This window comes from Cotesia glomerata, linkage group LG6 (assembly GCF_020080835.1).
Source record: "Cotesia glomerata isolate CgM1 linkage group LG6, MPM_Cglom_v2.3, whole genome shotgun sequence".
Classification (NCBI taxonomy): domain Eukaryota; kingdom Metazoa; phylum Arthropoda; class Insecta; order Hymenoptera; family Braconidae; genus Cotesia; species Cotesia glomerata.
Window position 1 is genome coordinate 721,100 of NC_058163.1, and position 288,358 is coordinate 1,009,457.

General features: G+C 26.9%; 17 protein-coding genes, 1 long non-coding RNA gene, 1 other non-coding gene and 1 pseudogene across 28 annotated transcripts; 11 read left to right on the plus strand and 9 right to left on the minus strand.

Annotated features, from left to right (window-relative positions):
- The window catches only part of LOC123268217, a 9,443-nt pseudogene extending 1,856 nt beyond the window's left edge, over nt 1-7,587 (minus strand).
- Nucleotides 7,588-15,840: 8,253 nt separating this feature from the next.
- Nucleotides 15,841-44,265, plus strand: LOC123268220 (diuretic hormone class 2). The gene is made up of 4 exons (XM_044733145.1): nt 15,841-15,979; nt 41,247-41,366; nt 41,675-41,767; nt 43,415-44,265. The coding sequence occupies exons 2-4, from the start codon at nt 41,275-41,277 to the stop codon at nt 43,548-43,550; spliced, it is 321 nt and encodes a 106-aa protein (XP_044589080.1). The 5' UTR covers nt 15,841-15,979; nt 41,247-41,274; the 3' UTR covers nt 43,551-44,265.
- A 1,588-nt stretch (nt 44,266-45,853) lies between these two features.
- On the plus strand, nt 45,854-55,458 carry LOC123267118 (lysosomal acid phosphatase-like). 4 transcript variants are annotated; one of them, XM_044731634.1, is made up of 10 exons: nt 45,854-46,022; nt 46,102-46,267; nt 46,335-46,430; nt 48,502-48,741; nt 48,817-48,999; nt 49,236-49,359; nt 50,822-51,045; nt 51,136-51,266; nt 54,773-54,871; nt 54,937-55,458. In XM_044731634.1, exons 2-10 carry the CDS (start codon nt 46,106-46,108, stop codon nt 55,424-55,426), a joined length of 1,749 nt encoding a protein of 582 aa, XP_044587569.1. In that variant the 5' UTR covers nt 45,854-46,022; nt 46,102-46,105; the 3' UTR covers nt 55,427-55,458. The 4 variants fall into 4 exon arrangements, with proteins under 4 accessions (XP_044587569.1, XP_044587570.1, XP_044587573.1 ...); XM_044731635.1 differs by lacking the exon at nt 54,773-54,871; XM_044731638.1 differs by lacking the exon at nt 54,937-55,458 and having other exon boundaries at nt 54,705-54,871.
- A 1,996-nt stretch (nt 55,459-57,454) lies between these two features.
- Nucleotides 57,455-66,444, plus strand: LOC123267026 (EH domain-containing protein 3). Of its 2 annotated transcripts, XM_044731507.1 has the most exons (5): nt 57,455-57,853; nt 60,355-61,155; nt 63,669-64,114; nt 64,318-64,488; nt 66,085-66,443. In XM_044731507.1, exons 2-5 carry the CDS (start codon nt 60,374-60,376, stop codon nt 66,300-66,302), a joined length of 1,617 nt encoding a protein of 538 aa, XP_044587442.1. In that variant the 5' UTR covers nt 57,455-57,853; nt 60,355-60,373; the 3' UTR covers nt 66,303-66,443. The 2 variants fall into 2 exon arrangements, with proteins under 2 accessions (XP_044587442.1, XP_044587443.1); XM_044731508.1 differs by lacking the exon at nt 57,455-57,853 and having other exon boundaries at nt 66,085-66,444.
- A 2,225-nt stretch (nt 66,445-68,669) lies between these two features.
- On the minus strand, nt 68,670-78,426 carry LOC123267042 (dnaJ homolog subfamily C member 10-like). Its single transcript, XM_044731525.1, has 11 exons — nt 78,359-78,426; nt 78,213-78,294; nt 77,980-78,136; nt 74,337-74,556; nt 74,020-74,231; nt 73,452-73,697; nt 72,891-73,100; nt 72,368-72,716; nt 71,020-71,295; nt 70,673-70,949; nt 68,670-69,146 (listed from the first exon to the last, which is right to left on the minus strand). Exons 2-11 carry the CDS (start codon nt 78,218-78,220, stop codon nt 68,708-68,710), a joined length of 2,394 nt encoding a protein of 797 aa, XP_044587460.1. The 5' UTR covers nt 78,221-78,294; nt 78,359-78,426; the 3' UTR covers nt 68,670-68,707.
- Nucleotides 78,427-78,716: 290 nt separating this feature from the next.
- On the plus strand, nt 78,717-92,265 carry LOC123266728 (phosphatidylinositol 3-kinase catalytic subunit type 3). The gene is made up of 8 exons (XM_044731109.1): nt 78,717-78,858; nt 81,500-81,694; nt 84,953-85,593; nt 87,576-87,994; nt 88,928-89,403; nt 89,660-89,848; nt 91,411-91,661; nt 91,784-92,265. Exons 1-8 carry the CDS (start codon nt 78,788-78,790, stop codon nt 92,182-92,184), a joined length of 2,643 nt encoding a protein of 880 aa, XP_044587044.1. The 5' UTR covers nt 78,717-78,787; the 3' UTR covers nt 92,185-92,265.
- Nucleotides 92,266-95,659: 3,394 nt separating this feature from the next.
- On the plus strand, nt 95,660-104,610 carry LOC123266729 (general transcription factor 3C polypeptide 3). Of its 4 annotated transcripts, none has more exons than XM_044731113.1 (7): nt 95,708-95,747; nt 95,834-95,860; nt 96,139-96,521; nt 98,358-98,522; nt 99,049-100,046; nt 101,741-102,520; nt 104,312-104,610. In XM_044731113.1, the coding sequence occupies exons 3-7, from the start codon at nt 96,160-96,162 to the stop codon at nt 104,599-104,601; spliced, it is 2,595 nt and encodes an 864-aa protein (XP_044587048.1). In that variant the 5' UTR covers nt 95,708-95,747; nt 95,834-95,860; nt 96,139-96,159; the 3' UTR covers nt 104,602-104,610. The 4 variants fall into 4 exon arrangements, with proteins under 4 accessions (XP_044587046.1, XP_044587047.1, XP_044587048.1 ...); XM_044731110.1 differs by having other exon boundaries at nt 95,710-95,747; nt 98,352-98,522; XM_044731111.1 differs by lacking the exon at nt 95,834-95,860 and having other exon boundaries at nt 95,660-95,747; nt 96,160-96,521; nt 98,352-98,522.
- Nucleotides 104,611-105,623: 1,013 nt separating this feature from the next.
- LOC123267194 (titin-like) lies at nt 105,624-119,513 on the minus strand. Its single transcript, XM_044731738.1, has 8 exons — nt 119,491-119,513; nt 119,204-119,403; nt 118,795-119,038; nt 118,137-118,213; nt 113,577-116,290; nt 109,725-113,252; nt 107,756-108,661; nt 105,624-106,129 (listed from the first exon to the last, which is right to left on the minus strand). The coding sequence occupies exons 3-8, from the start codon at nt 118,968-118,970 to the stop codon at nt 105,701-105,703; spliced, it is 7,830 nt and encodes a 2,609-aa protein (XP_044587673.1). The 5' UTR covers nt 118,971-119,038; nt 119,204-119,403; nt 119,491-119,513; the 3' UTR covers nt 105,624-105,700.
- A 4,654-nt stretch (nt 119,514-124,167) lies between these two features.
- LOC123268189 (G kinase-anchoring protein 1-like) lies at nt 124,168-127,984 on the plus strand. Its single transcript, XM_044733100.1, has 5 exons — nt 124,168-124,532; nt 125,104-125,172; nt 125,408-125,636; nt 127,033-127,290; nt 127,379-127,984. The coding sequence occupies exons 1-5, from the start codon at nt 124,320-124,322 to the stop codon at nt 127,558-127,560; spliced, it is 951 nt and encodes a 316-aa protein (XP_044589035.1). The 5' UTR covers nt 124,168-124,319; the 3' UTR covers nt 127,561-127,984.
- Nucleotides 127,985-137,072: 9,088 nt separating this feature from the next.
- On the plus strand, nt 137,073-154,089 carry LOC123266967 (putative uncharacterized protein DDB_G0282133). 3 transcript variants are annotated; one of them, XM_044731416.1, is made up of 3 exons: nt 137,073-137,236; nt 150,684-151,750; nt 153,680-154,089. In XM_044731416.1, the coding sequence occupies exons 1-3, from the start codon at nt 137,085-137,087 to the stop codon at nt 153,874-153,876; spliced, it is 1,416 nt and encodes a 471-aa protein (XP_044587351.1). In that variant the 5' UTR covers nt 137,073-137,084; the 3' UTR covers nt 153,877-154,089. The 3 variants fall into 3 exon arrangements, with proteins under 3 accessions (XP_044587351.1, XP_044587354.1, XP_044587353.1); XM_044731419.1 differs by lacking the exon at nt 137,073-137,236 and adding an exon at nt 137,274-137,379; XM_044731418.1 differs by lacking the exon at nt 137,073-137,236 and adding an exon at nt 144,192-144,564.
- Nucleotides 154,008-156,679, minus strand: LOC123266968. The gene is made up of 3 exons (XM_044731420.1): nt 156,402-156,679; nt 155,992-156,140; nt 154,008-154,258 (listed from the first exon to the last, which is right to left on the minus strand). The coding sequence occupies exons 1-3, from the start codon at nt 156,436-156,438 to the stop codon at nt 154,091-154,093; spliced, it is 354 nt and encodes a 117-aa protein (XP_044587355.1). The 5' UTR covers nt 156,439-156,679; the 3' UTR covers nt 154,008-154,090.
- Nucleotides 156,680-161,087: 4,408 nt separating this feature from the next.
- Nucleotides 161,088-166,276, minus strand: LOC123267137 (probable isocitrate dehydrogenase [NAD] subunit alpha, mitochondrial). The gene is made up of 5 exons (XM_044731661.1): nt 166,058-166,276; nt 165,832-165,957; nt 164,101-164,273; nt 163,702-163,936; nt 161,088-161,682 (listed from the first exon to the last, which is right to left on the minus strand). The coding sequence occupies exons 1-5, from the start codon at nt 166,082-166,084 to the stop codon at nt 161,164-161,166; spliced, it is 1,080 nt and encodes a 359-aa protein (XP_044587596.1). The 5' UTR covers nt 166,085-166,276; the 3' UTR covers nt 161,088-161,163.
- Nucleotides 166,277-166,927: 651 nt separating this feature from the next.
- Nucleotides 166,928-173,382, plus strand: LOC123266960 (asparagine synthetase [glutamine-hydrolyzing]). Its single transcript, XM_044731409.1, has 8 exons — nt 166,928-167,213; nt 167,280-167,405; nt 167,584-167,820; nt 169,612-169,786; nt 170,059-170,416; nt 170,819-171,108; nt 172,805-173,039; nt 173,241-173,382. Exons 1-8 carry the CDS (start codon nt 167,088-167,090, stop codon nt 173,377-173,379), a joined length of 1,686 nt encoding a protein of 561 aa, XP_044587344.1. The 5' UTR covers nt 166,928-167,087; the 3' UTR covers nt 173,380-173,382.
- Nucleotides 173,383-174,835: 1,453 nt separating this feature from the next.
- Nucleotides 174,836-182,825, plus strand: LOC123266959 (tyrosine-protein kinase transmembrane receptor Ror2). Its single transcript, XM_044731408.1, has 6 exons — nt 174,836-174,893; nt 175,206-175,396; nt 175,461-175,722; nt 178,139-178,381; nt 178,709-178,896; nt 181,745-182,825. The coding sequence occupies exons 1-6, from the start codon at nt 174,836-174,838 to the stop codon at nt 182,762-182,764; spliced, it is 1,962 nt and encodes a 653-aa protein (XP_044587343.1). The 3' UTR covers nt 182,765-182,825.
- Nucleotides 182,826-187,911: 5,086 nt separating this feature from the next.
- LOC123267074 (sorting nexin-27) lies at nt 187,912-196,830 on the minus strand. The gene is made up of 4 exons (XM_044731566.1): nt 196,006-196,830; nt 193,491-193,628; nt 190,307-191,369; nt 187,912-187,996 (listed from the first exon to the last, which is right to left on the minus strand). The coding sequence occupies exons 1-4, from the start codon at nt 196,404-196,406 to the stop codon at nt 187,928-187,930; spliced, it is 1,671 nt and encodes a 556-aa protein (XP_044587501.1). The 5' UTR covers nt 196,407-196,830; the 3' UTR covers nt 187,912-187,927.
- Nucleotides 196,831-198,469: 1,639 nt separating this feature from the next.
- Nucleotides 198,470-201,503, minus strand: LOC123267202 (3-oxoacyl-[acyl-carrier-protein] reductase FabG-like). Its single transcript, XM_044731748.1, has 3 exons — nt 201,425-201,503; nt 201,001-201,363; nt 198,470-198,919 (listed from the first exon to the last, which is right to left on the minus strand). Exons 2-3 carry the CDS (start codon nt 201,318-201,320, stop codon nt 198,475-198,477), a joined length of 765 nt encoding a protein of 254 aa, XP_044587683.1. The 5' UTR covers nt 201,321-201,363; nt 201,425-201,503; the 3' UTR covers nt 198,470-198,474.
- Nucleotides 201,504-203,012: 1,509 nt separating this feature from the next.
- Nucleotides 203,013-208,926, minus strand: LOC123266902 (myelin expression factor 2). The gene is made up of 6 exons (XM_044731350.1): nt 208,762-208,926; nt 207,926-208,307; nt 205,752-206,415; nt 204,094-204,533; nt 203,877-204,012; nt 203,013-203,668 (listed from the first exon to the last, which is right to left on the minus strand). Exons 1-6 carry the CDS (start codon nt 208,776-208,778, stop codon nt 203,613-203,615), a joined length of 1,695 nt encoding a protein of 564 aa, XP_044587285.1. The 5' UTR covers nt 208,779-208,926; the 3' UTR covers nt 203,013-203,612.
- Nucleotides 208,927-210,982: 2,056 nt separating this feature from the next.
- LOC123266490 (meiotic recombination protein SPO11-1-like) lies at nt 210,983-217,459 on the minus strand. The gene is made up of 2 exons (XM_044730741.1): nt 217,387-217,459; nt 210,983-211,324 (listed from the first exon to the last, which is right to left on the minus strand). The coding sequence occupies exons 1-2, from the start codon at nt 217,398-217,400 to the stop codon at nt 211,012-211,014; spliced, it is 327 nt and encodes a 108-aa protein (XP_044586676.1). The 5' UTR covers nt 217,401-217,459; the 3' UTR covers nt 210,983-211,011.
- Nucleotides 217,460-264,723: 47,264 nt separating this feature from the next.
- LOC123266491 lies at nt 264,724-265,323 on the plus strand. The gene is made up of 2 exons (XR_006509786.1): nt 264,724-264,896; nt 265,043-265,323. It is a non-coding gene; the product is annotated as an uncharacterized LOC123266491 (long non-coding RNA).
- Nucleotides 265,324-282,496: 17,173 nt separating this feature from the next.
- Nucleotides 282,497-282,569, plus strand: Trnah-gug. Its single transcript has one exon. It is a non-coding gene; the product is annotated as a tRNA-His (tRNA).
- Nucleotides 282,570-288,358: the final 5,789 nt, after the last annotated feature.

A 288,358-nucleotide genomic window follows, 5' to 3' on the forward strand; every position in this document is an offset into this window, starting at 1 on the left:
TGTGGGTATTCAAATGGAAGGTCTCGATGAGTGTAACATCAGGAATAGCTTATATCTTTAAAAATGTCAATAGTTCACAAGATGCAATGTTATTTCTTAATTACTGACATTTTTTAAGATATAAGCTCACCTCGACATTACACACATCAAGAGCTTTCATTTGAGTATCCACATGCATATTTGATATATTTTTCATATATACATATATATAATATATATATATTAATATACATATGTGTATATGTAGGATATATATATATATATATATATATATATATATAAGTATATATATATAAGTATAAAAAAATTGATGTGGGTACTCAAATGAAAGGTCTCAATAATGTAACATCAAAATGTACTTATATTTTTAAAAATGTCAATAATTCTCAAAATACAAGATCATTTCTTAATTACTGACATTTTTCAAGATATAAACTCATTTCGATGTTACGCTCATCGAGACCTTTAATTTAAGTACCCACATGCATTTTTGATATATTTTTCATGTATACATATATACATATATATAATACATATAAATATATAAAATATATGAAAAATTGATGTGGGTCCTCAAATGAAAGGTCTCGATGAATGTAGCATCAGGATGAGCTTATATCGTTAAAAATCTCAATATTTCTCAAGATACAAGGTAATTTCTTAATATAATTACCTAACAAGCAAACGCCTGGCTTGATAATCCAGACAATTACTGCAAGAAACAAGCTCTCTAAAAGCTTTAGATCCCGGAAACCAGGCTTCGAGGTCCAACTTTTTCGAAGCAGCGTGATTCAATGCCCCCGAAACAATATTAACAATCCTATAAGGAATCCCCAGCTCCTGATAAAACTCCTCTGCATTAGCAATCATCTCGTCCATCATCTCCCAAGATTTATTATCGTGCGGCGAGGTGAGGCAAAACTGCTCGACTTTATCAAACTGATGAACCCGGAAGATTCCTCGGGTGTTGCGACCATGAGAGCCGGCCTCTTTGCGGAAGCAAGTCGAGAACCCAGCGTACCTAATAGGCAACTCGCTCTCAGGGATCCACTCGTTGCGGTGAAAAGCCGCAATAGGCTGCTCCGAAGTAGCGATCAGATACTTCTCCTCGGTTTCTTCGCTGTCTCCGTCGCCTTTTCCGATCACCTTGTAGAGCTCTTCGTCAAATTGTGCCAGCTGGGCGACCTCCTGCATCGCGTCCTTCAGCATGAAAAACGGAGTGTCCATAGGCTTGTACCCCTTAGCACTCAGTTTATTGATAGCCAGTTGGATCAGTGCGTGCTTTAAGTGTACTGCCGGACCGGTTAAGAAGTACCCTCGGCTTCCGGATACTGCTGCTCCTCTTTCGCCGTCCATTCCGTCGATCATCTGGATTAGGTCGAAGTGAGAGTATTTTTTTTCCGCTGTTGTGTCTCCGAATGTTCGCTCCACCTGGAATTTTTTTTTTTTTTAGTTAAATTGCACTGTACTTTCTTATCTATTGACGTTTTTGAAGATATAAGCTCATCACGATTTTACACTCATCAAGAGCTTTCATTTGAGTACCCACATGCATATTTGATATATTTTTCATATATACATATATATAATATATATAAATATAAAAAATATATGAAATATTGATGTGGGTACTCAAATTAAAGGTCTTGATGAGGGGAACATCGGGATGAGCTTATATCATTAAAAATGTCAATAGTTCGCAAGATACAAAGGTAATTTCTTAATTATGTATTTAGAGATAGAGTATTTTACAAATTAATTATAAAAAAAATGTTTTGTTAATTTTACTTATAATTCTTGAATATGGAATTTTATTAAAATTTTATTTTTATTCATATCATTCTCACCGATAGTCAATTTATTAAGAGTATTTAAGCTGCATTCGAAAATACTCTATTTCTAGATACATAATTAAGAAATGACTTAGTATCTCGTGAACTATTGACAATTTTGAAGATATAAGCTCATCTCGATGTTACAGTCATCGAGACCTTTCATTTGAGTACCCATATCAATTTTTCATATATATTATATATATATATATATATATATTTCACAAATACCATATATATAAAATATATGAAAATGCCATGTAGTATTTAAATGAAAAGGTCTCAATGAGTTTAACATCGAAATGAGTTTATATTTTACAAAATGTCAATAATTAAGAAATGACCTTGTATTTTCAGAAATATTGACATTTTTAAAGATATAAGCTCATCCCGATGTTACACTCATCGAGACCTTTCATTTGAGTACCCATATCAATTTTTCATATATTTTTTATATTTATATATTTCACAAATACCATATATATAAAATATATGAAAAATGCCATGTGGGTATTTAAATGAAAGGTCTCAATGAGTTTAACATCGAAATGAGTTTATATTTTAAAAAATGTCAATAATTAAGAAATGACCTTGTATCTTGAGAAATATTGACATTATTAATAATATAAGCCAATCCCGATGTTACACTTATCGAGACCTTTCATTTGAGTACCCACATCAATTTTTCATATATTTATATATATTATATCGCGTGACTAATGCAAAAAGGGCGCATAATTTTTTTTTTATCACCAATCGACTAGTTGACGTATTCTTCGTCGAAAAATCAAGCATTGATTTCCTAAAGCTAAAAGGGCGTATGACTAATTATGCGCCCTTTTAGCTTTAAGGAATTTGAAAATTTTATGACCTAAAGCTAAAAGGGCTTATAAATTTTTTTTCTAAATTATTCATTAAAATGCTCATTTTTAGCCTAAAAATTAAAAAAAACGGTAGATTCAAACGAAAGAGACGTAGTCTAACTCAACATCCACTCTTTTAAAATAAAAATTAAAAATATTTTTAAAAAATTGCAAAATATGCGTGATTGTATTAATTTATTTTTTATTTGAAAATTATTTCAATCCCATTAGTTTTCAATTAATTTAATTATCCATTGCTTGTATAAAAATAGTTAAAAATTATTATTTTTCAATATTGTTTAAGTTCTTAAAAACAGCCGATCCCCTCTTTTTCTCGCGTCACACTCACTGCAAGAAAAAGTACTATCCTCGGTGCATTTAAGATTATAAAGCTATTAAAGTTTTATGTTTTCTTTTAATGAAATGACAGTTTTGAGAAAAACACCCCTGCTATACGAAATAGATAATTATAAAAATTTATTACGTAGCAGAGCGTTTTTTTCAAAATTTTTCTTTGTCTAGAGGAGAAATATGAAGCTGCAATCGTACGCGAAAAGAACAAGATGACACTAGATATCATCCCGGATTATACTGAGTAAAAAAAAATTTCAGATAGTAGTTAATATAATCCAGATTACAATGAGTATAATCCAGATATCACGCAGTATAATCTGGATTTTTTTAGCTACTATCTGAAATTTTTTTTCACCACAGATATCACTGAGTATAATCTGGGATGATACCCAGTGTCATCTTGTTCTTTCCGTGTAGGGACCGGCTGTTAAGAAATTTTTTTTATTCATTAAACTTTTTTATTTTATGTCTTGTGAAGCTATTTATCAAAATTTTTTATAAAAACTTAAATTTTTTTTAGGTGCCCTTTTAGCATTAGGCACTACTTTTTTAAAAGCTAAAAGGGCGCATGTCTTGAGTTACGCCCTTTTAGCTTTAGGATACTCGAATTTTTTTTTTTACAGATCTTTGTGTTTTGAGCGATTTTAAGAAGAATGGCAAAAAAAATTTTTTTTATGCGCCCTTTTAGCATGGATCCCTACTAACCTGTAGCTATACGCCCTTTTTGCATTAGTCTCGCGATATATATGTATATATGAAAAATATATCAAAAATGCATGTGTGTACTCAAATGAAAGCTCTCGATGAATGTAACATCAAGATGAGCTTATATCTTTAAAATCGTCAATATTCAAGAAAGTACAGTGCAATTTAACAAAAGTCATTATTCAATAAAACAAAATTCTATTTATCTATAGTTCACAAGTCACGGCAGTCACATAAGTGCTATTTTTACTAATTATTTATTCATTAATTTATAACAAACAAAATTATTTAAAAATTCCATCTTTAGAAGCTCTAAAAACTATAAATGCAATTTTTGAAAATTGATTTTCCTAGACTTGGTTTATTACTAAAAAAATTTTTTATTTCTTTTAGTTTTAATTTCTTTTTAGGAAGATTTCGTAGAAATCTATTTATTACATTGGTCCTTGTGTCGGAATTAACACGGAATTTTGTCATTTTATCTCTTAAGTAGTCGAGTAAAGCTCAAAATTAGCATTGGTTCAAAAGTTTATATATTTATCTATATATATATATATATATATACATATGTAATATAACGCGGCTTGTGGAAACGATAGTGTCTACAATTCTCAACGGATTTAGATGAAACTCGGTATACATATTATTTGGGTAATTAACTTGAACGAGTTCAAAAGATGAGCAAAATCGGTCAATTAGTTTAGAAATGGCGGCCATTTAAAATTTTTCAAAATAGTGAAAATCACGTCTTTGGTCACTTTATTGATGTATAACTTTTGATTGAACAGAGACAGCTAATTCTTGAAAAATTCATGTGATAGCTCATAAAATTACCTTTAATTTGACGTATATAACATTGACATTTTGACTATTTTCAGTTATTTTATCAAAGTTAAGAGTGCAACTGAACCATTTTCAGGTAATGTGTAGTACAACCGACTTATGAATGTTATTCTATCGAGAATTGTTAACAGACCCTAACGAAATTTAGTATATAGATTCCTAGGATAATTAGCTTGCATGAGCCATAAAATGAGAGAAATTCGTTAATAAGTTTAGAAATGGTAGCTCCTCAAAATTATCAAAATAGTGAAAATCATGTTTTCGGTGACTTCATTGATGTATAACTTTCGATTGAAAAGAGAGATTGCTAATTTTTGATAAATTCATGTGAAGCTCGTGAACTCGCCTTCAATTAGGGGTGTATAAAATTGACATTTTGACCATTTTTAGTTATTTTTCAAATTTAAGAGTGCAATTGAACCATTTTTAGGCAATGTGTAGTACAACCGACTTATGTACGTCGTTCTATCAAGAATTTCATTCAGTGAAATCTACCTTCTATTTCGGGTGTGACCGAATGGCGTTTTTAGTAGATTTTATAAAAATCTAACTATTGCAGCCGTCCTCATGGCGCAACTTTGAAAAAATTTAGTCGTTTTCTGACTCAGCTCGACAAACTGAGTCAGAAAATGTATATAGTTCAAAAGTTTATATATATATATATATATATATATATAGCATATATATATATATATATATATATATATATATATATATATTTATACATGCATAAAAACGATTTTGTTAAAATAACAAAAGACGGGATAACTGAAAAATACGTTGTGGTAACAAATGAGTGTAGTTAAAAAGCAACAAATCCATTAGTTGCATTAACAAAATGTTTCAAGTTGTACTAACAAACCAGTTCGTTAAATCACAAAAATCAATTTGTTGCTCTAACAAAATCATTTTGTTGCTGTCACAAAATGACTTTGTTGCTGCAATAAAATGATTTTGTTGCTGTTACAAAATGATTTTATTGCAATAACAAAAATTAATTTGTTGCCAAAATATTTTTCAAATCAGCTATAGCTGATTATAGCATATCTTTAAATGTATTCTTATAAAATTTACTGTAACAAATATATTTGTTACTTCAACAAATTCTCTTTGTTATTTTAATAGATTAATTTTGCTGTTTTAACAAAAAAATTTGTTATACCAACTAAAGTATTTTGTCGAATCAACTTAAAGATTTTGCTATAGTAACAAAATTGTTTTGTGGTTATAACATATCAATAACTTGTTATAACCTTAATTTTGTTATTTTAACATATAATTTGTTATCGCTATGTCAACAAATTCATTTGTTACCACAACATTTCTTAGGTTATTTTAACAAAATTTTTTTCTGCGTGTACGATATAACGCGGCTTGTCAGCACGATAGCGTTTTCAATTTATAACCGATTCTTCTCAAACTCAACATGCTTTATCTATCGATCAAGACCAAGGTTATGTTCGAAGATGAGCTTAATCGGGCAAGTAATTTGGAAATGACAGGATTTTGAAATTTTGAAAATCATAAAAATTGATGTTTTTACTACTTCAACTTGATATAATTAATGATCGAGACAAGATATCAAAATTCGGTAAAATGCATCGTAAAGCTCTTTTAATAAGCTTCAATTTCCACTACTCAGAAGTGGTAATAGCCTCAATATTACTCCTTTTAGAATTCGTTTAATGAAACAGTTTTACTGTTGCAGCCGTTTTAGAATTATTGTCTGCATCATAGCTTAATCATGATGTAAATTCAATAATTACGATAATGATTAGTCTTTCGTGTAATGTTTTCAGGTAATTCGTCAGTAAATATGTCACAAATTAGTTCTATATATTGTTTTCTGCAATTAAAATTTTATCCGGTTTCAAACATCTGATTGATTTGCAAATTGTTGTTCCTAAGCAGTTATTTAAAATTTTGTCATTTATAATTCAAATTTTATAATCTTTTCAATTCTTTGAGAAACTTTTTCTTCAAAAGTTAATTTTTTTTCGAAAATTTGTTCTAAATAGTTTTTAATTTATTGTTGAATTTTATTTTTAATTCATGAATAAAGTTATACATTATTAGTAGTTATATGATTTTATTAAAAATCAATTTTCTTTATTTGAAAAATCTACTTCCATTTCGGCTGCCGAATGGCCTTTTTTTTTTTTTTTATTTATTTATTTATTTACTTATAATTAATTTTTTTAAATGCCAAGTTTGCTAACCTTAGCGTCATAATTTTTTAATTTTTGTTACGAATAAATAAAAAAAATAAAATTTATTTTTAAAATAGCACTTGCAATGTTTTTAAATTTCTAAATGTCAAATATTTTTATAATAATTGAATCATTATAAAACTCCAAAAAATTGGACAGCTGTTTCTTAATTAAAAATCATGAATAAAAAAATACATACCCGATTTTCATCTTCGTCATTGCTGACAGGAACAGTACCATCCAAATGATTGCCAACTTCCCTCAATGCAGAATTTCTCTCCAGCTCGACTTTTTCCAGCTCTTCCTGATTTTTAATGATAGCCTCGTCGATCAGGCTCCTGATTTTCTTGATCTTGAAGACTGTCAGCTCCCTGAGAATATCTGCATTGATGGCCTCCAAACCACTAACAACACTCTCGGGCAAAGTGTCATCATCTCCGATGGGTTCTTTTTTCTTCATTTTCTCTCCAATAATATTGGAGCACAAGTTTTTTAATTTATTATAATTGTCCGCACGATGACGGCATTGCCTCCAAGTTTTATCCTTATCAATCACCAGGTTAACCAAGCCGACATCCTTGAACCGCTTTCGCTGGTTTTCTCTCACCAGCTCGACATTGGCTCCTTTATCTTCACGAAATAAATCGAGGTCCAGCACCATTTGTATATTTTTTAATTTAACAGATTTATTTTTCGCGTATGCACGTGGTAAAAATTTTTTAGATAAAATGTCGCACCGTATGTAATAAAAAAATTAAAAAAACTTTGCGACGTCGCTTGTGTTACTGCGCAGCTATTTCTGCGCATGCTAATGCGCAGCTTTTTCTGCGCAGGTTACTACGCATGCTTCTGCGCAGGCGCGAGAAAATTTTAAATTCAAAATTTTATTTAAAAAAAACAAATTAATTTTTTTTGTAAAAATTATTTTTTTTTTTAAATTATTAAAAATGAATTTTTTTGGTAAAAATAAAGTTTTTTTTTATAAAAATTATTTTTTAAATTATTAAAAATGAATTTTTTTTTGGTAAAAATAAGTTTTTTTTGTAAAAATAATTTTTTTTTAATAAAAATAATTTTGTAAATTATTAAAAATAAATTTTTTTTTATAAAAATCATTTTTTTTTTTAAATAATTTTTTAAATTATTAAAAATAATTTTATTTTTATAAAAATAATTTTTTAAATTGAAATAAATATTATTTTTACTAAAAAAATTAAAATAAATAAAAAAAAATTGCTTTTATAATTATTTACAATTTTAAAAAAATTTTCTTTGCAATAATTTATTTAAAAAACATTCAGATATTTTTTTTACCAACTAAATAATCTTAAAAAAATTTATCTAATTATTATTTAATGTAATTTTGCATTTTTTTCTTTAAATTAAAATTTAATTATTTTTTGAATCAAACCTTAATGCGAAAAATTAAAAAATATAAAATGTGATTTATTTAAGTGAAAAGTGTACTAAATAAATAAATAAATAAAATACAAAGAAAAAATAAAATTTTACGGTTGATCCACTCGACAACTCTGCTCTTGAAAAGGATTCAATCCAATGGCAAACATTATTCGCGTATAAGATCGATTTCACGCTTCTAACGTATAGTAAACGCTCTTCGGATCTTGTATCCTTTTTAACTAAGATAAATAATTTTTATTTTCTTTATATTTTATTTCTTTGAAGAGATATTAAATATTTTTCTGTCGATGATTAATAAATTTTTAAAGTAATTTAATTATAATAATAATTAATTATTAAATAATAAAATAGACTAATGTAGCGACATTAATAATGGGTTATTCATTTTTATTAACAAAATGTATGTATCATTTAACAATGAATAGATAATGATGATAATAATTCAAAAATCATGATCCATTTTATTTAATATCACCACAAACGATAATTTTATTCAAGAAGAATGTAAATTTTTATCTATTACAAATCATTTGAATAATGGTATATTATCATAATAAATAAAAAATCTCATTTGTATATTTTACATAAAACATCTTGAAGAAAAAAATTTGAGTGATATTTAAAGTTATCTTTCTCGCTTCAAAAAGTAGGACGTTATTTCGATTTGATTTTAAGGATAAAATAAAAAAAAATAATTTAGAAATTTTTGAATAGTTTAGTGAAGAAATTTACAAGAAATTTCTATAGAAAACGCAACGCCACCTGTTGATAATATTTTTAACTATGCACTGGGTTGGAAGGTTGGCGCAACGAGCAGAGAGTGTGTGCTGACGCACGAGGGCAGCAAGGAGGTATTTATTGTTTAGAAATAAATAAATTTAAGTAAGGTAAAAGACCCAATACCGGAACGACGAAGGGTACATGACTGGTTTTTATTACTTAAAAAATATTCAAATGGTTCATTAGTAATAATAATTCATCCAATCATATAGAATAAACATGTAGTTATACGAAAATAATTAAATTTATCAATTTTGTCGAATTTAATATTAAAAAAAAAACATGTTTTTTGAAAAAGTCTAAAAGACCCAGTATTGGAACACCTTAAATGCCTAGTCCCAATACCGGAATATGGTTGACCCAATACCGGAACGATAAATAAAACTAATTTTTTTAATCTAAAGAGTCCGCTTTTCATGAGCTGAATTAATTAAGTAATTAATTAACAAATCATAATACTTTATGTGAATTTTTCTGAATTTATAAAACTAATTTATAAAATGTTATCTTCGACTTAACTTTCGGCATCCTACTACTACCTATAAAAAACTAACCAGTTAATTCAGAACTCAAATGACATGTATGGATAGTGAAACTAACAATAATTATTTAATATTAAAAAATCAAATAAATTTTTACTAAAAATCAAAAAAAAAAAAAATAAACGATGCGAGGTTATACTTGACGACACTTATGTAAAAAAGAAAATTTCAAAACAGAAATTTGCTTTTGTTCTTCAAGTTAAAATTTACGAATATTTGAAGCAATTTTTATAATAAAATTACTTTCTGTATTAAATGTTATTTCACAATAACTTTTGTTGTTGTGCTTGATGTAAACAATCAACACAGTATATATCGTAAATGTCAATAAATAATATCATTATGGCTGACTGTTCCGATACTGGGTATTAGCGCATTTCGGGTGTACCAAGAGACAAACAGTAAATTTTAAATAACAATAGGGTCTTTTTTGTATTATTAATTAATTGGATCGAATTCTTAGTATTTGTATTAATACATAAAAAAAAAATTTTAGTGAAAAGTATTTCCGTTAGGTTTCTATGAGCTTAAGATCATCGAGTGATTTCTTAGCAAAACCATTAAGAGACCTTGATAAGTCAGAAATCTAAGACTATTGACATCATTAACATTTTTTTTCAATATTTCCAATATAATTTAAAGTTTAATTCATATTTCATTATGTAAAAAAAAGATTGAGGTTTCTAATAAAGAAAAGTTTGTTTACAGTCGACGCTCTCTGTATTGGACCTCTCTGTATTTCACCGCTCTCTGTATTTGACCACATTCTTTCTCTGTATTTGACGATTTTACACAGCTCTTATGGACAAGGACGAGTCAAATACAGAGAATGTTCCTGTACGGGCGAGTCAAATACAAAGAGCGTTGACTGTAATTTGATTGAGTACGAGATAAAATATAAAATAATAATTGTCAAATCGTTCCGGTATTGGGTCTTTTACCTTAGCAAAATGTTCTGAAGAATTTCTTTAAATTGGTTAAAATTTCTCGAAAATCTTTCGATTGATTTTTAAGGAAAAAATTATAAATTTATATCAAAAAAGGATTGAGAAATTTTTAAATGGCTGTAACTTTTTTTGCGCTCGATTTTGATTTGCTTGCCGGCATTCGACGCTATTTTTTAAGTACTAAAATAGTTTATAAGCTGTTGAGTCGATGGATCGAACAATTTAAAAGTTATCTCAAAAAAGGAGTAGAAATTAAAAATTGGCTAGAATTTTTGAACTTGTCGTTGGATTTAGACTTGCTTGGCGGTAGACTTAGTTTTTTAAGTCCAACAAAAGTGTCTCTGTCTGGACATTGATTAGTCAAATATTTATAAAGTTATTTAGAACAAAAGTTAAAAAACAATTGTATATTTTGTTGGTGATTTATTTGTTTTTGATATCTTTTTCTCGGGCAAAGTACCATTGACTTTAAAATCTAATCAGATTGAAGTCTCAATTAACACTTTCGAAGGCCGTGGAGCTCATCTCGAGAAGGTTCGATTCCTCCTGAAGATATCCTACGACAAATTTTATTTACATGTTTATACACGGCCGGACGTCCAGCCGGGAATAGTCGAATCGGCTTCCTAGTCGTTCAAAACCTGGAGATCTGATTAAAATTCATTCTATAAATCGGATCTCAATAACCTCCTACTTTTCAAAATCATTCTTTTTCAAAGCATGAAGTTAAAAAACAATTCCCAGACATGACAATCGTTGAACTCGGCCTTTTGATAAATTCACACCAGAAAGTGTTTATCAGCCGAATAATGGCTTTTCAATATAATTTTGTATTCAGATATCAAACTTTGATATGTTTGACATATATTTGCATTGTACTCGCCCGCCAGGGCGAGTAAAACTTTATTTTTCTCTCTCCACTCTCTATAAAAAATAGAAAAATAATTAATCGAATAAATCAGGATGTATTTTTGGAGAAAAAAAAAGGCAGTAAATTGATTATATTTCTTCATTGCCCAGCAAATAAATCATAAAACTGAATCACAATGTACGTAGGTGTTGAGAGCAAATAATCCATGAATTTTTTCAATTTGTATAAACATATATATATTTTATTTCGACGAATTATAGCTTTTGTTAATTAAATTGCTAGTAATTATTTATTCTCTGTAGATACTTTCAGCAGATGATTTATTTAGATTTAATTACGAGTTTCATTACCCAATTACTGGACACATTAAACTTGAATTAATTATTTATGAGTTGAACCGACTTTTGAATAATTAATTTAATCTAATTTATTGTTAAGAAAAAAAGTTGTGCAATGGATGTTTGAAATAAATCGTGAAAAATGATTAAGTTCCCATTTAAAAGCTCTCTTATGCATGTGACTAATCAATAACTTTTGTGAGTTAAAAAAAAACTAGCTTGGTATAGATTTGTATAATTTGTTTTATCCTACTCATTTCCTTTCCTATTAAGGATATTTAGCTATTTTATAATCTAAATACTCAACTCCGTGGCACACTTTTTTTTTTCTCCAATAAATATCGATTGGTGACGTACTTGGGCATGGATTAAATGAATTATTGCCGGATGTCGTTAACTGATTGATGGCCACGGCCATTCTTACTTTTTTCTTCTTCCTCTATTTCAATTTTTAATCCATTGATCATTATCATTACTCGCGGGTTATAAAATGGATTTGTTCTGTCTAGACAATACAGATTTAAAGATTTCATTAAAAAACTTTGAACTTTTATTGAGTTTTCACTTTTAAACTCAATCTTTAAAGCGGTTGAGCTTCAGGCGATCTCTAAAATGAATCATTTTAAAAAGTAAGAAGTTATTAAGGTCCGATTTAGAGAATGAGTTATTAATCAGATCTCCAGGTTTTGAGCTCCTAGGAAGCCGATCCGACTATTCCCGGCTGGACGTCCGACTGTGTGTAAACATGTAAATAAAATTTGTCGTAGGATATCTTCAGGAGGAATCGAATCTTCTCGAGATGAGCTCCACGGCCTTCGAAAGTGTTAATTGAGACTTCGATCTGATTAGATTTTAAAGTCAATGGTACTTTGCCCGAGAAAAAGATATCAAAAACAAATAAATCACCAACAAAATATACAATTGTTTTTTAACTGTTGTTCTAAATAACTTTATAAATATTTGACTAATCAATGTCCAGACAGAGACACTTTTGTTGGACTTAAAAAACTAAGTCTACCGCCAAGCAAGTCTAAATCCAACGACAAGTTCAAAAATTCTAGCCAATTTTTAATTTCTACTCCCTTTTTTGAGATAACTTTTAAATTGTTCGATCCATCGACTCAACAGCTTATAAACTATTTTAGTACTTAAAAAATATCGTCGAATGCCGGCAAGCAAATCAAAACCGAGCGCAAAAAAAGTTACAGCCATTTAAAAATTTCTCAATCCTTTTTTTGATATAAATTTATAATTTTTTCCTCAAAAGTCAATCGAAAGATTTTCGAGAAATTTTAACCAATTTAAAGAAATTCTTCAAAACATTTTGCTACTTAAATTTATTTATTTCTAAACAGTAAATAACTCCTTGCTGCCCTCGTGCGTCAGCACACACTCTTTGCTCGTTGCGCCAACCTTCCCACCAAGTGCATAGTTAAAAATATCATCAATGGGTAGCGTTGCTTTTTCTATAAAAATTTCTTTGAAATTTCTTCACTAAAAATCCACACTAATAGAAGGATTTATTAACTATCAATAATTTAATTTCTTAAATTTTAATAAATATTTTTTAACATTCAATAAATATTTATTTGAAAGGAGAGTACATTTATTAATAGTTAATAAGTATTTATTAACAGTTAATAAATATTTTGTTGAGTGAATTTGTTTCGCTTGCAATGTCATATGATATCAAGATTGCTTATAAATAAAAATCATCTTTATAAATTATTTGCATTAATTACATTACATTATAATAACGTTTATTGTAAAATACCAAATTCTATCATAGCTCATAATTATCTTTTATATTTTCAAATATTAAAAAGGGTAGTTTATTTAGTGAATTTAATTATTTTCATGTATTCCAGCTATAGGGTTCTAAAAAGTGTCAAAAGAAAATAGCTATTTTTGCTTTTTATTTTAAATAAATATTTGTTAACAGTTAACAAATATTCATTAACCATTAATAAATATTTATTAACAGTTAATAAATTGTACACGGAAAAAAGTAAACTGTTATAAATAACAGTCGATTTATAATAAGTAATGATCAACTGCTAAAAATTACCATTTCAAACAGTAAAATCGTGATTTTACTATTCACTATATAATATTTACCATTTAAACGTTACAATTTACTCTTTATATGGAAGAAAATACTATTTCAAACAGTAATATTCGCTATGTAAATGTCTAAAATGTTTAAGTATAATAATTAAGAATTCAGACTTTGATATTTATCATTTCGTACCTAAAAAATGATCTTATGATATGTAAAAAGTATAAAATAAAGTTAGTAAATTTCTAATACGAGAAACGTTAATATTTGCAAAGTAAAATGGTAAATTCTAAACGCAACGCTAAAAATCAAACTGTAATTATTGACTTTCTTGGACTGGTAAAATGTATATTTTAAAAGTATAATTTTTACTGTTTTAAATGTTAAATTCTCCCAGAATGAGACCCCCTTCTCTTTCATCTGAGTTCTCCTTCTCCTCATAATATCGACTATATATTGAAATGGCAATTTTTACTGTTTGAAACTGTAATTTTTTAAGATAAGAATCGTTATTTACTATAGTGACAGCTACTAATCACTTATTTTGGATATTAAATTATAAATTGTGGCTTTTGTACTTTCTACATTAAATTCTGTAATATTTATATTTTTGCCACCCCGATGTCCGCTTTACTGTTTGAAACTATAAAAAATTATCCGGAATCCGAGTGAATATTACAGTTTACTTTTTTCCGTGTACTTAATATAGTATATTACACATCTAGGGCAGTAAAATAAGAAATGTCTCAGATCACATGTAATTGTTGTCCGAGGCGAGGCCGAGGTCAATAAACATGTGATCTGAGGCTTTCTTATTTACTGCCCGTGGTGTGTATACTATTTTTCTTCTCGACGGAGGCGGAAAGCGGCATTTTCGTTTAGCGCAGCGGGAGGAAAATTGACGCTTTCCGCCCGGAGGTGAGAAAAATTACTTTATTAACTGTTAATAAATATTTGTTAATTAACAAATATTTATTAACATTTAATAAATTGGCTAATAAATAATTTATTAACTTAATAAATTGGCTAATAAATAATTTATTAACTTAATAAATATTTATTAAATCCTATGTCAAAAATCATTTAATAAGTTAATAAAGCTTATTAAATATAAACAAATTTTTCTATCAGTGTATTTTAAAATTTCTAAATTATTTTTCAGATATAATTTTTGAATATTTCACTCAAAAATCAACTACACTAAGAAAAAATAGTATATTACACACCTAGGGAAGTAAAGTAAGAAATGTCTCAGATCACATGTAATTGTCGGCCGAGGCGAAGCCGAGGTTGACAAACATGTGATCTGAGGCTTTCTTATTTACTTCCCGAGGAGTGTATACTATTTTTTTGTCCGACGAAGGCGGAAAGCGGCAACTTAGTTTAGCGCAGCGGGACGAAAGTTGCCACTTTCCGCCCGGAGGGCAAAAAAATTTTTATTTTTAAATATGGGCATTTTTGTAATAAAAAATGAATTTATGGGAAATTTTCAACAATCTTATTTCTTACCTGAAGAAATAAAAATTTTTCTACATTTAAAAATAAAAACAATTTCAGATGCTTTAAAATTTTAATCCAAAATTGTTTTTCTTTCAAATCTCGATTTTTTTTCAACAATAAAATTACTGTGAGAAAAATTTTTATCTCTTCAGCTAAAAAATAAAAAACAATATTTTTTTTGTAAATATATTTATTGTAAAACTCCGGACGGATGTAAATTTATTGATAATATTAAAGATAAAATTGCCCGAGGTAATGAACTAATTAACCCAGAAGTTACATAAGTAACTAACATAACTAAATAAAATAGATTGCGTGTAAGCTGCAAGTAAAATAAAAAAAATAAAGTTAAATGAAGTAGATCTAAGGTGATTGAAGAATAATAAAGATAGTTGACTTTTGATTTGTACCTTAGGGCACCTGTGGAACCTGTGGCTCGAGTCAATGGATTCAAAAGTTTTAAAAGAGGGTTACCAGCTCACCGAGGAGCGAGGAAAAGCGTCGGAGGAAAGAGGAGATGGAACTACCCTCTATTGGTTGACTCGAGTGTGGTGGGTTACGAGTTCAACGAGGGGATGAATCGCAATCGCCAGTTGCCGGCACTAGGGCTTATATATAAAAGCTCTGAGCTTGCGGGCTGCATATCGGTTCCTGACTTAGTTCGTGTGTCATCGCTCCTTTCAAATTTCATTTCTTTGAGTTTTGATCAACAAGTAAGTCTATTTATTATTATAATAATTAATAATTAAAAGTTAATTTGATTTATTATTATTAATTTCATTTCATTTCATGTATGTGACTTTTATTATGTAAAACTATTGTACTGAAAAGCAATTGTTCGCAAGTCCCTGGTGCAATGTCAAAGTTAGTCAAAGTTGTTTTGTAGTTATCGCACTAGTTTTTTAGTTATTATTGTTATTGTTATTGCTGTAACTTTTCTTCTTACTGACTTACTCCCAAGACTACTATTATTATTGTAGTTTCAATAGCTTTCAAAAGTTATCTATTGTATAAAAAAATGAATTCAATAGTGAAAAAAATTTTTATTTAATTTATTTAAATTTTAAAAATTAAATTTATTTCTAAAATTTCCCTTTAAAAATTTGAATAATTGGTTTTAAACTGATAGAAAGATTTGTTTATATTTAATAAGCTTTATTAAAAATAAATAATTTTTTAACAGGATTTTATAAATATTTATTAGACGATTTATTAAATGTTAATAAGTAATTTTCTAAGTACAATTTATTAACTGTTAATAAATATTTATTAATGGTTAATGAATATTTGTTAACTGTTAACAAATATTTATTTTAAATAAAGAGCAAAAATAATTTTCTTTTGACACTTTTTATAACCCAAGCAAGAATTCATGATAATAATTAAATTCACTAAATAAATTAACCATTTTAATATTTAAAAATATAAAAGATAATTATGAGCTGTGATAGAATTTGCTATTTTACAATAAACGTTATTATAATGTAATATAATTAATGCAAATAATTTATAAAGATGATTTTTATTTATAAGCAATCTTGATATCGTATGACATTGCAAGCGAAACAAATTCACTCAACAAAATATTTATTAACTGTTAATAAATATTTGTTAACTATTAATAAATACTTATTAACTATTAATAAATGTACTTTCCTCCTAAATAAATATTTATTAAATGTTAAAAAGTATTTATTAAAATTTAATAAATTAAATAATCTTCTTCAAATAAATTAAATTATTAATTTATATTATTAAGAGAATAAGAAAAATTTTGTGTCCAGGATAGTCATATGAGAAAATCGGTTTTTTTAGTCAAATTTAGTGTCATTACAAAGGTCTTGATTTGAATTTGTGCCTTTTCAAGGTTTCATACCATTTTCACCGATATTATAATAAATATTTAGGCTGTGTTCGAAAATGCTCTATCTCTAAATACATTATTAAGAAATGACCTTGTATCTTGTGAAATATTAACATTTTTAAAGATATAAGCTCATCCTGATGTTACACTCATCGAGACCTTTCATTTGAGTACCCACATCAATTTTTCATATATTTTATATATGTATGTATATTATATTTATAAATATATGAAAAATATATCAAAAATGCATGTGGGTACTCAAACGAAAGCTCTTGATGAGTGTAACATCGGAATGAGCTTATATCTTTAAAAATATCAATAATTAAGAAATGACCTTGCATTTCGTCAACTATTGACATTTTTAAAGATATAAGCTCATCCCGACATGACACTCATCGAAACCTTTCGTTTGAGTACCCACATCAATTTTTCATATATTTTATATATGTATATATATTATATTTATGTACATATGAAAAATATATTAAAAATGCAAGTGGGTACTCTAATGAAAGCTCTTGATGAGTGTAACATCGTGATAAGCTAATATCTTTAAAAATATCAATAATTAAGAAATGACCTTGCATTTCGTCAACTATTGACATTTTTAAAGATATAAGCTCATCCCGACATGACACTCATCGAAACCTTTCGTTTGAGTACCCACATCAATTTTTCATATATTTTATATATGTATATATATTATATTTATAAATATATGAAAAATATATCAAAAATGCATGTGGGTACTCAAACGAAAGCTCTTGATGAGTGTAACATCGGAATGAGCTTATATCTTTAAAAATATCAATAATTAAGAAATGACCTTGCATTTCGTCAACTATTGACATTTTTAAAGATATAAGCTCATCCCGTCATTACGCTCATCGAAACCTTTCATTTGAGTACCCACATCAATTTTTCATATATTTTATATATTTATATATATAATATATATGAATATATGAAAAATATATCAATAATGCATGTGGGTACTCAAATGAAAGCTCTTGATGAGTGTAACATCGGGATGAGCTTATATCCTTAAAAACTTAAATATTTAAGAAAATACAGTACAATTTAACAAAATTAACAGTATCAATTTTTTATAGTTCACAAGTCACGGCAGTTACAGAGTGACTGGAAAGTTACTAGTAGTTAATAAATCTTTCTATCAGTGTAAAAAATTGTTTTTTTTAATAAATTAAAAAAATTTATTATATATTTAAAATTTTTCTTAAAAAAATGCTATTTTTAATTTAAAAAATAATAAAAGTATAAATTTAATCCAAGGCTTTGAATTAAAATTAAAATTTTATCCAAGATTCTATAAAAGGAATAAAAATATAAACAAAAAATTTATTAATAAAATAAAAAATTTAATTATTAGAGTCTCTTATTTTCTAATAATTAATTTTTATAGAGCTTTTAAAAAGACTTCGATAGTAAAATTATTATTTCTCCTAAAGCACAAAATTTTTTTACCAAATAAAAGATTTAATGCGCGAGTTTTTTTTTATCATAAAAGCTGCCCGCGGCAAATTTATGAAATAAGTTAACATAAAGTTAATTTATCAAGTTTATTATCTGGTATCTGTAACTTTAGTTAATACACATGTGTATTATTATGTATTATGTATATATTATGAAGATATAAGTGATAGGAAACAAGCTTTTGCTTTGTCAGTGTCTTAAAGCCCCAGCAGACTCAGCAACAATATGCATGTTGATTTTATCTATTAAATGTTTTGTTTATCGTTTAGTTGACACAAAAGCTGTTGAAGCTTTTGGATAAAAAGAAAAATAAAAAATAATTGTGTTAAAAAATTAAATTAAATTATTTTTAATAAGTTAAAAATTTTTAATTCAATTTATTTTATTGTAAAAAAATTTATTTTCTTCTTCTGAAAAATAAAAAAAAATTTTTTTTTATACTATAATAAATCTTTAGTAAATCTCGGAGAAAAATTCAGCAGATTAGCGAAGCTTTTAAAAATTAAAGTAATTTATTAATTAATCAATATAAGGGATAAAAAAGATGCATTTTAAATGAGCGCTAAACAGGTCAAGTGTATCAGGTTGATTTTTTCTTTGTGTTTATTTAATGGCTCGCTCGGACGTAATTGAACGGGCAAGCACCTAAAAAGAAAATAAGAGAAAAGCTCTTTCAGTCTTTACTTTCAGGGCTTTATAGATGATCGCCGTACTTGAATAACGTGAGAAAATATCAACAATACGATGACTCCTATTCAATTTATACAAGATGTACAGGTGTCGAGGGCCCTGAACTAATGAATCGAATCTATTCGCTCTTTTATCACCCTGATAATATTTCAGTGTCATAAATAAATTGAATTTCTCGTAATATTTATTGTTTTTTTTTTGTTTTAACACGATTTTATTGTGGAATTTTTTTATGGACAGTAAAAGAAGTAATTTTTACACTGATAGAAAGATTTTTTTATATTTAATAGGCTTTATTGAATAATGACTTGTTAAATTGCACTGTATTTTCTTAAATATTGACATTTTTAAAGATATAAGCTCATCCCGATATTATACTCATCAAAAGCTTTCATTTGAGTACCCACTTGCATTTTTTATATATTCTTCATATATATGATATTTTTGAAATATATAAATATATGAAATACATGAAAAATTTATGTGAGTACTCAAATGAAAGGTCTCGATGAGTATAACATCGGGATGAGCTTATATCTCTAAAAATGTCATTAGTTCACAAATTACAATATTATTTCTTAATTATTGACATTTTTTAAGATATAAACTCATTTCGATGTTAGACTCGTCAAGACATTTCATTTTAGTACCTACATGGCATTTTTTATATATTTTATATATATATGATATTTGTGGAATATATAAATATATAAAATATATGAATAATTGGTGTAGGTACTCAAATAAAAGGTCTCGATGAGTGTAATGTCGGGGTGAGCTTATATCTTTTAAAATGTCAATAGTTGACAAGATACAATGTCACTTTTTAATTATTGACATTTTTTAAGATATAAACTGATTTCGATGTTACACTCATCGAGACCTTTCATTTAAGTACCCACATTGCATTTTTTATATATTTTATATGTATGATATTTGGACTCTGTTATGCAATAGTGTGTTAAGTACATAGGATTTCCATAGCACTTAACACATTAATGCATAACAGTGTCCATTTGTGGAATATATAAATATATAAAATATATGAAAAATTGATGTGGGTACTCAAATGAAAAGTCTCAATGAGTGTAACATCGGGATGAGCTTATATCTTTAAAAATGTCAATAGTTGACGAAATGCAAGGTCATTTCTTAATTATTGATATTTTTAAAGATATAAGCTTATCACGATGTTACACTCATCAAGAGCTTTCATTTGAGTACCCACATGCATTTTTGATATATTTTTCATATATTCATATATATAATATATATAAATATATAAAATATATGAAAAATTGGTGTGGGTACTCAAATGAAAGGTCTCGATGAGTGTAATGTCGGGGTGAGCTTATATCTTTTAAAATGTCAATAGTTGACAAGATACAATGTCATTTTTTAATTATTGACATTTTTTAAGATATAAACTCATTTCGATGTTACACTCATCGAGACCTTTCATTTGAGTACCCACTTGCATTTTTGATATATTCTTCATATATATGATATTTTTGAAATATATAAATATATGAAAAATTGATGTGGGTACTCAAATGAAAGCTCTCGATGAGTATAACATCGGGATGAGCTTATATCTCTAAAAATGTCATTAGTTCACAAATTACAATGTTATTTCTTAATTATTGACATTTTTTAACATGTAAACTCATTTCGATGTTACACTCGTCAAGATCTTTCATTTTAGTACCTACATGGCACTTTTTATATATTTTATATATAAGGTAAAAGCCCCAATAGATGATCATGTACTAGTATATGATCACTCCATGTATTTGTATACCTATATTTATGAATATAGATATACAAATACATGGAGTGATCATATACTGGTACGTGATCATCTATTGGGGCTTTTACCTTATATGATATTTGTGGAATATATAAATATATAAAATATATGAAAAATTGATGTGGGTACTTAAATGAAAGGTCTCGATAAGTGTAACATCGGGACGAGCTTATATCTTTAAAAATGTCAATATTTCTCAAGATACAAGGTCATTTCTTAATTATGTATCTTGGAAAGAAAATTTTTCTTATTCTATTAATAATATAGATTAACTATTAATATACTTTTCTCCCAAATAAATATTTATTGAATGTTAAAAAATATTTATTGAAATTTAATAAATTAAATAATTTTCTTCAAATAAATTAAACTATTAATAGTTAATAAATCCTTCTATCAATGTATATTTTTTATCCATCAAGTAGTTTCACTGGTTTTGATTACGTACTTAATGTAGTCATTATATCTTCGTCATTAGTGTTTTGATAATTATAACAGTTAGTGTTCAAACAACATTAAGGATAGTTAAATATTCTGCTCCGTAATAACGACTAACGAGTACTTCACAGGACATATACGTTTTCAGTTGCAAATGGAGAATCTATTATTATTATATTATCGTCGTATTATAAAGTTTGTCAGTTGAGAGGACATTCATTCATTTATTCATTCATTTATTAATATTATCTTGCTTTATAAAATTGACAGCTCAATGAAATTTTTTTTCAATTTCTAACTTCTAACTGGAACAAACTCAATTTTATTATTTTTTTTTTTTAGCAAATAAAAATAATTAATTTCAGTCTGAGTTATTTTGGTCCGATCGATTTTATAAAAAGTTTTATAAGAATAATAATGATAATTTTGCCGTTCGACTTGTAAATGTTATCGGAAGCGCTAGTTTGTTTTGTCGACTTGAAAAAAAAAACTACCCCAGTTAAGATGACTCAGTTTATTTCACCCCTAAGATTGTGTCTAAACTATTACTCAAGTAATATCTTTATTAAATGGTGAGTTTAAATATTTTTATCGGGTTTTTATGGTAAATATTTGGGGTGTTTATGGAAAGATTTAACGCGCAGATTAAAAAATGAGTTGAAAGTTTTTTTAAAGAATTAATGGGAATAATATTTATTAAACTTCTTAAGTTTAAGGTATTTATAGGGAGATTTTAAAATTGAAATTAATATTTTAATATTTCAAATGAATAAATTTTGGGTATAATTTTGGATAATTGATAATTAGAGATGATTATTTTGAGCGGCGCGAGAATTTTATAAATTAGTCTCGTGAAATTAGATTGAAATTAATGAATTTTAGTCAATTTTGAAAAATTTTATCAAATTTTATAGAATTCCATGAATTTTTATCCAATTTTCATTAAATATTAGAGACTTTCATAAATTTTTATCAAATTTCATGAATTTTTATGAAATCTTCTTGAATTTCATGAATTTTACTCAAACTTTAGGAATTTTCATTAGATCTTAGGAATTTTTACCAAATTTGATAAAATTTTATAGAATTTTAGAAATCTTGTCGAATTTCATGAATTTTTCTCAAATTCATTGAATTTCCCCTTATTAACCCTTATTAACTATTAATAAATATTTATTAATGGTTAATACATATTTGTTAACTGTTAACAAATATTTATTTAAAATAAAAAGCAAAAATAATTTTCTTTTGACACTTTTTATAATCCAAGCTGGAATTCATGATAATAATTCAATTCACTAAATAAATTAACCTTTTTAATATTTAAAAATATAAAAGATAATTATGAGCTGTGATAGAATTTGGTATTTTACAATAAACGTTATTATAATGTAATATAATTAATGCAAATAATTTATAAAGATGATTTTTATTTATACGCAATCTTGATTTCATATTGAATTGCAAGCGAAACAAATTCACTCAACAAAATATTTATTAACTGTTAATAAATATTTGTTAACTATTAATAAATATTTATTAACTATTAATAAATGTACTTTCCCCAAATAAATATTTATTGAATGTTAAAAAATATTTATTAAAATTTAATAAATTAAATAATTGTCTTCAAATAAATTAAATTATTAATTGTTAATAAATCCTTCTATCAGTGTGCTTAAAACACTCAAAGAACTAAAAAATATTAGCATAGTGAGAACTTGGACGTATTTTTGTGCACGGAAAAAAGTAAACTGTAATAAATAACAGTCGATTTATAATAAGTAATGATCAACTGCTAAACTTTACCATTTCAAACAGTAAAATCGTGATTTTACTAGTCACTTTATAAAATTTACCATTTAAACGTTACAATTTACTCTTTATATGGAAGAAAATACTATTTCAAACAGTAATATTACCTATGTAAATGTCTAAAATGTTTAAGTATAATAATTAACAATTCAGACTTTGATATTTATCATTTCGTACCTAAAAAATTAGGAAAACGGTTGACCCTGAAGGCCATCCCTGCAACTTCCCGCTAATTCCATACTTAGGCGCTTAAAATTGCACCAATGACGTTTTTGAGCTCTTCGAGCTCAAAAATACAATTTATGGGTTATTTTGAGCTCTCCGAGCTCAAAGAGATTGCTTTCCTATGCTTTAAAGCTCTTGGAGCTCAAAAGTCTGATAGAGATTTGATGACACTATTTTTTGAATTTTTAAACCGCAATAACTTTTGAATGAATAAACCGATTTTCACGCGGTTGGAAGCATTCGACGCAGTTTTTTAAGCCTCACAAAGAATCTTAAATTTTGAATTGATCGCGCTAGGAATTTCGGAGTTATTCCGAAAAAACACTTTTTTCGGTTTTCTTTCGTTCACGATATCTCTCGAACGAATCAACCGATTTTGACCGGACTGGTGGCGATCGACGTGGTTTTTTGAGGTTGAGAGCTGATTAGTTTTTGGAATTGAACCATAAAGCCGTTTGAAAGTTATTCCAAAAATACCACATTTAAAAAAAAATTTTTTTTCAGTTTTTTGAAGATTTCTCAAAATCTATTAATCTGAATCGGTCCAAATAGTTTTCAAAATCTAAGTTTGGTCAAGCCCTTTCGAATGGCACCAACCACGATTAAATCGGTCAAGCCGTTCAAAAGTTATAAGCGGTTCACATACTTTCACATACTTTCACATACTTTCACACACACATACAGACACCGTGACAACCTCGCGGGAATATTCAGGGAAGCTTCCTGTGACCTTCAAACGTCGAGATCTGATGAAAACTCGATTTTTGCAAAACAGGGTGAAAACAATAACTTCTCGATTTTTGAAAATCTTCGATTTTCTTAGCGGGAAGTTAAAAATGTAAATTAGCTGAAATATGGATGTAAATAAAGGATTTAATTAAGTAAATTTATATTATTTTTTCTTTCAGAATTTTTACAATCTGAGATGGTTACAGTTACCATCTTCGATTGTAACAGTTATAATTTATAATAATTACAATTATTATTTTTGATAATAATCGTTACCATTATTAATACTAACTATTACAATTGTCAATGATACCACCTATTATTTTGTTACTAATTTATTTTATTACCATTTTAGATAGTAGGAGTTACTATTTTTGTATAGTAGGTAGTATAATTAATTTTTCTCCGTGTAGTCTTGAAGTATTTAAAAACAAAGTTTATGACTATTTTTTAGAGTTAGATTTTTAAACTGATTTCTAAGTTGATAAATCATTTCAGTGAAGTAGAGCAAATTGTTAAATCGAAAACCAAAAATTTAAAAACTCTGAAAATTGAAAATTAAAACCAAATCTATAAAATCCGAATGTAAAATAATGTTTCACACTGTTTCTCTTTTTATTTTGTACTTACAGATGTTGCCTTGTGCAGATTTCTTTGTATTTTGTACAATCATGTAATATTTGTAAATTTGACCTGTGCTTTGGCATTAATAAACCTAAATCTAAATCTAAAGTTATAAAGTAAATGAAATTAATTTAATTTTAATTAAATCCTAATAAAATGTTAATACTTTTTTTTATAAAGTCGATTGGCTTTTAAATAAATAAATAAAATATAGAAAATCAATTATAATTAATATTTGACATTCTCTCTTTGGTCATACTATCATAGTCTTTTAATAATAAATATTCCAATATATTAAATATTATTCCTATTTAATAAATCTTCCAGCAATTAATCTCAATTTATAATTTTTTCAATAAAATTTTCTCTGGCGTCAAAGAAATAAATAAACCATACCAACAATAAGAAGATAAGACATATAACTGAAAACGTAAGCTTGTTATATCTGTAACTCCCCAGTGCATCATATAGCGTAACTACCCTCTCCCTAAGAACAGTTTGAGTACAGGATCCTAAATTGAGTTGAGTTGACTTAACAACTTTATATTTATATTTTTTCTTCTCAAACTATTTATTAAACTCTTTTACTGTCTTGTGGGTATTTATTTCTTCTTCAATGAAACCATTATACTCCGCAAATAAATTACCCTAGGTATCAATTATTCACAAGAATAAATCTTAATTAAAAGCTCTTTTTTTTAAATTATTATATCTATTTTTTAAAGACTTAACTTTAATAATTCCAGAGATTCCGGAGAAATGTGTATCGCAATTTCAAAGTGATTTTATGTAATACCGCTGCTATAAACCTTAGACAAGGGAAAATACTTGAGAGTACGTGTATATAAATATTCGTCAGTCCACTCTTTATTTTATATTTTATCCACAAACTTTAAATTGTATTTCAAACTCCCATCGTATCAAATAACTTGTCAATTTTTTTTACTCTCATTCCGACTTTGATTAATTGCAATCGATAAATAACGCAGTTTATACTTTGATAACTCGGATAACTATTTATTAACCCAAAAAATAATTAAGGAAGAAACTAGCAACCTTGCAGTCACTATAAATGAAATTTTGCTGTATTAAATAATAACTTTTGTTAAATTGCACTGTACTTTCTTAAATATTGACATTTTTAAGAATATAAGCTCATCCCGATGTTACACTCATCAAGAGCTTTCATTTGAGTACCCACATGCATTTTTGATATATTTTTCATATATACATATATATAATATATATAAATATATAAAATATATGAAAAGTTGATGTGGGTACTCAAATGGAAACTCTTCATGAGTGTAACATCAGGATGAGCTTATATCTTTAAAAATGTCAATAGTTCACAAGATACAAGGTCGTTTCTTAATTATTGACAGTTTTTAAGATATAAACTCATTTCGATGTTACACTCATCGAGACCTTTCATTTAAGTACCCACATGGCATTTTTGATTTATTTCTTATATATAGATATATATTATATATATAAATATATGAAAAATTGATGTGGGTATTCAAATGAAAGGTCTCGATGAATGTAACATCAGGATGAGCTTATATCTTAAAAAATCTCAGTAGTTCTGAAAATACAAGGTCATTTTTTAATCATTGACATTTTTTGAGATATAAACTCATTTCGATGTTATATTCATCGAGACCTTTCATTTGAGTACCTACATGACATTTTTTATATATTTTATATATTTGGTATTTGTGAAGTATATAAATATATAAAATATATATGAAAAATTGATCTGGGTACTCAAATGAAAGGTCTCAATGAGTGTAATGTCAGGATGAGCTTATATCTTTAAAAATGTCAATAGTTCACAAGATACAAGGTCATTCCTTAATTAATGACATTTTTTAAGATATAAACTCATTTCGATGTTACACTCATCGATACCTTTCATTTAAGTACCCACATGGCATTTTTGATTTATTTTTTATATATAGATATATATAATATATATAAATATATGAAAAATTGATGTGGGTACTCAAATGAAAGGTCTCGATGAATGTAACATCAGGATGAGCTTATATCTTAAAAAATCTCAGTAGTTCTGAAAATGCAAGGTCATTTCTTAATCATTGACATTTTTTGAGATATAAACTCATTTCGATGTTATATTCATCGAGACCTTTCATTTGAGTACCTACATGACATTTTTTATATATTTTATATATATGGTATTTGTGAAATATATAAATATATAAAATATATATGAAAAATTGATGTGGGTACTCAAATGAAAGGTCTCGATGAATGTAACATCAGGATGAGCTTATATCTTAAAAAATCTCAGTAGTTCTGAAAATGCAAGGTCATTTCTTAATCATTGACATTTTTTGAGATATAAACTCATTTCGATGTTATATTCATCGAGACCTTTCATTTGAGTACCTACATGACATTTTTTATATATTTTATATATTTGGTATTTGTGAAGTATATAAATATATAAAATATATATGAAAAATTGATGTGGGTACTCAAATGAAAGGTCTCGATGAGTGTAACATCGGGGTGAGCTTGTATCTTTAAAAATGTCAGTAGTTGACAAGATACAATGTCATTTCTTTATTATTATTATTGTTTAAAAATAAAAAGTTTGTAATTGGAAAGTTTAAAATTGTGTTGACAAGTTTGAATTAAATTGTATTTAAAAGTTTTAACAATAACTAATCGAGAAAGTATAGATAAATATGTTAATAGTTTGTAAACCTCGAGAATTTAGGTAGGAAACAGGAGATTTAATTGCAAATGTGCAAATGTCATGTTTCCTATAGGATATATCATTCGAGTAATTGCTTTCGGAAGCAACTAAATCGACTCTGTAATACCGTAAAACTATTTCCAAATAAATATAATTTATCTTTGCAGGAACTTTATTTAAGGATTAATTAGAAATCGGTGGAATTTTTTTGCGGGTGGAAGCAAAATAAAAAAAATTTTTGATTAAGCACTGATAGAAGAATTTGTTTTTTAACGTAGGATTTAATAAATATTTATTCAGTTAATAAATTATTTATTAAACGATTTATTGAATGTTAATAAATATTTGTTAATTAACAAATATTTATTAACAGTTAATAAGTAATTTATTAAGTACAATTTATTAACTGTTAATAAATATTTATTGATGGTTAATAAATATTTGTTAAATATTAATAAATACTTATTAACTATTAATAAATGTACTTTCCTCTCAAATAAATATTTATTGAATGTTAAAAAATATTTATTAAAATTTAATAAATTAAATAATTGTCTTTAAATAAATTAAATTATTAATAATTAATAAATCCTTCTATCAGTGAGTGATTTTTAAGAAAAAAAATAAAAATTTATATTGAAAAAGCATTGAGAAATTTTTAAATAGAAGAATTATTAATTCTTGTAACAAGAAATTAATTTTTTGCAAATTTTTCTACAGTTTCAGTTCTTAGCTTAATTTTTTTGGTAATAAAAAGTTTTCTAGATTAGAAAAAAAAACAATTTTAGAATAAAATTAAAATTTGGACTAAAATTAAAAAAAAATGTTTTCTAACAAGAAAGTTAGTGAGAAAAATTTTGATTTCTTCAGTTAAAAAGTAAGATTGTTGAAAATTTCTAATATATTAATTCCTTCACATGAATGTTCATATTTTTCAAAAGAAATTTTTTCTTAGTTGATTTTTGAGCCAAAAATTCAAAGGTAAATATTAAAAAAATAATTTAGAAATTTTTAAATACCTTTTTAGTGAAAAAATTTACAAGAAATTTTTATAGAAAAAGCAACGCTACCCATTGATGATATTTTTAACTATGCACTTGGTGGGAAGGTTGGCGCAACGAGCAAAGAGTGTGTGCTGAGGCACGAGGGCAGCAAGGAGTTATTTACTGTTTAGAAATAAATAAATTTAAGTAGCAAAATGTTTTGAAGAATTTCTTTAAATTGGTTAAAATTTCTCGAAAATCTTTCGATTGACTTTTGAGGAAAAAATTATAAATTTATATCAAAAAAAGGATTGAGAAATTTTTAAATAGCTGTAACTTTTTTTGCGCTCGATTTTGATTTGCTTGCCGGCATTCGACGCTATTTTTCAAGTACTAAAATAGTTTATAAGCTGTTTAGTCGATGGATCGAACAATTTAAAAGTTATCTCAAAAAAAGGAGTAGAAATTAAAAATTGGCTAGAATTTTTGAACTTGTCGTTGGATTTAGACTTGCTTGGCGGTAGACTTAGTTTTTTAAGTCCAACAAAAGTGTCTCTGTCTGGACATTGATTGGTCAAATATTTATAAAGTTATTTAGAACAAAGGTTAAAAAATAATTGTATATTTTGTTGGTGATTTATTTGTTTTTGATATCTTTTTCTCGGGCAAAGTACCATTGACTTTAAAATCTAATCAAATCGAAGTCTCAATTAACACTTTCGAAGGCCGTGGAGCTCATCTCGAGGTTCGATTCCTCCTGAAGATATCCTACGACAAATTTTATTTACATGTTTACACTCGGCCGGACGTCCAGCCGGGAATAGTCGGATCGGCTTCCTAGGAGCTCAAAACCTGGAGATCTGATTAAAAACTCATTCTCTAAATCGGACCGAAATAACTTCCTACTTTTTAAAATTATTCTTTTTCAAACCATGAAATTGATAAAATTCATTGTACACATGATAAGCGATTAATGAAATTTCGTCATAACTGAGAATGCAATTATCAAATATTTTGTGGTGTTTGCATCAAACCAGAGTCAAATACCCACCTCATGATAATTCAATTCATTTCATTTATCATCCTCATATTTAATATACATTTGTTTGCGCAACATGTGTCCGACATTTTATAACAAAGTTCCCTGATATTAAATACCATTTTTTAATAACGTTTGTTTATTTTCGTGAAATTCAATCCTTTTAATTTAAACTCCGCATTAATATCAATTTTCAAAGGACTATTGTAAATTATAATTAAACTTTCGGATTTACATATGTTCAATTTTTGTTTTTTTAAAGGTCAAAATTTTATAAATAAATTTTAAATAGAATTACGTAAAATGTGAATAAGAGAAAATTTTTTATTATAAAAATAATAAGTAATAAAAAGTGAAAAGGGTATAACTAGAATAAGTAAAGTAGTTACGTGAATAAAAATAAAATAAGCATTCTTATTTCACGGGTACTTGGGTACTAATTACCCCACGTGTACGCAGTTTTGTTTTAAATAAAATTAAAATGAACAAACAAATGGCAAACAGCGTGAAAGAAAACCGCGAGTGTAAAAGGTGAAGGAAAAATGAAGAAAAAAAAATTTTTTTTTCGTTCTTTATAAAAACGATACGTGGGTGTTAGTTTATTATTGTGATTATTTATAAATAAAACTTGAAAAAAAATTTTTTTCAATTAATAAAAATATTGCGATAAATTTTATAATAATGTTTCGGAAGATAAAAATAGTTCGTTTTTTCTATTTTTCTTTAATAATAGAGAATTTACTTATTTTATTTGTCAGAATATTGATTATAATAATAATAAAATTTGTTTGATAATTATATTTTTAATTATAATTAATCGAAGCTGTAACATAGTCTGACGTTCGACGGCGCGGTATTCTGACTGCGCCTGGCGCTCGGCGCGCTGTGATAAATAAATTTATATTGTTTAAACAAATTGCGAGCAGTGAAATTTTTTGTCTGAAATCTCAAACTTTAATAAATGACGCATGCAACCGATAAAAAAAACTTCATTTTTTCACCGAGAAGTCAGTGAAATTTTCATTTGTTAACTTGAAAATTAAAATTTTATTAAAATATAAACATTTTAAAAGCAAATCCTTCAAGTCCCATTAATTTAACTTTAACGGTTGATTTACAATCCATTTTTTAATTAAAAGTATCTAAAATTTTCATTGTAAAAAAAATTGTTGTTAAAATCGAAATTTTTAAAAATCGTTTGGGGGATCATTTTATCTTGGTATATACTTATAAAAAAAATACATGAACTTAATTTTCATGATCAAGTGGAAAATAGGGGGTCCAGTTGACGTGATCTTGCCCAAATCGTATTTAATGAATAATTTATCAACTGTTAATAAATATTTAATAAATAATTTATTAACTGTTAATAAATAATTATTTAATCCTATAATGTAAAAAAATCATTTATTAACAGTTAACATAGCTTATTGAATATAAACAAATCCTTATATTAGTGCAGGTTATGGGCCCAGATTTCCTTTAATTTCAATATTTCTAGGTCTACTGATCCTGCACTGATAAAAGGATTTATTAACTACTAATAATTTAATTTATTTAAAGACAATTATTTAATTTATTGAATTTTAATAAATATTTTTTATCATTCTATAAATATTTATTTGGGAGGAAAGTACATTTATTAATAGTTAATAAGTATTTATTAATAGTTAACAAATATTTATTAACAGTTAATAAATATTTTGTTGAGTGAATTTGTTTCGCTTGCAATTTAATATGAAATCAAGATTGCTTATAAATAAAAATCATCTTTATAAATTATTTGCATTAATTATATTACATTATAATAACGTTCATTGTAAAATAGCAAATTCTATCACAGCTCATAATTATCTTTTATATTTTCAAATATTAAAAAGGTTAATTTATTTAGTGAATTGAATTATTATCATGAATTCCAGCTAGAGTTATAAAAAGTGTCAAAAGAAAATGATTTTTGCTTTTTGTTTTAAATAAATATTTGTCAACAGTTACCAAATATTCATTAACCATTAACAAATATTTATTAACATTCAATAAATCGTCTAATAAATAATTTATTAACTGTTAATAAATATTTATTAAATCCTATGATGTTAAAAAATCATTTTTTTTTTTATAGAAATTTTTTTAAATTCAACGAAAAATTTTTTACTGTATAAAAAAAGCACAACGCGCTCTGTCTAATACAAGATTAAACTATCTTAAAGAATATATATTTATAACCAGGTAAAAACAATTCTCTTTATAGTATTAAAGTTTGTTATGAGAGTAATCTAGACCCTCTGATGTATTTCGTTAAAAAAGCAATGACCTCTTGATCCAAGAAGTGTAATGCGGGCTTACACCTTTTATTACACAAATAAAATCTTACTGATGGTTTTTTTTCGATTTATCTTCTCAGACTTAATTATTGTACACGGAGAGAAAAGAATAGAACTCATTCCTATGTAGAATGGTAACCATTACCATGTTACATAGTAACGGAAATTTTTGTGAGAACCCTGTGTAAATTTGCTAATAAAAATATGAACAATCACTCATTCGATGCGGAATGAAATTCTGAAAATAATGTTGTTGTTTTTTTATTTTTTTGATGAAAATTTCAATTTGTTATTAACAAAAAACATAACTAAAATAAAAAATCTCAGTTTTTCGTAAATAACTCAATAACTATTGGTGATATCAAAAATCGGAAAAAAGATTCTTAAAGAGGAGGAAATTTCTGTAAAAAGTCTCGACTCAAGGAACTCTAGCTTGAAAAACAATAATTGCACGACTCATGATGCGAAGCATCAGAGAGTGCTTTACGATCGAAAAATTTTTTTTTGCCCTCCGGGCGGAAAGTGGCAACTTTCGTCCCGCTGCGCTAAACTAAGTTGCCGCTTTCCGCCTTCGTCGGACAAAAAAATAGTATACACTCCTCGGGAAGTAAATAAGAAAGCCTCAGATCACATGTTTGTTGACCTCGGCTTCGCCTCGGCCAACAATTACATGTGATCTGAGACATTTCTTACTTTACTTCCCTAGGTGTGTAATATACTATTCTGCCCTCCGGCCGGAAAGTGGCAACTTTCTGGCCGCTGCGCTAAACAAAGTTGCCACATTCCGGCTACGTCGAGCAGAAAAATAGTATACAAACCTTGGCCAGTAAAAAGTAAAGCCTCAGACCACATGTTTGTCAACCTCGGCTTCGCCTCGGCCTACAATTACATGTGGTCTGAGACTTTTCTTATTTTACTGGCCTAGGTATGTAATATACTATTTCGCCTCATTTTAGCAACTATTTTTAGTATTATAGCCTTGTTAGTTCACCGAATCAAGATATTTTGCATACTATTGTCGAGATAATTTAATGGAGATTAATTCCATACTTTCTAAAAATTGATTTACTGCAATAGAAACGGAAAAAAACATCAAAATAGGTCAAAAAATTTTCCTGTCCGTCATGTATGAAACCCCGGAAACACTCTAACTTGTAAAAAAATCAATTATTTGAGTTAAATTTTTTTTTTTAAATTCTAATCGACGATTGTAGGTTACTGAATGCGAATGGTTAATTAATTCAGTGTCGTTTAATTACAATTAATAAAAAACGAAAACTATAAGACTGTATATCTATATATATCCATGTAAAATTAACATGGATGGTGATATATCTATATCTATAGATATTATGTACATTTTATTCCACCAGGGGCGCTTGTGCAGTACCTTCCTTCTACAGCTGTTTTTTCGGCAATTAATTTTGAACGATTTAAGTTTTTTTTTTTTTTTTTTATATTTCATAATTAAATTAACTAACTTATTATTATTCGAACTTTTGTTCGAATGCATATTATAAAATTATAAATATATAATTATATATTTTTTATATTTGATATATATTAATTATAATTATAAAATTATAAATATAAATAATGCTGTGAAGCGGGAAAGAATAGGAGTTACATTAATTATTACGTGAAGCGTTCCACATTCACGTAACAGGATATTGGTAGGAAAGGATTGAGAAAGGAATGTGGAGAGGATCATCTTAATGTGAGTTTATAGAATATGCGAGAAAAAATTATTAGATAGCTCGGACTGGGATTCGAACCCAGAACCTTCCGAAGACATGTCGGCTACTCTACCATTTGAGCTATCCGGTCTATACTAAATTTTCTTTCGCTTATTCTATATACATTAAGCCACACCGTCCATCTTACGGCAAGCATTTTTACAAATATAAATAATGCTGTGAAGCGGGAAAGAATAGTTAATATAAATTAACTAACTTATTATTATTATAACGAATAAATTATTAAATGAGCATTATGAGTCGTGCACTTTTGGATTTTCCAAACTTTTTTTATTTAATGTTGAAAATACAGCAGTTGCGCCGTACCCTATTTTCAACATCAAATAAAAATTATTGTTTTTCAAGCTAGAGTTCCGGGAGTCGAGACTTTTTTCAGAAATTTCCTCCTCTTTAAGAATCTTTTTTTCGATTTTTGATATCACCAATAGTTATTGAGTTATTTACGAAAAATTGAGATTTTTTATTTTGGTTATGTTTTTTGTTAATAACAACTTGAAATTTTCATCAAAAAAATAAAAAAACAACATTATTTTCAGAATTTGATTCCGCATCGAATGAGTGATTGTTCATATTTTTATTAGCAAATTTACACAGGGTTCTCGCAAAAATTTCCGTTACTATGTAACATGGTAATGGTTACCATTCTACATAGGAATGAGTTATATTCCTTTCTCTCCGTGTACTATGATTGATATTTTTAAAATTTACTGCTAAAATAAAGCAAACAAGATAATTTCAAGATATTGAGGGAAAATAAAGTAGCGGCGCAATAAGACAATAAAGTTAAACGACTCGAGCCATAACTCGCAATTGAACTTTAAATTAAATAAGCTCGACAGATATTTAAGTTTTAATACCGTTATTATGCAGATCTTTATTTTAAAAATATATATTTTAATTAACAGTGTTTATTTTATCAAATCCGGTCAATCAGCGCGATATTGTCATATCAATCGTTCATCAAGTTAATAGCAGTTATAATTAAGCTGATCAGCGCTAATTATTATTGAATAAGAGTATTAAATTCATTATTAATAATTATTTTTTAGTCAAAGTTAATTGAAAGAATTTTTTTTTAAATAGATACTTTATATTTTTTTAGTTTATTGAAATAATTTTTTTTATTTTTTTCTTTGGAATACTTTGACGGGATAACACGAGCTAGTGACATGAGATAATTTAATCCCCTGCAAAATGATATAATGCCCGTCATTTGTAACTCGATATCATCCTTTGATCTTTCGTCACACGTTAAATAATCCGTGACAATATTTCTGAGATAAAAGATACTTTATAACTTTAGATTTTAATGATCTATAATCTGTTGGAATTTTTTTAACTTAACCCGGGTGAAAAAGAATGATTTTAGAAAATACACGAAAAAAATTAAACTGTAATATTCACTCGGATTCCGGTTAATTTTTATAGTTTCAAACAGTAAAGCGGACATCGGGGTGGAAAAAATGTAAATATTACAGAACTTAATGTAAAAAGTATAAAAGCCACAATTTATAATTTAATATCCAAAATAAGTGATTAGTAGCTGTCACTATAGTAAATAACGACTCTTCCATCTTAAAAAATTACAGTTTCAAACAGTAAAAATTGCCATTTCAATATATAGTCCATATTATGAGGAAAAGGGGAACTCAGATGAAAGAGAAGGGGGTCTCACTCTGGGAGAATTTAACATTTCAAACAGTAAAAATTATACTTTTAAAATATACATTTTACCAGTCCAAGCAAGTCAATAATTACAGTTTGATTTTTAGCGTTGCGTTTAAAATTTACCATTTTACTTTGTAAATATTGACGTTGCTTGTATCAGAAATTTACTAACTATATTTTATACTTTTTACATATCATAAGATCACTTTTTAGGTACGAAATGATGAATATCAAAGTCTGAATTCTTAATTATTATACTTAAACATTTTAGACATTTACATAGCAAATATTACTGTTTGAAATAGTATTTTCTTCCATGTAAAAAGTAAATTGTAACGTTTAAATGGTAAATATTATAAAGTGAATAGTAAAATCACGATTTTACTGTTTGAAATGGTAATTTTTAGCAGTTGATCATTACTTATTATAAATCGACTGTTATTTATTACAGTTTACTTTTTTCCGTGTAGGAAGTTATATCGGTCCGATTTAGAGAATGAGTTTTAATCAGATATCTAGGTTTTGAGCTCCTAGGAAGCCGATCCGACTAATTAAATCTAAATAAATCATCTGCTGAAAGTATCTACAGAGAATAAATAATTACTAGCAATTTAATTAACAAAAACTATAATTCGTTGAAATAAAATATATGTGTTTATAAAAATTGAAAAAATTAATGGATTATTTGCTCTCAACACCTACGTAAATTGTGATTCACTTTTATGATTTATTTGCTGGGCAATGAAGAAATATAATCAATTTACTGCCTTTTTTTTTCTCCAAAAATATATCCTGATTTATTAGATTAATTATTTTTCTATTTTTTATAGAGAGTGGAGAGAGAAAAATAAAGTTTTACTCGCCCTGGCGGGCGAGTACAATGCAAATATATGTCAAACATATCAAAGTTTGATATCTGAATACAAAATTATATTGAAAGGCCATTATTCGGCTGATAAACACTTTCTGGTGTGAATTTATCAAAAGGCCGAGTTCAACGATTGTCATGTCTGGTAACTGTTTTTTAACTTCATGCTTTGAAAAAGAATGATTTTGAAAAGTAGGGGGTTATTGAGATCCGATTTAGAGAATGAATTTTAATCAGATCTCCAGGTTTTGAGCGACTAGGAAGCCGATCCGACTATTCCTGGCTGGACGTCCAGCCGTGTATAAACATGTAAATAAAATTGGTCGTAGGATATCTTCAGGAGGAATCGAACCTTCTCGAGATGAGTTCCACGGCCTTCGAAAGTGTTAATTGAGACTTCGATCTGATTAGATTTTAAAGTCAATGGTACTTTGCCCGAGAAAAAGATATCAAAAACAAATAAATCACCAACAAAATATACAATTGTTTTTTCTCCCCTCCGGGCGGAAAGCGTCAATTTTCTGCCCGCTGCGCTAAATGAAAATGCCGCTTTCCGCCTCCGTCGAGGAGAAAAATAGTATTCTCACCACGGGCAGGAAATAAGAAAGCCTCAGATCACATGTTTGTCGACCTCGGCTTCGCCTCGGTCAACAATTACATGTAATCTGAGACATTTCTTATTTTCCTGCCCTAGGTAAGAAATATACTATTTAACTGTTGTTCTAAATAACTTTATAAATATTTGACCAATCAACGTCCAGACAGAGACACTTTTGTTGGACTTAAAAAACTAAGTCTACCGCCAAGCAAGTCTAAATCCAACGACAAGTTCAAAAATTCTAGCCAATTTTTAATTTCTACTCCTTTTTTTGAGATAACTTTTAAATTGTTCGATCCATCGACTCAACAGCTTATAAACTATTTTAGTACTTAAAAAATAGCGTCGAATGCCGGCAAGCAAATCAAAATCGAGCGCAAAAAAAGTTACAGCCATTTAAAAATTTCTCAATCCTTTTTTTGATATAAATTTATAATTTTTTCCTCAAAAGTCAATCGAAAGATTTTCGAGAAATTTTAACCAATTTAAAGAAATTCTTCAAAACATTTTGCTACTTAAATTTATTTATTTCTAAACAGTAAATTCCTCCTTGCTGCCCTCGTGCGTCAGCACAAACTCTCTGCTTGTTACACCAACCTTCCCACCCAGTGCATAGTTAAAAATATCATCAACAGGTGACGTTGCGTTTTCTATAGAAATTTCTTCACTTAAGAAGATCCAAGTACCCTCCTAAAGTAAAGAATGTCTATAACATAATTACGTAGAAATACTTTTGTTATCTTAAAATTAATTTTTATATTAATTAATAACATTTTTAAGGAAATTTCCGATGAATTTACTCTTTGAATAATTATTAACATTTAATTGACTAATAAAAAATCTAGCACTCTGAATTACCGGTATACACTTGGCAACACCGCAAGAGTTCTCTAACCTTCAAATTTATTTATGTTTACTGTTTAACTAAAATTACTCACATCTTCTAGCACTTAAAAAACCGCGGTTACTTATGCTTTGAGTAACTGCGCAAGCGGTGTTGCCAAGTCAAATACAAGACTTTAATGAACGCAAGTTCCGAGTGATTTTTCATAAAAAATATAAAATATCTCCGTAATACGTTCGGAAAGCTACTTTTTTTATTGTTTTAATCGAAAGCTTATTATTTTTTCAATCAAATTCAATGAAAATAAAATTATTTCAAAATCGTTAATTACATTGAATTCTTAACCAAATACGGCTGGTAGAATCTCCATTCATGTAAAAATTACAGTTTTAACCTAATTATTTCTTAAAATCCCGGAAACCTGTTTTTTAATTTTTTTTATTAATTAATACGCTACATAGGTCAAATTTACAAATTTTCAGAAAGTTTTAAAAATTTAACTACACTGATAGAAAGATTTTTTTATATTTAATAAGCTTTCTTAACTAAATAAATGATTTTTTAACATAGGATTTAATAAATATTAATTAAGTTAATAAATTATTTATTAGACAATTTATTAAATGTTAATAAATATTTGTTAATTAACAAATATTTATCAACAGTTAATAAGTAATTTATCAAGTACAATTTATTAACTGTTAATAAATATTTATTAATAGTTAATAAATATTTGTTAACTGTTAAAAAATATTTATTTAAAATAAAAAGCAAAAATAATTTTCTTTTGACACTTTTTATAACCCAAGCTGGAATTCATAATAATAATTCAATTCACTAAATAAATTAACCTTTTTAATATTTAAAAATATAAAAGATAATTATGATCTGTGATAGAATTTTGTATTTTACAATAAACGTTATTATAATGTAATATAATTAATGCAAATAATTTATAAAGATGATTTTTATTTATAAGCAATCTTGATTTCATATTAAATTGCAAGCGAAACAAATTCACTCAACAAAATATTTATTAACTGTTAATAAATATTTGTTAACTATTAATAAATACTTATTAACTATTAATAAATGTACTTTCCCCAAATAAATATTTATTGAATGTTAAAAAATATTTATTAAAATTTAATAAATTAAATAATTGTCTTCAAATAAATTAAATTATTAATTGTTAATAAATCCTTCTATCAGTGTGCTTAAAAGACTCAAAGAACTAAAAAATATTAGCATAGTGAGAACTTGGACGTATTTTTGTGCACGGAAAAAAGTAAACTGTAATAAATAACAGTCGATTTATAATAAGTAATGATCAACTGCTAAACTTTACCATTTCAAACAGTAAAATCGTGATTTTACTAGTCACTTTATAAAATTTACCATTTAAACGTTACAATTTACTCTTTATATGGAAGAAAATACTATTTCAAACAGTAATATTACCTATGTAAATGTCTAAAATGTTTAAGTATAATAATTAACAATTCAGACTTTGATATTTATCATTTCGTACCTAAAAAATTAGGAAAACGGTTGACCCTGAAGGCCATCCCTGCAACTTCCCGCTAATTCCATACTTAGGCGCTTAAAATTGCACCAATGACGTTTTTGAGCTCTTTGAGCTTAAAAATACAATTTATGGGTTATTTTGAGCTCTCCGAGCTCAAAGAGATTGCTTTCCTATGCTTTAAAGCTCTTCGAGCTCAAAAGTCTGATAGAGATTTGATAAGACACTATTTTTTGAATTTTTAAACCGCAATAACTTTTGAATAAATAAACCGATTTTTACGCGGTTAGAAGCATTCGACGCAGTTTTTTAAGCCTCACAAAGAATCTTAAATTTTGAATTGATCGCGCTAGGAATTTTGGCGTTATTCCGAAAAAACACTTTTTTTCAGTTTTCTTTCGTTCACGATATCTCTCGAACGAATCAACCGATTTTGACCGGACTGGTGGCGATCGACGGGGTTTTTTGAGGTTGAGAGCTGATTAGCTTTTCGCCTTGAACCTTTAAGCCGTTTCACAGTTATTCCAAAAAAACCACATTTGAAAAAAATTTTTTTCAGTTTTTGAAGATTTCTCAAAATCTATTCATCTGAATCGGTCTAAATAGTTTTCAAAATCTAAGTTTGGTCAAGCCCTTTCGAATGGCACCAACCGCGATGAAATCGGTCAAGCCGTTCAAAAGTTATAAGCGGTTCACATACTTTCACATACTTTCACATACTTTCACATACTTTCACACACACACACACACACACACATACATACATACAGACACCGTGACAACCTCGCAGGGATAGTCAGGGAAGCTTCCTGTGACCTCCAAACGTCGAGATCTGATGAAAACTCGATTTTTGAAAAACTGGGTGAAAACAATAACTTCCCGATTTTTGAAAATCTTCGATTTTCTTAGCGGGAAGTTAAAAATGATCTTAAGATATGTAAAAAGTATAAAATAAAGTTAGTAAATTTCTAATACAAGCAACGTCAATATTTACAAAGTAAAATGGTAAATTTTAAACGCAACGCTAAAAATCAAACTGTAATTATTGACTTGCTTGGACTGGTAAAATGTATATTTTAAAAGTATAATTTTTACTGTTTGAAATGTTAAATTCTCCCAGAGTGAGACCTCCTTCTCTTTCATCTGAGTTTCCCTTCTCCTCATAATATGGACTATATATTGAAATGGCAATTTTTACTGTTTAAAACTGTAATTTTTTAAGATGAAAGAGTCGTTATTTACTATACTGACAGCTACTAATCACTTATTTTGGATATTCAATTATAAATTGTGGCTTTTATACTTTCTACATTAAGTTCTGTAATATTTATATTTTTGCCACTCCGATGTCCGCTTTACTGTTTGAAACTATAAAAATTAACCGGAATCCGAGTGAATATTACAGTTTACTTTTTTCCGTGTACTTAAATAATTTTTTTGATATAACTTTTGAATTTTTGTCTCAAAAATAATCTAATTAATTTTTTTTTTTTTTTTTTTTTTATTAAAGCTGAAACTTCTAATTGAAAAATGTTTTAGAAAATTAAAATAAAAATAAAAATGTTTTATTACTTATTCTGTCGGAAAGTCAAAGAAATTAAAGTTATCTCAAAAATAAATATGAAGGACATTATTAAAGTTAAATATAATCCTCAGTGGTGTATATGGTCACTCATTTCTTATCTTAGCGAACCCATTTGCCCCTTCAGCCCTTAAGGCAAGTCAACTGGCAAACTTAATATAATATAATATAATATAAGTAAACTCCGACTTTTATTCCGTGTACTTTCTGGATAATGTTGAGTATAACTTAACTTCAATAGCGGTATTTTATTATTTATTAACTCTTTTAACGGCCCGATAAAACAAACTTATACTTTTGGAAAATAACTTTATTTAATCAACCGGGCTTATTAAAACTTATTCTCTTAAATAAATATTTTTTATTTTTCAGATCCCGGCACTAAACAATAGCCATCAAAATGCAGAAACAATTAACATTGGTATTGTTCATCTTCGCCACTGTAACTGTAATTACAGTTATCGATTCTATAGAAGCTGCACCTTTTTCTCCGTAAGATTTTTTTTTAGTACTACTCTGAATAAAAAACTAAATTTTTAATAATACTTTATTAACTGTATGATGATTTATAGAGGGTCAGAATTACACTCGGTAATTGACTAATTGGCTTTTTAGCAACAAACTCGTTAAAGAAATTACAAAGCGCCAATTAAAATAAATCGCCACTATATTTTTTTTTTTCATTCCGCTAATTGAAATTTATATGATAAATCCATTATCATTATTATTTAATTACTTGGTAACATTGTAAAAAAATATTTAGATTAATTATTTTATTTTATTTTTTTTTTTTTTTATAGAGAACGGCAACTTTATTTGGACCAGTTGGAAGAAGATCCTCAGTCATTTTACGAATTGATCGCGCAGTATAACAAACTAAAAGAATTGGAAAAGTGAGTTGTCTATTTTTTTATGGATATATTACTGAATTTAAGAATTTTTTTAATAAATAAAATAGAGTAAAAAATTTAGGAGTAATATATTTAGATACATAATTAAGAAATGACCTTGTATCTTGAGAACTATTGAAATTTTTAAAGATATAAGCTCATCCTGATGTTACACTCATCGAGACCTTTTATTTGAGTACCCACATCAATTTTTCATATATTTTATATATTTATATATTTCATAAATACCATATATATAAAATATATATAAAATGTCATGTGGGTACTCAAATAAAAGGTCTCGATGAGTGTAACATCGAAATGAGTTTATATCTTAAAAAAATGTCAATAATTAAGAAATGACATTGTATCTTGTGAAAAATTGACATTTTTAAGGATATAAGCTTATCCCGATGCTACACTCATCAAGACCTTTCATTTGAGTACCCACATCAATTTTTCATATATTTTATATATTTATATATTTTACAAATACCATATATATGAAATATATATAAAATGTCATGTGGGTACTCAAATAAAAGGTCTCGATGAGTGTAACATCGAAATGAGTTTATATCTTAAAAAAATGTCAATAATTAAGAAATGACATTGTATCTTGTGAAAAATTGACATTTTTAAGGATATAAGCTTATCCCGATGCTACACTCATCAAGACCTTTCATTTGAGTACCCACATGAATTTTTCATATATTTTATATATTTCTATATTTTACAAATACCATATATATGAAATATATATAAAATGCCATGTGGGTACTTAAATGAAAGCTCTCGATGAGTGTAACGTCGAAATGAGTTTATATGTTAAAAAAATGTCAATAATTAAGAAATGACATTGTATCTTGTGAAATATTGACATTTTTAAATATATAAGCTCATCTTGATGTTTTACTCATCGAGACCTTTTATTTGAGTACCCATATCAATTTTTCATATATTTATATATATTATATTTTAATAATTTTTTTAATTGATGGATTTCTATAATGAAAAATAATTTAAGAGATTTTTTAAACAAATTATCTTAAAAAATGTCAATAATTAAGAAATGACCTTCTATCTTGTGAACTTTTGACATTTTTAAAGATATAAGCTCACCCCGACATCTCGCTCATCGATACCTTTCATTTAAGTACCCACATCAATTTTTCATATATTTTATATATTTATATACATATTATATATATGTATATATGAAAAATATATTAAAAATACATGTGGGTACTCAAATAAAAGCTCTTGATGAGTGTAACATCGGGATGAGCTGATATCTTTAAAATATATATTATATATATGTATATATGAAAAATATATCAAAAATGCATGTGGGTACTCAAATGAAAGCTCTTGATGAGTGTAACATCGGGATGAGCTTATATCTTTAAAAATGTCAATAATTAAAAAACTACACTGCAATTTAACAAAATTCATTATTTAACAAAGCAAAATATAATATATACTAGCGACCGAAGGTCGCTAGTATATATTACTGACATTTTCAAATTTTTGTAACAAATAAAATAGAGTAAAATTATTAAAAAAATTTTTTTTTAAATTAACGAAATTAAAAAATAATTGTCTGATAATTTCAATGGAATATTTTAATATTACTTATCTTTATTTCAGCAAACGGGCTTACGGACTTGATTTTGGACTGAGCCGCGGATTCAGCGGCTCCCAAACCGCAAAACATTTGATGGGTATGGCAGCTGCCAATTATGCAAATGGACCCGGACGGAGGCGTCGATCCGAGCAGGCGTAAATTTAGTCACAACAATATTACCTTAAATGTGAAAAAAATTTTAAAAATCAACGCTTATGCACCTTAAAAAAAAAAAAAAAAAAAAAAAAAGTACAGAACAAAATACCTCATTTTTTGTGAGATTGAAATCAAGACATTTAAAAATTTTTTAAATTTTTATTAAAAATTTAAAAAATTCTAAAATGTCAGCTGATTTTAGTTTCACAATTTTTTTAGCTCTCTATATTTATTTCTTCTTGTCTAGAGTGTATTTGTTAGCATAAAACAAACAAATAATCAAAATTAAAGCACATATTAATTAATATTTATCAAAAGCACCGTTGAAATGTCAAATTTTGTCTAGTCCGACATTGTACACTTTAGAATTGTAGATTTTTTTAGGTTATGTTACCGCAACAAATTATTTTTAATTAACTAAAATTATTTTCCCGTAAAAAACAGTATTATTATATTTTATAATAAATATCTAGTGTATTGCTCATATATATTATTATTTTTATTTATTTTATAAATTGTTATGATCTATCTGTATTTATTAAAGCAATGAGTAATAAAAATGTAGGCATAGTAATAAATAAAACTTTAAATCTCGACGGAATTATTTGAATGTAATAAAAATTTAACATGCGCTCTATGTACCATATTAATGACAACATCTAATATATTATATTATATCTGTATCTAATAAATGTTACACTTTAATCCAATGCTATAATACTGTCTATTTCTTCACAAGCCGCCATTTTGTTTATTATAACCTACTGAAGTTAGCTAACAGCCGTTAAATTCTTAAATTCTTATAAAAGAATATTTTTAAAAATGTCTTCTAATTATTTTTTTTTATTTTTAAATCTAGAATTTTATTATTAAACTATTTTAATAATTTTATTGCTATAAAATGATTGAAAAAAAATTTTTAATCATAGATAACTTTAGTGTCTTTTTTATTTACCCTGAAGTTAGCTAACAGCTGTCAAATTTTTAAATTAAAAAAAAATCAATTACAAAAAATACTTTTAAAAATTTCTACTAATTATTTTTTTTTTTAATTTTTAAGTCTAGAATTTTTCTTATTAAATTATTTTAATAATTTTATTGCAATAAAATTATTAAAAAAAAATTTTTAATGTAAGTTAACTTCAGTGTCTTTTTTATTTACCCTGAAGTTAGCTAACAGCTGTCAAATTTTTTAATTCTTAAAAAAAAATTAATAATAATAAAAATACTTAAAAAAATTGTCACTATTTTTTTTTTAATTTTTAAATCTAGAATTTTTATTATTGAATTATTTTAATAATTTTATTGCAATAAAATTATTATAAGAAAATTTTTAATGTTAGTTAACTTCAGTGTCTTTGTTTGTTAACAACTGTCAAATTTTTAAATTAAAAAAAAAATCAATTATAAAAAATGCATTTTTAAATTTCTAATTATTGTTTTTTTTTTAATTTTTAAATCTAGAATTTTTTTATTCAATTATTTAAATAATTTTATTACTATAAAATTATTTAAAAGAAATTTTTAATGTCAGTTTTAACCTCAGTGTCTTTTTTATTTATCCTGAAGTTAGCTGAAAGCTGTCGAATTTTTTAATTCTTAAAATAAATTAATAATAATAATAAAAATACTTAAAAAAATTGTCACAAAATTTTTTTTTTTTTATTTTTAAATCTAGAATTTTTTTATTAAACTATTTTAATAATTTTATTGCTATAAAATTATTTAAGAGAAATTTTTAATGTCAGTTAACTTCAGTGTCTTTTTTGTTAATTGTCAAATTTTTAAATTTAAAAAAAAAAGTTAATTAGAATAATAAAACTACTTTAATAAATTATCACTAACAATTTTTCTTTTAAATTTTTTAATCTAGAATTTTATTATTGAATTATTTTAATAATTTTGTATGATACTAAAGTTAGCCGAAATTTTTAAAAAAATTTTTAAAAAATTTTACTTAAAGTTTTTCAAGTTTTTTACAAATGAAATTTTTAAAAAATTTTTTTGTAATAATTTTTTCAATGAAAAAAAATTCTAAAAATTTTTAAATGTCAGCTAACTTAATTTTCATTAATTTTGTTGCAATAATATAATTGAAAAAAAATTTTTAATGTCAGTTAACTTCAGTGTCTTTTTTATTTATCCTGAAGGTAGCTAACAGCTGTAAAATTTTTAAATCCTCAAAACAAATTATTTTTTTTCCATTTAAAAATTTTTAATGTCTGTCATTTTTATTTATTTATTTAATAAATTTTTTTCTTTAAAAAAAAAGGGTGAAATAAAATACGTGTACGTTACTGGTTATAACTATGACATTTCAGTCCAACGTGATGTCGCGAATCAGCTGATTGTGTTTAGTTTGTCTTCCACAATAACAATTAATCTTAGAATAAAATATATTGTAAATAAATTTTAACAATGAATTTTAATTAAATTAAGTACCTGTCAGAATATTCTTAAGTGCCAAAAAATTACGTAAGTATACTTGACATTTATTTTTATATAAAATAAACAATTATTCTAATGTAAAAAGTGAAAATTTTTTATTAATTAGGATAATGGAGTTTACTAGGAGCTTCTGGGTACAAAGTTGCAGCTCAGGAAGACGAGGAGTGTGTTCAACAGTAATAATCCTTGGATTACTGATAAGCTCGGCATTGCTGGCCTACACCGCGTTTGGACCCAAGAAAGACAATCGTTCTATCCGCCAGATAGCTATTGTAAGTTATTTTAAGCGAGTTATTTTTAATTTAATTTTGATATAAACTAATCTGTTTATTGGTTAAGATTTTTAGGCATGGAGATAGAAATCCTACAGAGACTTATCCGAATGATCCGTATTTGGACTACAGCTGGGAAGACGGCTGGGGAGCTTTGACCAAGGTATGTCATTAAATATTTAATTATTTTATTATAAATTACCTAGAATTATAATAAATAACAATTAGCAACCTTGCAGTTACTACGTGACTGCCATGACTTGTGAATTATTATATAAATAAATAAAATTTTGCTTTATTAAATAATGACTTTTGTTAAATTGCACTGTACTTTCTTAAATATTGACGTTTTTAAAGATATAAGCTCATTTCGCTGTTACACTCATTAAGAGCTTTTATTTGAGTACCCCCTTGCATTTTTGATATATTTTTCATTTATACATATATATGATATATATAAATAAATGAAAAATTGATATGGGTACTCAAATGAAAGATCTCGATGAGTGAACATCGGGATAAGCTTATATCTTCAAAAATGTCAATAGTTCCCAAGATACAATGTCATTCCTTAATTATTGAGATTTTTAACGATATAAGCTCATCCCGATGTTACTCTCATCGAGACCTTTCATTTGAGTACCCACATGCGTTTTTGATATATTTTTTATATATACATATATATAATACATATAAATATATGAAAAATTGATATGGGTACTCAAATGAAAGATCTCGATGAGTGTAACATCGGGATGAGCTTATATCTTTAAAAATGCCAATAGTTCACAAAATACAATGCCATTTCTTAAATATTGACATTTTTTAAGATATAAACTCATTTCGATGTTAGACTCATCAAGAGCTTTCATTTGAGTACCCACATGAATTTTTGATATATTTTTCATATATACGTATATATAATATATATAAATATAAAATATATGAAAAATTCATGTGGGTACTCAAATGAAAGGTCCCGATGAGAGTAACATCGGGATAAGCTTATATCTTCAAAAATGTCAATAGTTCCCAAGATACAATGTCATTCCTTAATTATTGATATTTTTAACGATATAAGCTCATCCCGATGTTACTCTCATCGAGACCTTTCATTTGAGTACCCACATGCGTTCTTGATATATTTTTCATATATACATATATATAATACATATAAATATATAAATATATGAAAAATTGATATGGGTACTCAAATAAAAGATCTCGATGAGTGTAACATCGGGATGAGCTTATATCTTTAAAAATGTCAGTAGTTCACAAGATACAATGCCATTTCTTAAATATTGACATTTTTTAAGATATAAACTCATTTCGATGTTACACTCATCAAGAGCTTTCATTTGAGTACCCACATGAATTTTTGATATATTTTTCATATATACGTATATATAATATATATAAATATATAAAACATATGAAAAATTCATGTGGGTACTCAAATGAAAGGTCCCGATGAGTGTAACATCGGGATAAGCTTATATCTTCAAAAATGTCAATAGTTCCCAAGATACAATGTCATTCCTTAATTATTGAGATTTTTAACGATATAAGCTCATCCCGATGTTACTCTCATCGAGACCTTTCATTTGAGTACCCACATGCGTTCTTGATATATTTTTCATATATACATATATATAATACATATAAATATATAAATATATGAAAAATTGATATGGGTACTCAAATAAAAGATCTCGATGAGTGTAACATCGGGATAATATCTTTAAAAATGTCAGTAGTTCACAAGATACAATGCCATTTCTTAAATATTGACATTTTTTAAGATATAAACTCATTTCGATGTTACACTCATCAAGAGCTTTCATTTGAGTACCCACATGAATTTTTGATATATTTTTCATATATACGTATATATAATATATATAAATATATAAAATATATGAAATATTGATGTGGCTACTCAAATGAAAGGTCTTAATGAGTGTAACATCAGGATGAGCTTATATCTTTAAAAATGTCGATAGTTCACAAGATACAAGTCCATTTCTTAATTATATATCTAGAGATAGAGAATTTACGAATGCAGCATAAATACTTATCATAATAAATTGACTATCGGTAAGAATGATATAAAACCTAGAAAAGGCACAAATTCAAGTCAAGACCTTTGCAATGACACTAAATTTAACTAAAAAAACCGATTTTATCATATGACTATCCTGGACACAAAATTTATTATTTATTATTATTAGGAAGGTATGATGCAACTGTACGAACTTGGAGATTGGATAAGATCAGAGTACGACCAGATAATTGGTGCCAAATATGACTCTTCATCAGCTTTCATCCGCAGCAGTTACGCAGACCGCTGTATAATGTCTGCTCAAGCTCTCTTGGCAGCTTTGTACCGTCCCGAACCTGGAGACAATTTTATTGAAAACTTGCCATGGAGACCAGTGCCTGTACATTCCATTCCTAGGGATTTTGATAAGGTATAATCTTTTATTTAATTATTAAAAAAATTAAAAATTTAACTTTGCGCTTTTTTAAATAAAGGTTTGTTTCAGTTAATTACTGTGAAGTATCGGTGTCCGAAGTTAGAGTACGCATTAAAAGAAGCCTATGTTAATGAATCTATTAAAACCGGCAAGCAAATAGCTTCTTATTTTAATGAATTGTCTTATTATACTGGAAAAAAAATATCTACTATCACTGATGTTGAGTTTTTGTATAATACTCTTGAAATTGAGGTGAGAAAATTTTTTTTGGTTATGAATTTTATCTTGAGAGACATTTAATTATTTTTTATAAATTTAAGCAATTAAAAAATTAGAGAAAAAAAATATTTTAGATAAAAATAATTTTTTATAATTTATTTTTAAAATAAAAAAAATTCTCAGTTGACTTAATTTAAAAAAATAATTAATTGTCTCTCAATTTAATCATCAAAATTCTATAAAAATAAATATTTAAAATTATTTAAAAGGCAAATCATGGGTTAGAGTTACCAGAATGGACTAAAAAATTTTACAATGAAGAAATGAGAAGAATAGCAGCACGTTCATTGGCTCTCTTCACGAGTAATACCTTACAACAGCGGCTTCGCGGTGGTAATTATTTGCTATAATCTATATTATTAAGAGGATAAGAAAAATTTTGTCTTCAGGATACATAATTAAGGAATGACCTTGTAACTTGTGAACTATTGACATTTTTAAAGATATAAGCTCACCCCGACATCACGCTCATCGAGACCTTTCATTTGAGTACCCACATCAATTTTTCATATATTTTATATATTTATATACTTCAACAATACCATATATATATATATATATATATATATATATATATATATATATATATATATATAAATATATATAATAAATGCCATGTGGGTACTTGAATGAAAGGTCTCGATGAGTATAACATCGAAATGAGTTTATATCTTAAAAAATGTCAATAATTAAGAAATGACATTTTATCTTATGAACTATTAACATTTTCTAAGATATAAGCTCATTTTGATGTTACACTCATCGAGACCTTTCATTTGAGTACCCACATCAATTTTTCATATATTTTATATATTTATATATTTCATAAATACTATATATATAAAATATATAAAAAATGCCATGTGGGTACTTAAATGAAAGCTCTCGATGAGTGTAACATCAGGATGAGCTAATATTTTAAAAAATGTTAATAATTAAGAAATGACCTTGTATCTTGTGAACTATTGACATTTTTAAAGATATAAGCTCATCCTGATGTAACACTCATCGAGACCTTTCATTTGAGTACCCACATCAATTTTTCATATATTTATAAATATTATATACCTGAATATGTATATATGAAAAATATATCAAAAATGCATGTGAGTACTCAAATGAAAGCTCTCGATGAGTGTAACATCGGAATAAGCTTATATCTTGAAAAATGTCAATAATTAAGAAATGACCTTGTATCTTGTGAACTATTAACATTTTTAAAGATATAAGCTCATCCCGAGATTACGCTCATCAAGACCTTTCATTTGAGTACCCACATCAATTTTTCATATATTTATATATATTATATATATATGTATATATGAAAAATATATCAAAAATCCATGTGGGTACTCAAATGAAAGCTCTTGATGAGTGTAACATCGAAATGAGTTTATATCTTAAAAAATGTCAATAATTAAGAAATGACCTTGTGAACTATTGACATTTTTAAAGATATAAGCTCACTCTGACATTATACTCATGGAGACCTTTCTTTTGAGTACCCACATTAATTTTTCATATATTTATATATATATATATGTATTTATGAAAAATATATAAAAAATGCATGTGGGTACTCAAACGAAAGCTCTCGATGAGTGTAACACCGGGATGAGCTTATATTTTTAAAAACGTCAATATTTAAGAAAGCACAGTGCAATTTAACAAAGGTCATTATTTAATAAAGCAAAATTTTATTTATTTATAGTTTACAAATCACGGCAGTCACATAGTGACTGCAAGGTTGCTAGTTATGTAATTAATTTAAAAATTGATAAAAAATTCATTACAGGACCATTATTGAAAGAAATAACCAACAACATGATGTCTGCGCGAAACGGTCACGATAAGATAAAATTATATTTATACTCGGCACATGATATCACCTTGGTTAATGTTTTACGCGCTATGGGATTTACTAATGAATTATTCAAGCCAGATTATGGCGCGGCGTTAATTTTTGAACTTGTTCTCTCAGAGTACGTCGAAGAAAATAATCTCGAGCTCAATGTCAAAGTAATTTTGTTTTTTTGTTTATCTTTGTCTTTAAATTAATATATTTATCTATCTAATATCATAAATATTTATTATCTACTCTATTTTTAGGTTAAATATTTGAACAACACTGAAATTTATGAACCGACGACGTTAGAGATACCTCACTGCAAAGAGCCGTGTAAATTAGTGGATTTATTACGGGTTTGGAAAGATGTTTTGCCCGTCGACTGGGATTCCGAGTGTGTTAATTAATAACTAATATTTTATGAAACTGAAGTTAGCTGATTGTCGTTTTTTGGACTTTTATAACAAACAAAATTACAATAAAAAAAATTAGGAAAACGATTGACCCCAAAGGCCATTCTCTAGTAGCAATGGAATTGGGCAAGATACTTGGAGAAGCACTTTGTAAAGAATTGGACAATTCTCGACCAAAACATTTGATCAAGATCTTTATCCAGACTGGCGGCAGACTTGGGACAGTCTGTGCCCAGAACTCGACCAGATTCTTGGCCCAGAGTCCTAACATAAACTTGCGCGAGAAACGCAAAAAACGACGAGCGCGCCCCTATTTTCCTCCTTTCCACTTGAATGTGAAAAGTATAGTATTGCAATGGTATTTATTTATAGTCTAGTCAACAAGTTTAAAAAATTAATTTAGCTTGCTACGATATGTAAAAAATTGAATTATCGCAAGAAATAGTTAAATATTTTTTAATAAAATGAGAACCTGTACTCTATAGGATAGTCCCAAACTTTAGCAATAGATGGCCCCAGATTGCTGGTCAAATTCTTGACAAATTCTGACTACAGTCTGGCTCAAGTCTTGACCAATAATCTTGGTCAAGAATCTGGACCAATTCTTGTACAATCTAAAATCTTTCTAAAGTATCTTGATCCATGCTGGCACAAGGCTTTTACCAAATTGCTACTAGGGTCCCTATAACTTCCCGCTAATTCAATACTTAAACGCTCAAAATTGTACTTACTAAGTTTTTGAGCTCTTCGAGCTCAAAAATATAATTTTCGTATCATTTTGAGCTCTCCGAGCTCAAAAGTCTAATAGGAGTTTAAAAAAACACTATTTTTTGAATTTTCGAACAGCAATAACTTTTGAATGAATGAACCGATTTTCACGCGATTGGCAACATTCAACGCAGTTTTTGAATCCTCATAAAGAATCTTCAAGTTTAAATTGATCAAACAAGTAATTTTGAAGTAATTCGGAAAAAAACACATTTTTTCGGTTTTATTTTTCGACAGCGATATCTCTCGAACGAATTAAACGATTTTGACCGGATTAGCGATGATCGACGTGGTTTTTCAAGGTTAAGAACTGATTATTTTTTGAAATTGATCGGTAAAGCCGTTTCAAAGTTATTCCGAAAAACCATACTTAAAAAAATTTTTAACTTCCCACTAAGGAAATCGAAGATTTTCAAAAATCGGGAAGTTATTGTTTTCACCCCGTTTCGCAAAAATCGAGTTTTCATCAGATCTCGATGTTTGAAGGTCACAGGAAGCTTCCCTGACTATCCCCGCGAGGTTGTCACTATGTCTGTATGTGTGTGTGTGTGTTTGTGTGTGACTATGTGACTCGCTTATAACTTTTGAACGACTGAACCGATCGGAACGTACTAAACGGCGTTCTAAAGAGTTCCCTCAAACTTAAATTTCCTGAGAATTTTAACCGATTCGGACCGATAGATTTTGAGAAATTTTGAAAAATCTCAAAAAAAAAAAGAAAAAAAATCATTTTTGAAAGTGGTTTTTTTGGAATATTTTTTAAACGGCTCTATCGATCAACTTCAAAAACTAATCCACCCTTAAGCTTGAAAAGCCACGCCGATCGTCGCTAATCCGGTCAAAATCGGTTGATTCGTTCAAGAGATATCGTGAACGAAAGAAAACCGAAAAAAGTGTTTTTTTGACATAACTTCGTCATTTCTTCTCGGATTGTTTTTTATGATGTAAAATAATTTCAGAGCTTAAAAAACCGCGTCGATTGCCGCCAAAAACGTGGAAATCGGTTGATTGGTTCGAGAGATATCCTCGGTAAAATATTTGGAAACAAGTGTTTTTTTAACATAACTCCGACATTTTTTGGAATAACTTTTAAACGGCTGCACTGATCTATTTCAAAAACTAATCAGCTATTAGCATGAAAAAATTACGTCGATCGCCGTCAAGCCAGTCAAAATTCGTCAATTCGTTCAAGAAATATCATGAACAAAAGAAAACCAAAAAAAGTGTTTTTCTGGAATTACTCCAAATTTCCTAGTTTTATCAATTCAAACTTGAAGATTCTTCATGAAACTAAAAAAATTGTGTCAAATACTGCCAACCGCGTGAAAATCGGTTGATTCATTTAAAAGTTAGTGCGGTTTGAAAATTTAAAAAATATTGTTCTATGATACTGCTATCAGACTTTTGAGCTCGAAGAGCTCAAAATAACACATACATTGTATTTTTGAGCTCGAAGAGCTCAAAATCGTCATTAGTGCAGTTTTATGCACCTAGGTATGGAATTAGCGGGAAATTGCACGGATAGCCTTCAGGGTCTACCGTTTTTCTAATTTTTTTTTCGACAACGATATCTCTCGAACGAATTAACCGATTTTGAACGGATTAGCGATGATCGGCGTGGTTTTTCAAGGTTAAGAACTGATTAGTTTTTTAAATTGATCGGTAAAGCCGTTTCAAAGTTGTTCCAAAAAAACCATATTTCAAAAAAATTTTTTTTTGTAGTTTTTTTGAGATTTCTCAAAATCTATCGGTTTAAATTGGTCCAAATTATATTCAAAATCTAAGTTTGGTCAAGGCCTTTCGAATGGCACCAACCGCGATAAAATCGGTCAAGCTGTTCAAAAGTTATAAGAGGTTTACATACGGCCACACACACACACACATACATAAGTACATACATTAGGGTGGCGCAAAAAAACCGACTTTTTTTTTTTAATCTCGAGTGAAAAAATATTAGTTTTTGATGTTTTAAGAGCTCTGTCCAAAAGACAGCTTAAAAAAAAATTTTTAAGAGGTCACTCCAAATTTTTTTAAATTTCAAAAATCGTCAAAAATTGAAATTTTTTTTTTTAATTTTTTTTTTCGTTACGTCATAATTTTATAGACAAAAAAAATAAGTTCCTGAAAATTTCAATTCAAAATTTAAATTTTGAAAGATCGCTCATAATTTTTTTTACATTTCAGAGTCAAAAAATGCTAATCCAATTAAATAGTCACTAATAAATTAAAAAAAAATTATGAGCGACCTTTTAAAATTCACATTTTGTTGAATTTAAGTTGACAATTATTAATTTTTTACTTCTTGTTAAATAAAATTTACCAAAAAATCAACAGTTTCTTATGTGACGCTTAGGAACTTGCCAACTTTTGAAAATTTTCAATTTTCTTAGCGGGAAGCTCAAAATTTTTAATGTTAGTTAACTCCAGTGTCATAATAATTTTAACTTATATTTTATTAATATTGTTATTGGAGAGTTAAAAAGTTTGCGAACATTCCCGATCTCATTGTTTATAATTGTAAATATTTTAATAATAAAAATAAATGAAATATTTTTTTAATGACCTGAACTAAGTTAAATAAGGTAAAAACTTCTGTATTCACATCATTATAAATTAATTATCATTATATATTTTTTGATATTTTTACAAAGATGATTAACGGGCGTAAATTACACAATGATAGAAAAAAAAATAATAATGAGTGTCTATTGATTAAAAGCTTACGCTGTTGGATTATTGACTTTTGGAGTTGTTTTATCAAGCGATTTAAAAGTTTACTCACTGATAATCCGGCGGGTGTGTCAACAACAAACTCTAAGTAACTTTTATATTTTTATTTTTCATTATACAAACTCTGCTTTATTAACTTAATAATTCTTTTAGAATAAAATCTCAGGAGAAATTAATCGAATTTAATCCGTGCTTAAGAAGAAGAAAGCGAAAAAAATTAAAAAATTATCAAGCTAAAATAGTTAACAAATATCAAGAGACTGTTGTCACTATTTCTCATCGCAGTGATACCGATTTTTCAAAACTTGCAAAAGATAAATTAATTATGAAGAAAGATAGTGAATTTATTGATAAAATTCCGAGGATTAAATCTTCTGAGAAGAAATTAGAAAATAAATCAGAGTCACTTTTTAATTTAGAAAAACGCAAGTACTCTAATTGTGACACTGTTGAAGTTAAATGGCTCCCCGGGCCTTTTTTTGACCGATCTCAATCCGAGTCTAATTTTTCGATGAGAAATTTTGAAGATTTAAAGAAAATTAATGAAATTAATAAATTAAATAAATTAATTAAGAAGCGCAGGGGCTCAAAAATTCCCAGGTTGAAAAAAAATGAAAAAGCTTGTCTAAAATGCAGTAATTAATTTTAGAAATAAATTTTATTTCATTAAATTAGCTGACACTAAATTTTTAGAATTTTTTTTTATTAAAAAAGTTAAAAAATAAATTGTAGAATTTTTTTTATTAAAAAAATTGAAATAAAAAATTAAAAAAAAATTTTTTTAATTTTTTTACTTGCAATTAAATTGGTAAAAAAATACAAAAATTTTTGAACTTTGGATAAATTTAGTATGATAATTTTATTCAATTAAAAATATTTATAAATTAAATTGAAGAATTACGTAATTATTCAGGTGTATCCATTATATTTCCTTTTTAGTGTCTATAAACCGAAATGTGTTACACATGTGTAATTTATGCAATATATACAAATCCCTCAAGTTCATATTAATTTATACGTTTCCGCTTGAACCATTTATACAACCGCAAAAATTGTAAATCGAGGACAAGTCATTGTTATGCAATTTGATGGATTATAAATGATATTTTTTATAAATTTTTTTATATTAAAATTGACAAGTGATTTTTTAAAAAAATTTTGTGTTTAAAAAGTAAAAAAATATAATTTTGTTGATTAAATAATGAATTTTGTTAAATTGCACTATACTTTCTTAAATATTGACGTTTTTAAAGAAATATGCTCATCCCGATGTTAGACTAATCAAGAGCTTTCATTTGACTACCCATATGCATTTTTGATATATTTTTCATATATACTTATATATAATACATATAAATATATGAAATATTGATGTGGGTACTCAAATGAAAGGTCTCGATGAGTATAACATCGGGATGAGCTTATATCTTTAAAAATGTCAATAGTTTACAAGATACAAGGTCATTCCTTAATTATTGTCATTTTTTTAAGATATAAACTCATTTCGATGTTACACTCATCAAGAGCTTTCATTTGAGTACCCACATGAATTTTTGATATATTTTTCATATATACGTATATATAATATATATAAATATATAAAATATATGAAAAATTCATGTGGGTACTCAAATGAAAGGTCCCGATGAGTGTACCATCGGGATAAGCTTATATCTTCAAAAATGTCAATAGTTCCCGAAATACAATGTCATTCCTTAATTATTGAGATTTTTAACGATATAAGCTCATCCCGATGTTACTCTCATCGAGACCTTTCATTTGAGTACCCACATGCATTTTTGATATATTTTTCACATATACATATATATAATACATATAAATATATGAAATATTGATGTGGGTACTCAAATGAAAGGTCTCAATGATTGTAACAACAGGATGAGCTTATATCTTTAAAAATGTCAATAGTTCACGAGATACAAGGTCATTTCTTATTTATTGACATTTTTAAAGATAAAAGCTCATCCCGATGTTACACTCATCGAGACCTTTCATTTGAGTACCCACATCAATTTTTCATATATTTCATATATTATATATATGTATATATGACAAATATATGAAATATTGATGTGGGTACTCAAATGAAAGGTCTCAATGATTGTAACATCAGGATGAGCTCATATCTTCAAAAATGTCAATATTTCACAAGATAAATGGTCATTCCTCAATTATGGACACAAAATTTTTATTATTCTTTCAACAATATAAATTTTTGAAAAAATAATTTTTTTATTTCAATTAAATTGAAATTAAAATAAAAAAACAATGCAATTTTTTTTTTTTTTAATTATTAAATTGCCTTATTAGGCAATTTAAATCTTTTAAATTAAAAATAATTAAATAAGTTAAATATTTTCAATAAATAAATAAAAATCTCAATTTTCAATATAAAAATTCTATTTTTTTAATTTATTAAAAAAAAAAATTTGTTAATTCAACTCTCTTTAAATCTTATCAATTTAAAATAATTTGAATTTAGCGCCAAATTCAAAAAATCCAGGGGGCAGTACCTAAAAGTGCCGGCCCTGGGAAACATTTTTTTTTAATTTGTTGACTCATTACTGAGTAATCAAGTGTGAGTAACTAAACGACGGGCGACGAAAAGAGAGAAAAAAATTACATATATATAAAATATATATAATACATACTTAAATATAAATATAAATGTATTGAAAAGCATCAAGTGGAGTCATGGAGTGACAAAGTAGTCTTTAGTCTGGTACACTCTGGAGTACAGTACAACTACACAGACTTTTTTTTGTTATTTCTGTGAAATTTCCGTAACATAGACTAACAGAAGCGGTCATAGATACATACTCCCAGTCCCAGTGAATGGTAACGATTGTGAAGGATACTTAAAATATAGTGCACTTTGATAGAACAGAAAGTAATAAATAATAAATTAATATCAAAAAGGTTTTTTAATTCTACTTTTTATAAAATTTACATAATTTATTAAAGTGACCGGAATTATTATTTTTTTAATTAAACTAGAGTGTTAATGACTCAGTAAAAAAATTAAAAAAATTTAATATTTGTGTTGAAGGTTAGTTGGAAAATTTTAATTCAACTATTATAATAATTACTTTTTTATATCTTTAGATTACTTTATTGAGATTGATTGTAAGTATGTGACGTGGCTGAGGATTTTATCTGATAATTTTATTGAAATTAAATTTATTATTATAGTGATAAATTTGGAGGCTGAGATTTTTAGTGTTAATTTTATTTTTTGTTTTTTATTTTATTAATTTAACTTTTAAATCAGCTTTCAAAAAAATTTTATTTATAATTTTTTAAAATTTTCTATATAATTATTTAATTTTTTTTTTAATTTAGATAAATGTAAATTTATCAGTTTAATTATCATTATTTGACAAGTATTTCCTTTCAAATAAAATAAAATTAGCAGATAATTTTTAGAATTATTATTCAAAAATTTGTTTAAAAAATTTCACATATAAATTTAAAAAAATTTTTAATGTTTGTTAAAAAAATATTTTTTTTGATTATTATATTAAAATTGAGAGATCAGATAATTTTTTTAAATAAATAAATTTGAGCAAAAAAATTTTATTTAAAAAATTCTATTTTTAGAAGCTTTAAAAAATTTTAACAATTTTTTGGTTTATTTTTAAATAAAAATAAAAAAAATTGTCAAATTTCTGCTAAATTTTAGTGTGATAATTAAATTATAGTAAAATTAAGAGACATTGAATAATTTTTTCAGTAAATAAATTATAATAAAAAAATTTTATTGAAAAGTTTCTATTTTTAGAGGCGTAAAAAAATTTTGACAATTTTTTAAAAAGAATTTTTTAGTTTATTTTTAAATAAAAATTAAAAAATTGTCAAGTGTGTTAAATTTCAGTGTCATAATTAAATGATAGTGAAATTAGGAAACAGCTGATAATTTTTATAATTTTTTAAATAAGAAAACTAGCAACCTTGCAGTCACTACGTGACTGCCGTAACTTGTGAACTATAAATAAATAAAATTTTACTATATTAAATAATGACTTTTGTTAAATTGCACTGTATTTTCAGAAATATTGGAGTTTTTAAAGATATAAGCTTATCTTGATGTTACACTCGTCAAGAGCTTTCATTTGAATACCCACATGCATTTTCGATATATTTTTCATATATACATATATATAATATATATTTTAAAGATATAAGCTCATCCCGATGTTACACTAATCAAGAGCTTTCATTTGAGTACCCACATGCATTTTTTATATATATTTCATATATACATATATATAATATATATAAATATATGAAAAATTGATGTGGGTACTTTAATGAAAGGTCTCAATGAGTGTAATGTCGGGATGAGCTTATATCGTTAAAAATGTCAATAGTTCACAAGATTTAACGTAATTTCTTAATTATTGACATTTTTTAAGATATGAACTCATTTCGATGTTACACTCATCGAGACCTTTCATTTAAGTACCCACATGACATCACATATATATTCCATATATATGGTATTTGTGAAATATATAAATATATAAAATATATGAAAAATTGATGTAGGTACTCAAATGAAAGGTATTGATGAGTGTACCATCGGGATGAGCTTATATCTTTAAAAATGTCAATAGTTCTCAAGATACAATGTCATTCCTTAGTTATTGACATTTTTTAAGATATAAACTCATTTCAATGTTACACTCATCGAGAACTTTCATTTAAGTACCCACATGGCATTTTATATATATATTTCATATGTATGGTATTTGTGAAATATATAAATATATAAAATATATGAAAAATTGATGTAGGTACTCAAATGAAAGGTATTGATGAGTGTATCATCGGAATGAGCTTATATCTTTAAAAATGTCAATAGTTCTCAAGATACAATGTCATTCCTTAGTTATTGACATTTTTTAAGATATAAACTCATTTTAACGTTACACTTATCGAGACCTTTCATTTAAGTACCCACATGGCATTTTACATATATTTCATATATATAATATTTCCGAAATATATAAAATATATGAAAAATTGATGTGGGTACTCAAATAAAAGGTCTCAATGAATGTTACATCAAGACGAGCTTATATCTTTAAAAATGTCAATAGTTCTCAAAATACAATGTAATTTCTTAATTATTGACATTTTTTAAGATATAAATTCATTTTAACGTTACACTCATCGAGACCTTCAATTTAATTACCCACATGGCATTTTTGATATATTTTTCATATATACATATATATAAATACATAAAATATATGAAAAACTGATGTGGGTACTCAAATGAAAGGTCTCAATGAGTATAACATCAAGATGAGCTTATATCTTAAAAAATGTCAATAGTTCACAAGATACGTAATTTCTTAATAGTATTCTGGAGACAAAATATTTCTTATTTGCAATAATATAGATTACCGCAAAAAATTTAATTACAAAAATTCTTTAGAAGCTTCAAAAAATTTTCTCGTTTATTTTTTAATAAAAAATAAATTTAAAAAAGCTAAAATTAATATAAATATTCTCAATATTTCACAACTAAATTATTAATTCCAGTTACCAAAAATCCTCAAAAATGTTCAGCTGGCTAACCCGCGAAGGCAACGACAAGCAAGACCTGTTCGACTCAGTAACCCAAGGACTAAACCAAATCTACAAAACCAAACTCCTGCCTCTAGAGCAGCACTACCAATTCCATGATTTCCACTCTCCTCAGCTCGACGATCCAGACTTCCACGCGAAGCCTATGATCTTATTAGTCGGGCAGTACTCAACTGGAAAAACAACTTTTATAAAGTACCTACTGGAGCGCGATTTCCCGGGTATCAGGATCGGACCCGAGCCAACAACAGATCGGTTCATAGCGGTGATGTACGACCAGAAAGAAGGAGTGATTCCAGGGAACGCTTTAGTAGTAGATCCCTCCAAGCAGTTCCGTCCACTAGCAAAATTCGGGAACGCCTTTTTGAATAGATTGCAATGTTCAACCTTGCCATCACCGGTGTTAAAGGGAATCTCTATCGTAGACACGCCTGGAATTTTATCCGGAGAAAAACAGAGAGTCGACAGAGGCTACGACTTCACTGGAGTCCTGGAGTGGTTCGCTGAGCGAGTGGACAGGATCATTCTTTTATTTGACGCCCACAAGCTGGACATCTCCGACGAGTTCCGGAGGTCTATTGAAGCTCTAAGAGGCCACGATGATAAAATCCGAATTGTTTTGAACAAAGCGGACATGATTGACCACCAACAGCTGATGCGAGTCTACGGAGCGCTCATGTGGTCCCTTGGAAAGGTTCTACAGACTCCGGAGGTTGCTAGGGTCTACATCGGCTCTTTCTGGGACCAACCTCTCAGGTAAATAAATAGATAAAAAATTTTATTTGCACAGAAAAAAAGGTTCTGAGCCAAGAAAATATTTTTCTTCCAAATTATTTTCTTGAGAAAAAAAATTTTTTTTTGACAAGTAATTTAACTTAAGGTAAAAGCCCCAATTATTGACAGAGGTCTAAATATTGACACCCTAAATTATTTTTAAATATATTTAATTATCTGTAATAAGAATAATTATCGTATAAATTTTTTTTTAAATTCTAATTAATTAAAAAATTGAAAAAAATTACTGTCAGTTAATATTAAATATTAGTTATTAAAAAATAAAGTTAGCACCAGTTAAAACCAGCTTACGAGCTTCTATTTTCTTAAAAACTTTGGTTAGAAAAGCATTTTTTTAAATGCCGAGTTTAAATTAATTTCTTCATCTAATTATATGATCTTTTTTTTTTTTTAATTAACACTATATGAAAAATTTATAAAATTGAAAAATCGAAATTAATTGTTTTCTTTATAATATTTAAATAATGGGTGTCAATAACTAGTTGATAATTTTTAAGTTGAATCTCATATTGACAGCCAGTCGACAGCGCTTTGACGCCTTTTTTTTACTTTTACCTAAAAAATTAACTGTAAGAGTTTGAACTCTTCTGATTAAATAAATTATTTTTAAATTAATTTTTATATTTTTAATAGTAATTAATTATTTATGGAAATTATTATTAATAAACTTTAATAATATTGATTACTTAATAATAAGTTTGGATAAATAAGAATAAGCAGATGATTCTAGGCATGCTTAGTATAGGTGTCAATAATTGGGGCTAAGCTATGTCAATAATTAGATCAATCAGTTTTTTAACCTGTCAATAATTGGTGTCTCCGGATAATCTGTTTAATTACTTAAAATTAATTAGTAAATATCAGTGATTATGATTTTAAAAAAAGAAATTGATTAGCAAAAACATTACTTGAGACATTACCACAAACAAAATTCAACGATAAGGAAAAGCCCCAATTATTGACAGTGATCTAAATATTGACACCCTAAATTATTTTTAAATATATTTAATTATCTGTAATAAGAATAACTATTATATAAATTTTTATTAAATTCTAATTAATTAAAAAATTGAAAAAAATTACTGTCAGTTAATATTAAATATTAGTTATTAAAAAATAAAGTTAGCACCAGTTGAAACCAGCTTACGAGCGTCTATTTTCTTAACAACTTTGGTTAGAAAAGCATTTTTTTAAATGCCGAGTTTAAATTAATTTCTTCATCTAATTATATGATCTTTTTTTTTTTTTAATTAACACTATATGAAAAATTTATAAAATTGAAAAATCGAAATTAATTGTTTTCTTTATAATATTTAAATAATGGGTGTTAATAACTAGTTGATAATTTTTAAGTTGAATCTCATATTGACAGCCAGTTGACAGCGCTTTGACGCCTTTTTTTTACTTTTACCTAAAAAATTAACTGTAAGAATTTGAACTCTTCTGATTAAATAAATTATTTTTAAATTAATTTTTATATTTTTAATAGTAATTAATTATTTATGGAAATTATTATTAATAAACTTTAATAATATTGATTACTTAATAATAAGTTTGGATAAATAAGAATAAGCAGATGATTCTAGGCATGCTTAGTACAGGTGTCAATAATTGGGGCTAAGGTATGTCAATAATTAGATCAATCAGTTTTTTAACCTGTCAATAATTGGTGTCTCCGGATAATCTATTTAATTATTTAAAATTAATTAGTAAATATCAGTGATTATGATTTTAAAAAAAGAAATTGATTAGCAAAAACATTACTTGAGACATTACCACAAACAAAATTCAACGATATTGATATTTGATTGCTTAAAAAGAATCAAATCATAACTTTGTCTCTTATAGTGTCAATAATTGGAGCTTTTACCTTATTCCAACAAAATTAATTCTCTTGCTTTAAGAAATACGTATCTTGATCCAAGAAAATTTATTTAAGTCAAGAAAATGTTTTTTTTTTGAGAAAATTCAGCCTCGAAGCTCCAAAAAATTTAGTTCTTGATAGAAGTTAATTTTCTTGTCTTGAGAAAATTTCTCTCTTGCTCCAAAAAATTAAATATAAAGATAGAAGTAAATTTTCATTAATATTTTTGTTGATTAACATGTCAAATGGCAAGATCAAATAATATTTCATCATTTTTTTTCATTCAATATGTATAATTGCACGGTAAAATAATATAAAAAGGGTATCAAATATTCTCGAGAAAAATTTTCTCAAGGTGAGAAAATTTTTTTCTCAGCTGAAATAGGTGGCGCTGCTTCCCTAAAGTATCTAAAAATCTTGATCAAATATAAAAATTTATTGTATCAAGTATTTATGATAGAATTAAGAAAAAATGACTTGTACCAAGAATAGAATTTCTCGAAAAATTTTTACTTCGGCCAACACAACTTCGGTCTTCCTTCAGGCACCCGACAAATTTTCTTGAGCCAAGAATTTTGGCCTTTATTAAATATTTCATTGTTTATTTTAGGTACGACGTCAACAGGCGGCTCTTTGAAGCCGAGGAGCAGGATTTGTTCAAAGATATGCAGTCTCTCCCCAAAAATGCGACTCTTAGGAAGCTGAATGACTTGATCAAGCGAGCTAGGTTGGCTAAAGTACACGCTTACATCATCAGTGCTCTGAAAAAAGACATGCCTTCTGTCTTTGGAAAGGATAATAAGAAGAAAGAACTGATTAAGAATCTGGGGAATATTTATGACCAGATTCAAAGAGAGCACCAGATTTCTCCGGGAGATTTTCCTGATCTTAAAAAAATGCAAGAGGCGCTGGTTAATCATGATTTTACTAAGTTCAATCCGCTTAAGCCGAGATTGCTGGAGATTGTTGATAAAATGCTCGCGGAGGATATTGCTAAGTTGATGGCGATGATTCCGCATGAAGATGTTTCGACTACTGTTGAACCTTTGATTAAAGGTATTATTAATTTTATTTTTAATTACGTTAATTTATTAGTGTTAATTGTATTTTTATTTTCTTTTAGTATTAATTTATTTGATTTTATTTTATTTTATTTAACGCTAAGCGGATATCATCCCAGATTATACTCAGTGATATCTGTGATGACAAAAAAATTTCAGATAGTAGCTAGAAAAATCTAAAATTTTATTTCATTAAAGGAGGTGCATTTGAGGGTGTTGAGGATCAAACAAGTCCCTTTGGGTACAAACGAGGTGAAGGAGTTGATGCTGGGTCTGGTGAGCCGGAATGGATTGTTAATAAGGAACGTTATAAATACGATTCGCTTTTTGAAAGTTTAGGACCTACTGATGGAAAAATAACTGGATCAGGTAATAATTATATTTTTTTAAATTTTAGTTTTATTTATTAATTTTGTTAAATTAAACTGTACTTTCTTAAATATTTACGTTTTTAAAGATATAAGCTCATCCCGATGTTACACTCATCAAGAGCTTTCATTTGAGTACCCACATGCATTTTTGATATATTTGTCATATATACATATATATATATAATATATGAAATATATGAAAAATTGATGTGGGTACTCAAATGAAAGGTCTCGATGAGTGTAACGTCAGGATGAGCTTATATCTTTAAAAATGTCAATAGTTCATGAGATACAAGGTAATTTCTTCATTATTGACATTTTTTAAGATATAAACTCATTTCGATGTTACACTCATCAAGAGCTTTCATTTGAGTACCCACATGCATTTTTGATATATTTGTCATATATACATATATATAATATATAAAATATATGAAAAATTGATGTAGTTACTCAAATGAAAGGTCTCGATGAGTGTAACATCGAAATAAGTTTATATCTTAAAAAATGTTAATAATTAAGAAATTACATTTTTTGAAATATTGACATTTTTGAAGATATAAGCTCATCCCGATGTTACACTCATCGAGACCTTTCATTTAAAGTACCCACATCAATTTTTTATATATTTCATATATATGGTATTTGTGAAATATATAAATATATAAAATATATGAAAAATTGATGTGGGTACTCAAATGAAAGGTCTCGATGAGTGTAACATCAGGATGAGCTTATATCTTTAAAAATGTCAGAAGTTGACAAAATACAAGGTCATTTCTTAATTATTGATATTTTTAAAAATGTAAGCTCATCTCGATTTTACACTCATCAAGAGCTTTCATTTGAGTACCCACATGCACTTTTGATATATTTTTCATATATACATATATGTATATAATATATAAAATATATGAAAAGATGATGTGGGTACTCAAATGAAAGGTCTCGATGAGTGTAACATCGGGATGAGCTTATATCTTTAAAAATGTCAATATTTCACAAAATACAATATAATTTCTTAATCATTGACATTTTTTAAGATCTAAATTCATCTCGATGTTATTCTTATCGAGACCTGTCATTTAAGTACCCACATGTCATTTCTTATATATTTTTCATATATACATATATATAATATATATATAAATATATGAAATATATGAAAAATTGATGTGGGTACTCAAATGAAAGGTCTCGATGAGTATAACATCGAGATGAGCTTATATCGTTAAAAATGTCAGTAGTTCACAAGATACAACGTCATTTCTTAATTACTGACATTTTTTAAGATATAAACTCATTTCGATGTTACACTCATCGAGGCCTTTCATTTAAGTACCCACATGGCATTTTTTATATATTTTATATATATGGTATTTATGAAATATATAAATATATAAAATATATGAAAAATCGATGTGGGTACTCAAATGAAAGGTCTCGATGAGTGTAACATCAGGATGAGCTTATTTCTTCAAAAATGTCAATAAATCACAAGATACAAGGTCATTTCTTTATTATGTGTCTAAACATATATTTAATAAAAATATGTAAATATATTTTTAATTAAAAAAAAAATTTATTTTTATAGTTGCTAAAGCCGAGATGGTAAAATCAAAATTACCAAACAGCGTACTAGGAAAAATCTGGAAGCTCGCAGACGTCGACAAAGACGGTCAATTAGACGCCGAAGAGTTTGCTCTGGCAATGCATTTAATCAACGTTAAATTAGACAATTACGATCTACCGACCACACTCCCCGAACACTTGGTACCCCCCTCCAAGCGAACGTGGAATGAATCACATTAATTAAACTATTTATTTATTATTAATAATTAAATTTCTATAACTCTAAACATTTATTAGAAAAATCACATTAAAATTACACCATCGATTATTTATTTAATAAATGAAATATATATATTTTTAATTGAGACGCATTTAAATATATTTTTAAAAAAGACTCTTAGTCAGCTGTATAGAAATTCACATCTGTAAATAGACTTTAATTGCATAATTACAAAAAATTAATGCACAATTGCTTGTTATTTATTTTTTTTAACAATATGTGCAATTAAATACAACAAAGTTATTTTTAAATAAAAGACCAATTTATTTTTAAAATAAAAATTTTTTTAAAACTGTATATTTATTGAAATTATAATAATGTATATTTATATTCAGATAACCGATATAAGTATATAAGTATAAATATAAATATATTGAAAAAATAAATGAAATTTTTTGCTACAATTGTACTAAAGGAATTGATCATTTGATAAGTTTTGTAATAAAATTTGTACTGTCAAAATTTAAACAAAACTTTTGTAAATTTAAAATTAATATTAACAAACTTGCAGTCACTATGTGACTGCCGTGACTTGTGAAATATAAATAAATAAAATTTGGCTTTATTAAATAATGAATTTTGTTAAATTGCACTGTACTTTTTTAAATATTGACATTTTTAAAGATATAAGCTCATTTTTATATTACACTCATCAAGAGCTTTCATTTGAGTACCCACATACATTTTTGATATATTTTTCATATATACATATATATTATATATATAAATATATAAAATATATGAAAAATTGATGTGGGTACTCAAATGAAAGGTCTTGACGAGTTTAACGTCGGGGTGAGCTTATATCTTTAAAAGTGTCAATAGTTCTCAAGATACAATGTCATTTCTTAATTATTGACATTTTATAAGATATAAACTCATTTTAATGTTATACTCATCAAGACCTTTCATTTGAGTACCCACATCAATTTTTCATATATGTTATATATATATATATATATATATATATATATATATATATATATATATATATAGTATTTGTAGAATATATAAATATATGAAATATACGAAAAATTGATGTGGGTACTCAAATGAAAGGTCTCAATAAATGTAACATCGGGATGAGCTTATATCTTTAAAAATGTCAATAGTTATTAAAATACAAGGTCATTTCTTAATCATTGACATTTTTTGAGATATAAATTCATTTCGATGTTATATTCATCGAGATCTTTCATTTAAATACCCACATAACATTTTATATATATTTTATATATATGGTATTTGTAGAATATATAAATATATAAAATATATGAAAAATTGATGTGGGTACTCAAATGAAAGGTCTTGACGAGTTTAACGTCGGGGTGAGCTTATATCTTTAAAAGTGTCAATAGTTCTCAAGATACAATGTCATTTCTTAATTATTGACATTTTATAAGATATAAACTCATTTTAATGTTATACTCATCAAGACCTTTCATTTGAGTACCCACATCAATTTTTCATATATGTTATATATATATATATATATATATATATATATATATATATATATATATATATATATATATATATATATATATATATATAGTATTTGTAGAATATATAAATATATGAAATATACGAAAAATTGATGTGGGTACTCAAATGAAAGGTCTCAATAAATGTAACATCGGGATGAGCTTATATCTTTAAAAATGTCAATAGTTATTAAAATACAAGGTCATTTCTTAATCATTAACATTTTTTGAGATATAAATTCATTTCGATGTTATATTCATCGAGACCTTTCATTTAAGTACCAACATGGCAATTTTTATATATTTTATATATTTGATATTTGTTAAATATACAAATATATAAAATATATGAAAAATTGATGTGGGTACTCAAATGAAAGGTCGTGATAAGTGTAATGTCGGAGTGAGCTTATAATCTTAAAAATGTCAATAGTTGACAAGATACAAGGTCATTTTTTTATTATTGACATTTTTTAAGATATAAACTCATTTTAATATTGCACTCATCGAGATCTTTCATTTAAATACCCACATAACATTTTATATATATTTTATATATATGGTATTTGTAGAATATATAAATATATAAAATATATGAAAAATTGATGTGGGTACTCAAATGAAAGGTCTCGATGAGTGTAACATCGGGATGAGCTTATATCTTTAAAAATATCAATAGTTTACAAGATACAAGGTCATTTCTTAAATATGTATTCTGGAGACAAAATATTTCTTATTGTCTTTTAATAATATAGATAATAATTAAGAAATAAATTTTGGAATAAAAAATTGTAAGACTGTTTACAAATTGGATGTATTGAACAAATAAAAACAAATATCACCGTAATAATTGTGTTTATTATAAATTATAAAAAACTATCCTACAGTTCATCATGTAGTTTAGAATTTTTATTTATCAAATTTAAAATACGATTTTTAATATCCTGAGCGCTTTGGGAGGTAATTTCAATGCCACTCCGTTTATTTTTAGAAGTGTAGAGCATCAAAGTCGGATAGGCTTGGATCCCGAGTTGATTGCACTCAGCACCGAAAGTATCGCAGTTGAACTTTCCGAACCCGACGGAATTGTTGCGGAGCAACTGGGCAGCTATAGCGAACTGAGGCTCTAATTTTTGGCAATGGCCACACCAAGGCGCGTAAAAGTCAATCAGCCAGTAGTCTTTCTTGTTTTTACTTTTGCTCTTGCTTTCGAATATTTTCTTGCGCAATTTTTCCTCGTCAAAAGTCTTTATTCTCGTGGGGAAGAAGCTTGTGATCCATTGCATTAGCGATGTTGAATCTCGTTGGCCATTAAACATCCTTAAAATAAAAATAAAAATATATTTTAAGTATAATTAAGAAATTACACTGTATCTTGTAAACTATTGACATTTTTAAAGATATAAGCTCATCCCAATGTTACACTCATCAAGACCTTTCATTTGAGTACCCACAAAAATTTTTCATATATTTTATATAATTATATATATTATATATATGTATATATATAAAATATATATAAAATGTCATCTGGGTACTCAAATGAAAGGTCTCGATAAGTGTAACACCAACATGAGTTTATATCTTGAAAAATGTCAATAATTAAGAAATGACATTGTACCTTGAGAATTAATGACATTTTTAAAGATATAATTTCATCCCGATGTTACAATCATTGAGACCTTTTGTTTGAGTACCCACATCAATTTTTCATATATTTTATATATTTATATATTTCACAAATACCATATATATAAAATATATGAAAAATGACATGTGGGTACTCAAATGAAAGGTCTCAATGAGTGTAACATCGAAATGAGTTTATATCTTAAAAAATGTCAATAATTAAGAAATGACACTGTATCTTGTCATCTATTGACATTTTTAAAGATATAAGCTCATTACGATGTTACACTTATTAAGACCTTTCATTTGAGTACCCACATCAATTTTTCATATATTTATATACATTATATATATATATCTGTATATGAAAAATATATCAAAAATGCATGTGGGTACTCAAATGAAAGGTCTCGATGAGGACAACACTAAAAAGAGTTTATATCTTAATAAATGTCAATAATTAAGAAATGACCTTGTATCTTGTGAACTAATTACATTTTTAAAGATATAAGCTCATCCCGATGTTACACTCATTGAGACCTTTCATTTGAGTACCCACATCAATTTTTCATATATATTTTATATATTTATATATTTTACAAATACCATATATTTATAAAATATATAAAAAATGTCATGTGGGTACTCAAATGAAAGGTCTCAATGAGTATAATTTTAAAATGAGTTTATATCTTAAAAAATGTCAATAATTAATAAATGACATTGTATCGTAAGAACTATTGACATTTTTAAAGATATAAGCTCATCCCGATGTTACATTTACCGAGACCTTTCATTTGAGTACCCACATCAATTATATATATATATATATATATATATATATATATATATATATATATATATATATATATATATATATATATATATATATATATATATATATATATATTTATATATGAAAAATATATCAAAAATGCATGTGGGTACTTAAATGAAAGCTCTTGATGAGTGTAACATCGGGATGAGCTTATATCTTTGAAAATATCAATAGTTAAGAAAATACAGTGCAATTTAACAAAAGTTAATATTTAATAAAGCAAAACTTTATAATTAAAATTTTTTAATAATAATTATTTATATAGGTGCAAAAATTGAAAAATAAATTTAAAAAATTACTAAATTTTTTAAAAATAAAATAATGTTGCCTGGTCAATATTTGGTTCCTTTTAAATGATTATAGCATTTATTATACTTACGCAACTCTATTTAATCCAATGCTACCAAATGGATAAAGCCTGATAGTAGGATAGCTACGCACACCCAGTTCGCGGCATAGTTCTCCATTAGCATCACAGTCAACACTTGCGACCTTGACATTATCTAATAAATGCAAATTCTTGGCAACAATCGTCCACTCAGGAGCTAGTTGTTGACAGGGTCCACACCAAGGTGCAAAGTAGTCAATTACCCACAGTGTTTCGTCATCTTTCTTACCCACGGTTTGATAAAAATTATTTCTATTCAATTTTATCACTGAAAAGAGCATTGTTTCAAAATAATGAACGATAAAAATATATATATTTAAAATAATAATAATATTTACCAGTAGGATTAACAACTTCATTAAGAAACTCAATTATCCCGGCGGCAGTCTTTTGATTAGTGAACTGTGTCGTCGTGGTACCGTTTATCAACATTGCCGTTGGGTATGAACGTATGTTGTACTGTCTACAGATCTCAGCATGAGCTGTACAGTCAATAGTACCGAATTGTACGACTGATTTTTTAAATTGCATCGAAGCTTTACGGAGTTCTGGCAAAAATTGCATGCATGGTGGACACCATGGCGCGTACCAATCCAAAAACCAAACTTCTTTACCTAAAATTTAATTAGTAATTTATTTAAAATTTAACCAGCAATAAATAAAATTTGGCTTTATTAAATAATGAATTTTGTTAAATTGCACTGTACTTTCTTAAATATTGACATTTTTAAAGATATAAGCTCATTCTGATGTTACACTCATCAAGAGCTTTCATTTGAGTACCAACATGCATTTTCATATATTTTTCATATATACATATATATAATATATATATATAAATATATAAAAAATTGATGTGGGTACTCAAATGAAAGGTCTCGATGAGTGTAACATCGGGATGGGCTTATATCTTTAAAAATGTCAATAGTCCACAAAATACAACGTAATTTATTAATTATTGACATTTTGTAAGATATAAACTCATTTTTAAGTTACACTCATCGAGACCTTTCATTTGAGTACCCACATGGCATTTTATATATTTTTCATATATATGGTATTTGTGGAATATATAAATATATAAAATATATGAAATATTGATGTGGGTACTCAAATAAAAGGTCTCGGTGAATGTAACATCGAAATGAGCTTATATCTTTAAAAATGTCAATATTTCACAAAATACAACGTAATTTGTTAATTATTGACATTTTGTAAGATATAAACTCATTTTTAAGTTACACTTATCGAAACCTTTCATTTGAGTACCCACATGGCATTTTATATATTTTTCATATATATGGTATTTGTGAAATATATAAATATATAAAATATATGAAAAATTGATGTGGGTACTCAAATGAAAGGTCTCGGTGAATGTAACATCGGGATGAGCTTATATCTTTAAAAATGTCCATAATTCACAAAATACAAGGTCATATCTTAATTATTGAGATTTTTTAAGAAATAAACTCATTTTTAAGTTACACTCATCGAGACCTTTCATTTAAATACCCACATGGCATTTTATATATTTTTCATATATATGGTATTTGTGGAATATATAAATATATAAAATATATGAAATATTGATGTGGGTACTCAAATGAAAGGTCTCGATGAGTGTAATGTCGGGGTGAGCTTATATCTTTAAAAATGTCAATATTTTACAAGATATATATTTACCATTTTTCCTCTTAAGAATAGAAATAATTTTTTCAGCACTTAGTGCAGCGACATTCTGAGCTTTGATACTGTTCTCAGCAAACTTGGCGACGTCATTAAGAGTAGTTTTACCATGACTTAATTCAAAAGCTCCTCCGGACTTCAAAACTCCCCACATTGGATACCTATTAATGTTAAGATTAGAGCATAGCGAGCTGTATTTTCCGCAATTTAGTTTTCCTAAATTAACATCGGTAATTATACTCGGGAGTTTCTTCAATTGTAAATCTAAATCAGTAGCATGTCCGATGTAAAAACACACCAACCATCCATTTTCATCTTCATTTTCTTCTAATTTTTTTTTAATATCCTAAAAATATAAATTTTGTTTTTTAAAACTCCAATTTTAATTAATTTATTTTTAATTAATTTAATTTTAATTAATTCAATTTTAATTTATTTAATTTTAATTAATTCAATTTTAATTAATTCAATTTTAATTAATTTAATTTAATTAATTTTAATTAAATTTTTATTTTCTTACATTAAAATAATCCTGAGAAATTTCTTGAGGCTCCGGTAATTCATCCAAAATATCATGTACAAATTCATCAATATTACTTAAATCATTAAAGAGTATAAAATTTTTTTTATCATTATTTTTTATATTATTTATAAATACTGCTCCAGTAGTTGACATTAATTTATCACAATTATTATTACAATCAACAATACCTGTGTCGATAATATTTTCCTAAATTAAAAATAAAAAAAATTAATAAATTTTATTAATTTATAAAAAATATTTCACTCATTCATTTTATCGCATTACAGATGCCATAAGGGCTCATAATAAAAATCCTATTTTTTTTTAAGTCCAAAAAAAATTTTTAGTTCAGAGAAAAATTTATTTTTAGTCACTGACGTATTTAAGTATGAAACGAGTAAAAATGCAAAAAAAAATTTTTTTCCAAACTAAAAATTATTTTTGAACTTAGAAAAAATAATAGAATTTTTATTATACGCCCTTATGGCATCTGGAATGCGTTATTATAATTCTGTAAATTAAAATAAAATAAATTTAAATTAAAAAAAAAATACTTACTAACATAGCAGTTATCTTCAACTGGTCATCATAATCAAAACAATTGCGATTTTTACCGCATGTAAATACCAACAATGGTTTATCATTTTTGTAGTAATCATTATTTTTACTGTCTAGTAATTTAATCAATTGTTTCCACTTGGAAGCTGATAACGTTTGGACACTCACGTCCAGTCTCTCCATAATAAACTCTGATAATTTTTCATAAGTTTTTTGGTAACCATATCTCGTTCCATGTTGAGAATTCTGCAACAATATATGATTAATTTTTTTTTTCTGAACGGAAAGAACAAGATGACACTGAATATTATCCCAGATTATACTCATTGTAATCTGAATTATACTAGCTACAATCTGAAATTTTTTTTCACTCAGTATAATCTGGGATGATATCCAGTATCATCTTGTTCTTTTTGTGTAGATAGAAATTTTTTTTTCTAGTTTGAAATTTTTTTTTTTTACAATTAATTTTTTTTTTCTAGATAGAAATTTTTTTTTTTATTGAGAAATTTTTTTTTCTCGTTAAAAATTTTTTTTAAGATTAATATTTTTTTTTTTTTTTTAATACCTTAGGATAATACAATAATGTAGGATAAGCTTGAATATTAAGTCTTCGGCACAATCTCCAGTCATCTTCACAATTGACAGCACCAACACGAATAATACCTTCAAAATCTTTGGCAATTCTTCGCCAATCTGGAGCCAAGTGATGACAGTGACTACACATTGGCGAGTAAAAATTAATCATCCAGATTTTTTCACTATTCACCACGTTGTCATCTTAAAAAAAAAAAAATAGGAAAACTTTAATTATTCTAATTTTACTAAGCTTTAGTAATTCTAAAAAAAATGTAGGAAATAAAAATTTTATTGGTTTATTTTTACCAAAGTCATTAGTGTTCAACGTCACAACTTGTGGGTCGTCGTCGTAAATTCCAAAATTTTCTTGGTAATAACTCCAAGAGTGATAATTTTGTCGTTGAAATTGATCATTGTTGAGGCCTTCTTCACCGTATAAATCATATTTTTTTCTTAATTCTGGATCTTTTAGCACTTCGTATGCTGTTGTATATTTTAAAAATTTTGAATGAGCTTCTGGATCATCCTAAATTAAATATTATTATTTTTAATAATACTAAAATTAGCAACCTTGCAGTCACTACGTGACTGCTGTTACTTGTGAAATATAAATAAATAAAATTTTGCTTTATTCAATAACTTTTGTTAAATTGCACTGTACTTTCTTAAATATTGACGTTTTTGAAGAAATAAGCTCATCCTGATGTTACACTCATCGAGAGCTTTCATTTGAGTACCCACATGCATTTTTGATATATTTTTCATATATACATATATATAATATATATTTTAAAGATATCTCATCCCGACGTTACACTCATCAAGAGCTTTCATTTGAGTACCCACATGCATTTTTGATATATTTTTCATATATACATATATATAATATATATTTTAAAGATATAAGCTCATCCCGACGTTACACTCATCAAGAGCTTTCATTTGAGTACCCACATGCATTTTTGATATATTTTTCATATACATATATAATATATATAAATATATAAAATATATGAAAAATATGATTTTATAAGAATCTAACTATTGCAGCCGTCCTCATGGCGCAACTTTTAAAAAATTTAGCCATTTTCTGACTCAGTTTGTCGAGCTGAGTCAGAAAATACATATAGTTCAAAAGTTTATATATGTATGTATTTATATACATATATATATATATATATATATATCTATATATATATAAGCGAAATACCACTCACTCATCACGAGATCTCCGAAACTATTCGCCCGATTGACTTGAAATTTAGCATAGTTACTCCATTCGTGATGTAGACGCTCACTAAGAACGGATTTTACGCAATTCCTAGCCAAAATGAATTTTTCGTCTACCATCACATATGCCCTCCCCCCCCCTCCCTCTCATTCTTCTACTTCCCTCCCTTGGCCTATAATCTTTCCCCTTCCCTATATCTTTCTCTTTTTTGGGAGCGAAATATCATTTTGACCCTCTAATCTAAGAAACCATCAGTGGCACCCGTAAATTATCGAACTCAACCCCTACAACCACCCACGCTAATCAACCTTTGCCATGGTTACCATTGTCATGGTTATCGTTGCCATGGTTACCGTTGCTATGGTTACCGTTGCCGTGGTTACCGTTGCCATGGTTACCGTTACCATGGTTGCCGTTACCATGGTTACCGTTATCATGGTTACCGTTGCTATAATAACTGTCAAAATGATTGATTTTAAATTTTATCGATTGACTGTTGGGACAGTAGGAATTCATAATCATACGTTTTTAAGAAAGAATAGCTAAATCATTAATAACTGAAATAACTTATATGTATTGGAATAATCATGAAGGATGAACTCGATTATATCATAACACAGATAAATTAAACATAAATATTATCAAGTTGATATTGTTAAATGATTATACTGATTTTAATGATTAAAATTAAAATGGTAAATTGTGTCTGATGCGTCTTCTCTAAAATTTTACAACGATATCGTTAAATTATTATAAAAACGGTCGATTTAAGATAATTTCTAATAAAATGAGTAATAATAAATATATTTTTAATACCACTTAATTTGTTATGAATTTATTAATAACTAGCTGATACCCGCCCGCTTCGATAGGAATACAATAAATTTTTATGGTGTAACCTAGATGAAAAATATAAACAAAATGGTTAATTTCAAAAGATAATGAATATAAATTTTGAATTAGAGAAAAGTGATTGTTTGTGATGACCGGTGTTAGCGAGTATTAAATATATGAGAAAAGTATTTTATTATTAACATTTTTTAAAATTAAAAAATTATTGACATTTTTAAAATTAAATAATACTATGAAGCGGAAAAGAATAGGAGTTACGGATAATTATTACGTGAATCGTTCCAACATTCACGTAACAGAATAATTGGAGGAGGAAGAGATTGAGAAAGAAATAGGAAGGACCTTCTTAATAAGAGTTTACAGAATATGCGAGAAAAAATTCAGATAGCTCGGACAGGGATTCGAACCCAGAACCTTCCGGTGACATGTCGGCTACTCTACCATTTGACCTATCCGGTCTAGACTAAATGTTTAGGATAACATTATTATAATGGGAACGCATCTCACTACACAGTACGTCATGGGTGATGCGGAAATCTGTCTAATGACAGATTTACTGACTAACTGACCCATTGATTGATTGATTATTAATAATAAAATACTTTTCTCATATATTTAATACTCGCTAACACCGGTTATCATAAACAATCACTTTTCTCTAATTCAAAATTTATATTAATTATCTTTTTGAAATTAATCATTTTGTTTATATTTTTCATCTAGGTTACAACATAAAATTTTATTGTATGCCCAGCGAAGCGGGTGGGTATCAGCTAGTATATATATATATATATATATATATATGGTCCTGAGGGAGCTAAGGCTCTAGGGTCAATAAATTTTATTATCTATCTATCTATCTATCTATCTATCTATATATATATATATATATATATATATTTATACGATATAACGCGGCTTGTCAGCACGATAGCGTATTCAATTTATAACCGATTCTTCTCAAACTCAACATGCTTTATCTATCGATCAAGACCAAGGTTAAGTTCGAAGATGAGCTTAATCGGGCGAGTAATTTGGAAATGACAGGATTTTGAAATTTTGAAAATCGTAAAAATTGATGTTTTTACTACTTCAACTTGATACAATTAATGATCGAGACAAGATATCAAAATTCGGTAAAATGCATCGTAAAGCTCTTTTAATAAGCTTCAATTTCCACTACTCAGAAGTGGTAATAGCCTCAATATTACTCCTTTTAGAGTTCGTTTAATGAAACAGTTTTACTGTTGCAGCCGTTTTAGAATTATTGTCTGCATCATAGCTTAATCATGATGTAAATTCAATAATTACGATAATGATTAGTCTTTCATGTAATGTTTTCAGGTGATTCGTCAGTAAATATGTCACAAATTAGTTCTATATATTGTTTTCTTCAATTAAAATTTTATCCGGTTTCAAACATCTGATTGATTTGCAAATTGTTGTTCCTAAGCAATTATTTAAAATTTAGTCATTTATAATTCAAATTTTATAATCTTTGCAATTCTTTGAGAAACTTTTTCTTCAAAAGTTAATTTTTTTCCAAAATTTGTTCTAAATAGTTTTAAATTTATTATTGAATTTTGTTTTTAATTTATAAATAAGTTATACATTATTGGTGTTATTATATTATTTTATTAAAAATCAATTTTCTTTATTTGAAAAATCTACTTCCATTTCGGCTGCCGAATGGCCTTTTTTTAATATTTAAAAATTATATTTAATAAATAATTTTTTTAAAAAATGCATTTTCAATTTTTTAAAATTTTCTATGTCAATTTTTATCATAATATTATATTTTTTAGAAAAATTATAAAATATCTAATAAATTAATTTTAATAAAATAAAATATAAAAAAATACTCACAGGATTTTTATCAGGATGAGAATTGACAGCTATTCTTTTAAAAGCTTGTCTTATTTCTTTTTCATTAGCCGTCCTTTTCAGCCCCAGTAGTTCATAATAATCATCACAAAAACTCCGGTTTAATATTAACAGCAGCAACAATATAATTTGACGCAGCCTAAAAAAAAAAAATTCTTTCAAATAAACAAACCATTGAATAATTATAATTATTTAAAATAATAGAATGTACTTACATTATCATTTACTATTAGATTTAACACGTACCAAGTTTTTTTAATTGTCTAAACTTGTCGTCCTCTTATTGAACAATTTATACTAAAGATAATTAAGTGTTGTAGTAAAAATACCGCCTGCAGGTTTTAAAAGTTTTTATACTTACACATTTCCTTTTAAGTCATTTATTATTTTAACAAATACATATCATACACGTACTTCCTTTCTTATTCGAAAAATAACAATAACTATTATTATTATTATATTTATTATGATTATAAGGATGGCGGATTAATTTTAGAGTTGTTAGTTAAGTTTTTGACCGCGGTGGCGCCGTCTGTAAATATTTAAAAAAGCGCGCGTGATTTAAAATAAAGAAGGAAATTGAAAAATTGACTCAGTGCGCCATCTTGCGGAAAAAATAAATAATATTTTAATCTTTGACAACTAAAATAAATAACAGTGTTAAAATAACAGCTGATTGTGACGGATTGTTTTGTTTTTGATAAATAATAAAAAGAATAAAAAAATTAATAATTAGTTTAAAGAATAATTAATTCATTATTTAATCAGTGTGTTATTTATGTAATTAATAATGGATGACATTAATGATAAATTTTCATATGTTTATAGTTCATCTTTAGACACAAGGATACAAATAAAAATGTAAGTGTTAATAAAATTTTTATTTTTTTATTTTATAATAATAAAATCAACAATTTTATAAATTTTTATAACAATTAAATTATTGTAAAAAAATAAGACATTTTTTTTTTGATTTTTTAGATATTAAATTTTTAACAAAAAAATTCTATAGGGTAAGTGTGGGTATTACTGCAGGTGTAGGTATTACTGCAGATTTTCTTGTTTTAATTATCAATAAATGGGTTATGACTTTTTTGATTAAAAAAAAATTATTTCTGTTAATTTAAACTTTTCGGAAAATAATTGCATAGTGGTTTTATGAGTATGACAATTATTCAATTTGTTATTAATTTATAAAAATTAAGTAGTTACAGAAGTGAATAATTTTATCTTTTTTAAGAGTTTCAGTGTAAAAAGAGGTGGTCGTAAAAAGTCTTTTTCTTTATATAAATCACCTAATTAATATATTTTTTACATTTAAAAGTTAGATAACCCTTTTTTAGAATCAAATAATTAATAAAAATTACATTTTAATCAGTAAAATTTATTCAATTAAGCATGCAGTAATTGGTACCGAAAAACCGCATGTGCGTGTTTTACTGCAATTTTCTCAGTCGACTGCAGTAATAGAAACGCCTCTATTTGTATATGTCTGTACCTATTACTGCGGACGTAAACACGGCTATTCTGACCTCTAAATAAGTGCGTGAATCAAGTTGTCTCGAAGTGAAAAATAAACTATGGATAAAATTAATAAAAAATCAAAAGTTAATAAACAAAAAAATAAGAAGTCGAGGCAAGTCCAGGAAAGCAATAATCAGTAGATTGTAAGATTACATCAATTAAAATTTACGAATTCTGGTCAATTAATAATACGTTAAGGCTGTGTTACTTATTATTTAGATTATGAAGAATTCTTTTTATTACATTAAACTAATAAATTTTCTTTTTGATAAATTTTTCTTCATTTTTAAGTAAATCCTAAAATATAGCCGTTCTGCAGTAATAGGTACGCAGTAATAGGAGCAAGCTGCTTTAAGACCTGCAGTAATACATGCATTTAGACTTCTTTTTAAATGCTTATTATTTAACGAAAATATTTGTTTCTCTCATTGTTGATTTTATTTTGGGTTAATAATAAGTCAAACTTTTGTTTAAAAAAAAAAAGTTATTATTATCTTGAGAAAATTTTATAAAAATGCTTTCGAAGTGAGATTTACGAAAAAAACTGCAGTAATACCCACACTTACCCTAACCCTTTTTTAGAATCAAATAATTAATAAAAATTACATTTTAATCAGTAAAATTTATTCAATTAAGCATGCAGTAATTAATACCGAAAAACCGCATGTGCGTGTATTACTGCAATTTTCTCAGTCGACTGCAGTAATAGAAGCGCCTCTATTTGTATATGTCTGTACCTATTACTGCGGACGTAAACACGGCTATTCTAACTTCTAAATAAGTGCGTGAATCAAGTTGTCTCGAGGTGAAAAATAAACTATGGATAAAATCAATAAAAAATCAAAAGTTAATAAACAAAAAAATAAGAAGTCGAGGCAAGTCCAGGAAAGCAATAATCAGTAGATTGTAAGATTACATCAATTAAAATTTAGGAATTCTGGTCAATTAATAATACGTTAAGGCTGTGTTACTTATTATTTAGATTATGAAGAATTTTTGTTATTACATTAAACTAATAAATTTTCTTTTTGATAAGTTTTTGTTCATTTTTAAGTAAATCCTAAAATATAGCTGTTCTGCAGTAACAGGTACGCAGTAACTGGATCAGTTGCAGTAATGGACTCGCAGTAATAGGAGCAAGCTACTTTAAGACCTGCAGTAATACATGCATTTAGACTTCTTTTTAAATGCTTATTATTTAACGAAAATATTTGTTTCTCTCATTGTTGATTTTATTTTGGGTTAATAATAAGTCAAACTTTTGTTTAAAAAAAAAAGTTATTATTATCTTGAGAAAATTTTATAAAAATGCTTTCGAAGTGAGATTTACGAAAAAAACTGCAGTAATACCCACACTTACCCTATGTAAAAATAAAAAAATTGATGACATTAAACTTAGCAGCCACTTAACAATTTTTCAATTTTATTTAACAAAAAAATTTGTCCAAAAAAAACATTTTAAAAAAATTGCATTTTTTATTTTTTAAAATTTTTACATGTCAATTTTTTTTACCATAATTTTATTTGTCATATAATTTTTTAAATTATTGAACATATGATAAATTAAAAATATTATTATTATTAAGTAATAATTATTAATTATTAATTATTATCAAAAGTAATTTTTGGTGTAAATTTTTTTAAGAATTATTATTGGAATTAATTTGTTAAAAAAAAAAAAGTAATTATTGGTCTAAATTTTTTTGAGAATTTTTATTAGAATTTATTTGTTATAAAAATTTAAAAAATTGACAATCAGCTGACTTAATTCCACTTGTAGAAATAAAAAACAAATTTAAAAAAAAATTTTTTTTTTCTATTAATTTAAAATGAAAATTAAAAAAAATGATCAGCTGATTTTATTCTCATAAATATAAATTAATATGATATCAAACATATGGTTGATCTAATTTTAATTATTAATATTTTAATCACCAAGATTATGTAAACTAATAGTTATATAAATTGTTTTTTTAAGAGGTACATTAGAAGGTGTAAGACAACGCCCAGAGTATGATAAATTATTATTAGACCCGATGATTAAATTCTCTGGACTCTACGGAGCAGGAGGTGGAAGAGGAGACTTGGCAGCATCCTTACAAATTTGGGGTGGTGGTCGTCCCCTTGCATTGCCTGTTCATACTGCGTACAAACATTTTTCTGTTCGCTGGAAGTAAGTCAATATTTTTAAAAATTATTTAAGTGATAAAATAAAATAAATGACCTGCACTGCTAAAAGGATTCATTGAAATCAAAATGATTTTATAAAATTTATTTTTATACTTAAAAAAAAAAATTATTAATTAATTTTATCGATAAATTTTTAATTATAAAAACTTGACAAAATTTTTCATTTCAAAATTTATTTTTAAGGAAAAAAAAAATTTTTTTTTTTTAAAAGTTAAAAAATTATGGACCAAAAAAAAAATTTTTTGCGGTTTTCTAAGAATGCGTGATATATAGCTTTAAACTAGATTATTTAAGGTAAAAGTCCCAATTATTGACAGGGGTCTAAATATTGACTCCCTAAATTATTTTTAAATATATTTAATTATCTGTAATAAGAATAACTATTATATAAATTTTTATTAAATTCTAATTAATTAAAAAATTGAAAAAAATTACTGTCCGTTGATATTAAATATTAATTATTAAAAAATAAAGTTAGCACCAGTTGAAACCAGCTTACGAGCGTCTATTTTCTTAACAACTTTGGTCAGAAAAGCATTTTTTTAAAATGCCGAGTTTAAATTCATTTCTTTATCTAATTATATGATCTTTTTTTTTTTTTAATTAACAATATATGAAAAATTTATAAAATTGAATAATCGAAATTAATTGTTTTCTTTATAATATTTAAATAATGGGTGTCAATAACTAGTTGATAATTTTTAAGTTGAATCTCATATTGACAGCCATTCGACAGCGCTTTGACGCCTTTTTTTTACTTTTACCTAAAAAATTAACTGTAAGAGTTTGAACTCTTCTGATTAAATAAATTATTTTTAAATTAATTTTTATATTTTTAATAGTAATTAATTATTTATGGAAATTATTATTAATAAACTTTAATAATATTGATTATTTAATAATAAGTTTGGATAAATAAGAATAAGCAGATGATTCTAGGCATGCTTAGTATAGGTGTCAATAATTGGGGCTAAGGTATGTCAATAATTAGATCAATCAGTTTTTTAACCTGTCAATAATTGGTGTCTCCGGATAATCTGTTTAATTATTTAAAATTAATTAGTAAATATCAGTGATTATAATTTTAAATAAAGAAATTGATTAGCAAAAACATTACTTGAGACATTACCACAAACAAAATTCAACGATTAGGAAAAGCCCCAATTATTGACAGTGATCTAAATATTGACACCCTAAATTATTTTTAAATATATTTAATTATCTGTAATAAGAATAACTATTATATAAATTTTTATTAAATTCTAATTAATTAAAAAATTGAAAAAAAATTACTGTTCGTTGATATTAAATATTAATTATTAAAAAATAAAGTTAGCACCAGTTGAAACCAGCTTACGAGCGTCTATTTTCTTAACAACTTTGGTCAGAAAAGCATTTTTTTAAAATGCCGAGTTTAAATTCATTTCTTCATCTAATAATATGATCTCTTTTTTTTTTAATTAACACTATATGAAAAATTTATAAAATTGAATAATCGAAATTAATTGTTTTCTTTATAATATTTAAATAATGGGTGTCAATAACTAGTTGATAATTTTTAACTTGAATCTCATATTGACAGCCATTCAACAGCGCTTTGACGCCTTTTTTTTACTTTTACCTAAAAAATTAACTGTAAGAGTTTGAACTCTTCTGATTAAATAAATTATTTTTAAATTAATTTTTATATTTTTAATAGTAATTAATTATTTATGGAAATTATTATTAATAAACTTTAATAATATTGATTATTTAATAATAAGTTTGGATAAATAAGAATAAGCAGATGATTCTAGGCATGCTTAGTACAGGTGTCAATAATTGGGGCTAAGGTATGTCAATAATTAGATCAATCAGTTTTTTAACCTGTCAATAATTGGTGTCTCCGGATAATCTGTTTAATTATTTAAAATTAATTAGTAAATATCAGTGATTATAATTTTAAATAAAGAAATTGATTAGCAAAAACATTACTTGAGACATTACCACAAACAAAATTCAACGATTAGGAAAAGCCCCAATTATTGACAGTGATCTAAATATTGACACCCTAAATTATTTTTAAATATATTTAATTATCTGTAATAAGAATAACTATTATATAAATTTTTATTAAATTCTAATTAATTAAAAAATTGAAAAAAAATTACTGTTCGTTGATATTAAATATTAATTATTAAAAAATAAAGTTAGCACCAGTTGAAACCAGCTTACGAGCGTCTATTTTCTTAACAACTTTGGTCAGAAAAGCATTTTTTTAAAATGCCGAGTTTAAATTCATTTCTTCATCTAATAATATGATCTCTTTTTTTTTTAATTAACACTATATGAAAAATTTATAAAATTGAATAATCGAAATTAATTGTTTTCTTTATAATATTTAAATAATGGGTGTCAATAACTAGTTGATAATTTTTAAGTTGAATCTCATATTGACAGCCATTCGACAGCGCTTTGACGCCTTTTTTTTACTTTTACCTAAAAAATTAACTGTAAGAGTTTGAACTCTTCTGATTAAATAAATTATTTTTAAATTAATTTTTATATTTTTAATAGTAATTAATTATTTATGGAAATTATTATTAATAAACTTTAATAATATTGATTATTTAATAATAAGTTTGGATAAATAAGAATAAGCAGATGATTCTAGGCATGCTTAGTATAGGTGTCAATAATTGGGGCTAAGGTATGTCAATAATTAGATCAATCAGTTTTTTAACCTGTCAATAATTGGTGTCTCCGGATAATCTATTTAATTATTTAAAATTAATTAGTAAATATCAGTGATTATGATTTTAAAAAAAGAAATTGATTAGTAAAAAAATTACTTGAGACATTACCACAAACAAAATTCAACGATATTGATATTTGATTGCTTAAAAAAAAATTAAATAATAACTTTGTCTCTTACAGTGTCAATAATTGGAGCTTTTACCTTAGATTTCTTCTCGGTCAATTTTATGACATTTAATTTAGCTGTCACTTGAAAATTTTTTAATTTTCTTTAACAAAAAACTTTCTTCTAAAAAATTATTTTCAAAAAATTGTATTTTTAATTTTATAAAATTTCTACAAGTGCATTTTTTAAAATAATTTTTTTTGCCATAATTTACTTGTTAAAGAAAATTAAAAAAATTTTTAAGTGACGGATAAATTAAATGTCATGACAGTTTTTCATTAATAAAACAGCTCATATGTTAATAGTAAAATAAATAAATGATATAAAAAATAAAAACAGCTGGAACCAATGGGTGACCCTGCCGATATCATACTCAGACTTGCCGCGAGACGCGCAATTGGCAATAACAATATACGATTGCGCTGGCCCGGGTCGACAGATAGCCGTCGGGGGTACGACAATATCGCTCTTCGGAAAGCACGGAGTCTTCCGCCAGGGAATGCTGGACCTACGAGTCTGGCCGAATGTTGAAGCTGATGGCTCAGTCCCCACGACTACTCAAGGAAAAGCCCGAGATGCTGGGAAGGAGCAGATGCAAAGACTCGCCAAGCTCGCTAAGAAACGCCGCAATGGACAAATGCCACGTGTCGACTGGCTGGATCGCTTGGCGTTCCGCGAGATAGAAGTGATCAATGAGCGCGAGAAAAGAGAGTCTAATTACTTGTATCTCACTGTGGAATTTCCTGAGGTTACTATGGACGGAATGCCGTACTCGATTGTTTACTATGAGAAAGATGGAGATGAAGTTGTTCAGCATCGAGCTCAGCCGGATGTTGTTACCATTCCAGACTATGAAATTCTGGCGGAAAATCTTGTAGAAGCTAAACATCATAAGTTGGCTCGTAGTTTGCGCAGTGGTGGGAATACTAGAGAAGTTAAACCTACTTCTAGTGTTCGGGATGCTTTGAATACTATTTTAGGTAATAAATTACATTGTATCTTGGGAAATATTGTCATTTTTTAAGATATAAGCTCATTTTGATGTTACACTCATCGAGACCTTTCATTTGAGTACCCACATCAATTTTTCATATATTTTATATATTTATATATTTCATAAATATCATATATATGAAATATATAAAAAATGCCACGTGGGTACTCAAATGAAAGGTCTCGATGAGTGTAACATTAAAATGAGCTTATATCTTAAAAAATGTCAATATTTCCCAAAATACAATGTAATTTCTTAATTATTGACATTTTTTAAGATATAAACTCATTTTAATGTTAAACTCATCGAGACCTTTCATTTGAGTACCCACATCAATTTTTCATATATTTTATATATTTCACAAATATCATATATATATAAAATATATAAAAAATACCATGTTGGTATTTAAATGAAAGGACTCGATGAGTGTAACATCGAAATGAGTTTATATTTTATAAAATGTCAATAATTAAGAAATTACATTGTATCTTGTCAATTAATGACATTTTTTAAGATATAAGCTCATTTTAATGTTACACTCATCGAGACCTTTCATTTGAGTACCGACATCAATTTTTCATATATTTTACATATTTATATATTTCACAAATATCATATATATGAAATATATCAAAAATGCTATGTGGGTACTCAAATGAAAGGTCTTGATGAGTATAACATTACAATGAGTTTATATTTTTAAAAATGTCGATAATTAAGAAATTACATTATATCTTGTGAACTATTGACATTTTTAAAGATATAAGCTCATCGTGATATCATACTCATCAATACCTTTCATTTGAGTACCCACATCAATTTTTCATATATTTTATATATTTATATATTTCACAAATATCATATATATGAAATATATCAAAAATGCTATGTGGGTACTCAAATGAAAGGTCTTGATGAGTATAACATTACAATGAGTTTATATTTTAAAAAATATCGATAATTAAGAAATTATATTGTATTTTGTGAAATATTGACATTTTTAAAGATATAAGTTCATCTCGATGTTACACTCATTGAGACCTTTTATTTGAGTACCCACATTAATTTTTCATATATTTATATATTTATATATATGTATATATGAAAAATATATCAAAAATGCATGTGGGTATTCAAATGAAAGCTCTTGATGAGTGTAACATCAAGATGAGCTTATATCTTTTAAATATATGTTATATATATTTATACATGAAAAATATATAAAAAATGCATGTGTGTACTCAAATGAAAGCTCTTGATAATTGTAACGTCAAGATAAGCTTATATCTTTAAAAATGTCAATATTTAAGAAAGTACAGTGCAATTTAACAAAATTCATTATTTAATATAGCTTAGTTTTAATTATTTATTTGCTATTTGTTGTTAGTAAAATTTAAAGATATTAATAACAAAATTTTAGCGCCTAGCGGTCAAGTGACTAGTAGATCTAAATTCAAGCCAACGGATGGACATTCCATCTTCAATATTGGTCGAGAGGCATATTCTCTCTTTACATAATTTCGATGAGGATCCACCGAACTTGAATACTAGTGAAGCTGAAAGCTTTTGTGGTATCTGTTCGAGTTATAAAGATGTTAATTAAATGATAGAAATGAAACTTTGAAAAAAATAAATGGAGTTGGTTGCCAAGCCAGGAATCGAACCTGGATCTCCCTGATAACATGTCAGGAGCTCTGTCAGGGTCCATCCGTTGGCTTGAATTTAGATCTACTAGTCACTTGACCGCTAGGCGCTAAAACTTTAATTTATATATTACATATAATTCGGTCACTAAAATAATAATTGATATTAATAACTTTTAGAATTTTTTTTAACAAGTAAATTATTAAAAAATTTTTTTTAAATAATTTATTTGTTATATAAAATTTAGTTTATTATAATTTTTTTGATATTTAAGACACTAGTTTAGGGACTTTAAAAAATTAATAAAACTATTAATTTTAGGATATCCACCAACAACTGCCCTGACAACAGAGGAGCAAGATTTAATCTGGAAGTTCCGGTACTACTTATCAACCCAAAAAAAAGCACTAACTAAATTTGTCAAGTGCGTAAACTGGAAAGTAGCCGGCGAGGAGCGTCAAGCTTTAGAAATGCTTGCCAGTTGGAGTCCTCCAGACCCAGAAGACGCTCTGGAGCTTCTCGGACCAGCCTTTACTCACCGAGCAGTCAGAAGATACGCAATAGCAAGATTAAACCAAGCTAATGACGATGACCTGATGCTCTATCTCCTGCAGCTGGTCCAGGCGTTAAAGTACGAGAATTTTGAGAGTATAAAAGCAGCTAATTTGAAGATTGTTCGCGAGAGCGAAAAAATTGAGAGGATGGAAAAACCTGAGCACTCAAACAATTCTATGTCTACGGTAGATTTGTTCTATTTACTAAATTTAATTAATTAATTAATTTATTTAATTTTTTTTTTATAAAGTTTTTATTTATTTAATTAATTAATTTTTAATTTATTTATTTTTTTTTTCATTTAATTAATAAATTAATTTTTTTAATATATTTTTATTTAATTTTTAATTTGTTTTTATTTAATTAATTTAATTAACTAATTAATTTTTTTAATATATTTTTCTTTAATTTTTTTTTTCTAATTAATTAAATTAATTTATTTATTTATTTAAGATATTTTAATGTAATTTTTAATGTGTTTTTTTAAATTAATTAATTAATTAATTACTTAAATTTTTTTTCATTTAATTAATTAATTGATTTTTTTTATATATTTAAATTAAATTTTGAATTTCTTTTTATTTAATTAATTAAATTAATTAATTAATTTTTTTCAATATACTTTTCTTTATTTTTTAATTTGTTTTTTTTTTTAATTAATTAAATTAATTAATTTATTCATATAAGATATTTTAATTTAATTTTGAATTTCTTTTTATTTAATTCATCAAATTAATTAATTAATTTTTTTCAATATATTTTTTTTCAATTTTTACTTTGTTTTTTTTTTTAATTAATTAAATTAATTAGTTAATTTATTTAATAGATTTTTATTTCATTTTTAATTTGCTTTTTTTTTAATTAATTAATTAATTAATTAAATTTTTTTTTTCATGTAATTAATTAATTAATTTTTTTAATATATTTTTATTTAATTTTTAATTTGTTTTGATTTAATCAATAAAATTAATTAATTTTTGTAATATATTTTTCTTTAATTCTTAATTTGTTTTTTTTTAATTAATTAATTAAATTAAATTAATTAATTATATTTGCTTAATATATTTTAATTTAATTTTCAATTTATTTAATTATTACTAATTAATTTTTGTTTTTAGTCCAGTGAATCAGAAACAAACCAATCATCATCTAGTCAAGAGTCTCCGATGGATCTAGCGTCATTTTTAATAACTCGAGCATGTCAAAATTCAACACTGGCTAATTACTTATACTGGTACCTTGCAATTGAGTGCGAAGACCAACCAGACCCAGCGATAACTGTCAAACAAGACACGCGGGTCAGAGAAATGTATGTCACAGTGATGAAAATGTTCTCGATGGCTCTCACTCAAGGGAACGTCATCTGGCAAAAGCGGAAAGCTTTTTTGGCTCGCCAAAAATTGTTTATTGATCAACTAGTCGCTCTAGTGAAGGTAGTAGCCCGTGAAAGCGGCAACAGGAAGCGCAAAACTGATCGTCTGAAGGCTTTGCTGTCTGAGCAAGATCAAAATTTTAAAATTAATTTTTCTAATTTTGAACCTATACCTTTTCCGCTTGATCCGGAAATTTCTATAAAGGGAATTATTCCTGATAAGTAAGTCAATAATTAATTAATTAATTTATAAACAAATCAATAAATAGATAAATAAATTAGTTAATTAATTAATAAATAAATTAATTAATTGATTAAATGATTAATTTGTAAAGAAATAAATAAATAAAAAAAGTAATTAATTAATTAATTTATAAACAAATAAAAAAGTTAGTTAAATAAATAAATAGATGAATAAATTAGTTAATTAATTAATAAATTAATTTATTAATCATTTAATTAATTATATATTTTTTAGAGCAAGTTTATTTAAATCAGCGCTGATGCCATCCAAGCTGACTTTTCTTACAACGAATAACACTGAGTACATAGCGATATTTAAATATGGAGATGATTTGAGACAGGATCAGTTGATTTTACAAACTATTGCGCTGATGGATAAATTACTGAGAAGAGAAAATTTGGATTTAAAATTAACGCCTTATCGGTAATTAATTTAATAGATTTTTTATTTTAATTCTGGCTCCGGCGCTCGAGAAAAAAAGTTAACAAAGAATTTATTAAAGGTATTAATATAAAATACTCAATCTCTAGGTACATAATTGAAAAATGACCTTGTATCTTGTGAACTAATGATATTTTTAAAGATATAAGCTCATCCCGATGTTATTCTCATCGAGACCTTTCATTCTAGTACCCACATGACTTTTTTTATATATTTTATATATATAGTATTTGTGAAATATATAAATATATAAAATATATGAAAAATTGATGTGGGTACTCAAATGAAAGGTCTAGATGAGTGTAATATCAAAATGAGTTAATATCTTAAAAAATGTCAATAATTAAGAAATTACATTGTATCTTGTCAATTAATGACATTTTTAAAAATATAAGCTCATCCCGATGTTATACTCATCGAGACCTTTTATTTGAGTACCCACATCAATTTTTCATATATTTTATATATTTCACAAATATCATATATATATATATATATATATATATATATATATATATATATATATATGAAATATATAAAAAATACCATGTTGGTATTTAAATGAAAGGACTCGATGAGTGTAACATCGAAATGAGTTTATATTTTATAAAATGTCAATAATTAAGAAATTACATTGTATCTTGTCAATTAATGACATTTTTAAAAATATAAGCTCATCCCGATGTTATACTCATCGAGACCTTTTATTTGAGTACCCACATCAATTTTTTATATATTTTATATATTTCACAAATATCATATATATATATATGAAATATATAAAAAATACCATGTTGGTATTTAAATGAAAGGACTCGATGAGTGTAACATCGAAATGAGTTTATATTTTATAAAATGTCAATAATTAAGAAATTACATTGTATCTTGTCAATTAATGACATTTTTAAAAATATAAGCTCATCCCGATGTTATACTCATCGAGACCTTTTATTTGAGTACCCACATCAATTTTTCATATATTTTATATATTTATATATTCTACAAATATCATATATATGAAATATATATAAAATGCCATGTGGGTACTTAAATGAAAGGTCTCGATGAGTGTAATATCAAAATGAGTTTATATCTTAAAAAGTGTCAATAATCAAGAAATTACCTTTTATCTCGTAAACTATTGACATTTTAAAAGATATAAGTTCATCCCGACATTACTTTCATTCAGACCTATTATTTGAGTACCCACATCAATTTTTCATATATTTTATATATTTATATATATTATATATATGTATTTATGAAAAATATATCAAAAATTCATGTGGGTACTCAAACGAAAGCTCTTGATGAGTGTAACATCATGATGAGCTTATATCTTCAACAATGTCAATTATTCAGAAAGTACAGTGCAATTTAACAATAATAGTTATATAATAAGGCAAAATTTATTTTCTTATAGCTCACAAGTTTGCAGTCACGTAGTGACTGCAAGGTTGCTAGTTTTAATAATTTTTCAATATAAATCATGTCAAAAAAATTGACAAAAATTTTAAATGCAATTTTTTAAAAATTATTTTTAGTGTTTTGGCGACGAGTACACGTCATGGTTTTCTTCAATTTATCGAGTCAACCACAGTGGCTGAAGTCTTAGCCAGCGAGGGATCAATCTTGAGTTTCTTCCGTAAGCACCATCCATCAGAAACTGGCCCATACGGAATCGCTCCCGAAGTTATGGACACTTACGTCCGCAGCTGTGCTGGTTACTGTATAATTACTTACGTACTAGGAGTTGGAGATCGTCATTTAGATAATTTATTACTTACTACATCAGGTACAAAAAAATTTTTAAAAAACTCTTAAAAAATACAAGATAATTCATTTATTCATTATCTATTAAGTTATTTTTAATAAATATTTAAATATTTCATGATAAATAAATAATTTAATTTTCAGGTAAATTATTTCATATAGACTTTGGGTATATTTTGGGACGTGACCCAAAACCTCTGCCGCCTCCCATGAAGCTCAGTAAGGAAATGGTTGAAGCTATGGGTGGTGTGGGCTCTGAACACTACCACGAGTTCAGGAAACAATGCTACACAGCGTTTCTCCACTTGAGACGTCACGCAAATTTGATTTTAAATTTGTTCTCGCTGATGGTCGATGCCAGTGTTCCGGACATTGCTCTTGAGCCGGATAAAGCTGTGAAAAAAGTCCAGGATAAACTGAGACTGGATTTGAGCGACGAGGAAGCTGTTCACTATGTACAAAATTTACTGGACTTGTCTGTCACCGCGGTGATGGCTGCTCTGGTTGAACAATTGCATAAATTCGCTCAATATTGGCGGAAGTAATTTATAAGATTTTGAATATAATCAGATGTAAAATTATATTATTTTTATACAAAAGATTAGAAATAAATCATAATCAGGTAATTTTGTTTATTATTTTTTTTGTAAAAATTATTGTTATTTACAGAATTATACGTCTAATCATCAATTTTAAGGGAGTTGCCATATTAAGGTAGTACCCTCGCGACTTCCGTCGTCAAAAGTTTGTGCTAGAGTGTATGGTACATATACTTTAGAGTCATTATTGACAAGCTTAAAACTTTTTGCTGTTTATGTACTTATTTTAGCCAATCACAAACGAGAAACTGATCGTTTGAAAAGTCTGGCAACACTGCGTGAGCGTTAAGATATTTTATAGTGGTTATACTGTAGTGTTTTGGACTAACTGTAGATTAACCTCTGTTTTACATTTATTCGGAAATATAATTACAATGTCTGAAAAATTGACTTATAAAGGACGATTCATAAAAAAAAGTCCTTGAAAAACGACAGAAATCACTAGCAAATATGCAAATAACAAATAGAAAAAAAATAATTGACAATATTGTTTTGTTTTTTCAGAAAAATCAGTAATTGAATTTTTTATGTTGATGTATTTACGGATTTTAAATTTTAGTATTTTTTTTATTATTTTATCTGACTATTATTTTTATAACTTATGAAAGATTAATATATATTATTATATTCAACTTATTAACTTTTTGAATTTTTATAAATATAGAAAAATACTTATTTTCATAAAATAATCATTGTTACTTTTTTTTATAACTAAATAACGTTAATAACTATAATGTTACCCTTAAATTCAATTAATCTATTCAACTCTTTCAGCGCATTCGTGTCTCATATTTTTCTCTCGGCTCACAAAACTTGCGTTGTTGCCACAGTTTTATTAACGTATCCCCTCCTCGGCTAAAGTCTGGTAAATTTTTCATTACTTATTAATAAATATCTCTGAAACTGTGTGGTAATTATCAATGAAATTATTTTTAAAAAATTGTTTAGTTGTTAGTTAACGTTACTCTAGTTTTTTAAAAGAATCCTAAGAAAAGTTTCTGAGATATAAAAATGTTTGTAGGTAAACTTTTCGATATCCCGTATACCGCAATGTAAAAGAGCGTTCAAAACTCAAACTTTGAAATTAAATATCTCTGAAAGTAAATGGTCAAAAATTTTCAAATTGCGCCAATCGACGCAGAATTATATGAATATTAATCTGCCGAAGTTAAAAAAAAATCCTAGGAAAACGACTCTGGCGAGGGTACTACCTTAAAGCAAATTTTAAGGGAGTTGGGAAAGAACGGATAGGGGAAAGGGGGGACCTACTCAGTGGGAATTTTTTTTTTCCGTAATTGAAAAAATAATCACAGCCCAGAATGGGAATCGAACCCAGATCTCTCGGTTACATGCCAAGGGCTCTACCAGTTAAGCTATCCGAGACATGTACTGACTACTTTATTCAGTCACGTATATCATCGCGTCTAATCATCAATCTATACGCATAATAATCCTTCGAGCTAACGTTCTTGTTTGTTTCGGCTCCTGTAATAATATATTCATAAATATTAATTTAAGTTAATTGCGTTTAATAATTTAATTGTTTTGTTAAAAGTGCCGTTGTTTGCGGGAACTCGTGACACGTGTTGAGTATTTTAGAGGTTATGTAAGTCACTTAATTAACTGATCGTGCGATTTACACTCAAAATTAATAATTTTATTAGTTATTAATAATTAATTATATTCAATAATATTAGTTATTAATAAATAAATAATAAAGTTACTCGAGAATATATTTGATATGAGAGTTACACTGAGATAGTAAAAATGTTTAACTACTACGCTTGAAGCATAAACACTAATAATAGCCGAAAACTGTAGAGGTAACATCCCTACTCCGTGCTGTTTACAGGGTGAGAAGTGACACCGGTAGACACATGGAGGGGATAACTTACCAAGTGATAATAATTGATGTTATCGAGCGGGATAGAAAATGATAAAATTATGAAAATGACTATTAAAAAGCAAGGGTTGGTGATAAAAAAGTGCAAATTTAGAGTTGTATATATTTTTTGGAGCCACATAATAAAAAAATAAAAAAAAAAAAATTTATCGAAAAAATAAAAAAAAGTTTTTGGGGTGAACACCCCTTATCACTTAGAGGTTAGAAAAATAGATAGTAGCCGATTCTCAGGCTTACTGAATATGCATAAAAAATTTCATGAGAATCGGTCAAGCCGTTTCGGAGGAGTATGGGAACGAACATTGTGACACGAGAATTTTATATATTAGATATATATATATATATTAGATATATATATATAATATATACATATATATATATATATATATATATATATATATATATATATATATATAAATTTTAAAATATCATATATGTAAAATATATGAAAAATTGATGTGGGTACTCAAATAAAAGGTCTTGATGAGTGTATCATCAGGATGAGCTTATGTCTTTAAAAATGCCAATATTTCACAAGATACAAGGTCATTTCTTAAATATTGACATTTTTTAAGATATAAGCTCATCCTGATGTTATCTTCATCGAGACCTTTCATTTGAGTACCCACATCAATTTTTTCATATATTTCACATATTTATATATATTATATATATGTATATATGAAAAATATATCAAAAATTCATGTGGGTACTTAAATGAAAGGTCTTGAAGAGTATAACATCGAAATGAGTTTATATCTTAAAAAATGTCAATATTTAAGAAATGACCTTGTATCTTGTGAAATATTGACATTTTTCAAGATATAAGCTCATCCTGATGTTATCTTCATCGAGACCTTTCATTTGAGTACCCACATCAATTTTTTCATATATTGCACATATTTATATATATTATATATATGTATATATGAAAAATATATCAAAAATTCATGTGGGTACTTAAATGAAAGGTCTTGAAGAGTGTAACATCGAAATGAGTTTATATCTTAAAAAATGTCAATATTTAAGAAATGACCTTGTATCTTGTGAAATATTGACATTTTTCAAGATATAAGCTCATCCTGATGTTATCTTCATCGAGACCTTTCATTTGAGTACCCACATCAATTTTTTCATATATTTCACATATTTATATATATATTATATATATGTATATATGAAAAATATATCAAAAATTCATGTGGGTACTCAAATGAAAGGTCTTGAAGAGTGTAACATCGGGATGAGCTTATATCTTTAAAAATGTCAATATTTAAGAAAGTACAGTTCAATTTAAAAAAATTCATTATTTAATAAAGCAAAATTTTATTTATTTATAGTTCTGAAATCACGGCAGTCACGTAGTGACTGCAAAGTTGCTAGTTTTCCTTATTCTCTAATTTTTGGCAGATACAAACCAAATAAATAAATAAAATATGCTAAAATCATAGTTGCCGCGCAATTTCTAAGTAACACACTCAAAAAGTAAACCGAAATTCCTAACCAATTACCAGTATTTATTTGCGCTTGCGCAGAAATATCAAAATAACTTAAATAGAATTTGTCCTCCAGCTATCAAAGTTTTTAATTAATAACAAATAAAAAGGTAAAAAAGAATAAATTTATTAAAATTCACACTTTTTATTGGCTTAATATGAGTTAATTTTTTTGCCAAAATTTTTTTCTGTTTAGCACGCACGTGTTAAACTTGATTTTTAGGTTAGTTTTATTTAACAACACTGAATTTATTTAAAAGGCATCCGTCAATTTTTTTAGAACTTTACTAAATTATCATTATTATTATTTAAAAATTCACATTCAATAATTAGAAAAAAAAAATAACAAGTGCAAATTTTATTAAAAAGGATTTTTTATTTTTTTTATTATTGCAAATTTTATCAAAAATAAAATTAAAATTGTCAGATGTCAGCTGATTTTAATTACTAAGTTTAATTACTTTTGAATATCGAATTTAATTTAAATAAAATTATTTTTAGACCTGTAAAAAATTTTTTAAGATGGAAGAATGGGATGCGAAGGATAAAACTCCAGAAACTGAAGAAGTAATGGAGCCAGCGGGGGAAATAGCTCCTGTTATCATCGAGGAGTTGAGTCAGGTCGACGCTTTACGGGTTGACATCAATGAATTCGTAGAAGCGACTATCTGTCACTTGCCACCTGATAGTTCAAACAGAGACGAAGAGGATAATAACCTGGTGATAGGAACTGGACAAGCGTCTGATGACGATGAAAACCAGGCGATGACTCCGGAGGAGGAAGCTAGAATTACCAGGCAGTTTCTCAACGGCGAGATGACTTTTTCAGACTTTTCCTTGCTGATGGACAGAGGTGCTGATGGAGATCCTCAACAAGTTGCTGAGTGAGTGATATTTATTTTAATTTAATTATTGTCATCGTACTGAAAACAGCTGAGAGCTGTCATTTTTTTTTTATTTTTACAACAATTCAATTATAATAATAAATAAATAAAATTTTGATTTATTAAATAATGACTATTGTTAAATTGCACTGTACTTTCTTAAATATTGACGTTTTTGAAGATATAAGCTCATCCTGATGTTATACTCATCAAGAGCTTTCATTTGAGTACCCACATCAATTTTTCATATATTTTATATATTTATATATTTTACAAATACCATATATATAAAATATATAAAAAATGCCAAGTGGGTACTTAAATGAAAGGTCTCGATAAGTGTAACATCTAAATGAGTTTATATCTTAAAAAATGTCAATAATTAAGAAATTACACTGTATCTTGTGAACTATTGGCATTTTTAAAGATATAAGCTCACCCCGACATTACACTTATCGAGACCTTTCATTTGAGTACCCACATCAATTTTTCATATATTTTATATATATATATATATATATATATATATATATGTATGTATATATATATATATATATATATATGTATATATGTATATATATATATGTATATATATACATATATACATATATATATATACATATATACATATATATATATATATATATATATATTTTACATATATATATTTTACATATATATATATATATATATATATATATATATATATATATATATATATATATATATATATATATATATATATATATATCAGGGTGATTAAAAAAACTTTTAATTTTTTTTTTAACTCTTACCCCCTCTCAAATGCTTCTATTTTATATAAAAAAAATCCTCACCAAACACGAGCCCTATAGCTCAACTCTAAGGGGTCGCTTTTATTATTTTAGTTTCCCATTTAATTAACATGGGAAAAATTCTTTTTTGTTTTAAATTGAATTCACACATAATTTACGCAATTTTTTACAAAAAACGATTTTATATTCTTAAAGTAGAGTCTTTGAGCTTTACAAAACTCCAGGACAAAGTATGATTATCTCTACAAAAAGACTAGTTACAGCCATTTAAAAATGACTAAATTTTGAATTTTTGAAAATTGTTAAAAATTAAAAATTTGACAAATATTGCATTTTTGAAAATTTTTATATATATTTTATATATATATATATATATATATATATATATAAAATATAAGAAAAATTGATGTGGGTACTCAAATGAAAGGTCTCGATAAGTGCAATGTCGGGGTGAGCTTATAACTTTAAAAATGTCAATAGTTGACAAGATACAATGTCATCTCTTAATTATTGACATTTTTTAAGATATAAACTCATTTCGATGTTACACTTATCGAGACCTTTCATTTAAGTACCCACTTGGCATTTTTTATATATTTAATATGTATGGTATTTGTAAAATATATAAATATATAAAATATATGAAAAATTGATGTGGGTACTCAAATAAAAGATCTCGATGAGTATAATGTCAAGATGAGCTCATATCTTTAAAAATGTCAATAGTTCTCAACATACAGTGTAATTTCTTAATTATTGACATTTTTTAAGATATAAACTCATTTTGATGTTATATTCATCGAGACCTTTCATTCAAGTACCCATTTGGCATTTTTTATATATTTTATATATATGATGTTTGTGAAATATATAAATATATAAAATATCTGAAAAATTGATATGGGTACTCAAATGAAAGCCCTTGATAAGTGTAACATCGGGATGAGCTTATATATTTAAAAATGTCAATAGTTCTCAAGATTCAAGGTCATTTCTTAAGATAATTTCTTTAAAAAATCTCCTAAATTACTTTTAGCGACAGAAAACCATCAATGGTGAAAGAACCACCCCGAAAGCGCCGTAGAAGAAATCAAAGTCGACGTCAACAATTACCTACAGCTTTAAAAGGATTGATGGGTGAAGCAAACTTGCAGTACGCACGTGGTCACAATGAAGTAGCTATCAGAATGTGTATGGAAATAATCAGGTAATTTTTATGAATTTAAAAAATTAATTTAAAATAAAAAATAATTTAAAAATAACAAATAAAAGACAAGAAATGAAAAATAACAAATAAAAAATAAGAAATAAGAAATAAAATATAAAAAATAAGAATTAAATATTAATAAATAAAAAATAAGAAATAAAAATTAACAAATAAAAAATAAAAAAAAAATAAGGAATAAAAATTAATAAATAAAAAATTAAAAAATCAAAAATAAGAAATAAAAATTAATAAATAAAAAATAAAAAATAAAATAATCAAAAATAAGAAATAAAAATTAATAAATAAAAAATAAAAAAATAAACAAAAAAAATTAAAATGTAAGAATTAAAAAATAAGAAATAAAAATTAACAACTAAAAAATAAAAAATAAAAAAATCAAAAAGAAGGAATAAAAATTAATAAATAAAAAATAAAAAAACCAAAAATAAGAAATATAAATTAATAAGTAAATAAAAAATAAAAAATAAGAAACATAATAAACAAAAATTAAAATAAAATTTTTCAGAGAAGTACCATCAGCACCCGAAGCTTATCAAACCTTATCAATGATCTACGAGTCCGAAGATCCCGAAAAAGCGCTCCACTTTGCTCTAATAGCTGCCCATTTATCCCCCAAGGACTGCGACCAGTGGATCAACCTGGCCAACAAATCCCTGCAAAGAAGAGACCTTCGCCAAGCAATAACCTGCTACTTAAAAGCGATAGCCTCCAACCCCAAGAACGTCGCTCTCTACGAAGCATACGCGAAGCTTCAATTAGATTACAACGGAGATGAAGAAGCTTACTTTAAAGCCTACAAAAAATTACTGAAGAAATTAGACACTGAAGACAACGAAGTGCTGGTGCACTACGCGAAGAAGCTGGCTAAAATGTACACAGAGAAAGAAAATTATTTAGAAGCTGCCAATGCGATGGACCAGATCTTCAGCAAGTGTCCTAGTCGTGTGACTTATGATGACGTAAATATCTACGCTGAATTTTTGATAAAATTGAAGAAGTTCCGGAGGTGCTTAGACATTTTAATTAGTCACACTGGAATTGGAGTTAAGTATAGTGATGATGAGAGGAAGATAGTGGAGAGTTGCTGTCTTCCTGATGACACTCCGATTGACTTGAAGGTGAGGTTCATCGTCACTATGCTGGAATTGGGATTCACTGAACAGGTCTTAGGACACATGGATGCTTTGTTAGCCTATGAGGAAGCTGAAAAATTCGGAGATTTATTTCTAGATATTGTTGATGGGCTGATGCATGTCCAGGAGTATACTAGAGCGCTGAAATTCTTGGAATTGTTAATTAGGTGTAAAAATTACAGCATGCCTGCGGTCTGGTTGAGGTACGCTGAGTGCCATGTTGGGTGCAGGCAGCTGAAAGAAGCGATTTTGGCTTATGAAATTGTTACTAAATTGTCGCCGGAGCTGTTTGATGCCAAGGTTCACTTGGCGACGTTGTACAAGTGTTTCAAGATGTACGACTGGGCTATTAATATTTTGGAGCAAAATAGTAAGTATCTTGGGAAATATTGAAGTTTTTGAAGATATAAGCTCATCTTGGTGTTACACGAGTCAAGAGCTTTCATTTGAGTACCCACATCATTTTTTCATATATTTTGTATATTTATGTATTCCATATATACTATATATATGAAATATATGAAATATACCATGTGGGTACTTGAATGAAAGGGCTTGATGATTGTAACATTAAAATGGGTTTATAACTTAAAAAATAGCAATAATTAAGAAATTCTATGGTATTTTGTGAAATATTGAAGGTTTTAAAGATATAAGCTCATTTTGATGTTACGCGAGTCAAGAGCTTTCATTTGAGTACCCACATCAATTTTTCGTATATTTATATATTTTATGAATACTATATATATGAAATATACCATGTGGGTACTTGAATGAAAGGGCTTGATGATTGTAACATTAAAATGGGTTTATAACTTAAAAAATAGCAATAATTAAGAAATTATATGGTATTTTGTGAAATATTGAAGGTTTTAAAGATATAAGCTCATTTTGGTGTTACGCGAGTCAAGAGCTTTCATTTGAGTACCCACATCAATTTTTCATATATTTTGTATATTTATATATTCCATATATACTATATATATGAAATATATGAAAAGTACCATGTGGGTACTTAAATGAAAGGTCTTGATGAGTGTAACATTAAAATTTGTTTATATCTTAAAAAATGTTGATAATTAAGAAATGACATTGAATCTTATGAAATATTAAAGTTTTAAAAGATATAAGCTCATCTCGATGTTACACTTGTCAAGAGCTTTTATTTGAGTACCCACATCAAATTTTCATATATTTTGTATATTTATATATTTTATAAATACTATATATATGAAATATATTAAAAATACCATGTGGGTATTTGAATGAAAGGTCTCGATGAGTGTTACATCGAAATGAGCTCATATCTTGAAAAATGTTGATAATTAAGAAATTACATTGGATTTTGTGAAATATTGAAGTTTTTAAAGATATAAGCTCATCCCGACATTACACTCATTGAGACCTTTCATTTGAGTACCAACATCAATTTTTCATATATTTATATATATTATATATATGTATATATGAAAAATATATCAAAATGCATGTGGGTACTCAAATGAAAGGTCTCAATGAGTGTAATGTCGGGATGAGCTTATATCTTTAAAAACTTCAATATTTCACAAAATCCAATGTAATTTCTTAATTATCAACATTTATTAATATACAAACTAATTTCCATGTTACACTCATCGAGACCTTTCATTCAAATACCCACATGGTATTTTTTATATATTTAATATATATATAGTATTTATGAAATACATAAATATATATAAAATATATGAAAAATTGATGTGGGTAGTCAAATGAAAGGTCTTGATGAGTGTAATATCGGGATGAGCTTATATCTTTAATAACGTCAATATTTAAGAAAATAAAGTGCAATTTAACAAAAGTCATTATTTAATAAAGCAAAATTTTAATTGTTTTAAGTTCACATAGTTACTGCAACATTCCTATTATTAAATATCCCGGAAATCTATTGTTTTTTCATTTTTTTCATAAATTATGAGGCTACGTAGATTGAATTTACAAATTTTCATGAAATTTAAAAAATTTGACTACTTCAGGTCTCAATTACAAATCTATTAAGATTCTTTATAATTTATTAATTTTCAGTGGAAGATCCAAACCAAATAATCTACGTAGACGCCTTATACATGCGTACCACCTTGCTCTACAAAGTAGAGCGCTACGAAGAATTCCTTCAATCAGCTCAAGTACTCTTTTCTCGTCACTGCATAAAATTAAGAGAAAAAGCTCAAGTAAAATGTCTAATGGCCACAACTTTAAAAATTCGAATTGAAAATCTCCAAAAGTACTGCTTGTCCTTCGGACGGCCGCTGCAAGACACTGTACTTACCTTCCACGAGTCAAAGACACCTCCAACTGACCAGCAAGAGTGGTTGATCTTCCTCAAAGCCTGTCACGTGGCGTACAAGCTAAAAAAATTCGGAGTCCTGGAGCGGATTTGCTTCACAGGACTCACTTCAAAAAAATTTGAGTCTCAGATTAGAGACCTTACCTGGCTTTGTTTGTTATCTTGCATTTACAACAATGACTCCTTTAATGGACACAATATTATCCGAGAGCTGGTGAGAGACACTCACGAGCAAAATCTCTGGAATCTTTTGAATATTGTTGTTCAAAAAGCAGATGACACTAGACACAACCGATTTATCATGAGATTGCTCGGTCGCGTGGATGCTTATTCGTATTTGCACATTTTGCAAGCCAATAATTGCCTCGTGTCCGGGACTTACAAGTATGCGTTGAATGATTATGTCTCGTTGTTCAAACTTTATCCTGACCCGCTTATAGCGATGCTGATTGGGGTGACTTTCATGCAAATGGGCTGTCAGAAATTCGCTACTAAGAAACACCAGCTTGTTTCTCAAGGTAAGACATATCGGGGGAACTATTGACATTTTTAAAGATATAAACTCATCCTGATGTTATACGAATCGAGACCTTTCATTTGAGTACCCACATCAATTTTTCATATATTTTATATATTTATATATTTCATAAATATCATATATATATAAAATATATGAAAAATGCCATGTGGGTACTTAAATTAAAGGGCTTGATGAGTGTAACATTGAAATTAGTTTATAGTTTAAAAAATGTTGATAATTAAGAAATTAGATTTATCTTGGGAAATATTGAAGTTTTTGAAGATGTAAGCTCATCTTGGTGTTACGCGAGTCAAGAGCTTTCGTTTGAGTACCCACATCAATTTTTCGTATATTTTATATATTTATATATTTCATAAATACCATATATATGAAATATATGAAAATGACATGTGGGTACTTAAATTAAAGGGCTTGATGAGTGTAACATTAAAATTGGTTTATATCTTGAAAAATAGTGATAATTAAGAAATTACATTGTATTTTGTGAATTACATTGTATTTTATGAATTACATTGTATTTTGTGAATTATTGGAGTTTTTGAAGATATAAGCTCATCTTGATGTTATACTCATCGAGACCTTTCATTTGAGTAACCACATCAATTTTTCATATATTTTATATATTTATATATTTTACAAATACCATATATATAAAATATAAGAAAAATACCATGTGAGTATTCAAATGAAAGATCTTGATGAGTGTAATATTAAAATGAGTTTGTATCTTAAAAAATGCCAATAATTAAGAAATGACATTGGATTTTGTGAAGTATTGACATTTTTAAAGATATAAGCTCATCTCGATGTTATACGAATCGAGACCTTTTATTTGAGTACCCACATTCATTTTTGATATATTTTTCATAGATACATATATATAATATATATAAATATATAAAATATATGAAAAATTGATGTGGGTACTTAAATAAAAGATCTCGATGAGTGTAACATCGAAATGAGTTTATATCTTGAAAAATGTCAATAGTTAAGAAAGTACATTGTATTTTGTGAGCTATTGACATTTTTAAAGATATAAGCTCATCTTGATGTTATACTCATCGAGACCTTTCATTTGAGTAACCACATCAATTTTTCATATATTTATATATTTCACAAATACCATATATATAAAATATAAGAAAAATACCATGTGGGTATTCAAATGAAAGATCTTGATGAGTGTAATATTAAAATGAGTTTGTATCTTAAAAAATGTCAATAGTTAAGAAATTACATTGTATTTTGTGAGCTATTGACATTTTTAAAGATATAAGCTCATCTCGATGTTATACGAATCTAGACCTTTCATTCGAGTACCCACATCAATTTTTCATATATTTTATATATTCATATATTTCTCAAATACCATATACATAAATTATATGAAAAATTCCATGTGGGTATTCAAATGAAAGATCTTGATGAGTGTAATATTAAAATGAGTTTGTATCTTAAAAAATGTCAATAGTTAAGAAATTACATTGTATTTTGTGAGCTATTGACATTTTTAAAGATATAAGCTCATTTTAATGTTACACTCGTTAAGAGCTTTCATTTGAATACCCACATCAATTTTTCATATACTTTATATATTTATATATTTTACAAATATCATATATATAAAATATATAAAAAATGCCATGTGTGTACTCAAATGAAAGGTCTCAATGAGTGTAACATCAAGATGAGCTTATATCTTAGAAAACATCAATATTTAAGGAAGTACACTGCAATTTAACAAAAAATTTTTTTTTCTTTCCAGCTCTAGCATTTTTAAAAAAATACGCCGACCTCAGAGGCCCGGAAATGAAACAGGAGTCAAATTACAACATCGGCCGTGCTTTACACCAGCTTGGATTCTTATCAACAGCCCTAAACTTCTACAAACAAGCTTTAGAGTTTCCAGAACCTCCTCATGACAAAATCATCAAAGAAAATCTAGATTTATTAGATATTAGACGCGAAGCTGCGTTTAATATGCATCTTATTTATTTACAAACTGGAAACAAAGAACTTGCTCGAATGTATTTACATGAATTTATTGTTGTTTAATTAAAAAAAAAAAAATAAAATGTTTTTTTTATAAAAAATTAAAAAATTCGAATTTTGTTTTTATAAAAAATTGAGAAATAAACATTTTTTTTTTTTATAAAAAATAAAGTTTGAATTTTTTTAATAAAAAAAAAATTTTAAAATTAGAATTTTTTTTTTTTATAAAAAATTACAAAATCCCATTTTCATTTTTTTTATAAAAAAATAAGAAGTTAGAATTTTTTTAATAAAAAAAAAATTAAAAAATTAGAATTAAAAAAAAAATTATTTTTAATAATTCAAGCAAGTATTTATTAAATAAAACAAAAAAAATTTTTATATATATAAAGGACTAATAATAAAAATAATATATAGAAACATATATATTTATATATTTTTTTGTTTTGTTTATTGTATTTTTTCCTTAATAAATTTCATATATAAGCTACACCTTAAAAATTAACACATTCTATGTATAGTAATTATAAACTAACAATAATTATTTTTTTTTAATAATAATAATTAATAATAATAATTTCTTGGTGTCATATAATTATTATTATTATTATTTCACATATTGCGTTATTTAATAAATTGAAATTAAAAAAAAAATAATTAAATGTCAAAAAAAAGTGACAATTTTTTTTTTTTAGTCACAGAGCAATTATATAATTATTGTGCGAAAATAATAATTTTAATGAAAAATAAAACAGACCAATTAAAATATTTTCACAAATTAAATATTCTAATCTTACATAATAATCTTAATAATTAAATATAATTAATTCCCAATTAATTATTTATAAATTAGAAAAAAAATGTCCAAGTCTTTAAATATTTTCGTGTCAAAAATTTTTAATTAAAAAATTTTTATTATTTATTTATTACTTAAGCATTAAAATTATTTTTTTTTGTTCATTAAATTTAGCTCTGTGGTCAAAAATTTTTTTTTTAATATACTTTTTTTTTTAGTTATTTACACTTAGATTAATTAGATAATTATTTAATTATTTATTTACCGACGTGCGATAATTAGAAAAAAAAACATTAATTAATATTAATATATATTTCCCACCTTAATAATAATTAAATGATAGATAAAATTTATTTAAATTATATATTACCTTTCAGTAGGTTGGGGCGTAGCAGAAACGGAGCTCTCAACCAAGTCGTGCCTGTCGATAGGCGATGAGTTGTCGATGTTGTAATCAACCGGGTATCTTTCTGTAGAGTAAGTCGGAGTTGCTTCTCCGACTTGTCCGAGCCTCAGTTCTTCGTCGTTGGTGGTCGTCGCTGCCGCGGTGGTCGTTGCCGAGGACGAGGTCAGGGTTGAACCCGACGACGACGAGGTCGTTGATTCTTGGTAGTAACTTTGCGACGCCGATTGCTCCACGTCTGCTGTACGCTGCTCGAGGTCTTGCGAGTAGTAGCTCTGGGTCGCTTCCGACTCTGGAGGGGGCTCGTAGTAACTTGGGGATGCTGTTTGAGGCTGGTAGCTTGGGCTTGGTCCCTCAGGTACGAAGTAACTTTGCGTTGCTTCTGATGTATCCTGGTAATTAATTTTAATTTAATGAATATAAAAGAAAAAAGAGCATTTTTTGTAATTTCTAGAAAGAAATTTGTTAAATAAAATTAAAAAATATCTGTCAATTTTTGGAATTTTATAACAAAATTAAAAAAAAAAAAAATAATTACTTTTGTTAAATTGCACTGTATTTTCTTAAATATTGAAGATTTTAAAAATATAAGCTCATCCTGATGTTACGCTCATCGAGAGCTTTCATTTGAGTACCCACATGCATTTTTGATATATTTTTCTTATATACATATATATAATATATATAAATATATGAAAAAACGATGTGGGTACTCAAATGAAAGGTCTTGATGAATGTAATTTCGGGGTGAGCTTATATCTTTAAAAATATAAATATTTCACAAAACACAACGTAATTTCTTAATTATTGACATTTTTTAAGATATAAACTCATTTTTAAGTTACACTCACTGAGACCTTTCATTTGAGTACCCACATGGTATTTTTTATATATTTTATATATATGGTATTTGTGAAATATATAAATATATAAAATATATGAAAAATTGATGTGGGTACTCCAATGAAAGGTCTTGATGAGCCTAACATCAGGATGAGCTAATATCTTAAAAAATCTTAATAATTAAGAAATGACGTTGTATCTTGTCAACTAACGATAATTTCACCGATATAAGCTCATTTTAGAGTTACATTTATCAAAAGCTTTCATTTGAATACCTACACGTATTTTTCATATATTTTATATATTTCACAAATATATAAAATATCATATTTATAAAATATATGAAAAAAATCATGTGGGTACTCACATGAAAGGTCTCGATGAGCTTAACATCACGATGAGCTTATATCTTAAAAAATGTCAATAATTACGAAATTACTTTATATTTTGTCCCCTGATGATATATTTAACGATATAAGCTCATCTTAAAGTAACACTTATCAAGACCTTTCATTTGAATACCCACATGAATTTTTCATATATTTTATATATATATGATATTTTTCATATTTGTAAAATATATAAAATATATCAAAAATTGATGTGGGTACTCAAATGAAAGCTCTCAATGAGCTAAACATTGTGATGAGCTTATATCTTAAAAAATGTCAATAATTAAGAAATGACTTTGTATCTTGTCAACTAACGATATAAGCTCATCCTAGAGTTACACTTATCGAGACTTTTCATTTGAGTACCCACATCCATTTTTGATATATTTTTGATATATTCATATACGTAATATATATAAATATATAAAATATATGAAAAATTGATGTGGGTACTCAAATGAAAGCTCTCAATGAGCTAAACATCAGGGTGAGCTTATATCTTAAAAAATGGCAGTAATTACAAAATTACGTTATATATAGTCCCCTGATGATATATTTAACGATATAAGCTCATCCTAGAGTTACATTTACCAAGACCTTTCATTTGAATACTCACACGAATTTTTCATATATTTCATATATTTATATATTTCACAAATACCATATATATAAAATATATGAAAAAAATCATGTGGGTACTCAAATAAAAGCTCTCGACGAGCTTAACATCAAGATGAGCTTAAAAAATTCTACATTGTATACTAAAAAAAAATAAAAACCTACCTCAGTATGACGAGCATAGTAGCTAGTAGGTTGATCAGCCTGATCAGTACTCTCACTAACAAATCCAGCGTTCCCTTCCAAGCCTGGCATGGAAATAGGGACTTGGTAGCTGGTGGAGACATTCTGCTCGACAACGCCTTCAACTTGATTGTCCTCGTAGCTGGAACTGGGCACAGCGTCGATGCTTCCTCCCGAACTGCTGTCAGGGTTGAGATTGTAGCTTGAAGTCGGGATCTCGGGAATTCCGTTGTTGTGAATGCTCGTGTGCTCAGCATCGACACTGGTATCAGGAATGACACTAGAGGAAGCGATGTTAATTTCCTCACACGTCGGAATTTCATAAGAAGAAGTGCTAATAGCGCTCTCTTGATCCTGGTCTCGCTCCTGAGTCTCTGGAGTCTCGGGAACGTAAGAAGAGCTCGCTGTCTCGTCCTCGTTAAAGTTGGCACCAGTTCCGCTGGCCGTTCCAGCAATGTTGCAAGAATTCCTGTCGTCTCCCATAAAAGAGGTTCCAATCCCGTCAATATCATTCGACTGGGAGGGAATATTGCCTTCTTGGCTCAGTTCGCCGTCAGTCTCGATGATGCCGTCTCCGTCGACGTTTTCCGGCTTCTCTACTTCGTAGCTCTGCGTCGGGAAGTCCGGGTCGTCGATCCTCGCCGGGTCCTCGGAAAAGGACTGCGTTGGAGCGTTGTAAGACTGCGTAGCTTCGGCTTTTACGTCGTCGTAGGATTGAGTCGGTGGCTCAGACTCCTCGACCATCGCCTCTTCGTAGGCTACTGGTGAGGCTTCTGTTGACTGAGACTTGGACTGTGTTGGGATCTCCGAAGATGGCTCGTAGGATTGGGAAGGTTCTGATTCTTCAACTTCCATTGGCTCTTCTCTTGATTCTGGATGGTTATTTATCTGGAAATTTATTTATTTATTATTTAGCAAACTAGCAATCTGCAGTCACTACGTGACTGCGATGCAGTCACTGCGTGACTGCAATGACATGTGAATTATAAATAAATAAAATTTTGCTCTATTAAATAATTAATTTTGTTAAATTGCACTGTACTTTCTTAAATATTGATGTTTTTTAAGATATAAGCTCATCTTGATGTTACAATTATCGAGAGCTTTCATTTGAGTACCCACATGCTTTTTTGATATATTCATATATATATATATATAGTATATATTTTGAAGATATAAGCTCGTCTTGATGTTACACTCATCAAGAGCTTTCATTAGAGTACCCACATGCATTTTTTATATATTTTTGATATATACATATATATAATATATATAAATATATGAAAAATTGATGTGGGTACTCAAATGAAAGGTCTCGATGAGTGTAATCTCGGGGTGAGCTTATATCTTTAAAAATGTCATTAATTAACAAGATACAAGGTAATTTCTTAATTACTGACATTTTTTAAGATATAAACTCATTTAGATGTTATACTCCTCGAGACCTTTCATTTAAGTACCCACATGGTATTTTTTATATATATGGTATTTGTTAAATATATAAATATATATAATATATATAAAAAATTGATGTGGGTACTCAAATGAAAGGTCTCGATGAGTGTAACGTCGGGATGAGCTTATATCTTTAAAAATGTCAATAATTAAGAAATTACCTTGTATTTTGTGAACTATTGACCTTTTTAAAGATATAAGCTCATCCCGATGTTACACTTATCGAGACCTTTCATTCAAGTACCCACATCAATTTTTCATACATTTTATATATTTATATATTTTATATATATGTATATATGAAAAATATATAAAAAATGCATGTGGGTACTCAAATGAAAGCTCTTGATGAGAGTAACATCAAGATGAGCTTATATCTATAAAAACGTCGATATTTAAGAAAATACAGTGCAATTTACTATTTAATAAACCAAAATTTTATTTATTTATCTGCACAACTCCCGGCAGTCACAAGTTATTAATACAAAAAACTAACCTGTTGATTAATTTCTTGGACCTGAATATCCTGCTGAAACTCTCCCTGAGCTTGATTACCCAAAGACTCTTGAACCTCCTGAACCTGTTCCTGAACCGCCTCCTCAACCGTCGGTTCAACACTCCCAAGTCCACAAGCTTCAGGAACCTGTTCCTCCTGAACCTCCTGAATCTTCTCCAGAGTCTCTTCAACTGGCGCCTGAACCTCACTCTCCACATGATCAACCTCCATAGAAGTTTCATCAGCAACAATGGGCATATCTCTGACCTCTCCAGTCTGTTCCTGGGCAGCTTCTTCAAACACCTGCCCTTGCTGCCCCTTAACCTCATCACTAAACCCATCATCAATAATGGGCATCGAGGGAGTAGGAGCAGTGCTATCAATAGTAATATTCTCCGCCATCGAAACCGCATAATTCTGGCCCTCTGTACTGGGCAGCACTAAATAATTCGCCGCGCTGGCCACTGGCGCTTCTACTTCCTCAATATCCGGCATGGAATTCCCCGGAAGCTCGCTCTGAATATACGCAATCGCAGGATTGGTTATCGTAATAGGCAGCTCTAAGCTAGGAGCAGAGTGGGCAGCAACAGCCTCAACCTGAATGGGCAGACTCGTGGGCACTTCAAGCGGAGTCATAATCGGTTGATTGAGAGTTAAAGAAGTCTCTAGTACCGACGGCGAAGAAATTGGCTCCGAGGTCGGTATAATAGTCGACTGTAAAATCGTCTGGTTGATCAAGCTAGTCGCGGTCAGCCCGGCAGTCAAGCTGGCCACTGTAGTCTCGGGCAGAATCTCTTGCTGGAAGTCAGTATTGGCCAGCGCAGCTGCTAGGATGTCCTGATTCGTCGTCGGAACTTGTCTAATAAAATCACTAGAGCTAGAAGCTCCAGCTGGAGGTCCCGGAACTGTAGGGGCAGAATTGTCAAACTGGAGGACAATATTGTCCAGATTTCCTTCACCTAAAGAAGCTGGATCGATATAAAGCGTCCTAGTACCATCAGGGTTCTGTATAGTTCCCTCCAAAGACATAAGAGTATTATTATCCAGCGGCTGGATCTGCCCCTGGTCGTCAATGGTCACTAACACATACGTCTGAGTCCCGTCGCTGCTCTCAGTGGGCAGCGCCATGATCTGAGGGGCAGCCTTCTCCTCTTTCTGCTCAGGAACCTCCAGATTCTCTGTTGTTGCTACTGAAGGTCCAGCTGTTGCTGTTGGAACCAGCCCGGGAACTGGCTGTAAATTGGAAGGGCCAGGCTGCCCAGGAGCTAGCTGCCCAGTGAATTCTTTAGCTTTAATCTTTGGGAGACTCTTAACCTGGGGTTTAATCTCGGGTTTCGTCCTTCCTCGCCCTCTAGGCGACTTTACAATCTTGTCGACTCCCTGAACCGGGCTGCCCATGGGCATCCCTGTTCCTGGAGGTCCAGCAGGCCTGATGAGCTTCTTAGTGGGCAGCGGAGTCTTCTGGGTCATCACAATGCCCGTGGGTTTTAAATTTCTCACCGGAGAACCAGCAGGGCTGATGGGAATCTTCTGCATCTTGGCCACCATGGGCAGCCCCTTTTGCAGCTGGTAAGTCACCTTGGGACCAGGCTTTCCAGGACTTTTAGCAGCAATAGCTTTTACCTGCTGGCCAGTAATAGGAGTCAGCACCGTCCCTTTTCCCGGGACTACTCCAGTAATTTTTCCTGGCATTGGTAAAATTGTTTTAGAAGTCCCAGGGAGTAAATTACCCTTGAATTTTTGATTTAATAATTTATTAACCGGAGTGTAAACTTGACCAGGCTTGGGGCTTAAAATAGTCTTGGGACTCCCGACAATAGACTTGCTGCCCAGCAAACTCGTGACTATTTTAGGAGACTTTGAAGTAGTAGGCGAGTCTATTTTGGGCATCTTAACCTGTCCTTTAATTAACGAATTTTTTAACGGGACCATCTTCGCCTGACCAGACTGTGGTGACGTAAGAATGACAACTTTGCCACCTTGGGACACAATTTGAGGGTTAGTCGATGGTTTATTTCCCAGAGGGGCAGCAACCTTCGCGACTTTTGTCGTGGGCTTTCCTTGGATCATATATCGCATCTGCTGCCCACCGACTCCTGCCTGGACAATCACATACTTGCTAGGAGTGTTCTTCTGGCTGACCACCGGAGAGGTTTTAGTATTCTGGAATTTAAGGCTCTTGATCCCTCCAACGGGCGAAGAGAGAGTCTTTATGCTTGTAATCGTAGGCTTTGCTTTGGGCTTTGTCTTTAAAATAGCAGGAGAAGCTTTCTTCTTAGGACTAGCGTCTACAGTTATCGTCTCAATATCAGAAGTTATTGGAGCCAGAGCTGGAGCTGCCCGCGGTAAAGACTGGGCAGCAACTCTTAAGCCAGAGCTAGTCGGCATTATCGAAGAAATTACCATGGGCATCTGCTCAATGCTGCCCGGAGTCAAATCTTCGCTTAAAACAAATGGCATTGAGTTGATGTCAAGCTCCATGTCTTCTAAATTGGAAGACTGGATCAATTTCTGCCCCTCAGCGATTGAAATTGTCTCCACAGTCTCTGGTTGATTTACTGAACCAATTTGTAACTTGTCATTTGCATCAGCTGCTTTTAAAACTTGGATCTTCTGCCCGTAGGACATCCCACCCCTTCGCTTAATGCTAGGGTCTAGTTTTATTATCTTAGCTTTGGATCCTAAGCGATGGTCATCTAGCTTGTGCTTTCCTTTGGGCTTTTCAAGCAATTTTGATTTTAAAATATGCATCGGCTCTTTTAACTGGACGTTCTCGATTATTCGGGGCTTCTCACGCTTTTTTACGGGAATTGTTGATTCTAATTCGTCGGTCATTGGTCCGGGAGATGAAACTAGTTTGACTATTTTTTCTGGATCTTCTAAGACTGGTTCTGAAGATTGGGCATCTGGCTTTGTTGGTTCTTCTGAAGCTTCAATTGTTTCTAGATTAGTTACTGGTTCTTCAATTGTAGTCACTGGTTTTAATTCTTCTTGAGGGACTTCAGGTGCTTCTGGTAAGTTTATGTTACTAGCTGGTTCTTCTGGTGGAATTTCTGATGATTTAATTTCTGGAGTTGGTTCTGGAGTTGGTTCAGAAGCTGGAGCAGCTTCTACAGTTTCCATAGCTTGGTTTAATAATTCTAAACCTTTATCCACTTCTAGAGGATTTATAGAATTATTTTCTTCTGGTTCAGAAATTTCAACTGGCTTTTCAATTTCAGGATTTATTATTTCTTCAGTCATTTTTACTGGTTCAATTTTAGATTCTGAATTTTCAATAAAATTTTCTGAATTTTCCGAATTTTCAATTAAATTTTCAGAATTATTTTCAATTAATAATTTTTTAGAATCTTCTTTTTCTTCAGAATTATTTTCAATTAATTCTGAAGATTTTTCTATTAAGTTAGAATTATCAATTGTTTCTACAGTTTCTACAGTTTCAATAGTTTCAACAGTTTCAATTGTTTCAATTGTTTCATCTTCAATTTTATCAATTTTATTCATCTTTTCTATTTCTTCTTCAATTTTATCCATTTTTTCCATTTCTTTTTCAATTTTATCAATTGTTTTTATTTCTTCTTCCATTTTTTCCATTTCTTCTTCAATTTTATCAACTTTTTTTATTTCTTCTTCCATTTTTTCCATTTCTTCTTCAATATTATCAAATTTTTCACTTTCTTTTTCAATTTTATCAATTTTTTCACTTTCTTTTTCAATTTTTACCATTTCTTCTTCAATTTTATCAATTTTTTCTCTATTTTCTTCAATTTTGTCCATTTCTTCTTCAATTTTATCTTCAATTTTACAAATTTTTTCTCTATTTTCTTCAATTTTATTCATTTCTTCTTCAATTTTATCAATATTATCTCTTTCTTCTTCAATATTATCAATTTTTTCTTCAATTTTCTCTATTTCTTCTTCAACTTTATCACCTTTTTCCATATCTCCCCCAACTTCTTCCCTATTATCAACCATCTTATCATCATCCTGCCCAGAATTGTCAATATCCTCACTTTTATCCTCAATAATCTCAAAAGTCTCCATAATAACATCCCCATCCTCCTCCTCCTCATCCTCCCCCTCAATCTTTGGTTTCTCCTCCCTGAACCCCCCCGCCTCCTCATCAACATGCTTCTTAATCTCATTCTCCAAATCAATCTGCGATTCATCAATCTGCGACAGCTCAAACTTCTTAATCTGCGACTTTTTCGGCGGCAAAATATCCACCCTCCCATCCTCATCCTCCAGATCATTCATCAACTTAGCTCTATCAACCTGATCCTGAGTCTGTGAATCATAATCATCAACGGGAGTAGCTTCAGGCGCAACTGGCCCAATCTGGTCCTCAATATCAATCTCAACCTCCAGATCTCCCTTAAGAACACTCCTAATTTCCACCGCAGAAGTTAAATTCGTCAAATGAACCCTCCCTTCCTTAGTCTCCTTAAAATCCTCCTTATCCTCCTTAAACTCCTCCAGACTATCAACAGGATCAATAACCCGCTCCTTAACCTCCACAGCCTCAGTGATTTCTTCACTGACACTATCAAGCGTCTCACTCATTTCAAACTCAACAGAAGGTTCTCTAACACTAACTTTATTATTCTTATTCTTCTTCCACCCCAACGGCCTTCCTCTCTTCCTCTTAACCACCACCGGCTTCTCAATCTCCTTTTTTTCCTCATCAGACTGACTATCATCAGTTTTAAAAGCGAACCCACTGCTGCTGCTCGGACTTGAGTAAGCATCCTCTAAATACTTCTTATTAGGCTTTCTCCTTCTTCCTGAATAAGATCTCTCCGTATCAGACTCAGATTGCGACGTTTTCCTCTCATACTCCTTAACCTTAGGAGTGACCTCCTCCTTAACCAAAGAATTTAAATTCTTAGGCTTAGGAGGACGTCCACGCCCTCTTTTAACCGGTGCTGGAGTTTCACTATTTTTTTCCAAAGAACTTCCGATTATTTCGTTCAATTGCGACCAGCCCATGCACAAATTCCCCGATTTTTGACCAATAGAACTCCTAACTGGCAGAGTTTCTTCTTCTTCTATTGTCACACGCTCCAAATCTGAATAACGCATGACTTTTTTTATCTCAGGAGATTTTTTAGAAGCTACTTCTTCCTCTACAGACTTATTCTCGGCTTCTATTTCTTCTGTTTCAATTATTTCAAGGATTTCCAATTCTTCTTCTTTATTATCAACCTCCATTAAAGTTTCTTGATCCTGTTTAGAATTTTCAGACTCTGAAGCTACTGCTCCCAATAATTCAGGACCTTCCGATAAACCAGAAGCTTCAGACTTTAAATCCGACTCAGATCTAGAGCTTAATATTAAAGTATCTGAAGTTCCTGATTTAAAACTTATTTCTTTATTTAATTCTTTATCATTTTCTTCTTCTAACTTATTTAAACTCTTCGGAGAATTTAAAGAAGTTGTTTTAGATATTTTAGCAACTAAATTATCAATATCATCAGCTTCTTTATTCATTTCTTCTAATAATTTATTATCATCATTTAATTTATTCATTTCGTCCCTTTTATTTTCCAACTCTTGACTTTTATTAAACTCCTTAATAATTTCCTTCTTTAAAGAAGTTTTTTCTCCAAAAACACGACCGAGTTTTCGAACAGGTATCGTAACAGGTGGCTCGGGTTCGTCTTCATCAAAATCAAAGCAAGAAAATTTAGATTTTTCATCATTTAATTTAATTGAATTATTTTCATTATTTTTAGGAGCATTTTCTTCAGTTAAATTATTATCTTTTAATTTTTCCGTCTCTAATTCTTCTTTATTATTTTCATTTAATTTTTCTGGCTCTAATTCTTCTTTATTTTCATTTTTAGGAGAATTAAAAGATTCTTTATCAATTTCCTCATCACTAGACCCAATATCCCAATCAGCTAATAATTTTTCCCTCAATTCAGGATCAGTTTTCTTCTTCTTAACAATTTTATTATCAATATTTTTACTGTACTTACGCTTATTAGTCTCTCCGGGGGATTTATCATTAGATTTAGCAGACATGCTTTTGGTTTTCCGGACGTACTTGCGCTTGGGAGACTCTAGAGAGTTTCCGGAGTGAGTCCGGGAAGCTTTGGGGGGCAAAGAAGCTCTAGGACGAAGAGGACTCTCGTACCCGGAAGATTTGTGGCTCCGCACGTGGGATATTAAGACGTTGACCCGGGTGGAGGTGAATGAGCAAACGGGACAGTCGTAGTTTCGGACATTGGTGTTCTCTGGGGTAGAGGGCAGGCTCGAGCCGGAGTATTGGTTGGTTCGGATGCGGACTTCGTGGTCGCTGCTTCCGCGGAAGCGCGGGTGGGTTATTTTACGCTGGGGGCTTGAGGGACCGAAAGACTTGCGGTCTTCTTTGTCTTTTTTCTTCTTAGGAGGCTTTTTGTCTCCTCCGAAGAGGTAAGAGATGTCGGGCTTCTCTTCTGGGGAAAATTTTGGGGTGTTGAGGATTTCCGGGTCGCCGTTGGTTAGTCGCTCGGCGGTGGCTACGTCGTCCGGGAATTTTGACATCCAACCGGAACCTTCTTTTGTTTTTGATCTGTATTTGTCTGGGAAATAAATATATTAATTAGTTTTTTGTGAAAAATAAATTTTATATATCGCGTTACTAAAACCATAAGGGCGTATCTCAAAATATACGCCCTTATGGTTCTGCAGAAAATTTTTTTTGCTCCAATCAATGTAAAAATGTTGAAAACATTAACATCTATGGAAAAAACGAAAAAAAAATTTTTTTTTGTGATACGCCCTTATGGTTTTAAGAAAACATTTTTCTAAAACCATAAGGGCGTATTCTGTTTTTTCGGTTTATTATCAATTATAGGTCAGAGTAAGAAAAAAAATTGTAAAGGTAATAGAATATCACTCCACAACTTGATTTATGTCAACAAATATTTATTTAAGTGAGAAAACTAATAAAAAATTAAGGAAAAATAAATTCATCAGAGTTATTACTCCAATGCCATCTCCATCGTCAGGATCATCTGTGTCTAAGATTATAAAAGTAAAAAAGAAGAATTCTTAATTTTTTTTTTAACTAGATAATGACAAAAAAATTTATAAACTATGACCATGGCTGAAAATTAAACTTTGATAATACCGATGTTATTTTGTGGGACAGTGCCTGATATACAAAAATGATTTAGATCATCAAACTTGCTTCAAGATATTGGTATTGAAGAATCATAACAATTCTCAAGAACAAAGTTCTTTTTGAATGACTTTTTTAAAATTACAGTTCTAAATGGCTTATAAAACTCTTTTGTTAATTGTAAATAGATCTTAAGTAAAAAAAAAATCAATTTTGAAAAACTTTGAGGCTAATTTTATTAACTTGAAGACATACCGATTGTTCTCAAGTTGTTATGAATTTATTTTTTCTTAATTTTTCATTCGTTTTTTCACTCAAATAAATATTTGTTGATATAAATTAAGTTGTGGAGTGATATTTCTATTACCTTTGCAATTTTTTTTCTTACTCTGATCTATAATTGATGATAAACCGAAAAAATAGGATACGCCCTTATGGTTTTAGGAAAATGTTTTCTTAAAACCATAAGGGCGTATCACAAAAAAAAATTTTTTTTTTCGTTTTTTCTTCAAAATTTTCTTAATAAAAGTATTTTTTTTTTCGCAGTGTATCTTGAGAACTATAGACATTTTTAAAGATATAAGCTCATCTCGACATTACACTCATCAAGACCTTTCATTTGAGTACCCACATCAATTTTTCATATATTTTATATATTTATATATTTCACAAATACCATATATATAAAATGTATAAAAAATGTCATGTGGGCACTCAAATGAAAGGTCTCAATGAGTGTAACATAAAAATGAGTTTATATCTTAGAAAATGTCAATAATTAAAAAATAACATTGTATCTTGTCGAATAATCACATTTTTAAAGATATAAGCTCACCCCGACATTACACTCATCGAGACCTTTCATTTGAGTACCCACATCAATTTTTCATATATTTTATATATTTATATATATTATATATATATAAATATATTTACATATCAAAAATGCATGTGGGTACTCAAATAAAAGCTATTGATAATTGTAACATCGGGATGAGCTTATATCTTTAAAAACGTCAATATTTACGAAAGTACAGTGCAATTTAATAAATAAATTAATTTTTAAAATCAAATTTAGTATCATTAACAAGATCTTAATAAAAATTAATGCTTCGTTTTTTTTATATGTTTTTTAGTGGTCAATTTTTTGGAGAAATATTTAATAATTTTTTTTAATTCTATAGTAGTATTATTTTTAAAATTAATTAAAAAATTCCCCAAATTATCTATAGAGTTATAACTATCAAAAATAATTAAGTAAAAATTTTCTTATTCATATTTTTCATAAAAAAAGAAAAACTTACCATATCCTTTCTTTAAAAATTCATCCTTTTTTTTACAATTGTATTTGTAAATTTGTTGCAAGTTCCTTACAAGCTCACTAAAAAATTACAAATAATTAATTAAGTAGAAACAATTTTAATTTTATCATAAAAAAAATAAATAATACAATTAGCCGACATTTTTCTTAATTTACTAAATTTGAACTAAAAAGTATTTTTAATAAATTTTACTTAAAATTTTTCAATAAAAAAAATCCCAAAAATTTTACATGTAGAAAGTTTTAAAACTTATACGTGCAATTTTTTAAAAATATTTTTTTTTAAATCCTAAAATATAGCCGTTCTGCAGTAATAGGTACGCAGTAACAGGAGCAAGCTACTTTAAGACCAGCAGTAATACATGCATTTAGACTTCTTTTTAAATGCTTATTATTTAACGAAAATATTTGTTTCTCTCATTGTTGATTTTATTTTAAGTTAATAATAAGTCAAACTTTTGTTTAAAAAAAAATAGTTATTATTATCTTGAGAAAATTTTATAAAAATGCTTTCGAAGTGAGATTTACGAAAAAAACTGCAGTAATACCCACATTTACCCTAACTTAATTTTCATTAACATTAGTATTATAAATTAATAAGTATCGACTAGCATTAATAAAAAAAAAAAAAAAATACTTACAATTTATCCTCTTGAAAAAATTTAACCGCCGCAATTAATCCTTTTTTATCAAACTCAATTTTAAGATCCTCCGGTAATTTTTCATACCCTTGGACTTGTCCAGGCCACCAGCAAGCGCCAAGTTTAACCCAGACAACTTCCTCGTCCTCGTACTTGATCTCAGTTTGGTCACACATTTTAACCTTGACCAATTTATTACTCCCTTATCAAAACTTGTAACAAAAACAAGCTTCCTTTTAATCACCTAGACAAACAACAACAACAAAAATAAATAACTTTTATTACAATGATTAAAACACGAGGTCAATGCACTAGCAAAAAAAAAACTCAGATAGCATTTATGCAATTATTTAATTTTTGAGGTTAAAGCAAGCGTGTTTGTAAAAGGCAAGCCAGCTTAAAATCTTACCCATAAAATATCCAACTGCAGTGTTGTTAGTCAGGAGAATATCTGACAAACATAATAAAGGTGTAGGCTAGGTGTTAGTGACTGTGATGATGATGATGTAGGTCTTGATAGTGATGGTGGGTATTGAAATCGCGGGAAAATAATTCCGCGTCTATTTTCCTTCCTTAAAATTCACTCTTCAGTTTTTCATCACAAATTATCTGTCCACAATAAATAATCACTGTTAATTTTTTTAATTATTAAATTAAATAATTAATAATAAATAACAATTTTTACTATTAGCGCACCATTAAATTAAATAATATTATTGTAATTAATCAATGCCGGTTAAATAAATTATCATTTTATCACCAATCCGTCATTTTTTTATTATTATTTTATTTTATTATTTTCAATACTAAATAATTATTGCAATAATAATTAACAAAGCACTCAATTATTATTTTTAATGGTGTTTTTTAGTAATTATAATTAACTAAATAAAATGAAAGGACTTGCCTTGGACGTAGTCGTTCTTCAGTCCGTTTCTATTCGTTCCGACGCTTGCAGTCACATTTTAACCTGTTCCTCCAGTCAACTGTTTATTTATATATTTTCTATATATTTTATATTTACATTTTATTCCTGTCCACAATTAAATTAAAAAAAAAAATTTCTTTAATTATTTCACAGTTTGTTATTTAAAATATGCAATTGTTTTTTTTATTTTAATTAATTAAAAAAAAAAAAGACACTGGCGGCTGATTGGAAACCGAAAAGTGGAACTGGAAATATATTTTATAAATTATTTATTTTTTTATAAGCACACTTGAGAAAAAAATTAGGTTTTTATTTATTTACACGCACTCAAAGGTAGAAATTTTTTTTAACGGATGATTAGTTTAATTTTTAATTGTTATTTGTAAGTTTTAATCATTTTTTATCCACTCGCGTTTCCCGAAGTGCAATGCGACTTATATACACTATACTATATGCATAATATCGAATCGCAAGATATAGTTTAGTCAGAGTTCGATTAATCGGGTTGCGGTCAACTAGTCAGATCGACAACATTCCAAATTATTAAGACTCTAGAAAATTAAAAATTCCGCTACATTCAAAGTTTATAAAATACATTAGCTTAAATAGAATAACAGCCGAAAAACAATTTTGTAAATTATAAAACACCGGGTTATCGAATAAAAGTAAATATAAATCTTATATTCCTCAAGAGTTAAAATTAATTTGATTTCGAAAAAGGGTTGTTCCGACGTATATTCATCCGAATACTCACCTATCCGAATAATGATTCGGCCGAAAATTACTCATCCAAAAAATTGGAAATTTTTTTTAGATGGTCCACCTTTACAATCATGAAATTTGAGTGTTTTCCATACATGCTTGTAAATTAACATAAAATTAATTTTCAAAAATTAATTAATTTAAAAATTAATTAAAAATTTCTAATCTAAATATAAAATTATTTACATTTTTCGGCTAAATGAGTGTTCGTCTGTTCATTCATTTTGGCGTATAAATTTTCGTTGTTATGTTTTAATTTATTGAGACTTTGTAACTTTGAAAGATTCTATTAATATAGCTTTAGATTTTTCTTTATTTAAGATTATATTTTTCGGAATTTTAAAATTTGTAAAATTAATTATTTTAAATTACATTTAATATTTACTTTTTGTGATGCACCTAGTGCATCCAACAGGTGACGCTACCTGTTATTAGAGCGCTATCTATTATGAGGCGTGAATTCAAAAGGTATTCAAATTAGTAAATATTAAATGATTAAAATCAGTTAAATTTTATATTCGAAGTAAATATTCAAATCATTTATTTCATGCTTTTTACTCTTACCAGTTGTAATAAACATCTTTTGGTTAACTCTGTTTTATTTACAAAAAGAAAATAAAATAAAATAAGGGAAAACATATTTCGGTACAAAAGACATTGTAACCGAATTTTCAGAACCCATAAAAGGTACTTTGAGTAATTCAAGGACTATTTCTCGCCACATGGAATTTAAAACCTATGAGGAAAAGTCGTAAAAGACACGTGTGAAACTCAATAAACCCTTGTTCTAAAAGTAACAAAGAATAATAAAAACCATATGTAACTAAACAAAAATAAGATTGTTAAATAACATTTACTATTAAAATCTAACTTTATATATAATATTGAAGTCGAGCAAAATTAAGTTAAAATAATTAATAATTATTATCTTGTATTTAATTTATAATTAATAATTATTATTTAATTTATAATTAAACGATAATGTCTATTCTTTTATACATGATAATAATTAAATTGACTTATAATTTTATTAGAAAATCCGATTGTAAAATAATAGAAATAATATTTAATTCAAGTTATTAATTAGTCAAACTCAAACATTAATCCAACATATTATAAGCAATATAATATATATATTTTCATGTTATAGTTTATTATAATTTATTGTAATTTAATTTCAAGTTAATTATAAGTTAATTTTATTATAAATAGATTTTAAAAGGGTCTGTTAAATTAATAAAAATAGTTAAATAAACATAATGACTGTATCGCTAAAAGTGTATATTAGTGAAGAGTCTAACTTTCAGGCCGATAGGCTGGAAATAAATATATATAGATATAGAGAAAATACATGTAAGTATATAAGGATCATATATATGTAGTAGAAAATGTGTGTGCTTATGTATTCCTTAGAGTGGAAGTATGTATGGAAGTTATGGTGGGAGAAAAGAACGGAGTTTGAAGCTCTTCGGAAAAACTATGTAACGACACCCTTCACCGAGAGCTTAGATTGCTAAGATCACGTCATTGTAAACCTTAATTTTTTATATTTTTGAAGCTTTTTTAATATTTTGTCAACTTGAATAATAAATTGAAAACCAACTAAATAATTTTGATCAAAATTAAATAAATAACGTCTAAATAGAATTCTTTTATTAAAAATGATTCCTTTCCCGCACTGAAACCGAGTATTTTAATACTCCCGGGTGAAAGAACTACAGTAAGTAAAGTTTTCAATAAATAAAAATAACATCCACTAGATGGAAGCATAACACTTTCTAAGTTCTAGTAATTTATTAATTCGGAATGTTGTTAGTCTGACTAGTTGACTGCAACCCGATTAATCGACTGTCAAAAATTATGAAACTCCATTTTTTTTTTCATTTATTAAATTAGAGCTAAAAAATATTTTTTAAAAATTGCACATAGTTTTTCAAGTTTTTTACAAGTGAAAATTTTTTTTATTTTTTTGTAATTTTTTCAATAAAATAAAAGTAAAAATTTTTAGATGGCTCACTTAATTTTCATAATAATTCTTAGAATTTTTTTTATATTAAATTTAGCAGTCACTAGAGAATTTTTTAATTTTTTTTAGCAAACAAATTTGTTAAAAAAAAAACTTGAAAAATTGCATTTTCTATTTTTTTAAATTTCTACATGCCAATTTTTTTTTGCCATAATTTATTTCTAAGAAAATTCTAAAAATTATTAAATATCTGCTAAATTTATTTTCATATTTTTTTTTTCTAAATTATGGCAAAAAAAATTACTTTTAAAAAATTGCATTTTTTATTTTTTTAAATTTCTACATGCCAATCTTTTTTTCTAATTTTTTTGCCATAATTTATTTAGAAAAAAAAAAAATTATTAAATATCTAAAAAAAATTGACATAAAAATTTAAAAAAATAAAAAATAAAATTTTTTAAAAGTAATTTTTTTGAAAATATTTGTTTGTTAAAAAAAATTAACAAATTCTCTAGACATTTTTTATTTTTTTATTATTAATTTATTGAATTATAATTATGGAATTTTTATAAAAAATTGCACTTATAGTTTTTTAATTTTTTTATTAATTATTAACGTAGATTGAATTTACAAATTTTCAGGAAGTTTTAAAAATTATTTTTAATTTTATTTTGTAAAAAATTTTGTTCCAAAAAATTATTCTTAAAAAATTGCATTTTCTATTTTTTAAAATTTCTACATGCCAATTTTTTTTTTGCCATAATTTATTTCTAAGAAAATTCTAAAAATTATTAAATATCTGCTAAATTTATTTTCATATTTTTTTTTTCTAAATAATGGCAAAAAAAATTACTTTTAAAAAATTGCATTTTTTATTTTTTAAAATTTCTACATGCCAATCTTTTTTTCTAATTTTTTTGCCATAATTTATTTAGAAAAAAAAAATTATTAAATATCTGCTAAATTTATTTTCAAATTTTTTTTTTCTATATAAATTATGGCAAAAAAAATTGACACGTAAAAATTAAAAAAAATAAAAAATAAAATTTTTTAAAAGTAATTTTTTTGAAAAAATTTGTTTGTTAAAAAAAATTAACAAATTCTCTAGACATTTTTTATTTTTTTATTATTAATTTATTAAATTATAATTATGGAATTTTTATAAAAAATTGCACTTATAGTTTTTTAATTTTTTTATTAATTATTAACGTAGATTGAATTTACAAATTTTCAGGAAGTTTTAAAAATTATTTTTAATTTTATTTTGTAAAAAATTTTTTTCCAAAAAATTATTCTTAAAAAATTGCATTTTTTATTTTTTAAAATTTCTAAATGTCAATTTTTTTTTCTAATCATTTTTGCCATTATTCATTTAATATAAAATTTTTTAAATTATTAAATAAATGTAAAATTATTTAGGATTAATTTTTATAAAAATTAGTTTTTTATAAAAAATTATAAATTAAATTTATTTAAAGTATATTTTTGTAAATAAAAAATAATTTTAATTAAAAAAAAAAAAAATAAATTTATAAAATTTTAAATTAAGCGCGCTTTTTTAAAAATTAATTTTATTGTTTAAATTTTAACTCAATTATAAGAAAATTATTTAGAAAAATAAAAAAAAATTTTTTTGAGGATAAAATTATTGAAAATATTACTTATTTATGTGTAATTGTTAAAATAATTCAAAGCGGAAATGAGTCAAGTAAAAATAAAAATGTGCGTACGTGTTGAACTGTGATACGGCGTAAAAGTAACCTTAAAAAACAATAATTTAAATTAGAGTGATTGAAAGAAAGTAATTGACAGTTTTGATAAATAAATATTGAGAAATTGATAAACTATTATTGAAAATTGGATTTAATTATGGCTACCGCGGTGCCTTCGAGGTTTGCAGTACTTGCTATTGATGACGATGACTCCAAACCGAAAAAAAGTAAAAAAACTCCTAGTACTAACAACAACAATGATAAAAATGTTAATAACAAACAGCTGAAAAATAAAGTTAATAATAAAAGCAAGCCGCAAGTACAACAAAATTCTTCTCAGCCTAAAAAAGATGACAAAAAAAAATCAAAGGTAATTTTTTTTTATTTATTTATTTATTATTTATTATTTAATTTATTTTTATTTATTTAATTATTTAATTTTATTTATTTATTTATTTATTAATTATTTATAATTTTACTTTATTTTATTTATTCAATGTTATTTATTTATTTGTTTATTTATTTATTTATTAATTATTTATAATTTATTTTTATTTATTTAATTATTTAATATTATTTATTTATTTATTAATTATTTATAATTTAATTGAATTTTATTTATTTATTTATTAATTATTTATAATTTAATTTAATTTTATTTATTTTATTTTTTATTTATTTATTTATTAATTATTTATAATTTAATTAAATTTTATTTATTTTTATTTATTTAATTATTCAATTTTATTTATTTATTAATTATTAATAATTTAATTTAATTTATTTATTTATTTATTAATTATTTATAATTTAATTTTATTTTATTTTTTATTTATTTATTTATTAATTATTTATAATTTAATTAAATTTTATTTATTTTTATTTATTTAATTATTTAATTTTATTTGTTTATTAATTATTAATAATTTAATTTTTTTTAGCAAAATAAGAAGAAAAAAGTTGAAAAAGAAAGTCAGCAATGGGAACAGTGGAAAGAAAAAGATTCAATGGTAATTATTTTTAATAATTATAATTATTTTATTTTATTAAAAATAATATATTAAAAAAATATTAAAAAATAATATTATTGAAAAAATTTTGTAATAAAAATAATAAAAAAAAATTGACATTTTTAATTATTTAAAATTTTCTCTATCAATTTTTTTTGCTATGATTTATTTATTTAAAAAAATTATAAAATATCTAATGAATTAATTTTTGATTATTATTTTAATTAATTTTTAGTCTGTAGAAGAAACTTATAAACAACAATTGCACGAAGCATTGGTGCTGTCAAAATTAGCTTACGAAGAGCAAAAGGAAAATAGTGTGAAAAAAAGTCCGGATCACTCGAGTAAGAAATCCAGCGGTAATAAAAATAATAAAAAGTCAGCTACTATGTCATTGGAGCAGTTTAATAATTTGAATTCTGCTGATAAAGTTATTCAAGATTCAGAACATGACAAGCCTAAAGGTAATTTTAATTTTTAAATAATCAATATTATTAAAAATATAAAAAATTTTTGTATCTCGAGATACATAATTAAGAAATGACCTTGTAACTTGTAAACTATTGACATTTTTAAAGATATAAGCTCATCCTGATGTTACACTCATCGAGACCTTTCATTTGAGTACCCACATCAATTTCTCATATATTTTATATATTTATATATTTCACAAATACCATATATATGAAATATATAAAAAATGCCCTGTGGGTACTCAAATGAAAGTTCTTGATGAGTGTAACAACAAAATGAGTTTATATTTTTAAAAATGTCAATAATTAAGAAATGACATTGTTTCTTGTGAAATATTGTCATTTTTGAAGATATAAGCTCATCCCGATGTTACACTCATCGAGACCTTTCATTTGAGTACCAACATCAATTTTTCTTATATTTTACATATTTATATATTTCACAAATATCATATATATAAAATATATGAAAAAAATCGTGTGCGTACTCAAATGAAAACTCTTGATGAGTGTAACGTCGAAATGAGTTTATATCTTAAAAAATGTCAATAATCAAAAAACGACATTGTATCTTGTCAACTAATGACATTTTTAAAGATATAAGCTCACCCCGACATTACATTAATCAAGACCTTTCATTTGAGTACCCACATCAATTTTTCATATATTTTATATATTTATATATTTCACAAATACCATATATATATATATATATAAAATATACAAAAAATGCCATGTGGGTACTCAAATGAAAGCTCTTGATGAGTGTAACATCGAAATGAGTTTATATCTTAAAAAATGTCAATAATTAAGAAATGACCTTGTATCTTGTGAACTATTGACATTTTTAAAGATATAAGCTCATCCCGAGATTACGCTCATCAAGCCCTTTCATTTGAGTACCCACATCAATTTTTCATATATTTATGTATATCATATATATATATATATATATATATATATATATATATATATATATGAAAAATATATCAAAAATCCATGTGGGTACTCAAATGAAAGCTCTTGATGAGTATAACATCAAAATGAGTTTATATTTTAAAAAATGTTAAGAATTAAGAAATGACCTTGTATCTGTTGAATTATTGACATTTTAAAAAATATAAACTAATCCTGATGTTACACTCATTGAGACCTTTTATTTGAGTACCCACATCAATTTTTCATATATTTTATATATTTATGTATATTATATATATGTATATATGAAAAATATATCAAAAATGCATGTGGGTACTCAAATGAAAGCTCTTAATTAGTGTAACATCGGGATGAGCTTATATTTTCAAAAACATCAATATTTAAGAAAATACAGTGCAATTTAACAAAATTCATTATTTTTTAATAAAGCAAAATTTTATTTTAACAGAATCCGACGTTGAATTTTTTGATCGCATTGATAAAGAAACAAAGCAAGAGCTTATAAAAAACAAACAGCGTGATATTTTAAAATCACGTTTAAACCAACCAGATGATGATATTTCACTCCTCCAATTAAAATTCGAAGTTGAAAAACGCGACACTGAAATAGAAGAATTGAAAAAAACAATTGAGGCTCTGAGGAATGAATTGTCTCAGGTTAAAGAGAGGAACAAGAAGCTTTGCAATATTCTCGCTGTTGGAGAAAGTGAGTTTTATAAATTTTTTTTAATTTTTGGACTAAAAAAAAAATTATTAATTTTTTTTTTTTTTTTTTTTTTTTTTTTTTTTAACAGTGAAAGACAAAGCTTCAGTTATTGCAGAAGTTTCAAAATTACAAGAAATAAGAGACGAATTAACATCTGAAGTAAGTTTGCTACATGCGCAATTGGAACAGGAACGTTCTAAGACTCGAGCCTCCAGTGCTGATTTAAAGAATACTAAAAATAAGAAAAAAGTCACTAATGACACTGCCTAAATTAGTAATTAATTATTATTAATTATTAAGCTACCAAACCAGTTTTAAAAATTATTTTTTTTATTAAAAAAAAGGCATTTTTTTCACAATTTTTAAAATTTATAAAATGTGATTTATTTAAATTTATCTTCCGTAGGATAATTAGTTTTCAAAGTACAACTAGAAAATTAAAAAAAAAATGAACTACGACTGATTAATTATTATTAAATAATAAGCCAGTATGATTTAAATACTTAATTAGCCAGTGCATTGATATTTATTTACAATTTATAACAATTCATTATTGATTGATGATATAATTATACACGTACATAATGATATAAGATAATTATTGTACTTGTTTATAAACTTCCATATTTAACTTTATACTATTTTGTAACAAAGTTTAAGGAAATAATAATAAATCTATATGATTGAGAAAGTGTGGTAAAATAAAATTTTTTTAATTTAATTAAATAAAAAGGATAGGCTTATATTGTGGAAAATATCATCATTGGACAAAATACAACGTAATTTCTTTATTATTGACAGTTTTTTAGATATAAGCTCATCCTGATGTTACGCTGATCGAGAGCTTTCATTTAAGTACCCACATGACATTTTTTATATATTTTATATATATGGTATTTGTGAAATATATGAAAAATTGATGTGGATACTCAAATTAAAGGTCTCGATAAGTGTAATTTAAAAATGAGTTTATATCGTTAAAAATATCATCAGTGGAGAAAATAGATCGTCATTTCTTTATTATTGACATTTATTTTAATGTAAGTTCATCCTGATGTTACACTCATCGAGAGCTTTCATTTGAGTACCCACATCATTTTTTGACATATTTATATATATTTATATATGAAAAATATATCAAAATGCATGTGGATACTCAAATGAAAGTTCTCGATGAGTGTAACTCTAGGATGAGCTTATATTGTTAAAAATATCATCAGTGGAGAAAATACAACGTAATTTCTTTATTATTGACTTTTATATAGATATAAACTCATCTTGACGTTACACTCATCAAGAGCTTTCATTTGAATACCCACATGACATTTTTTATATATTTTATATATATGGTATATGTGGAATATATAAATATATAAAATATATGAAAAATTGATGTGGGTATTCAAATGAAAGGTCTCGAAGCGAGTAACTTCAAAATGAACTTATATCGTTACAAATATCATCAGTGGAGAAAATAGAGCGTCATTTTTTTATTATTGACAATTTTATAAATGTAAGCTCATCCTGGTGTTACACTCATCGAGAGCTTTCATTTGAGTACCCACATCATTTTTTGATATATTTATATATATTATATATATGTATATATGAAAAATATATCAAAATGCATGTGGGTACTCAAATGAAAGTTCTCGATGAGTGTAACTCTAGGATGAGCTTATATTGTTAAAAATATCATCAGTGGAGAAAATATATCGTTATTTCTTTATCATTGACATTTTAATAAATGTAAGCTCATCCTGATGTTACGCTCATCGAGAGCTTTCATTTGAATACCTACATGACATTTTTTATATATTTCATATATATGGTATTTGTAAAATATATAAATATATAAAATATATGAAAAATTGATGTGGGTACTCAAATGAAAGGTCTCGAGGAGTGTAACTTCAAGATGAGCTTATATCGTTAAAAATATCGTCCGTGGATAAATTACAACGTCATTTCTTTACTATTCACATTTTTTAAGATATAAACTCATCCCGATGTTACGCTCATTGAGAGCTTTCATTTGAATACCCACATGATATTTTTCATATATATTATATATATGGTATTTGTGAAATATATAAATATATAAAATATATGAAAAATTGATGTGGGTATTTAAATAAAAGATCTCGATGAGTGTAACTTCAGGATGAGCTTATATCGTTAAAAATAACATCAGTAGACAAAATATAGTCATTCCTTAATTATAGACATTTTTGAAGATATAAGCTCACTTGTTGAAAAAATTCTAATTAATAAAATTATAAAAAATTCAGTAAATTTCATCTTTATAATTTAAAAGATATCGAATAAAGATAAAAAATAATGAAATTTTTTTATTAGACAGAAAAAAATCCCTTTGAAAATTTTTATGAAAGCATACGTCACTTTTTACACGTTAATCCTCATCCGGATTACAACATACACAAGCCTCATTCATTTTTATATAGTTAAAAAAAAAAAATAATTATTTTTTTTCCATTTCTTTCTTCATTCTATTTTTATTTACTATTTTTTTTACAGCTTCATTTTTTTTAAGTCGAATTACACGCTTCGCCAACATTTTTTTCCTTCTGCCATTATTATTATTGCCAAACGAGTAATCTAAAAAAAATCGTTCGATACAATATTTTTTTTAGCTTTGTGTCACTCTAAATTTTTTTTCATAAAAAATCTTTTTTTAAAATAACATTATTGAAGAATATTTCATCAGTTAAGAATATTGGATTTTAGTAAATTGTACTTAGCATTTAAATCGAGGAGTTTTGACCAATAAAAGGGGCATTAGTGTTAAGTGAGTGAGCTGTCGGACGAAAAAAAAAAAGGAGAAAGTTAAGGGGTAGTTATTAAAACATTAAAGTCACTCTTATATTTATTTATTTAAAAACCAGAGTATTTAATTGTCGATAAGTGTAACGAAGAGGTGGAATATAATAAAATAAAGTGCGGAGGGGTATGAAACGCCGGAGGGTGGATTTTAGATGGGGGAGAGAAGGGTGGAACGGATTCATTATCTGACAGTAGTCTATTGTCATTTCTGCGGGTTGAGATTTATTCAGATCCATCACTTAGTTCTTAAATTTTATTATTTTAAATTATTTAATTTATTTTTTATTATATTTATTATAATTATCATTTAAAAATGTCAATGATTAAGAAATGACCTTGTATATTGAGAACTATTGACATTTTTGAAGATATAAGCTCATCCCGATGTTACACTCATCGAGACCTTTCATTTGAGTACCCACATCAATTTTTCATATATTTTATATATTTATATATTCCATAAATACTACATATATATATATATATATATATATATATGCTGCTGCTATATATATATACTATATATATAAAATATATAAAAAATGCCATGTGGGTACTTAAATGAAAGCTCTCGATGAGTGAAACATCAGGATGAGCTTATATCTTAAAAAATGTTAATAATTAAGAAATGACCTTGTATCTTGTAAACTATTAACATTTTCTAAGATATAAGCTCATCCCGATGTTACACTCATCGATACCTTTCATTTGAGTACCCACATCAATTTTTCATATATTTTATATATTTATATATTCCATAAATACTATATATATATATATATATATATGCATATATATATATATATATATATATATATATATATAAAATATATAAAAAATGCCATGTGGGTACTTAAATGAAAGCTCTCGATGAGTGTAACATCAGGATGAGCTTATATCTTAAAAAATGTTAATAATTAAGAAATGACCTTGTATCTTGTAAACTATTAACATTTTCTAAGATATAAGCTCATTTTGATGTTACACTCATCGAGACCTTTCATTTGAGTACCCACATCAATTTTTCATATATTTTATATATTTATATATTTCATAAATACTATATATATAAAATATATAAAAAATGCCATGTGGGTACTTAAATGAAAGGTCTCGATGAGTGTAACATTGAAATGAGTTTATATCATAAAAAATGTCAATAATTAAGAAGTGACGTTGTATTTTCTCCACGGATGATGTTCTTAAAGATATAAGCTCATCCTGGAGTTACACTCATCGAGACCTTTCATTTGAATACCCACAGGAATTTTTCCATATATTTTATATATATAATATTTCATATATTTGTGAAATATATAAAATATATAAAAAATTCGTGTGGGTATTCAAATAAAAGCTCTCGATGAGCGTAACATCAGGATGAGCTTATATCTTAACAAATGTCAATAATTAACAAATGACATTGTATTTTGTCCTCCGATGATATTTTTAACTAAATAGAATTTTTAAACTTTTACTAAACAAAATAAAAAATTATTATTATTGACAAAAAACGTGGACTAAAAATTGCAAAATAACAAAAAAAAAACCCTAGAAGGGTGAGATTAAAATTTTAGAGATATCGATTCGGGTTTGTGAAATACTCTGTTGACAACCGAGAGGAGATCGTCAAAGAGCATAATAATTACTGTGCCCGCAGAGGAGAAGAGATACTCAAACCAACCCCTTTGTTCTATAGTCACTTTGCACGGATATAAATGTGTGTTTAGCTCTGTATATCCATGTGAATATCATAATCAGAGTGAGACGAAAATAAAGTGAGCACTCCTTCATTTTCGATATGTGGATAGCAATAGCGATAGCGATAGCAAAAGGGACTAACTCCAACAAGAGAAAGTCAAAGCCCCTATATCTATATAATGTATCTACCATTATGTAATTGATCTGGGGCGCAATTCAGATACTCTCTCATCACATCTATCAGTAAAATATGTCCCGGTATTTCGTGTTTACACCCATTTTTAATTATTTATGTTTACCGTTCCTGGATTCGTCATTTCATTTATTTCATTTATTTCCCTAGCGGCACTTTCGATTTAATTTATTAAATTTAAGTAATTAATTTTTTTTTTTAAATGATAATTAAATGTCTATTAATTTTATTAGACGGCAGATATATTTAATGAAAGTTTGCTGGCGACCTTCTGTCTCACGCGTTTCTTCCGTTCGCCTTTAAACCGACGAGAGTGTTTCCTAACTTTATATTTAGGGATAACTTGCAAATTTACATCACTCATTTAATTTTACCGGATATCCTATATTAATTAATCTCTTTTTAATAAAACTTTTTATTTGTTTTTAAAATTTTTAATTTATTAAATTAAAAATTAAATGTATTAAAAAATTAATTTAAAAAACAACTATAAATAAATAAAATTTTGATTTATTAAATAATGAATTTTGTTAAATTGCACTGTACTTTCTTAAATATTGACAATTTTGAAGATATAAGCTCATCCCGATGTTACACTCCTCAAGAGCTTTCATTTGAGTACCCACATGCATTTTTGATATATTTTTCATATATACATATATATAATATATATTTTAAAGATATAAGCTCATCCCGATGTTACACTCATCAAGAGCTTTCATTTGAATACCCACATGTATTTTTGATATATTTTTCATATATACATATATATATTATATATTTTAAATATATAAGCTCATCCCGATGTTACACTCATCAAGAGCTTTCATTTGAGTACCCACATGCATTTTTGATATATTTTTCATATATACATATATATATATATATATATATATATATATATATATATATATATATATATATATATATATATATATATATATATATATATATATATATTTTAAAGATATAAGCTCATCCCGATGTTACACTCCTCAAGAGCTTTCATTTGAGTACCCACATGCATTTTTGATATATTTTTCATATATACATATATATATATATATATATATATATATATATATATATATATATATATATATATATATATATATATTTTAAAGATATAAGCTCATCCCGATGTTACACTCCTCAAGAGCTTTCATTTGAGTACCCACATGCATTTTTGATATATTTTTCATATATACATATATATATTATATATTTTAAAGATATAAGCTCATCTTGTTGTTACACTCATCAAGAGCTTTCATTTGAGTACCCACTTGCATTTTTGATATATTTTTCATATATACATATATACATTATATATTTTAAAGATATAAGCTCATCCCGATGTTACACTCCTCAAGAGCTTTCATTTGAGTACCCACATGTATTTTTGATATATTTTTCATATATACTATCACATGTGATTCCTATTCCAAAAAAGGCTTATCCAGTAAACTGTGAAGATTATAGGCCTATATCGCTGTTGCCAAACTTGTCAAAAGTCTTGGAACGGTGTGCTCATGACCAAATTGTTAAATATATCAATGACAATAATTACTTCGATGAATATCAGACAGCATTTCGTGGAGGTTTGGGTACGCAGACTGCCATTGTAAAGTTCTGTGACGATATAAGACAAGCGGTGAATGAGTCAAAGGTTTCAATTGCGATCTCGTTTGACCTTAGCAAGGCCTTTGATTCTGTTAATCACAAAAGATTATTATGTAAATTGTCATCTATGAACATGTCGACTTCAGCCGTTGATTGGATTGGATCTTATTTAGCAAACAGAAAGCAGTCCGTACGCTCTAGCGAAGGTAACTCGACGTGGGAAGAAATTGTAAGTGGTGTACCTCAGGGAAGTGTGCTTGGTCCCATATTATTCTCACTATACATCACAGATCTAGCTAAATGTTTAGATTGCCAATACTTATTCTATGCTGATGACTTACTGATATACCTTTCTTGCCATCTTTCTCAAATTAGTGTTTGTGTGAATAAGCTTAACAGTGAAATAATAAAAATCACAGATTGGTGCAGAACTAATCATCTAAAAATGAATCCTTTGAAGACGAAAGCAATTATTTGTGGAAGTAGAGCAAAATTTAGTAGTGATGAGTGCAGACTAGCCGACACAATCTTTGTGGAGGGGTGTGCTATTCCTTATAGTAGCACTGTAAAATACCTTGGGGTGATTATAGATAGTACTCTCTCATGGGAGAATCAAGTAGCAAATTTGTGCAATCGCGCTATGAGTATTCTAGCACAGCTAAAAATAAACAATGAAATATTTAGTGAAAGTTTACGTATTAAGCTAGTATCTACTTTAATAATTCCTCTCTTTGATTATTGTTGTGCGGCGTATACGAATATGTCAAACAAATTATTATTAAAGATGCAGCGTAAATTGAATTCATGTGTTAGATTTATCTATAAAGTACCAAAATATGAACATGTTACTCCATATTTCAAAAAGTTAGATTGGCTAAAGCTTGCAGCGAGAAGAGACTATTTCATTGCTTGTCTGTTTTATAAGGAAATTCGACTAAATTATCGGCAGCTATTCGGCTCAAAACTAGACTTTTTGCCTGTAGCACTGCGTAGAGGTGATGTCCGACAAGACTATCTTCGTATACCGCAGGCTAATTGTGTCATGTATGATAATTCATTCTTAATTCATGGCATACGTATCTGGAATGCACTGCCAGCTGAGACTGTGGCTGTAGATAATTTAGTTGAATTTAAAAATGCTTGCTTCAATCACTTTTTTGAACATGACAATTAACAATTGCAATCTTTATTTTTCATCTTATTTAAATATTTTTTCTTGTAGAATTATTATGACTTTAAATTAAGTTATTTGTTTGTATTAAATAATCTATTTGGATTTTATAACATTTGAAATTAAATCTAATTGTAAACCTTTAATTAGTTAAGTAATCTTGTAACCTATGTAAACCAATGTAATTTAAATATTGATGGCTTTGAGGGAGCTTAGGTTCCAGAGCCAAATCAATTTTTTATCTATCTATCTATCTATACATATATATAATAAATATAAATATATAAAATATATGAAAAATTGATGTGGGTACTCAAATGAAAGGTCTCGATGAGTGTAACATCGGAATGAGCTTATATCTTTAAAAATGTCAATAGTTTACAAGATTCAATGTCATTTTTTAATTATTGACATTTTATAAGATATAAACTCATTTCGATGTTATACTCATCGAGACCTTTCATTAAAGTACCCACATGGCATTTTTTATATATTTTATATATATGGTATTTGTGAAATATATAAATATATAAAATATATGAAAAATTGATGTGGGTACTTAAATGAAAGGTCTCGATGAGTGTAATGTCGGGATGAGCTTATATCTTTAAAAAAGTCAATAGTTCACAAGATACAAGGTCATTTCTTAATTATGTATCTAGTGACTAAATTTTCCTTATTTTTTTAATACTATAGATTATTAATGAAATATTTAATAAATAAAATTCCCTCAGATGAATAATTTAATTTTTAATTAAAATTTACAATATTTGGAATTTTTAATGTTAAATCAATGATTTTATTTATATTTAAAGTAATTTATAATTGAAATTTGTGAAAAAAAAGAGAGAGAAACTGGTGATAAACGCATTCGTGTCAAAAGGTAATTCAGGTCTCGACCCGTGTTATCCTTTGACCTCTTGCCCGTCGTCTCAAACTTACTTCGATCCTTTACTGGCTCGTGCAGAGACACCCAGAGACAGAGGTCCTCTGCTGAAACCCGATAACATCCACAAGCTTTAACTATACGATTATATTATTATATAATATACTTTCTCGGCTATTATATAAATTGTGTAAAGTGTTAAATAAATAACATAAATTATAATTTATTAAAAATACTTAAAGATAAAAAATTAAATATTATACTACATAATTAAGAAATGATCTTGTATCTTGTGAACTGTTGACATTTTTAAAGATATAAGCTCATACCGATGTTACACTGATCAAGACCATTCATTTGAGTACCCACATCAATTTTTCATATATTTTATATATTTATGTATATTATATATATGTATATATGAAAAATATATCAAAAATGCATGTGGGTACTCAAATGAAAGCTCTTGATGAGTGTATCATCAAGACGAGCTTATATCTTTAAAATATATATCATATATATGTATATGTGTAAAATATATCAAAACATATCAAAACTATTGACATTTTTAAAAATATAAGCTCACTCCGACATTACACTCATCGAGATCTTTCATTTGAGTACCCATATCAATTTTTCATATATTTATATATATTATATATATGTATATATCAAAAATATATGAAAAATGCATGTGGGCACTCAAATGAAAGCTCTTGATGAGTGTAACATCAGGATGAGCTTATATCTTTATAAATGCCAATATTTAAGAAAGTACAGTACAATTTAACAAAAGTCATTATTTAATAAAGCAAAATTTCATTTATTTATCAAATTTAATGAAGACTACAAATATTTTCTACCAAAAAATTTAATTAACTAATAAATTTATTATTTCTTCTTAAAAAAATCAAGTTAAAAATCTCTATTAAAAAAATTAACTAAAATTATAAATAAACTCCAACTCTATAAAAAAACAATAAAAAGTGATCTTTCCTGAAACTACTACCGAAAATTTATATTTAAAATGACAGAAATGTTAGAACAGATAGTGAGAACAAGTGTAGATGAATTTGAGAGGGGAAAATAAGGGGTGAAACATGACAGGAGAATGAAGAGCTCCCACACATCTATATCAATATATATCTATATATTTATAAAACAGAGAAAGGGGTGAGGGGAATAATGTTAACTCGTAGGCGTCGTGGTAGTAGTTAGGGGTTGGATATCCCGAGGATCGCGTAACCCACCCTCATGCCTATACTCATACCCGTAATGGTTCTCGGGAAGAGAGGAGAAGGGAGAACGTCACTCGCTGTCGCATCGAGCTCGAACGATGAGTGGCGCGCGCTAGTTCGTCTTTTGTTTGCGATCCGATGCGACTATCCACCCCCGCGCTCCGCTCCTGTGTCGCTCATTCGGTTGACGGGGTTTTGCACGGCGTATCCTCTATCCAGGACAGGAGGGGTTGTGTTATAATGGAGGAGAGATCCACCAGAGGGTTGAGGGCTGAGGGTAAAGGTAGAAAGTACGACAGGGGAGGCAGCAGTGAGCTTGTCTATCTTCTTTACTCGTGTTATCTGTTATCGCGTCGAAACCAACTGCCAGACATAGACATAGACATCTCAGCCATCAGCCAGAACCCAGCTAGACAATCACACTAACTTCCTGGTTTAGATTTCATTATTCTACTCCTCTATATTTTGTTTATCCTCGTATTTGGTTTATATCTTTAATTGGGTCAATTTATTAATTTATAAATTCATTTATTGCAATTTTATTAATTTATAGACTACGCTGTTAATTAAAACTAGCAACCAGGCAGTCACTATGTGACTGCCGTCTTGTGAACTATAAATAAATAAAATTTTGGTTTATTAAATAATGACTCTGGTTAAATTGCACTGCACTTTCTTAAATATTTAATTTTTTAAAGATATAAGCTCATCCCGATGTTACACTCATCAAGAGCTTTCATTTGAGTACTCACATGAATTTTTGATATATTTTTGATATATACATATATATAACATATATTTTAAAGATATAAGCTCATCCCGATGTTACACTCATCGAGAGCTTTCATTTGAGTACCCACATGCATTTTTTATATATTTTCCATATATTTATATATATAATATATATAGATACATATAATATATGAAAAATTGATGTGGGTACTCAAATGAAAGGTCTCGATGAGTGTGACATCGAAATGAGTTTATATCTTAAAAAATTTAAATAATTAAGAAATTACATTGAATTTTGTGAAATATTGACATTTTTGAAGATATAAGCTCATCCTGATCTCACACTCATCGAGACCTTTCATTTGAGTACCCACATCAATTTTTTATATATTTTATATATATGGTATTTGTGAAATATATAAATATATAAAATATATGAAAAATTGATGTGGATACTCAAATGAAAGGTCTCGATGAGTGTAAGATCAGGATGAGCTTATATCTTTAAAAATGTCAATATTTCACAAAATACAAGGTCATTTCTCAATTATGTATCTAAAGATAGAGCATTTTCAAATGCAGCCTAAATAATGATGTATTTAGTTATATGTTTTTTAAAAAAATATTTATATTAAAATTTGTTTAATTTAATTTTTTTAAGGCAAAAAATTTCTTTAGTCTTCATTATATTGAATTTTTTGGTAGAAAAATTAATAAATAAATAAATTAATTAAATATATAACATATATTTTAAAGATATAAGCTCATTCTGATGTTACACTCATCAAGAGCTTTCATTTAAGTACCCACATGCATTTTTGATATATTTTTCATATATACATGTATATGGTATATATAAATATATAAAATATATGAAAAATTGATGTGGGTACTCAAATGAAAGGTCTCGATGAGTGTAACATCGAAATGAGTTTATATCTTAAAAAATTTAAATAATTAAGAAATTACATTGAATTTTGTGAAATATTGACATTTTTGAAGATATAAGCTCATCCCGATGTTACACTCATCGAGATCTTTCATTTAAGTACCCACATCAATTTTTATATATTTTATATATATGGTATTTGTGAAATATATAAATATATAAAATATATGAAAAATTGATGTGGATACTCAAATGAAAGGTCTCGATGAGTGTAAGATCAGGATGAGCTTATATCTTTAAAAATGTCAATATTTCACAAAATACAAGGTCATTTCTCAATTATGTATCTAAAGATAGAGCATTTTCAAATGCAGCCTAAATAATGATGTATTTAGTTATATGTTTTTTAAAAAAATATTTATATTAAAATTTGTTTAATTTAATTTTTTTAAGGCAAAAAATTTCTTTAGTCTTCATTATATTGAATTTTTTGGTAGAAAAATTAATAAATAAATAAATTAATTAAATATATAACATATATTTTAAAGATATAAGCTCATTCTGATGTTACACTCATCAAGAGCTTTCATTTAAGTACCCACATGCATTTTTGATATATTTTTCATATATACATGTATATGGTATATATAAATATATAAAATATATGAAAAATTGATGTGGGTACTCAAATGAAAGGTCTCGATGAGTGTAACATCGGGATGAGCTTATATCTTTAAAAATGTCAATATTTCACAAAATACAAGGTCAATTCTTAATTATGTATCTAGAGAGAGCATTTTCAAATGCAGCCTAAATTATGATAAGCATTTAGTTATATGTTTGTAGTCTTCATTAAATTTAATTTTTTGATAGAAAAATTAATGTATTAATTTATTGAAAAAAATTTTTAAAAGAAGAAATAATAGATTAATCATTAAATTCAATGTTTTAAGATTTTTTCATAACTTGTTTATTTTATAAAAATATTCGACTAAATTATTGATAATAATTTGGATAAAAACTAAAATTTTTACCAATGGCATTAAAAAAATAAAATGCGCTTAAATTAAAAAAATTTTAGTAAAGAATATTGTCAATAAATAAAAATAAAAATTTATAGGAAATATTGTTGAGGATTTGAAGTAAATTTAAAGTTATATCGTTCACACGTGGTTGGTAAGCACATGCAATGCTCTGATAGTGCGAGACTTCACGGGACGGGTATTATGTAAATTTCATCTCCAAAGGGTGTGATGATATGTATTTTATACATTTTATATATTTGGTATAAAGATTTTTATTGTTAAATCTGAGAAATAAAATTTTGTAAGTATTTTTATTATTTATTTATAGTTTGAAAAATGTATTGAGTGTAAATATTGTTTGAGAAGAAATATTTATTTTTAAAAATTTTATAGTAATTCTCAATAAATGTTATTCAATAAATAAATAATTAATTATCTATATTATTAAGAGAATAAGAAAAATTAGGTAGGCTGCATTCAAAATTTTCTATTTCTAGATACATAATTAAGAAATCACCTTGTATCTTGTGAAATATTGACATTTTTTATGATGTAAGTTCATCCCGATGTTACATTCATCGAGACCTTTCATTTGAGTACCCACATCAATTTTTCATATATTTTATACATTTATATATTTCACAAATACCATATATATATAAAATATATAAATAATGCCATGTGGGTACTTAAATGAAAGGTCTCAATGAGTGTAACATCGAAATGAGTTTATATCTTAAAAAATGTCAATAATTAAGAAAATGACCTTGTATCTTGTGAAATATTGACATTTTTAAAGATATAAGCTCATCCCGACATTACACTCATCGAGACCTTTCATTTAAGTACCCACATCAATTTTTCATATATTTTATATATTTATATATATGATATATATGTATATATGAAAAATATATCAAAAATGCATGTGGGTACTCAAATGAAAGCTCTTGATGAGTGTAACATCAGGATGAGCTTATATCTTTAAAATATATATTATATATATGTATATATGAAAAATATATCAAAAATGCATGTGGGTACTCAAATGAAAGCTCTTGATAATTGTAACATCAAGATGAGCTTATATCTTTAAAAATGTCAATATTTAAAATAGCACGGTGCAATTTAACAAAATTCTTTATTTAATAAAGCAAATTTTCATTTATTAAAAAATTATTTATCTATTAATAAAGTTTATTGACAAATATATTATGAGATGTTAAATAACTTTTTTTTATTAATTATCTTCAACTTCTTTAATCAATCTCCCAGAACAATAAATAATTAAAAGAAAAAAATTGTTTTAAAAATTAATGAATAGTAAAAGATAAATATTTAAAAAAAAAAGAAGAAATAATATAAAAAGTAAAAAAAAAATGAATAAATAATAAAAGAAGATAAATATTTATAAAAAAAGGTGATACTTTAAAGAGTAGAAAACAATTTACGCGAAAATTTCGCATCACCGGTTTCGGTGACTGGATACACTCTTATTTGTCCCCGCGGCAATCTGTCGGGTCTGAAAAGCTTCTCATCCTCATTCTTCTTCTTTTTTTATTCTCTTCCTTCCCCTTTACTTCCATCTCCAATCTGGAAGCTCCAACTGGCACAGTCGTAGGATAGGACAGGAGCTTTAACGCTCACTAACATCAGATCACTGTTGACTTGATGTTTTTTTCTTCTTTTCTTTTTTACCACACGTTTTATTTATTTCTTCTCTCTTTATTCGGTGAAATTCACCACGGACTCTCTTTAACACTTAACAATACACATCAATACTGGTATATATTTGTATATATCTGTATATTTGTAGCATTTACCACGGAGAATCAGTTCTTCCCTCGTTTCTCGTCTACTGTCGTCACTGCAAAGTCACACGGGAATTTTAAACACCGAGGATTCGTCACCGCGTTTTATCATTTTATCATTTTATATTTCTTCTCTCTTCTCCCTTCCCCTTCCTCTTCTTCTTCCTGCATTCTAGTGGAGACAATTTACATTCTAACCCACCGCTAACTCATCGGTCCTCGCTCCAGATTATATTATGCAAATTATTTTCTTCTCCAGAAAATGTCAATTTTTAAGTAAAATAAATAAAATAAAAGTACCTCCAAAATGGGAGACAATGATAATAAAAAGTACATAAAATAAAAACAAAACACCTTTATTTTAAAGTCCATAAAGGTTTCTTCTGAGAAAAGCTTTCAGATTTTTATTTTTTATTCCTCCGCGCTCCTTTTCGCTCTTTTGTATACAATATATTGTCGCTAGTTCGTGAATATCACAAGATAGCTATCATATATATTTAGATTTATATTTATCAGTGTAATATATTCTTCATTGAAGTATCTGCTGATAGTACATACTACTATTTACAGATTTTTGCATTTTAAAATACACTGAAGAAATTTTTTAATTCAATTTTATTTGTAAAATAATTTAATTTCATAAATTAATGTACTAATTTTTCATTGAAATTTGAAATTTGCTTTATTAAATAATGACTACTGTTAAATTGCACTGTAGTTTTTTAAATATTGACGTTTTTAAAGATATAAGCTCATCCTGATGTTACACTCATCAAGACCTTTCATTTGAGTACCCACATGAATTTTTCATATATTTTTCATATTTACATATATATAATATATATTTTAAAAATATAAGCTCATCCCGATGATATACTCATCAAGACCTTTCATTTGAGTACCCACATGCATTTTTGATATATTTTTCATATATACATATATATAATATATATAAATATATGGAAAATTGATGTGGGTACTCAAATGAAAGGTCTCGATAAGAGTAATGTCAGGGTGAGATTATATCTTTAAAAATGTCATTAGTTGACAAGATGCACTGTCATTTCTTAAATATTTATATTTTTGAAGATATAAACTTATTTCAAAGTTACACTCATCGAGACCTTTCATTTGAGTACCCACATGGAATTTTTGATATATTTTATATATATGGTATTTGTGAAATACCATAAATAAATATATAAAATATATAAATATATAAATGTATAAATATATAAAATATATAAATATGTAAAATATATGAAAAATTGATGTGGGTACTCAAATGAAAGGTCTCGATGAGTGTAACACCAAGATGAGCTTATATCTTTAAAAATGTCAATAGTTGACAAGATACAATGTCATTTCTTAATTATTGACATTTTTTAAGATATAAACTCATTTCGATGTTACACTCATCGAGACCTTTTATTTAAGTACTTACATGACATTTTTTATATATTTTATATATATGGTATTTGTGAAATATATAAATATATAAAATATATGAAAAATTGATGTGGGTACTCAAATGAAAGGTCTCGATGAGAGTAACATTAGGATGAGCTTATATCTTTAAAAATGTCAATAGTTGACAAAATACAATGTCATTTCTTAATTATTGACATTTTTTTAGATATAAGCTCATTCTGATGTTACGCTCATCGAGAGCTTTCATTTAAGTACCCACATGGCATTTTTTATATATATTATATATATAGTATTTGTGAAATATATAAATATATAAAATATATGAAAAATTGATGTGGGTACTCAAATGAAAGGTCTCGATGAGTATAACATCAGGATGAGCTTATATCTTTAAAAATGTCAATATTTCATAAGATATAAGGTAATTTCTTAATTATGTATCTAGAGTTAGCATTTTCGAATGCAGCCTAAATACCAATCATAATAAATTGACTATACTATGTGACTATAAAAGTGATACTCTTTTAATAATATAGATTAGAATATCAAATTAAATGGACTTAAAATATTGTTTTTAATTTAAAAATTAAATTTTATAAACTCATATATTAATTTTTCATTGAAAAATTAATTTTTAACATTATATTATTTTTCCACTAAAAATTAAATTAAATGTTTACTTAATAAAAATCATAAATAAATTAATTTAAACGTTTCAGTAATTAAAAAATTAAATTTACTCAAAATTTCAATCAATTTTATTTTTTAGCGAAGAAATATAATTTTTTATTTTTTAAATTACCAAAATTTTCAACAAATAAATTATTTATATTTTTAAAAATAATTTTTAAAATTTATAAAAAATAATAAATAATAAAAATAAATTAAAAAAATAAAATCTACCATACGGGCTCTTCCCAAACTAGTGATCCTTGAAATGATCGTAGGGTAGTCCTTGCAGCAAGTACATGGTCATAATAGCTCAGAAAACATTGATGTATACATCCTTTCTATTATTTCCCCCACTTGAAAGTTAATCTCTAAAATGCATTGAAAAGTACTCCCTAGCTCTTATCTTCTCCTGCCTGACAATCAGAAATCAAGATAAAAAAAAAAGCGGTAAGGTAGAATTCGTTTCCCGCCCACTCGCGACAAAATGTGGCATTCAACAGGGTTGAGGGGCTTTGGTAGGTCTGTAAGCGAGCGGCTTTAAAAATCGCGGAGGGAAAGAGGGAGAGAGAATACCTATGCCGGGGGAAGCTTTAAAATCGGGGGAGGGAAATGATGCGCAGATTGGCCGGATCATCTCAAAACCACCACCACCCCCGTCGCTCTGACGAATATCCTCTCACTCTTGTCATTTTAACTAAAATTTAGCCCCTCTTTCGCTCCAGAATCCCCTCTACTCCTCCAGCTACCCTCCAGCCACCCTCAACCCTCGCCAGGACAATTCCTTTGGTTCATCTTTCTGTCATTGTCATTTGCAAGCTTCTCACTTGGAGATTTTACCGAAGGGAGGAAAAGAGACCGCGAATTTGTCACCCCCAGAGACTTTATCGTCCCCCACACTCGCTAAACTCGTCGACTCTCTACAGAACTACACTCCGCTACGATTATTATCTCATTTGCCGGCGCGAAGTACACACGTGCTTTTTTTAGTGCGTCATTTTTCCAAATTTTTAATTGTTTGTTATTGAATATTAATTTTATTATAAATTGTCGTCAAACAGGTGAGTGATTTTTTTAAATCTATATTATTAAGAGAATAAGCAAATTTTTGTGACCAGTGTATTTATATGATAAAATGGTTAAATTTGGAATCTCTAGATACATAATTGAGAAATGACCTTGTATCTTGTGAACTACTGACATTTTTAAAGATATAAGCTCATCCTGATGTTACACTCATCGAGACCTTTCATTTAAGTACCCACATCAATTTTTAATATATTTTATATATTTATATATTTCACAAATACCATATATATAAAATATATGAAAAATGCCATGTGGGTACTCAAATTAAAACTCTTGGAAAACGTAACATCAGGACGAGCTTATATCTTAAAAAATGTCAATAATTAAGAAATGACTTTGTATTTTGTCAACTATTGACATTTTTAAAGATATAAGCCTACTCTGACATTATACTCATCAAGACCTTTCATTTGAGTACCCACATCAATTTTTCATATATTTTATATATTTATATATATTACATATATGTATACATGAAAAATATATGAAAAATACCATGTGGGTACTTAAATAAAAGCTCTTGATGAGTGTAACATCGGGATGAGCTTATATCTTTAAAATAAGTATTATATATATGTATATATGAGAAATATATAAAAATATGTCAAAACGATTAATATTTTTAAAGATATAAGCTCATCATGATGTTACACTTATCAAGACCTCTCATTTGAGTACCCACATCAATTTTTCATATATTTTATATATGTATATATATTATATATATGTATACATGAAAAATATATGAAAAATGCCATGTGGGTACTTAAATGAAAGCTCTTGATGAGTGTAACATCGGGATGAGCTTATATCTTTAAAATAAGTATTATATATATGTATATATGAAAAATATATAAAAATATGTCAAAACGATTAATATTTTTAAAGATATAAGCTCATCATGATGTTACACTTATCGAGACCTCTCATTTGAGTACCCACATCAATTTTTCATATATTTTATATATGTATATATATATATATGTATATATGATAAATATATCAAAAATGCATGTGGGTACTCAAATGAAAGCTCTTGATAAGTGTAACATCGGGATGAGTTTATATCTTTAAAAATGTCAATAGTTAAGAAATTACAGTTCAATTTAATAAAATTCATTTTTTAATAAAAGTGGAAATTTTAATTTTTAAGGAGAAAATTCCGCGTTTGGTCAGACTTTTTTTTCGTTTATGTATTTATAAAGTTTGTGAAGAGAAAATGTAAATGTAAATTTATGAGAGGCAAATTGAAACAATCCGCCAATTAGAGGCAGCGACGTGACGGGATTATGCAGATTTCTTGTTACAAGAGTCGCTGACGGATAATATAGTTTGCTAGTCCCTAGAACGGAATTTCCGAAATATTATCTGGCAAGAGAGACTAACTGACACTGTCGGTTTTAAAGTCTATTCTATTTTAGTGTTTTCTTATGAATTATAAACTCTACATGGATTGCTTTTTATTTTTTTAATAATCGATATGAAATTTTTAGGAATTATTTTTAAATTAAAAAGTATGTTAGAGTTTAATTTTTAGTAGATTTCATAAAAATCTAACTATTGCATTGGTCCTCATGTCAAAATTTCTAAAAATTTAACTTTTTTTGGTTCTTCTCTCAATAACTTTTGAATGTGATAACTTTTTATATTTCTGTAAATTGCATCTTAAAGCTTATTTAATAATCTTTAATTTCCATGCTTATTTATTACCCTCAATTAATTTGATCAGGAATATGAGCAGATTAAAAATTTCAAAAGTCGCGTACACGGAAAAAAGTAAACTGTAATATTCACACGGATTCCGGTTAATTTTTATAGTTTCAAACAGTAAAGCGGACATCGGGGTGGCAAAAATATAAATATTACAGAACTTAATGTAGAAAGTATAAAAGCCACAATTTATAATTTAATATCCAAAACAAATGATTAGTAGCTATCACAATAGTAAATAACGACTCTCTTATCTTAAAAAATTACAGTTTGAAACAGTCAAAATTGCCATTTCAATATATAGTCCATATTATGAGGAGAAGGGGAACTCAGATGAAAGAGAAGGGGGTCTTACTCTGGGAGAATTTAACATTTGAAACAGTAAAAATTATACTTTTAAAATATACATTTTACCAGTCCAAGCAAGTCAATAATTACAGTTTGATTTTTAGCGTTGCGTTTAAAATTTACCATTTTACTTTGTAAATATTGACGTTGCTTGTATTAGAAATTTACTAACTTTATTTTATACTTTTTACATATCATAACATCATTTTTTAGGTACGAAATGATAAATATCAAAGTCTGAATTGTTAATTATTATACTTAAACATTTTAGACATTTACATAGCGAATATTACTGTTTGAAATAGTATTTTCTTCCATGTAAAGAGTAAATTGTAACGTTTAAATGGTAAGTATTAGATAGTGAATAGTAAAATCACGATTTTACTGTTTGAAATGGTAATTTTTAGTAGTTGATCATTACTTTTTATAAATCGACTGTTATTTATTACAGTTTACTTTTCTCCGTGTAGAAATTCTACTATTTTTGGTCCTATGTGCAATAACTTTTGAATAAGCAACAATTTGAGTACCATATCACATGTTGAGTCTCAAAATTATGTCTTATTCCACTGTGCAAATTATGAAATTTGCTGTTGCACTGATTTTTTTTCTTTTTATACAATCCTAGTAGTTTTTTTTCTATTCATTATGAAAACTACTTCCATTTCGGCTGCCGAATTAATTTTTTTTAAGTTAAAATTCAAAATTAGGGGTTAAATATTGATAATTTATAAGAGACCTTTTTCATAAAAATTTAATTCTCTAAAAAAAAAAAGTCCTTGTCAATTTCATCCTATCTCTTTTTTTTTATCTAAAATTTGAATTTAAAATTCAAAAATTGAAATTATAGAACATCTATAATTTTTAATGCTAATTTTGACTAAAATATTAAAAATATGAAAAAGTTATGAGATCTTTTTTATAGAGAATTTAATTTCCTAGAAAAAAAAAAGTTTAAAAAATTTTCTCAAAATTTAAAACTCCAAAAATAAAGTTTTAAAACTTGTCCTTAGTTTTTAAAAGTTAAAAATGCTGATTTTGGCTAAAATATTGAAAATATTTATAGAAAATATTTACAAAAAAGAATTATCAATTTTGTCTTACCTCTCGTCCTTCCTTTAAAATTTTAATTTAATATTTAAAAATAAAATTTAGAAACTGATCTACAGTTTATCAAATTATTATTATTAAATATTAATGAAAGAAATAAATAATAATAATAATAATAATAATAATAATAAGTTGATTAAAGAGTAGCCATGACATATTTATCAGTCGTCAGAGTAAAACTGACAGGAGTCCATTTCCCTTTGGTTGAAGGTTGTATAACTGTACAACTATACAGTTGTTGGTCTGTTGTACAAGTATCTGTACTCTAGCGATACTCCACCACTGTTGTAGAAACTAGTGTCTGTTGAGCGAACAGGGTTGGGAATATAATATCTCCCTGACGGAAGGAACAACGTGGTGGACGCCGTTTGTTTGGAGAAAACAATGCTCCCGAAACAATGCCCATATACTTGTCTCTTTTTACTCTTTCTACTCTCTCCTTGATATCATCCACTCTCATCCTCTTTATACATTTTCTCCATCCACCCTTTTATACTTCTATCTCCTATCACACTTTTCCTACTTTTCCATCATCTACTTCTTTTCTCCTTACTTTAGGAAAAAAAGAAGAAAAAAATAAACATTTTTTTACAATTATTCATCTCTAAAAAGTATACTTCAATATTAATAAAATTACATTTATTTTAAATTATTACAGTAGATACTGTAATAAATAATCTTTTAAAATATTATTTAATTAATATAGTTTATATAATTCGAGTAAAAATGAGCCTTGAGCGTTTAAATAAAATATTTATTATTTTATTTAATATAATAAAAACTATTTTGGTTACAATTAATGATCCATTAATAATCCTTTAAATAATTACAAATAAAATGATAAATGAATTTACATAAATGAGATTGCATCTAACCCAATAAATTCCCCTGGAATAAAGATCGCAAGTCACTACTCCAATAATCCTTTAGTTTATTTATTATTTATTATTTATTATTATTGTAGTTTTGGTTTAGGATTACGAGGTCAGGGAATTTTTAAACATGAGCATGATTAATATTCTAAGGACGTTCATGCGTGAGAATAGTAGATCAAAATTTATATTTTAAAGTTCCGATAATTATGTAGTAATTTTTTATAAAATTAAAAACCCTTTAGCGATTTTTTAAAAAAGTTATTAGAGTAAAATATTATTTCTTATAAGCCTTTTTATTTTTAATAATTTTGATATTATTACAGTAGACACTGTAATAAATAATCTTTTAAAATATTATTTAATTAATGTAGTTTATATAATTCGAGTAAAAATGAGCCTTGAACGTTTAAATAAAATATTTATTATTTTATTTAATATAATAAGAACTATTTTGGTTGATTTGTTGACCGAAGTGAAAGACAGCCGACGAAGCTTGCTACATAAATATACACAAACACATTGACCGTCAACACACATAATACTATTTAACTGTTTAATCTGTCAAAAACGTCTACGTTTACATCCACCTAATTACATCCTTTTAATTAATGATCTTGCCTAATTTTATTAACAATTAAAATAGACCTCTAATTAACGGCTCATATATATTAACTGATACTCTACAATAAATCCCTAAAAAATATTTCGGATAAATAAAACAAATTATAAATCATTAGATTTTAGCCTTTCAGAAATTAATGGTTTTAATTTTGATATTACGAAGAGAATATTGGTCTTAGAAAAAAATTTTTAAACAAAAGTCGGAAATTTTATTTTATACAAAAAATGTCTATGATTTTTTTATACAATATTTTCACTGTAATTCCAAAGTTAATATTCATAATGATTTTTGCTAATTATTAAAATCTAGATAAATAATTAAGAAATGACCTTGTATCTTGAGAACTATTAACATTTTTAAAGATATAAGCTCATCTTGGTGTTACATTCATAAAGACCTTTCATTTGAGTACCCACATCAATTTTTCATATATTTTATATATTTATATATTTCATAAATACCATATATATAAAATGTATAAAAAATACCATGTGGGTACTTAAATGATAGGTCTCGATGAGAGTAACATCGAAATAAGTTTATATCTTAAAAAATGTCAATAATTAAGGAATGACATTGTATCTTCTAAACTATTGACATTTTGAAAAATATAAGCTCATCCTAATGGTATACTCATCGAGACTTTTTATTTAAGTACCCACGTCGATTTTTCATAAATTTATATATATTATATATATATGTATATATGAAAAATATATCAAAAATGCAAGTGGGTACTCAAATGAAAGCTCTTGATGAGTGTAACATCAGGATGAGCTTATATCTTAAAAAATATCACAAGTTAACAAAATACAATATAATTTTTTAATTATTGACATTATTAAAGATAATAAGCTCATCCCGATGTTACACTCATCAAGAGCTTTTATTTGAGTACCCACATGCATTTTTGATATATTTTTCATATATACATATATATATATATATATATGATATATATAAGTATATGAAAAATCGATGTGGGTACTCAAATGAAAGGTCTTGATGAGTGTAATATCAAAATGAGCTTGTATGTTTAAAACCGTCAATATTTAAGAAAATACTGTGCAATTTAACAAAAGCCATTTAATAAACCAAAATTCTATTTATTTATCGTTCACAAGGCAGTCACGTAGTGACTGCCTTGTGAACTAGACCTAATCTCCAATAAATCCCTAAAAAATATTGATAAATTCCATAAAAATTCCCACTTATTAACCACATTAACATCCTTTTCAAACTCCAATTAATTATATATTATATCCACCAGAAACCAGAACTCACGGAAGTGTTAACTTTCCGTCTTACAATCCCTTATTCAAATACCCAACATAAGATCCTATTCAATTAATCCCAGCGAACAAAGCCTTACAATTCACCAGCAGACTCTCTAACTCTCTCTAACTCTTTGTTTAATTATTCCCAGATCAACAATGACAACGACCACGGGGGATCCATCAAGCCTAAAAACACCATCCAGCCTCTCGGGGGGTGATTTAGTATCCAGACTACTAGCCGCAACCCCACCGTACCTTTACAACGTCCCGTTAACACCTCACAGCTTCTTCTTCAGCGAGATGCTAAGGTCTTTTGTCCAAGCCAAGGCTTCTTCTTCTTCAGAAGCTCCTCCAGCAACAACTCCTTCTTCTTCAGCAGTCGCGAATAATTTATCAAACAATCGCAGACGAAAACGCTCTTGGAGAGACGCCAGAGAACGTCCTTTAGAGCTTACCAAGGACAAAAGTGTCTTAAATGACTCTAAATATTTTCACCAAGAATTATCTCCTGAAAATAATCGGTACAGATCTGCAGCAGCAGCAGCAGCTGCTGCTGCTGCTGCTGAGTATGAAGAAAAAAATCAGGGACAAAATATTGAAGAAAAAAATCAAAATCAATTCGAACCTTTGAAGCCTGTTGATGAAAATCGGGATTTTTTGAAGAATAGACACTTTTTTGATGATCCTTCTCGATTATTTAATAATAATAATATCAATAATAATAGTAATAATAATAATAGTAATAGTGAAGAAAATTTAGAAGAAAATCGCAAAGAATCTGGACTTGGATTTGCAGAAGGGGAAAAAAATTCTAAATTAGATTTCAAAAATCAAAATTACACCTTACCTGCTACAAATTCAGAGTTCACTCCTTCGCCATTTTGGTACCCACCGTACCCAATTCCGCCGCAGTACCCTGGGATAGACCCCCTGCACTTCTTCATCGACTTACGTGTGTCCGGACACATCTGGGACCGGAAGGTTAACAGTGAACGGCAGCCGATTTTCAAAAACAAACACTGCTCCGCGTTTAGTGTACCGCAAACTGCTAAAGAGTACAATCGACCGCTTAATTTGACTCGCGACGAGGCCGGGGCCTGTAAGAATAAGGAGAATTATAGGGGCACTCATTTTATTTTTAAAAATTTGACCAAGACTTACCGGGATATTGAGAGTAAGAGCAATAGGGAGAAATGTGATAGCAAGAATGATGAAGGTTAGTTTTTTTTTTTTATAGAATATGTTTCTAATTATCAAAAAAATTTTTTGTGGATTTTAATTGAGTTTTTTGATTTGTTTTTTTTTTTTTCAAAAAAAATGTCAATTTTTGGAAAAAAAAATTATTTACAATATTTAAACTTGTTAAAATTTAAGAAAAAAAATTAAAAAATGTCAATTTTTTATTTTAAAAATATCAACAATGAACAAACAATTTTTGACAGCTCTCAAAAGTAAGTTTTAGGTTATGTTTTATAAACAAGAATTACTTTATGGAGTTTTTAATTGTTATTTATGATTTTTTTTTGTTTATAATATTTTAAATTATTAAAAATTTTGTTTTAAAAATTTTTTGATGATTTTTTAATTAATTTTCGTCAATTTTTAAAGTATTTTAACAGTTGTGTAACTTTTTTCCAACAAAGTAGTTTTTTCTACCCGACGCCATTTTTAAAAATGTCATTTTTTAAAAAAAAATCACACTTGTTTTCATAGTTTTTTTTTTAATAAAATATTATTTTCGACGCCATTTTAAAAAATGTTAATTTATGATTATAACAAAATATTTACAAAATTTAAACTTGTTAACAATTATAAAATTGATTAAAATACAATTTTTGACAGCTCTGTCCAAAGTTATAGGTTGTGCTTTATAAGCAAAAACTATTTTATAGAATTTTTTATTATTATTATGAAATTTTTGTTTTTAATATTTCAAATTATTAAAAAATGTATTTTTAAAATTTTTTTGATAATTTTTTATTTAATTTTCGTTAATTTTTAAAGTATTTTAACAGTTTTCTTACTTTTTCCAACAAAGTAGTTTTTTCTCCCCGACGCCATTTTTAAAAATGTTCCTTTTCATAAAAAAACAAACTTACACTTGTTTTCTTAGTTTTTTTCGGCGCCATTTTAAAAAATGTCACTTTTTGTAAAAAAAAAACATCACTTACAAAAATTAGACTTGCTAACAATTGAATTTAATTAAAATCCAATTTTTGACAGATGTCTAAAATTTTATAGGTTATGTTTTATAAACAAAAATTATTTAATGGTCTTTTTTTATTATTATTTTAAATTTATATTTTTTTTAATATTTCAAATTATTAAAAAATGTATTTTAAAAATTTTTTTGATAATTTTCGTTAATTTTTAAAGTATTTTAACAGTTTTCTTACTTTTCCCAACAAAGTAATTTTTTCTACCGGCCGCCATTTTTAAAAATGTCACTTTTTACAACAAATAAAAACTTACACTTGTTTTCTTAGATTTTTTTTAGACGCCATTTTAAAAAATGTCAATTTTTGGTTAAAAAAAAAAAATATTTACGAAATTTAGACTTGTTAACAATTGAATTTAATTAAAATCCAATTTTTGACAGATGTCCAAAGTTTTAGGTTATGTTTTATAAACAAAAACTATTTTATGGACTTTTCTTATTATTATTTTGAATTTATATTTTTTTTAATATTTCAAATTATTAAAAAATGTATTTTAAAAATTTTTTTGATAATTTTTTAATTAATCTTCTTTAATTTTAAAGTATTTTAACAGTTTTCTAACTTTGTTCCAACAAAGTAATTTTTTCTACCGGCCGCCATTTTGAAAAATGTCACTTTCAAAAAAAGCAAACTCACACTTGACTTCTTAATTTTTTTTTTGGCGCCATTTTTAAAAAATTTAAATTTTTTGTTAAAAAATTTATTTAAACTATTTAAACTTCTTTGTTAAAAAAAAAAAAAACAATTTTTTGTAAAAAAAATTATTTACAAAAATTTAATAAATTATTCAATAAAAAATAAAATAATACAAAACTATTAATTGTTAACTTAAAAAAAATAAAAAACAAATATTTTGACAGCTGTCAAAAATTATCTAAAGTTTATTTATTGTTTAGCAAGTTTTGACATTTATTTATTTTTTTTAGCCGTCGGTAGCTCATCACAGCAAGACAGAGAAAGAGCGTCACCGTCAACTTTTAAAGAAGACAACGAAGATGTTTCTTCCGGAACAACTGGGAGTAAAAAAGACATACGTGCTCTTATTGGGTTAGAACTTGTTGTCGACTATGTTAAGGAACCGAAAGAAGAGCCCCAGCCGCAGTCACCCACCAATAACATATAAATTGTTATTATAATTAATTATAAATATGTATTTTAAAATCTTAGAAATTATAAATTAATTAATAACTAAATATTGGATAATTAAATTACGTGCAATTTTATTTGTATTTATTTTGTGATCTGTAAATAATTATTATAATTATGTGCAATCTAGGTAAATTATAAGTATGTATAATTGAATTATATAAAAATAAAGAAACTTTAATTTAAAAAATTCAATTGTTGTTAGCAATTACGCGTAACTCTAAAATTATTTCACCCTTTTGGGAGTTATTTAATTTTATTAATTTGCGCTGGTACTTTTCTTCTTTTGATGGAGCTCGTATTAAATTGTAGACAATTGGAGCTTCTTTTGTCATTGTTGGATTTTCTGGAGTAGAAATCTGGAAAATTTATTCAAATTCATCATTTTTGTAAAAAATTGTGCAAAAATTGATAATTAGAAATTTTTAAAAATTAAAAATACAATTATTTGAGAATAAAGTTTTTGGAAGAAATTTGTTAGATAAAATTAAAAAAAAATTGTCAATTTTTAGACTTTTATAAATAAATTATTATTAAAAAATTCTACATATAAAATTTCAAAAAAATTACAAGCGCAAATTTTTTTAAAATGTTCTTTTCTTTATTTAATAATTTATTTGTAAGAAAAATTCAAAAAATTGATTTTTAGAAATTTAAAGAAATTAAAAATTCATTTTTTTAATAATTTACATTAAAAAATTCGCAATCTCTAGATACATAACTAAGAAATTACATTGTATCTTGAGAACTATTGACATTTTTATAGATATAAGCTCATCTTGCTGTTACACTCATTGAAACCTTTCATTTGAGTACCCACATCAATTTTTTATATATTTTATATATTTCACAAATATCATATATATGAAATATATAAAAAATTCTATGTGGGTACTTAAATGAAAGGTCTCGATGAGTGTGACATTGAAATGAGTTTATATCTTAAAAAAATCAATAATTAAAAAATGACCTTGTATCTTGTGAAATATTGACATTTTTAAAGATATAAGCTCACTCTGATGTTACACTCATCGAGACCTTTCATTTGAGTACCTACATTAATTTTTCATATATTTTATATATTTATATATTTCACAAATACCATATATATAAAATATATAAAAAATGCCATGTGAGTACTTAAATGAAAGATCTCGATGAGTGTAACATTAAAATGAGTTTATATCTTTAAAAACGTCAGTAATTAAGAAATAGCCTTGTATCTTATGAAACATTGACATTTTTAAAGATATAAGCTCATCCTGATCTTACACTCATCGAGACCTTTCATTTGAGTACCCACATTAATTTTTCATATATTTTATATATTTATATATTTCACAAATACTATATATATAAAATATATAAAAAATACCATGTGGGTACTTAAATGAAAGGTCTCGATGAGTGTAACATCGAACTGAGTTTATATCTTAAGCAATGTCAATAATTGAGAAATGACCTTGTAAATTGAGAACTATTGACATTTTTAATGATATAAGCTCAACCCGATGTTACACTCATCGAGACCTTTCATTTGAGTACTCACATCAAATTTCATATATTTTATATATTTATATATATTATTTATATGTATGTATGAAAAATGCATGTAGGTACTTGAATGAAAGGTCTTGATGAGTGTAACATCGAGATGAGCTTATATCTTTAAAAATGTCAACAGTTCACAAGATGCAATGTCATTTCTTAATTATTGATATTTTTTAAGATATAAGCTTATCCCAATGTTATACTCATTCAGACCTTTCATTCGAGTACCCACATCAATTTTTCATATATTTATATATTTATATATATGTATATATGAAAAATATATCATAAATACATGTGGGTACTCAAATGAAAGCTTTTGATGAGTGTAACATCAAGATGAGCTTATATCTTCAAAACCGTCAATATCTAAGAAAGTACAGTGGAATTTTACAAAATTCATTATTTAACAAAGCAAAATTTCATTTATTTATAGTTCACAAGATTGCTAGTAAATTTATTAAATAAAATTTTTAAAAATCTGTCTACTTTTTAACTTTTAAAAATTCTAAATCAAAAAATAAATTACAAATATAATTACCTTCTTTATTAAATCTTCATTTTCTTCTCCAGCAAAAAATGACAAGTCTAAATCTTTAGACTCTTGATATCCCTCCAAAAAATCATCATTACTCTTCGGTTCTCTCAAAAAAACAAAGCGCGCATTTACCATTGAACCAAAAAAAATGACTAAAATAATAAAACTCATTTTATAACAGACTGAATATTATGAAATAAAATTCTACAGCTACCAATTCAATTTATCATTGACTAAAACATCTGCAATAATTATAAATAATAAATTAAAATCCTCTAAGAAGATTAAACATAAATAACATTTAATTCCATCGATATTAATTCCTTACATATAAAAATCTAAATAATTAAAATATGCTGATAATTATTTTAAAAAACATATTTGTTTAATACATTGAGATCAATTGTATTTACCAGTGAGTTGTATTGCGACGCTCGTTGAATAATTCATTAAATTTGCGCCCACGGAAATCTACTCCCCTCTCATTGACGCTCTATATATCAGTACAAGCATAAATCTAAATAATTTTAACTCGAAAAATCTTCCTGGTCTCTCCTTTTTTTTCGTTTCATTTTATTTCAACAGTTTGCGATGAATATTCAGCCACACTCGACAGTTAAGAGCGATAAATATTTAAAACTATCAAAAAGATTTTATCCATAAATTTTATTTATCAGTTTCTTGAAGGATTCTGTAAAAAAAAAAAAAATTTACACAGAAACTATCAAAGATCTTAATAAAAAATGTAAAAAAAAATTTTTTTTTAAAGTTACAAACCAGAATGGCTCCTTGATATTATTTATTTTTTATTATTATTTCTTAACATAAATTTTAGCAATGATGAATCGTTCACGAATCGACGGGCGAGCAATTGAGGTACGACTTTACTAATATATTAACTTGATTAACACAAAGTTAATAGAGTTACTCTATAAAGGTAATCACCAACACATAAAATTCCACAATTATTTCTCATTAGCATTAATATTAATTGACAAGCAAAAAATCTAAAGATTAACAGCGCATCAATTATGACAATTGGTAATAATTTATCAGATTATCAACAATCTTCCGATTTACTGATGATTATTTAGGGTCTGTTGATGGTTCAATTATTTACTCACTATTTTATTCCATTGATTCCATCGACTTTTATTCACTAGTATTCATTGCTCCAATAGTCGTATTTTTTTTCTCATTCAGTTCTATCAAATAAAAATTATTTTTTATCTAGACGTATTTAAAATAACTCTCAGTTTATTACAAGGTGATTTGTCGAGATTTTTTTTATTTTTTTTTTTTTTAATTCTGGACTTGTAGAATATTTAAGTACCATGTATAAGTGATAGCTTGAAAAAAATATTCGATAGAGCTTTTTGTTTGTATCGTATTCGGTTGAATTGAAATAATTATAATTATAAAAACTATTTAATCACTGTGTATCAAAAGGTGTCCAATTGTAATAATAAAAAAAAAAAAAAAAAAAATTAGTGTAAAAAAAACAAGTCTGTTGATTGATAACTTGCTGTGTCATATTTGTTTCAACAATGGTTGGTTGCAATCGATTCAACAGAATTGTAATTGTTTTATTTGGTAATTATATTCTTTTGGCTCCTACTCGATGTTACTTGTAATTAAAAACAACTCCAACAACAATTATCAACAGATTTAGATTATTTCATCAAATTGTAAAACCAAAGGATGGAATACTTTGTTATTTTTACTATTGGACTTTTGAAGGATTGGAATGTTTTATAAAGGATCGCTGGTGGTCTGAAAAATATTCATCGGAATTATAATGGAGATTATGTGGAGTCCACCGAGTTTAGATGATAATGTCACGTTGTTTCTGGTTCAATTGAATCCACTCATTTTTCAACTGCTCTTGCAATTATTAACAATGTATTAAATTAGTTTGTTGATCATCGACTTGGATTATTTAAGGACGTTAACTTATTTAGCATACCTTATTAACGTCCTTAAACATATATTTTCCTCGAGGATTTTGTTTAACAATATTATGGATCAACAGATTGATAGATGGATTTACTTAGCGTCACTTGTCAATTGTATTTAATAAAGCAACTGTTGTGTAACTATCATATATCATAATTAGTCATGGATTTTAATAAAAAACTAAAATAAATAAAAAACTTTTTTGTTGACTTGAATTTGAGATAAATTTGAACTGGTTGGTGTGTGTTTATTTTTTTATCAGCTATTGCTTGAAGAGTTAATCTGTCAAGAAGATGTTCGGTGGTTTTTCTTCTCAAACTACTTGACAGTCCAAAGACGGTAATTGTAGTGTCTGTTCATCATTCAGGTGAGATTATTAATTTTTTTTTTCTTGCTATAATATCTGGATCGTTGGCTTCTTCCGAAGGGACTTTTTAAAACTTTTTAATTCTTCTTTTAAATTTTTATAGTTACTTAAATGGTAAGTCGTGTCTCGATGAATTTTCATCCACAAGATATTCTAATTAATCTTTTGCAGTATTTATTCGACTTGACGATTTATCTTGTTAATTATTTTTTTTTTATTTATTAGGTCTTTAGGTTGATATTGAAATTTTTAAATTTTCAAATTCGGGATGTCTTTATATATTTTAATATTTATATAAGTCTTGGTCATATTTTATTAATTAGTGCTGGGCAGAAATTTTCTTGTCGGCTCATTTTTTAAAAAAATTAATATTAATTTTTTTTTTTAGATTTTAAAAAATTTTTATTAAAAAATTTCAAGGATTAATTTTTTAAAAAAGTAAAAAATTTTTTTTTTTATCCCAAAATTTAATAACTTAAAAATTGTCACTAATTATACTAATATTTATTTTAACAGTACAAAGGTAAGTTTATTGTAATGTTTTAATAATTAAATTATAATTGCAGGGAAAAACTGTTATTAAAAATATTTTAATAAAATAATTTAAAAAAAAAATAAAAATTGTAATTTTTTTTCCTTGTCAATTTTTATATTTTTTTTAGATTTTAAAAAAATGATCCTTTAATAAATATTCGTCAAATATAATAATATAATAATTCAAGGATTCCATTATTCACCGTAGGAACGTCAATAAATCTTGGAGAATTAACGAGAAGATGTTAGATGACACTGTTAGATCTTCATCTTAAAATTCCTTTTTATTTTTATTTATCGTCCCCATTCTTCTCGTCCTTTTCACTCCAACTTTTCACCGACATTATACAAGATACATTTTCTCGGTACTTTCCACGAGTTATGAAATATAACCACCGACAACTTTTCTTATACTTGAGGCTTTTATTCTCCAGAATGTGTAAAATAAAAAATAAAAAATAAAAATTCTGGAGAGTAAAAATCTCTGATTTATATTAATTAATTTTTTTTTAGAGGATAAAAAATAAATAAACAATTTACATTTATTTTTTTTTTATCTATTTTATTAATATTTTTTTTTTTAATTATTATTGTAATAAATAATAATTATGTATTTTACACGAGCAATCTTTCGGTACAACTAGAGACTCAACATGACTATCAGTTTAAATTATTTATTGTTCTTTGATGAGCGATAATAAATAAAATGATTATTAACTTTACTAGCTAGTGGATTTTTATAATGAATGGACGTACGCAAAAATAATTCAGAACGTTACGGTATTATTTTAATACTCAACGATAATAATAATAATAATTCCGTAACGTTAATAATAAATACACGGTTAAAAATTTAGACGATTGTAAATCTAGCAGGCAATTTTTTTTTAATTGAAGAAAAAATTTCTTAATTTTTCCATTTTAAGAAAAATAATTTTTGTTAAATTGCACTGTAGTTTCTTAACCATTGACATTTTTGAAGATATAAGCTTATCCCGATGTTATACTCTTCAAGAGCTTTCATTTGAGTACCCACATGCATTTTTGATATATTTTTCATATATACATATATATAATATATATTTTAAATATCTAAGCTCATCCTGATGTTACACTCGTCAAGAACTTTCATTTGAATACCCACATGCATTTTTTATATATTTTTCATATATACATATATATAAATATATAAAATATATAAAAAATTGATGTGGGTACTCAAATTAAAGGTCTCAATGAATGTAATATCGGGATGAGCTTATATCTTAAAAAATGTCAATAGTTCTCAAGATACAAGGTCATTTATTAATTATTGACATTTTTTAAGATATAAACTCATCTCGATTTTACACTCGTCAAGAGCTTTCATTTGAGTAACCACATACATTTTTGATATATTTTTCATATATACATTTATATAATATATATAAATATATAAATATATGAAAAATTGATGTGGGTACTCAAATGAAAGGTCTCGATGAGTGTAACATCAGGATGAGCTTATATCTTTAAAAATGTCAATAATTCACAAAATACAATGTGATTTCTTAATTATTGACATTTATAAAGATATAAACTCATTTCGATGTTACACTCATCGAGACCTTTTATTCAAGTACCCACATGGTATTTTTTATATTTTTCATATATATGATATTTGTGAAATATATAAATATATGAAATATATGAAAAATTGATGTGGGTATTCAAATGAAAGGTCTCGACGAGTGTAACATCGGGATGAGTTTATATCTTTAAAAATGTCAATATTTCACAAAATACAATGTCATTTCGTAATTATTGATCTTTTTAAAGATATAAACTCATCCCGATGTTATACTCATCAAAAGCTTTAATTTGAGTACCCACATGCATTTTTGATATATTTTTCATATATACATATATATAATATATATATATATATATAAAATATATGAAAAATTGATGTGGGTACTCAAATGAAAGGTCTCGATGAGTGTAACATCGGGATGAGCTTAAATCTTTAAAAATGTCAATAGTTCACAAGATACTAGTTAATTTCTTAAATATGTCATTATAAATTTATGACTATAAATTTTGCAGCAAATTATTTTTTATAATTAAAAAAAATTTTCTATGTGAATTTTTTTTAATGATAATAAAAATTGTCTGCTAGATTAATTAAAAATTAAGACACTATTTTTTTTTTAATTGAATAAATGGCAAACATGATATTTCACCATCACTACAAGTATTTGGTGAATAACAACGTGAAAAAAAAAAAAAAAAAAAATTATTTGACTTTAAGCCTCACGATAAAACTCACGTGCTCAGATTTATTTAGTTTGGGCCATAACTCTCTTGCAAATTTCATTAGTGTACTCGCTGCACTTGGCCTTACCGCCCAAGTCGCCGGTCAGAAATTTAGCTTCCTTGATAGTATCGTAAGCCGAGTGCTCAATAATGCGAGCGTGGTCATTGAGACCCATGTACTTAAGCATCATGACAGCGGACAGCAACAAGGCAGTGGGGTTGGCTTTGTCCTGACCAGCGATGTCCGGAGCGGTTCCGTGGACAGACTCAAAGAGAGCGCCGTTGAGTCCGATGTTGCCACTGGGGGTCAGACCGAGACCACCGACCAGACCAGCACACATGTCGGACAAGATGTCACCGTACAAATTTGGCATCACCAATACGTCGTACTGAGAGGGGTCTTGCACCATGTTCAGACAGACTGTGTCGAGATAACGTTCCTCGAATTTGACGTTGGGGAATTTTTTCGCTGCGTCTCGGCAACAGCGAAGGAAGAGTCCGTCGGACATACGCATGATGTTGGCTTTGTGTACTGCTGTTACCTGAAATTTAGAGCAATTTATTATGATTACTGGTTACATAATTAACAAATGACCTTGTATCTTGAGAACTATTGACAGTTTTAAAAATATAAGATCATCCCGATGTTACACTCATCGAGACCTTTCATTTGAGTACCCACATCAATTTTTCATATATTTTATATATTTATATATATATATATATATATATATATATATATATATATATATAATATATATGTATATAAATAAAATATATAAAAGATGCCATGTGGGTACTCAAATGAAAGGTCTTGATGAGTATAAAATCGAAATGAGTTTATATCTTAAGAAATGTCAATAATTAAGAAATGACGTTGTATCTTGTGAACTATTGACATTTTTGAAGATATAAGCTCGTCTCGATGTTGCAAACATCGAGACCTTTCATTTGAGTACCCACATCAATTTTTCATACATTATATATTTATATATTTATATATATGAATATATGAAAAATATATCAATAATGCATGTTGGTATTCAAATAAAAGGTCTCGATGAGTGTAATATTAAAATGAGCTTATATCTTAAATAATGTCAATAATTAAGAAATTACATTGTATCTTGTGATCTATAGACATTTTTAAAGATATAAGCTCATCCCGATGTTATACTCATTAAGACCTTTCATTTGAGTACTCACATCAATTTTTCTTATATTTTATATATTTATATATTTCACATATACCATATATATAAAATATATGAAAAATGTCATGTGAGTACTTAAATGAAAGGTCTCGATGAGTGTAACATTAAAATGAGTTTATATCTTAAAAAATGTCAATAATTAAAAAATGACCTTGTATCTTGTAAACTATCAACATATTTAAAGATATAAACTCATTACGATGTTATACTCATCGAGACCTTTCATGTGAGTACCCACATCAATTTTTCATATATTTTATATATTTCACAAATACCATTTATATATATAAAATATATAAAAAATGCCATGTTGGTACTCAAATGAAAGGTCTCGATGAGTGTAATATTAAAATGAGTTTATATCTTAAAAAATGTCAATAAATAAAGAATGACATTGTATCTTGTGATCTATTGACATTTTTAATGATCTAAGCTCATCCCGATGTTACACTCATCGAGACCTTTAATTTGAGTACCCACATGCATTTTAATATATTTTCTACAGATACATATATATAATATATACAAATATATAAAATATATGAAAACATTGATGTGGGTACTCAAATGAAAGCTCTTGATGAGTGTAACATCAGGATGAGCTTATATATTCAAAATATATATTATATATATGTATATATGAAAAATATATCAAAAGTGCATGTGGGTACTTAAATGAAAGCTCTTGATGAATGTAACATCAAGATGAGCTTATATCTTTAAAAACGTCAATATTTAAGAAAGTACAGTGCAATTTAACAAAAGTCATTATTTAATAAAGCAAAATTTCATTTATTGATAGTTCACAAGTCACGGCAGTCACGTAGTGACTGCAAAGTTGCTAGTAAATTAAAAAAAAAATTTTATATTACTCAGAATTTTACTTATAAACTTTAAATTCAAATTTTGGAAAAAAGGTTCTTTGTCGAAAATTTTATTTTCTACAAAATATAATTCTTATTGTTTTTTTCTTCAATATTTAAGCTAAAATCAGCATTTGTTACTTTTGAAAATTAAGGACAAGTCTCAAAATTTTATTTTTGAAGTATAAATTCAAATTTTGAAGAAAAAATATTAGATAAGGCAAAATTGATAAGTATTTTTTTTTTTTTTTTTAGAAAATTAAATTCTCTATAAAAAATGTCTGATAAGATAATTTATCCATATTTTCAATATTTGACCCATAATTTTGAATTTAAACTTAAAAATTCATAACTTTAATAAATAACTTTTTGCTATTAATATCATATTACAAAATTTAACCATAATAATAATAATAAATAATTATTAATAAATATAATAATAATAAATAATAAAATATATCTTGATAAATAATTAAATAACTACCTTTTTACGGCCATTAGTAGTAGCATACTGAAAAGCGAATTCAGCAACTCGACTTGAAGCTTCCTCAGTGATAAGCTTTATCGACTGAACCACGCCGTCAACAATCTCGTGTTCGATACCAGAGTATTCACCTTCTGTGTTTTCACGAATAGTCACTACATCAACGTTATCATAAAGAGTTTTGTAACCTTCCAATGATCTACAGGGTCTCACGTTAGCATACAAGTTGAATTCTCTGTCAACAAGAATTAGTAATCACAATCACAATCACAATCACTGCTCATTGATATTATCATTATAATTTATGGACTATAAAAAAGGAAGTGAATTATGTAATAATCATAATTAAAGTATGTACATAAACAGTAGTAACCTTGTAGTAAAAAAGAGTAAACTTACTTTCTTAGAGCTAAATTTAAAGATCGATGTCCTTTGCCGATCGGAGTCATCAAGGGACCTTTCAAGCCGATTTGATTTCTGTTGACCGACTCAATTGCAGCTGGAGGAATTCCGAATTTTCCGTCTGGGCCTCTTACTGGGGTCACGTCTACTGATTCCCACTCAATTGGTACCTAAAATTAATTAATTAATTAATTAATAATCTATATTCATATCATTCTCATTGATAGTCAATTTATAATGATAAGTATTTAGGCTGCATTTGAAAATATCTTTAGATACATAAATAAGAAATGACCTTGTATCTTGTGAACTATTGACATTTTTAAAGATATAAGCTCACCCCGATGTTACACTCATCAAGACCTTTCATTTGAGTACCCACATTGATTTTTCATATATTTTATATATTTGTATGTTTATATATATGTATATATGAAAAATATATCAAAAATGCATGTGGGTACTCAAACGAAAGGTCTCGATGAGTGTAAAATCAGGATGAGCTTACATCTTGAAAAATATCAATAATTAAGAAATGACCTTGTATCTTGTTAACGAATAATATTTTTAAAGATATAAGCTCATCCTGATTTTACACTCATCGAGACCTTTCGTTTGAGTACCCACATCATTTTTTCATATATTTTATATATTTACATATTTCACAAATAACATATACATAAAATATATAACAAATGCCATGTGGGTACTTAAATGAAAGGTCTTGATGAGTGTAACATTAAAATAAGTTTATATCTTAAAAATGTCTTTAATTAAGAAATTATATTGTATCTTGTGAACTATTGACATTTTTGAAGATATAAGCTCATCCCAATGTTACACTCATCGAGACCTTTCATTTGAGTACCCACATCAAATTTTCATATATTTTATATATTTATATATATAAAATATATGTTTGTATGAAAAATATATCAAAAATGCATGTTGGTACTCAAATAAAAGCTCAAGATGAGTGTAACATCAAAATGAGTTTATATCTTAAAAAATGTCAATAATTAAGAAATGACCTTGTATCTTGTCAACTAATGATATTTTTAAAGATATAAGCTCTTATTGACATTACACTTATCAAGATCTTTCATTTGAGCACCCACATCAATTTTTTATATATTTATATATACTATATATTCATATGTATAAATATATCAAAAATGCATGTGGGTACTCAAATGAAAGCTCTTGATGAGTGTAACATCGAGATGAGTTTATATTTTAAAAAATGTCAATAATTAAGAAATTACCTTGTATCTTGTGAACTATTGACATTTTTAAAGATATAAGCTCACCCTGACATTACACTCATCAAGACCTTTCATTTAAGTACCCACGTGAATTTTTCATATATTTTATATATTTATATATATTACATATATGTATATATGAAAAATATATCAAAAATGCATGTGGGTACTCAAATGAAAGCTCTTGATGAGTATAACATCGGGATAAGTTTATATCTTTAAAAATGTCAATATTTAAGAAAATACAGTGTAATTTAACAAAAGTCATTATTTAATAAAGTCAAATTTTATTTATTCATAGTACACAAGGCAGTCACGTAGTGACTGCAAGATCGCTAGTTTCTAAATAATTTTTTTTTGTAATTTTTAATTTTTTTAAAAATTCCGCCATCTTGAATTGTAAATCTCTAATGAAATATATAAAAAAAAAAAAATATATTTTTAGAGAAATTATTAGACTCACCTTGGCAGCATCGAAGATTTTTTGTACAGCTGCTGAAATTTCGGGTCCAATTCCATCACCGGGTATCAGTGTACACTTTTTTAATCCACCACTGTACAACCTTACATTGCCAATTTTTGGGGTGATCTTTAAAAAAATAAATTAATAAATTTTATAAATTTATCCTCTAATAAAAAAAAAAAAAGAAATAATTTCTTTTATTATTAAGTAATAGGATAATACTTACAGCTTTGCGTATCCATTGTGCTGCCATTGTTATATTTAATAAAATAAACTTGTATATTTTAATCTAAATCCACAATTACAGATTTAATATTCTAAAATATATAATACAGTGTAACAGTAAAATAAAACTGGGAATAAAACGAGAGTAAGATTGAGAATATAAGAGCAGACTTTTTTTGTGACCCCGAAATAAAATTCGATTTTTCGGTGTGATATAATATATTTTTTTTTATTCACATTTACAAGATAATCACGCTCTCTTCAACGTAAATTTATCTTCCGTTGAAAAAATAAATTTTTATTTTATCCGACAATAATACTTTAATCCATAATCAGCGCTTTTTTTTAAAAGTGTAATTTTTTTATCACAAAATTTTTAATTATTATTAATTACAATAAATGATTATTAAAAAAAAATTATTTACTTAAAATTATTAATTTTATTTATTTATTAATTGTATTGAAGTTTATTTAAATATTTATTAATAAATATTATCATTATTCACTCAGAACAAACTTTTTAACAATTGTAACAACAATAAACAATTTATTTATTATTATTATTAATAATAATAATAATAATATATTAATTGTTAAACAAGCTGTGACGTTTGTTTCATTAGAAAAACTAAAATGGCTGTCATTTTAAACTTTTGCGCATGCGCAAAAGTTCTGCGCATGCGCAGAACATTCGCGCGAAATTTAAATATCAAATTAATTTTTTTTAAATAAATTATTTAAATTAATTTTATAAAAATAAAAAACAATTAAATTTTTTAATAATTAAAATTAATTAATAAATTTTTTTATAAATTAAAAGAATTTAATTTAAAAAATTTACTGCGCATGCGCTAATTTAATATCCGACAACGTGGTCGCTCGTGGATATACTAAGTGTTTACTTGAATTGCATCATTACCGGATTGTAAATAAAAAAAGTATAAATTCATTTGAATTCATTTTTAACCGTCAGTTCTTAAGCGCACCTCGCTTTTTAAAAAATAAATTTCAAAATTTATAAATAAAATAAAATGTGTGGAATTTGGGCAGTTTTTGGAGTTGAAGGAGAAACGCTTAATTGTGTTTGCAATAATTTTAATAATATTTCTCACCGAGGTCCCGATGCTCTACGAGTTGAATATGACAGCCGTATTAAGGTAAATTATATTAATTTAATTATTATATATTTTTTTATTTTTTTATAATTATTTTTAATTATTTAGAACGCATTTTTGGGCTTTCATCGGCTGGCAATTCTTGACAGTTTGTGTGGTATGCAGCCAATGAGATTGTACAAATATCCAAATGTATTTTTGATATGCAATGGAGAAATTTACAATTTTAAACAAGTAAGAATTTTTTTTTACTCAATTATTTTGACGTTTTTAATTATTAAATTAGAATAAAAAATTTTTAAATTGCACTTTTAGTTTTTAAAGTTTTTTAAAAATAAATTTTTTTTTGTCGGCTAATTTAATTTTTATCAATTATTTATTAAAAAATTAATTAATTAATTTTATTTTGTAGCTCAGGGATAAATATAATTTTTCATACTCATCAAAATGTGATATTGAAATTATTACTCACTTGTACATGAACGGAGGTGCAAAAAATGTTGTCAATAATTTAGACGGAGTTTTTGCATTTTGTCTTATGGACATGCAGGAAAATAAAGTTTTAATTGGACGTGATCCATATGGAGTTAGGCCTTTGTTTAGATTGTTGAGCACTGATGGCCAGTTGGCTGTTTGTTCTGAAACTAAAGTAAGTATCTTTTATTTTATTTTATTAACATCTGTCAATTTTTTTAGATTTTTTCAAATTATTAAAAATACATTCCACATTTAAAAATTTCAAATGCAAATTTTTAAAAAATATTTTTCTTTTTATAATTTATTTATAAAAAAAATTAAAAAAAATTGCCATTTTATTTAATGTGGAATTTTTTAATAAACTCAGAATAATCATAAAAATTGTTTTTTTTTAATAAATTGTCAAAAATATTTACAAAATTAAATTTTTAATTTTCTTAATTATTATCATTAATTTATGACTATGAATTTAGCAGCCATTTATTTTTTATACTTAAAAATCATTCATTAAAGAATTTTTTTATCTTCTAAATATTGATTTTTTTAATTTCAATTTTAACAAAAATTACTTTTGTTAATGTGCACTGTACTTTCTTAAATATTGACATTTTTAAAGATATAAGCTCATCCCGATGTTACATTCATCAAGAGCTTTCATTTGAGTACCCACATGCATTTTCATATATTTTTCATATATTCATATATATAATATATATATTTTAAAGATATAAGCTCATCCCGATGTTACACTAATTAAGAGTTTTCATTTAAGTACCCACATGCACTTTTGATATATTTTTCATACATACATATATATGTTATATATAAATATATAAAATATATGAAAAATTGATGTGGGTACTCAAATGAAAGGTCTTGATGAGTGTAACATCGGGATGAGCTTATATCTTTAAAAATGTCAATAGTTCACATAATACAAGGTCATTTCTTAATTATTGACATTTTTTAAGATATAAACTCATTTTTATGTTACACTCATCGAGACCTTTTATTCAAGTACCCACATGGCATTTTTTATATATTTTATATATATGGTATTTGTGAAATATATAAATATATAAAATATATGAAAAATTGATGTAGGTACTCAAATGAAACGTCTTGATGAGTGTAACATCGGGATGAGCTTATATCTTTAAAAATGTCAATAGTTCACAAGATACAAGGTCATTTCTTAATTATTGACATTTTTTAAGATATAAACTCATTTTTATGTCACACTCATCGATACCTTTCATTCAAGTACCCACATAGTATTTTTTATATATTTTATATATATGGTATTTGTGAAATATATAAATATATAAAATATATAAAAAATTGATGTGAATACTCAAATGAAAGGTCTCGATAAGTCTAATGTCGGAGTCAGTTTATATCTTAAAAAATATTAATAGTTCACAAGATACAAGGTCATTTCGTAATGCTGTATCTAGAGATAGAACAATTAAAAAAGATTCTTTAAATTTTTAAAAATTAAAAAAAATTGTCATTTTATTCAATTTTGAATTTTTTATTTTTTAAAAATAAACTCATAAAAATTATGGAAATTTTTTTTGTTTAAATAAATTTACAAAAATCATAAAATTTTTTTTTTCCTAAAAAAATTCCTAAAAATCATCAGATTTTTGTTTTTTTATAAAAATAAACTATTAAAATAATTTTTAAAAGTCATTAAATGTATCTAAAAATAAATTGTCAAAAAAAAATTTCCAAAAACAATTAAATTTTATCTTAAAAAAAAACATTTCTAAAAATCATTAAATTTTATTTAAAAATTTTTTTATTGCTCTCAACAATTAATTTTTGTCTCGCTAATTAAAAAAAAAATGATTAATACTTTTTAACTAATTAAGTTTCAAAAAACAAAACTATAAATCTATTTATATAATTTTTATTTTTATAGTTTTAGATGTTATATTTATATAATTTTTATTTATAGGGTCTGATAGGATTGACTGATCAAGTAACAGGTGACTGGACCTTAGAGCCATTCCCTCCAGGACACTACGAAGAATATAAAATCCTTGAGAATGGAAAAGTAGAATTCTTATCCCGAGTTTGTTACCACAAACCCGGTGATAAGCCTTCTTTTGACACTTATGTTCCCTGGAATGGTAAAAAAAAAAATTAAAATATTAAAATAAAATTAAAATATTAAAATAAAATTACAATATTAAAATAAAATTACAATATTAAAAAAAAAATTAAAATATTAAACAATAATTAAAATATTGAAAAAAAAATTACATTATTAAAATAAAATTACAATTTTAAAAAAAATTAAAATATTACAATTAAATTAAATTAAATTAAAATTTTTAAATAAAATAAAATAAAATTAGAATATTAAAATAAAATACAATAATTAAATTTTTTATTTATTCAGCTTTAGTACCAACGGACGTTCAAGGTAACATTGTAAAATTATTCACCGGAGCGATTGAAAAGCGTTTGATGGCCGATAGACGTATCGGTTGTTTGCTCTCCGGAGGTTTGGACTCAAGTTTAGTAGCATCTCTAGTGGTCAAGCTAGCAAAGAAGCACAACTTGCCTTACAAGGTCCAAACCTTTGCGATAGGAATGGGCGACAGTCCAGATTTACGCGCCGCCAGGCAGGTAGCTCAGTTTATTGACAGCGAGCACCACGAAATTACATTCACTGAACAGGATATCGCTGATGTCTTGGATAATGTTATTTACACTCTGGAGACATTCGATATTACAACTGTTCGTGCATCAGTTGGGTAAATAATTAATATATTAATTAATTTAGTAATTTATCTATTCAGATGAATAATTTTTATTTATTTTGCATTTTTTATTTAATTTTTTTTTATTATTTATTTATTGCATTAAATTATAATTATATACATGTTTTTATCAAGGGGGTAGTAGCTTAAATAAAATTTGCATATGAAAAAAATATATAAAAATATTTGCATTTGAGAACAATGTTATAAAAAAAAAAAAAAATTTCATAGGTACAGTATAAAAAATTAAAATTAAAATTAAAAAAAAATTAAAATTAAAATATTTAAAAATAAAATATAAAAAAATTAAAATTAAAATTAAAAATTAAAAGCTGGAATTTGCTTTTTGCACTTTAGTAAATTCGGCAGGTAATATTTTTTATTTTATTTAATCAGGATGTACTTACTGGCCAAGTACATTAAGGAAAAGACCTCAACAACTGTAATATTCAGCGGTGAAGGTGCTGATGAGTTGGCTCAAGGGTATATTTACTTCCGAGATGCTCCCAATCCTCATGATGGTCACGAGGAATCTCTTAGGCTGTTGAAAGATATTTATCTTTATGATGGACTTCGCGCTGATCGGACTACCAGTGCTCACAGTCTTGAGCTACGTGTTCCATTTTTAGATCTTCAGTTTACTAATTATTATTTGTCGCTTAATCAAGAATCAAGACAACCCCAAAGTAAGTATTTATTATTATTATTAATTTTTAGCTAAATAAATATCGCGTTACTAGAACCATAAGGGCGTATCTCAAAATATACGCCCTTATGGTTCTGCAGCGTATAAAAAAATTTTTTTTTGCTCCAATCAATGTAAAAATATTGAAAACATTAACATCTATGGAAAAAACGAAAGAAAAATTTTTTTTTGGGATATGCCCTTATGGTTTTAAGAAAACATTTTTCTAAAACCATAAGGGCGTATTCTGTTTTTTCGGTTTATTATCAATTATAGGTCGGAGTAAGAAAAAAAATTGCAAAGGTGATAGAAATTATTACTCCACAACTTAATTTATATCAACAAATATTTATTTGAGTGAAAAATTAAGGAAAAATAAATTCATAACAACTTGAGAACAATCGGTATGTCTTCAAGTTAATAAAATTAGCCTCAAAGTTTTTTCAAAATTGATTTTTTTTTTACTTCAGATCTATTTACAATTAACAAAAGAGTTTTGTAAGCCATTTAGAACTGTAATTTTAAAAAAGTCATTCAAAAAGAACTTTGTTCTTGAGAATTGTTATGATTCTTCAATACCAATATCTTGAAGCAAGTTTGATGATCTAAATCATTTTTGTACATCAGGCACTGTCCCACAAAATATCACCGGTATTATCAAAGCTTAATTTTCAGCCATGGTCATAGTTTATAAATTTTTTTGTCATTATTTAGTTAAAAAAAAAATTAAGAAATCTTTTTTTTTACTTTTATAATCTTAGACACAGATGATCCTGACGATGGAGATGGCATTGGAGTAATACTCTGATGAATTTATTTTTCCTTAATTTTTTATTAGTTTTCTCACTTAAATAAATATTTGTTGACATAAATAAAGTTGTGGAGTGATATTCTATTACCTTTACAATTTTTTTTCTTACTCTGACCCATAATTGATGATAAACCGAAAAAACAGGATACGCCCTTATGGTTTTAGAAAAATGTTTTCTTAAAACTATAAGGGCGTATCACAAAAAAAATTTTTTTTTTCGTTTTTTCCATAGATGTTAATATTTTCAACATTTTTACATTGATTGGAGAAAAAAAAAATTTTTTATACGCCCTTATGGTTCTAGTAACGCGATATTTTCAATAATAACAATAATAATAGTTAAAGAGTTCTATATTTCAAAGCCATTATCCCCGATCCAAATTGATGTTAGACTAATTTTAAAATTTTACATTAAATTTTTATTTATTAAATTCTTTAAATTTTTTAATTTTTACTTATTATTTATTTTCACGACATTATTGTCGGTATGAGCACTCATACCGTCCTTGGGTGAATATATCTAACAATTAAAAATCTTTATTTTAATTTAAGATTAATCAAAGATGTTATATTCTTTACTCAGTGAGACTTTTTTCGGCCACCGAAAAAATAATAACTCGGAAATTGGCGCGACACCAAAAGATCCAGGTTCGATTCCTGGTCTGGGCCGTCCGAATTAATTTTTCAGTCAAATTTACCTTTAATGACAAATTTATATACGAATTTAAAAATCGTTTATGCCTGTAGGGAATACAGGCGAACGATATTATAAATAATTAGTTAAAAAAAATTCGTGCAATAGACTGGACAGCCAATTAAAAAATTCATATGAATAATAATAACATTTATTACATAATAAATAAATATAAAAATTTAATTTTTTTAGATGGAGTTGAAAAGCATTTACTCAGATCAGCTTTTGATAAAGAAAATTTATTACCTAACAACATTTTGTGGCGTCATAAAGAAGCATTCAGTGATGGTGTAGCTTCAATTAAAAAATCACTTTTCCAAATAATCCAAGAAATTGTTGAATCTAAAGTTACAGATCAAGATATTGAAACAGCTCATTTGAAATATCCTCACTGTACTCCTAAAACTAAGGAGTCTTATTATTACAGGTAATTATTTTTATTTCAATAAATTATTGTAAAAATTTTACATGTCAAAATATTTTTAAAAATGTTTATTTAGTCATAATTTATCTAATAAATAAAAATTTTTAGAAACATTGGATAAATTTTTAAATGAAAAAATTTTGATAACTTTAAATTAATTAATTAACTAACTAAATAATTAATTAATTAATTTTTCTTTTACAGAAAAATGTTTGAAAAAAATTATCCAGGACAAGCCGAGTCATTAATTCCCTACTTCTGGATGCCACGGTGGGTTAAAAACATCACCGACCCATCAGCAAGATTTATTAAACATTACGCCGCTGAAGAAGATTCAAAATAAATATGAAAATTAAATTAGCCGACATCTAAAAATTTTTATAATTGAAAAAATAGTTACAACAAATTAAAACAAAAAAATTTCACATATTTTTTTACTTTTAATTGATAAAAATAAAAATTATTTGATGTTCGCTAATTTTATTATCATAAAAAATCTATGTCTAAATTTATACACTGAATAAAAATTTCTTTACACTCTAAATTTATAATTATTACCAAAATAAATTTTTTAATCCATTCTTATAATCCACTTTTATAATTTAGATGAAAAATATGAAAATATATCATGTAAGCAAACTATTCGTAACGTGATTGGTCGAATATATCATAAGCATGAAAATATATGCAAACTCTATAGTCAGGTGCGCGCTTGCGCGCGCAAATTTAAATTCTAGTTTAGATGAAAAATATGAAAATACTAGAATTTAAATTTGCGCGCGCAAGCGCGCGCCTGCTATTATAGAGCATTACGAATAGTTTGCTTACATAATATATTTTCATATTTTTCATCTAAATTATAAAAGTGGATATCATGTAAGCAAACTATTCGTAACGTGATTGGTCAAATATATCATAAGCATGAAAATATAGATAATTCCATACCAACATTCACACGCGCGCAACGTATACTAGTCCTAATATAAAATTGAGATGAAATGTATGTGGCATCAAACTATTCGTAACGTGATTGGTCGAATATATCATAAGCATGAAAATTCCTAATATAAAATTGAGATGAAATGTATGTGGCATCAAACTATTCGTAACGTGATTGGTCGAATATATCATAAGCATGAAAATATATGCAAATGCTATAGTCAGGCGCGCGCTTGCGCGCGCAAATTCAAATTCTATCCCATAATAAAATTGAGATGAAATTTATGTGAAACCAATTTATTCGTGTTGTGATTGGTCGAAAATAAATACTCTCATTCTGATTGGTTGAAAGTGAATATAATATACATAAACGACACACAAATATATCATGACAATAAATATGAGGCGCGCGCTTGCGCGCGTAAATTAAATTCTAGTGACTTAGAAGACAGATCAATTGTCGTTGTTTTGTAAAGCTTAATTGGTTACAGTTCAATTTTTTCACAAATATGGTATTTAAATGTTTTAATGTGTGTATTTTATTACATAGGATTTACTATTATTTGACCTCAATTAAGTGTTATATATGAAGTGTTAAATGTATATAACTTGTTCCATAAAAAAGAAATTGTAAACTCAAAATTTAAAACTAAACGCCTAACGCGCATATGCAGCCGGTCTTTGAGGTAATCACCGTGTGAGAGCATTCCAGTCTCTCAGTTATTATTCTAACCAATAAAAATACTTCTAATTCTATAAACAATACATGGAATATCTATGGGTATAATTAATATAACTAAGTAAAATGTGTGGAGTAAAAATATATAAATAAAAATAGATTAATGAATTATTAATTCAATATGATTTGGTTAGTGTACTTAATAATAAATATTTTGTATTTAAAATGTTCGGCAACACGTAAGTTATTTTATTGATATTTTTTTTTATTTATTTTGACACTTGATACTTTTAAAATAAACTAACAAAATGTTTTTTTAAATAATTTAGCAAATATTTAATAATTTTTATAAAAAAATTGACATTTAGAAATAAAAAAAATTAAAAATTGCAATTAAAATCTTTAAAATAAATTTCTTTTGTAATTTTTTTAATAAAAAAAAATTATAAAAATTGTCACGTGTTTAAATTTAAATATTTATTTATAATAAAAATTTTTATATAAATATAATTATTTTTAAATAATTAAAATAAATTAAATTAATTAATTAGATGTAGAATCGCAAGGATACTGTGCGATATATACCGGAAAAATATGTAAAAAATACCTGACAGGAATTGGCAAAGTTTGGTTCAATGACACAGCTGATAATCCTGGATCTTGGCTTAATGAACAAATAACCAGTGACTTGTGGGAAGAATTAATTTTTCCACTAAGAGAACCTTGTCGTTCTGCTGCTGAGGTATTTATCTATTTATTGTAAAAAATAATTATTTATTTATTTGTTATTGTAATTTTAAAAACAGAAAATGCTATGCATGTACGCATTCCCACTCTGTCACAATTCGGAGCGCTTGCCGCTCTGTTATGAAGACTGCATGGCGATACGTCATGAGTTTTGTTTCAACGACTGGGCTTTGATTGAAGACAATAAACAACGAGGGATTTATATCAGATCTCGCGGGCATTTTCGACTGCCGGACTGTGACATTTTGCCGAAGTTAGATGACAAGTCTGTCGTTTGTTCTCATATTCATTTGACTGATGTTAACCAAGATTTAGTTACTTGTAAGTATTTTTTTAATTACAATTATGACACTAAAATTAGGAGAAATTGCATTTAATGTTATAAATTTTTTACAAAAAATTATTTTTAAATAATTGAGTTCTCAATTTTTTACAATTTTTTTTTTTTAATAAAATTTCACAGCTGATCATTTTGTATAAGGTCATAAAAATTATAAAAATAAAATTTGACAGCTGATAATTTTTTTATTATTCTAAAATTATATAGTATATTACACATCTAGGGCAGTAAAATAAGAAATGTCTCAGATCACATGTAATTGTTGTCCGAGGCGAAGCCGAGGTCAATAAACATGTGATCTGAGGCTTTCTTATTTACTGCCCGTGGTGTGTATACTATTTTTCTCCTCGACGGAGGCGGAAAGCGGCATTTTCGTTTAGCGCAGCGGGACGAAAGTTGACGCTTTCCGCCCGGAGGTGAGAAAAATTAATTTTTCTTCACACCTCGGTCGAAAGTACGTACTTTCCTCCCTAATGGCAGGAATGAAAGTTTAACATTTACTCCCTGTGAGAAGTACACGCGCGCTCTCTATAACAACGGGAGGAAAAATTTTTTTTGCCCTCCGGGCGGAAAGTGACAACTTTCGTCCCGCTGCGCTAAACTAAGTTGCCGCTTTCCGCCTTCGTCGGACAAAAAAATAGTATACACTCCTCGGGAAGTAAATAAGAAAGCCTCAGATCACATGTTTGTTGACCTCGGCTTCGCCTCGGACAACAATTACATGTGATCTGAGACATTTCTTACTTTACTTCCCTAGGTGTGTAATATACTATTTTGCCCTCCGGGCGGAAAGTGGCAACTTTCGTCCCGCTGCGCTAAACTAAGTTGCCGCTTTCCGCCTTCGTCGGACAAAAATAGTATATTACACTCCTCGGGAAGTAAATAAGAAAGCCTCAGATCACATGTTTGTTGACCTCGGCTTCGCCTCGGCCAACAATTACATGTGATCTGAGACATTTCTTACTTTACTTCCCTAGGTGTGTAATATACTATTCTCACCTCCGGGCGGAAAGCGTCAATTTTCCTCCCGCTGCGCTAAACGAAAATGCCGCTTTCCGCCTCCGTCGAGGAGAAAATAGTATATTACACACCTAGGGAAGTAAAGTAAGAAATGTCTCAGATCACATGTAATTGTTGGCCGAGGCGAAGCCGAGGTCAACAAACATGTGATCTGAGGCTTTCTTATTTACTTCCCGTGGAGTGTATACTATTTTTTTGTCCGACGAAGGCGGAAAGCGGCAACTTAGTTTAGCGCAGCGGGACGAAAGTTGTCACTTTCCGCCCGGAGGGCAAAAAATAGTATACACACCACGGGCAGTAAATAAGAAAGCCTCAAATCACATGTTTATTGACCTCGGCTTCGCCTCGGACAACAATTACATGTGATCTGAGACATTTCTTATTTTACTGCCCTAGATGTGTAATATACTATCTCATGCATAATTACACTCGCAACTAGGGACTATTTATTCTGTCGCTATAACAAATTGTTAACCGCTGTTATTTCTGTTGCTACCTTCAACCTTAATAATAATTATTAATGTTGTTTTGTCGTCTGTTAATTTAATAAGGTAAAAGACCCAATACCGGAACGACGAAGGGTACATGACTTGTTTTTATTACTTAGAAAATATTCAAATGGTTCATTAGTAATAATAATTCATCCAATCATATAGAATAAACATGTAGTTATACGAAAATAATTAAATTTTATAATAACTAATATAATTTGTTAAACTAATGAAAATGAACTTTTCATCTTTGATAAAATGAAATTAATTTATTACACTGAGAAAAAAAAAATACTTTTACTCAATTAATAATTTCTTGGTACAAGAAATTCGATAACGATCAAATATTCTATTATTATTAATTATTAATTTCTGAAGAGAAGAGCATCAATATTTATCTTTGAATAATAGATAGACAAAAGAATAGCTTTATTTAAATTAAGTGAAAATTATTTCAATCAATTTAATTAGTTCTTGAGCTAAAATATATATTCTTGAAAATTTTCAAGAACATGAATTCTTGTATCAAGAAAATTTTCTTAATAAAAGTATTTTTTTTTTCTCAGTGTATTAAAAAATATGACCAGACTTGACTCTTCGAATGTATTTGATGCCTGCCCCCACGACCAGCAGCGCCCGCTTCGCTCGTGCCGCAAATGTCGGGGCAGGCATCAAAACATACTTATCAACATTTAAAGTTAAAAAAAATAAAATTAATAACGTACTTTCGACCGGCTATGAAGAAAAATCGTATACACTACACGGCCCAAAAGTTTAAATCTCGTTCCTGCGCGCCATTATGCCCTCGGCTTCGCCTCGGTCATAATGACGCGCAGGGCCGAAAATTCAACTTTCGGCCCTTGTGGTGTAATATACTATTTTTTAGATGACTGTGTGATAGAAAATGGACGTTACTACATGGGTAAAATGAACAAAACAAAAAATGGACTAGATTGTCAATCATGGAATGTCCAAGAGCCGCACAGCCACAACAAACCTCCAAATGTTTTTCCACAAATTCGTCATGGAGAAAATTATTGTAGAAACGCTGGAGGTGATGAACGTATGCCCTGGTGTTTTACTATGGATCCAACAGTTCGTTGGCAGCATTGTGATATTCCTATATGTGGTAATTATTAATTATTTAAAAATTTTTTTTAATAATTTTATATTTATAAAGAAAATCAATTTAATTTTTTATTAAAAAAAATTTTTAAAAGTTTCATTTTATTGACAAGACAAAAAAATTCTTGAATTAATTTTTTTTTAGTGCAATTTTGGAAAAAATTTCTTATTTAATTAAATTATTTTTATACAATTAATTAAATTATTTTTATACAATTAATTAAATTATTTTTATACAATTAATTAAATTATTTTTATACAATTAATTAAATTATTTTTATACAATTAATTAAATTATTTTTATATAATTAATTAAATTAATTTATTACAGATAATTCAACAGATTTTGTCTGGGAAACTGAAAGAAAAAATATAACAATGGAAACAGTATTTACTCCAACATTCACGATGATATTATCAGCCCTAGGATTTATTGTAATAGTAGGATCATTATTAGGAATATTTTTGAGCCAAAAATTCAAAAAGAATCCTTCAGGTTACAATTCACCAGAAAGCAGGGTAATTATTTTTTCTTTCCTCTTTTTTAAAAAATTTATTAATTTTTTCCCAGGATAAATTGGACTTAAAATTGTTACTTAATAATTTATTTTATTTAATCCTCTATAAAAAGATCTCTTATTATTATTGATTTCATTATTTTAGTCAAAAATTGCAATTTAAAATTTTGAAAATTAAGGACAAGTCCTCAAACTTGATTTTTTAATTAAAAATTTAAATTTTGGAAAGAAAATTCAAAATAGAGCAAAATTAATGATGGCCTTTTTTATAAAAAAAAGGTCTCTTATAAAATTTTCACATTTTCAACATTTTAGCCAAAAAAAGAATTTTAAACTTTTGAAAATTACGGACAAGTTCTTAAACTTGATTTTTGATCTTTACATTTAAATTTTGAAGAAAGAAAAAGAGATAGAGTAAAATTGATCAAGACCTTTTTGTAGTAAATTAAATTTCCTATAAAAAATGTGTCTTATCATTTTTTTGTATCTTCAATATTTTAGCCAAAAACAGAATTTTAAAATTGTAAAAATTACGGACAAGTCCTCAAAGTAGATTTTTTAATTAAAAATTAGACAAAAAATGACAAATAGGACAAAATTAACAAGGACCTTTGTTTATATTTTCAATATTTCACCCAAAAACGATACTTTACACATTTAAAAACTACGGACAAGTCCTTAAACTCGAATTTTTTTTAAATTCAAATTTTGAAGAAATAAAATCAAAATAAAGCAAAATTGATGACCTTATTTATAGAAAATTAAATTCTCTATAGAAAAATTCTTTTATTTTTTCGTACCTTCAATATTTTACCCAAAAACGACTTTAAACTTTTGAAAATTACGGACAAGTCCTCATACTTAATTTTTGACCTTAAAATTCAAATTTTTGAGCAAAAATTCAATAGAGTAAAATTTATGACCTTTTTTATAAAAAAGGTCTTTTATAACTTACAACATTTTCATATTTTCAATATTTTTTCCAAAAACTACACTTTAAACTTTTGAAAATTACGGACAAGTCCTTGAACTTGATTTTTGACCTTTAAATTCAAATTTTTCAGAACAATATCAAAATAAAGTAAATTGGATGACCTTTTTTTACATAAAATTAAATTCTCTATAAAAAAAGGTCTCATTATTTTTTTATATCTTCAATATTTTACTGATAAACGACTTAAAACTTATAAAAATTACGGACAAGTTCTTAAACTTAATTTTTAAATTAAAAATTCAAATTTTTGAGCAAAAATTCAAAATAGAGTAAAATTTATGATTTTATTTATAAGAAATTAAATTCTCTATAAAATGGTCTCATCATTTTTTTGTAGCTTCAATATTTTACCCAAAAACGACTTCAAACTTTTGAAAATTACGGACAAGTCCTCAAACTTAATTTTTTAATTAAAAATTCAAATTTTGAAGATAAAAATCAAAATAAAGTAAAATTGATGACCTTTTTTACAGGAAATTAAATTCTCTATAAAAAAAGTTCTCTTATTTTTTTTGTATCGTCTATATTTCTTATCGAAAAATAGAATTTTAAACTTTTCAAAATTACGGACAAATCCTTGAAATTGATTATTGAATTGAAAATTCAAATTTTTGAGCAAAAAATAAAAAAAGAGTAAAATTGATGACTTTTTTTTATAGAAAATTAAATTCTCGATAAAAAAGTTCTCTTATTTTTTCATACCTTCAATATTTTACCCAAAAACGAGTTCAAACTTTCGAAAATTACGGACAAGTCCTCAAACTTGATTTTTAAATAAAAAATTCAAATTTTGGAACAAAAATTCAGAATATAGCAAAATTTGCGACCATTTTTTATAGAAAATTTTATTTTTGTAAAAAAAAGCCTCACCCTTTTTTTGTATCGTCAATATTTTACCCAAAAACGACACTTTAAACTTTAAAAAATTACGGACAAGTTCTTAAACTTAATTTTTAAATTAAAAATTCAAATTTTTGAGCAAAAATTCAAAATAGAGTAAAATTTATGATTTTATTTATAGGAAATTAAATTCTCTATAAAATGGTCTCATCATTTTTTTGTAGCTTCAATATTTTACCCAAAAACGACTTCAAACTTTTGAAAATTACGGACAAGTCCTCAAACTTAATTTTTTAATTAAAAATTCAAATTTTGAAGATAAAAATCAAAATAAAGTAAAATTGATGACCTTTTTTACAGGAAATTAAATTCTCTATAAAAAAAGTTCTCTTATTTTTTTTGTATCGTCTATATTTCTTATCAAAAAATAGAATTTTAAACTTTTCAAAATTACGGACAAATCCTTAAAATTGATAATTCAATTGAAAATTCAAATTTTTGAGCAAAAAATCAAAATAGAGTAAAATTAATGACTTTTTTTTATAGAAAATTAAATTCTCGATAAAAAAGTTCTCTTATTTTTTCATACCTTCGAAATTTTACCCAAAAACGAGTTCAAACTTTCGAAAATTACGGACAAGTCCTCAAACTTGATTTTTAAATAAAAAATTCAAATTTTGGAACAAAAATTCAGAATATAGCAAAATTTGCGACCATTTTTTTTTGAAAATTTTATTTTTGTAAAAAAAAGCCTCATCCTTTTTTTGTATCGTCAATATTTTACCCAAAAACGACACTTTAAACTTTAAAAAATTACGGACAAGTCCCTAAACTTAATTTTCACCTTTACATTGAAATTCCGAAGAAAGGAAGAGAGATGAAGTAAAATTAACAAGGAGCTTTTTTATAGGAATGAAAATTCCCTCCAAAACAATCTTTTAAATTTAATCCCTCCGATTAAAAAATCCTCAAATTTATCAAAATAAATTTTTTATCAAGCAAAATCCAATTTCAGGACGTCAATATCGACTTAGACAAGCTCCCAAGCAACGACGCGTACCACAAAACCGGCGCGCAATTAAACCCTAAGTTAGAAAAACTAGAGTTTCCCCGCAACAACATAATCTACGTGCGCGACCTAGGCCAGGGTGCTTTTGGGCGAGTGTTCCAAGCCAAAGCACCAGGCTTGATCCCCAATGAAGAATTTACAAACGTAGCGGTAAAAATGTTGAAAGAAGAAGCTTCAGAGGACCTTTTGGTAGACTTTGAGCGTGAAGCTTGTCTCCTAGCGGAATTTGACCACCCTAACATAGTAAAACTCCTAGGAGTCTGCGCTCTAGGTCGACCTATGTGCTTATTATTTGAGTACATGGGCCGTGGAGATCTAAATGAATTTTTGCGCTCTTGCTCTCCTGAATCTTCAATGCTAAACTCTAATTTAAACTCTAATTTAACTTTAAATTTAAATCAAAATTCTAATTTAAAATTAGCACACATGGATTTAATTAACATAGCTAGACAAGTCGCCTCAGGCATGGTCTACCTCTCAGACAGAAAATTCGTCCACCGAGACCTTGCAACAAGAAATTGTTTAATAAACAACGAGATGGTTGTTAAAATTGCGGACTTTGGACTGTCCCAAAAAATTTACCTTCAAGATTATTACAAAGGCGACGACTCTGATGCAATTCCCGTTAGGTGGATGCCCTTAGAAAGTATTTTATACAATAAATACACAATTGAATCGGATGTCTGGGCTTTTGCGGTTTGTCTATGGGAGATTTTTACCTTCGCGCTCCAACCTTACTATGGAATGACTCACGAGGAAGTTGTGAAGTATATTAAAGAGGGAAATGTTCTAGGGTATCCTGATAATACTCCTCATGATGTTTATGAACTTATGAAGGCTTGTTGGAATAGAAAGCCCGTTGATAGACCATCGTTTAGGAAAATTTATGAAAAGCTGGAGGTTATTAAGGCTAGGATGGAGAAGGAGAATAAGGAGGACAGTATTGCGTTACATATTAGACTTTAAGTAATTAAGAATAATATTTTTTTGGAAATTTGAATTTTTGAATCTTAAAAATTTTTTTAAAGAAATGTTAGCTGAAAAAAATTCAGAAATTTTTAAAATTATTTTTTTTTTATACACTGATAGAAGGATTTATTAACTATTAATAATTTAATTTATTAAATTTTAATAAAAATTTTTAATATTTATTTGGGAGCAAAGTACATTGATTAATATCTTCTCTAGAATTATAATTAAGAAATTACCTTGTATCTTGTAAACTATTGACATTTTTATAAGATATAAGCTCGTCTTGGTGTTACACTTATTGAGAGCTTTCATTTGAGTACCCACATCAATTTTTCATATATTTTATATATATATATATATATAAAGAATATATCAAAAATGCAAGTGGGTACTTAAATGAAAGCTCTTCATGAGTGTAACTTCGGGATGAGCTTATATCTTCAAAAATATCAATAATTAAGAAATACCCTTGTATCTTCTAAAATATTGACATTTATAAAGATATAAGCTCATCCTGATGTTACACTCATCGAGACCTTTCATTTGAGTACCCACATCAATTTTCCATATATTTATATATATTACTAGCTGATACCCACCCGCTTCGCTGGGCATACAATAAAATTTTATGTTGTAACCTAGATGAAAAATATAAACAAAATGATTAATTTCAAAAAGATAATTAATATAAATTTTGAATTAGAGAAAAGTGATTGTTTATGATAACCGGTGTTAGCGAGTATTAAATATATGAGAAAAGTATTTTATTATTAATAATCAATCAATCAATGGGTCAGTTAGTCAGTAAATCTGTCATTAGACAGATTTCCGCATCACCCATGACGTACTGTGTAGTGAGATGCGTTCCCATTATAATAATGTTATCCTAAACATTTAGTCTAGACCGGATAGGTCAAATGGTAGAGTAGCCGACATGTCACCGGAAGGTTCTGGGTTCGAATCCCTGTCCGAGCTATCTGAATTTTTGCTCGCATATTCTGTAAACTCTTATTAAGAAGGTCCTTCCTATTTCTTTCTCAATCTCTTCCTCCTCCAATTATTCTGTTACGTGAATGTTGGAACGATTCACGTAATAATTATCCGTAACTCCTATTCTTTTCCGCTTCATAGTATTATTTAATTTTAAAAAATGTCAATAATTTTTTTAATTTTAAAAAATGTTAATAATAAAATACTTTTCTCATATATTTAATACTCGCTAACACCGGTCATCACAAACAATCACTTTTCTCTAATTCAAAATTTATACTCATTATCTTTTGAAATTAACCATTTTGTTTATATTTTTCATCTAGGTTACACCATAAAAATTTATTGTATTCCTATCGAAGCGGGCGGGTATCAGCTAGTTATTAATAAATTCATAACAAATTAAGTGGTATTAAAAATATATTTATTATTACTCATTTTATTAGAAATTATCTTAAATCGACCGTTTTTATAATAATTTAACGATATCGTTGTAAAATTTTAGAGAAGACGCATCAGACACAATTTACCATTTTAATTTTAATCATTAAAATCAGTATAATCATTTAACAATATCAACTTGATAATATTTATGTTTAATTTATCTGTGTTATGATATAATCGAGTTCATCCTTCATGATTATTCCAATACATATAAGTTATTTCAGTTATTAATGATTTAGCTATTCTTTCTTAAAAACGTATGATTATGAATTCCTACTGTCCCAACAGTCAATCGATAAAATTTAAAATCAATCATTTTGACAGTTATTATAGCAACGGTAACCATGATAACGGTAACCATGGTAACGGCAACCATGGTAACGGTAACCATGGCAACGGTAACCACGGCAACGGTAACCATAGCAACGGTAACCATGGCAACGATAACCATGACAATGGTAACCATGGCAAAGGTTGATTAGCGTGGGTGGTTGTAGGGGTTGAGTTCGATAATTTACGGGTGCCACTGATGGTTTCTTAGATTAGAGGGTCAAAATGATATTTCGCTCCCAAAAAAGAGAGAGATATAGGGAAGGGGAAAGATTATAGGGCACGGGAGGGAGGAGAAGAATGAGAGGGAGGAGGGGAGGGCATATGTGATGGTAGACGAAAAATTCATTTTGGCTAGGAATTGCGTAAAATCCGTTCTTAGTGAGCGTCTACATCACGAATGGAGTAACTATGCTAAATTTCAAGTCAATCGGGCGAATAGTTTCGGAGATCTCGTGATGAGTGAGTGGTATTTCGCTTATATATATATATATATATATATATATATATATATATATATATATATATATATATATATATATATATAAAGAATATATCAAAAATGCAAGTGGGTACTTAAATGAAAGCTCTTCATGAGTGTAACTTCGGGATGAGCTTATATCTTCAAAAATATCAATAATTAAGAAATACCCTTGTATCTTCTAAAATATTGACATTTATAAAGATATAAGCTCATCCTGATGTTACACTTATCGAGACCTTTCATTTGAGTACCCACATCAATTTTTCATATATTTTATATATTTACATATTTCACAAATACCATATATGTAAAATATATAAAAAATGTTATGTGGGTACTCAAATGAAAGCTCTTGATAAGTGTAACATCGGGATAAGCTTATATTTTCAAAAACGTCAATAGTTAAGAAAGTACATTGCAGTTTAACAAAAGTAATTATTTAATAAAGCAATATTTTATTTTTTTATAGTTTACAAGTCAAGAAATCCTTCTATCAGTGTATTAATTAATTTCATTTTAATTAAAATACTCATTTTTTTTTAATTTTGTATATAATTGTTTTATGACTGAATTTTACTGTGTGTTGATAAATAATTTTTATCAACACACTTGATATTATTAATTCTAAGTGATATTTTTTTTTTAATAATTTTTACAATAAAATTTTAATGACACATGTACTTGATGTAATATATAAAGGTTGTCTTTTATACGGGAAAAATATATACACTGTCTTGATAAAAATGTTTCTTTGTACGATTGATTTTTGTTAATAAAAACTGAAGAAAAATTCACACTTGCTGTTTTTAATTTTTATCATAAATAATTAAACAGGAATTATTTTTTCAATAATTATTTATTGCACAATTTAAAAGAAAAATTCAAAAAAAAAAAATAAACTAAAAAATGTCTACTAAACTAAAATTATTGAAATAATGAAGATCATTACAGTATGAGCAAATAAATTCATACATACATATATTTATATGTATAAATATTTTTATAATTATTATAATAATTAAATTATTAATAATCGTTGTAAATATACAGCAATTATAAATAAAATGCGAGCTACTAATTAATTAATAATGGAAATATAATTTTTTCTAAGACTAGGATTCAATAGGCCAAATATTAAATAGAGAACTTGCTTCGTAATTTTTCAATTAAGAAATGACCTTGTATCTTGTAAACTATTGTCATATTTAAATATATAAACTCATCCCGATGTTACACTTATCGAGACCTTTCATTTGAGTACCCACATCAATTTTTCATATATTTGATATATTTATATATTTCACAAATATCATATATATAAAATATATAAAAAATGTCATGTAGGTACTCAAATGAAAGGTCTCGATGAGTGTAACATAAAAATGAGTTTATATCTTAAAAAATGTCAATAATAAACAAATGACCTTATATCTTGTAAAATATTGACATTTTTAAAGATATAAGCTCATTCCGACATTATACTCATCGAGACCTTTCATTTGAGTACCCACATCAATTTTTCATATATTTCATATATTTATATATTTCACAAATACCACATATATAAAATATATAAAAAATGTCATGTAGGTACTCAAATGAAAGGTCTCGATGAGTGTAACATAAAAATGAGTTTATATCTTAAAAAATGTCAATAATAAACAAATGACCTTATCTCTTGTAAAATATTGACATTTTTAAAGATATAAGCTCATTCCGACATTATACTCATCGAGACCTTTCATTTGAGTACCCACATCAATTTTTCATATATTTCATATATTTATATATTTCACAAATACCACATATATAAAATATATAAAAAATGTCATGTAGGTACTCAAATAAAAGGTCTCGATGAGTGTAACATAAAAATGAGTTTATATCTTAAAAAATGTCAATAATTTAGAAATGACCTTGTATTTTATCAACTTTTGACATTTTTAAAGATATAAGCTCATCCCGATGTTACACTCATCGAGACTTTTCATTTGAGTACCCACATCAATTTTTCATATATTTTATATATTTATATATATTATATATATAAATATATGAAAAAAATATCAAAAATGCATGTGGGTACTCAAATGAAAGCTCTTAACGAGTATAACATCGGGATGAGCTTATTTCCTAAAAAATGTCAATATTTAAGAAAGTACAGTACAATTTAACAAAATTCATTTTTTAATAAAGCAAAACTAATTATTTATTTGTAGTTCACAAGTCACGGCTAGTTCTCTATTAATAAAACAATAATTAATTTCTTCTTAATTTTACTAAAATAATAAATCACTAAAAACTATTTTTTTTTTAATTACAAATTATTTAAATTCATAACTTGGAGTCTATATACCTATAATACTATTTATTATTTTTATAACAGTAAATATTTTTTTTATAACACTAATTTTTAACTTCCTAAATTTACTCGATTACTCTATTAATTTTTTTTTTTTTTTTTTTTTTTTTTTGGTAATTAATTACCAATTTAATTAATTAACAATTTTCTAATTATTCACTCAGCTGTTTTCAAATTAATATCAATAAAAGCAAAAGAAGATAAAAATTCTATGAATTAACAGCATTTACAAGAGATCATTTAAATTAATAATTTGCCGAAAAATTAATACTCTGTCTAGGTAATTAATTAATGATATATACATCGTAAATTAATTAATTAATTAATGAAATTTCAAATGAATGATTGATAAAATATTATAAATAAAATATCGATTAATTTTGTCAACGATTGTTATAATTTTTTTTCGAATATTTAAATTTAACGAAGAATAATTTTCTTATAAATAAATATGGAAATAAATAAATTTTAGCTGCTCGTTGAGTAGTTTTAATTCTTAAACTTGTCATTCAAGAAATTACTCGTCAATTATTATGTTATTCTCGGGTCATTTTTTTCCTTTGAACCATTTAGCTTCCTCAGCTATTCGGTCGAAGCAATCTTGAAGATATATATACTGTAACAATAAAATTTTTATTGATATTAAATCATTTTAATTTTATTAATAAGTTTTAATGTTTTAGTTATGTAAGACAGAAAATTTTCGCTTGGGTTTAAAAAATAGAGTAAAATTTATAAGGACCTTTATTTATAGGAAATTAAATTCTCTGTAAAAAAAATTAGCTTATTATTTATTTGTATTTTCAATATTTTACCCAAAAACGACACTTTAACCTTTTTAAAATTACGGATAAGTCCTCAAACTTAATTTTTGAATCAAAAATTCAAATTTTGGAAAAAAATTCGAGAAATCTCTTATAATTTTTCATATTTATAATATTTTAGTCAAAATTAGCAATTTAAATTTTTGGAAAATTACGGACAGGTCCTCAAACTAAATTTTTGGAAAATTACGGACAGGTCCTCAAACTTGATTTTTGAATTAAAAATTCAAATTTTGGATAAAAAATTAAAGATAGGGCAAAATTGATAAAGACCTTTTTTTATAAAGGTTTCTTATAAAATTTTTATGTTTTCAATATTTTAGTCAAAATTAGTACTTTTAACTTTTAAAAATTACGGACAAGTCCTCAAACTCTATTTTTGAACTTTACATTACAATTTTGAAGGAAGGAAGAGAGATAGAGCAAAATTGATAAAGATTTTTCTGTAGGTAATTAAATTTTATGTAAAAAAAGTTTTTTATCATTTTTTTTAAATTTTGAATATTTTAACGAAAATTATCATTTTAAACTTTTGGAAACTACGGATAGGATCTTAAACTTGGTTTTTTAACCTCCCGCTACGAAAATCGAAGATTTTAAAAAATCGGGAAGTTATTGTTTTCACCCCGTTTTGCAAAAACCGAGTTTTCATCAGATCTCGACGTTTGAAGGTCACAGGAAGCTTTCCTGACTATCCCCGCGAGGTTGTCACGGTGTCTGTATGTGTGTGAAAGTATGTGAACCACTTATAACTTTTGAACGGCTTGACCGATTTCATCGCGGTTGGTGCCATTCAAAAGGGCTATATATATATATATATATCTATATATATATATATATATATATATATGCTATATATATATATATATATATATATATATATATATATATATATATATATATATATGTCGGAAAAGCATTATTAGGGGCATTAGTACAGTCCATTGGATTCGTTTATTCAATTATTTATTAATTTAGAATAATTAAAATATAACACTGATCTAAATTTTGAAATATAATGTACACTAACTTGTATAAAAAATATTACGATTAATTATCCAAATATAATTAATATACAAGGTAAAAGCGCTGGGGAATGAGACCGAGAACGAATCCGGGGTCAGCAGGATATATTCGATGTCTTTACTTGATCAGTGCTCAACGAGAACTACCCGTCTCAGTACCCTAAGTACTTCTTCTCTCAAAAAATATTTCGACAGCCCTCATTGTCTGTCGATATCTTTAACTGTATACTTTTTACTTCTATCCTGTGACCTCGGCTACGTTTGGTGACCATTGTCACTCCGGACTCAAGCCCATTGCCATAACCATAAAAATTATAATCGGCTTAAGTTATAAATAATTATTAAATATTCTATGCTTTACAATTTTGCTTAAAACTAACAGACAAACTAAAATATTGGGAATTTTCCTCTACTATCTCTAGGAAAACCCAGCTCGATATTATCTCCGACATATATATATATATATATATATATATATATATATATATATATATATATATATATATATATATATATATATATATAGGTTTATTATTAATAATTTAAAACAGTTGACATAAATAAATAAAAAAATATGGTCATTGTAAAAATAAGTAGATACAAAACATCAATTTAAATATATGGCTAGTAAGATTGACTAGAAAAATGGAGATTTATAAGGTGCAATTTGTAAACAATATTTTTAAAGGTTATACACGTGTTTATTATAAAAAATTAAAAAATGTTTTAGACTGAATTTAAAATATATTAGTTACACCTGAGGAAGTCACAAGTGCTTGTGACGAAACGTAGTGGTATTAATTAATAAAATTGGAAATTTGTCTAAAAAATGGATCGGGGATAATGGCTTTGAATTATTAAACTCTTTATTTAGTGAAAACACCGATCTTTGGAAAAAATAAATTATATATATATATAAACTTTTGAACCATATGCATTTTCCGACTCAGCTCGACGAGTATAGTCGAAATATAGCCAAATTTTTTTAAAAGTTCCGTCATGAGGACCAATGCAGTAGTTAGATTTCTATGAAATCTACTAATAATAATAATAATAATAATAATAATAAATACTTACATAAGGAGTAAAAACCTTCAACCATCTAGGAGGTCGATTATCAGATCTAGTATACTGAAAGCAAAAAGCCATTCCTTCCTCATCAATTTCCCACCTAGTAATATTCTTCCACAAGAATTCTACAACCTGGCTCTCCAGAGTTCCATCTTCCTTAGCAGCATGTAGCTTAAAAGAATTAGCACCAACAGCAGCGACAACATGTCCCTCCTTTCTGGAGTCACAAGGACAATGAGGAAAGACAATATCGCCATACCCATTAAGTTCCTGGGCCAGTTTCAAGTACTCGTGTTTCCTGGAAGCGTCTTGAAGAGTCTTCAACTGATAAAGTCGTTCCCCAGCGAAGATATGTCCGCGGTTGACTTCATCAATAGTCTGCCAGAATATCCAAGTGAGCGCCTGGTCACTCAACGAAGTCCGGGTCAAGTTGAACAGCCACCGTCTTATTGACAAGCAAGTTCTGTTAGCTGTTGAGTAATTAGCGACGTAAAGAGCGTGAGGATGCTCATGAGGTTGGAGCTTGCGCTCGAAATTATACTCCACTTCCTCAAACAGGTAGAAGTATTTAGCCGTGTCATTATCCAAGCCTATTTTATTGCAGATCACCTCGTAGACGTCTTTAGCGATCGCCGCTTTCGGGACAGTCACTGTTAAAAATTCCCGGTCGGGTAAAACTATCTTCAGGTCAACTGCTGACAGTCCTTGGTCGCCGTCGTCTTCTAGGCGGCCGTAAAGGAACTCTTGCATCGCGTCGCTCTCGTTGATCACCCGGACAGCGCAAGTCTTCTCCAAGTAGAGTTCTAGGGCGCGCCGTCGCGCGTCCAGCTGCTGCTCGCTCAGCTGGAACGGCCACTTGCCTGGAAGCTTGGGGAAGTTGAACCCAATGAACTCCTTTTTAAGAGCCATGTGCAAGGCTGCGAATTCACGGTACCGCCGGGAACATAAAAGGCGGCCTGCCATGTAGATGTTGAACACCACGTACCGCTCGTGCTTACGTTCTCGGACATGGTAGTCTGGAATGCTTATTGGTAGGGATCTTTTTTCACTGTAGTCTATTGAGGCGTAACTGGAATCAAATTTTTGAAATGTTAGTGCGTTAGGGTCAATTTAAAATATTTCCTACAAAAAATAATTGTATAGTTCACAAGTCACTTCGTGACTTGTGAACGATACAGAATTACAATTTGGCTTATTAAATAATGACTTTTGTTAAATTGCACTGTACTTTCTTAAATATTGACGATATAAGCTAATCTTGATGTTATACTCTTCAAGAGCTTCCATTTGAGTACCCACATGCATTTTTTATATATTTTTCATATATACGTATATATAATATATATATAAATATATAAAATATATGAAAAATTGATGTGGGTACTCAAATGAAAGGTCTCGATGAGTGTAATGTCGGAATAAGCTTATATCTTTCAACATGTCAATAGTTTTGATATATTTTTCATATATACATATATATAATATATATTTTTAAAATATAAGCTCATCTCGATGTTATACTCATCAAGAGCTTTCATTTGAGTACCCACATGCATTTTTTATATATTTTGCATATATACATATATATAATATATATAAATATATAAAATAAATGAAACATTGATGTGGGTACTCAAATGAAAGGTCTTGATGAGTGTAATGTCGGGATGAGCTTATATCTTTGAAAATGTCAATAATTTACAAGATACAAGGTCATTTTTAATTATTAATATTTTTAAGATATAAACTCATTTTGATGTTATACTCATCGAGACCTTTCATTTGAGTACCCACATGGCATTTTTATATTTTATATATATGGTATTTGTTAAATATATAAATATATAAAATATATGAAAAATTGATGTGGGTACTTAAATGAAAGGTCTTGATTAGCATGACATCGGGATGAGCTTATACCTTTAAAAATGTCAATAGTTGACCAGATACAAGCTTAATTCTTAATTATTAATGTTTTTAAAGAAATAAGCTCATCCTGATGTTATACTCATCAAGAGCTTTCATTTGAGTACCCACATGCATTTTTTATATATTTTGCATATATACATATATATAATATATATAAATATATAAAATAAATGAAACATTGATGTGGGTACTCAAATGAAAGGTCTCGATGAGTGTAATGTCGGGGTGAGCTTATATCTTTAAAAATGTCAATATTTCACAAGATACAAAGTAATTTCTTAATTATTGACAATTTTTAGGATATAAACTCATTTCGATGTTACACTCATTGAGACCTTCCATTTAAGTACTCAGATGACATTTTTTATATATTTTATATATATGGTATTTGTGAAATATATAAATATATAAAATATATGAAAAATTGATGTGGGTACTTAAATGAAAGGTCTTGATTAGCATGACATCGGGATGAGCTTATACCTTTAAAAATGTCAACAGTTGACCAGATACAAGGTCAATTCTTAATTATTGATGTTTTAAAAGAAATAAGCTCATCCTGATGTTACACTCATCAAGAGCTTTCATTTGAGTACCCACATGCACTTTTGATATATTTTTCATATATACATACATATAAATATATGAAATACATAAAATATATGGAAAATTGATGTGAGTACTCAAATGAAAGTTCTCGATGAGTGTAACATCAATATGAGCTTATATCTTTAAAAATGTCAATAATTCACAAGATACAAGGTCATTTCTTAATTATTGACATTCTTTAAGATATAAACTCATTTTAATATTACATTCATCGAGACCTTTCATTTGAGTACCCACATGCATTTTTGATATATTTTTCATATATACATATATATAATATATATAAATATATAAAATGAATGAAAAATTGATGTAGGTACTCAAATGAAAGGTCTCGATGAGTTTAATGTCAAGGTGAGCTTATATCATTGATGAGGCCTTTTTTATAGGAAATTTAATGTTCTTTAAAAAAATGCCTGACATAAATTTTCTGTATTTTAAATATTTTAGCCAAAACCAGCGTTTTTAACTTTTGAAAACTAAGATACAATTTATCTTATTCAAAACTCTATTAGTTTATGAATTATCTATTAATATCCCTAATAGTTTCTATCTAAATTTTTTTTTCTATCACCGGGACCAGATGACCCTTTAATTTAAACTAATTAAAAATAATCACTGGTATATTCACATGACCAGTTACATAACATACCTTAAATCTTCACATGGCTCCAATCGTTCAGCTTCTTGCGGAGTTACCGAAATAACGGTCAATGTCAGTACATCACCGCCTGACTTAATTAAATCAACAACTTGCTTGTGTGTCGCTCCCTCGACATTAATATTATTTCTGTAATAAAAATAACATTTCAATCAATTTATAATTTTTTATGACGTTAAAATTAGTATTATTTAATAATCTATAATTAGCAGTCATTTAATTATTTTTAACAAATAAATTTGTTCAAGAAAATTATGTTTAAAAAATTGCATTATTAATTTTTTTAAATTTCTACAAGTCAATTTTTTTGCCATAATTTATTTGTTAAAAAAAATTCTAAAAATTATTAAATATCTGGTAAATTTATTATAAAATTCAATAAATGAAAAATATTTAAAAAATTAAAAATGTCGGCTAACTTCAGTATTGTAATTAATCATGACATTTAATTTAGCATTCACTTAACCATTTTTTAATTTTTTTAAACAAATAAATTTTTTACAAAAAATTATTTTTAAAAAATTAGATTTTTAATTTTTTTTAATTTCTACGTCAATTTTTTTTTTCTACTTTTTTTTGCCTTAATTTATTTGTTAAAAAAATTCTTAAAATTATAAAACATCTGCTCAATTAATTTTCACTAATTTTAATAAATTAATTTATTTTTAATTAAGAAATTAATTAATTAGTAAATTAATAAACTAATTAATTAATTTATTTATTTATTAATTAATTTTCATAAATTTTTTGCAAAAAAATTTGACAGGTCTTGTAAATAATAAAATAAAAACTTTAATGAAAATTAAATTAGCCATTTAAAAATTTTTTATTTTTTTAAATTTCTACATGTCAATTTTTTTTATATTTTTTTTTTGCCATAATTTATTTAAAAAAAAAAATTCTAAAAATTCTAAAATATCTGGTAAATTAATTTTAATAATTTTTTTGTAAAAAAATTTGACAGGTGTAAATAAAAAAAATAAAAACTAATGAAAATTAAATTAGCCATTTAAAAATTTTTTATTTTTCTAAATTTCTACATGACAATTTTTTTTACATTTTTTTTTGCCATAATTTATTTTTAAAAAAAAATTATTAAATATCTGGTAAATTAATTTTAATAATTTTTTTTTGTAAAAAAATTTGACAGGTGTAAATAAAAAAAATAAAAAACTTTAATGAAAATTAAATTAGCCATTTAAAAATTTTTTATTTTTTTAAATTTCTACATGTCAATTTTTTTTATATTTTTTTTTGCCATAAATTATTTTTACAAAAAAAATTCTAAAAATTATAAAATATCTGCTAAATTAATTTTAATAATTTTTTTGTAAAAAAATTTGACAGGTGTAAATAAAAAAAAAAAACATGAAAATTAAATTAGCCATTTAAAAATTTTTTATTTTTCTAAATTTCTACGTCAATTTTTTTTATATTTTTTTTTGCCATAATTAATTTGTTAAAAAAATTCTTAAAATTATAAAATATCTGCTAAATTAATTTTAATAATTTTTTTGTAAAAAAATTTGACAGGTGTAAATAAAAAAAATAAAAACTAATGAAAATTAAATTAGCCAACATTAAAAAATTTTTTATTTTTCTAAATTTCTACATGTCAATTTTTTTTATATTTTTTTTTTTGCCATAATTTATTTAAAAAAAAAAATTATTAAATATCTGCTAAATTAATTTTAATAATTTTTTTGTAAAAAAATTTGACAGGTGTAAATAAAAAAAAAAAACATGAAAATTAAATTAGCCATTTAAAAATTTTTTATTTTTCTAAATTTCTACGTCAATTTTTTTTATATTTTTTTTTGCCATAATTAATTTGTTAAAAAAATTCTTAAAATTATAAAATATCTGCTAAATTAATTTTAATAATTTTTTTGTAAAAAAATTTGACAGGTGTAAATAAAAAAAAAAAAACTAATGAAAATTAAATTAGCCATTTAAAAATTTTTTATTTTTTTAAATTTCTACATGTCAATTTTTTTTACATTTTTTTTGCCATAATTTATTTAAAAAAAAAAATTATTAAATATCTGGTAAATTAATTTTAATAATTTTTTTGTAAAAAAATTTGACAGGTGTAAATAAAAAAAAAAAAAAAACTAATGAAAATTAAATTAGCCATTTAAAAATTTTTTATTTTTTTAAATTTCTACATGTCAATTTTTTTTATATTTTTTTTTGCCATAAATTATTTTTACAAAAAAAATTCTAAAAATTCTAAAATATCTGCTAAATTAATTTTAATAATTTTTTTGTAAAAAAATTTGACAGGTGTAAATAAAAAAAATAAAAACTAATGAAAATTAAATTAGCCATTTAAAAATTTTTTATTTTTCTAAATTTCTACGTCAATTTTTTTTATATTTTTTTTTGCCATAATTAATTTGTTAAAAGAATTCTTAAAATTATAAAATATCTGCTAAATTAATTTTAATAATTTTTTTTGTAAAAAAAATGTGACAGGTGTAAATAAAAAAAATAAAAAACTTACACTTCTAAAATTCTGTCTCCTTTTCTAACACCAGCTTTTTCAGCAGCACCATGTGGCAAAACAGCACTGACATGCTGAAGGGGTGCATAGAGTTCACCATTGATACTACGTAATTGTCCACCTTCACTAACTTGACCGCGTACATTAAACCCAAAACCAGTTTCTGTTTTATAAATTGTAACGCAGCGTGGACCCTGTCCTATAGGATCACCACCAATAACACCTTCTCCACCTTCACCTCCACCTCTTCCAACTCCTCCTAAACCAACACCAGAATTATTATTCAATTTATGCTGGCAAGGTACGCGTCCATTTATCATTGTTGTCGTTATACCACCAGAATTATTTATTCCGCAATCATTGCAAGATGTATTGTCTATTTCAGAACCACAATCCGCCATCTTTCGCTATTTTTATTATCCACTAACAATTTTTACATTTCTAATTATTAAACTCACTTAAAAATAATTATTCACTTTATTATTTAAACACTTGTTTTATTTTTTATTGATTTATTTTTTTAATTACACATGAGCTTTAATTCGGTAAATTTTTTATTGAAAAGAATTTTTTTTTAGCGAGTTGCGCAGCCACGACGACTCACTAATCGATTTTGATTTCATCACTAATATATATTTATGTTTACTTTTTTTTATTATTATTATTGTTTTTTTATATTGTTTAATTATTGTTATCTAATAGTGATTGTTTTGGTGTTTTTATTGTTTGTTTTTTAATATTTATTACACTTATTGTTGAGAGAAACATAAACGTCAACCGGCGATAAAAATTTTAACTTTTTTTCCTCTGGGAATTCTGTTTTATCTTGTGAATTTTGAAGACCTCTGGCGGGAATTATTTAAACTAATAAATCCGCCATTTTTATAATAATAATAATAAATTTAGCGGATATTTTAAATGAAAATTAAGTTAGCCGACATTTAAAAATTTTTAGAATTTTTTTTTTTTTAAATTTCATTTTTAAAAAATTTGAAAAACTTTAAGTGTAATTTTTTAAAAATATTTTTTTGTTCTAATTTAATGAATGAAAAAAAATTATATTTAATAATTTTTAGAATTTGTTTTTACAAATAAATTATGGCAAAAAAAAATATAAAAAAAATTGACATGTAAAAATTTTAAAATGCAATTTTTTAAAATTAATTTTTTGGGATAAATTTATTTGTTAAATAAAATTAAAAAATTATCAAGTGACTGCTAATTTTATTGTCAATAATAATAATAAAGTTAGCCGTCTTTAATTTTTTGAGTTTTTTTTTTAATCACTTTATTAAAATTAGAAAACAATTTTCAAAAATTGCAAGTTTAGTTTGTCAAATTTTTTACAAATAAAATTTTTTTTTTATTTTTTTGTAATAATTTTTTCAATTGAAAAAATAGATAAAAATTTTTAGATGTCGGCTAACTTAATTTTTTATTAATGATAATAATAAAATTTTAATTATTATCAGTTTTTTTACTTAAAAATATTTTTAATAATAAATTAATAAAAAAATATAATATTTAAAGAAGATGAAGGAATTTTGGCTTTATTTTAAAAATTCTTGCTCAAGAGTTCAAGATAGGGCAAAATTGATAAGTGGCTTTTTTGTAGAAAATTGAATTTTTTATAAAAAAAATTCGTTGTAATTTTTTTGTATTTTTTAATATTTTAGCCAAAATTAGCAATTTTAATTTTTGGAAACTTAGGATAAGTTTCAATTTTTATTTTTGGAGTTAAAATTCAAATTTTTAATAAAGGAAGGGAGATAGAGCAAAATTGATGATCTTTATGGTAGAAAATTAAATTTTCTATAAAAAAAGTCTCATAATTTTTTTGTGTTTTCAATATTTTATCCAAAAACAGCACTTTAAACTTTTGGAAGCTATGGATAAGTTCTATAACTTGATTTTTGAAGTAAAAATTCAAATTTTGGAGAAAAAATGAAAAATAAATCAAAATTGATATAATACTAAAGTTAGCCGACGTTTTTAATTTTTTTTTATTATTTTTTAATAGTAAAATTAGAACTAAAAAGTAGTTTGTAAAAAATTGCACTGATAGTTTTTCAAGTTTTTTTTACAAATAAAAATTTTTTTCTATTTTTTTGTAATAATTTTATCTATAAAAAAAAATTCTGAAAATTTTTAGATATCAGCTAACTTAATTTTCTATAAAGAAAATTTCTTATAATTTTTATTATATTTTTAATATTTTACCCAAAATTTTGAATTTGAACTTAAAAATTTAAAATTTGGACTAAAATATTTTTTATAAAAAAATTTTTTTTTTTAATAAATTAATAATAATTATAATTGTTATTATTATTAAAGATATATATATTTCTTTATTGAAGCCCCTTTAACCATAAAATTTTATAAAAAAATATTTCATATTAAAAAATTAAAATAATAATTTTTTTATAAAAATCACCGGAGAAAAATATTTTAATAAAAGTTTGTAAAAAATTAACGAGGACAAAGAGCATGACGGCCACCATCAACTGGAAGAGTAGCTCCAGTAATATTAGAAGCGTCATCACTAGCAAGGAATGCGATAGTTTTAGCGACTTCATCAGCCTGTCCAGGACGACCTAGTGCATGTGTAGTCTTGCTACGCTCGAAAAATGCACTCAGTTCTTCTGGAGACATTCCACTGCGCTCGTGCAAGTTTGTGATTACAACTCCAGGGTTTACAGCGTTCACGCGGACTTGCTTGGAGCCTAGTTCAATTGCAGTGCAACGGGTAAATTGGTCAACAGCTGATTTGCTCATGCAGTATGCTAGAACTCCAGGGAATGATCTTAAGCCATTTACACTGGAGACGTTCACGACGTTGCCCTTGGTTTTTATTAAATGAGGAACTGCTAGCATTGTCAGCTGGTACATTGAACGGACGTTGAGATTAAATACTCTGAAAATATTTATTTAATAATTTTAATTTTGAAAATAACAACTGGTAATTTTTTAATTTATTAATAAAAATAAAAATTTTATTAAAAATTATACATGTGAAAATTAATATAAATAATTATGATACTGAAGTAAGTTGTCAGCTGTCAAATTTTAAAATTTTTAGAATAAATATAAATAAAATTAATAAAAATACTATAAAAAATTTTTCTTTAATTTTATCAAGTGGAAATTTTTTTTATAATAATTTCATTGCTAAAAAATTAATTAAGGAGATCCAAGTACTCTCGTAGTGTAGTTGCATTTGAAAATACTCTATCTCTATAAGAAATTACCTTGTATCTTGTGAACTATTGACATTTTTAAAGATATAAGCTCATCCTGATGTTACACTTATCGAGACCTTTCATTTGAGTACACACATCAATTTTTCATATATTTTATATATTTATATATATTATATATTTGTATATATCATATATTTGTATATATGAAAAATATATAAAAAATACATGTGGATACTCAAATGAAAGGTCTCGATGAGTGTAACATCGAAATGAGCTTATATCTTTAAAAATATCAATAATTAAGAAATGACCTTGAATCTTGTAAACTATTGACATTTTTAAAGATATAAGCTCATCCTGATCTTACACTTATCGAGACCTTTCATTTGAGTACCCACATCAATTTTTCATATATTTATGTATATGTATATGTGAAAAATATATAAAAAATGCATGTGGGTACTCAAATGAAAGCTCTTGATGAGTGTAACATTAAAATGAGTTTATATCTTAAAAAATATCAATAATTAAGAAATGACATTGTATCTTGTAAACTATTGACATTTTTAAAGATATAACCTCATCTTGGTGTTACACTCGTCGAGATCTTTCATTTGAGTACCCACATCAATTTTTCATATATTTATATATTTTATATATTCCACAAATACCATATATATAAAATATATAAAAAAGCCATGTGGGTACTTAAATGAAAGGTCTCGATAAGTGTAACATCGAAATGAGCTTATATCTTAAAAAATATCAATAATTAAGAAATGACCTTGAATCTTGTAAACTATTGACATTTTTAAAGATATAAGCTCATCCTGATGTTACATTTATCGAGACCTTTCATTTGAGTACCCACATCAATTTTTCATATATTTTATATATATATATATATATATATATATATATATATATATATATATATATTTATATATATATATATGTATATGTGAAAAATATATAAAAAATGCATGTGGGTACTCAAATGAAAGCTCTTGATGAGTGTAACATTAAAATGAGTTTATATCTTAAAAAATGTCAATAATTAAGAAATGACCTTGAATCTTGTATACTATTGACATTTTTAAAGATATAAACTTATTTTAATGTTACACTCATCGAGACCTTTCATTTGAGTACCCACATCAATTTTTCATATATTTTATATACTTATATATATGTATATGTGAAAAATATATAAAAAATGCATGTGGGTACTCAAATGAAAGTTCTTGATGAGTGTAACATTGGGATTAGCTTATATCTTTAAAAACCTCAGTATTTAAGAAAGTACAGTACAATTTAAAAAAAGTTATCTAATAAAGCAACATATTTTATTTATTTATAGTTCACAAGACAGCAGTCACGTAGTGACTGCACAGTTGCTAGTAACAATTGATTTGCTATAAAAATTTATAAAATTATTATATTAAAATTAGTTTTAATTTTTTGATTTTTTTCCTTGTGAATTTTTATGAATTAAAAAAAATGACAGCTGTCAGCTAACTTCAGTATCATCATAATCAAAGACACTGAAGTTAACTGATATTTAAAAATTATTTTTAGAATTTTAGAGTAATTAAATTATTATTAAATAAAATTCTAAATGTCAAAATTTTCTAATTTTTTTTATTGTAATTAATTTATAAAAAGAAACTGACATTTAAAAATAAAAAAAAATCAAATTTTTTAATAAATTTTTAATAAAAAATAAAAAACTGTCAATCAGCTGATTAAAAATTTTTTAAATTAAATTAAATTAATATAGTTATAAAAAAATTACCTGTCATACTGATCCAAGCTGGTATTCTCAATACTGCCACGTTCAATAGTCCCAGCATTGTTAATCAAAATATCCAGCTTACCAAAATGTTTAATAGTAGACTCAAGAATATTTTTAGTGTCATCTTCATTAGTCAATTCTCCTGTAATTAAAAAAGGCTTGCGCTCTTTATGGCACTGGTCTGCAATTTTCTCCAAGTTTTTTAAGTTCCGACCGGTGAGAGACAGCGAAGCTCCTAGATGAGATAAATGAATAGCTGTGGCAGCTCCAATTCCAGAACTTGCTCCAGTTATTAAAACAACTTTTCCCAAAAATGCCATTTTTTCAATTGTTAAAATTTTCAACAATTTATTTAATTTATTTCTGTAAGTATTTTAGTATTTAATTTTTGTATTAAAGATAACCTATAATTTATCAATCTTACCGGTTTGACGCGCAATTTCAATATGGCCTCAATTCGGATGTATATATACATATATTTACATAAAATTATTATTATTATTATTAATTTGTGATAAGAAAACAATCTTATTAAAAATTGACAAGGAAAAAAAATTTCAATTTTTATTTTTTTTTTAAATTATTTTATTAAAATATTTTTAATAACAGTTTTTCCCTGCAATTATAATTTAATTATTAAAACATTACAATAAACTTACCTTTGTACTGTTAAAATAAATATTAGTATAATTAGTGACAATTTTTAAGTTATTAAATTTTGGGAAAAAAAAAAAAATTTTTTACTTTTTTAAAAAATTAATCCTTGAAAATTTTTAATAAAAATTTTTTAAAATCTAAAAAAAAAAATTAATATTAATTTTTTTAAAAAATGAGCCGACAAGAAAATTTCTGCCCAGCACTAATTAATAAAATATGACCAAGACTAATATAAATATTAAAATATATAAAGACATCCCGAATTTGAAAATTTAAAAATTTCAATATCAACCTAAAGACCTAATAAATAAAAAAAAATAATTAACAAGATAAATCGTCAAGTCGAATAAATACTGCAAAAGATTAATTAGAATATCTTGTGGATGAAAATTCATTGAGTCACGACTTACCATTTAAGTAACTATAAAAATTTAAAAGAAGAATTAAAAAGTTTTAAAAAGTCCCTTCGGAAGAAGCCAACGATCCAGATATTATAGCAAGAAAAAAAAAATTAATAATCTCACCTGAATGATGAACAGACACTACAATTACAGTCTTTGGACTGTCAAGTAGTTTGAGAAGAAAAACCACCGAACATCTTCTTGACAGATTAACTCTTCAAGCAATAGCTGATAAAAAAATAAACACACACCAACCAGTTCAAATTTATCTCAAATTCAAGTCAACAAAAAAGTTTTTTATTTATTTTAGTTTTTTATTAAAATCCATGACTAATTATGATATATGATAGTTACACAACAGTTGCTTTATTAAATACAATTGACAAGTGACGCTAAGTAAATCCATCTATCAATCTGTTGATCCATAATATTGTTAAACAAAATCCTCGAGGAAAATATATATTTAAGGACGTTAATAAGGTATGCTAAATAAGTTAACGTCCTTAAATAATCCAAGTTGATGATCAACAAACTAATTTAATACATTGTTAATAATTGCAAGAGCAGTTGAAAAATGAGTGGATTCAATTGAACCAGAAACAACGTGACATTATCATCTAAACTCGGTGGACTCCACACAATCTCCATTATAATTCCGATGAATATTTTTCAGACCACCAGCGATCCTTTATAAAACATTCCAATCCTTCAAAAGTCCAATAGTAAAAATAACAAAGTATTCCATCCTTTGGTTTTACAATTTGATGAAATAATCTAAATCTGTTGATAATTGTTGTTGGAGTTGTTTTTAATTACAAGTAACATCGAGTAGGAGCCAAAAGAATATAATTACCAAATAAAACAATTACAATTCTGTTGAATCGATTGCAACCAACCATTGTTGAAACAAATATGACACAGCAAGTTATCAATCAACAGACTTGTTTTTTTTACACTAATTTTTTTTTTTTTTTTTTTATTATTACAATTGGACACCTTTTGATACACAGTGATTAAATAGTTTTTATAATTATAATTATTTCAATTCAACCGAATACGATACAAACAAAAAGCTCTATCGAATATTTTTTTCAAGCTATCACTTATACATGGTACTTAAATATTCTACAAGTCCAGAATTAAAAAAAAAAAAAATAAAAAAAATCTCGACAAATCACCTTGTAATAAACTGAGAGTTATTTTAAATACGTCTAGATAAAAAATAATTTTTATTTGATAGAACTGAATGAGAAAAAAAATACGACTATTGGAGCAATGAATACTAGTGAATAAAAGTCGATGGAATCAATGGAATAAAATAGTGAGTAAATAATTGAACCATCAACAGACCCTAAATAATCATCAGTAAATCGGAAGATTGTTGATAATCTGATAAATTATTACCAATTGTCATAATTGATGCGCTGTTAATCTTTAGATTTTTTGCTTGTTAATTAATATTAATGCTAATGAGAAATAATTGTGGAATTTTATGTGTTGGTGATTACCTTTATAGAGTAACTCTATTAACTTTGTGTTAATCAAGTTAATATATTAGTAAAGTCGTACCTCAATTGCTCGCCCGTCGATTCGTGAACGATTCATCATTGCTAAAATTTATGTTAAGGAATAATAATAAAAAATAAATAATATTAAGGAGTCATTCTGGTTTGTGACTTTCAAAAAAAATTTTTTTTTTACATTTTTTATTAAGATCTATAATAGTTTTTGTGTAAAAATTTTTTTTTTCAAGCACTGGGACCAGAATGATTTAATTAAAAAATGAATTTTTAGCTATAAATTATTATCAAAGGATACAGACAGCTCTCTCAGCATCCCACTCGGATGCAAAACGAACCATTCCAATATCATTGCCTCTCATTTCAGCAAACTTAACTTCACCAATTTCTTGGCATTTGTCGCGTAACATTTGCCACGTTGTGCTTGGCGGTAACTATTAAAAAAAAAAAAAAAAAAATTATCATTATTTTAAAGATAAGAAATAATTATTTTAAAGAAAATTTTAATTACTTACATTGGCAATAACAATAGTATCAGACATAGGTCTTGCTCCATTACTAGATTGACGATTAGCATTAGACTGCTGGCTCTGACTAGCTGAGAAAACAGCGTTAGCATTAGCCATGCGATCCGAATCGCGGTTGAAAGCATCAAAGTCTCCACGACTTCCTCCGTAATTAGAATTGCCGAAGCTACTTCCTCCAAATCCACCCACATCTCCGTCAAGTTTACCCAAGCCACGTTGACCAAAAGAATTGCTTCCCTGATTGCTGGCTGCTAAGGACGCCTGCAAGCTCGACAGTCCGCTGACGTTACCAGTGAAATTGTTTAAGTTGGAGGCCAGCTCGGAGGTGAGGGATGAGTTCAGCAGAGATGAATTCGCTAGATTGTTGCTAAGGCCACTGGCTAAGCTCGCTTGTAACGCTGCTGCGTTTGAATTTGACAAGGCTGATGCTGTTGGATTAAAAAAATTGCGTTTGAAAATGTTCTAGACACATAATTAAGATATAATTACCTTGTATCTTGAGAAATATTGACATTTTTAAAGATATAAGTTCATTTCGATGTTACACTCATCGAGACCTTTAATTTGAGTACCCACATCAATTTTTCATATATTTTATATATTTATATATTTCACAAATAGCATATGTATAAAATATATAAAAAATACCATGTGGGTACTTAAATGAAAGGTCTCGATAAGTGTAACATCAAAATGAGATTATTTCTTAAAAAATGTCAATAATCAAGAAATGACATTGTATCTTGTGAAATATTAACATTTTTAAAGATATACACTCATTTTGATGTTACACTCATCGAGACCTTTCATTTGAGTACCCACATCAATTTTTCATATATTTTATATATTTATATATTTTATATATATATGAATATATGAAAAATATATCAAAAATGCATGTGGGTACTCAAATGAAAGCTCTTAATGAGTGTAACATTAAAATGAGCTTATATCCTTAAAATATATATAATAAATATGTATATATGAAAAATATATCAAAACAATTGACATTTTTAAAGATATAAGCTCATCCCGATGTTACACTCATTGAGACCTTTCATTTGAGTACCCACATCAATTTTTCATATATTTTATATATTTATATATATTACATATATGTATATATGAAAAATGCATGTGGGTACTCAAATGAAAGCTCTTGATGAGTGTAACATCGAGATGAGCGTATATCTTTAAAATATATATTATATATATTTATATATGAAAAATAAATAAAAAATACTGACATTTTTAAAGATATAAGCTCGTCCCGATGTTACACTCATGGAGACCTTTCATTTGAGTACCCACATCAATTCTTCATATATTTATATTTATTATATATATATGTATATATGAAAAATATATCAAAAATGGATGTGGGTACTCAAATGAAAGCTCTTGATGAGTGTAACATCAAGATGAGCTTATATCTTTAAAAATGTCAATAGTTAAGAAAGTACAGTGCAATTTAACAAAATTCATTATTTAAAATAGCAAATTTTGGAGCTAAAAAATATTTCTAAAAAAATGCACGTGCACTTTCTTAAATTTTCCACAAATTAATTTTTTTTCAATAAAAAAAATTCTAATAATTAATTTTCAAAATCATATACTCTGTCTAATATTTTATTAATAAAAATTACCTAATTGAGCTGGAACAACATTATTAAGTCCACCTCCAAAAGCACTAGTAGCAAGAACTGGAGCAGCGATAGAATTGACAACAGGAGCATTGGAAGCGACATTGGGAATATTTCGAGCAACATCCATCAGCCGATTGCCTCCAGCACCTAATCCCATGCCGATTGACTTCAAGCCTTCTGGTAGCTTCGGTGGCAAGTCTGGATCATTAGCACGGTCAAGTCTCACAGTCATTCTTCTATCATAGAGCTGCTGATTGTGGAGCATAGAGATCGCCTGTACGGACTCGACTGGGTGGTCGTACTCTACGACACCGAACCCGCGGGACTTTCCGTCCTTGTCCTTGCCTAACTCTACGTGCAAGACTTTTCCTGCCAGCTTGAAAACTTCCAGAAGTTTTTTCTCATCGACTTTGTAGTCCAGGTTAGCTACGAACACTCGGGTCACCAGTGGTCCGTTTATTCCTAAAGATTCTAGGAATTGTGTGCTCAAGCCGTAGGTGTTGCCGAATTTGTCTCCGTTGCTGCCCAAGACTGACCCAGAGCTGACTAAACTTCCTCGGTTCGCGTTCGAACGAGAAGAATCACGGAAGCGGTCGTCTCTTGAGCGATCGTGGTCCCGGGAGGATTGCAATCGGCCATACTTGTCACGCTCTACGTCGTAGTCCTGTAATAGAAAAAGATTTTTAATTAAATTTAAACAAATGATCTTGTATCTTGTGAACTATTGACATTTTTTAAGATATAAGCTCATCTCGATGTTACACCTATCGACACCTTTCATTTGAGTACCCACATCAATTTTTCATATATTTCATATATTTATATATTCCACAAATACCATATATATAAAATATATAAAAAATGCCATGTGGGTACTTAAATGAAAGGTCTCGATGAGTGTAACATTGAAATGAGTTTATATCTTAAAAAATGTCAATAATTAAGAAATTACATTGTATCTTCTAAACTATTGACATTTTTAAAGATATAAGCTCATCCCGATGTTATACTCATCGAGACCTTTTATTTGAGTACCCACATCGATTTTTCATATATTTGTATATTTATATATATGTATATATGAAAAATATATCAAAAATGCATGTGGGTACTCAAATAAAAGGTCTCGATGGATGTAACATCGAAATGAGCTTATATCTTACAAAATGTCAATAATTAAGAAATGACCTTGTATCTTGTGAACTATTGACATTTTTAAAGATATAAGCTCATTCCGATGTTACACTCATCAAGACCTTTAATTTGAGTACCCACTCCAATTTTTGATATATTTATATATTTCACAAATACTATATATATAAAATATATAAAAAATGCCATGTGGGTACTCAAATGAAAGGTCTCGATGAGTGTAACATCGAAATGAGTTTATATCTTAAATAATGTTAACAATGAAGAAATGACATTGTATCTTGTAAACTATAGACATTTTTAAAGATATAAGCTCACACCGACATTACAATCATTGAGACCTTTCATTTGAGTATCCACTCCAATTTTTGATATATTTTATATATTTCACAAATACTATATATATAAAATATATAAAAAATGCCATTTGGGTACTTAAATGAAAGGTCTCGATTTTTAAAGATATAAGCTCATCTCGATGTTACATTCATCGAGACCTTTCATTTGAGTACCTACATCGATTTTTTATATATTTCATATATATATATATATATGAAAAATATATCAAAAATGCATGTGGGTACTCAAATGAAAGCTCTTGATGAGTGTTACATCAGGATGAGCTTACATCTTGAAAAATATTAATAAATAAGAAATTACCTTGTATTTTGTAAACTATTGACAGTTTTATAGATATAAGCTCATCCCGATGTTACACTAATCGAGACTTTTCATTTGAGTACCCACATCAATTTTTCATATATATAATATATTTATATATATTATATATATGTATATATGAAAAATATATGAAAAATGCATGTGGGTACTCAAATGAAAGCTCTCGATGAGTGTAACATCAAGATGAGCTTATATCTTTAAAAACGTCAATATTTAAGAAAGTACATTGCAATTTAACAAAAGTTACTATTTAATTCAACAAAATTTTATATATTTATATTCCACAAATCACGCGTCACAAAGTGACTAGGCTGCTAGTAAAATGTTAAAAAAGACCTTACCTCTTTAACAACAAGCTTCCGTCCTTTAATATCAAATCTGTGCATTTTTTCAACAGCAACCTTCACACTCTCCGAGTCTTCAAACTCAACAATCCCGCACCCACGTGGTTTATCATTTTCATCAGTGAACAATTCAACGTGAGCGACTTTTCCTACTTCAGTGCGGAACAAGTCCTTGAGATCTTGCCAACGAAAGTCGTAGGGGATGTTCGATACATAAATACGACGCTCGGAGATACGTCGGCCACCTGAGCCACCTCCTCCAGCTCCGCCGCGCTCGCGGCTTCGATCGCGGCTAGATGAATTCAGACGCTGCCGGTCAGATCTCCGGTTTCTGTCCCGCTCTCGGCTGCGCTCACGATCTTCATTTTGATTCTGGGCTCTAAAATTTATTTTTAATCAATATTTTTTCTTTATAATACTAAAATTAGAGATTTAACAATTTTTAATTTATTTTTTATTTAATCAATAAAAAATTATAAGTAAAAAAATTGAACTTAAAAATTTTTGAATCTTAAATTTTTTTTCTTTCAATTTTTTTTTCAAAAAAATTTCTAAAAATTTTTTTAGTATCAGCAAAATTATTTTTATAATATTATTGACATTTTGATAATTATTATTATTATTATTAACATAAAAATTAAATAAATAAATATTTTTTTTTTTTTAAATCAGCTGTTAATAATTATTTATTTATTTTTTATCAATAAAAATTACCAAAATATCACTAATAAATATTTAATTAATTAAAAATAATTTATTTCCACCTAAAAAATGCCGAAATTTTAACACCAGCTAAATATAATTATTTTTAACAATGTTTTTATTGTACTTACTCGTCGGCCTTGATCATACTGATGAATTAAAACGCTCAAAAAGTAATAATTATTTTTTTTATACAATAATTTCAATAAAATACTTGCGGAAAATACGCCGATACAAAATAATTGATTACGGAGTAAAAGACGCGTCTATTGAGTCAGCGGATTTGACAAAATGGCGGGTGCGTGGTTGTGTTGCACTATTATTATTATTATTCTGGAGGTTAAAATGGCGACTACTTTAGTCAGTTTTATTGTTATTAATTTTATAAAAATAAAATACTTTCTTTATTATTATTTATTCTTATTTTATTAAAAATAATTGTTTTTTTTAATTGTTAAGTTTAATTAAAATTAATTAATTAAAAATTAATAAATGAATTTTAAAAATTTTTTTTTTGTAAATAAATTAAGTAATTGTTATTAATTTTTATTTTATTAAAAATAATAATTTCTTTTAATTGTTAAGTTTAATTAAAATTAATTAAGTAATTAAAAAATTTTTTTAATTATCTATTGTAAATAAGTGGAGTGATTTTTTAAATTATCTATTGTAAATAAGTGGAGTGATTTTGTACTTTACCGAGTGGCGCTAGTGTGCAAATAACAAAAGACAAAACTTAAAAATTTTTGACAGTTTTTTTTTGACAGCTGAATTAATGTTGTGAAAAATAATGGCCAGGCATTATAAAAGAAAAAAAAATTCTAGTTTTGCTTTGAAGAATAATAATATTAAAAAATTGAATAGGTATTATTCACGTTTTAATAAAAATAAAAGGAATTATTGTAAAAATTCAGAATCACAGTAAGTTTTAATTTATTTTAGTGAAATTTAAAAACTGCTGATTATTTTTAGAATTTTTTTTAATAAATAAAATTAATTTTAGAGAATTTATTTAAGAAAAATAAAACTTAAATTAGATGAAATATAATTTAGCAGATATTTTATAATTTTAAGAATTTTTTTAACAAATAAATTATAGCAAAAAAAAAAGTAGAAAAAAAATTGACTAGAAATTTAAAAAAATAAAAAATGCAATTTTTTTTAAATAATTTTTTAGAAAAAAAATTAAAAAATGGCCGTGACTGCTTAATTTTATGTCATTAAAAATGATACTAAAGTTAGCCGACATTTTTAATGTTTTTATTTTTTTTTAAATTAAATTGAAACAAAAAAATATTTTTAAAAAATTGCACACATTTTTTAAAGTTTTTTAAAAATTAAAATTTATTTTCTTTTTTTTGTAGTCATTTTTTCAATAAAAAAAAAATTAAAAAATTTTTAAATGTCGGTTAACTTAATTTTCATTCATTAGAATTAGTCGACAGCGATAAAATTTAATTTTTTTTTTTTATTAATTGAATTAGCAATAAAAAAATATTTTTAAAAAATTGTACGTATAGTTTTTCAATTTTTTTGAATGTGGAATTTTTCCTTTTAATTTTTTGGTAATAATTTTATTAAAAACAAAAATTCTGAAAATAATCAGCTGTTTCCTAATTTTATTTTCATTTAAGAAAAAGTTAATTAAAATGACATTAAATATAGCAGTCATTAAAGAATTTTTTTTTTTTTTTTTTTAATGAATAAATTTGTTCAAAAAAATTGCATTTTTAAGTTTTAAAAATTTCTACATGTCATATTTTTTTATAATTTTTTTTTGCCATTATTTATTTGTTAAAAAAATTCTTAAAATTATTTGATATCAGCTAAATTAATTTTCATTTATTTAATGAATTTTTCTAACAAATAAATTGAGAAAAATCTATGTAAAAAATTTAATATTTAAAAACTTTAAAAAATTAAAAATGCAATTTTTTTTAAATAATTTTTTTGTACCTAATTTATTTAAAAAAATTATTTACTGACTTTATAATTGTTTTAGACATAATCATCCTTACGCAACGCGATCTAAAACATCAAGTACAGATTTTCAACAAAATATTTACCAAAATAATAATAAAAAAAAAAAATCAGATGGAAGTATTATTTATTTAGGCGCTTACCGAAAAGTTCCTAGATTAATTGATCTTGAAACGAGCATGGAGACTGATGACAATAATAATAATAATAATAATAATAATAATGAGCAATCAATAGATCAAATTAATGAAGAAACATTGTTTAAATTGGAGCCGGTAATTTATTTATAATTATTTATATTTTGTAAATTTAATTATTTAAATTTTGTTAAAAATTGAATAAAACTTTTTTAAATTATTACAGATAGTATTTTTAAACAGCAAATAATAAAGTTAATAAAATTAATCATTCTGAGTGAAGCGCTGAATTTTAATTGGTATGTAAACAGAAGTAAGATAATTAATGGAAATAAAATCATTACCTGCAATGGCTTCTATTTCTATTTTACCTTGTCGCATTAATTTAAGCTCACGTTTTTCATCCTCGTCGTAGTAAGAGCGTTTTTCTAACGCGTCTAATTTTTTAGTGTCGTTGGGAGTCAGTGGCAATTTTTCGACAAAGTAAATTGACATTTCTGAGGGGTACACTCCGATCCATTTGGCTTTGGAACACTGCAGTTCTTTTTGTTCCCACCATAAATTCAATGATCCGTATCTGTTGATAAATAAATAGATAATAGTTGAGAAAAATTGAAGATAGAGCAAAATTAATGAGGATTTTTTTTGTAAAAAATTTAATTTTCTATAAAAAAGGTTTCTTATTTTTTTTTATCTTCAATATTTTAGCCAAAGCTAGTAATTTAAATTAAACTTTTGAAAGCTAAGGATAAGTTCTATAACTTGATTTTTGAATAAAATATTCAAATTTTGGAGAAAAAATTACAGATAGGGCTAAATTAATAAGGACCTTTTTTTAGAAGAAATTTAAATGTCTATAAAAAAGGTCTGATATCCCGAGAAAAAATATTTATATATAATTATATATATTTATATATAAATTGGTTATATATGATTATATATGAAAAATGGCCAAATATAATTATATCTAATTATATATAACAATATTTAATTATATATTTATTACATCTAATTAATTATTGGGTTAATTTCATGGATAGAATATTTAATATGGTCCTACGCAATTCTGTGTAACCAATTAAAATGCAAAAAAAAAATATCTAGATATAATTTTATAGCTATAATACCAGCGGTCACCCATCCAACTATTAACCCTGCTCAATGCTGCTTAACTTTGGTGATCTCCGTGCGTCTTGAAGTGTCTGCTGTGCTGCTGTCTTAGATAATGATGATTCTATGATCTACATAATGTATCATATGAGTTTATCATAAATGGGATATAAAATTGATTTTAATATATATTTGGATAGTCATTATTCATAATTTATTTATTTTACCGAATTTCATCATAATATAACACTTATTTAAATATTAAAATAAATAATGATTTTACTATTAGGTAATAGCAGAGCAGACCAAAACATCTCATAGGAAATATGACAAATTTTGTATTTCAGAATTATTTAAACGTAATTATAAACATCATTTTACACTTTTTGTGATTACTAAAAAAAAAATTTTTTTTCAAAGAAAAAATTTTTATGTCTGTTAATTATATATAAGCATATATAATTATATATACTTATATATAATTATATATGAGACTATATACAATCTTGCATGGCTGTATATTGCTCCATATATAGTCACATATAATTATATATGATTATATATATAACCTCATATACAATTCCATATATAATCATGTATGATTATATATAATTCTATATACTTATATATATAATTGTATATGGAACTATATATAATCGTGCATGGTTGTATATTGCTCCATATATAGTCATATATAATTATATATAATTATATATAACCTCATATACAATTCCATATATATCATGTATGATTATATATAATTCTATATACTTATATATAATTGTATATGGAACTATATATAATCGTGCATGGTTGTATTGCTGCATATATAGTCATATATAATTATATATAACCTCATATACAATTCCATATATAATCATGTATGATTATATAAATATACTTATATATAATTGTATATGGAACTATATATAATCGTGCATGGTTGTATATTGCTCCATATATAGTCATATAATTATATATAACCTCATATACAATTCCATATATAATCATGTATGATTATATATAATTCTATATACTTATATATAATTGTATATGGAACTATATATAATCGTGCATGGTTGTATATTGCTGCTCATATATAGTCATATATAATTATATATATAACCTCATATACAATTCCATATATAATCATGTATGATTATATATAATTCTACTATACTTATATATAATTGTATATGGAACTATATATAATCGTGAATGGTTGTATATTGCTCCATATATAGTCATATATAATTATATATGATTATATATAACCTCATATACAATTCCATATAATCATGTATGATTATATATAATTATGTATGATCCTATATAATTGTATATAATTATATATGTGATTCCATATATAATCATATATGATTATATACAATTATATATAATTATATAGAAACATTTTTTCTCGGGTACACAGAAAGAAAAATTTCTTGACTTGAGAACAAAATTTTTCTTGTCAAAAAGTCTTGGGTGCCTGAAGGAAGACCGAAATTGTGTTGGCCAAAGTTAAAATTTTTCGAGAAATTCTATTCTTGGTGGTAATTTTTTCTTAATTCAGATCATAAATACTTGATGCAAAATTTTTATATTTGTTCAAGAATTTTAGATACTTTAGGGAAAATAATTACTACTTCAGCTGAGAAAAAAATTTTCTCACCTTGAGAAAATTTTTCTCGAGAATATTTGATACCCATTTTATATTATTTTACCGTGCAATTATACATATTGAATGAAAAAAATGATGAAATATTATTCGATCTTGCCATTTGACATGTTAATCAATAAAAATATTAATGAAAATTTACTTCTATCTTTATATTTAATTTTTTTGGAGCAAGAGAAATTTTCTCTAGACAAGAAAATTAACTTCTAACAAGAACTAAATTTTGGGCTGGAGCTTCGAGGCTGGAATTTTCTCTCAGCAACATTTACTTGACTTAAATAAATTTTCTTGGATTAGAATACGTATTTCTTAAGCAAGAGAGAAAAACATTTTCTTAACTTTAAATCTTTTTCTGTGTATATTATTATTATTATTTATTTATTTAATTGGCCATGAAGTCAGGAAACTCCTTTGGCCATCCAAAATTGATACAAAAATCTTCAATATAATATATAAAGTAGTGTGTTAAGTAAAATATATAAAGTATAAAGCAAGTAGTATTATATAATGTAGTGTGTTAAACACTCAGTCACTCAATCACTCAATCATCACTAAATTCTAATACAATGAATACATATTATGATCTATCAGATTGTAAAAATATTCATAACAAGCAGTTTGAAACTCCATAAACGTTGGTAACGTCGTGTACAATCAGCTGGTAATGGGATTCTAGATTTTAACCGCAGATATCAAGAATGATTTTTTCATACTTCGCTGAATGATAAACCGGTAACTCAAGATAAGGTCTTTGACGAATATCTCTCCCTCGGCGTGGCAGAGGCTCAAGAATTTAAGTCTCGCCTAATTAGAGGCTTTCGATTAAGATACAATGCTTTATAAATAAGACACGATAAGAAAAATTTACGCCTAGGAGAACTAAGTGTCAGTAACGAAGCTCAGTATAATATTAGGAAGTAACATGTTCATACTTTGATATTTTAAAAATGTATCATACACAAGCATTTAATTTTCTCTGAAGTCTAGTCTGTTGCCTGTAATATCAGTATAAATAGACGCGCAATAATCAAAAATAGGAGAAAGTAGAGTACTGACCAATATTTTCCTGACAGGCAATAAGAAAACATCTCCATTCATCTTGAACCTTTGTGCAAAGAGTGATCTCATGCTACTTTTGCAAACCCCACCTATTTGTAAGGACCAAGTTAGAGTGTCTTGAAGTACACTGAGAGAGAGAAAAGTGCATAGTTAACTGAATTATAACATCACAATTATGAAAATATAGTTTTCTGAACTTTTTGTAATTGCACAAACTATACATTAGTTCAAGTAACTATTGATAAATAGTTATATCGATTATATTTGAATCACTGCATGTTTTTGCTATCACCTGAAAGACCTGTTATAATTTGACTTAAGGTTTTACGGAAGACGTCTCAAATGACTAAAGTGGGAGAGAGCCCTTAGCGCGTAACCAAAAGATCAATTCAGTTCCCGGTCCAAGCTATCTGAATATTTTCTGTTTTCTGAGTTAGCTTAATCAAGATGGCTATTAAGCTGATATTTAACTTGAAAATAGTTTAAGTATGTATCAAATGAGGTTCCATATAATAAATAATGGTAGGTACAAGAACTGCAATTAAATAGTGGTGATGCTATTTAACTAGATTTTTCTAGTTCAGTTGACCATATTTTTCTCTCAGTGTATGACTCTAGATACTTTACTGATTTACAATAGTCAACTATAGTATCATTTAACTATATTTAGATCACTTAAAAGCCCATCAGCCAAATCTCCCGCCACTGGCGCTAAAATCATGCACTAATGACGTTTTCAATATTTCTCCTGGCGGAGCCGAATCACGGTAAAAATACCGTAATTTAGTGGGTGTTACTTTGTTTCCCGAGCCTCAAAGAGATTGGTATTTCATGCTTTTAAAGCCTTCGAGCCTCGGTAAAAGCCCTGATAGAGTCACCGTGTTTGACGGTAAGACACTGTTTTTCACCGAAATCTGCGGTTAAACCTTTATGAAGCTTACCGTAAATCACCATAATTCTCGAAATCTCAAATCACGGTAAAATAAAACCATTACGGTTAATTTACGGCAAAATACGCTATTTCCCTGACGCACCGTCAAGCCGTCACGCAATTTTAACTTTAACTTGGAGTTTCGTGGACATAATGTCTTATCCGTATATTTTGTTTGGCTGAAACGAACATCGTCATTATTCTTGCGAAATCATGGGCCATTCCAATTGTTTATAGCCATTTTATTTAAGCAATTGTTAAAAAAAAAAATATATTTTTACTAAAGAAATAGTTTTTATTTCGAACAATTTTAAGGCAAAAGTTGCTCTTATAAAATTTGCGTATAGTTAAAATTTTTTTAATTTGAAATACATATTTTTCACAATTTAAAGATTAATTACAAAAAGGAAAAATTATTTAATATTAAAATAAATATATATGAATCTTAAAGAATTTCTGGAAAGTTGCTAGTCAGAAATCGAAAAACACTTTTGTCGGCTGTCCACGATACTTAACCTGCAATCAAAGTTGGTCCATTTGACAGTAACGATCAGTGGCCTACAATTGGCGGCGCATGCGCAAAGCGAGCATTCATTGCTTTTTCTCAAGCGTTTTATATAATTATTTATATATAATATATGTGAAGCAAAACTTTCGTCTTCAAATTATCAAAATATTTCAAAATATTCGTTGTAAATTAAGCATCCTATTGGTTATCTGATTGTACTGCCTAATTGAAGTATTGTAGTATCTATCCAAAGAAAAACAGCGATGTGATAATGTTTTCTTTTTTATAGCTTTTCGGAAAATAATTTTCATTTGATAAATTCATTGCTACTGCTCGAGGAAAGAAGTTATTTATAAGTATACAAAATTGTTTATAAATAATTGTATAATTTTGTATCACGAAAAAAAAATTACAAAAAAATTTGTCGAATTTTAAGAAAACAAAGTTTCAAAAAGAATCAGAAAAAGAAATTTTCGAATGCGAGCACCAAAAATTCAGTGATGAAAAATCAAGGTCAACGCTAGAGATTCAAAAGCAATACAGTGGAATCACACTGTAACTTTCACACACATACACCCCGTGATTTTACCGTTAGCACCAGTGATTTTACCGTAAACCACGGTGATTTCACCGAAAATCGCGATGAACGTGCACCGGGTGAAATCACCGTGCAATCACCCGTAAATTCCGGCAAATCGGATCCGCCAGGGTTAGCCTAAAACGGCGGTTTTACTTTTGGAAACTTAGGATAAGTTGAAAAGCTTCCTGCCTGAATTTCAGGAATTCAACCCTTGAAGAATGAAAGAGGTGAACAAAATTGACACCTGATTTTGTAGGAAATTAAATCTTCTATATAAAAGGTCTCATGAGTTTTCAAATCTTGGATAGTTAACCCACAAGTTTTAAATGTACCTTCAATAATTTTAAATTTCAAAAAGTAGCGTTCTTCAAATTACAAACAATTTGGTTATTTATTCATTGAATTTAACATGGGGTATCACATTTTTCTCTCTCTCGTCCTCTTATTGAATAAACGGAAAGTATCTCTGTCATATTTGTGTATTAAACAAATGTCTCCAAAACGCATTTTATGCATAACAAAATGAAAATCTTCCAAATAGTGAAGCAAGTCTCTTCTATAGATAATCTAACTATCTATATCGAAGAGCTAAAAAGTGGCCTTTTTCTGAAAATTTACTCATTGAGAAAACATGCCTTTGAAAAATCAACCTTGTATAAACCTGCTCTAAGACTTGAAATATTTAATTTTTCATAGTTATTATTTGATATTTACTAGTTAATGATTAATAGTTAATATTTAATATTTACCTTAATTCAAATATTAAAACCTACTTGTACGTCGACATAATTTCAAATCCATAGGGATTGCAATCAACCAGAACAAAACACAGGCAACTGAACAAATTATCCACCAGCACCTGAGCCAAAAATCCTGATCGCAGTATCAGGATACCCTTTACCAGTAATCAAAACCACCTCCAATTTCTTCGAATAGCCTGACTTAACAATTCTGACAAAAACAGCCTCTTTCCCACAACAATGAATGAATCTCTAGCTTCTGTTTCAAATGGCCACTAATTGTCCAATATGATTGGCATTTAATTAAAAGTGGAAACCCCAAACAGCCTCCAACCCAATCGCAGCCCAATTTCTCTTCATTTTTCAAACATCAGCTTCTTGAAATTTCCAGCTACTAATCCTTTCGCCGCAGAAATTTTAAACTCTCAGGTCCGGAGAAGATAGCAATTTATAGCTTAACACGCTGTTAATTTGGTAATTTACAAATCTTTCAACTTTTCAAACAACGTCGATTGCTCGGATTTAAGTCTCGTAATACAAAGAACGATTTGTTTGGATTCTTTTGTTCATTAATACCGCAGAACTTTTGATACATTATTGTCATCCGAACCAACTGATGCGTTTTCGCCCTTGGAAAATCTAGATTGATTCTGCCTGGCATCCAGCCTGAACAAATGGGATTGGTCTTCATTGCAACTATTTTTTAAAAATTCTTCTTCATCATCTTCAAGATCTTCAATGTCTTCATTGTCTTCATTTGAAGCTGGAAGTGATTCTGGTGGTGGTGAATTCTGGGCCACATCAAAGCTGATAAGATATTTTAGGGAAGTTCTGAATTGCAAATTTGTTTTATTATTACTAGAGTTAATTCTTCTTATTTTTTTTACTAATTGTTCTCTGAAAAATAATAAAATTATGCTTTATTAAATAATGAATTTCTGTTAAATTGCACTGTATTTTTGTAAATATTCATGTTTTCAAAAGATATAAGCTCACCCCAGATGTTACACTTCATCAAGAGCTTTCATTTGATACCATACATGTATTTTGATATATTTTCATACATGATATAAGGCTAAACATATAATATATGAAAATTGATGTGCAATTAAATGCGGTTCCTGATGATGTAACATCGAAATGAGCTTATATATTAAAAGTCGTCAATAGTTTACAAGATATAAGGTCATCCTGATGTTGACATTTTTTAAGACATAGCTTTCTCATTTGAGGGCATCTACATGGCATTTTTGATATATTTTCTATATATACACATACATAAAATATATATAATATATAAAAATATATGAAAAATTGATGTGGGTACTCAAATGAAAGGTCTCGATGAGTGTAACATCGGAATGAGCTTATATGGCCTTTAAAAATGTCAATAGTTCTACCAAAGTTATACAAAGGTCATTTTTTAATATTGACATTTTATTTTAGGCATATAAACCATCCTGATGTTAGCACTCATCGAGACCTTAATTTTGAGTATCTAAATGGTATATTTTATATATTTTATAGTTATAGTATTTGTGAATATGTATAAATATATAAAATATATGAAAAAATTGATGTGGGTAATCAAATGAAAGGTCTCTGATGAGTATAATCACGGAATGAGCTTATATCTTTAAAAATGTCAATATTTCTAAAATACAAGCTGTCATTTCTTAATTATTGACAGATACTTTTAGGATATAAACTGATCCTGTGGGATTTTACAATTTCTTAAGATGACTTTGAGTACTCCATACGCTGGCATTTCTTTATATATTTTATAGCCTATATATATATATATATATATATATATATAGTAGTACTTGTTTCTATATATAAATATATAAAATATATGAAAAAATTGATGTGGGTACTCAAATGAAAGGTCTCTAATGAGTATATAACATCGGAATGGAGCTTATATCTTTAAAAATGTCAATGGTTCCAAGATGCAATTATTACTATTGACATTTTTAAAATATATTCATTTATGTTCTATCATCACAAGAGTCTTCCATTTAGTACCTTCTGAAGGCATTTTTATATATTATATATATATATGGTATTTGTGGAATATATAAATATATAAAAAATTGATGTGGTACAACAAATGAAAGTGTCTCATTAGTACAGATCGGGGATGAGCACTTCTCAAAAATGTCAATAGTTTACACGACTCAAGGTGATTTCTTATAGAAATAGAGCATTTTTAAATGCAACTGATGAGGGTACTTGGATCTCCTCAAACAATATTTTAGCAATGAAATTATTAAAAAAAAAAAATTTTTACTTCTTAAAATGAAAGAAAAAATTTTTAAAAGTATTTTTATGAATTTTATTTATAGATAATATTGATTAAAATCAACCATAAAAATTTATAAGTAATTTATTTATAATAACTTACTTTTTTGGCGTAGGGTCAATAATAGCGATCTCTACGCGTTTCTTCAACATTTTAGCACCAAAGTTCTGCAATAATAAATAAAAAAATGATAAATTTACCCGTAAAAAAATAATTTAGGCTAAATAACGTTCCCTCAGTATAGTAGACTGAGACTCCACAAGTATCCCGTAGTAAAATAAAAAAAAAAAAAATACATAGACACTCGTATCAAGTAGCTAAATCTTGAAGGTACAAGAGTCTGCACGTCCTGCTGTGCATTTGTGAGTATGAAACTTTACTCTCTTTATTCAACACACCACTTACGTTTGCACACTACACAGACTATTGTTACACTTTTCACATAATATACATTTCGCTCCGGATTGTCTTAATAAATATTCATCTTTGAGGAGATAAAATTGACAAGCTTATTTTATTTATCAATACAACAATTAATAATTAATAAATTAGTACTATATAAAAATTTTTTGAAATAGTTCAATATTTAATTTAATAAAAAAAATGTCTAATTTTCTCTCAAATCAGAAATCCGTAATTTCAAAATAAAGATTTTAATAATTAGCAAAAATTATTATGAATCTTAATTTTGGAATTACAGTGAAAATATTGTATAAAAAAATCATAGACATTTTTTGTATAAAATAAAATTTCCGACTTTTGTTTAAAAATTTTTTTCTAAGACCAATATTTTCTTGGTAATATCAAAATTTAAACCATTAATTTCTGAAAGGCTAAAATCTAATCATTTATAATTTGTTTTATTTATCCGAAATATTTTTTAGGGATTTATTGTAGAATATCAGTTAATATATTTGAGCCGTTAATTAGAGGTCTATTTTAATTGTTAATAAAATTAGGCAAGATCGTTAATTAAAAGGATGTAATTAGGTGGATGTAAACGTAAACGTTTTTGACAGATTACACAGTTAAATAATATTATGTGTGTTGACGGTCAATGTGTTTGTGTATATTTATGTAGCAAGCTTCGTCGACTGTCTTTCACTTCGGTCAACAAATCAACCAAATTAGTTTTTATTATATTAAATAAAATAATAAATATTTTATTTAAACGTTCAAGGCTCATTTTTACTCGAATTATATAAACTACATTAATTAAATAATATTTTAAAAGATTATTTATTACAGTGTCTACTGTAATAATATCAAAATTATTTAAAATAAAAAGGCTTATAAGAAATAATATTTTACTCTAATAACTTTTTTAAAAAATCGCTAAAGGGTTTTTAATTTTATAAAAAATTACTACATAATTATCGGAACTTTAAAATATAAATTTTGATCTACTATTCTTACGCATGAACGTCCTTAGAATATTAATCATGCTCATGTTTAAAATTTCCCTGACCTCGTAATCCTAAACCAAAACTACAATAATAATAAATAATAAATAATAAATAAACTAAAGGATTATTGGAGTAGTGACTTGCGATCTTAATTCCAGGGGAATTTATTGGGTTAAATGCGATCTCATTTATGTAAATTCATTTATCATTTTATTTGTAATTATTTAAAGGATTATTAATGGCTTATTAATTGATAAGTTTAAATACTGTTAATCAGTGTACGGAAAGTACTAGATTTGTATTAAAACCCAAGCGCAGGATCGCAAATTATTCATTAGAAAATAAGTGTCTAGTGTCTAGAAAATCTTTTTTTTTTTTTTTATTTAAATATGTAAATATGTAAATATTATTTGTAAATTCGACTAAAATTTATTATGACCTAAGGCCGATTTTTGCATTTTCACACTGATAGAAGGATTTATTTGTATTAAAAAAATATTTGTTAATAGTTAACAAATCATTTATTAGAGACCATTTTTTAGTATCAAACAAATATTTCTTAGTATTTAAAATGATTTGTTTGTATTTAATAAATCAGATATTCATTTATTAAATATTAATAAATCTTTTTAAATACTAAGAAATATTTGTTAAGGACTAAAAAGTGGTTTCTAATAAATGATTTGTTAAATATTAACAAATATTTTTAACTATAAACAAATCCTTCTATCAGTGCAATATTAATGGTTTATATTTTGATATTACGAAGAAAATATTGGTCTTAGAAAAAATTTTTTAAACAAAAGTTGTAGGAAATTTAACTTTATATACTAATAGAAGGTGATAGTTGATAATTAAGAAATTACCTTGTAAAAAGGTTTTATAATTTTATAAAAAATTACTACATAATTATCGGAACTTTAAATATCATTTTTTATCTACTATTAATATAAGTCTCACGCATGAACGTCCTCAAGTATTTCGTTTGCATCTATTAAGACACCCCAAGGATTTAAAAACATAAAAGGATAAAATGGTAATAATGGGGATAGTATTACATTGTGCAACAAGTATACATTTTGAAAACAGCTCTAAGAAGGTACTTCAAATCTTAAACCTTCAAATAGCCCGTATATAAATTTTACTCTCTATTAATATTATTTCGAATCCAATTGATGATATATTCTTCTGTAATCGTCCTTACAAATAATAATAACAGTAATAAAATTTTTTTTCTTATATATTATTCATCGACAAGATTGACATTCTCACTTTTTATATAAATTCTCAGGATTTTTATTGTGAAAAAAAAATTTATTTGATCGGATTTAAAATGAAATTTGAATATTTATTTTTTTTAATATCGAATTTCTAATATAAAATTTATATTTAAACTCGAAGAAGTTAGAAGCGAATTTAAAAATTCGCAGCGGGGTTTTTCCGTACAAAAAAGTGAACAAATTCGATGAAATCTTAGGCACTGTATAAAATAGATAAAATCAAATTTGCTCAAACACTAGGAGGTAAAATACGTTTTAGTCATTGTGAATTTTATAAATAAAATTTTGAAAATAAATATCAGTGAGAAACAATAGAAAGAAATAATAATAATAATGATAATAATAATAGAGCATTTATCGAGTGCACTTATAGAGTACCGCAATTTTTGTATGGGGTTTTATTTGGGAAGCAGGAACAAGTTATTGTATCGACCGCTGTGTTCACACACTCGTAAAAAATATTAAACGATGAGAATACGTTACTTGTATATACTTGTATAATAATGATAATAGAAAAAGAAAAAAAAATTGGTGACATAAGTCAAAAGATGGATTTTTAGTATTTTAAATTGCCGTACTTGACGGCATATAAGTGACTTGGGAAAAAATTTTTAACTTTTATCTAATCCATTATTATTGTTGCAAATATTTTTTAGATCGAGTGTTTTTAGAGAAGAAATTTACAAGAAATTTCTATAAAAAATGCAACGCCACCTGTTGATGATATTTTTAACTATGCACTGGGTGGGAAGGTTGGCGCAACGAGCAGAGAGTGTGTGCTGACGCACGAGGGCAGCAAGGATGTATTTACTGTTTAGAAATAAATAAATTTAAGTAGCAAAATGTTTTGAAGAATTTCTTTAAATTGGTGAAAATTTCTCGAAAATCTTTCGATTGATTTTTCAGGAAAAAATTATAAATTTATATCAAAAAAAGGATTGAGAAATTTTTAAATGGCTGCAACTTTTTTTAAGCTCGATTTTGATTTGTTTGCCGACATTCGACGCTATTTTTTAAGTACTAAAATAGTTTATAAGCTGTTGAGTCGATGGATCGAACAATTTAAAAGTTATCTTAAAAAAAGGATAGCAGATGCTTGCTATATTATATCTGATATAATAAATCAAATTAGCAGTTGATCATTACTTATTATAAATCGACTGTTATTTATTACAGTTTACTTTTTTTCGTGTTCTAATATAATTTTAGAATCAATGCAATTTAGTTGAAATTTTGTCCTTAAAACTTATGTGGGACCTTTTTTGAATAATCTTAAAACATTTTTTTAACTACTTGAGAACAAATTTTGAATACTTTTGAGACATTTTTCGAATATTTTTCAGACAATTTTGGAACATTTCTTGGACAGTTTTAGAGTGTTTTTACAACAAATTTGAAACATTTTTAGCACAATTTTGAACGTTTTTTAAACGATTTTCATAGAGATAATTTATTTTTGCACAGCTGTAGATTTGTCCCGAAATTAATGGATGAAAAATTTTTTCAATAGATCATTTTTTAGGTACGAAATGATAAATATCAAAATCTGAATTCTTAATTATTATACGTTAACATTTTAGACATTTACATAGCGAATATCACTATTTGAAATAGTATTTTCTTCCATGTAAAGAGTAAATTGTAACGTTGAAATGGTAAATATTATAAAGTGAATAGTAAAATCACGATTTTACGGTTTGAAATGGTAATTTTTAGCAGTTGATCATTACTTATTATAAATTGACTGTTATTTATTACAGTTTACTTTTTCCCGTGCAATTTTTACTGTTTGAAACTGTAATTTTTTAAGATAAAAGAGTCGTGATTTACTGTAGTGACAGCTACTAATCACTTATTTTGGTTATTAAATTATAAGTTGTGGCTTTTATACTTTCTACATTAAGTTCTGTAATATTTATATTTTTGTCACCCCGATGTCCGCTTTACTGTTTGAAACTATAAAAATTAACCGGAATCCGAGTGAATATTACAGTTTACTTTTTTTCGTGTGCCATTTCAATATATAAAAATCAAAAAAGAGCAAATTGAAGAAAAAAGAAAATTAAAAAAATTAGAAGAAGAAAGAAAAGCCGAAAAAAAGTTGAAGAAGAAAAAAGTTAAATAATTATAATTTTTTATTTCATTTAAGTACTTATTAATATTTATTAATTATAATACTATTTCTCATATTTTAAATAAATAACGCAACAAAATCATCTTTTCACGTCATTTATTACATGTTTTTTTGAGTGAGCATATACTGGGGCCACCTACTGATCAGATACTGGGTCCCGTCAGTATTTCGTGATCATATACTGGTGTAAGCGATACATTAAATAAAAAAATCAATATTTTTGTTTTATTTCATTAAATCATTAAAAAATTTAATTGTTTTATATCACAAAACCTTGAAAAATATTACCAAAAAAAAAGAAATGAGTTTTAATCAATAGGAATTTTTTAAATAATGTATTTTGTTATACCTCAACAAATAGTGAGCATATACTGGGGCTCTTACCTTAGTCGATATTATGAGAAGAAGGAGAACTCAGATGAAAGAGAAGGGGGTCTCACTCTGGGAGAATTTAACATTTGAAACAGTAAAAATTATACTTTTAAAATATACATTTTACCAGTCCAAGCAAGTCAATAATTACAGTTTGATTTTTAGCGTTGCGTTTAAAATTTACCGTTTTACTTAGTAAATATTGACGTTGCTTGTATTAGAAATTTACTAACTTTATTTTATACTTTTTACATATCATAAGATCATTTTTTAGGTACGAAATGATAAATATCAAAGTCTGAATTGTTAATTATTATACTTAAACATTTTAGACATTTACATAGCGGATATTACTGTTTGAAATAGTACTTTCTTCCACGTAAAGAGTAAATTGTAACGTTTAAATGGTAAATATTATATAGTGAATAGTAAAATCATGATTTTACTGTTTGAAATGGTCATTTTTAGCAGTTGATCATTACTTATTATAAATCGACTGTTATTTATTACAGTTTACTTTTTTCCGTGTAATTTTTCTGATAAATTTTGAGTTATTTCAAAATAACATTGAAAACTGCAAATAATTTTTTTAAACCGTAAAAATCTTGTTAACGATACATCGATACAAGACTCCTGAAACTGATTATCCCAGCACCGGTTATCCCCAAGGGCCTCGTGGTCCGTCAAGTAAAAGCCGCGGCCTGATAATGAAACGTATATTCAAGAGCCGACTCTTGAATGAACAACTTTTTTATTTTTATTTTTAACACACTTACAACTCGCTTTAAAGTCTTACTTTTAGTAGTCCGGCCTCGCTCCTCGTAAATCGGGACTACCGCGTGATTTACGATTATTTTCACATTATCTTTTGATGGAGACTACTTTTTAAAATCTTAAATACTCGAGCGTAATCAATCGAAATAATTAAAAAGGAAAAAAAGCAAGCTTGGATGTGTTGTAATATATATACTTGACAGTGAAATTAAAACTATAAATTATTAAGACATGTTATTTAACCAATAAATAAATTCACTGTTCTTGGATTGTTTAAAAAAAAAAATTTGTTATTAACCAGAAGCTGAGGATAATTTATTAAACAAGTTAACTAGCTTCCTCTTGATAATATATCCCAGAGTGATTTTAGCTCCCGTTGAGCTTTAAGATCTTTCGCTGTTAAATTACTAGCGGGATAAGACTTTGTTTTAATACATTACTCCACCCAGAGGCGATGAATTACGAGAATACCAATAAATATAACAAAGTATCAGTACATTCCGTGTCCTTGCTGTCGATACTTATCATCGCTGTACCTTCAAACTATACTTTGATTACTTTCAATGCTAAAATATATTAAAGTTACTTAGAAATAAATTTCTTCATTATTTTTTTAATTATTTATTTAAAAATTTAACTCTTAAAAATTTTTTATAAAGTATATTTGCTTATAGAAGCTTTATAAATTTTTTCAGAGCAATTTTTCAGTAAAAAATATTTTTTTTAAGTATTTTATAATTAAAAAAAAAATGATTATACAATTTTGAGCATTACCAACAATTTTTGATACAATTTTGTTTCTATAATTCAAACAAATTGACGGATAATTTATTAACATCATAGGATTTAATGAATATTTATTAACAGTTAATAAATTATTTATTAAACTAGAAAATCGAACGCGCTTTGCGCGATTCCGTCGAAGTGTTTATTATCGAAAATCTAGTTAATCAATATTTTTACAAATTCAACTCATTAATATTTAACCGTTGCTATGGTAAATACTGTCATAGTAACCGTTGCTATGGTAACAGTTGTCATAGTAACCGTTGCTATGGTAACCGTTGCTATGGTAACCGTTGCTATGGTAACCGTTGCTATGGTAACCGTTGTCATAGTAACCGTTGCTATGGTAACCGTTGCTATGGTAACCGTTGTCATAGTAACCGTTGCTATGGTAACAGTTGTCATAGTAACCGTTGCTATGGTAAATGTTGTCATAGTAACCGTTGCTATGGTAACTATTGCCAAAGTGATCACCATAGCAACAAAAAGCGACAACAATGAAAACGTCACATCAACTTTTTAATAAAGGATACGATTTATTAAATGTTAATAAATATTTGTTGATAGCTAACAAATATTTATTAAGTTAATAAGTAATTTATTAAATACAATTTATTAACTGTTAATAAATATATATATTAATGGTTAATGTATACTTGTTAACTGTAAACAAATATTTATTTATAATAAAAAGCAAAATTAGAAATTTTCTTTTGACACTTTTTATAACCCTATAGCTGGAATACATGATAATAATTCAATTCACTAAATAAATTAACCTTTTTAATATTTAAAAATATAAAAGATAATTATGAGCTGTGATAGAATTTGGTATTTTACAATAAACATTATTATAATGTAATATAATTAATCCAAACAATTTATAAAGATAATTTTTATTTATAAATAATCTTGATATCATATGACATTGCAAGCGAAACAAATTCACTCAACGAAATATTTATTAACTGTTAATAAATATTTGTTAACTATTAATAAATGTACTTTCCTCCCAAATAAATATTTATTGAATGTTACAAAATATTTATTAAAATTTAATAAATTAAATAATTGTCTTCTAATAAATTTAATTATTAATAGTTAATAAATCCTTCTATCGGTGCAGGATCATTATAATTAGAAATATTAAAATTAAAAAAAATCTGGGCCCATAACCTGCACTGATAGAAAATAATAAATTAATAAATTTACTTTCCTCCCAAATAAATATTTATTAAATGTTAAAAAATATTTATTAAAATTTAATAAATTAAATAATTGTCTTCTAATAAATTAAATTATTAATAGTTAATAAATCCTTCTTTCAGTGCTCGATTACTTTTTAAGTTTCTCGTAATTATAATTTGACTGAGTGTGACCGGTGGGACTAAGAAAAATCTTTCTCTCTTACCAAAGGTATACTTAAAGTCCAATTTCAGTTCGACCACTAAACTAAAAAAAAATACTTCCCTCGAAAATACAAAATTAATCCTACAAACATTGAATATTTTGAAGAATTAGACTGATAACCTACGTAGAAACAATTAAAAAAATTAGGAAAACGGTTGACCCTGAAGGCCGTCCCTGCAACTTCCCGCTAATTCCATACTTAGGCGCTTAAAATTGCACCAATGACGTTTTTGAGCTCTTCGAGCTCAAAAATACAATTTATGGGTTATTTTGAGCTCTCCGAGCTCAAAGAGATTGCTTTCCTATGCTTTAAAGCTCTTCGAGCTCAAAAGTCTGATAGAGATTTGATAAGACACTATTTTTTGAATTTTTAAACCGCAATAACTTTTGAATGAATAAACCGATTTTTACGCGGTTAGAAGCATTCGACGCAGTTTTTTAAGCCTCACAAAGAATTTCAAATTTTGAATTGATTGCGCTCGGAATTTTGGAGTTATTCCGAAAAAACACTTTTTTCGGTTTTCTTTCGTTCACGATATCTCTCGAACGAATCAACCGATTTTGACCGGACTGGTGGCGATCGATGTGGTTTTTTGAGGTTAAGAGCTGATTAGTTTTTGGAATTGAACTTCTAAGCCGTTTAAAAGTTATTCCAAAAAAATCACATTTGAAAAAAATTTTTTTTTTCAGTTTTTTAAAGATTTCTCAAAATCTATTGATCTGAATCGGTCCAAGTAGTTTTCAAAATCTAAGTTTGGTCAAGCCCTTTTGAATGGCACTAACCGCGATGAAATCGGTCAAGCCATTCAAAAGTTATAAGCGGTTCACATAATTTCACATACTTTCACATAATTTCACACACACACACACACACACACACACACACACACACACACACACACACACACACACACACACACACACACACACATACATACATACAGACACCGTGACAACCTCGCGGGGATAGTCAGGGAAGCTTCCTGTGACCTTCAAACGTCGAGATCTGATGAAAACTCGATTTTTTCAAAACGGGGTGAAAACAATAACTTCCCGATTTTTGAAAATCTTCGATTTTCTTAGCGGGAAGTTAAAAATTTGTTTTTATTGTGACTGGTGGGACAGGCATTTGTGACTGGTGGGACAATTACTAAATGTCTACATCAAGTTGTTTATTAAAAAGACTTTTATATTATTTCAACCTTAGAAACATTATTGTTTATATATTTAACTATAAATAATTTAGGATAATTAAAAAAAACTAATTAAAAAAGACAAATAAAGGATTTAGCATGCTGACAACACGATCTTGATAAACTTAGGTGTTAATTAATAACGAACATAAACAAAATTTGTTCTTAAAACTATAATAATAAATATGTTAGTTAATAACAAACATTAAACGAATTTGTTGTTAAAACTATTAAAACAACATTTGACTGGGATACAATTTAGTACGGCTGAAAAGTTACTAATAGGAGAGAAAAATCCATTTTCTTATCGATTAAAAAACTTTTCTATACAAATTAGTAAAATATAAATTTTTAATAATAAATTAGAGAAATTTTTAAAATATTAAATCCAAAATTTTCAGCCCTGTAGAGAATTTTAATAAATAAAAAAATGAATTTAAAATAAGAAAAAGAGTGTCGTGGTTAATATACGGTTGTAAGAGCGTATATTTGCTTGTCCATCTGCGGCAGTTGCAACCGTGCGTGGTTTAAAACCGATTTTTTTTATAGTTTATAAAATAGAAAAATTTTCCTGCAGCTGCATATCAAACAGACATCTTGTCGCTATAAATAAATTTTAAATAATAATTATTAAACTATTTTATTATTTTCAGTAACAAAAACGTTTCTTTTAATTAAATTATAACGGCAATTATTGCAATTAAAATATCTTGTAAAAAGTTTTTTTTTGCATCAACTGGAGTAATACAGACATTAAGATTTAAAAGGGCAAAATAAATAAATAATTGGTTTAAAATCAAGTCTTACCTCAAGGCAACAATATAACAGAGTTGTACTATATTTATATTGACATTACACACGTGATAATTCTTGAGCAATTTTGTATCACAGTAATTTAACGAGACAAGAGCAGACGCATAAAAAAATTTTTTTTAAATAATAATTTGATTGTTTATTTTTTTAATTTCTCTCTCTGGTACAAATGTATTACTTGTATGCGTTATAAATTGACAAGTATGCATTATAAATGTATCAAAATTTCCGATGTGTCGTTGAACATTAATGTTAAATATGTAATTAGTATTTAAAGCCGGTTTTGCGGGCACGTTAAAGCTTGGTGAATTTATAAAAATATCCCTTAAATAATTATCTGTTTGCGGATTTATTTATGTACAGTTTTAAGTACTTATTAAATTTTTTGATAACTTGACCCGGGTGAATTTTTTAATGTGAAAATAAGAATTATATTTATTAATATTAAAAATAAATTGTGTAGTGTTAAATAACATAAATTATAATTTAAGAAAAATGATAAAGATAAAAAATAAATATTATACTAAAATAATAATATAAGAGAAAAATTATTGACCTAAAAAATTGTTGTTAATTAAAATAAATTTTATTTAAGAATTTTAAACTTGATGGTTTGAAAAAGAATAATTTTAAAAAGTAGGAAGTTATTGAGGTCCGATTTAGAGAATGAGTTTTAATCAGATCTCCAGGTTTTGAGCTCCTAGGAAGCCGATCCGACTATTTCCGGCTGGACGTCCGGCCGTGTGTAAACATGTAAATAAAATTTGTCGTAGGATATCTTTAGGAAGAATCGAACCTTCTCGAGATGAGCCCCTCGGCCTTCGAAAGTGTCAATTGAGACGTCTATTCTATTTAGAGCTATCTAGTAATTTCTTATCACGTAATAATTACCGTAACTCCTATTCTTTCCCGCTTCACAGCATTATTTATATTTGTATAAATATAAATAATGCTGTGAAGGGGAAGAATAGAGTTACGGTAATTATTACGTGAAGCGTTCCACATTCACGTAACAGGATATTGGTAGGAAAGGATTGAGAAAGGAATGTGGAGAGGATCATCTTAATGTGAGTTTATAGAATATGCGAGAAAAAATTATTAGATAGCTCGGACTGGGATTCGAACCCAGAACCTTCCGAAGACATGTCGGCTACTCTACCATTCGAGCTATCCGGTCTATACTAAATTTCCTTTCGCTTATTCTATATACATTAAGCCACACCGTCCATCTTACGGTAAGCATTTTTACAAATATAAATAATGCTGTGAAGCGGGAAAGAATAGACTACGGTGTTAAAGTCTGTAAAGATTCTATATACGTATATATTTAGTTATATAATATTAAAAGCATATAATTATAATTTGAATAAGAGTATATAATTAAAATTATTACAAGCTACTAATATTATTCTATATCTATAATTATATAATATAAGATAGAAAAAATTATTAGATAGCGAATTTTACAAAGATGGACGGTGTGGCTTAATTACAAGAATTACGTATTACGAGAATTTCAATTAATTAGCGACTAATAATATAGTATATAATATACTTAATAACTATATGTAAGCTATACTCTACGCTTCGACCTGATTAGATTTTAAAGTCAATCGTAATTTGCCCGAGAAAAAGATATCAAAAACAAATAAATCACCAACAAATTACAATTGTTTTTTAACTTTTGTTCTAAATAACTTTATAAATATCTGACTAATCAACGTCCAGACAGAGACACTTTTGTTGGACTTAAAAAACTAAGTTTACCGCCAAGCAAGTCTAAATCCAACCACAAGTTCAAAAATTCTAGCCAATTTTTAATTCCTACTCCTTTTTTTGAGATAACTTTTAAATTGTTCGATCCATCGACTCAACAGCTTATAAACTATTTTAGTACTTAAAAAATAGCGTCGAATGTCGGCAAGCAAATCAAAATCGAGCTTAAAAAAAGTTGCAGCCATTTAAAAATTTCTCAATCCTTTTTTTGATATAAATTTATAATTTTTTCCTGAAAAATCAATCGAAAGATTTTCGAAAAATTTTAACCAATTTAAAGAAATTCTTCAAAACATTTTGCTACTTAAATTTATTTATTTCTAAACAGTAAATAACTCCTTGCTGCCCTCGTGCGTCAGCACACACTCTCTGCTCGTTGCGCCAACCTTCCCGCCCAGTGTATAGTTAAAAATATCATCAACAAGTGGCGTTGCACGGAAAAAAGTAAACTGTAATAAATAACAGTCGATTTATAATAAGTAATGATCAACTGCTAAAAATTACCATTTCAAATAGTAAAATCGTGATTTTACTATTCACTTTATAATATTTACCATTTAAACGTTACAATTTACTCTTTGATTAGAAGAAAATACTATTTCAAATAGTATAAATTTTTTATAAAGTTTTTAAAAAGTATAAAATATTTTAAAAAGTATAAAATAAAGTTAGTAAATTTCTAATACAAGCAACGTCAATATTTACAAAGTAAAATGATAAATTTTAAACGCAACGCTAAAAATCAAACTAATCACTTATTTTGGATATTAAATTAAAAATTGTGACTTTTATACTTTCTATATTAAGTTCTGTAATATTTATATTTTTGCCACCCCGATGTCCGCTTTACTGTTAGAAACTATAAAAACTAACCGGAATCCGAGTGAATATTACAGTTTACTTTTTTCCGTGTGCATTTTCTATAAAAATTTCTTGTAAATTTCTTCTCTAAAAACACTCGAGCTAAAAAATATTAGCAATAATAAATATTTCGACATATTAATCTAACTTTTAAATTTAAAGTACATCAAAAAAATATTTTTATTGAAAAATTGCTTTGGAAAAATTTATGAAGCTTCTATCATATCAAATATATTTTTAAAAAAATTTTTAATGTTCAATTTTTGAATAAATAATAACTTTTATCCTAATAAATTTTCATGGAACTCAAAAAAAAAAAAAAATAATAAAGACATATAACCGCAATGTGAAATTTCAAGGGCCTGTGACATAAACGAACGTTACATCGTCTATTGTTGTCCATTATATACATTGTACTTCATACTATAGAGTGGTGGGTGCGATCACTCAAAGGATTATATTATTGTTATATAATAAAAGCAGACAAATGTCAAAGGGTTATTTAAGATTATTCAGATCACGAGTATTTGATTTTATTTCAATGTAATACTGACATATATAGATACTTCAACGCTCCCCAAATAAATCGATGATTTGCGTTAAAATTTATCCTCGAAAATATATTTATAATTTTGTTGTATTTTTAGAAATTTTTATTATCGCAAAATCTGGTAATTTTATCGAGACAAGATTAAGTCTCGGCAGTGACTGTTATCGAGGACTTAACAATGATCCCTCGACCTAAAGAGCACATAAGAAGAGCACACAGAAGATAGACCGATTGTTCTTCATCCCTCACAGTGTTAATCCACGTTAAGCTCAGCTTTATTCGGTATATCGGTATCATCGATTCAAGTGCCCAGTAACTAATTTCGTGATAACGATTATTGAGAGAAAAATATAAATTACTTTTGCTGATAATAAATTACATACGCCGTTTAAACGTTTCAGCAAATATTATAAAATTATTCTTACGAGATTTAATATATTATCCAGTTTTTTTCGATTAAATATTTTATATTTTACCGGATACATCTTTCACCCAGAGTGTCTTACGATTTTATCCCGATAACACTTTGATTCAAATGACCTTCATAACTTCCGCCAATACCTTTTAATCGACCGATATATTTGTCAGTAAATAGGATATTTTTTTTTTAATTTAATGAGATTGTTATTTTTAATTGCTTGTTTTGGAATCTTGACACTATATTGCGTAATTTAAATTAGAATTATTATAAGAATTTTTTTAAACTTTCGAAAATTATGGATAAGTTCAAAAACTTCATTTTTGAATTTTAAATTCAAATTTTGGCCAAAAAATGAGGGGCAAAATTGATGAGGACATTTTTTTTGTAAAATTAAATATTTAGCAACTATGTACAGTGTATTTATTTTAATTAAAAATTTTTATCTACTTAATATTTTATTATTTTAAACTTTCTAAATTAAATATTAACTTTTTTTGATTATTTATTTTTAATTATTAAACATAAAACGTTTAATTATAAAAATTGTGTTAATTAAAATATTATCAACACTGGAAAATTTACAACACCGATTTAATACAGAAAAAAAAATTAGAAAAACGGTTGACCCTGAAGGCCATCCCTGCAACTTCCCGCTAATTCCATACTTAGGCGCTTAAAATTGCACCAATGACGTTTTTGAACTCTTCGAGCTTAAAAATACAATTTATGGGTTATTTTGAGCTCTCCGAGCTCAAAGAGATTGCTTTCCTATGCTTTTGAGCTCTTCGAGCTCAAAAGTCTGATAGAGATTTGATAAGACACTATTTTTTGAATTTTTAAACCGCAATAACTTTTGAATAAATAAACCGATTTTCACGCGGTTGGCAGCATTCGACGCAGTTTTTCAAGCCTCACAAAGAATCTTAAATTTTGAATTGATCGCGCTAGGAATTTCGGAGTTATTCCGAAAAAACACTTTTTTCGGTTTTCTTTCGTTCACGATATCTCTCGAACGAATCAACCGATTTTGACCGGACTGGTGGCGATCGACATGGTTTTTTAAAGTTAAGAGCTGATTAGTTTTTAAAATTGAACCTTTAAGCTGTTTAAAAGTTATTCCAAAAAAACCACATTTGAAAAAAAATTTTTTTTCAGTTTTTTGAAGATTTCTCAAAATCTATTGATCTGAATCGGTCCAAATAGTTTTCAAAATCTAAGTTTGGTGAAGCCCTTTCGAATGGCATCAACCGCGATGAAATCGGTCAAGCTGTTCAAAAGTTATAAGCGGTTCACATACTTTCACACACACACACATACATACAGACACCGTGACAACCTTGCGGGGATAGTCAGGGAAGCTTCCTGTGATCTTCAAACGTCCAGATCTGATGAAAACTCGATTTTTGCAAAACGGGGTGAAAACAATAACTTCCCGATTTTTGAAAATCTTCGAGGGAAGTTAAAAATTTACACCGCGAACGGTCTTAGTGCTACACCAATTTCGGTGTTGAATTTAACACCGGAATTTTTAACACCGTACAACGCATGGACTTACACCGGTTTTTTTAACTTCCCGCTACGAAAATCGAAGATTTTCAAAAATCGGGAAGTTATTGTTTTCACCCCGTTTTGCAAAAACCGAGTTTTCATCAGATCTCGACGTTTGAAGGTCACAGGAAGCTTCCCTGACTATCCCCGCGAGGTTGTCACGGTGTCTGTATGTGTGTGTGTGTGTGTGTGAAAGTATGTGAAATTATGTGAAAGTTTATGAAATTATGTGAACCGCTTATAACTTTTGAATGGCTTGACCGATTTCATCGCGGTTAGTGCCATTCAAAAGGGCTTGACCAAACTTAGATTTTGAAAACTATTTGGACCGATTCAGATCAATAGATTTTGAGAAATCTTCAAAAAACTGAAAAAAAAATTTTTTTTCAAATGTGGTTTTTTTGGAATAACTTTTAAACGGCTTTATGGTTCAATTCCAAAAACTAATCAGCTCTTAACCTTGAAAAATCACGTCGATCGCCACCAGTCCGGTCAAAATCGGTTGATTCGTTCGAGAGATATCGTGAACGAAAGAAAACCGAAAAAATTGTTATTTCGGAATAACTCCAAAATTCCTAGCGCGATCAATTCACAATTTAAGATTCTTTGTGAGGCTTGAAAAACTGCGTTGAATGCTGCCAATCGCGTGAAAGTCGGTTTATTCATTCAAAAGTTATTGCGGTTTAAAAATTCAAAAAATAGTGTCATCAAATCCCTATCAGACTTTTGAGCTTGAAGAGCTCAAAAGCATAGGAAAGCAATCTCTTTGAACTTGGAGAGCTCAAAATAACCCATAAATTGTATATTTTGAGCTCGAAGAGCTCAAAAACGTCATTGGTGCAATTTTAAGCGCCTAAGTATGGAATTAGCGGGAAGTTGCAGGGATGGCCTTCAGGGTCAACCGTTTTCCTAATTTTTTTTCAGTGTGATAATTTGAATTAAGAAAAAATGACTTCCACCAAGAATAGAATTTAAAGAAAAATTTTAACTTCGGCCAACACAACTTCAGTCTTCCTTCAGGCACCCGACAAATTTTCTCGAGCCAAGAATTTTTTTCTCTAGTCATGAAATTTTTCTTTCTGTGTATATTTAAAAATTTTTCTCCCCAAATTTCGTTAAAAGTTACCGGTATTTAGCGTACTGCATTAAAGTCCTTAAATAACAATGCTGATAAAATTATAATGAAAATAAAAACCTGTTACTTTTGACGGGTTGAAAGTTGCTTTTAAAAATAATAATTAAAAATAACCAGCTCACAAATGTGAGTGATTTCTTCCGCGGGAGTTTTTCTACTCAAACTTAAATATTATTATTATTTTCAATATATAAATGTAGATGGAGATATTTATTCGTTAATCGTAAATCGTTAATATAAAACAAGATTTTAACAGGTATTGAATGATAATTATTTGAGGAATTTATAAACTGTAACATTATAACACTCGCGTGGGCTCTTATTCGAGGACATCAAGAAAACGAGATCACTGATTATTGATCAGACTTGTTTTACTTCAGAATCACTGAAAATAATTGAATCGAGTATAAAAAAGTCTTTTTTTTTAAATGCTCTTTACCATTAAGGTATCTTTTAACATCTCAACTTGATAATTTATTATTACTACATATTTATATACAATTGATACGTCAAAGCACAAACAAACTTGAGATAAATATATAGAATTGTTTGGCAAAACACCATTAGGCAAGATGAATAAAAGTGCACTCAAAAATACACAAATAGATATGATTAATTTTATAAATGATGCATTTTTTATTTTTTTGGAGAAAAGTACTCACAATTTATAATAATGGACTTATGGTCAATAAAGAACCAATAGTCTGGATATTTAGTTATAATATCAAAAGTTTCATTGATTTGATATCAACCTTTGACAAAAAAATATTTTTTTTTTTTTTTTGGAGAACTTTAAACTTTGCCTCTTTTATTGAAAGGGATTTCATCAATTCAATGTCCAAGGGACAGACTGTTTGACAGCTTACATCAATCTTTATTCTTTTTTTTCTATGATATATAAATGTTATTGTATAGCCTTAAAATTTATATTATGCAACATATAGATTCTGTATTAATATTTTTAATAAATGAAAAAATACCCAGACTATTGTTACACTTTTCACATAATATACATTTCGCTCCGGATTGTCTTAATAAAAATTTTTCTTTGAGGAGATAAAATTGACAAGCTTATTTTATTCATCAATACAACAATTAATAATTAATATATTGGTCGTATAAAAAATTTTTGAAATAGTTCAAAATTTAATTTAATAAAAAAAATGTCTAATTTTCTCTCAAATCAGAAATCCGTAATTTCAAAATAAAGATTTTAATAATTAGCAAAAATTATTGTGAATCTTAATTTTGGAATTACAGTGAAAATATTGTATAAAAAAATCATAGACATTTTTTGTATAAAATAAAATTTCCGACTTTTGTTTAAAAATTTTTTTCTAAGACCAATATTTTCTTGGTAATATCAAAATTTAAACCATTAATTTCTCAAAGGCTAAAATCTAATCATTTATAATTTGTTTTATTTATCCGAAATATTTTTTAGGGATTTATTGTAGAATATCAGTTAATATATTTGAGCCGTTAATTAGAGGTCTATTTTAATTGTTAATAAAATTAGGCAAGATCGTTAATTAAAAGGATGTACTTAGGTGGATGTAAACGTAAACGTTTTTGACAGATTAAACAGTTAAATAATATTATGTGTGTTGACGGTCAATGTGTTTGTGTATATTTATGTAGCAAGCTTCGTCGGCTGTCTTTCACTTCGGTCAACAAATCAACCAAAATAGTTCTTATTATATTAAATAAAATAATAAATATTTTATTTAAACGTTCAAGGCTCATTTTTACTCGAATTATATAAACTACATTAATTAAATAATATTTTAAAAGATTATTTATTACAGTGTCTACTGTAATAATATCAAAATTATTTAAAATAAAAAGGCTTATAAGAAATAATATTTTACTCTAATAACTTTTTTAAAAAATCGCTAAGGGTTTTTAATTTTATAAAAAATTACTACATAATTATCGGAACTTTAAAATATAAATTTTGATCTACTATTCTTACGCATGAACGTCCTTAGAATATTAATCATGCTCATGTTTAAAATTTCCCTGACCTCGTAATCCTAAACCAAAACTATAATAATAATAAATAATAAATAATAAATAAACTAAAGGATTATTGGAGTAGTGACTTGCGATCTTAATTCCAAGGGAATTTATTGGGTTAAATGCGATCTCATTTATGTAAATTCATTTATCATTTTATTTGTAATTATTTAAAAGATTATTAATGGCTCGTTAATTGATAAGTTTAAATACTGTTAATCAGTGTACGGAAAGTACTAGATTTGTATTAAAACCCAAGCGCAGGATCGCAAATTATTCATTAGAAAATAAGTGTCTAGTGTCTAGAAAATCTTTTTTTATTTTTTTTAATTAAATATGTAAATACACTGTAAAAAAAGCGGTGATAAAATGGACTCATTTTAACACCGCTATATAACACCTGTGTATTAACACCGGTGTAGCGGTGCTCTTTTGCGGTGTTAAAAATCTGGTGTTGAAACGGTGTAATATCGGTGTAACCGGTATAATACCGGTGTAACAGTAGAATAAATTTACACCGTATCGGAGTATGAATATTACATGATCCATAAAACACAATTAATATTCAATATTTATCAAAATGAGACAAGTAACATTTATTTAAGAATTTTCAATTTATAAAATTACGCAAAAATCAATTTAATTAATGTTATACAACAAGTTAAATAGTATTTACAATATTAAATATTTAGGAACAATATAATAATTATTTTTATCGTAACCATGATGTTTCTCATAATATAATGGATGTTTTAAACATGACAAATCTACAGCTGTGCAAAAATAAATTATCTATATGAAAATCATTCAAAAAACGTTCAAAATTGTCGTAAAATTGTTCTAAAAATGTCTCAACTTTGTTGTAAAAACACTCTAAAACTGTCCAAAAAATGTTCCAAAATTGTCTCAAAAATATCCGAATGTCTTAAATGTATTCAAAATTTGTTCTCAAATAGTTAAAAAAATGTTTTAAAATTATTCAAAAAAGGTTCCACATAAGATTTAAGGACAAAATTTTAACTAAATTGCTTCAAATAAATTGCATTGATTCTAAAATTATCTTAGAAGTATTCCGAAAATCTTAAAAAAAAATACTTAAAAGTTATGAAACAATTACTAAAATCCACTATTATAGAGTTTCCGATTATCTATATGATGTCCTAAAATTGTCCTTTAATAATGGTGTTAAAATAACACGGATCGAAAATTTACACCGAGAGAATTTCGCACTACACGGCCATGTAAAGTGCTCCGGGTCCATTTTTACATCGAAATTTTTTACAGTGTATTTATTATAATCAAAAATTTTTATCTACTTAATATTTTATTATTTTAAACTTTCTAAATTAAATACTAACTTTTTTTGATTATTTATTTTCAATTATTAAACATAAAAAGTTTAATTATAAAAATTGTGTTAGTTCAAATATTATCAACACCGGAAAATTTATAACACCGATTTAACACCGAAAAAAAATATTTACACCGCGATCGGTGTTACTGCTACACCGATTTCGGTGTTGAATTTAACACCGGAATTTTTAACACCGTACACCGCATGGACTCACACCGGTTTTTTTTTTACAGTGTATTATTTGTAAATTCGACTAAAATTTATTATGACCTAAGGCCGATTTTTGCATTTTCAATATTAATGGTTTATATTTTGATATTACGAAGAAAATATTGGTCTTAAAAAACATTTTTTAAGCAAAAGTTGTGGGAAATTTAACTTTATATACTAATAGAAGGTGATAGTTGATAATTAAGAAATTACCTTGTAAAAGGGTTTTTAAATTTATAAAAAATTACTACACAAGGTAAAAGCCCCAATTATTGACGGGGGTCTAAATATTGACACCCTAAATTATTTTTAAATATATTAAATTATCTGTAATAAGAATAACGATCAAATAAATTTTTATTAAATTCTAATAAATTAAAAAATTGAAAAAAATCACATTCAGTTCAAAATATTAAACATTAATTATTAAAAAAAAATAAAGTTAGCACCAGTTCATCAAATCAGCTTACGAGCGTCTATTTTCTTAACAACTTTGGTTAGAAAAGCATTTTTTTTAACTGCCGAGTTTAAATTAATTTTTTCATGTAATTATATGATCTATTTTTTTTTTAATTAACAATATATGAAATATTTATAAAATTAAATAATCGAAATTAATTGTATGCTTTATGATATTTAAATAATGGGAGTCAATAACTAGTTCATAATTTTTATGGTGAATCCCATATTGACAGCCAGTCGACAGCGCTATGACGCCTTTTTTTTAAGTATAAAATACGTTATATACGCGATTATATTCAAGGCTTTTAACTGTCAAATAACTCGGCGTGTTTTAGTGTTAAATAAGTTTTTAAATAAATTGTTATATTTTTCATAATAATTATTCATTCATAGAAATTATTATTAATTAACTTTAATAATATTGATTACTTTATATCAAGTTTTGATAAATAACAATATAACCAAATGATTCGACGCATGTGCAGTAGGGGCGTCAATAATTGGGGTTACGGTACGTCAATAATTAGGTCAATCAGTTTTTTAACCCGTCAATAATTGGTGTATCCAGATCATATATTTAATTATTTAAAATTAATTAGTAAATATCAGTGATTATGATTTTAAAAAAAGAAATTGATTAGTTAAAACATTACTGAAGACATTACCACAAACAAAATTCATCGATATTTATATTTGATTGCTTAAAAAAAATGAAATCATAACTTTGTCTCTTATAGCGTCAATAATTAGGGCTTTTACCTTAATTGGAACTTTAAAATATCAATTTTTATCTACTATTAATATAAGTCTCACATGGACGTCCTTAATATAAACTTATTCTTTTTTTAGTAATAAGTTATTCCAGAAGAAAATGACTTGTTAAAAAAACTTAAATTAAACGGAAAGTTTTTCTCTTTAATTTCCTTGAGCGAAATATAATAACAGTGTTTTTATTATTTATGCAGATCTCAATTTATTGATTTATAAAATAATCATTTAAAAAAAAAGATTGTATACTTATATTTATTATATTTTTTTATCTAGCCTTTTATTGATCAAAACGTATTTTTTTTTTTACTAATATAAGTAATGTCCGTGTAGGGTAGACTGTGAAATGGCTCTTTTTATTCTTCGGCTTCTGATTCTTTTTCTTTACACTTTTTTTTGATCAATGTTAAAATTTTGTGGGGATAAAAAATTAGTGATCGATCACTGGGTGTAAGAAAGCTTCACTTGTTCGAGGATTTTTTTTTTTTTTGAGAAAGATATAAAAAATGTGAGGATGTTCAAGAAGACTTTATAGTCGTGGGAGTTATAAATTTCGTGGATATTAGTTTTTATTTCATATAATAAAATTAAATAGTATCATTTAATGCAGAGTGTTAAATGTTCTGAAAGATTAGTTTTTTACAATAAAATGTGTATAGATATATAAAGTGTCGTATGAAGATAAACATTTTTCTATGGAAATTTTTGAAAGATATTTAAATATTGAATTTTAGCTTTGATATTATTTTATTTTGTGTAACTCAATCCATCAAAATCAAATGTATGTAACAATATATAAAAATCGTCAGTTTTTTTTTTCTTTTTGATGTATCAAGTAATTTTTTTAACACTTTTCATCATTATTATTATTATTTTATTTATAAAAAAAAATTAATTATTCAAATTTTGAATATTCAAAATTTTTGGTTAAATATCAAAAATACAAAAATTACAAAAAACCTTTTTTATAGAAAATTTAATTTCCTTCAAAAGTCTTCACCAATTTTGCCCTATCTTTAATTTTTTCGGCAAAATTTGAATTTTAACTTTAAAAATAAAGTTTTCAAATTTATCCATAGTTTTCAAAAGTTTAAAGTGCTGTTTTTGGCTAAAATATTGAAAATAAAAAAAATATATGAAACCTATTTTATAAGAAATTGAATTTCCTACAAGATAAGTCAATCAATTTTGCCCTATTTTTTATTTTTAGGCCAAAATTTGAATTTAAAATTCAAAAATTTAAGTTTAAGGACTTGTTCGTAATTTTCAAAAGTTTAAAAGGATATTTTTGGCTAAAATATTAAAAAAAAAATATATTAAACCTTTTTTACAGAAAATTAAATTTTCTACAAAAAAGATCATCAATTTTTCCCTATCTCTCATTTATGGGCCTAAATTTGAATTTAAAATTCAAAAATGTAAGTTTAAGGACCTGTCCGTAATTTTAAAAAGTTTAAATTGTTAATTTTGGCTAAAATATTGAAGAAAAAGAATATAAGAAACTTTTTTTATAGGAAATTAAATTACCTATAAGAAAAATCTATCAATTTTGCCCTATCTCTCATTTTTGGGCCAAAATTTGTGTTTAAAATTCGAAAATGTAAGTTTAAGGACTTGTCCGTAATTTTAAAAAGTTTAAATTGTTAATTTTGGCTAAAATATTGAAGAAAAAAAATATAAGAAACTTTTTTTATAGGAAATTAAATTACCTATAAGAAAAATCTATCAATTTTGCCCTATCTCTCATTTTTGGGCCAAAATTTGTGTTTAAAATTCAAAAATGTAAGTTTAAGGACCTGTCCGTAATTTTAAAAAGTTTAAATTGTTAATTTTGGCTAAAATATTGAAGAAAAAAAATATAAGAAACTTTTTTTATAGGAAATTAAATTACCTATAAGAAAAATCTATCAATTTTGCCCTATCTCTCATTTTTGGGCCAAAATTTGAATTTAAAATTCAAAAATTTAAGTTTAAGGACCTGTCCGTAATTTTAAAAAGTTTAAATTGTTAATTTTGGCTGAAATATTGAAGAAAAAAAATATAAGAAACTTTTTTTATAGGAAATTAAATTACCTACAAGAAAAATCTATCAATTTTGCCCTATCTCTCATTTTTGGGCCAAAATTTGTGTTTAAAATTCAAAAATGTAAGTTTAAGGACCTTTCCGTAATTTTAAAAAGTTTGAATCGTTAATTTTGGCTACAATATTGAAAATAAAAAAAATGATCCCACCTTTTCTATAAAAAATTAAATTTTCTACAAAAATAGTCATCAATTTTGCGCAATCTCTCATTTTTTGGCCAAAATTTGAATTTAAACTTCAAAAATAAAGTTTTTGAACTTATCCATAGTTTTAAAAAGTTTAAATTACTAATTTTGGCTAAAATATTGAAAATATAAAAAAATTACAAGACCTTTCTTGTAAAGGATTTAATTCTTTACAAAAAAAGTCATCAATTTTTTAATATTTTGAACTCCTGAGCAAGAATTTTTAAAATAGACAAAATTTCTTCATTTTAGGCAACAATAAATTTTTAATTGATTTGTTATTATTACTATCAAAAAAAAAAAAGAGTATAAATTTATGATCAGATATAAAACAATTAAAATCATAAACTGGTACCTTCATGCCACCAAATGTTGTACAAATAATTTGATACACTATTTATCACGTGTATCATCAACACTCACTTAAACGCCCCCTTAGAAAAGAGCCCTAAAAATACTTCCCCTATGCAAAAAAGACCCACTAAATTTTAAAACCGTGACCATCATCTACAGTAATTTTATTTGGTACATACCTATGCGTACTATATATATAAATTTCTCCTAATGTCTATTGTCACGACATGTAATTATTACAACTGACGTTTAATTTCTCATTTCATCAATTAAATGATTCATCTTCAATAAAATACACTCTTATATATTTTTATTTATTTATTTATCAGAAACGAGCACGTGCCAGTGAGGACTAAAGTGTCCAAAAAAATTTATGGAAAAAGAAAGGACTTTTTTTTTTCCTTTATAAAGATGGTAAGATTAAAATCTCAATTTATTTTCTGGCAAGTGGGAGGTCTCGGTTAAATTTCCGAAGAAAGAAGAAAGTTTTGGGCATGTTTTGGGTTCGGGATTTTTTATTGTTTGTAGAATTCGACCGGTGTGTTAAAATACATTAATAACGCAATATCACGGGTGTCATCTCTAATTCAGGATAACTAGGACAATATTCATCAGCATCTGTCAGAATCGGGATTCAAGTGTATTAACAATCGATTGTTCTAAGAATATAAAAGTTATTTTTGAAAAAAAATAAATATTTTAAATAAAGGAGAAATGTAAATAATCTATTAAATATTTCCATTAATCATTAAATTTAGTTTTTGAATAAGAAATATTGAAAATACAGAAAAATTATATCAGATCTTTTATATTATCATTTTTTCGGCAAAATTTGAATTTAAAATTCAAAAATTTTAATTTAAGAACTTGTCCGTAATTTTCAAAAGTTTAAAATGCTAATTTTGGCTAACATATTAGAGAAAAAAATTATAAGAAACCTTTTTTTTTATAGGAAAATAAATTTTTTACAAGAAAAGTCTTTATTAATTTTGCCCTATCTTTCATTTTTGGGCCAAAATTTGAATTTAAAGTTAAAAAATGAAGTTTAAGGACTTGTCCTTAATTTTCAAAAGTTTAGAATGATAATTCTGGTTAAAATATTGAAGAAAAAAAATATAAAAAACCTTTTTTATAGGAAATTAAATTTCTACAAGAAAGTTCCTTATCAATTTTGCCCTATCATTAATTTTTGGACCAAAATTTGAATTTAAAATTAGAAAATTGAAGTTTAAGGACTTGTCCGTAATTTCCAAAAATTTATAATGCTAATTTTGGCTTAAATATTGAAATAAATATTATAAGAAACCTTTTTTAATAAGAAAATAAATTTTTTACAAGAAAAGTCCTTATTAATTTTGCCCTATCTTTCATTTTTGGGCCAAAATTTGAATTTAAAGTTAAAAAATGAAGTTTAAGGACTTGTCCTTAATTTTCAAAAGTTTAGAATGATAATTCTGGTTAAAATATTGAAGAAAAAAAATATAAAAAACCTTTTCTATAGGAAATTAAATTTCTACAAGAAAGTTCCTTATAAATTTTGCCCTATCTTTAATTTTTGGGCCAAAATTTGAATTTAAAATTAGAAAATTGAAGTTTAAGGACTTGTCCGTAATTTCCAAAAATTTATAATGCTAATTTTGGCTTAAATATTGAAAAAAAAATATAAGAAGCCTTTTTTATAGGAAATTAAATTTCCTACAAGAAAAGTCTTTATCAATTGCTCTATCTTTCATTTTTGGGCCAAAATTTAATTTTAAAATTCAAAAATTTAAGTTTAAGGACCTGTCCCTAATTTTCCAAATTTCAAAATGCTAATTTTAGATTAAATATTTAAAAAAAACATTTAAGAAGCTTTTTTTATAGGAAATTAAATTTGAATCTAAAATTCAAAAATTGAAGTTTAAGGACCTGTCCGTAATTTTAAAAAGTTTAATTGTTAATTTTGGCTAAAATATTGAAGAAAAAAATATATATGAAACCTTATTTATAGGAAATTAAATTTCCTACAAAAATCCTTGTCAATTTTGCCCTATGTCTCTTTCTTTCTCCAAAATTTGAATTTAAAGTTCAAAAATGAAATTTTTGAACTTATCCGTAGTTTTGAAAAGTTTAAACTGCCGTTTTTAACTAAAATATTGAAAATATGAAATATATATCATACATTTTTTATAAAAAATTTAATTTTCTATAAAAAGATCCTTATTTCTTATTTCCTTATGCCCTATTTCCTTCTATTTCTCTAAAATTTGAATTTAAAGCTCAAAAATGACGTTTTTAAACTTATCCGTGGTTTTTAAAAGTTTAAAATGCTAATTTTGGCTGAAATATTGAAAATAAAAAAAATATATTAAACCTTTTTCATAGGAAATTGAATTATCTACAAAAAAGGTCTATCAATTTTGCCCTATCTCTTATTTTTTTGCCAAAATTTGAATTTAAAGTTCCAAATTTCAATTTTTTAACTTATTAGTAATTTTAAAAAATTAAAACTGCCGTTTTTGGGTAAAATATAAAAAATACTAAGAAACTTTTCTTACAAAGTATAAAATTCTCTCCAAAATTCCTAAAATTCTTAATCAATTTCTCCCTATCTCTCCTTTTTTTCCAAATTTTGAATTCAAATTAAAAAAAATCAAGTAATAGAATTCTCTAACCTATATAACAGACCTTTGAAATCAATTTTTCTTTTCCTAAAATTCAATTTATCTACCAAAAAATATTTATCAATTTAACAAAATAAAAAAAAGATCAATAAATCAAAAAGTATCAGGTGCTAAAAATCCATAAGATTCTATCGTGTGAATATTTTTTTCTTCTTTATTTTTGAATGAAAAGTTGATCGACTATTTTCTTTCTATTCATATCAAATCCTACTTATAAATACATATACATATACATATATATATCTAAGATGGTCCTGAGCTTCTTTATTCACCTAAAACCTGTCTCGCTTGTCGCCTGTCGCGTCAATACAAAGTACAAACGTCTTTCTTTCTTGTAACTTCCAATTTATAACTTTGATTTTGTACAAAAGTCACTAGAGGTCAAGAGTCTCGAGTTTTAACTTGGCAATAAAAAAAAATACCTTTTTATACATTTGAGATTTTTTAAAAAATTAATATAAAATTTATGAAAGTGCATGTGTACATCATACACTTTGTCGTAATTATGAGGCCAGGTGATGTGCGTTTAAAAGTTAAAAAATCATTGCAGACATCAGGCACACGCTCAAAGTACATTGATCTGAGTTAACTCTTGTGTCCTTACAGGTACCATCTTTTTATTTTTCTTTCGATTTTATTTTATTTTATTTTATTTCATTTCAACCTTTAGTATGCATTTGCGGTCTCTAGGAAAAATGTCCCAGCTGCAGATAGGAATCGTTAACTACAAGTTACTCACAGCTTTTATTAATACATATATATCAACGGTTTATAAAACCGTTAAACAGTTCTCTATTTTTTTTTTTTAATATTTGTAATAAAAGAAAATTAAGAAATTTATTAAAGAAAAATTATTCTTTCAATCTTTTTAATTTTACAAATTATGACTTAAGGTAAAAGCCCCAATTATTGACGCTATAAGAGACAAAGTTATGATTTCATTTTTTTTAAGCAATCAAATATAAATATCGATGAATTTTGTTTGTGGTAATGTCTTCAGTAATGTTTTAACTAATCAATTTCTTTTTTTAAAATCATAATCACTGATATTTACTAATTAATTTTAAATAATTAAATATATGATCTGGATACACCAATTATTGACGGGTTAAAAAACTGATTGACCTAATTATTGACGTACCGTAACCCCAATTATTGACGCCCCTACTGCACATGCGTCGAATCATTTGGTTATATTGTTATTTATCAAAAACTTGATATAAAGTAATCAATATTATTAAAGTTAATTAATAATAATTTCTATGAATGAATAATTATTATGAAAAATATAACAATTTATTTAAAAACTTATTTAACACTAAAACACGCCGAGTTATTTGACAGTTAAAAGCCTTGAATATAATCGCGTATATAACGTATTTTATACTTAAAAAAAAAGGCGTCATAGCGCTGTCGACTGGCTGTCAATATGGGATTCACCATAAAAATTATGAACTAGTTATTGACTCCCATTATTTAAATATCATAAAGCATACAATTAATTTCGATTATTTAATTTTATAAATATTTCATATATTGTTAATTAAAAAAAAAATAGATCATATAATTACATGAAAAAATTAATTTAAACTCGGCAGTTAAAAAAAATGCTTTTCTAACCAAAGTTGTTAAGAAAATAGACGCTCGTAAGCTGATTTGATGAACTGATGCTAACTTTATTTTTTTTTAATAATTAATATGTAATATTTTGAACTGAATGTGATTTTTTTCAATTTTTTAATTTATTAGAATTTAATAAAAATTTATTTGATCGTTATTCTTATTACAGATAATTTAATATATTTAAAAATAATTTAGGGTGTCAATATTTAGACCCCCGTCAATAATTGGGGCTTTTACTTTATAGAGTAAAAATAGAGAAAATTTAAAAACCTTTTTTATGGAGAATTTAATCCTCTATAAAAAGTTTCGTATCATTTTTTTATATTTTTAATTTGAGCCAAAAATTGCAGTTTAATCTTTTGAAAACTACGGATAGGTTCAAAAACTTTATTTTTGAGCTTTAAATTCAAATTTTGGTCAAGAAATTAGAGATAGGGAAAAATTTATAAAAACCTTTTTTTGTAAAGGAATTAATCTTATCATTTTTTTCAAAATTTAAGCTAAAATTAGCATTGTAAACTTTTAAAAACTATGGATAAGTTCAAAAACTTGGTTTTAGGGCTTTAACTTCAAATTTTGGCCAAAAAATGAAAGATAGAAAAAAATTGATAACTTTTTTTTATAGGAAATTTAATCTTCTATAAAAAAAGGTTTAATATATTTTTTGTATATTCAATATTTTAGCCAAAATTAGCATTTTAAACTTTTGAAAACTATGGGTAAGTTTAAAAACTTAATTTTTGAACTTGAAATTCAAATTTTGGCCACAAAATGAGAGATTGGGCAAAATTAAGGACCTTTCTTGTAGAAAATTTAATTTTCTATGAAAAGGTTCTATGCATTTTGTTTATTTTTCATATTTTAGCCAAAAATTGCAGTTTAAACTTTTGAAAACTACGGATAAGTTCAAAAACTTTATTTTTGAAGTTTAAATTCAAATTTTGTCTAAAAATGAGAGATAGGGAAAAATTGATAATCTTTTTTGTAGTAAATTTAATTCTCTGTAAAAAAAGGTCTCATAATTTTTTTGTATTTTTGATATTTTAGCCAAAATTTGAATTTTAAACTTTTGAAAACATGAATAAGGTCAAAAACTTCTTTTTTTAACTTTAAATTAAAATTTTGGCCACAAAATGAGAGATAGGGCAAAATTAAGGACCTTTCTTGTAGAAAATTTAATTTTCTATGAAAAGGTTCTATATATCTTATTTATTTTCAATATTTTAGCCAAAAACTGCAGTTTAAACTTTTGAAAACTACGGATAAGTTCAAAAACTTTATTTTTGAACTTTGAATTCAAATTTTGAAGAAAAGAAGTGAGATAGAACAAAATTGATGACTTTTATTGTATAAAATTAAATTCTCTATTAATTAAGTTCCTTATAATTTTTTTGTATCTTCAAAATTTGACCCAGAATAATTAATTCAAACTTAAACATTATAAACTTCAATAAAATATTTTTTTATTTGTTAATAATAATTTTTAAAAATACAATAATAATGAAAAGTCGACAGGATATTAGAAGGAAAAAATAAATTGATAAGTAAATAAAAAATAAAGAGAAAGTATCCTAAAGTCGATTCGAAATTTCCTACTCATCATCACAGAGGGAGGTCTCAATATTGCTCGGCACGCGACCACCTCGAGTTATAATCAAGTTTCTATCATATCTGAGGACATCATCTAATTTTTTGTGATGTTATCAACAACTTCAAGTATTATTTTAATCATTTGAAGAAATGTTTTAATAAAAGTTTAAATAACGCGGAAAGTGCAGAGTCTTGACCGATTAATTTAAATTATTTAAAAAGTGGACCCACGGAAAAAAGTAAACTGTAATATTTACTCGGATACCGGTTAATTTTTATAGTTTTAAACAGTAAAGCGGACATCGAGGTGGCAAAAATATAAATATTACAGAACTTAATGTAGAAAGTTTAAAAGCCACAATTTATAATTTAATATCCAAAATAAGTGATTAGTAGCTGTCACTATAGTAAATAACGACTCTTTCATCTTAAAAAATTACAGTTTCAAACAGTAAAAATTGCCATTTCAATATATAGTCCATATTATGAGGAGAAGGGGAACTTAGATGAAAGAGAAGGGACTCTTACTCTGGGAGAATTTAACATTTGAAACAGTAAAAATTATACTTTTAAAATATACATTTTACCAGTCCAAGCAAGTCAATAATTACAGTTTGATTTTTAGCGTTGCGTTTAAAATTTACCATTTTACTTTGTAAATATTGACGTTGCTTGTATTAGAAATTTACTAACTTTATTTTATAATTTTTACATATCATAAGATCATTTTTTAGATACGAAATGATAAATATCAAAGTCTGAATTCTTAATTATTATATTTTAACAATTTAGACATTTACATAGCGAATATTACTGTTTGAAATAGTATTTTCTTCCATGTAAAGAGTAAATTTTAACGTTTGAATGGTAAATATTATAAAGTGAATAGTAAAATCACGATTTTACTGTTTGAAATGGTAATTTTTAGCAGTTGATCATTACTTATTATAAATCGACTGTTATTTATTACAATTTACTTTTTTTCGTGTTCTAATATAATTTTAGAATCAATGCAATTTATTTGAAATTTTGTTCTTAAAACTTATGTGGAACCTTTTTTGAATAATCTTAAAACATTTTTTTAACTACTTGAGAACAAATTTTGAATTTTGAAGGCGCGCGCTCCATATATAGTCATATATAATTATATATGACCTCATATACAATTCCATATATAATCATGTATGGCTATATATAATTATAGATGGAACTATATAAGCTTGCTTGGCTGTATATTGCTCTATATATAGTCATATATAATTATATATGACCTCATATACAGTTCCATATATAATCATGTATGGCTATATATAATTATATATGGAACTATATATAATCTTGCTTGGCTGTATATTGCTCTATATATAGTCATATATAATTATATATGACCTCATATACAGTTCCATATATAATCATGTATGGCTATATATAATTATATATGGAACTATATAATCCTGCATGGCTGTATATTGCTCCATATATACTCATATATAATTATATATGATTATATATGACCTCATATACAATTCCATATATAATCATGTATGATTATATATAACTATATATAATTATATATGGAACTATATATAATCTTGCTTGGCTGTATATTGCTTCATATATAATTATATATGACCTCATATACAGTTCCATATATAATCATGTATGGCTATATATAATTATATATGGAACTATATAATCCTGCATGGCTGTATATTGCTCCATATATACTCATATATAATTATATATGATTATATATGACCTCATATACAATTCCATATATAATCATGTATGATTATATATAACTATATATAATTATATATGGAACTATATATAATCTTGCTTGGCTGTATATTGCTTCATATATAATTATATATGACCTCATATACAGTTCCATATATAATCATGTATGGCTATATATAATTATATATGGAACTATATAATCCTGCATGGCTGTATATTGCTCCATATATAGTCATATATAATTATATATAATCTTATATATAATTCCATATATAATCATGTATGATTATATATAATTGTATATAATTATATATGTGATTCCATATATAATCATATATAGTCATATATGATTATATACAATTATATATGATTATATAGAAACATTTTTTCTCGGGATTTTACTTTGTAAATATTGACGTTGCTTGTATTAGAAATTTACTAACTTTATTTTATACCTTTTAAAATATTTTATACTTTTTAAAAAACTTTATACTATTTGAAATAGTATTTTCTACCATGTAAAGATTAAATTGTAACGTTTAAATGGTAAATATTATAAAGTGAATAGTAAAATCACGATTTTACTGTTTGAAATGGTAATTTTAGCAGTTGATCATTACTTATTATAATTCGACTGTTATTTATTACAGTTTACTTTTTTCCGTGCAGAAATTTTAATAAAAAATAGTAAATTAAAAATTTATCAATTGAAACAGCATTGAGAATTGAATATTGTAAAAAAAAAAAGAAAAGTAAAATAAAAATAAATAAAAGGCGCGCGCTTTGGCTCGTGCCGTTAATGAACCCGCATGTGCTGAACATTGGTACCGTATATTCTGTACGCTAGAATCAAAAACGATTACTACATATACAGATATATAGACATAGGTATGTAATGAACGTGTTTTAAATACACAATAATCAGTCTTGTATGGCACAAGGCACAAGAAGCAAGGCAGGAGGTGACAAGGTTCTATCTTTTTATTTTTACTACTGGTGTACAGCTGTACTAGAATATACACATTTACATTTATTATTTTTAATTATTTTAAAGAGGATAAGCTTAGAATAATTATTATTATTTTTTTTAATACTTAAAAAACTTATTTATTTATTAAAGTTTTGAATTTTCACGAATTAATTCAATATTCTGAGTTTAATATTGAAGATACAACAAAATCATATCTCATTTTTTGGTCAAAATTTGAACCTAAAGTTAAAAAATGAAGTTTTTGAACTTATCCATATTTTTAAAAATTTTTAAATGCCATTTTTGGATAAAGTATTAAAAATAAAGAAAAATAATAAGAAACTTTATTTATAAAAAATTTAATTTCCTACAAAAAAGGTCCTCAATTTCATCATACACAGAAAGAAAAATTTCTTGACTGGAGAACGAAATTCTTGGCTCAAGAAAATTTGTCGGGTTGGGTGCCTGAAGGAAGACCGAAGTTGTGTTGGCTGGAGTTAAAATTTTTCGAGAAATTCTATTCTTGGTGGTAATTTTTTTTCAATTCAGATCATAAATACTTGATACAAAATTTTTATATTTGATCAAGATTTTTAGATCCTTTAGGGAAGCAGCGCCACCTACTTCAGCTGAGAAAAAAATTTTCTCACCTTGAGAAAATTTTTCTCGAGAATATTTGATAGCCATTTTATATTATTTTACCGTGCAATTATACATATTGAATGAAAAAAAATGATGAAATATTATTTGATCTTCCCAATTGACATGTTAATCAATAAAAAATATTAATGAAAATTTATTCCTATCTTTACATTTAATTTTTTGGAGCAAGAGAGAAATTTTCTTAACCCAAGAGAAAAATTAACTTCTATCAAGAGCTAAATTTTTTGGAGCAAGAGGCTGAATTTTCTTAAAACAACAAGATTTTCTTGACTTAAATAAATTTTCTTGGATCAAGATACGTATTTCTTAAAGCAAGAGAATTAATTTTGTTGGAATAAGTGAAATTTCTTGTCAAAAAAAAATTTTTTTTTCGCTCAAGAAAATAATTAGGAAGAAAAATATTTTCTTGGCTCAAGTGAACCTTTTTAGGTAGATTTCTTTAGAAATCTAACTATTGCATTAGTCCTCAAGGTGAAATTTTTGATATCTCGAAAGTTTTCAACCGAACTTGATGAAACTTGGTACACATATTCTTTGGGTAATTACCGAGGTCGAGTTCGAAGATGAGCAAAATCGGTCAATTAGTTTAGAAATGGCGGCCATTTAAAATTTTCAAAATTTTGTAAATTTCAAGTTTTGTAATTTTAACCGTAAATAACTTTTGACTGACAGAAAAGAGCTCATTTCTGGAATCTTTATGGTGAAGCTGATTCTATTTCCTTCAATTTGACCTATAACACTTATACTTTATGAAGATTTTTATTAATTTTATAGGCCGTTCAAAAATTTTAAAATAATGAAAACTTTTTTTCAAATGTGGTTTTTTTAGAATGACTTTTGAACAGCTTTACCGACCGATTCCAAAAACTAATCAGCTCTTAACATCAAAAAACTACGTCGATCGCCGCCGGACCGGTCAAAATCGCTTGATTCGTTTGTTTATTTATTTATTCATTTATTAGGTTTAAATGCCAAGGCACAAAGCCGAATGGCAAAAATGATATACATAAAATTATAATTCACATAAGTACCGCTAATATGTACATAATGGAAATGAAAATTTACATGATAGCTTAAAACATAAAATTTACATAATGATCAAGTGGATATAATGTTTTTAATCATAATAACCAGCTCACTATTGTATTATTATTCGAGATTTATAAGAAAATCTAATACTCTTGTCTTGAAGGATTATAATCCAAGAGAATTTGAAATTTCAGGAGGGAGATCTTGCCAAAACCGTATAGCTGACATAACAAATTAATGCTCGTAAGTTGTGGTAACAAAATTGGGTATTTTGAAAGTGATATTATTATTTCTATTGGCTATTCTTTGCGATCGTCTGATGACAGGGTCTTCTTCAATAAATAAATCACGCAGAAACCTTGGCTCGCCTGTTGATAACAATTTAAAGAACACGCAGGCCAAAAAGTACAGCCTTCGTGACTTTACATTTAACCAATTTAATGACCGTCAATATGGTGTGATGTGTTCATCTTGCCTCAAATTAAAAATGAATCGAATAGCATTGTTAACAAGTCGCTGCAATTTGCAATCAAGTTCGTTCGATAAGTTGAGAAACACTACTGAGCAATAGTCAATAATAGGAAGGATAGTAGCAGAAACTAATAACTTGCAGGTCTGTGTGGACAGAAAATTTGTGAGATATCGTTGACGAAAAAAATCGAAAAAAGCGTTTTTTTTTTTCTAACAAATTCCGAAATTTTTTATCTGATCAATTCACGGTTTGAAATTTATCATATAATTCAAAAAACTGCATCGACTGTTGTCAACTACGTGATAATCGGTTAACTCATTTAAAAGTTATAGCGGATTGAAAATTACACGGTGAGAAATTTCCGTAGAAATTTACTATGCATACACGGGAAAAAATTTCTGGGAAAATTTACGATACAACTATAGTAAAGCTGGACTATACTTTTATTACTATTAATTGTCAAATATTTTAGAAGAAAAAATACTATTTATTCATTAAAAAATACGATATTACTATTGTAAGAGATGAAAATTTCCAGTGCTTCCTCTGTATCTTTCCAATAGAACTATAGCAAATTTTACAATAGTTGAATTGGAATGTTTCTCAATTAGTGTGAGTGATGGCCGTGCACAGCGCTAGACTCCGAGTTTATGTAAATGTTAAAGGATGTGGGTCTTAGTTTACCTCGGATAGCGTAGAGGGAGAGTCTCTGGCTGCCAACACAGAGTTCTGGGTTCGATTCCCAGATAGCACGAGAATGTCGGTTTCTTTTTTCGATTACTGTTCAGGTACCAATTAGTCCAACCTTCTATCTCTCTCCCTCCCTAATATTTCTTTTAAAAAAACCAACTGTGAATTTTTACAATAGTTGAATTGTAAAGTTTACAAACATATATTGTATAATTTGCTCTATAGTATCCGACTTTTTAAGACTTGCTAGTCTTATTTGTTGGATAAAATTTACAATAGTAGATCGTAAAAATTACTAAATGAGAAATATAGTCCACCGTTACTATTTTATTTAGTAAAAATTACAATAGTAAAATAGTAAAAACTCCTTCAATTTTCTTTCCGTGTACATAATAAGACTGAACCTTAATGACTCAATTCAAAATATTACCATAAAAATTTAAGAATATCATATTGTACCAATCAATATTTACTAGGGACCATGGTAAATTTGACCATGCAACTGTTACATAAACATATAAAAAAAATTTTCGTAAACTGACAGAACAAAAACTGTTAGTGTGCTTAAAACTTTTCATTATAGTTCCATAGTAAAATTTCTGTTGCTCAGTCGACAATAAAAATTTATAAAAAAGTTTCACATTTAGTCACGTGTACTCGGTTTAAATTTAAAATTGTGACTATGAAATTTTCAAATGTCCCATAGTAAACGTATGCGCGTCAGTCGCGATGCGCGCTCTTTCATTTTTTCGTGCTGCTTTGTTTTGTCAACATAAGTCTACAGACGCTATCAGTAGTGGTTAACGGTGTTATGAAAATTGCAATAAACATTAAGTTTTAAATAAATATTAGTTTATAAATCCATCAACACATGAATAGTTAATGAAAATTTGTAAGATTCATAAATAATAAAATATTTAATAATTTACCGTGAAAAATTAAAATGAAAACAAACATTTGATGGTTAATCTGCAACCGACACTTCTAATAATAATAAAAAATAATTTAAAAGTTATATATTGTGTTTATAATTATTCATAATAAAATTAACTGCCAAAATAAATCCTACGTTCATTGTTAAAAATGAAAAAAAAAATAAAAAAAACTATATTTTAAATAGTATATTACACATCTAGGGCAGTAAAATAAGAAATGTCTCAGATCACATGCAATTGTTGTCCGAGGCGAAGCCGAGGTCAATAAACATGTGATCTGAGGCTTTCTTATTTACTGCCCGTGGTGTGTATACTATTTTTCTCCTCGACGGAGGCGGAAAGCGGCATTTTCGTTTAGCGCAGCGGGAGGAAAATTGACGCTTTCCGCCCGGAGGTGAGAAAAAAATATTTTTAAAAATTATTGCAAACAAAAAAAATCTTGTTTGGTTTGATATTTTTTTTGATTGCTAAAAACATTTTTTACTCTAAAATTTTTTATTTTTTACAAACGTTTTCTTATTTTTTTTGCTATAGTACATTCGGAAATTTAAATTATTTCATATTTAATTTTACTATGGTACATTTCAATTTCTACCATTTACTATGTCTGATTTCATTTGTTTCGGAAATTACTATGGCCATTGTAAAATTTTATTCTGAGTCAATAAGGTTCACTAGTAATATGCACCATTGTAATATCTAAAATCCATGCAGAATAAAAAATAATGGAAATTTCTCACCGTGTAAAAAATTACATAAACATTTGTTATTGAACAAATTAAATAACATAAATAAATAAAATCTCACGTCACATGAAATCTACCTTCCATTTCGGGTGAGGCCGAATGGCATTTTTTTTTCTGTGTATCTTTAATCCTTAAACAAGAATTTTGAAAACAAATTTAAAAATTTCACCGTTTTATGTATAATTTACAACTTTTGAATTTAGTATTATTATCAATGTTAGATTTTATACGGCAGGTGAGCGCAAACTCTTCATAAATTCATATATAGATATACAAAAAAAACTATAATAAACGGTGATAATGTCTGAAACAAACACACATAACGATTATAACATACGGGTTGATTATCTTTGTGACACATTGGACTTTCCATATTATATACTCAATGTATATCAATATACGATTGTTTTAATTTTCATTTTATCGTAAAATGTAAAAGCTAATGACTCCAGTTATCAATCAGCCACGTGCCAATTTACTTCGAATGTTATAAATTATAATATAATAGACATCAATAGAGCTTTTTCAGATTATAAACTGCATTGTCATTAGAATAATGATAAAAAGTACATATTTAGGGGAAAAATAATAAAAATTAAATCCATATGTGACGGAATTCACCTTCTGACATCAAAATAATTCGTTCTAGTTATTATAAAAAAATCTCTATTTATATTTAATCATTTATATAAAAGTTATCAATTTTTATAAAATTATTTCTTTTATTTAATAAATTTTTGTATTATTTAATTAATATTTACTAAAAAAATTAGGAAAACGGTTGACCCTGAAGGCCATCCCTGCAACTTCCCGCTAATTCCATACGTAAGCGCTTAAAATTGCACCAATGACGTTTTTGAGCTCTTCGAGCTCAAAAGTCTGATAGAGATTTGATAAGACACTATTTTTTGAATTTTTAAATCGCAATAACTTTTGAATGAATAAACCGATTTTTACGCGGTTAGAAGCATTCGACGCAGTTTTTCAAGCGTCACAAAGAATCTTAAATTTTGAATTGATCGCGCAAGGAATTTTGGAGTTATTCCGAAAAAACACTTTTTTCGGTTTTCTTTCGTTCACGATATCTCTCGAATGAATCAACCGATTTTGACCGGACTGGTGGCGATCAACATGATTTTTTGAGGTTAAGAGCTGATTAGTTTTTGGAATTGAACCTTTAAGCCGTTTAAAAGTTATTCCAAAAAAACCACATTTGAAAAAAATGTTTTTTTTCAGTTTTTTTAAGATTTCTCAAAATCTATTGATCTGAATCATTCCAAATAGTTTTCAAAATCGAAGTTTGGTCAAGCCCTTTCGAATGGCATCAACCACGATGAAATCGGTCAAGCCGTTCAAAAGTTATAAGCGGTTCACATACTTTCACACACACACACACACACACATACATACATACAGACACCGTGACAACTTCGCGGGGATAGTCAGGGAAGCTTCCTATGACCTTTAAACGTCGAGATCTGATGAAAACTCGATTTTTGCAAAACGGGGTGAAAACAATAGGGGAAGGACGGGCAAAACGGATATGTTAATTTAAAAATGAAATAACAAATATATATTATAATCATAGCCATTCTTAAATTTGGCTAATAATTTTTTGGGTAATTGAAATTTATAATTAAAGTAAAAGAAAAATAATAACAAAGAAATTCTTCTTCGAAATTAAAAAAAAAAAAAAAAATATTCAACATTATCCATTTTGCCCTACCAGGGCGGGCAAAATGAATACTCAGGTCGCGTAAAACGAATACTGATTGGAAAATACATTTCAATCAAAACAATCGTCGCAAGAATATCAACTGCATCCTGAATATGAAGAAAAAAATCAAATCTGCATCGTCCTTAACAACATTAAAATTATTACTGTATACTTACGATTTAAAATTTTATTTTTTTTCCTAAATTTCAATATTTATAAAAAAAAATTCCCACAAGTATGCAAAACCAATGCTTTATCGATAACGGTAAGTGTAGTTACATAATAGAATGATATATTGCAGTCTAAAATGTCTCTATCGACCGATCAGCGATTTAAAACGATTATTCATTTTATCCGCCCTCTCCGTCTTGCCCGTCCGTCCCCTAACTTCCCGATTTTTGAAAATCTTCGATTTTCTTAGCGGGAAGTAAAAAATAATTTTTTAGAGGTACATAATAAATTTTAGAAAACCATCCGTGTAAAATGAACGTCGGCATTTAACATGTATTGAATTACGCACAATAAAAGGATATTGTGTGGTATCCGTTTACCGATGAACAATATATATAGAGATGGGTAGCGGGCGTACGCGTGCCAAAAATGAAAAAAACCGCAAAAAACTGGTGGGTTATATTATATATGTGCCACCCCTTAAATGTAGGGAAGACAATGTCTCATCGTATTTATTTTCCATTCATTATTTTATTTGTTTATTATTATCATCTTATAAAATATAAACCGTTTAAACTTATCCTCTCATCAGGCCGACACTTTTTATTTTTAGTCCTTTTGTAAACTCATTCATCTTCTTTACATTAAATTAAATTCCAAACGTATTACTCACTCTATTTATTCATTTAAAATAATAATTATAATAAATTAAGAAATTTTTTAATCGATAGATCGGCTGGTAAAATTTTATTTTTGAAATTTTTACTCAAAAATCGAAGGTGAAATTTATAAGGACCTTTTTTGTAGGAAATAAAATATTATAAAAAAGCTCTGATATGATTTTTTTTTATATTTTTAATGTTTGACCCAGAATTTTAAATTAAAACCTCAAAAATTGAAACTCTGATTAAATTTGAAGTTCCAAAAATTTTTTTAATTTAAAAAAAAAAAAAATTAATACCACACACATCGTAATAAATACAAGTACACATTGTAAAATTGCATGTAATATAAAACTTATAAGGAATGAACATACTATAACATTTAAAGTGGTAGACCTCGAAAAATACTTAACTAAATAAAAGAATAAGAGGATGAATCCTCGCGACAGGACACAGACGTGCATACCACACGCCATACGACAACAAAAGGTATTCTTTTATGTTATACAACCTTTCTTTCATACGTTCATCCTCAAAACTAAAACTCCTATATATACACACACTTTGTAAGATCGTCTTTCTATTGATGCATTATTACTGGAGACAAAATTTTATTTTTTTTTCCCTATTTTTAAAAGTTTTTTAACAAAAATTTACCCCATTTTTTTCGCATTAATTATCATTTAAAATACTTGCGATATTTTATATATAATTGACAACCATATTGTCCATTTAATACCCATATGCTGCCAAATGTAGATTTTTGCGTAATTTATACCGCATTTAAAATTATCAACAACTAAATTCATCAATTTAAATAAATATTTATTCAAAATTTATATAATAATAAATTTGCAAAAAAAATAGTTAAAATTTGTCTTTATTTTCCAAATTCTTGCTCAGGAGTTCAAAATATTAAAAAGTTGATCTTATATTTTCAATATTTGACCCATCATTTTGAATTGTAGCTTGAAGATTCAAAATTTGAATTACTTATAGAATAATTTATTCATAAATAAATGATAATAATAACATTTGATACATCGCGCAAACTCAAAGTCTAGACATGCGTCTAAAGAAGAGTCCGTGGGCATGTGTAGGCGTAAACAGAAGGACCGAGTTTAAATTATAAGGGCAAGGGGAGGGTTCGCCACCAAAAAAGTGATGACGCGCCATAAACGGCACAGTAACACCAGTTGCTCGAAAAAGTAAAAAAAATCCCCTCGTCGTCCGTAATTGCTTCAATTACATATGCTAATTTACTGATTCATCCCTTGTTTATTCAAAAGCAATATATATACCAATTACTTGACTGATGGACATTTTCATACATTTTTTATTCACCCTCTGTCGCAGTTTTTATCTCTAAAAATAAAACGAGCGTTATGAGGCGTGCAATTTCTATTTTTCAAGCATTTTTTACCTTTAATCGTAAACGGTACACTGTAAAAAAAGCGGTGTTAAAATGGACTCATTTTAACACCGCTATGTAACACCTGTGTATTAACACCGGTGGAGCGGTGCTCTTTTGCGGTGTTAAAAATCCGGTGTTGAAACGGTGTAATATTGGTGGAACCGGTGTAATATCGGTGTAACAGTAGAATAAATTTACACCGTATCGGAGTATGAATATTACATGATCCATAAAACACAATTAATATTCAATATGTATCAAAATGAGACAAGTAACATTTATTTAAGAATTTTCAATTTATAAAATTACGCAGAAATCGATTTAATTAATGTTATACAACAAGTTAAATAGTATTTACAATATTAAATGTTTAGGAACAATATAATAATTATTTTTATCGTAACCATGATGTTTCTCATAATATAATGGATGTTTTAAACATGACAAATCTACAGCTGTGCAAAAATAAATTATCTATATGAAAATCATTCAAAAAACGTTCAAAATTGTCGTAAAATTGTTCTAAAAATGTCTCAAATTTGTTGTAAAAACACTCTAAAACTGTCCAAAAAATGTTCCAAAATTGTCTCAAAAATATTCGAATGTCTCAAATGTATTCAAAATTTGTTCTCAAATAGTTAAAAAAATGTTATAAGATTATTCAAAAAAGGTTCCACATAAGATTTGAGGACAAAATTTCAACTAAATTGCTTCAAATGAATTGCATTGATTCTAAAATTATCTTAGAAGTATTCCGAAAATCTTAAAAAAAATACTTAAAAGTTATGAAACAATTACTAAAATCCACTATTATAGAGTTTCCGATTATCTATATGATGTCTTAAAATTGTCCTTTAATAATGGTGTTAAGTAACACGGATCGAAAATTTACACCGAGAGAATTTCACACCATTATTTCACACTACACGGCCATGTAAAGTGCTCTGGGTCCATTTTTACATCGAAATTTTTTACAGTGTATTTATTATAATCAAAAATTTTTATCTACTTAATATTTTATTATTTTAAACTTTCTAAATTAAATACTAACTTTTTTTGATTATTTATTTTCAATTATTAAACATAAAAAGTTTAATTATAAAAATTGTGTTAGTTCAAATATTATCAACACCGGAAAATTTATAACACCGATTTAACACCGAAAAAAAATATTTACACCGCGATCGGTGTTACTGCTACACCGATTTCGGTGTTGAATTTAACACCGGAATTTTTAACACCGTACACCGCATGGGACTCACACCGGTTTTTTTTTACAGTGTACACTGATAGAAAGATTTATTAACCATAAATAACATTAACATTCAATAAATCGTATTTAATGAATAATTTATTAACTGTTAATAAATATTTGTTAAATCCTGTGTTAAAAAATTATTTATTAAGTTAATAAAGCTTATTAACTATATAGTTTCGAAGAATTTGTGTTAATATTCTAATTCTCAAGTATCAAACTACACCATTAACCATTTATTTATCCAAAGTCAAGTAGATAAGCTTTGATCAGATAACTTTTGACTATAAATATATATACGAGAATGGTAGATTACTCCAGGTGGAAAATCTTGACTAATCTACCACAGAGTTTCCGGAATATATATAAATAAAGGTCCGTATGTGTATGTAGGGGTTAATGTGACAATTATACACATGATGTGAGCTAAAGTGGCTTTGTATTGTGGCGATTGTGGCCTTTGTGGAGCTATACACCAAGTTAGAGACAATACGCAGCACCAGATTCACCAGATTTACCGGATTCACTACCACAAGGGGCGTGTTTATGACGTCAAACTGATAAACAGATTCACCATGTCGATTAATCTGTGTTTCAATCCTCTCAGTAGTGTATTATTGTTCAAAAACGATTTAGCTGTCAATGGTATAGACATTTAATTTATGATAAAAATATTTTTTTCATTCGTTTGTACCGTTTACGATTAGAGGTAAAAAAAATGCACGCCTCATACTGATAGAAGGGTTTGTTTATATTTAGTATTTATTAACTATTAATAAATGTACTTTCCTTCTAAATAAATATTTATTGAAAGTTAAAAAATATTTATTAAAATTTAATAAATTAAATTATTAATTGTTAATAAATCCTTCTATCAGTGCAGGATCATTAGACCTAGAAATATTAAAATTAAAGAAAATATGGGCCCATAACCTGCACTGATAGAAGGGTTTGTTTATATTTAATATTTATTAACTGTTAAGGAGGTCCTTTCGCCGCCAATGTAAAATAAAAAATATTAGATTATGAGTAAATTTAATTTTTTTCTAATAGTTACACTGATAGAAGGATTTATTTGGATTAAATAATATTTGTTAATAGTTAACAAATCATTTATTAGAGACCACTTTTTAGTATTAAACAAATATTTCTTAGTATTTAAAATGATTTGTTTATATTTAAGAAATCTGATATTCATTTATTAAATATTAATAAATCTTTTTAAAGACTAACAAATATTTGTTAAAGACTAAAAAGTGGTATCTAATAAATGATTTGTTAAATATTAACAAATATTTTTAACTACAAAAAAATCCTTCTATCAGTGTAAGGTCCTTATTTATCTTATAGTGAGGTTTAAATTATACTTTACCGGACAAATTTTTGAAAAAATAAAATTTTTAAATGTTAGTATTTGTTCAGAGTTTACGAGAAAATCAGACGTTTGCAGTATTTCTCGAATTATACTATCAGTCATGGATTAGATGAAGTAAAAAAAAACTAAAAATCAGATTTTCGAAATATTCAGGTTTCTTTTTTTGCAATAAAATATATCAGTTACCGAGATATTTATTGAGAAATTAATATTTAAAAATCACAAAAAATTCTCAAGTTACCCACAATAAAACGGAGTCAAAAGATTTGGCAACGTTGCGTAGCGCGCGAGCTTCAGACCATTCAATAAATTCAAACTAAACTTTAACGCGCTTATGTTTTTCATGCATACTTATTAGTTAATTTATTGTTAACAAATTTTTCTCCCCTCCGGGCGGAAAGCGTCAATTTTCCGCCCGCTGCGCTAAATGAAAATGCCGCTTTCCGCCTCCGTCGAGGAGAATAGTATATTACACACCTAGGGAAGTAAAGTAAGAAATGTCTCAGATCACATTTAATTGTTGGCCGAGGCGAAGCCAAGGTCAACAAACATGTGATCTGAGGCTTTCTTATTTACTTCCCGAGGAGTGTATACTATTTTTTTGTCCGACGAAGGCGGAAAGCGGCAACTTAGTTTAGCGCAGCGGGACGAAAGTTGCCACTTTCCGCCCGGAGGGCAAAAAAAAATAGTATTCTCACCACAGGCAGGAAATAAGAAAGCCTCAGATCACATGTTTGTCGACCTCGGCTTCGCCTCGGTCAACAATTACATGTAATCTGAGACATTTCTTATTTTCCTGCCCTAGGTAAGAAAAATACTATTCATTATTCATAATTGAAAAATAAAACAATAATTAAAAAATACTAGCATCCCTGCCATGAGACATTAGAATGTTATGGTTTTGTGACTAAACATTTTTAATTAATTTCTTTTTTTACACTGACTGCAAAAAGTTAAACACGGTTAAGGCTATATTGTGCAAATAAAAATGTAAACAACCGAAATAAAGCGTTGCCAAATCACGGACAGGTTACTAACAGCTGATTTACAACAGTCAAATTAATTTTTGTATTTAACTATTTTTTTTTTAATTTTCAAAATTTCAACGATTAATGCCTCATATACTATTTATTTTTTAATTTTAGGAATTTTTATGGGTTTTGTATTTTCATTTATTGAAAATTTACTACTACAGTTATTATGACTCAACTGGAGCGAAAGGACTTCCTTAATAAATGATTTTTTAACATAGGATTTAATAAATATTTATTCAGTTAATAAATTATTTATTAGACGATTTATTAAATGTTAATAAATATTTGTTAGTTAACAAATATTTATTAACAGTTGATAAGTAATTTATTAAGTACAATTTATTAACTGTTAATAAATATTTATTTAAAATAAAAAGTAATAATAGCAATTTTCTTTTGACACTTTTTATAACCCAATGTTATGTCCACCCGCATTTTTTTCTTTTAATTTAAATCACCCGCGCAGATGGAAAACTTCTCCATGCGCGAAAGCCACAATAAAATGTAAGCTACGTGACTGCTGGTTGACATAGCGGGGACTTCTGCAATCTCAGCAGCGCAAGTTTTTAAAAAGGCGATCAACAGCCAAATCCACGTCTTTGAGCAGTTAATTTGACTTCCGCGTTTAACTGACGGACCCGTGCCTTGTAAAAGTCCCTTGTCTTAATTTGCGCTGCACTTAAGACGAGTTCAGACTCGGTTCAACCGGCAGGCCACGTATTAGTTTTAAGTGTAAACCAGGTCTTTGAGCAGTTAATTCGACTTCCGCGTTTAACTGACGGGCCCGTGCCTTGTAGAGTCCTTTGCTTTAATTTGCTCCGCACTTAAAGGAAGTTTGGACGCGGTTTCAACCGGCAGGCCACGTATTAGTTTTAAGTGTAAACCAGGTCTTTGAGCAGTTAATTCGACTTCCGCGTTTAACTGACGGACCCGTGCCTTGTAAAAGTCCCTTGTCTTAATTTGCGCTGCACTTAAGACGAGTTCAGACTCGGTTCAACCGGCAGGCCACGTATTAGTTATTAGTATCTACTAGTCGGGTTTCTCAAAGTTCTAATTTGCCCTGCACTTAGGCGAGGACTCGATAAATAGATAAAACCTAGAAAGTCAAATCCCAAAGTCTTAATTTGCCCTGCACTTAGGCGGGATTTTGACAAGTAAGAAAATCTATAACCGGATTCTCAAAGTTCTAATTTGCTCTGCACTTAGGCGAGAGTTCGGTCAATAAGTATAAAATCATTTATTATAATATCTTTTAAAGCTAAATTTGCGCACTTTACCCTACGGGGGACTGGAGGACGTTAGCTCAAATAAAATTCATTAATAATAATTTCGATCTAATAAAAATTGTGAAAGTGTAGAAGTTTGGTGTTTAATTAAAGAAATCTTGAAAAGTGAAAGCTGTTCCAAATAAATTCATTTCATAAATATAAGAAGCCCTTAAGATAAGCAGCCCAAATCCATCCACATCCATCCGCTGCAAACACCAACAAAGGGTCCAATCTAGGAAAAGGCACTACGATCAGCCCCGGAATCACGGATCCGATCCTAAGAAATAGTTCAACAAGTAGTAAGTACACCTACTCTTTATAAAAATCCGTGCCAGTCTCAAACGAAGGCGTGGTAAATTCGTACTTCGAAAACGTCCCACATAAATAATTAAAACAACGGAATTAAAACCTCCGTTGCGTATTCTTTAAACTGTTTGTCCAAACCTCCACCGTTTACGCTACCGCTCTAAAAACGCCCTTGGACATAACACCAAGCTGGAATACATGATAATAATTAAATTCACTAAATAAATTAACCTTTTTAATATTTAAAAATATAAAAGATAATTATGAGCTGTGATAGAATTTGCTATTTTACAATAAACGTTATTATAATGTAATATAATTAATGCAAATAATTTATAAAGATGATTTTTATTTATAAGCAATCTTGATATCATATGACATTGCAAGCCAAACAAATTCACTCAACAAAATATTTATTAACTGTTAATAAATATTTGTTAACTATCAATAAATACTTATTAACTATTAATAAATGTACTTTCCTTCTAAATAAATATTTATTAAAATTTAATAAATTAAATAATTGTCTTCAAATAAATTAAATTATTAATAGTAAACTATTTTTCAATTTATTATTTATAGTTTTACAATTAAATTTTTATAAAGAGTAAATTAGGAAGAAATCAAAAATAGAAGAAAAGAGACTAAATAAAATAAAACATTATTATGCTCCGTGAATCTTTTCCCACACCAATCAAAGAGACACCCCAACTTAAACTCTCTTGTTGTATGTATATATAATAGGGTCCAACCAGACTATTAGACTTTCTCTTTTTCTCCGGCTCTTGATATTATCCACTGTTCGTTTCACCCCTCACACCCTACGCCTTTTTTGTTCTTATCGTTGTCATTTGCTCCTCTTCAAACACCGACACTTAATTCCATAATTTATAAGAACATCACAACACCAAATCCAAAAAAAAAAAATTAGTAAAACGGTTCACCCTAAAGGCCATCCCTGCAACTTTCCGCTAATTCCATACCCGGGCGCTTAAAATTGTACTTATGATGTTTTTGAGATTTTTGAGCTCAAAATATAATTTATGTGATATTTTGAGCTCGCTGAGCTCAAAGAGATAGTATTTATATGCATTTGAGCTCTTCGAGCTCAAAAGTCTGATAGAAGTTTCATAGAACACTACTTTTGGAATTTTCAAACCGCAATAACTTTTGAATAGATCCACCAATTTTCACGCGGTTGGCGGCATTCGACGCAGTTTTATCAGCCTCATAAAGAATTTTCAGGTTTTAATTGATCGAACCAAAAATTTTGGAGTAATTTCGAAAAAACACTTTTTTTGGTTTTCTTTCGTTCACGATATCTCTCGAACGAGTTAACCGATTTTGACCAGCTTGGTGGCGATCGACGTGGTTTTTCATTGTCTAGAGCTGATTAGTTTTTGGAATCGATCGGTAGAGCCGTTTAAAAGTTATCCAAAAAAAACTATGTTTGAAAAAAATTTTTTTCTTAGTTTTTTGAAGATTTCTCAAAATCGACTAATCTGAATTGGTCCAAATTATACTCAAAATCTAAGTTTGGCCAAGTCCTTCCAAATGGCACTAACCGCGATAAAATCGGATGAGTCGTTCAAAAGTTATAAGCGGTTCACATACTTTCACACACACACACACACACACACACACACACACACACACACACACACACACACACACACACACACACACACACACACACACACACATACAGACACCGTGACAACCTCGCGAGAGTAGTCAGGGAAGCTTCCTATGACCTTCAAACGTCGAGATCTGATGAAAACTCGATTTTTGCAAAACGGGGTGAAAACAATAACTTCCGATTTTTGAAAATCTTCGATTTTCTTAGCGGGAAATTAAAAAAACGAATTTTTCAATCTCCAAATTACATTTTTCAAGTATCTAGCTACAGAGACAAAGTGATACATATTTATATATTTATTTGAATATATATAAACCACTCGATAAGTATTTTACATTATACTGACATATTGCCGATCTCACTAGGGGGTAACTTGTGTTTTTATGTGTACTAAAACGTGCCCCCATGTGTGTAATGGACTCTTAGGTGAGGAAGAATTAACCCACATATTGAATTGATCTTACCATGGGAAAAATTCCGGAAATTTATATTAAATATATTGCAATTTTGAAGAGTTTTTATAAATTTGCATCCATAAAAATTTTAAATATATCAAGAGATCATCTTCAAAACAGAATATTCTCCAAAAAATTGTATAATCTTTAACATAAAATCATTTTTATTGATTTGTAAAATTATATTGGCATTGATTCGGGTTCATGGAAGGAAAATTTATAGATAATTTCATTTTCTACATAAAAGATCTTCATCAATTTTTCCCTATCTCTTATTTTTTGGCCAAAATTGAAATTTAAACTCTGAAAATAAATTATTGAAACTTATCCGTAGTTTCCAAAATTTTTAAGCACCATTTTTGGCTAAAATATTAAAGATACAAAAAATGATGAGAAAATTTTCCCCTATAAAAAAGGTCCTTATCAATTTTGCCCTCTCATTTTTTGGCTAAAATTTAAATTTAAACTCCAAAAATATAGTTTTAAAATTTATCTATAGTTTCCAAAAGTTAAAATTGCTAATTTTGGCTAAAATATTGAAGATGCAAAAAAAAAATATCCAACTTTTTTTCTAGAGAACTTATTTTTCTACAAAACGGTCCTCATAAATTTTGTCCTATCTCTCGTTTTTTATCCAAAATTTGAATTTAAACTTCAAAAAGAAAGTTTTGAAACTTATCCTTAGTTTTATATTAATTCATATTATTTTTCTATAAACCAAAAACGATGCTGATTTTAAAGACATGTGAAACATGTAATTCGATAGGTGGTACGTGGTGTCTATATTAAGGGGTTATCAACAAATGTGTTCAAATACAGGAGATAGGGTGTCACCCTAGTAAATAAAGAGAGTTTAAGAATCGACGGCGCATCTACTAGTTTAACTAAACTGTCCTAACTACGTACTAATAGTACCCTTAATGTCAACAATCCAGCCTGTAATCCTTTTATACGCTTCTGTACTCCATATTGTTATTATTGTAAAATATAAGACTGATTTTTGCATTAAAAAATTTATTAAGGAGATCCAATTACCCTCCTAGTGTAAAGAAAGTCTAAAAAAATTAGAAAAACGGTTGACCCTGAAGGCCATCCCTGCAACTTCCCGCTAATTCCATACTTAGGCGCTTAAAATTGCACCAATGACGTTGTTGAGCTCTTCGAGCTCAAAAATACAATTTATGGGTTATTTTGAGCACTCCGAGCTCAAAGAGATTGCTTTTCTATGCTTTTGAGCTCTTCGAGCTCAAAAGTCTGATAGAGATTTGATAAGACACTATTTTTTGAATTTTTAAACCGCAATAACTTTTGAATGAATAAACCGATTTTTACGCAATTGGCAGCATTCAACGCAGTTTCTCAAGCCTCACAAAGAATCTCAAATTTTGAATTGATCGCGCTAGGAATTTTGGAGTTATTCCGAAAAAACACTTTTTTCGGTTTTCTTTCGTTCACGATATCTCTCGAACGAATCAACCGATTTTGACCGGACTGGTGGCGATTGACGTGGTTTTTTGAGTTTAAGAGCTGATTAGTTTTTGGAATTGAACCTTTAAGCCGTTTAAAAGTTATTCCAAAAAAACTACATTTGAAAAAAATTTTTTTTTCAGTTTTTGGAAGATTTCTCAAAATCTATTGATCTGAATCGGTCCAAATAGTTTTCAAAATCTAAGTTTGGTCAAGCCCTTTCGAATGGCACCAACCGCGATGAAATCGGTCAAGCCGTTCAAAAGTTATAAGCGGTTCACATACTTTCACACACACACACACACACACACACACACACACACATACAGACACCGTGACAACCTCGCGGGGATAGTCATGGAAGCTTCCTGTGACCTTCAAACGTCGAGATCTGATGAAAACTCGATTTTTGCAGAACAGGGTGAAAACAATAACTTCCCGATTTTTGAAAATCTTCGATTTTCTTAGCGGGAAGTTAAAAATAATACGGAGAATACTTTAAAGAAGGACTTTCCTTGTAGGAAATAAAATTCTCTATAAAAAATGTATGATATTTTTCATATTTTCAATATTAGACTCATAATTTTGAATTGCAACTTAAAAATTCAAAATTTCAACAAACTAATTTATTTATTAATAATGTAGAGAAATTAAATTCTTTTATAAGTTGATATACTTATCGAGACACAACTTTATCCATGTCAGTTAGCATATGTTCCCGTCAGTAGTATAAAATTACCTGAAAGGTCCAATCGATTCAAAGCAGAATCTCCAGTGAGCGTGATGCTTCAATGCATCGGCGCAATACAAAAATAACAATAATAAAAGGTTATGCTCGAGATTATTAGCTCGAATTGAAATAATTTTGTAGAGAATAAGTATCCGTCTCTCACCCTATGACAGGATAACAACAATTGGCTATTCATTTTAGAGAGAATTTAGAGCATCAGGCGCGTGCCAAAACCCAAAACCGCCGCAAACAATATTTTCATTTTTTCTTTTCAATCAGATTTAACCACACATACAGACAAACTTAATACCGAGTCAAGAGTTTTCATTCAATCACTATTATTCAAAATATATTAAGTGTATATTCACTCGACTTCGGCTCAAAATGATGTATGGCCTCGCATTCACCGGAATCCTTTCGCCTCCTGGGATATAAAATAACCTTTTAAGGAGATCCACGCGAAATAAAATTTTTAAAACTTCCTGAAAATTTGTAAATTCAATCTACGTAGCCTAATAATTAATAAAAAAATCAAAAAACAGGTTTCCGGGATTTAATCAAATAATTACGTTTGAAAATTGTAATTTTTACATGAATGGAGATTCCACCAGCCGGTATTTGGTTAAGAATTTAATGCAATTAACGATTTTAAAAAAATTTTATTTTCATTGAATTTGATTGAAAAAAAAAATAAGCTAAAGATTAAAACAATAAAAAAAAGTAGCTTTCCGAACGTATAACGGAGATATTTTATATTTTTTATGAAAAATCACTCGGAACTTGCGTTCTTCAAAGTCTTATATTTGACTTGGCAACACCGCGTGCGCAGTTACCCAAAGCATAAGTAACCGCGGTTTTTTAAATGCTACACGGAAAAAAGTAAACTGTAATATTCAGTCGGATTCCGGTTAATTTTTATAGTTTCTAACAGTAAAGCGGACATCGGGGTGGCAAAAATATAAATATTACAGAACTTAATGTAGAAAGTATAAAAGCCACAATTTATAATTTAATATCCAAAATAAGTGATTAGTAGCTGTCACTATAGTAAATAACGACTCTTTCATCTTAAAAAATTACAGTTTCAAACAGTCAAAATTGCCATTTCAATATATAATCCATATTATGAGGAGAAGGAGAACTCAGATGAAAGAGAAGGGGGTCTTACTCTGGGAGAATTTAACATTTGAAACAGTAAAAATTATACTTTTAAAATATACATTTTACCAGTCCAAGCAAGTCAATAATTACAGTTTAATTTTTACATTGTAAAAAAAGCGGTGTTAAAATGGACTCATTTTAACACCGCTATGTAACACCTGTGTATTAACACCGGTGGAGCGGTGCTCTTTTGCGGTGTTAAAAATCCGGTGTTGAACCGGTGTAATACCGGTGTAACAGTAGAATAAATTTACACCGTATCGGAGTATGAATATTACATGATCCATAAAACACAATTAATATTCAATTTTCAATTTATAAAATTACGCAGAAATTGATTTAATTAATGTTATACAACAAGTTAAAAAGTATTTACAATATTAAATGTTTAGGAACAATATAATAATTATTTTTATCGTAACCATGATGTTTCTCATAATATAATGGATGTTTAAAACATGACAAATCTACAGCTGTGCAAAAATAAATTATCTATATGAAAATCATTCAAAAAACGTTCAAAATTGTCGTAAAATTGTTCTAAAAATGTCTCAAATTTGATGTAAAAATACTCTAAAACTGTCTAAAAAATGTTCCAAAATTGTCTCAAAAATATCCGAATGTCTCAAATGTATTCAAAATTTGTTCTCAAATAGTTAAAAAAATGTTTTAAGATTATTCAAAAAAGGTTCCACATAAGATTTAAGGACAAAATTTCAACTAAATTGATTCAAATAAATTGCATTGATTCTAAAATTATCTTAGAAGTATTCCGAAAATCTTAAAAAAAATACTTAAAAGTTATGAAACTATTACTAAAATCCACTATTTTAGAGTTTCCGATTATCTATATGATGTCCTAAAATTGTCCTTTAATAATGGTGTTAAGTAACACGGATCGAAAATTTACACTGAGAGAATTTCACACCATTATTTCACACTACACGGCCATGTTAAGTGCTCTGGGTCCATTTTTACATCGAAATTTTTTACAGTGTATTTATTATAATCAAAAACTTTTATCTACTTAATATTTTATTATTTTAAACTTTCTAAATTAAATACTAACTTTTTTTTGATTATTTATTTTCAATTATTAAACATAAAAAGTTTAATTATAAAAATTGTGTTAGTTCAAATATTATCAACACCGGAAAATTTATAACACCGCTCTAACACCGAAAAAAAATATTTACACCGCGATCGGTGTTACTGCTACACCGATTTCGGTGTTGAATTTAACACCGGAATTTTTAACACCGTACACCGCATGGGACTCACACCGGTTTTTTTTTACAGTGTAGCGTTACGTTTAAAATTTACCATTTTACTTTGTAAATATTGACGTTGCTTGTATTAGAAATTTACTAACTTTATTTTATACTTTTTACATATCATAAGATCATTTTTTAGGTGCGAAATGATAAATATCAAAGTCTGAATTCTTAATTATTATACTTAAACATTTTAGACATTTACATAACGAATATTACTGTTTGAAATAGTATTTTCTTCTATGTAAAAAGTAGTTTAAATTGTAAATATTATAAAGTGAATAGTAAAATTACGATTTTATTGTTTGAAATGGTAATTTTTAGCAGTTGATCATTACTTATTATAAATCGACTGTTATTTATTACAGTTTAATTTTTTCCGTGTAAAAGATAGTCAATTAAATGTTAATAATTATTTATTGAGTAAATTTTTCGGAAATTTCCTCAAAAATATTATTAATTTATTTAAAAATTAATTTTAAGATGCATAACAAAAGTATTTATACGTATTGCTAATTTGGGCTGAAATATTGAAAATATAAAAAAAAATTATAAGATTAAATCCTTTACAAAAAAAGGTCCACACCAATTTTGCCTTATCTCTAATTTTTTGGCCAAAATTTGGATTTTTAATCCAAAAATAAAATTATAGAACTTTACTAATAGTTTTCAAAAGTTAAAAATGATATTTTTGGCTTAAATATTAAAAATCATAAAAAATATTTTTAATAAACAATTAAATTTTCTTCAATAAAGGTCCTTATCAATTTTCTCATATTTTGAACCCTTGAGCAAGAATTTCAAAAATAAAAACTTAAAAAAAAGAGTTCTTTAGGTAAAAATTATACTAATAAATATAGTAATAGTATTATTGGTGATATCACCCCTAATTTTATATTATCCCAAAGCTACGACATTAACATTACACAATAACACAAAATAGTTTTATATGATACGGGATCATTTTATTTTTTACCTGACTTTCTTGTCAGTGTCAAAATTCAATGGAACGAAAAAAGTCCTTATAAAAACTATAAATAGTATATACCTATTTTTTTAAAGCACTTTTCAAGCGTGTATACATATCTATCAAAGTACACCCGTATTCCGAATCGTACATATTATATACTTATAGCTCTTATTATCGGAATAAAACATTTTTACCGATTACTCCATTACTGCCATTAAAAGTGTGGGATCCACCGACATTCTATCATTTATATTTATATTTTTTTTTATAACCAAACTCTTCTGCGTGAGAAATTTTTGACCGCTACGTTGATTTTTTTTTCTTAATAAAAAACTATTTTCCGGTTACGAGTTTTAAGCAGGGGGTTTATTGTGTTGCATATAATTAAATCATTTATCTCTTAATATAGGACAATGTGCCCCTTGAAAATTTAAGGGATTGTCGGCTGGTGACGTCCCGGGGTGAAGATCCTTTAAAATGTTGTATCGACACGCGCTAAGTAAATAAATTTTGCCATTTTTTTAAAAATCACCCCTTTTATTTTATTCCTACGGTCACTTATAATTTGCATGATTTATTACTTAAGAAAAAATTAAATTCGAAAGTTAGATCAATATGTCAAAATATTTATTATTGCTAATATTTTTTAGCTTGAGTCTTTTTAGAGAAGAAATTTACAAGAAATTTCTATAAAAAATGCAACGCCACTTGTTGATGATATTTTTAACTATGCACTGGGTGGGAAGGTTGGCGCAACGAGCAGAGAGTGTGTGCTGACGCACGAGGGAAGCAAGGAGGTATTTATTTATTTATTTATTTATTTATTTATTTATTATTTAATTTCAATGCCAAGGCAGTATAGCCAGATGGCAAAAGTATACAAAAAGAGTTACAATAAAAGTATACGTATGACTAATGAAAATATAAAATTTCAAAAATATTAGATATTAAGAATTGATCGTTTTTCTTTACTTTACTTTGGAATACAATTATGACAAATACAAGAAAAAAAAGGCCATTCGGCAGCCGAAATGGAAGTAGATTTCATTTATTTAGATTTTTAGATTTTAATGAATTAAATTTATTTTCATTACAATTATTATTACAATTTTTGGCCTAGACTGATAATAAGGTACACAATTTAAAGCTTATTTAATAAGCTTTCAGATGCTATTTATAGAATTTTGATAAGATGTCGCGTTCAATTGTATTTGCATGGAAAAACGGAAAAATTGAAAATTTTTGCGATTTTTTAAAATTTTTGAATTGCTATTATTCCTGAACTATTCAATTTGGGAAAATAAATCAGTATACAAATTGAAGCTTATTAAATAAGCTTTCAAATACAATTTACAGAAATCCGATAGGATGTCGCTTTCCATTGTTATTGCACGGAAATAAAGTAAAAGCGAAAATTTTTTGCGATTTTTGAAAATTTTTGAATTGCTCTAATTTTTAAACTAATCGACAGATTTGGCTCATCTTAGAACTTAACCTCGGAAATCGTCCTAAGAATAAGTATGTTACGTTATATTGCGATCCGTATAGAATTACGGGAGTTAGAGAAGAGACACTGCCGATAATATCGTATATATATATATATATATACAGCATATATATAGACATGCAGCATATATATATATATATATATATACATACATATATAAACTTTTGAACCATATGCATTTTCTGAATCCGCTCGACGAGCTGAGTCGAAATATAGCAAAATTTTTCAAAAGTTCCATCATGAGGACCAATGCAATAGTTAGATTTCTATGAAATCTACTAAAAATAAATTTGAGCATAAAAATTGAGCATTAAAAATTTAAGAGTTAAACTCAGTGGTACAAATTATACAAATTATAGAAGATGATAATCTGAGATGATCTAGAACGATAAACTCATGTAACAGAAATGTGTAAATGAATATCAAAGGTTTGAAAATTAGGATTCATTGTCTTCTTTGAAAATTTGAAATTAAGATTCATTATCTCGTTGACGTTTCATGAAGAATTCAAAAGTACTAGTTTTAAAAGAATTTAAGCTAAGTGAATTTGTGACTTCAAATGGTAATTCCCTCCAAATTCGGATCGCAGAAACTACGAAGGAATGTTCAAAAGTAGTAGTTGAGAAGTTTGGCATTTTAAAAGACACATTGATTTGTTTAGCAGCAATTCTTTCCGATCTTCTAATATCTGTGGATTCTTCAACGAAGAGACTTCTAAGGAACTTTGGTTCACCTGATTTTAGAAGTTTGTAGATGAAGCACGCTAACGAGTACATTCGTTTAGATTTGACCGCGAGCCAGTTTAATGAATGCCTGTAGGGAGTGATATGTTCATCTCGTCTTAAATTAAAGATGAATCTGATGGTGTTGTTTATAAGACGTTGAAGTTTGTAGTCTAGCCTTTTGGATGTCAATCAAAACTATGGAACAGTATTTAACAATTGGAATTATGGTAATTCATCTACCAACGCTTCAAACTATTTGGAAATTTACTGTTTAGAAATAAATAAATTTAAATAGCAAAATGTTTTGAAGAATTTCTTTAAATTGGTCAAAATTTCTCGAAAATCTTTCGATTGATTTTTCAGGAAAAAATTATAAATTTATATCAAAAAAAGGATTGAGAAATTTTTAAATGGCTGCAACTTTTTTTAAGCTCGATTTTGATTTGCTTGTCGGCATTCGACGCTATTTTTTAAGTACTAAAATAGTTTATAAGCTGTTGAGTCGATGGATCGAACAATTTAAAAGTTATCTCAAAAAAAGGAGTAGAAATTAAAAATTGGCTAGAATTTTTGAACTTGTCGTTGGATTTAGACTTGCTTGACGGTAGACTTAATTTTTTAAGTCCAACAAAAGTGTCTCTGTCTGGACGTTGATTAGTCAGATATTTATAAAGTTATTTAGAACAAAAGTTAAAAAACAATTGTAATTTGTTGGTGATTTATTTGTTTTTGATATCTTTTTCTCGGGCAAATTACGATTGACTTTAAAATCTAATCAGGTCGAAGCGTAGAGTATAGCTTACATATAGTTATTAAGTATATTATATACTATATTATTAGTCGCTAATTAATTGAAATTCTCGTAATACGTAATTCTTGTAATTAAGCCACACCGTCCATCTTTGTAAAATTCGCTATCTAATAATTTTTTCTATCTTATATTATATAATTATAGATATAGAATAATATTAGTAGCTTGTAATAATTTTAATTATATACTCTTATTCAAATTATAATTATATGCTTTTAATATTATATAACTAAATATATACGTATATAGAATCTTTACAGACTTTAACACCGTAGTCTATTTTTTCCCGCTTCACAGCATTATTTATATTTGTAAAAATGCTTACCGTAAGATGGACGGTGTGGCTTAATGTATATAGAATAAGCGAAAGGAAATTTAGTATAGACCGGATAGCTCGAATGGTAGAGTAGCCGACATGTCTTCGGAAGGTTCTGGGTTCGAATCCCAGTCCGAGCTATCTAATATTTTTTTCTCGCATATTCTATAAACTCACATTAAGATGATCCTCTCCACATTCCTTTCTCAATCCTTTCCTACCAATATCCTGTTACGTGAATGTGGAACGCTTCACGTAATAATTACCGGAACTCCTATTCTTTCCCGCTTCACAGCATTATTTATATTTATACAAATATAAATAATGCTGTGAAGCGGGAAAGAATAGGAGTTACGGTAATTATTACGTGATAAGAAATTATTAGATAGCTCTAAATAGAATAGACGTCTCAATTGACACTTTCGAAGGCCGACGGGCTCATCTCGAGAAGGTTCGATTCTTCCTAAAGATATCCTACGACAAATTTTATTTACATGTTTACACACGGCCGGACGTCCAGCCGGGAATAGTCGGATCGGCTTCCTAGGAGCTCAAAACCTGGAAATCTGATTAAAACTCATTCTCTAAATCGGACCTCAATAACTTCCTACTCTTTAAAATTATTCTTTTTCAAACCATCAAGTTTAAAATTCTTAAATAAAATTTATTTTAATTAACAACAATTTTTTAGATCAATAATTTTTCTCTTAAATTATTATTTTAGCATATTTAATTTTTATCTTCAGTATTTTTCATAAATTATAATCAATGTTATTTAACACTACATAATTTATTTTTAATATTAATAAATATAATTACATATTTTCACATTGAAAAATTCTCCCGGGTTAAAATCACAATTAAATATTACCTATTTTTTCTCACATATAAATTACAGAAGCTCGTGATCTTATCAGAATCTCTAAATACTAAAACAAAATAACTAAAATTGGCCTTTTAATCGTGGGGTAGAAATTACAGGCAATAGTCGTTGATTGTAATCATTTTTATCAGCAATGTCGCTGCTCTATCCATGAGAAATCTTTCAGGTTTATTTATTTCACCTAAATAAAGGATATTTTATTTATTTATTTATTTATGCAGACTGCGGCACTAAAATGTGAATTCAATTAAATTCTACGAAGCAATTTAGACCTTTTACAGTTTTTATTACTTCTAATGTTATTTTTTGTGATAATTATTTTGTTGTTCAATTAAGATTAATGATTTTTTTTTATTTTTTTAGTGTCCTTTATTTAGGGGACTCTTCGGGACTAAATTTCTCTTTGTGGACGCCAATTGAGCTTCATTAATAGGTAAGGGTAAAAGTTATAATAATAATAAATTAGTTTAAATTAGATAAATTTTTAAAATTTATTTACGCACTGATAGAAAGTATTTTTGATGTTTAATAAGCTTAATAAATCTTGATGGATTATTTTTTAACATTATTATTTAAAATATCAATTTAAAATTTTTTAGATTAATAATAATAGTATATTTTTACAGTGAAGAAGCAGAAATGACTATTTAGTAAATTTTTATAGAGGACACGTGACTTAAAAGTTCGACACGTGGTCTAGGACCACCAGGTGGCCATAATGGTTCCGCATCAGATCATTAAATGCTGATATGATAACACGCTTTTAAACTTGACTCTTTTTACACTTGAGAAGTTTAAGAAAAAAAAAAAAAAGAATATTAGGGGCATTCCATAGTGACTGGTGGGACATTTGACTCTGGATTTCCATCAATTATATATAATTATGTGACTGAAACTTATATTATAGTAAAATTTATCATATAATATAGAAGAATAACTAATTAACAACATCCCTTTGTTAAAAACCTCCATTACTTTTTAAGTTTCTAGTAATTATCATTTAACTGAGTGTGACTGGTGGGACTAAGAAAAATCCTTCTCTCTTACCAAAGGTATACTCAAAGTCCAATTTCAGTTCGACCACTAAACTAAAAAAAAATACTTCCCTCGAAAATACTAAATTAATCCTACAAACATTGAATATTTTGAAGAATTAGACTGATTACCTTCGTAGAAACAATTAAAAAAATTTGTTTTTATTGTGACTGGTGGGACAGGCATTTGTGACTGGTGGGACAAGTACTAAATGTCTACATCAAGTTGTTTATTAAAAAGACTTTTATATTATTTCAACCTTAGAAACATTATTGTTTACATATTTAACTATAAATTATTTAGGATAATTAAAAAAAACTAATTAAAAAAGACAAATAAAGGATTTAGCATGCTGACAACACGATCTTGATAAACCTAGGTGTTAATTAATAACGAACATAAACAAAATTTGTTCTTAAAACTATAATAATAAATATGTTAGTTAATAACAAACATTAAATAAATTTGTTGTTAAAATTATTAAAACAACATTTGACCGGAATACAAGTCAGTACGGCTGAAAAGTTACTAGGAGAGAAAAATCCATTTTCTTATTGATTAAAAATAAATTGTCTTTTTAAATCAGTAAAATATAAACTTTTAATAATAAATTAGGACTAAATTAGAGAAATTTTAAAATTTTAATTTTCCCATTTTGCATGGAATGCCCCTATAGTAAAATTTATCTAATAATATAAAAGAATAACTAATTAACAACATCCCTTTGTTAAAAACCTCCATTACTTTTTAAAATTCTCGTAATTATCATTTGACTGAGTGTGACTGGTGGGACTAAGAAAAATCTTTCTCTCTTACCAAAGGTATACTTAAAGTCCAATTTCAGTTCGATCACTAAACTAAAAAAAAATACTTCCCTCGAAAATACTAAATTAATCCTACAAACATTGAATATTTTGAAGAATTAGACTGATTACCTACGTAGAAACAATTAAAAAAACTAGAATTTGAATTTGCGCGCGCAAGCGCGCGCCTGACTATAGCATTTGCATATATTTTCATGCTTATGATATATTCGACCAATCACGTTACGAATAGTTTGATGCCACATACATTTCATCTCAATTTTATATTAGGAATTTTATATTAGGATTGTTTTTATTGTGACTGGTGGGACAGGCATTTGTGACTGGTGGGACAAGTACTAAATGTCTACATCAAGTTGTTTATTAAAAAGACTTTTATATTATTTCAACCTCAGAAACATTATTGTTTATATATTTAACTATAAATTATTTAGGATAATTAAAAAAACTAATTAAAAAAGACAAATAAAGGATTTAGCATGCTGACAACACGATCTTGATAAACTTAGGTGTTAATTAATAACGAACATAAACAAAATTTGTTCTTAAAACTATAATAATAAATATGTTAATTAATAATAAACATTAAATGAATTTGTTGATAAAATTATTGAAACAACATTTGACCGGGATACAAGTTAATACGGCTGAAAAGTTACTAGGAGAGAAAAATCCATTTTCTTATTGATTAAAAAAAATTTTCTTTACAAATTAGTAAAATATAGTTGTGTTTTTAATATTCAATTGTTGAAATTAATAAAGTAAATAATAATAAATTTGATGTACCGGAAAAAGTTGGATCGTGGGAAGTGATTTAATAAAGTTATAGAGTAATTTTAGGGAATAGAAGAAGACACTTAATACTTTAACGTATATTTTATGGGAATAAGAATGGATTAATCGGTGTCACATACATGTGGGCGGTTTGACGTACCAATAAGGCTTGACGTGACCGATCAGCTTTACTTTATTATTATTATTATTACTATTATTTTCCTATCCCTTGATGTTGAATTAAACAAATCCACACTTATACTTAATTCCCGAGTCATTGACACTAGAAATTTTTTAAACTTCCCGGTTTTATTAATTAATATTAAAAATAAATTGTGTAGTGTTAAATAACATAAATTATGATTTAAGAAAAATACTAAAGATATAAATTAAATATTATACTAAAATAATAATTGAAGAGAAAAATTGTTGATCTAAAAAATTGTTCTTAAATAAAATAAATTTTATTTAAGAATTTTGAACTTTATGGTTTGAAAAAGAATAATTTTAAAAAGTAGGAAGTTATTGAGGTCCGATTTAAAGAATGAGTTTTAATCAGATTTCCAGGTTTTGAGCTCCTAGGAAGCCGATCCGACTATTCCCGGCTGGACGTCCGGCCGTGTGTAAACATGTAAGTAAAATTTGTCGTAGGATATCTTTAGGAGAAATCAAACCTTCTCAAGATGAGCTCCACGGCCTTCGAAAGTGTTAATTGAGACTTCGATCTGATTAGATTTTAAAGTCAATCGTACTTTGCCCGAGATAAAGATATCAAAAACAGATAAATCACCAACAAATTACAATTGTTTTTTAACTTTTATTCTAAATAACTTTATAAATATCTGACTAATCAACGTCCAGACAGAGACACTTTTGTTGGACTTAAAAAACTAAGTCTACCGCCAAGCAAGTCTAAATCCAACGACAAGTTCAAAAATTCTAGCCAATTTTTAATTCCTACTCCTTTTTTTGAGATAACTTTTAAATTGTTCGATCCATCGACTCAACAGCTTATAAACTATTTTAGTACTTAAAAAATAACGTCGAATGCCGGCAAGCGAATCAAAATCGAGCTTAAAAAAAGTTGCAGCCATTTAAAAATTTCTCAATCCTTTTTTTGATATAGATTTATAATTTTTTCCTGAAAAATCAATCGAAAGATTTTCGAGAAATTTTAACCAATTTAAAGAAATTCTTCAAAACATTTTGCTACTTAAATTTATTTATTTCTAAACAGTAAATACCTCCTTGCTGCCCTCGTGCGTCAGCACACACTCTCTGCTCGTTGCGCCAACCTTCCCACCCAGTGCATAATTAAAAATATCATCAACAGAGAGCGCTGCATTTTCTATAGAAATTTCTTGTAAATTTCTTCTCTAAAAACACTCGAAGAGCTAAAAAATATTAGCAATAATATATATTGTGACAACTTTGACAAACTATTTTTATACTTAGAAAATTGGGTTGACTTTTTTTGATCTAACTTTTGAATGTTTTGGCTGAAAAATCAATTGGCCTGCAGTTAAAATTTTTTCTATAAAATTCAACGGCTGTTTCAACTTATCCTTTGTCTTTATTTAACAACACAAAACCCACAGGTAAATCACCTTTGCCTGTACTTATAATTTAAAACCCCTGCAAAGTCCATGGGGAAAACCAGAAACAGCCGGCACGAGCGTTCTTGTCATCGCTTTTTTCCAGACTTTCAGTCATCACAAAACTACTATACAGACACAAGCTGTGATGGTCCAAAACCCTTTCATCTGTCACAGTTACATTCTACATACCTGCTGCTGCCCCCAGAACATGACCAGTAAATTTTATTTCCCTCTTAAAAGAGAGTAAATTCCAGAATAATAAATAATAAATAATAAATAAATTATTCTGTCTTCTACTTCCTCTATTTTTTACAAAAACCAAATTAAATGTTATTTATTATAATTATTTTTAATATAAGAGTTATATTATAGAATAGAACAGTTTATTGATCGAAAGGGTAGAAACTGGTTAAGTACCCAGTGGAAGCACCACGGCTTCAACTCTTCCTACAGCTGTGATCGTCTAGAGGTCTAGGACTCTACGTTGTGGCCGTAGCAACCCAGGTTCGAATCCTGGTCACAGCAATGTGTTTACATTGTCACAGATGGAAGATTTTTTTTTTATTTCTTCGAAAAATTCAGCAATTTTTTTGAAGCTTTTCCTTAATTTTATAAACATTCTAGTATAATTTTTTTACTTCTTACATTTTTTTTAGTCGTTCAATTTAATTAACGAAGTAAATATGTTTTACATTCACTGTGCAGTTGCGCGCGCACTATGACATTCTATAGCCGATATTTCTGTAAATAATCCAGGTCAAGATTTTATTTTTAATGCATTGAATAATTAAATTAAGAAGAATAATAAATTTTGGTTTCTTTGAAAAATTTAGTTGAAAATAAATTATGAATAATTTTTAAATATAATGCAAGTAGTTTAGATGGTAATTAGTTTCAAATTTTAATAGTATTTAATTGTAAAATTAAAAAATGAAATTTTTTAAGTTACCCCTAGCTTTCAAAAGTTTAAATTAATTATTGTGGCTTAAATATTGAGATACAAAAAAATTGTATCAGACCTTTTTTATAGAAAATTTAATTTAAAAATCCTTATTACTGTATTAATAATAATTATTAATTATTATTAATTATTAATAATAATTTATTCGTGTATTATTACACAGAAAAAAAGGTTCAGTTGAGCCAAAAAAATATTTTTCTTCCTAATTATTTTCTTGAGCGAAAAAAAATTTTTTTTTGACAAGAAATTTCACTTATTCCAACTAAATTAATTCTCTTGCTTTAAGAAATACGTATCTTGATCAAAGAAAATTTATTTAAGTTAAGAAAATGTTATTGTTTTGAGAAAATTCAGCCTCGAGCACCAAAAAATTTAGTTCTTGATAGAAGTAAATTTTCTTGTCTTGAGAAAATTTCTCTTTTGCTCCAAAAAATTAAATATAAAGATAGAAGTAAATTTTCATTAATATTTTTATTGATTAACATGTCAAATGGCAAGATCAAATAATATTTCATCATTTTTTTTTATTCAATATGTACAATTGCACGGTAAAATAATATAAAAAGGATATCAAATATTCTCGAGAAAAATTTTCTCAAGGTGAGAAAATTTTTTTCTCAGCTGAAATAAGTGACGCTGCTTCCCTAAAGTATCTAAAAATCTTGATCAAATATAAAAATTTTGCATCAAGTATTTATGATCGGAATTAAGAAAAAATTACCACCAAGAATAGAATTTAAAGAAAAATTTTTACTTCGGCTAACACAACTTCGGTCTTCCTTCAGGCACTCGACAAATTTTCTTGAGCCAAGAATTTTTTTCTCCCAAGAAATTTTTCTTTCTGTGTACCAGACCTTTTTTATACACGGAAAAAGTAAACTGTAATAAATAACAGTCGATTTATACTAAGTAATGATCAACTGCTAAAAATTACCATTTCAAACCGTAAAATCGTGATTTTACTATTCACTATATAATATTTACCATTTAAACGTTACAATTTACTCTTTACATGGAAGAAAATACCATTTCAAACAGTAATATTTGCTATGTAAATGTCTAAAATGTTTAAGTATAATAATTAAGAATTCAGACTTTGATATTTATCATTTCGTACCTAAAAAATGATCTTATGATATGTAAAAAGTATAAAATAAAGTTAGTAAATTTCTAATACAAGCAATATCAATATTTACAAAGTAAAATGGTAAATTTTAAACGCAACGCTAAAAATCAAACTGTAATTATTGACTTGCTTGGACTGGTAAGATGTAAGATAAAAGCCCCAATTATTGACGCTATAAGAGACAAAGTTATGATTTCATTTTTTTTAAGCAATCAAATATAAATATCGATGAATTTTGTTTGTGGTAATGTCTTCAGTAATGTTTTAACTAATCAATTTATTTTTTTAAAATCATAATCACTGATATTTACTAATTAATTTTAAATAATTAAATATATGATCTGGATACACCAATTATTGACGGGTTAAAAAACTGATTGATCTAATTATTGACGTACTGTAACCCCAATTATTGACGCCCCTACTGCACATGCGTCGAATCATTTGGTTATATTGTTATTTATCAAAAACTTGATATAAAGTAATCAATATTATTAAAGTTAATTAATAATAATTTCTATGAATGAATAATTATTATGAAAAATATAACAATTTATTTAAAAACTTATTTAACACTAAAACACGCCGAGTTATTTGACAGTTAAAAGCCTTGAATATAATCGCGTATATAACGTATTTTATACTTAAAAAAAGGCGTCATAGCGCTGTCGACTGGCTGTCAATATGGGATTCACCATAAAAATTATGAACTAGTTATTGACTCCCATTATTTAAATATCATAAAGCATACAATTAATTTCGATTATTTAATTTTATAAATATTTCATATATTGTTAATTAAAAAAAAAATAGATCATATAATTACATGAAAAAATTAATTTAAACTCGGCAGTTAAAAAAAATGCTTTTCTAACCAAAGTTGTTAAGAAAATAGACGCTCGTAAGCTGATTTGATGAACTGATGCTAACTTTATTGTTTTAATAATTAATATTTAATATTTTGAACTGAATGTGATTTTTTTCAATTTTTTAATTAATTAGAATTTAATAAAAATTTATTTGATCGTTATTCTTATTACAGATAATTTAATATATTTAAAAATAATTTAGGGTGTCAATATTTAGACCCCCGTCAATAATTGGGGCTTTTAGCTTATATTTTAAAAGTATAATTTTTACTGTTTCAAATGTTAAATTCTCCCAGAGTAAGACCCCCTTCTCTTTCATCTGAGTTCCCCTTCTCCTCATAATATCGACTATATATTGAAATGGCAATTTTTACTGTTTGAAACTGTAATTTTTTAAGATGAAAGTGTCGTTATTTACTATAGTGACAGCTACTACACAGTAAAAAATATTGTGTATTTGTGTCGAAAACGGTTTGTGTTAAAAATTGTAGTGTGTTAAAATAACACAAAGTTTGTGTTACTTTATTTTATAACATAAAAAATGTGTTATACACTCTTCATTAACACATTTTGTATGTTACTGTGGAATTAACGCAAAGTTTGTGTTAAAATCTCCATCAATATAATATTAACTTTGTGTTAACAGCGCGTCGGTTCTTTACTTTACGCAGCAACCGTTTTCACAAAGTGAGCGTCATCATTGGCATCTATTTTGTTGGTGTTTTGAGTGTTAATAATAGAGTTATTTATTCGAAAAATTAAAGATAAAGTGAGTTTATAATACGAACAAAAAAATTGATGTAATCAACGGTGAGTGATTATTTATTTATTATTGAAATTTCTGAATACTGTAGATAACCTTTCTTTCTTCAAAGATAACCTTAAAATTTGTTTTTATAAAATTAAGTACTCTTAATAGTAGATATTAAAAAAATATTCTCTGTAAAATTTATGATTATTATAAATTAAAATTTCTGAATTTTTTAACTGCCAGTTAGTGATTTTTGTTTTTATTAATTTTTTTTTTTTTTTATACCAAGTATACAATACTAAAATTTATTTTGACGTAAGTTTTATTTTTTTTTAGATAAGTGGGAATTCATCTAACATTCAAAAATTTGATGTAAATCAAAGTCAAAAAGTGACTGTCATGTTTATTCTGGAGTGGAAAAATACTAAAGTTTGAGCCAAACTAAATTTGCCTGATACGTTTAACAACCTTGTTTTAAAAGATTAATCTTCATTATAACTAATTATTTCTTATAATCTAATATGAAAATATAATTAATATTATTAAATAACAAAGACAATTATATTTTTTAATTTGCTGCTTCATTTCTAAAATCTATAAATTGTTTTTCGATTTAATTATTTAAAATTTTACCTACAATTATTTACATTCAATAACTGTTGATTTAATAAAATGTAAATAAAAAAAAAAATTTTTTTTAATAAATATTATTGACTACAGTTCAGGAAATAAAAAAAAATTATTTTATAGGTATAAAACAGTTGATTAGAATAAATAAAATTATTTAACATTTATTTTGTGTTAAGATTGACACTTTAAAAGTGTAAGATTCTTTGCGCCCTCTTGTGGCGATATTTTAACATAATCTTTGTGTTAAAAAGGGGTTATACAAAGTTTGTGTCAAAATTTCAACACAAATTTCGTGTCAACCGTTTTTAACACACAAACAGTGTTGATTTTACACAATATTTTTTACTGTGTAATCACTTATTTTGGATATTAAATTATAAATTGTGGCTTTTGTACTTTCTACATTAAGTTCTGTAATATTCATATTTTTGCCACCCTAATGTCCGCTGTACTGTTTGAAACTATAAAAATTAACCGGAATCCGAGTGAATATTACAGTTTACTTTTTTCCGTGTTAACAATTAAATTTCCTATAAAACAAGCTCCTTGTTAATTTAGCCCTATCTCTATTCCTTTTTCCAAAATTTAAATTCAAACTCAAAAAACCCAATTTCTACTTAATAAATTTTTAATTCACAATCTAAAAGATATAATTTAAAAAGAATAAAATCCTTGAGCCTGGAAATAAATACCGATAAAAGTTTAAAACTTAATGGATGTGTACAATGATAATAGGACTCGTGTGTAGTTATATACATGTAGACAATAGCTGCGGCAACAATCAAATCAGTACTACTATCATCCTCATACCTCATACCATTATCCTTTGATCCAAGCTCACTCACTCGTAGGGCGGCAAACACTCCTGATTGCCCAACCCTACAGCTCTGTGTATCTATCTCACACAGTAACTCACGTAAAACTCTAAACTCAACTTGTTCTTTCTCTTTTCAAATGTTTAAACAGCCTTAAACTCGACAGTTAAATGCCAGGTTAAACTATACGCTGAGTTAGACTTTGCTCAATTATATATTACACATTTCTTCTTCTTTTTTTTTTTTTTTGTTTTTTTTTTAATTATTTTATTTTACTTTATCAACTGCTTCTTCTTAATATTATTGTCTCATAAGCATGTAATATGGTAAAATTATTTTAAATACAAAAAACACCTGTAACACGTGGTAGGAAGTGACGCGCGAGTAATATTCTTTTTTTTATGCATGCAAAAGACTAAAAAAGTATTTTATATTCTTTAAATTTTCCCACAATATTATCAAATTTATTTAATTTATTTTTTAATAAATTTTATTTTACTAAATTTATTTTTTTATTTTTATAAAAAAGTTTCATTGAAAATTTACGAGCTAGAAAATTTAGAAAAATTATAATTTTGTAAGTTTGAAGAAATAAAATTTAATAGAAAATTTTTTTGGAAAATAAAAGAAGAAAAATGAGTTCACGTCGTTTGTGTTTGCATCGCGGATCGCGGGTTCACATTTGATCGAGGCGTAACGGGCCGTTTTGTCTTGGATGCGGGTATGTTATACTGTAGTTACATATATATTATTATATATATGTAACATGTAGTTGAATTTAGGCAGTTGTAGAAATTAGTGTACATATATAAAGAAAATTTTTAAAATTAAAAGTGAATATTTGCGAATAATTTATTTAAAAATTGCAATTTTTTTTCAAAATAAAGTAAAGAAAAATTAAAAAATAATTTATTTCAATAAAAAATCATAATACTACACGAGTGTGACGCGCCTCTATATTTTATATAAATTTATATAAAATTATTATTAGTTATTAAGAATCCCACAAAAAACAGTTTCACTGTAAACCGCCGCGCCAAGTACACGTCCAACTATTGTTACAAACTATAATAATTCAATTTTTACAAAAAACTATTGAATCGAAAAAAAAAACGAAGTATAAAAAATTTTTTAGATTAAAAAAACATTAAAGACAGTAAAT

What these genes read in the sequence shown, in the direction of transcription:
- LOC123266729 (XM_044731111.1), top strand. Translation starts at nt 96,160, where the DNA reads ATGGAAGAATGGGATGCGAAGGATAAAACTCCAGAAACTGAAGAAGTA. An exon ending in ATGTGTATGGAAATAATCAG is followed by an intron (nt 98,523 to 99,048) that starts GTAATTTTTATG and finishes AAAATTTTTCAG; the next exon opens with AGAAGTACCATCAGCACCCG. An exon ending in ACACCAGCTTGTTTCTCAAG is followed by an intron (nt 102,521 to 104,311) that starts GTAAGACATATC and finishes TTTTCTTTCCAG; the next exon opens with CTCTAGCATTTTTAAAAAAA.
- LOC123267042 (XM_044731525.1), bottom strand. An exon ending in TGAAGATAACTGCTATGTTA is followed by an intron (nt 73,101 to 73,451) that starts GTAAGTATTTTT and finishes TTTTTAATTTAG; the next exon opens with GAAAATATTATCGACACAGG. An exon ending in ATTGGATTAAATAGAGTTGC is followed by an intron (nt 69,147 to 70,672) that starts GTAAGTATAATA and finishes TTTTATTTTAAG; the next exon opens with GATGTTTAATGGCCAACGAG.
- LOC123266960 (XM_044731409.1), top strand. Translation starts at nt 167,088, where the DNA reads ATGTGTGGAATTTGGGCAGTTTTTGGAGTTGAAGGAGAAACGCTTAAT. An exon ending in AATATGACAGCCGTATTAAG is followed by an intron (nt 167,214 to 167,279) that starts GTAAATTATATT and finishes TTAATTATTTAG; the next exon opens with AACGCATTTTTGGGCTTTCA. An exon ending in AAATTTACAATTTTAAACAA is followed by an intron (nt 167,406 to 167,583) that starts GTAAGAATTTTT and finishes TTTATTTTGTAG; the next exon opens with CTCAGGGATAAATATAATTT.
- LOC123267137 (XM_044731661.1), bottom strand. Translation starts at nt 166,084, where the DNA reads ATGGCAGCACAATGGATACGCAAAGCT. An exon ending in CACAATGGATACGCAAAGCT is followed by an intron (nt 165,958 to 166,057) that starts GTAAGTATTATC and finishes ATTTTTTTAAAG; the next exon opens with ATCACCCCAAAAATTGGCAA. An exon ending in CTACTAATGGCCGTAAAAAG is followed by an intron (nt 161,683 to 163,701) that starts GTAGTTATTTAA and finishes TCTAAATTTCAG; the next exon opens with GTAACAGCAGTACACAAAGC.
- LOC123266728 (XM_044731109.1), top strand. Translation starts at nt 78,788, where the DNA reads ATGGATGACATTAATGATAAATTTTCATATGTTTATAGTTCATCTTTA. An exon ending in TGCTTTGAATACTATTTTAG is followed by an intron (nt 85,594 to 87,575) that starts GTAATAAATTAC and finishes TATTAATTTTAG; the next exon opens with GATATCCACCAACAACTGCC. An exon ending in CAAACAATTCTATGTCTACG is followed by an intron (nt 87,995 to 88,927) that starts GTAGATTTGTTC and finishes TTTTGTTTTTAG; the next exon opens with TCCAGTGAATCAGAAACAAA.
- LOC123266902 (XM_044731350.1), bottom strand. An exon ending in ATACTATTGTTATTGCCAAT is followed by an intron (nt 204,013 to 204,093) that starts GTAAGTAATTAA and finishes TTTTTTTAATAG; the next exon opens with TTACCGCCAAGCACAACGTG. An exon ending in GGATGCTGAGAGAGCTGTCT is followed by an intron (nt 203,669 to 203,876) that starts GTATCCTTTGAT and finishes CATAAATTTTAG; the next exon opens with CAATGATGAATCGTTCACGA.
- LOC123267194 (XM_044731738.1), bottom strand. Translation starts at nt 118,970, where the DNA reads ATGTGTGACCAAACTGAGATCAAGTACGAGGACGAGGAAGTTGTCTGG. An exon ending in TCCAAGAAATTAATCAACAG is followed by an intron (nt 108,662 to 109,724) that starts GTTAGTTTTTTG and finishes ATAAATTTCCAG; the next exon opens with ATAAATAACCATCCAGAATC. An exon ending in ACTATGCTCGTCATACTGAG is followed by an intron (nt 106,130 to 107,755) that starts GTAGGTTTTTAT and finishes ATTAATTACCAG; the next exon opens with GATACATCAGAAGCAACGCA.
- LOC123266959 (XM_044731408.1), top strand. Translation starts at nt 174,836, where the DNA reads ATGATTTGGTTAGTGTACTTAATAATAAATATTTTGTATTTAAAATGT. An exon ending in CTTGTCGTTCTGCTGCTGAG is followed by an intron (nt 175,397 to 175,460) that starts GTATTTATCTAT and finishes TTTTAAAAACAG; the next exon opens with AAAATGCTATGCATGTACGC. An exon ending in ACAATTCACCAGAAAGCAGG is followed by an intron (nt 178,897 to 181,744) that starts GTAATTATTTTT and finishes ATCCAATTTCAG; the next exon opens with GACGTCAATATCGACTTAGA.
- LOC123266967 (XM_044731416.1), top strand. Translation starts at nt 137,085, where the DNA reads ATGCGACTATCCACCCCCGCGCTCCGCTCCTGTGTCGCTCATTCGGTT. An exon ending in GCTGAGGGTAAAGGTAGAAA is followed by an intron (nt 137,237 to 150,683) that starts GTACGACAGGGG and finishes AATTATTCCCAG; the next exon opens with ATCAACAATGACAACGACCA. An exon ending in TGATAGCAAGAATGATGAAG is followed by an intron (nt 151,751 to 153,679) that starts GTTAGTTTTTTT and finishes TATTTTTTTTAG; the next exon opens with CCGTCGGTAGCTCATCACAG.
- LOC123267202 (XM_044731748.1), bottom strand. Translation starts at nt 201,320, where the DNA reads ATGGCATTTTTGGGAAAAGTTGTTTTAATAACTGGAGCAAGTTCTGGA. An exon ending in AGCTTGGATCAGTATGACAG is followed by an intron (nt 198,920 to 201,000) that starts GTAATTTTTTTA and finishes AAATATTTTCAG; the next exon opens with AGTATTTAATCTCAACGTCC.
- LOC123268220 (XM_044733145.1), top strand. Translation starts at nt 41,275, where the DNA reads ATGCAGAAACAATTAACATTGGTATTGTTCATCTTCGCCACTGTAACT. An exon ending in GAAGCTGCACCTTTTTCTCC is followed by an intron (nt 41,367 to 41,674) that starts GTAAGATTTTTT and finishes TTTTTTTTATAG; the next exon opens with AGAACGGCAACTTTATTTGG. An exon ending in AAACTAAAAGAATTGGAAAA is followed by an intron (nt 41,768 to 43,414) that starts GTGAGTTGTCTA and finishes TCTTTATTTCAG; the next exon opens with CAAACGGGCTTACGGACTTG.
- LOC123268189 (XM_044733100.1), top strand. Translation starts at nt 124,320, where the DNA reads ATGGCTACCGCGGTGCCTTCGAGGTTTGCAGTACTTGCTATTGATGAC. An exon ending in AGAACATGACAAGCCTAAAG is followed by an intron (nt 125,637 to 127,032) that starts GTAATTTTAATT and finishes TTATTTTAACAG; the next exon opens with AATCCGACGTTGAATTTTTT. An exon ending in TATTCTCGCTGTTGGAGAAA is followed by an intron (nt 127,291 to 127,378) that starts GTGAGTTTTATA and finishes TTTTTTTAACAG; the next exon opens with TGAAAGACAAAGCTTCAGTT.
- LOC123267026 (XM_044731507.1), top strand. Translation starts at nt 60,374, where the DNA reads ATGTTCAGCTGGCTAACCCGCGAAGGCAACGACAAGCAAGACCTGTTC. An exon ending in TTCTGGGACCAACCTCTCAG is followed by an intron (nt 61,156 to 63,668) that starts GTAAATAAATAG and finishes TGTTTATTTTAG; the next exon opens with GTACGACGTCAACAGGCGGC. An exon ending in TGGAAAAATAACTGGATCAG is followed by an intron (nt 64,489 to 66,084) that starts GTAATAATTATA and finishes TTATTTTTATAG; the next exon opens with TTGCTAAAGCCGAGATGGTA.
- LOC123267074 (XM_044731566.1), bottom strand. Translation starts at nt 196,406, where the DNA reads ATGGCGGATTGTGGTTCTGAAATAGACAATACATCTTGCAATGATTGC. An exon ending in GGAGACAGAATTTTAGAAGT is followed by an intron (nt 193,629 to 196,005) that starts GTAAGTTTTTTA and finishes TTTTTATTACAG; the next exon opens with AAATAATATTAATGTCGAGG. An exon ending in GAGCCATGTGAAGATTTAAG is followed by an intron (nt 191,370 to 193,490) that starts GTATGTTATGTA and finishes ATTTGATTCCAG; the next exon opens with TTACGCCTCAATAGACTACA.
- LOC123267118 (XM_044731634.1), top strand. Translation starts at nt 46,106, where the DNA reads ATGGAGTTTACTAGGAGCTTCTGGGTACAAAGTTGCAGCTCAGGAAGA. An exon ending in ACAACAGCGGCTTCGCGGTG is followed by an intron (nt 49,360 to 50,821) that starts GTAATTATTTGC and finishes AATTCATTACAG; the next exon opens with GACCATTATTGAAAGAAATA. An exon ending in CCCGTCGACTGGGATTCCGA is followed by an intron (nt 51,267 to 54,772) that starts GTGTGTTAATTA and finishes ATTGATTAAAAG; the next exon opens with CTTACGCTGTTGGATTATTG.
- LOC123266968 (XM_044731420.1), bottom strand. Translation starts at nt 156,438, where the DNA reads ATGAATTATTCAACGAGCGTCGCAATACAACTCACTG. An exon ending in CGTCGCAATACAACTCACTG is followed by an intron (nt 156,141 to 156,401) that starts GTAAATACAATT and finishes TTATTATTTTAG; the next exon opens with TCATTTTTTTTGGTTCAATG. An exon ending in ATGAAGATTTAATAAAGAAG is followed by an intron (nt 154,259 to 155,991) that starts GTAATTATATTT and finishes TAAATTTTCCAG; the next exon opens with ATTTCTACTCCAGAAAATCC.